At 39.9% G+C, this 288,358-nt stretch overlaps 1 protein-coding gene and 2 non-coding genes across 4 annotated transcripts; 1 reads left to right on the top strand and 2 right to left on the bottom strand.

The window, feature by feature from the left end:
• Window positions 1-75,356: 75,356 nt before the first annotated feature.
• Window positions 75,357-240,449, bottom strand: LOC126259936 (serine/threonine-protein kinase 10). 2 transcript variants are annotated; one of them, XM_049957044.1, is made up of 24 exons: window positions 240,282-240,449; window positions 236,877-237,298; window positions 204,302-204,466; window positions 194,437-194,635; window positions 194,141-194,271; window positions 187,884-188,102; window positions 185,257-185,361; window positions 141,152-141,236; window positions 140,634-140,821; window positions 134,001-134,520; window positions 127,340-127,855; window positions 125,810-125,994; window positions 125,485-125,630; window positions 121,874-122,012; window positions 119,898-120,073; window positions 119,710-119,806; window positions 116,286-116,441; window positions 115,477-115,620; window positions 113,500-113,619; window positions 106,237-106,350; window positions 100,460-100,675; window positions 97,168-97,303; window positions 88,693-88,796; window positions 75,357-77,073 (listed from the first exon to the last, which is right to left on the bottom strand). In XM_049957044.1, exons 2-24 carry the CDS (start codon window positions 237,036-237,038, stop codon window positions 76,933-76,935), a joined length of 4,164 nt encoding a protein of 1,387 aa, XP_049813001.1. In that variant the 5' UTR covers window positions 237,039-237,298; window positions 240,282-240,449; the 3' UTR covers window positions 75,357-76,932. The 2 variants fall into 2 exon arrangements, with proteins under 2 accessions (XP_049813001.1, XP_049812992.1); XM_049957035.1 differs by lacking the exon at window positions 75,357-77,073 and adding an exon at window positions 84,034-84,453.
• A 39,963-nt stretch (window positions 240,450-280,412) lies between these two features.
• On the bottom strand, window positions 280,413-280,487 carry Trnas-cga (transfer RNA serine (anticodon CGA)). The gene has a single exon. It is a non-coding gene; the product is annotated as a tRNA-Ser (tRNA).
• A 596-nt stretch (window positions 280,488-281,083) lies between these two features.
• Window positions 281,084-281,158, top strand: Trnas-cga (transfer RNA serine (anticodon CGA)). Its single transcript has one exon. It is a non-coding gene; the product is annotated as a tRNA-Ser (tRNA).
• Window positions 281,159-288,358: the final 7,200 nt, after the last annotated feature.

Genomic DNA, 288,358 nt, shown 5'->3' with positions numbered 1-288,358 from the left:
CACCTTTTTATTCCGATCACACAAGGAATACTGTCATCAAACAGTCATCACAAGTAATTACACTGTTAAAAATCTTTCTATCCTGAGACACAAGCCGTCCACTATCAATCATCCACTGGCCTGGATACAGTGCTGGCTCACTTCACCGTAGCAGCAGCTGCCGGACCATGGCATGGGCCAGTGACCAAGCCTGCTGTCATTGCAGAGCCGGTAGCCTTGTGCACTGTGAAGCTACACATCCATTATTGGCTGCAGCTCACCACAGAGTGATCCGGCGACTGGAAGCGACCAGTGCATCCATCACAAAGAACGGATCAGTGGAACAATTTGAAATTTCCAGGTTGTATTAGAACCCGCTTGTAAAAGTGCACGAAATCCATGACTGGCAGACCAGCACCAACTTGTTCTGCATGCTCAGGCCAGCATTCATCAGTAGATGGGGTATAATACCGCACTCCTATTGGCTGCCAGGTTGAAATGGTGGGTGGAGGGCAGTGTGCGATTTGCAGGGGGGGATGGGGGGGATTTCCCCCCCTCTGCATCAGTCCATCCCCTCCTCTGGTTTTAGTTTATGCATCCCAACCTGGGATGTTTATTTCCCACGCACTGGAGTAAAACTTTACATATAATTTAAATTTGTGGAGCCGAACACTGAAAGTTTTTAATAAGTCTTACTATTAATATGTTTCAGTTTTCTGTCATCAGAGTAAGTACAGCTTTTCAAAAAAGGGCCTCTACTTTTTGAATTCCCCTCGTATACCTGTATGTAGATGATTTTGTAAATAACTTTTATCTATAATGTACTTTTTAAAGATATAACAAGGGATGGCTTTTCTGATAGTGCGTACGCGTGAATAGTGAGTTTCGGCATTAACATCTATTTATAAATAGGTGTTTAACCATGCGTAACGCCACGGTCCAAGCTAGTAACATATATAATTCTACTAACCCCATAAGACATCCCCCCCACTGGTAAAAGCACAAATCGCACCCTGGTGGAGGGGTAGAGATTATATAAAGGCTCGTCATGGTACAGTCGCTCTCATTCTGCCAGTCAGTTCGTCAGTCTGGTTGCTCCTTAGATGTGTGCATCAGTTTCTCTAAATTGAAGTGATCAGCGGTAAGTTGTTGTAGCTGTGTTGGGAAAGAACCAGAGCTCCAAGCCCCAATAGAAAGCACTGAAGCGCAAACAGTTATAGGTACAGAAAGCTGGAAATAAGTTCAGCAGAAATTTATTCTAACGATCTAACAGTGTTCAGAAAGGGTAGATTAAATACAATTGGTGGTGGAGTATTTATTGCTGTCAGAAGTAGTTTGCCTTGTAGTGAAATTGAAGTAGATAGTTCCTGTGAAAAAGTGTGGGTAGAGATTATACTTGACAATCGAAGTAAACAATTAATTGAGTCGTTTTACCGACCCCCGACTCAGAAGATATAGTTGCTGAATAGTTCAAAGAAAACTTGAGTCGCATTTCAAATAGGTACCCCACTCATATAATTATAGTCGGTGGTGACTTTAATCGACCCTCGATATGCTGGAAAAATTATACGTTTAAAGCCGGAGGCAGGCATAAAATGTCATCCGAAATTGTACTGAATGCTTTCTCAGAAAATTATTTTGAACAGTTAGTTCATGAGCCCACTCGAAGCGTAAATGGCTGCGAAAGCATACTTGACCTCTTAGCAACAAATAATCCTGGACAAACAGTGAGTATCGTGACGAATACAGGGATTAGCGACCACAAGGCGGTAGCTGCTAGGCTGAATACCGTAACTCCTACAGCCATTAAAAAGAAACGCAAATCATATCTATCTTTAAAAAGCTGATAAAAAAGATCTTAACGCCTTTTTAAGAGACAGTCGGCACTCCTCATCTGATCATGTAAGCGTAGAAAAGTTGTGGAATGATTTCAAAGAGATAGTATCGACAGCAATTGAGAGAGATATACCACATAAATTAATAAGTGATGGCACTGATCCCCCGTGGTACACAAAACGGGTCAGATCGCTGTTGCAGAAGCAGCGAAAAAAGCATGCCAAATTTAAAAGAACGCAAAATCCCCAACACTGACGAAGTTTTGCAAAAGTTCGAAATATAGTGCGTACTTCAATGCGAGATGCTTTTAATAATTTCCACAACGAAATTCTGTCTCGAAATCTGGCAGAAAACCCAAAGAGGTTCTGGTCATACATAAACCACACCAGTGGCAAGACGCAATCAATACCTTCACTGCGCGATAACAACGGTGAAGTCGCTGATGACAGTGCCACTACAGCAGATTTAAACACTGTTTTCCGAAACTCTTTCACCAAAGAAGACGAAGTAAATATTCCTGAATCCTAATCAAGAACAACTGCCAAGTTGAGAAACATAGAAATAGGTATCCTCGGTGTCGCAAAGCAGCGTAAGTCACTAAATAAAAGCAAGGCTTCCGTTCCAGATTGTATACTAGTCAGGTTCCTCTCAGATTATGCTGATACAATAGCTCCATATTTAGCAATTATATACAACCGCTCGCTCGCAGAAAGATCCGCACCTAAAGACTGGAAAATTGCTCAAGTCACACCAATACCCAAAAAGGGAAGTAGGAGTAATCCGTTGAATTACAGGCCCATATCACTAACGTCGATTTGCTGTAGGGATTTGGAACATATACTGTATTCGAACATTATGAGGTAGCCCGAAGAAAACGATTTATTGACACGTAGTCAGCACGGATTCAGAAAGTATCGTTCTTGCGAAACACAACTAGCTCTTTATACTCATGAAGTAATGAGAGCTATCGGCAGGGAATGTGAAATTGATTCCATTTTTTTAGATTTCCAGAAGGCTTTCGACACCGTTCCTCACAAGCGTCTTCTAACCAAACTGCGTTCCTATGGAATATCGCCTCAGTTGTGCTACTGGATTCGTGATTTCCTGTCAGAAAGGTCACAGTTCGTAGTAATAGACGGAAAGTCATCGAGTAAAACAGAAATAATATCCGGCGTTCCCCAAGGAAGTGTTATAGGCCCTCTATTGTTCCTGGTCTTAGATTGTTTGCAGATGATGCTGTCATTTACCGTCTTGTAAAGTCACCAGATGACCAAAACGAATTGCAAAATGATTTAGATAAGATATCTGTTTGGCGAGAAAAGTGGCAATTGGCCCTGAATAAAGGAAAGTGTGAAGTTATTCACATGAGTACTAAAAGAAATCCGCTAAATTTCGATTACGCGGTAAGTCACATAAATCTGAAGGCTGTAATTTCAACTAAATGCTTAGGGATTACAATTACAAATACCCTAAATTGGAACGATCACATAGACAATGTTGTGGGTAGAGCCAACCAAAGACTGCGATTCATTGGCACAACATTAGAAGGTGCAACAGGTCAACTGAAGACACTTCTTACAGCACGCTTGTCCGCCATATTCGGGAGTATTGCTGTGCGGTGTGGGATCCGCATCAGATGGGACTGACGGATGACATCGAAAAAGAACAAAGAAGGGCAGCTCGTTCTGTATTACCGCGAAGTATGGGAGATAATGCCCCAGATATGATACGTGAATTGGAGTGGCAATCCTTCAAAATAAAGGCGTTTTTCGTTGCGACGGGATCTTCTCATGAAATTTCAGTCACCAGTTTTCTCCGTCCGATTGCAAAAACATTCTGTTGGCACCCACCTACATAGGGAGAAATGATCATTACGATAAAATAAGAGAAATCAGGGCTCGCACAGAAAATTTTAAGTACTCGTTTTACCCGTGCGCCGTTCGAGAGTGGAACGGTAAAGAGACAGCTTGAATGTGGTTCATAGAACCATCTGCCAGGCACTTTATTGTGAATAGCAGAGTAATCACGTAGATGAAGATGTAGAACAAGCGGCAGTGGTAATACCAATGGCGGCAAACGCCCAAGGCAGTGGGAATTACCAGGTAGCACATATTTAATTTCATAGCATACGGGCGGATTTCGCAGCGCATATTTTCGTAAAAAGTTTCGCACTAGCAAGTTAGATTTCGAAGTATATTTTCGTAAAAAAGGTTTTGTACTGTCCGAACATTATGTGTTTAGATTAAAAAGGGTTTCATAGCATATGTGTTCAGATTTAGGTGTTAATTTTTTTCTTGTTATTTCAGTTTATATCCACCAAATTGTGGAAGAGTTGGAGACAGAGATCCAACAGTGGCAGCAGCAGCAGAAATATCGTTGTAAGGAGTATGTATGTGTTTTTCTTCGTGCACGTAATATGTTGCTATTATTTAGCGGTGTCAGTGAGTCTTTGCTGTTGTACATGGTTTTGTGGATCAAAATCGATAAATGTTACCTTTTCACTAAGAATTTCTTATGTATCCATTACCTTTTTTTCATCATAGTATTCTGAATGCGTAATTTCTTTCCAAAAAAAAAAAAAGTTTCAACGATAGCGCACTTTGTTGTTGTTGTTGTTGTAGATGAATTCGAGGATCAAAATCGATGAACGCTACTTCTTTTTCTTTCGTATTTCTCCATTAATTTTTTTCATCGTAGTACTGTGTAATGTAATTTCTTTCTAAAAATGTAATTGTATACATAACATGTTGTTGTTGTTATTGTAGATGATTTCAAGTGTTGATAAAACGTTAGTTCTTTTTTATCCTCACTACGAATTTCGTTTTGTTTCAGTACATATCCAATGGATAATTGACGATTTGGTTGCTGAAAGCCAGCAATAGCATTGTACGTGGTATTTTTTTTTTGGTCATCAGTCTACTGACTGGTTTGATGCGGCCCGCCACGAATTCCTTTCCTGTGCTAACCTCTTCATCTCAGAGTAGCACTTGCAACCTACGTCCTCAATTATTTGCTTGACGTATTCCAATATCTGTCTTCCTCTACAGTTTTTGCCCTCTACAGCTCCCTCTAGTACCATGGAAGTCATTCCCTCATGTCTTAGCAGATGTCCTATCATCCTGTCCCTTCTCCTTATTAGTGTTTTCCACATATTCCTTTCCTCTCCGATTCTGCGTAGAACGTCCTCATTCCTTACCTTATCAGTCCACCTAATTTTCAACATTCGTCTATAGCACCACATCTCAAATGCTTCGATTCTCTTCTGTTCCGGTTTTCCCACAGTCCATGTTTCACTACCATACAATGCTGTACTCCAGACGTACATCCTCATAAATTTCTTCCTCAAATTAAGGCCGGTATTTGTTATTGGTAGACTTCTCTTGGCCAGAAATGCCTTTTTTGCCATAGCGAGTCTGCTTTTGATGTCCTCCTTGCTCCGTCCGTCATTGGTTATTTTACTGCCTAGGTAGCAGAATTCCTTAACTTCATTGACTTCGTGACCATCAATCCTGATGTTAAGTTTCTCGCTGTTCTCATTTCTACTACTCATTACCTTCGTCTTTCTCCGATTTACTCTCAAACCATACTGTGTACTCATTAGACTGTTCATTCCGTTCAGCAGATCATTTAATTCTTCTTCACTTTCACTCAGGATAGCAATGTCATCAGCGAATCGTATCATTGATATCCTTTCACCTTGTATTTTAATTCCACTCCTGAACCTTTCTTTTATTTCCATCATTGCTTCCTCGATGTACAGATTGAAGAGTAGGGGCGAAAGGCTACAGCCTTGTCTTACACCCTTCTTAATACGAGCACTTCGTTCTTGATCGTCCACTCTTATTATTCCCTCTTGGTTGTTGTACATATTGTATATGACCCGTCTCTCCCTATAGCTTACCCCTACTTTTTTCAGACTCTCGAACAGCTTGCACCATTTTATATCGTCGAACGCTTTTTCGAGGTCGACAAATCCTATGAAAGTGTCTTGATTTTTCTTTAGCCTTGCTTCCATTATTAGCCGTAACGTCAGAATTGCCTCTCTCGTCCCTTTACTTTTCCTAAAACCAAACTGATCGGCACCTAGCATATTCTCAATTTTCTTTTCCATTCTTCTGTATATTATTCTTGTAAGCAGCTTCGATGCATGAGCTGTTAAGCTGATTGTGCGATAATTCTCGCACTTGTCAGCTCTTGCCGTCTTCGGAATTGTGTGGATGATGCTTTTCCGAAAGTCAGATGGTATGTCGCCAGACTCATATATTCTACACACCAACGTGAATAGTCGTTTTGTTGCCACTTCCCCCAATGATTTTAGAAATTCTGATGGAATGTTATCTATCCCTTCTGCCTTATTTGATCGTAAGTCCTCCAAAGCTCTTTTAAATTCCGATTCTAATACTGGATCCCCTATCTCTTCTAAATCGACTCCTGTTTCTTCTTCTATCACATCAGACAAATCTTCACCCTCATAGAGGCTTTCAATGTATTCTTTCCACCTATCTGCTCTCTCCTCTGCATTTAACAGTGGAATTCCCGTTGCACTCTTAATGTTACCACCGTTGCTTTTAATGTCACCAAAGGTTGTTTTGACTTTCCTGTATGCTGAGTCTGTCCTTCCGACAATCATACCTTTTTCGATGTCTTCACATTTTTCCTGCAGCCATTTCGTCTTAACTTCCCTGCACTTCCTATTTATTTCATTCCTCAGCGACTTGTATTTCTGTATTCCTGATTTTCCCGGAACATGTTTGTACTTCCTCCTTTCATCAATCAACTGAAGTATTTCTTCTGTTACCCATGGTTTCTTTGCAGCTACCTTCTTTGTACCTATGTTTTCCTTCCCAACTTCTGTGATGGCCCTTTTTAGAGATGTCCATTCCTCTTCAACTGTACTGCCTACTGCGCTATTCCTTATTGCTGTATCTATAGCGTTAGAGAACTTCAAACGTATCTCGTCATTCCTTAGTACTTCCGTATCCCACTTCTTTGCGTATTGATTCTTCCTGACTAATGTCTTGAACTTCAGCCTACTCTTCATCACTACTATATTGTGATCTGAGTCTGTATCTGCTCCTGGGTACGCCTTACAATCCAGTATCTGATTTCGGAATCTCTGTCTGACCATGATGTAATCTAATTGAAATCTTCCCGTATCTCCCTGCCTTTTCCAAGTATACCTCCTCTTTTTGTGATTCTTGAACGGGGTATTCGCTATTACTAGCTGAAAATTGTTACAGAACTCAATTAGTCTTTCTCCTCTTTCATTCCTCGTCCCAAGCCCATATTCTCCTGTAACCTTTTCTTCTACTCCTTCCCCTACAACTGCATTCCAGTCGCCCATGACTATTAGATTTTCGTTCCCTTTTACATACTGCATTACCCTTTCAATATCCTCATACACTTTCTCTATCTGTTCATCTTCAGCTTGCGACGTCGGCATGTATACCTTGTCGGTGTTGGTCTGCTGTCGATTCTGATTAGAACAACCCGATCACTGAACTGTTCACAGTAACACAACCTCTGCCCTACCTTCCTATTCATAACGAATCATCCACCTGTTATACCATTTTCTGCTGCTGTTGATATTACCCGATACTCATCTGACCAGAAATCCTTGTCCTCCTTCCACTTCACTTCACTGACCCCTACTATATCTAGATTGAGCCTTTGCATTTCCCTTTTCAGATTTTCTAGTTTCCCTACCACGTTCAAGCTTCTGACATTCCACGCCCCGAGTCGTAGAACGTTATCCTTTCGTTGATTATTCAATCTTTTTCTCATGGTAACCTCCCCCTTGGCAGTCCCCTCCCGGAGATCCAAATGGGGGACTATTCCGGAATCTTTTGCCAATGGAGAGATCATCATGACACTTCTTCAATTACAGGCCACATGTCCTGTGGATACACGTGTCTTTAATGCAGTGGTTTCCATTGCCTTCTGCATCCTCATGTCGTTGATCATCGCTGATTCTTCCGCCTTTAGGGGCAATTTCCCACCTCTAGGACAAGAGAGTGCCCTGAACCTCTATCCGCTCCTCCGCCCTCTTTGACAAGGCCGTTGGCAGAATGAGGCTGACTTCTTATGCCGGAAGTCTTCGGCCGCCAATGCTGATTATTTATCAAAATTTAGGCAGTGGCGGGCATCGAACCCGGGACCGAAGACATTTTGATTATGAATCAAAGACGCTACCCCTAGACCACAGGTCACATTTAAGTTGTATATATATATATATATATATGTATATAGTCATTTTTCTTCTCTGTAGTATTGCATATCCGTAATATGTTGCTGTTCGGCCAAACTTTCATCGTATAGGTGAAATATGTCACGTATTCTTTGTTGTAGAAGATTTCCTGGTAGAAGAAGGCGAAGAAGGAGGGGTATGTGTCAGGGATAAGCTGGAACCACCACAGATTTCATGTAAGTGTATATTTTTTTACTCATAGTTTTTTTTGCATTGTATGTTTTTATTATTAGAACATTAAGTTGCAGGTGATATCAGTAAGATGAATCGAGAGATCCTTCCCAATTCAGGAGAGGACGAAATACCACCGTGAGTGGAGAAGATGGTGCAAGACCTTCGTCGGCGTGAGGAGACGAAGGAGATTCCAAGAAGCCAGAGCGAAGTAGGTATAACATACTGACTCTGCTTACAAACTACCAGTATTATTTCTTTCCTTACAGAAGCTGGCGACGCCTGGAATGCTGTACTTAATTTAATTTTTTTCATTATTCTTTCTCTCTTGTACAGTCTCACGTCTGTGGGATGATTCACGCAATACGCCGTGGATCAGGTACAGGGAGTAGTGAAGCCTGTAACATTAAGGTGGGATCGTGTATGACATACCTCGCCAGAAAGGGCGCCGCTATTCGCCGCAGCTCCCGGACCCGCCGTCCCCCAGCCGCTCGCCACCGTATCAGCACCGCTCTGCGGCCATTGATCACCCTGCCTCAGGCAAGCAGGTCAGGGCTGCAGCAGATGACGCTATACTGGAACATCTCCTCGTCTTTCTCCTCCACCACCGTTTCACCCTCACAGATCTTGCAAGGTACTTGCACCACTGTGCATACCCCTCAACCCCTCACCGCAAACACCTTCCACAAAGGGGTGAACGGAGTCATCGTTTAGTAGTAGTATTATCAGTAAAAGCAATGATCCTGTGACTAGTGGCAGTTCCCTCTCCCATCCTTTTAGTGAAGAACATCAGGTCAGTGACACTATACCACAGTAAGAATACTTGATAATTGCAGGCGCCTTTCGGGAGCGAATTTCGTTCACAAGGATCGAGAATCTGACAGGAGGATACCACTATCCAGTTGGGTTTCTAAGAGAGTGCCTTCCTGTTGAGGGGAAGGAGCTCCTCAAAGTCGTTAATGATCTATGGTATCCTGCTATTAGTTGCAGTGCCGTACTGTGCATCTAACTGTCACTCCCCCTCTCCCAAAATTGCCTCTTGTATTGAAGAGATAAGTCTTCATTATCTTTGGAAGGCGGGGGGAAGAATGGCGAGTAAACGCAGAGGACATCAATCACTGAGTGGTTTCGTGAATCCCCCTTGGGTGCTATACTGGCCCAGTTTTCTGAGATGTGAGTGAGTGGGTCAGTTAAAGAATTCAGACAAATACTACACTTGGACATCTATACACATACCTATGATCCAGTAAATGGAGGGTCTAGCTAAATGGAGCTTCATACAGATATAGTATAAGAGGGCACACATTCATGTCAAAAATGAAACCGAAAGACTTGTTTTGCATAGTCAATCTTGGCTTGTGAAATAAATTAAGGTACATCCAGAGTGCACATCTCACTGCAGTAGATATCTTGAAATTCTTAAGTGTTATAACTTTGATGCTATCGAGTTCCCCATCAAACTCCAGGACATACCTAAGTTTGAGGTGCAGACTACCAGAATATCGGTTCATATATATGGCCTGGAGAAGAAAAGCAACCCAGATGAGCAGTACAAGATTATAGTCGTCAGTCCCCTCCATTTCTCGAAATTTATTGCTCAGCATAAGATGCATGTAAATATGAAACTTCCTGGCAGATTAAAACTGTGTGCCCGACCGAGACTCGAACTCGGGACCTTTGCCTTTCGCGGGCAAGTGCTCTACCATCTGAGCTACCCAAGCACGACTCACGCCCAGTCCTCACAGCTTTACTTCTGCCAGTATCTCGTCTCCTACCTTCCAAACTTTACAGAAGCTCTCCTGCGAAACTTGCAGAACTAGCACTCCTGAAAGAAAGGATACTGCGGAGACATGGCTTAGCCACAGCCTGGGGGATGTTCCCAGAATGAGATTTTCACTCTGCAGCGGAGTGTGCGCTGATATGAAACTTCCTGGCAGATTAAAACTGTGTGCCCGACCGAGACTCGAACTCGGGACCTTTGCCTTTCGCGGGCAAGTGCTCTACCATCTGAGCTACCCAAGCACGACTCACGCCCGGTCCTCACAGCTTTACTTCTGCCAGTATCTCGTCTCCTACCTTCCAAACTTTACAGAAGCTCTCCTGCGAAACTTGCAGAACTAGCACTCCTGAAAGAAAGGATACTGCGGAGACATGGCTTAGCCACAGCCTGGGGGATGTTCCCAGAATGAGATTTTCACTCTGCAGCGGAGTGTGCGCTGATATGAAACTTCCTGGCAGATTAAAACTGTGTGCCCGACCGAGACTCGAACTCGGGACCTTTGCCTTTCGCGGGCAAGTGCTCTACCATCTGAGCTACCCAAGCACGACTCACGCCCGGTCCTCACAGCTTTACTTCTGCCAGTATCTCGTCTCCTACCTTCCAAACTTTACAGAAGCTCTCCTGCGAAACTTGCAGAACTAGCACTCCTGAAAGAAAGGATACTGCGGAGACATGGCTTAGCCACAGCCTGGGGGATGTTCCCAGAATGAGATTTTCACTCTGCAGCGGAGTGTGCGCTGATATGAAACTTCCTGGCAGATTAAAACTGTGTGCCCGACCGAGACTCGAACTCGGGACCTTTGCCTTTCGCGGGCAAGTGCTCTACCATCTGAGCTACCCAAGCACGACTCACGCCCGGTCCTCACAGCTTTACTTCTGCCAGTATCTCGTCTCCTGCCTTCCAAGCTTTACAGAAGCTCTCCTGTGAAAGTTGCAGAACTAGCACTCCTGAAAGAAAAGACAATGCGGAGACATGGCTTAGCCACAGCCTGGGGGAGTTCGAGTCTCGGTCGGGCACTCAGTTTTAATCTGCCAGGATGTTTCATATCAGCGCACACTCCGCTGCAGAGTGAAAATCTCATTCTGGATGCATGTAAATATGTTCTTATTCTCCGATGAGAAAGATAAGGAGAAATGCTATTATCATTACTTACGGATCAAAGACATGTCCCACCTTCTCGCCTCCCAGGTGAATAAACATCAACATAAACAGCAGATTTGCTTAAGGTGCTTCAATTATTTTTCCTCGGTCAAGTTATTAGCAGCACATTTAGTAGACTGTGTTTCCAAGGACCTGGGACGTGTTATTATGTCTAATGAGGAAGAGAAATTGATGACGTTTAAAAATGCTCGCCATCAAGATTAGTGCCCATTTGCAGTGTACGCCGGCTTCAAATGCCTCCTGGCGCATGTGACCTGCTGTGGCGCTGATCCTACTGCCTCACATACTACCTTTCCAGAAAAACGAGTACCATATGCGGCAGCAAACCAAATTGTTTGTCCTATGATTCAAGTCTTAACTGCTACAAGTCTTATGTCGGGGATAATACTGCGGTTTGGCTGCTCACTGAGCTCACAAAACTTTCATGGGAGGTTGATAAGCTTTACATCGACAGCGTTCCCATGATCTTATTGAAGGAGAATGAATGCTTGTACAGTAAGGAGGTTGACTGTCATATTAGTGGGCTGCTGTTGGATAGAAAAGTGGAAACTCCTCTTAGGAACCACTGTCATCTTACGGGGAAGTCCCGCGGTGCAGTCACAATATGTGCAACTTGAAGCACCAGTTACCAAGGCACATACTCGTTTTCTTCCGTAATTTAAGCTAGTATTACACTCAATTTTTTCTTGAGCACTCGGCTGATTTCGACGTAGAGAGAGATCACGTCTGTGTCCTACTTGAGAGAATTGAGAAATACGTTTCATTCTCTAAATGACTGACGCCGAGAATTATGCTCCATTTCCTTGACACACTACGTTTTACACAGGCACCACTCCCGATACTTGTTGAAACTCTACCTTGGGAGGATATATGTATCACTGAGCTGCGTTTCCCGATGAGGAAATGTTTCAGCTTGTAACTAGGAAGGCAATTTTCTCATATGAGTATATGGTTCTATGGCAAAATTCAACGAAACCAGGCTACCCGACATAACTGCATTTTCTAACAACCTTACAGGCGATGCCATATTGGATTCAAAGTATGAGCATGCCTTGAATGTCTGGCAGGAATCCAACATCTCTACTTCAGGGGATTATGCATGGCTTTACATGGATACAGATGTGCGCTTGCTTGCGGACGTTTTCGAGAAATTCCGAAGTCTATGCATGACCACATATTCTCTGGGTCCCACCTTTTATTACACAGCGTCTGTGTTTTATTGGGACGCAGTGCTCAAAAAAGCGAAGTGCAGCGTTGGAATATTGACTGATGCTGACATGCTTCTTTTCTTTGATCGAGGTATCAGTTGGATAATTCACTGATGTGAGCAAAGGCACAACAAGGCAAATAATGCATGGATGGGTGACAGGTTCAAAGTATCCCTTGATTCGAGTCACGTCATTTACTTGGATGTAATTAACTTATACGGGTACAACATGCACAATCACTGCTGATTGGTGAGTTTCAATAGGTGCCCAAAAAAAAATATGCAAGGGATTAGGTGGAAAAACCATGGGGGGTATGGATGCTGATTCTGATGTAAGATATGTAGTGGAGGCAGAACTCACATTCTCTTTCAATTTGCACAATGAGCACGCCGATTTGCTAGTGTGTCCAGAGCAACTAGTTCCGTGAGAAGGCTCCACCCCAAAACTGATCAAAACACTATGGAATAAGTGGAGATACATTATTCATTATCATAATCTCCAGCAGTGTCTCAGCTTGGGGATGGAGCTGGTTAGAATCACCCAGGCTATCTCCTTCAAACACTCCCCCTGGCTGAAGGAGCATATTGGTGTGAATACGAGACAGAGAGCTTCTGTGGCGTGTGACTTCGAGAAAGATTTTTATAAATTAATGCATAATTCAATTTTCGGCAAAGCAATGGAGAATTTGAGAGTACGACATGAAATTTTGATTAGAACCGAATGGAATGGGCGTTATGGGGTAAGAAAATCCATTGACAGACCAAATTTTAAGCGGTTCGATTCAATGAGAGCTTTGTTGCTATGGAGATGGCAAAGACTGCACTAGAGTTTATGAAGCCTGTTTAAGTGGGGATGTGCGTACTAGACCTATCCAAACTCCACATGTACTGCTTTCATTGTGAGTTTGCGAAAACTCATTTTGCAGATTCTAAATTACTTTATATGGATAGAGATGGAAAATGGAAATGAGCGTTTGTCGTCATTGGCTGGGAGGCCCCTTGCAGGGCAGGTCCGGCTGCCTTGGTGCAGGTCTTATTACATTCGACGCCACATTGGGCGACCTGCGCGCCAGATGGGGATGAAATGATGATGAAGACAGCACAACACCCAGTCTCTGAGTGGAGAAAATCCCTGACCCAGCTGGGATCGAACCCGGGCGCATAGAAATGCAATCCATCGCGCTGACCATTCAGGTATTGGGATGGACTATGGTTACAGATAGTTTGACGTATTGGATGAAGCACTGCGATCCATATGAAGTAACGAGGTACCACAGTAATGAATTCGACACATCCTCATACATAGCTGGTAACCCTGATGATATTATTCCACAGAACGAGAAGGTTATAGGCCTTATGAAAGACGAGTGAATGGATTGCCAATTGTGGAGTTCGTAGGTCTGCCATCAAAACTGTATGCTTATCGCACGTTGGAAGATGCCACACACAGGTGGGCTAATGGTGTGCATTGTACGATATTGAGCACCCCCTCTATCAAAGATTATTTGTGGTGCCTGTACAGCGGTGTTCGCGGTGCTGCACTGCACCTGCCGCATATGGTGCGCTGAGTGAGAGGGAGAGAATGAGTGTGTGAGAGAGAGTGAGTGACTCTGCAGAGTAGTAGTGTAATCCTTTTATCATAGTGTAAGTAATTGTGTGCGCGTGTGTGTGTGTGTGATTGTGATGTAAATATTTATGTATTTACTTGTACTATGTACATGTGTATACATGTGTGGAAAAGAAAAGCATAAAACAAGAAAAAGATATATATTTATGTGCAAATAAAAAAGTAAAAAAAGTTAAAAAGTAAACAAAAGCATAAAGAAAAAATATTCGTATATTTATTTATTCATACATAGCGTGTGTGTACTGTATACACACATGTGAATACATTTACACTCCATGTGCATCATGTAAATAGAATAGTTTTTTTAAGTTTCACATGTCACTAGCTTTCCAAGACTGATTAGTTTCTAATTGTACATAGTCCATCAGACTTACTGTCCAACCTAAGCTATTGGGGCTGTGGAATTTAGTTGTAGTAGTAAAAAGAGTATTTCCACATTAGTTTTTTAGCGTAGATTTATCAAAAAATTGTAGAAAACATTCTCATCCAGTGCTACTGTAAAAAACTGTAAAAAAATATTCTCAACCAGTGTTACTATTGTAGCCCCAGGGGCTTCAGTTAGAAGTACGCGGGTGGCGACCGCGGGGACCCGAGCTGAGTCTGACATTGCTTCCACTTACTTGTCAGACTCCTTCTTTCTCCTTCCCTGTCGGCCTCCCTTGGCCAACTCTTGCTTTTTCGACCCCAACGGTATTAGGTTTCGAGGCCCGAGGGCGTCTTTCCAATTTTCTTATTCCTTCCTATAACCCAACTCCTAAGGGGACCCCACCCCTTAAGAAAAGCCAGCAGTCCTGTGAGCTGTGAGGGTAACACCGCAGGTTGGACGGGAGGCCAGCACCCTCTCTCCGTAAAAAATTAAACATGCTTTCAAGACTACAAGTAAGCCTCGGAACATTACTGACAAAAATAGACGACGTCAATGGCAAAGAAACGGTATACGATTTGGAACGTGGAATGTAAGGAGTCTATACAAGACAGGAGCTGCAATCAGTGTGGTCAAGGAAATTCAGATGTACGAACTAGACCTAGTTGCACTGCAAGAAATCCGGTGGGACGATTCTGGGAGCATTGATGTTGAAAACTGTACAATTCTGTATGGAGCCTGTGAACGAGGTCATCTGTTAGGCACTGGTTTCTGCGTCAGTAAGACGTTGGCCACTAATGTTTCAGAATTAGTTTCAGTCAACCCAAGAATATCTGTTCTAACACTGGAAGTAAAGCATATTAAGGCGACTTTTGTGAACTGTCATGCTCCCACGAAAGAGAGCGAATGTGAAGTGAAAGACGAGTTCTATGCACAGCTAGTGGCAGTGATGGACGCTATACCAAATGGTCACCTGAGGATCCTCCTTGGTGATATGAATGCCAAGGTTGGGAAAGAACAAATATTCCAAGACACAACAGGTAGGCACAGTCTACACAACCTAAGCAATGACAATGGAGTTAGGTTCATCAGCTTCGCTACATCATTAGGGTTGTTCATCTCCAGCACAAACTTCCAGCGGAAAAACATACATAAAGGAACCTGGGTATCACCAGATGGGAGAACTGTAAATCAAATAGATCATGTTGCCGTTGATCTCAGAGCCAAGAGATGGGTGTTAGACGTTAAGACAGCACGGGGTGCCGAAGGTGGGAGTGATCATTTCCTGGTCAGAGACCATTTAAACATACAGTGTAAAGGAAGAACGGGGCCTAAGTTAAAAAGAGTGGAAAGGTACCATGTGGAGAAACTAAAAGATGAGGCAACGAAGACCAGATACCAGTTGCAACTTAGTAACCGCTTTGAAGCACTCAGTGAAGTGGACGCGAATCAGGACCTCGAACTTATGTGGGGAAACATCCAGAGCTCAGTTAGGGATACAGCAAAGGAAACACTCATGGGAAACCCAGTGGGCAAGAAGATCTGGTTTGGAAAGGAATGTGCAGATGCCCTGGAAAGGAGAAAGGAAGCCAGGAACAAATGGCTGAAGGGGACAAATCTGGCACAGGCCAAAGCACAATTTGAGGAGGTCCGAAAGACTACACAAGCAATTCTGAGAAGAGCAAAGAGGAAATACATAAGGAATATCATCACTGAAGCAGAAACAGAGTTCAGAGGACAAAAGACGAGGGAAATGTTTCTGAGGGTGAAGTACCTCTGCAAAGGTCACCAGGCCAAGCGGAAATTTGTCAAAGATTCCCGTGATAAGATCCTGACGAACGATAGGGACATAGCTGAGAGATGGAAAGAGTACTTTCGACAGCTGCTAAATTGTGATGAACCCAAACTGCAGTTTGATTTCCAGTACCCAATTACAGCCGATGCAGACTATCCCCCACCTACCCTGGATGAGATAAAAACCAGAATCAGACACCTTAAACAGAATAAGAGTCCAGGTCAAGATGGAATAAAGGGCTGAAATGATCCTGGCAGGAGGAGAGAAACTTGCAGAAAAAATACACCGACTGATACAGGCAATATGGACCAAAGAAGAACTACCAGGAGAATGGAAAACAGCTCTGATTTGTCCAATACATAAGGAGGGCGACAAACTGAAATGTGACAACTATCGAGGAATCGCCCTGCTTAACGTCTGCTATAAGATCCTGTCCAATTGCCTCATACATAGAATTCAGCCAGTGGCAGAATCGGTGATTGGGGAGTACCAGAGAGGTTTCCGGCCAGGACGGTCAACAGTAGATCACATCTTCAGTCTCCGGCAGCTCACTGAGAAACTGGGTGAATATGGTAAAGATTTGCATATTTTATTCGTTGATTTTAAGAAGGCCTATGATTGGATACATCGTAAGAGCCTGCTCAACTGTTTAAGGGAGTTTGGCATAGCAGAGAAACTCATCAATCTGATAAAGATCTGTCTGAACGAGACACATGCAAAGGTGAAGATGGGAAATCGCGTAACTGAAGAGTTTGAAATTGTGACAGGACTCAGGCAAGGAGATGGGTTGTCCCCTATCCTGTTCAACTTTGCCCTCGAGAAGATCATACGCGAGTCCTTCCAAGAGAACGAAGGGATTGAAATCGAAGGAAAGAGACTGGCATACTTAGCCTATGCAGGCGACATCTGTTTACTCTCTAGGTCGGAAGAGGAGTTGGAGCAAATGACCAAAGCACTAAAGGAGGCTGCCAGCAAATTTGGGCTAAACATAAACGAAGCTAAGACAGAGTACCTCGTTATGACGCGTGGTCATTGTCAGACTGCTGATCATCTACAATCACTGCAGGTTGGGGACCATTCCTACAAGAGAGTGCAAGAATTCAAATACCTAGGGGCACTTTTCACTGAGAACTCGTCATGTGAAGCAGAGATCAATGCCAGAATACAAGCAGGAAACCGATCTTACCACAGCCTAGCACAACTGCTTCGGTCCAAATCTCTCTCCAGACAGTTCAAGATTCAACTGTACAAAACCCTGATCCAGCCTGTTGTTCTATATGGCTGTGAGACATGGAGTATCCGGAAACAGGACTTCCATAAGCTCCTTGTCTTTGAGAGAAAAGTGCTTCGGAAGATTTTCGGTCCGGCTCTGGATGCAGATACAGGGGCATGGAGGATCAGATACAACCAAGAGCTTGAGGAACTATACCAGCAGCCCAACATAGCAGGAGCTGTCAAAGCCAAATGAATGCAGTGGGCTGGCCATGTGGCCCGGATGGAGGATCACAGATGGCCTCGGAAGCTCCTGGATTTCACACCTACAGGAAAGAGACCGCCAGGGAGACCGCCAAGAAGCGTTGAATGGATGGACTCCATGAAGATTTAAAACAAATGTCAATAGATGTGGACGAATGGCGGATAGCAGCAATGGACAGAATACAGTGGAGGAGGAAACTTGTAGATGCGTGCGGTCCACTGGGCCTGATCACGTACTAGTAGTAGTAGTAGTGTTACTATTGTAGCATGTAAGCTAAAAGTATCTCTGTATTGAAATATCACAGTCAAATTGAGTCTCTGGAAACGAACTGTACCTCAAGAACCGAACTATATCTTACGAACTGAACTGAATCTCCAAAATCAGGTTGTATCGATGTGAACTGAATAAATGAAAAAACTTCGTTACCATACGTCTTTGTTGTTGTTTTTTTACAAAAAAAAGCCTATCCCAATTGCATTGTGTATATAAAAAGGACGTGCATGACACAAACGACATTAGTTTCTCTGAAGATTAGTGCTATTAAGGAGGTGAAGTTTAAGAAGGAAGATAACAAAATATATACAATGGTTGCATGGGACTACGTCTATCCCAGTGAATTCCATGGTAGAAATATGTTAACCACTTTCCATTCTTCCATGTTTTAGCGCACTTCATATCCTTGAAGGACTTTGGTGATGCAATGTTTGCTGAGAATGTCTCTGTTATTCCAGCATCTTCTGTGTACGCTACGAATGCAGCATCATTAAATATGAACTGTCTACGCTCATCTTCATAGAAACCGTGAGGTCTGCAATGATGTTCACACTCTGAGACACTATTGTGGAATGCTCTGGGTATGACGCAGTACCTGTTCATTTATACAGCTCATTGCTCAGCACCAGTGTGCAGGCAGTAGTTAATCAGACGGCATGTAGAACTAGAGCATATGCTGCAGTGTGTTCCAGGAAATTTGGCGTAGATTCAAATTCAATTCGTACATCTATAGGTCCAGATTTAATTATACTGTTCTGTTTTGAGCAGTCTATTACGATGATTGTCGCAATGAAGCACAAAACCCCGCATACATGTTGCATGCTAGACTGTATACGTTTTTATTCCACTGCGGGTGTAAATTATAATACAGATAGAATTAAGAGTTCAGGTAGATTCTGGCATGGTTAACTTGCAATTATCGAATTTGGTGGGATCATTTGTTATATTTTCTCTGCTATTGGTCTGAAATGCAAGTATGATGAACCTGGGCGTCTCCAGCTGAGAAGAGGTTTTAATAGATCACGTTTGTCTGCTTGCTGTCAGTAGCACTGGGTACTCTAAAACCTCATATTAACAGAAAGGTAGAGCGTAGAAATACACTGGCATTCATAACTTTTAAAAGCTTCAAGCGCTGCCCATCCGATACTGTGCTGCGTGGCATTTCCCATATTACTTTATTGATGGTGATCTCGTTCTCATTTTGATCTCCTTGCATGTATTAGATGTTATCTGTTGCAGTTTGTACCAGAATAAGTTCCTGTTTCCCACTCAGAACAATTCGCCACATGTCCTCAAAGTATCCCATAAGCAATATTTAAGATATATATGCAGTTAAACTCTTGCACTTTTCCACTGTTGTACCCTCTGGCTCGTCAATGAACCATCCAGCATTTTCTAAATCATTCAAATCTTTGGGAGAAACAGAGACATAAGTTTTAACGGGGGATGTAACGGAAAATGTAAACAGTTATTTAAAAAAATCATTACAGTCATATTTATAAATGTACAAATCTAAAATTTTGAATGTGTAAAGCAGAAGAGCTGTGTTTTAATGGAAAAATATAATAAAATATGCAGAATTAATATTTTTACGGAAATTCGAATTTTTAATTTTTATATTGTCTTTTTTTATAAAAAGCCACAACTCAAATTCTAATCATGCAATTAATCAGAAAATTTTATTGTAGTGTCCTGAGAAGGTTATAAGACCACTGAAGTACAGTTATGAATTTATGTAACAAACTGTATCAATAACAGAGTTTTTAATTTTGCACTTCCAAAATTAGCTTTTTTTCTACATACAATCATCTAAAATCAGAATGTAATTACAGGATCTCGTATTTTTTAGTTCCAGGGAGACAGCAACATGATGCGAACAGTTCCTGAAAATTTCAAAGCATTATCGCATATAGCTTTTGAGAAAAGGCTTCTAATAACGAAAAAAATGTAAAACAGAGAAAATGAGGTTCAAAGATTTTCTTCTCAACACGTAATAAGCTTACTTCAATTTTAAAATCCTCCATATTGATACACCTCACCCTCCAGGTTTCTCTTCTCTCCTCTTCAAATCTGCCTGACCTGTATTTGCAGGCCTTTCTTGGCCCTCCTCTCGTCGATGGAGTAAAATGCTTTTTTTGTAAACACACCAGGATTTATACCAAATCTCTTCCGCACATCAATTCTGCCATTATTTCCATTATTGTAAAATAAAATTGCATCATAGACACCTTTTTTGATTACTTCAAATCCACAGTATGTCTTTTTTGAGCATCTAATTCAAATTAAATTATTGAAGATTTCATTTGCATTTTGTGTCTTTCTGTGGAGGCACTTCCTCAGTAAATCAGGATCTGCAAGAAACCTGAATGTAGGCTTCACTGCATTCAAATGGTTCAAATGGCTCTGAGCACTATGGGACTTAACAGCTATGGTCATCAGTCCCCTAGAACATAGAACTACTTAAACCTAACTAACCTAAGGACATCACATATATCCATGCCCGAGGCAGGATTCGAACCTGCGACCGAAGCAGTCCCGCGGTTCCGGACTGCGCGCCTAGAACCGCTAGACCACCGCGGCCGGCTACTTCACTGCATTCATAACAGGTTCTGGTAATGAGTGTTTATGTGAATACGTCTCATTTCTGTTGTTGAACTTACACCAATCGTCTTTCGGACACAGATTGTGCATTGCTGATTGGTCAGTGGATGTTTTTCTTGTGGTCTTCAGTCCAGATACTGGGTTGATGCTACTGTCCATGCTACCCTATCCTGCACAAACTTCTTCGTCTCGAAGTACCTACTGCAACCTACATCCTTCTGAATCTGCTTAGTGTATTTATGACTTGGTCTCCCTCTACGATTTTTGCCCTTTTTGCTGCCCTCCAATTGGTGATTCCTTGATGTCTCAGAAAATGTCCTACCAACCGATCCCTTCATCTAGTGAAGTTATGCCACAAATTCCTCTTCTCCCCAGTTATATTCAGTACCCCCTCATTAGTTACATGATATATCCATCCAATCTTCAGCGCTCTTCTGTAGCGCTACATTTCGAAAGCCTCTATTCTCTTCTTGTTTAAATTATTTATCGTCCGTGTTTCACTTCCATACATGGCTACACCCCATACAAATACTTTCAGAAAAGACTTCCTGACACTTAAATCTATACTCGATGTTAACAAATTTCTCTTCTTCAAAAACGCTTTCCTTGCCGTTGCCAGTTTACATTTTATATCCTCTCTACTTTGACCATCATCAGTTATTTTGCTCTCCAAATAGCAAAACTCCTTTACTACTTTAAGTGACTCATTTCCTAATCTAATTCCCTCAGCATCACCTGATTTAATTCGACTACATTCCATTATCCTTGTTTTGCTTTTGTTGATGTTCATCTTATATCCTCCTTTCAAGACACCGTTCATTCTGTTTAACTGCTCTTCCAGTACTTCGCTGTCTCTGACAGAATTACAGCCATCAGCACTCCTCAGAATTTTTACTTCTTATCTCTGGACTTCAATTCCTACTCCAAATTTTTCTTTCGTTTCCTTTACTGCTTGCTCAATATGCAGAATGAATAATATCAGTGCTGGGCTACAACACTGTCTCACTCCCTTGTCAAACACTGCTTCCCTTTCATGCCCCTCGATTCTCTTAACTGCCATGTTGTTTCTATACAAGTTCTAAATAGCCTTTAGATCTCTGTATTTTACCCCTGCCACCTTCAGAATGTCAAAGAGAGTATTCCAGTGAACACAGTCACAAGCTTTCTCAAGATCTACAAATGCTGTAAACGTAGGTTTGCCTTTCTGTAACCTACCTTCTGTGAGAACTCACAAGCTCAGTATTGCCTCATGTGTTCTTACATTCCTTTGGAATCCAAAATGATCCTCCCCAGGCCGGCTTCTACCAGTTTTTCCATTGTTCTGTAAATAATTCGTGTTAGTATTTTGCAGCCATGATTTATTAGACTGATAGTTCGGTATTTTCCATACCTGTCAGCAACTGCTTCCTTTCTAGTTGGAATTATTATAGTCTTCTTGAAGTCTGAGGATATTTCGTCTGTCTCATACATCTTGCTCACTAGATGGAAGAGTTTTATCATGGCTTGCTCTCCTACAGTTATCAGTAATTCTGACAGAATGTTGTCTGCTACTGGGGCCTTGTTTCGACTTCAGTCTTTGCTGTCTCTGACAGAATTACACTGTCGTTGGCAAACCTCAAAGTTTTAATTTCTTCTCCATGGATTTTAATTCCTACTCTAAATTTTTCTTTTGTTTCTTTACTGCTTGCTCAGTATACAGATTGAATAACATAAAGGTTGGGGTACAACCCTGTCTCACTCCCTTCCCAACCACTGCTTCCCTTTCATGCCCCTTGTCTCTTATAACTGCCATCTAGTTTCCGTACAAATTGTAAACAGCCTTTCGTTCCCTGTATTTGGCCCCTGCCACCTTCAGATTTGAAAGAGAGTATTCCAGTCAACATTGTCAAAAGCTTTCTGTAAGTCTACAAATACTAGAAATGTAGGTTCGCCTTTCCTTAATCTACCTTCTTAGATAAGTCACAGGGTTAGTATTACCTCACGTGTTCCAACATTTCTACGGAATCCAAACTGGTCTTCCCCCGGTCGGTTTCTACCAGTTTTTCCATTCTTCTGTAAAGAATTTGTGTTAGTATTTTGGAGCTGTGACTTATTAAACCGATAGTTCGGTAATCTTCACACCGAGGACGTTGTTATCAGGAGAAACACAACTGGCGGTCTATGGATGGGAGCATGGAATGTCAGATCCCTTAATCGGGCATGTAGGTTAGAAAATTTAAAAAGGGTAATGGATAGGTTAAAGTTAGATATAGTGGGCATTAGTGAAGTTCGGTGGCAGGAGGAACAAGACTTTTGGTTAGGTGAATACAGGGTTATAAATACAAAATCAAATAGGAGTAATGCAGGAGAAAGTTTAATAATGAATAAAAAATAGGAGCACAGGTAAGCTACTACGAACAGCATAGTGAACACGTTTTTGTAGCAAAGATAGTGGATAGTTTGTGGGAAAAAATTGCCCATGCAGCACACCTCATTGCCTCAAAATTATGTGTTTTTTCCTGATAGCTCTCCCATAAAATAACTGAAGAGAATCAATTTCTTTCAGAGTAAGGCTGCCTTTTCCTCCAAGTGCTTTTCTATCCTCAAGTACTTCACCTGTCTTCTCTTTCAGCAAGCAACGAAGCTTATCACCAAGCCTCTTTTGGATGTGACCAACACATACCATCTTTTCTATTGTTGTATTGTACGGATTTTTATCTGTTTCTGCTCTGAACGAAGAGAAGTCCCCATCACCAATGTATTTAGTATATCTAACATCACACTGGTCCTCAGATCTGAAGAACATCCTCACAACTGCAGCAGCCTCCATGCCCCCACTTGAGTCACTACAATTTTTGGAGTATGCTACTGCATGCTTTTCTTGCCACAGTTTCTCACTGGCTTCATTGTTGGACATTTTCCTTGTTGCAACTAGTGGCAGTATTTAGACATAATTTCTACATCTAGAACTTTACCTGATTTAGTAGCAATAACAGATGCAACTCCATACAGAAATGTAAGACCCCTTTTCATCTAGGACCCATCTACAGACACACACAGGTCAGTAACATTTGTAGGAGTTCCCTGTCATGAATATCTACCCCAGGATCTATTTCTTTTTGGTTTATTTCCACCAATGCCTCGACTGCTTTCTTCATAGAAACTTTGGCAGTATCGCACACAGCATCAAACATTTCTTTATTTATTTTTTCAAACCTTGCACAAAGTGGAGGCATGTTCAGAAAACCACACAATACATTACCTCCTTCTATGCCTTGTCCAATGCAACTCAGAGCATATGCAACCTAAAATTGCTTTCATAGGTACCAGTGTCGGTTTTTTTTTTTTGGCGAAGGAAAATGAAAATTCATAGCCTCACGAATTACAAATTAATTTAAAATCAGTAACTATTCCCACTCTTATTTCTTCAACAACAATCATGCATTCCATAGTTTTACAACTAACACTTGAACATGAAAACTTTGTATCCTGGTAGAGAAGCTCTGAATCAACAAGTTTGAATCCAGTCGAATCCATATCAACATCATTCACGCACCTGTACAATCCTCCTGACCCAAGTTGCTGAAGCTGAGAACTTATTTTCTTCATTTCGAGTTGCTTCCTCTTTTTTGTTGGTAAGCAGATTTCCATGAAACCTCCATTCCCTAAACATAGTTTTTCCATCACCCATTATGCATAAATCTTGACTTCTTGCGAATTCAGCCTTCCACCTAATAATATGTGTTAGTATTGTCAAAATGTAAATAAACCACATGCAAGAATGTTTTCAGGCAAAGGTATAGATGTCAGCCAGAGATATAGATGTGAGCCAAAGGTATCGAAAGAAAATAGCCTTCAAACTCATAGAGTAAATATCACTGGAGTGAACATTCACATGCGCATAACAGATTTTGTGTTGCCAACATAATTGCCGGCCTGGTCACGTGTTCTCGGGACGTCATGTGTTTGTCCGTATAGCGCCTTATATATTTAGAATGTCACTACATCCCTAGTACAGACGGATTCTTGTCGTACGTGTATTGGATTATTTATACATGTTGCGCAGACATTTTAACAGTATCCATTTGATACCGGGAATAAACCAGCTACGTAACTTTTTAAGGGCAGTGATATTACATCCTGCTTCTTTGCGATAGGCGTCACAGTTCAGATGCACTCGATTTTTGGTAGTTTCCGGTATGATACGGCACTGGATAGTACTACAGAGCCTGACGTACATTTTTGCAGCGATAATCTTGCAAAACGACTTGACATTACTCAAGTACTTTTGCAAGCGTCCGAAACACACCGAATCTGCCACACATTAGCGATTATATCCTTTCTAATTCGTCCTGTTTTTGCTTTTTTTGCGTATTTGTTTTCTCGTTTTTGCGACCTAAAGCACAATTTTTCTTACTGGTGACACTTTGAAGTATTTATTTAACCCATTTTACGTACTTGCTTTCAGTATATTAAATAAGTAGTAGACTGAGTAATCTATATTCATAATCGACAAGTCGCTGATAAATGCATGGAGGATAGTATTTGCTGAAACAACTAACCATTACCTTTCCTGTTCCACTATCAAATTTACGAGAGGAAGCGATTGTTTGTAAGGTTTTGTACGAGCCGTAATATCAATTACATAGTCATAAAATCGTAGAAAAATAGGTCTACTGAATCAAGCCTTAATTGTAATGCGTCTCGAAATTTTTAAACATATACAGTGTGTCTTACTAATATGATAACTATAATTAGAGCTACATGGTATGTACCCATGAAAAGTTACTATCCCTCCTATCACATATTATTCTTTGCATCCGTAGCAACAACAGTAATTCACCATCGCTATTACACTATCAACAAACGGTAAAACACAACATAAACTCTTGATATTATAAACTTCAAACGCTGCAGAAAGTACACACGCACAGCGAAGTCCCGAAAACACGTGACAATCCTGGTTTAATGTTGACAACATGCGCAGAACGCAATGCTCACTCCAGAGATATTTACTCTATGTTCAAACTGACAAACATTCCACTGAAGCAAGCGGTTTCCAAAATGCCGGAAAAGATGGGAGTGGCCGCCAGTGCAAAGTTAACCAGTTTAACAATTTAAAGGCATTTCTGAAGCTGCTATCACGATAAAATTCACACGCAACATAGATTAAACTGTGTAGATGAAGAAAATAATATTTTTGAGAAAACTATTTTTTGGACCAAAATCAATTACATTCCCCCTTAAGAGTTCATTTTATGCCTACATTGCGTTTATGGTCAATCTCAATCCCGTTAAGTTCATATCGTATCTCATGAAACAGGAACGGTAAAGCATTATGTGTAAGGTTCGATGCCACTGTAGCAGAACCATCGTTTTCCTATATGATCCATCAAGGTATATAAAATTATTGCATGGGAGGGTTGAAGCGTCCTGGTGTTGGATGACAATCCTAATTTCATCGATCTTGTTAAATGTGGTTGATGCATAAGGTTTATGCGAGAAGCATTCCTAGCATATAATAATCCCGTCATATTCCACCGGGCTAGTTATATGGAACGACGTCATTGCTGGCTTTAGACCCACTGATTTACGAAACTCTTAGTTTGCATGTGTTATCACTTTGCTGTTCTGTTGTGAAGTGCCGCACTGCATGCTGTGTAGTTTGGTTTTATAGCTTATGCCTATCATGTTTTCGTTGACAATACATGGCTGCTGATTTCCCCTGACTGGTTGAACCTCGCCTCCATCGCTTCTTGGTCTCTGCACGTTCAAGGTGACTGCTGGTTCCTCTTTAGATGTAGCCATACAATGATTTCCTCGCTGCGAATATCGACAAGTTGATCATCCCGGTTCATAATATGCAGTTCCAAATAGTCCAAAGCCTGAACTGTTACTGGCAGGTAAATGGCGTTGGTACGGGTTTCAACGTTCTTATATCCTGCTAGCAATGATGGGAAGAATCCGTAAATTGTTGGTCAATTTGTTGTTAAGAGTTTGTCACGCTGTTACACTCGACACAGATTGTACTGACACATCGGATCTGTAGAATTTATTAGGGATCCTTCTTCAAAACATATCCTTTTGTGAAACCCAGTAGCTGTCCTATTGAACCTCTCAGATTAAAGTCAATCGTTGCACTAGTTGTCTTTATTTCAGATTTAAGTATGTTGTCGTTTTCCAGACCATTTTAAAACGTCGTTTAAATCGTCAATATTGTATGCACCAGGTTCTCTTTCCTCAGTTCCTTTTCCACCATTAATTTCCAGATGAATTTTATTGTTAGCCTCTGTAATATTCTGAATGCTGTTGTAAGTCCCAGTCCAATCAGCTCAATATTCCCGTTACTTAAACCAATCGGTGGGAAGCAATTCGCGCTTATCACTGACGATCGTTCTTTTAAAGTCATAGCATTCGACACAGCATCTGAATCTCGTCTGATGGGTGATGCTTAATGCAACTCCTTATATGCACCTTCATATACTTTAGGAGGAACATGATGCACAGATGCCCGCATAAGTGAGCATTAAAGTCTTGACAGCGATGAAAATTGTAGAACGCTCGTCTTCTGTTGGTGAATTATCATTGTAACTCTTCTGGCGGTTGCAGGTCTCAAAATGAGTCAAGATAGTAGCCGTTATTTGTATTTTTCTTAACATGTCACTCAGTAGGTTCCTGGTTCCCCAGTTACATCTTAATTCACCATTACACATTCTCCAGATTTCCACGTAGTTTTCAGTAATGTATCCTGCATAAACACACCACAGAACCTTTGAATGCTGAATTTTTTCCTGAAAAACTTGAGCTGATCCGTATTTGTAAGCGGTCTGTCCAATAGAATAGCTAGCGGGATTTTTTTTGTTTATGAAGAGACATCGTCCTTTCTTTTATGATTTCAGGTATAGTCCTTTTCCGATGGCTGCTGCTTCCATCATGTGTTTGTCTTCTTGCTACCATTAGCTGATCCTGGGAGTTCTGTGCCTTCTTCACTGTTCTGCCAATAGCTGAAGCACCACCAGCCAGTGAACCCACCGCTGAGATACCTGCAAGGCCAAGAATGAGGAAGGGGATAAGTCTACCTGATGGCTTGGCCATCAGCAGAACCCTGTATGTCTTAAGTAGTCCTTTATGCCTCACGGCACTTTTAGCTGTATACATCGCTGTCAGAATACAGTTTCTTAAACACCTCTTCTTCTTCGTCATTGTCTTCTTCTTTTTCCTCTTCTTCAGCACACGACATGCAGCATTCATAACTCGCTTGAAATTCGTCATCCCTAATCCCAACTTAATTTTACTTGTAGGTTCCCGCAACAGTAGATGAGGTATACGTGACCATACCCTAAATCCGATGTCAAAGTCATTTCACTCTCGAACAGCACGTGAGAAAAATTAATAATCCCTGTATTAAACTTGTAAAACTTTACACATATTATTGTTCTGCATGTAACATTGTTAAGCGATGTAGACTGTGAAGTATTAAATCCACTTTTAGTCCCATCTGCATCCACAGATCACTGTACATGGCGGAGGGTGTTTGGTACAGATTTTAGCTATTTTTCTGGCCTATGAGTATACTGAGCAGCGGAATAATGATTGTATGCATGCGCTCGAATCTCTCTTATCTTATTCCTATGGCTTCTATGTGATATGTATAATTGAGTTGGTAGAATTATCACGCAATCTACCTCGCACTTTCGCCTAAAATTACACAACAGAATTTCACAAGAACTACATTTTCGTTCTTCCTTGGACGCCAATTTATAGTGGACGTGCACCAACTAAAGGGAGACAAATTCGTCCACGTGCATTGTCTATGTGGGATGAGATATAATCTACCCTATTCGAAATCCTATATCAGTTAGATACTATAATAAGCACACTATAGTTGTTACTAACTATTGACGAGAGGATATACCGTTAATGGAATACGGAAATATGTTACACTTCCAATCTTATTTGATACTCAGCTGATAGTGAGAGATTGGTGACATGTAAAATACTGCTTTAACATCATTTTGATTGTAATGGGAAGCAACGCTCTCTGTTGACATTGGGCGCTGTATGCAAGTCAGTAGCAGTACGAGGGGGGCCAAAAGTTTCTAGACTAAAAAAATAAAGAATGACAGAAATTTGATAATGCCAATTTGTTTTTCAATGTAATACCTGCGTTCACTAATACACTTGCGGCCACGCTCAGATAACTTCTGCAAACCATTCAAATAAAAGGTCTTCGATTTCGGTCCAACCAAGCGTTCACTGCATCATTATTATCAAATTGTCGTCCTTTGAAATCTTTTTTTAGCTTTGGGAAAAGAAAAAAGTCTTTTGGAGCCAGATCTGGAGAATATCGCGGTTGACTAACAATTCGAACCGGCAGTGACGCAGAGTTTCCAGTGTTGCGAGGGCTTTGTGCACCGGTGCGTTGTCCTGATGCGATGAACTACGCGCGCCAGTTTTCCGCCCCTTTTTTTCCCTTCATCTCTTCTCTCAAACGGCGCAGGAGGGTGCAATAGTATGAAGCACTGATAGTTACGCTCTTTTGCAAGCAATCCACCATAATTACCCCTTCTGCATCCCAGAAGACCGATGCCGTCGCCTTACCGGCTGATTTTTGCACCAGGAAGTTTTTTGTGGTAGGAGATGAAGAATGTTTCCTTTGTTGTGACTGTTGTTTTGTCTCAGCATCAAAGTGATGAACACGCCTTTCGACCATTGTCACATACCTTGCAAGAAAGCCGTCTTCATCCGTTTCAAATTGGCGAACGATTTCTTCACAACACTGCACACGCTCCCGTCTCTGATCTGCATTCAAGTCTTTCAGGACTCACCTTGATGAAGCTTTCCCCATTCCCAAAATATCTACAACAATATCATGAGCATACCCATGGGAGATTCTAAATGTGGTTTCAATGTGCTGCAACATTGTTCGACGATCCTGCAAAATCGTATCGTGAATTGCAGTCACTGTTTCATCAGTGGCAACGGTGACAGGCCTTCCACTCCTTGACGCATCTTCCACACTTGTTCTTACACGTTTGAAGTCGGACACCCAGTTTTTCACTGTTACATAAGACGGAGCACTGACTTTAAGTATATTCCGCATGTCCTCCGCAATTTCCTTGGGCTTCATTCCCTTCAAATGAAGATATTCAATTACAGCACGGTTCCTGATTCTCTCAATATTCGCCATTTTGCTTCTTACACTACGGTATACAACACATCCTAGCGGCAAAACTAACGAAGCTAGAGCCGCGAAATCTGACTTGCATACCCACAAAGAGTCACCATAAAAGTATGTGTTGTTGTTTGTGCGTGACATTACAGTAACTATCTCGGGCTAGAAACTATTCGAGCACCCCTCGTATTTGTCTGGGTCGACTCCAGCTACAAAATGTGACTAAAGAAGAAGATGATATTAAGCTACGATTTGTAACTACAGTGTTTGATTCTACACAAACGAACATTAAGAAAGTGAAAGAACTGGTAAGTGATGGTTAAAAGAAAACCCTGCCGGTACCTAAATTGATAAGTTTGTGCACGACCGTTCTACTAGAATGAGGGAAAAATACCAGCCAAACCGTAATTGTACGTGAATTTCTCAAACATTTGAAGCCATAAGTAGGGTAACAAGGAGAGTACTGTTCCAAAGAGTGTCACCAATGACGTCGTCGATGAATCATGGGATTTTCTCACCCCCCTCCCCTCCTTCTCCCCCCTCCGACACACGCCAGTTGCCCTATGTATAAAATGGCGAGAAATTCAAATTTTGGCAAGAAATTCAAAAATGGTGGGAAATTAAAAAGTATCCCAAATGCCCTAGTGTGTTTCCTGTAGAAGCATGGTTGTTGTCCTAATTATAAATTGGCTGGAAATCCAAGATGGTGCATTGTCAGTGTGCCTGGCCTGGAGTACTGTCTGTGGCTCTCTGATGTCCCAGTCCTGCTCAGACTTGTTGGACTATTTAAAACAGTATAGAATTCTGGCACACTGGCCCAGACTTGAGATAATGGGACAGGTTCTACGACGTAAGAATCTAAGTTCTGCAGTACTGGAACTGTGACATCTGAGACAAAGGATGTTTGTACAGATCCAGGCCTGACTGCTGGGCTACTTTACATGTTTTTCCCCCTTAAGCTACTATCCATTCAGCGGTGTATGCTCCTTACATACACTAACTTCGGATCTTTCCACTTGTGTCTTTATTTAAACAAACACCGAGAAAGGGAGAGAGCTCTCCACCCCCACACTGCCACTGCACCACCCCTTTCTGTCCTCGCACTGCCCCCGCTCTAATCTCGTGTCGCCCACACCACAGCCACCGCCACTGCCACCACACCTCCTGCACCACACTGACACCAAGTTGGGTCGGCTTGCCCCCCCCCCCCCTCCTCCAAGACTACTTGTGCTTAAACAACTTCCACACCCCCTCTGACATTATGGTTTACGGAATTCACCCATCCACACCAGTTATCATAAGTTCAAAATGTTGAGAAAATCCAGTTATGCCAAGTTTAAAATGATGGGAAGTCTGCTGACTGTCAAAACTATAGAGCACTCATTCTGACTTTAAAACGGATTATCCCACTGATGCAGCCTGTATGGTCGTTATTATCATGTTAATAGGAGAGGTAATAACTCGTGTCTTTATTAAAAGTAACACCACACTAGGTATGGTATCTTCTGCCATGTTCATTGCCTGCAGACGGTGTGTTACCATCCGCAAACTCGCAGGGACCGCGGCAGCCACACACTGCCTTTGAGAGCAGCTTGAGTCAGGCACACTGCTAGTGCTGTTGCCGCTGCCACCACTGCCAGAGACTGTACCGTGTTTCATGACATACCATGGCTATCGTAAAACTGTTGGCAAACCCTGGCGTCCCAATGCACCTCTGTGAATTCAGCCATTTTGACCTACAAGTACAGAGCAGCAGGTGCTGCGTCACTCAGTGAGGAATGCAAGAGAGTATCTCTCACCTTCCGTCCAATACAGTGTGCATCCCACCACGTTTGGTGTGCACTGCAAGTCGTGTGTGTGTGTGTATATGTATGTGTATGTGTGTGTGTGTGTGTGTGTGTGTGTGTGTGTGTTTGTGTGTGGATCTTATGGACGCTCAGCATCGTGGTCATCAGCGCCCATACACTCATCGAAACAAACGATAAACTTCAAAATTTTTGCATACTCATGCACTCGAAGCAACCACACAATCACTCCATCTCACATGTATTAAAACAAATTAGAAAGAGGGAAAGTAGCTATACAAAAAATTAAAATACAGAGAAAACAAAACACAGAAGAGCTAAAAGAAAGGCACAGGGAAATACTACTAGGTGATCACTTACAAAATACTTGGGTGAGCCAATCACCATGTTAACACATTAAAAACATCTTCTTAAAATATTGTTAAAAATGTTGGACAATTCATAAAACTTTAAAACTCGAACCACATTCGTTTGAACGTTACCTAATGGACTGCAGATCCGTCGGCAAATCTGTCACGACCCGCTGGTCGGAAAATAAAACGTAGTCCAATAAAATGTGGCGCACCGTGATCTGCACGCCACAGGCACCACACAATGGAGGGCCCTCTCGCTGGAGTAAAAATCCATGCGTCATAGGACTATGGCCTATGCGAAGACTACTAAGGAGAGCCTCGTTCTGTCCACATGGCTGGAGGGGAGTACGCCAAGGCCGAGTTGTGGGCTTTAAGACACAGAGCCTGTACGAGTAGTCAGTCACCTCCAGCCACTCGTCTTCCCATCGACACATGACTTTGTACCTCAGCAGTGAGGTGATTGAGTGCAGTGGGATGGCACACTGAAATACCTGAGGATCATGACACGTCTACTTGCGTTGCTAGATCTGCCCTTTCATTCACTGCAATAAAATGGTTCAAATGGCTCTGAGCACTATGCGACTTAACTTCTGAGGTCATCAGTCGCCTAGAACTTAGAACTAATTAAACGTAACTAACCTAAGGACATCACACACATCCATGCCCGAGGCAGGATTCGAACCTGCGACCGTAGCGGTCGCTCGGTTTCATACTATAGCGCCCAGAACCGCACGGCCACTCCGGCCGGCCTCACTGCAATACCCAATTTCCCTGGTACCCAGCAGAAACACACCTTCTTCCCCAGTCGTCGTAGTTGCAGGAGGGCATTCTGGATATTCTGGGTTACTTTATCTGTTGGGTATAAACGTTGGAGAGCGTGAAGGGTACTAAGGTAATCGGAACAGACGAGATATTATATACTGGAAGAGCGTTATATCTGTTCCAGTGCATATAATTCGCATATAATTCTGCACCAAAGACTGTAAATTCTGGAGGCATTCGGATCATGGTGACATGATCTGGGATAACAACAGAGCAACCAACAGAGTCCCCCTGCTTACACCCATCTGTAAAGACAGCTACATAGTTGTGGTGCTCATATGAAATGTCAGTAAATAGCGAATTAAAAACATAAGTAGGAGTGCAATCTCTCCTGTAATGTACTAAATCTAAAATGACGCTGGGCCTCTGTAGCAACCAGGGCGCAAACGGTGAAGACCCTGGATTTGGGATTGTACTTGCTCCACACCAAGTGATTTCAACACATGCTGCCCACAGATCCCGAATGGCTCTGTGGCTCACAGACAGTTGGATAAAAGGCATTCCAGAGGCAAATGAGCAAGAGTATGGTATGCTGCTGATGCCGGAGCTGCAAGGAACTTCCATGCCTGCTCCACCATGAAGACCTGTCGTCAGATGGTGAGTAGCGGTTCCCCAGCCTTAGCATAGAGACTGAGTGCGAGACTGGACCTATAAGCACCCGTGGCCAGCTAGATCTCCTCATTGTGGACAGCGTCAGTGATCTTCAAATAGGAACGCCTCGCTGCTCCATATGTTGTGCACCCATAGTCTCCAAAACTGAGGCCCACGAACCTTACTGAGTCTGTTAAATGTAGGATGGTGTCCCTCATATGCAAGTCAAGCAAATTAAAAAGATGACAAGAATGTTTAAAATGAGCACAAACACACTTATCTGCAGAAAACTGAAAAACCATTTTGCAGCCCACTCCTCAACCTGTGCAATATAAGCTGCAACTGACAGCTCGCTGTTGCAGCACTGGATGAGGAACAGGAAACAGCAAAATAAGGAGCACTGTACAGGCTCCATACCATAGACGTGACACTGTTTATGGTGTTTCTGGCTATGGCAAACAGGGTAACACCTAAAATGCTGCCCTGAGGGACACCGTACAACTGCTCAAATCGATCTGACAGCGTGTCACTAACTCGTGTCCTAAAAAACCGATGACACAGGAAATACCATATAAAGATTGGGAGGTGGCCATGAAAGCCCCATTGATGTAGTTGTGTGAGAATACAGTGTCGCCAAGCAGTGTCATTCGTCTTACTGATATTGAAGAATTTGCCAATATAGTGATGTTTACGTAGGAAAGCTTGCTGACTAGCCACCTCCAGCAGGGTCAGGTTGTCGATGGTGGACCAAAATCTCCATAATCCACACTGAGAGCAGCTAGGATGTTGTTTGGTCTCTAACAACCAGACCAGACGACAGTTAACCATTCGCTCCAGGGTCTTTCCTATACAGCTATTAAGGCGATACTCTGATAACTACTGGGACATGTTCGGTCCTTTCCTGGTTTGAGGAGAGTTATCAAAATCGCCTCTCTCCAAGAGTTGGGGAAGTTATCTGTCTGCCATACGAGATTATAGCATTCGAGGAGGATGTCCTTTGATGCGATTGACAAATGTCAAAGCATGCAGTACTGGATTTGGTTGTGACCAGATGCAGTATCATGAGTCTCAGACAGTTGACTACAGCTCCCACATGGAGAAAGGGTAGTTGTACGTCTCAGAATTCGTGATTCTGAAGTCCAGTTTCCCCTCTCTTCAGCCGCATGGTAGCGACAAAACTCTCGATCCTGGCTGGCACTGACAGTAATTTTAGCAAAATGCTCAGCCAGCGTCTTAGTAATGTCTCTGGGTGTTGTTTGAGGCACCCCTGTTTCAGTACTGCTGCTATTGGTCAACGACTGTGTCTACTGTAAATCCTCCAGATGGCTTCTCATACTTTGTAGAAGAAGTAGAATGGTTCACTGAGTCCAGCAACGCTTACCATGACCTTGCCTTCCTCTCCCTAATGACGCATTGAGCCTTGGCCCTCGTAACTCAAAAGTCCCTGAGGTTGTCTGCTGTCAGCTGGCATTTAAAATGTCGAAGAGCTGCATGCCTGTTCTGGATTGCTGAATTTCACTCATTCCTCCACTAGGGTACATGTCGCCTTGTTAGTTGACCGGACGACTTGGGGATGTATAAGTCAGTGGCATGATGGATCACTGACATGATGGGGCCCACACATCATTGGACGCTGTTGTGGTCTTCGAACACAGCTAGCTGGCTGAACAGCATCCAGTTAGCCCTGCTGACCATCCGTTTTGGTGGCTTCTCTTCAGTTTGTGAACCTTCCAGTAAATGCATGTAAAGTGGGAAGTGGCCACTGGAATGAAAGTCACCAATGATTTCACACTGAACGGAGTCTGCAAGGACTGGAGAGCAGAGAGAGAGATTAATGACCGAGAATGACCCAGTTGCAGCACAGAAATTAGTGGGATTACCAGTGTTTGGATGCACAGCTCTTGGGATGCCATGAGACCCTCCAAGACCTGACAATGAGCGCAAGTGAAGGTCGAAGCCCACAAGACATGGCGAGTGTTGAAGTCTCCCAAGAGGAGAAATGGATGGAGTAGTTGTTCCAGAAGATCTGTGAGAGCCTCAAAGTCTACTGCATCAGAAGGTGGTAAATACAGCTGGCAAACTGTGATCCTCCGACATGTGTGGATTTCAACTGCAATGCTTGCAGGTCAGTAGCCAGGGAGAGAGCAGAGGAGTGGTTTGCATGATTTACAAACACAGCAACACCTCCCTTGGCCCTTTCCCAAGTCAGGTCACCCTTGTGATAGATGGTATAGTCTCATAGAACAAGCGCACCAAACACTTTAAAATGCATTTCCTGCAAACAGATACACTCTGGGCGTTCCAGTGCTAGGAGCTTCAGTTCCTCCACATGAGTCCTGAGCCCATTAACGTTCCACTGAAGGATGGGAGCCATTTTTCAGGAGGGTTACAGTTTCACCCTGTATTTCCACCTGGGAGGGGACCTACCGTATGAGGTGGCTGAGCTTGGGGGCAAGATGATTGCCCCAGTCCAACATCAAGTTCCATTTGCTCTGATGAAGAATCAAGAGACACCTAAGAGAGGACAAGTTTGACGTCATCAGACAGTTGATGTCCTGTCTCTGTTACAGACTGCCACTTTGACTTGCATTTTTTTGCCCTGAATAGGCTTTGGGGCAACAACCATGTTTGTGGTCGTAGCAGCAGCACTGGATGGTGGACCAGGCTAATCCTCCTGAGGGGCACAGAGCTCCACAACAGCGGCACCACAACCTTGTCTGCAGTTCTGCAGCCTTGGGTGGAGGTACGAGCTTCAAAATAACTGAGAGAGAACAAGTGCACTGGCAGAAGCAGGTGCTAGTGCTGACGCTGGCAGCCTCCATTTGTGTAGCAGCATTGGTTTATGGACTGACCGTTTAATAACAGACACAAAGGAGGCAGCGAACATCAGGGGCTGTATGGCCTCATAGATCTTTTTGACCTCTCCAGATCATATATGTTTAGTTGTGTTTATTTCCTGTATCTACCTTTCTTCAAGGAAGACACTGCAGTCCCCGTTCCAAACAGGGTGATCCCCAGAGCAGTTGACATACTTTACAGGAGACGAAGTGCCGACGCCTTCATGGGTGGCCTTCCCACATTTGCCACAAGTGGCTTTTTCCTTACATCCGACAGTAGTGTGCCCAAACTCTTGGCACTTAAAACATCGCATAGGTTCGGGAAACAAGGCTATACACTAAGGCGAAGGAAACCAGCTTTAACATGTTTTGGAAGTTTCGTGCCGCTGAACGTCACTTTAAACGAGTCTGACTTCAATAGATCGCAATCTACTCTTTTCATAATGTTCTGCACATCAACTATGCCTTCCTGGAACCATTCAGCTTTCAGTTCTTCTCAGGGAATGTCAACCAGATCTCTGCATGTCACAACAGCTTTGCTGTAGTTCAAGGTGTGCAGTTTAGTTTCAGTTGCATACTCCCCGAGGCATTGTGCTTTTGAAGATTCTTCACTTGTTGGTAACTGGATGTTTCGACCAACAGGGTACCATTTCACAAGCGCTTGACAGATTTTAATGATCCAGCAATATTCTCCATTCCTTTTTGTATATAAAATGGTGAATTTTTTTCCAAAACTGCCCTCTTTTATTTATTAGAAACACATTCTGAAAAATAGCAAGTGTTCTGTTACAAACGACGGTGTCAGGAGTATTGGTTACCCGAACTTTCTTATTTGATTGGGTGGTGTTACCTACCAGTGGCCCACCCATTCCTCTGGGAGGTGGAAGTGAAAACTTAGAATGATCCATCTCGAGCTCACGAGCAGCTTGGGAACTAAAAGTCCAGTTAGACTGAGCCCTGTGTGCCTAGGTAGCAATCTCATCAGCGTGCAGCACACTTGAGATTGAGGGTTTTTTATAGAGATTTTTACCATCCTCCCTGATCCGGGCAATCAAGACAAGATCCCCATTCACTGTGACACACAACGTTCCACTGTCGCGCCATACAGTGGCCGCTGAAGCATGCCCAGAGCTTATAGTGACAGGACCCCGGGGTCACCAAGCCCATACTCAGCAAACGAATTCTGAGCCCCTGAGAGGGCATTATAAGTCGACATAGCTTTCAGACATACTCCTAAGACGATTTTTCAGGTAAACCAACCCTAATTTTAGAATGTTATGTTGGCAATGGTAGCCTACGTGATCCTGCATACTGCTGGCTCGGAGTTCACCATGCTAAGCGTAACGTCACATGGTTCCATGAGCAATAAACCACAAGCGTGCTATCATTGATGGCCACGACTATCCCCTTGCTCCTGCATGTTGCGGGTCTGAACTGCCCAGCACTATGAGATACAGGCCACTATGAGATACAGGCCACTATGAGATACAGGCCACTATGAGATACAGGCCGTGTGCTCTGCCACAGTCATCATACTCTATAGTAAAAGGAATTCCATTTCCAGCACCTGGCATACATTCACCTGGCAAGTATCTCTTGCGCAGAGCTCCAAACACAATGCTTGAAAACTTTAGGAGGATGAAACTACTACTTTGTGCATCAAATACAATATCGGTTCAATCTGACATAAACCATTTATAGGTTTCCAGTGGGGTATATCATTCCTGAACCACTTGTACACTGAAGTGACAAAACTCATGGGATAGCGACATGCACATATACAGATGGCGGTAGTATAGTGTACACAAGGTATAAAAGGGCAGTGCATTGGCGGAGCTGTCATTTGCACTCCGATTACTCTTGTGAAAAGGTTTCTGAATGGATTATGGTTGCACAACAGGAATTAATAGTCCATGAATGTGGAATGTTAATTGGAGCTAGAGATGTGTAATATTCCTTTTCGGAAATCGTTATGGAATTTACTATACTGAGATCCACTGTGTCGTGAGTGTACCGATAATAGCAAATTTCAGGCATTACCTCTCATCACAGACAATGCAGTGGCCGGTGGCCTTCACTTAACTACCGAGGGCAGTGGCATCTGCATAAAGTTGTCAGTGGTAACACACAATCAGCACTGTGTAAAATAACCGCAGAAATCAATGCGGGACGCACAACGAACGTATCCACTAGGGCAGTGCAGTGAAATTTGGCGTTAATGGGTTATGGTGGCATACGACCAATGTGAGTGCGTTTGCTAACAGCAGGACATAACCTATAACGACTCTCCTGGACTGGTGGCCATATCGGTTGGACCCTACACGACTGGAAAACCGTGGCTGGTTAGCTAAGTCCCGATTTCAGTTGATAAGCCCTGATGGTAGCGTTCGAGTGTGGCACAGACCGCATGAAGCCATGGACCCGAGTGGTCAACAAGGCATGTACAAGCTGGTGGCGGCTCCATAATGGCGAGGGCTCTGTTTATATGGAACTGAACCGATCATTGACTGAAAATGCTTATATTAGGCTATTTGGAGACCGTTTACAGCCATTTGTAGGCTTCACGTTCCCAAACAATGATGGAATTTTCATGGATGCCAGTGCGCTATGTCACTGGGCCAAAACTGTTCGCGATTGGTTTGAAGAATACTCTGGACAATTCGAGGAATGATCCGGCCAACCTGATCGCCCGACATGAATTCCATCGAACATTTATAGGACATAATCCAGACGTCAGTTCCTGCACTGGCAACACTTTCACAATTATGGACAGTTATAGAAGCATTTTGAGTCCATACCATGACGATCTGCACTAAACAGGACAAAAGGGGTTCCGACACGATATTAAGAGATATCCCATGACTTTGTCACCTCAATGCAAAATGTTTGTGAAGACGAAACACCCACAGCCCAATGTGACCGAAGTTAAAATGATGGTAAACGTGAAACTTATAACCCACAAATATGTTCTACCGAGCGAGGTGGCGCAGTGGTTAGCACACTGGACTCGCATTCGGGAGGACGACGGTTCAATCCCGCTTCCGGCCATCCTGATTTAGGTTTTCCGTGATTTTCCCTAAATCGCTCCAGGCAAATGCCGGGATAGTTCCTTTGAAAGGGCACGGCCGACATCCTTCCCTAATCCGATGAGACCTATGACCTCGCTGTCTGGTCTCCTTCCCCAAACAACCCAACCCAACCCAAATACACTCCTGGAAATGGAAAAAAGAACACATTGACACCGGTGTGTCAGACCCACCATACTTGCTCCGGACACTGCGAGAGGGCTGTACAAGCAATGATCACACGCACGGCACAGCGGACACACCAGGAACCGCGGTGTTGGCCGTCGAATGGCGCTAGCTGCGCAGCATTTGTGCACCGCCGCCGTCAGTGTCAGCCAGTTTGCCGTGGCATACGGAGCTCCATCGCAGTCTTTAACACTGGTAGCATGCCGCGACAGCGTGGACGTGAACCGTATGTGCAGTTGACGGACTTTGAGCGAGGGCGTATAGTGGGCATGCGGGAGGCCGGGTGGACGTACCGCCGAATTGCTCAACACGTGGGGCGTAGGGTCTCCACAGTACATCGATGTTGTCGCCAGTGGTCGGCGGAAGGTGCACGTGCCCGTCGACCTGGGACCGGACCGCAGCGACGCACGGATGCACGCCAAGACCGTAGGATCCTATGCAGTGCCGTAGGGGACAGCACCGCCACTTCCCAGCAAATTAGGGACACTGTTGCTCCTGGGGTATCGGCGAGGACCATTCGCAACCGTCTCCATGAAGCTGGGCTACGGCCCCGCACACCGTTAGGCCGTCTTCCACTCACGCCCCAACATCGTGCAGCCCGCCTCCAGTGGTGTCGCGACAGGCGTGAATGGAGGGACGAATGGAGACGTGTCGTCTTCAGCGATGAGAGTCGCTTCTGCCTTGGTGCCAATGATGGTCGTATGCGTGTTTGGCGCCGTGCAGGTGAGCGCCACAATCAGGACTGCATACGACCGAGGCACACAGGGCCAACACCCGGCATCATGGTGTGGGGAGCGATCTCCTACACTGGCCGTACACCACTGGTGATCGTCGAGGGGACACTGAATAGTGCACGGTACATCCAAACCGTCATCGAACCCATCGTTCTACCATTCCTAGACCGGCAAGGGAACTTGCTGTTCCAACAGGACAATGCACGTCCGCATGTATCCCGTGCCACCCAACGTGCTCTAGAAGGTGTAAGTCAACTACCCTGGCCAGCAAGATCTCCGGATCTGTCCCCCATTGAGCATGTTTGGGACTGGATGAAGCGTCGTCTCACGCGGTCTGCACGTCCAGCACGAACGCTGGTCCAACTGAGGCGCCAGGTGGAAATGGCATGGCAAGCCGTTCCACAGGACTACATCCAGCATCTCTACGATCGTCTCCATGGGAGAATAGCAGCCTGCACTGCTGCGAAAGGTGGATATACACTGTACTAGTGCCGACATTGTGCATGCTCTGTTGCCTGTGTCTATGTGCCTGTGGTTCTGTCAGTGAGATCATGTGATGTATCTGACCCCAGGAATGTGTCAATAAAGTTTCCCCTTCCTGGGACAATGAATTCACGGTGTTCTTATTTCAATTTCCAGGAGTGTATGTTCTGCTTGGCACCCGAAAGTCAAGGGATGCACTGTCGTCCTCTTGTGTGGTGGATAATTATGCTGTGTTTCAAAGCCAAAAAGCAGATTGAAGTACTTGCTTGTAAAATCACCATACATTTGTGTGGAACGGATGGTGGCTACTTCATTGCCAATAACAAAGCCAGCTACCACAGATCTGTCATGAGCTCCTCATTCTTATATGCAATCATGTTTCAAACACATTTGAGAATGAAACGTTCTTATACTTATTTACTAGTCGAACTATAACCATAAAACCGTAGCAGGTACATACGACCGGAATGTGTGATATTTTTTACGAGAGTAATGGCGTGTACCCTTCTTATCCACGATATTTCAACACGAAAAAACTGTTACCAGTATAAGAGGCCAGACCACAGCACATCACGTCGACATGGGCTAGAGAGTGCAGGCGCATAACGCTTCCAAGCATCTTTGTAACAGGAGATGCTGTCATCACTGTCGAGCTACTAATCAAACGAGTCTGTCGAAATCAGCACTAAGCGGCACATCACCAAAGTGTCACGTACCACCGCTCCCGTTGCGAAATCCAGCATATATCAAGCCAATTTGCACTATTTTGTGATTAAATTGGTGAGAATTGCGCCAAAAGAAGTGAATTTTGCTTCATGACGCTTTGCCTGGACCATACACAAATTTTATGATCCTACCAGAATGACTGATTTCGCTCGGTATCTGTGTGATGCACTCTAAAATTGACCGTACTAGCGACTTCCTCTACACAGCATCTCCTTACCGATGTGTATGTATGCGTGTTTGTTGTAGGATAGAATAGGACTGGAGCGTTTATTTATCTGAACAAACACTGCGTCTTGAGGTCGCTACTCCGTGCACGCTGACCGTTGCAGAGTCCAACATCATAGCCGAAACTTTCGCCATATGTGTATTACAGTACGAATGTTTATTTATAAATATTTAAACAGCTGTAGGTGCAGTGACGGACGCTGCTGGCTACGACCCCGACCCCTCAGCTGGTGCACGAGAGACATGCAAACATCAGATACATCTCCTCCATACAGCGAACGAAATGCGCTCCATAATTACAATCCAATGCCGTGACTGTTATTCCGCGAAACCTGTCGGCGAACTCCAACACAGAAATAATCGTGTGCAGGACAGCAGTGTTTGACATTCGATCTTGACACAATATGCTACACTAACGTCTAGGACAAGAACAGAACTCTAGGTCACCACAGTATCTTTCTCACACACAATACCTGTCATGCAAATGGCTCGAGAAACATATGCACAGAGCTGTCACAACCTTTCCAAAACTATTTTGCTTTGTACATAGACAGCAGATTTCTTGTGGTACTTTCATCTGAGTGTAAACGTTGAACCAATTTCGATGGAAGTGGAGGACTGGGTATTAACTGCCGAGGCTGAATTGAATGAAATTCTTTACTTCTTTAAACAGTTCCAAATAATAAAGAGATCACGTTCTCCAGGATGACCGGTGACCAACACTCGCTGGATGATGGGAAGATGGAAGGCGCCCTATAGATCCTGCTGGCGGAATTCTGAACCTCGGTCGAATCTTGGGAGGCATCCCGCAGGACCGGCCGAAACTCCACTACGCCGCAGCAAGACTCCTGCAACTACTCCCTCAATTGCTACTTTTGTGCTGCAAGTGATTTAGCACAGAAAAAATACTGGTGCCAACAGCAACGACGACAATAATAACAAAACTTAAAGTTCCTTTAACATAAAGATAAGGTCTTAAAGTTTAATAAACAGATAAACATTATTCGACCTGCCCTTCTTTAAATAGGACGAGTATGCCCCTCAAGGCTTCTGCTGTGCTGTGCCAACGCCAGGAACCCAACAACTTAACACTATTGCGTGTTTATGTACCACAGACGCCAAGGGCAGCAGGCATCTTAAATACCAGGGCTTCATTTTATCAATTTAAATGGTAGGAGAAGCAGAACTAAAGTTTTAGCAACAAGACTTTGAAAACTTACTATACTTCAGAAAAGGCTTAAGGCTGGCCAAGCTCATAACCACTCTGCTCAAATACGAATAAGTTACAACAACAAAGAGGCTCCCCAATACGCCTTGATAATGACAAAATCAGCTACAGATGCCGATAAACTTAACTATAACTGGCCGTGGCCACACAAGCAAGGCAAACACCGAACAGGCTTTAGCACAACTGACCATAGGGTGCTGTGCAGACCAAGTCAAGTAAGGCAGCGCGACCGTACCCAGCTCAGTACTTACGATCAAGCACCCTTAAATAAAATAACTAACTACTGTGGTGCGCCACTTCACTGTTCTACATACGCGAAGCTCCCTACCAATTGAAGACAAAGTCTGTAAATGAGTCCGCGACCAATCATGTTTATGACCTTCATTTGTAAAGATCCGTCTTGATCACACAAGGACGGACATTTAAAAATGAAGCGCCCAACTTCACACAATCGTGCTCTGCAATAATGACTGCTACAAAAGGCGAAACAACAACACTATAAAAACTTTTAAAATCAAATCAACGAAACCAACACAAATTGTAAACATGACGACTTACCTTAATGGCCTAAAGCATTAATTGTGTAAATCTTTTTATTGAATCTCAGCATCTCCACTATATGGTGAGTAGCAAGTTTCCTTCTCTGCTATTGTGACAACTTACCTCAAAACACGCTGCACTATCAGGAGCAGTCTGACCATGGCAACACTCTCCAGGAACAAGTCAATGTTCCACACGCCAAGTTTCGACGTTTTGGAAACCTTGCCAAGACGGCAGCTCACCAGTTCTTTCCTTTTTGATTAATCCGGTAACAACAAGAAGACATTGAAAATTTACGCTTACCACACTCTTGAGAGGTGACCATTATTCAGTAACTGTCGTTTCCGTCACTTTACGACGGCAGGTACGCATTATAATACACATTTGCAAATAATAGACTCAAAAAACCAACGTTGCTGTCATAGCCAGTACTTAACAGTAATCCACAATGGCAGCGTGCTACATCAGTGTTTCCTTCTCATAACTTTAACAAAACGATTTCGAGTCGTCTGTCACCGCTTTGAGGCACCTTTAACCACCTAACTGACAAAGATGAAGCTACATACAACAGAGAGCGATCGACCACTGAACAACCCCCACTCTTGACTACAAATTAAGCGAGACTGTACCCGACTGTGGCCAATGCAATAACCAGAAACAGTGAGCAACAACTTTAGGACTCCGCAGGGCTTATCACCAGACTACAGCGGAGCCATCGAAACCCACAACCCTGGCCACCAAAAACTTTGCCTCGTTACCGTAGCGCCCTATTCAATGCTGCGCTCGTGAACACGGGCGGTCAGGAACGGAGAGCCGGTCCAAGCGCCTACCATACCTCGCCGCTACCGCTTCCGCAACAAAGTTCGCGCACATAGGATGCCAAACACTCTGTGGAGTAGAGAGGAACTACACAAGGTGGCGCAATGGTGCGAATTCCAAACTGCCGGGGCGGAGACCAACTGCCACAACCTGTTGATGATGACTTAACGCCATCCAACAGTCATTAGGACCATATCTTAAAGTAAAAGCAATAGAGCAGTATTGCTTTGGTCTGCAGGACACACAAAACCCCTCCTATATACACCGAAGCGCCAAAGAAAATTATATAGGCATACGTATTCAATTACAGAGACATGTAAACAGACAGAATACGGCTCTGCGGTCGGCAACGCCTATATACGACAGTAAGTGTCTGGCGCAGTTACTGCTCTTACAATGGCAGGTTATCAAGATTTAAGTGAGTCTGAACGTGGAGTTATAGTCGGCGCAAGAGCGGTGGGACACAGCATCTCCGAGGTAAAGATGAAGTGGTGATTTTCCCGTACGACCATTTCACGAGTGTACCGTAACAGGAATCGTGTAAAACATCAAATCTCCGAAATCGCCACGGCCGGATAAAGATCCTGCAAGAATGGGGCCAACGACGACTGATCAGAATCGTTCAACGTGACAGAAGTGCAACCTTTCCGCCAATCGCTGCAGATTTCAAAGCTGGGCCATCAACAAGTGTCAGCGTGCAAACTATTCAACGAAACATAATCGATATGGGCTTTCGGAGCCGAAGGCCCACTCATGTACCCTTGATGACTGCACGACACAAAGCTTTACGCCTCGCCTGAGCCCGTCGACACAGACATTGGACTGTTGATGACTGGAAACATGTTGCCTGGTCGGAAGAGTCTCGTTCCAAATTGTATCGAGTAAATGGGCGTGTACCGGTATGGAGACTACCTCTTGAATCCATGGACCCTACATGTCAGCAAGGGACTGTTCAAGCTGGTGGACGCTCTCTAATAGTGTGTGGCGTGAGCAGTTGTAGTGATATGGGACCCCTGATACGTCTAGATATGATTCTCACGGGTGACACGTACGTAAGCATTCTGTCTGATCACCTGCATCCATTCGTGTTCACTGAGCATTCCGACAGACTTGGCAATTCCAACAGGACAATGGGACACCCCACACGTCCAGAATTGCTACAGAGTGGCTCCAGGAACACTCTTCTGAGTTAAAACACTTCTGCTGGCCACCAAACTCCCCAGACATGAACATTATTGAGCATATGTGGGATGCCTTGCAACGTGCTGTTCAGAAGAGATCTCCACCACCTCATACTCTTACATATTTATGGACAGCCCTGTAGTATTCATGGTGTCAATTCCCTCCAGCACTACTTCGGACAATAGTCGAGTCCATGCATTGTCATGTTGCGGCGCTTCTTCGTGCTCGCGGGGACCCTACACTATATTAGGCATGTGTACCAGTTTCTTTGGCTCTTCAGTGTAATACACATGTTGTGTGCAGAAAACAGTTTAACTCCCACACATGTCGCATACAATACCCGGACTGTATAGTGTGCGGTGAGAGAAGAAAGACGCAATACCCGAACGCGGGGCAGACCAGTGTGGCGCGGGGTACCGCACTATACAAGTGTACAACGTGGAATGCGCTCGCGTTACCGGACGCTTCGCGGAACGGGGTGGCACACGCGAGTCGAGCAGCCTCCCTCTCACACACACATACATTCATCTGGAAGTGAAAGTTGTATGAAAGTGCCCAGCTGCACATTTGCTCATTTCTTGTTTGTTTCTGCTTCAATAGTCATAAAACCTGCCTTATTACTCTGTGACATCGATGTATTAGTCTATTACCCAAAATATGTTCACATTTTGGTGCGATTCCTGATATTCTAGTTGTGTATGACCCAACACCAGACGTAGATATAGTTCATGTGAGGTCAACAGTGCGTACTGTATTAGAGCGGGCGCACACGGGAGACTTAACTGCCGCGCAGTCATTTCGTCTTTGTTGCTTTCCTGTTGCTTCGGTTTTTAAGAGCTTGCACACGATGAGCAACTGTCTGAGAGACTAAATAAAGGGAAATTCACTTTAATATTTCAAAAGCTAGAATGTTACCCAGAGAAATTCTTCAGCCATTTCCCCATGAGTGTAACGTCATTTGACGAGTTAGTCACAATTGTGGGACCTGCCGTCACCTACTAAAATACAAATATGCGACTGGCATTTCCAACAGAAGAGAGGCTCGGTGTTACATTAAGGTAAGTTGCATGAAATTACACATTTTTCATTTAGTTTGATATTATTCATTTTTCGAGAAAACCAGTTAATAACAGTAATCGTTACATTTTGTGTAAAATATGTCCAAAGCAAAGCAGTAAATAAGTGCAGGTAAAAGCTGAAACACCGTTGCGTGTAGTGACTTCTTACACAGTTTCTGATCCATCTGACGGCACAGAAAAATTAGTCAGGTATGAGTTTACTCTGTTGCAATCATGAGGAGAAGCTGTTTCCAGCGGTAGGTTGACTATCAGACATTGATGATGCAGTAAACACTCGCGCAGGGTTGGAGAAGCTAGAATACCGAACGCCACCACTGAAACTATCATTAGGTAGACACGTGTTCTGGAAACGTCTTATTACCTGAAGAATCTCAATTTGTGCATCGATAATTCGGTGTGTGGATATTGCTTTCAGCATAGGTACAAGAGACAATGCAAAATGTGTTGTAGGGTAATCCATTGATCAAGCCGTTTCTTTCTTCTCTCGAAGTATGTCGAGTAAAGTTTCTTCATAACTCCTCTCCTTCTTATTTGGATTGTAAGAGGTATGCGGAGAACGAACAATGCGTTTCCCCAGATTCCTCATTGCTTACTACTGGTTCAGCATTTCCACTTGTTTCACATACTTCTACGGTTGATAGAAGAAATAAAAGTTGATCGTAAAATTTGTACTTTCGGCGCTTTCCGGCTGGTTGTCCTGACTTGACCGCTTTTTGCTCACGTAATTCTCTTGCAAAGCAAGTCCTTAGATTTTTCCATCTTCGTTGCACCATCGTTCCTAGGAAACAATCAATTGAAACGTTTGACATTGTTGTAGATTTTAATTTATTTTCCTGAAATAAAAATAAAAACTATTATAATTAAATCACTTTAAATCATTTATGGAACTTCGTAAATTATTATAGCTTCTTTTCAGGTATCTAACAACTGGATCAATTTCAACGATATTTCATACAACTACTTTATTGCTGCTAGCACAATCCGCAAAATAGTGAAAGCAACATGCAATGAAATATGGAATGTTTTGCAGCCTATGGTTATGCCAGAAAAATGTGTAGAAGAGTGGTTGCACATTGCTGAAATGTTCAATAAAAATACCCATTTCCCCAACATAATAGGTGTTATAGATGGAAAACATATTCGAATAATACAACCTCAAAGATCTGGGTCAGAATTTTTTAATTAAAAAAAAGTTGTTTTCTGTGGTGTTGATGGCATGGGTCCATGCAATTCGTCTTCATAGATGTTGGCGCAAATGTAACAGCAGGTGATTCCTCAGTTTTTAATAATTCGAATACGGGCAAAAAGCTGCAGCGCAACCCTCTGAACATACCGAACGACCGGACGGCCTAACGATCCAGAAGGCAAACCAATGTCTTTTTTTTTTTTTTGGTTGCTGATGAAACTTTTGGTTTATCGCAGCACATTTTGTGCTCGTATGCTAAAAAAACGATAACCCCATTAAAGAAAATTTTCAACTACTCGTCGCATGGTTGAATGCTCATTTGGCATATTGGTGAACAAATGGCATATTTTCCATAGACTTCTTGATGTTACCATCGATTTCTGCGACAGAATAATCAAAGCATGTTGTGTGCTCCACAATTTTGTGCGCAGAAGAGATGGAATCAACTTTACAGATATGGCTTATGAATGTCCACTGCAGATTATAGACATTGAACATCAGACTAGAACTACGAGTATATCTGCTGTCAATAAACGCAATTATATTTCAATCTGTTTTATGTCCCCTGTAGGATCTGCCGCCTGGACGCTGATTTCACTACGACTCAACAACGTTGAAAAACTAACTTGTTCTATCCACAAAAACTTATTAAGAAGTGTAATATAATAACAAGGTTAAAAATATGTGAATAAAAGCAACTTTGTAAAATAAAAACGTACTTGCTTTTTTTTTGTTCTGTAGAGTTGTCCCCAGATCGTACTCCACACGTTACTATTGGGACAACAGGGATTCTGCCCCACAGGGTGCCCCAAAAGTTCCGTCATGATGACGTCATCCAAGATGGCGGCGATGACGTCACCCCCACCCCAGGGGGGCACTACCTCACAGGGGCCCCCCAAAAGTGACATCTTCCAAGATGGCGAATTTTGGCGGGAAGTTTGAATTTTGGTGGGAAGATAGGTCAATTGGGCTACCTCCAATAATCTAACCCTCTCCCCCAGAAAATGGCGGGAAGTTCAAAATCCATCAGGATAATGCAGCCTCTACTAACGTAAGAAAAATAGCGGAAATGAAAGGGCAGTTGGGCTACCTCCACTAACCCATGTCATCCGACTGCCACCTCTTCCTAGGGATTGGCGCGAAGTTTGAATTTTGGCAGTAAAGTAAGGTCACTTGCACTATCTCTAATAACTTAAGAAAATGGCGGGAAAGAAAGGGCACTTGGGCTACCTCCACTAACCTAATTCACCCGACCACCACCTTGTCCTAGGAAATGGCAGGGAGAGGACCCAGCCTGTGCTGGACATAAGTCTTTATTTTGCATGCACCAGTCTTCATTTAAACAATTTGATGCAGTACACCCATCCAGTGTGTTCACCACGAGGTCTGGACTCCAACTGACCTAGTACACAGTACTCCCATCAGAGGGTGTTCTCATCCGTGACGTAATCCAAGATGGCGGTCATGATGTCAGCTGATGATGTAAGTACCATTAACCAAGATGGTGGGAAACAGTGCATTCCCCATGAGGTCCGGAGTCCAACTGACCTAGCACACAGTACTGCCACCAGAGGGCACTGTCAACCATTCTGTGATGTAATTCAAGATGGCGGTGTCGGGTGGGGAAAAATGATGGGAAACAGTGTGTTCTCCACCAGATCTGGGCCTAGTACACAGTACCGCCACCAGAAGGCACTGCCGTCCCTTGCATGACATAATCCAAGATGGCGGTCTGGTGGTCGAGAGGAAGGGCCTCATGACAGGAAATTCGAGGCTATATATTGTTCATTTCTAAAAAATCAGTTCGTGGGGGCTGGATTTCTCTTGCTCGTCATTCTCTGCTGTTTGGAAACATGTAGGTCTTGTAAGAAGTAATTACATGGAGGAAACATGTTGCATAACCTAGTGTTCAGCTCTGTTCTCTGGATCTCTTAACCTAAAGTTTGACCCTTTGTCGGCACTTAACCTATTGTTCTATTAAGTGGTTTTCCATGTCACCCCCATTTCCTTAAACTATTCTACCGCCTTTGATACCAAATTAAGTAATTAGTTATGTCCTCTCACCATTTTCTGGTACACTTTTCGAATTTCACATGCTTTTGAACTTCACTTCTGGCGCATTCTTTCTCACCCACAACCTTAAACTATTGTACTGCATTTTACATAAAATTATGCAAATTAACCTAGTGTTATGCACTTAACCTGCTGTTCTGCTCCATGTCACCCACTCACGCACACCCTCCCCTTAACTACTGTACCGCTAACACCATGTTGATATAAAAAATTTATGCAAATTAATTAAATCAGTATTTCTCACATGTATGGGTATCTTTTTAATTTGCAGCATCCTCTTGGGCGGTGAAATCGATAGAATACAGTTTAAACTAAAGATCACTAATAAAAAACACATCCCGCCACTCGACAGCCAACGCCACTGCCGCCCCCACCGCAGCCGCCGCCGCTGCCCCCAGCCCCAACGCCATCCCGATCGTGGCCGACACAGCATCGCTCTGGCATCCATGGGCCAACCTCCTTCAGGCTAGCGGGTTAGGGCTGCAGCAACCAGGCTGCTTACAGCGGCGTGATTGCGTAGCGTCTCCTCCTCTGCCGTCACGTCCTCACCGATCACGTGAGGTACAGCTCACACCGTTCTCCACCTCGCCACAGGATTCCAAGGCGCGCTCACATCGACCCCATACATGAAACGCCTCTGGGTAGCATGTGTATTTACCAATGCTGACGCTATACCTATGGATACTGACGTCACAGATCGCGCTATAGAAATCTGTTCCAGAATACCACAGGCTGTTTTCTCCCTAGCGATCCTAACAGAACATATGAGCTGTGTCCAGCTGTGCTTACCTTCCCCAATGTGACTCACACATCGCCGCGAAACGTCTGCATGACCACTCACCATCTAAAAGGTTCTCAGTGTTATTCTGATGCCACATGGCTTAGTAAAATAAGAGCCAAGTCGACCTCTCGGAAATTTTATAGTGTCCCAGAAATAGTTGATGGTCGCTTTTGTAGGAGCTTTCATGATGTCTCAGCTTGTCCGCATTCCTCCTGATGATCCTAACGTGGCACTCTGTCCATCACATCTTACACTTCCTGCTTTCAACATACACAAACGTTATTACTGCTAAGTAGAGACTCCTATATCCCAGCACAAAGGATGTCTTGTGAAATGAATGGAGCAGTATGATTAGCTCTTATCGCTTTTACCCTCTGAATTACTGATGCCGCCGGTGTGGAAGCTCTGTCCACTTTTTTTTTTCTTTCTGCAAACCAGACTTTAAGCGGTTATTTTAGACAGATCGCCATATTTCACCGGCAATGAAACCTTACTAACTACTCTACATATCGCCAAAAACGGAAAGACTCTAACTCAATTACACTGCACTCCCACTGAGAACAGGAACTTGAATATTAGAACATGAAACCAATCTCCAACCCATCAATATATCACTGTGTACTGTATCGATCTAGTAAACATGCAATTCGTATCCAGAGCCATAAAAAGTCAGCCCTTTTACATCATTCATACATATACCACGAAAACAGATAGCACAGTACATATACTCATCGCAGTAGATACTTTCCGTAAGGTCAGGCAGGCATCCTCCCCGAACATGTGACCAGAGTGCCCTCAGTGGATCGAAGTCACTCTCAGAACTGTTCTACAAATTTGGCCTCGTTTCCCCCCTCAGCACAAACATGTTACTGTTTCTGGTCCGGGCCTGCTTGCTTGCTGGCTCGCTTTTCTACACCCTTCTCCAGACTCTGGGATTACAAGAACATATCTAATTTCACATTGCTTGCTAGAATATCATACCATTTTCGCGCTACTTCTCGATAGCAAAGCGATATTGACTGGAAATTATTTCAAGATTTTAAACATTCTTCACGTAAATAATGACAGTCAAAGCAGTTGCAGGATAAAGATTTATTACAATTCTTGACCAAGGTTTCGGTATATAGTACTTCTGATGAAGGTATATTTATACACTCCTGGAAATGGAAAAAAGAACACATTGACACCGGTGTGTCAGACCCACCATACTTGCTCCGGACACTGCGAGAGGGCTGTACAAGCAATGATCACACGCACGGCACAGCGGACACACCAGGAACCGCGGTGTTGGCCGTCGAATGGCGCTAGCTGCGCAGCATTTGTGCACCGCCGCCGTCAGTGTCAGCCAGTTTGCCGTGGCATACGGAGCTCCATCGCAGTCTTTAACACTGGTACCATGCCGCGACAGCGTGGACGTGAACCGTATGTGCAGTTGACGGACTTTTAGCGAGGGCGTATAGTGGGCATGCGGGAGGCCGGGTGGACGTACCGCCGAATTGCTCAACACGTGGGGCGTGAGGTCTCCACAGTACATCGATGTTGTCGCCAGTGGTCAGCGGAAGGTGCACGTGCCCGTCGACCTGGGACCGGAACGCAGTGACGCACGGATGCACGCCAAGACCGTAGGATCCTACGCAGTGCCGTAGAGGACCGCACCGCCACTTCCCAGCAAATTAGGGACACTGTTGCTACTGGGGTATCGGCGAGGACCATTCGCAACCGTCTCCATGAAGCTGGGCTACGGTCCCGCACACCGTTAGGCCGTCTTCCGCTCACGCCCCAACATCGTGCAGCCCGCCTCCAGTGGTGTCGCGACAGGCGTGAATGGAGGGACGAATGGAGACGTGTCGTCTTCAGCGATGAGAGTCGCTTCTGCCTTGGTGCCAATGATGGTCGTATGCGTGTTTGGCGCCGTGCAGGTGAGCGCCACAATCAGGACTGCATACGACCGAGGCACACAGGGCCAACACCCGGCATCATGGTGTGGGGAGCGATCTCCTACACTGGCCGTACACCACTGGTGATCGTCGAGGGGACACTGAATAGTGCACGGTACATCCAAACCGTCATCGAACCCATCGTTCTACCATTCCTAGACCGGCAAGGGAACTTGCTGTTCCAACAGGACAATGCACGTCCGCATGTATCCCGTGCCACCCAACGTGCTCTAGAAGGTGTAAGTCAACTACCCTGGCCAGCAAGATCTCCGGATCTGTCCCCCATTGAGCATGTTTGGGACTGGATGAAGCGTCGTCTCACGCGGTCTGCACGTCCAGCACGAACGCTGGTCCAACTGAGGCGCCAGGTGGAAATGGCATGGCAAGCCGTTCCACAGGACTACATCCAGCATCTCTACGATCGTCTCCATGGGAGAATAGCAGCCTGCACTGCTGCGAAAGGTGGATATACACTGTACTAGTGCCGACATTGTGCATGCTCTGTTGCCTGTGTCTATGTGCCTGTGGTTCTGTCAGTGAGATCATGTGATGTATCTGACCCCAGGAATGTGTCAATAAAGTTTCCCCTTCCTGGGACAATGAATTCACGGTGTTCTTATTTCAATTTCCAGGAGTGTATATACCGAAACCTTTGTCAAGAATTTTAATAAATCTTTATCCTGCAACTGTTTTGACTGCCATTATTTACCGTGGAAATTATTTCTCTAGAAACCCAAAACTTTAGCTAGGTGGGGCATGCTGTAAACCACTGACTAACTACAAACTTGTCACATCTGCGAAAACATTTACTCGGAAACTCGAAAAAAATAGAGAAAACTGATATTTCCACTCGTGAATGCTGCTGTCGGTGATGTAGCAGATTCCAAATCATCCCTATAATTTACAAGGTGAGCTAAGGTGTTTCTCATGTCTAGAGAATCGGCAAACGTGTCTTCCACATGCTATATGCACACACCACAATCGATCTTCTCTCAACTAAATAAAAGCGCGAAATGTGCAGAAGCAGTCAACCGAACAATTTACATGGGGGGGAATAATGGTCCAGCGCAAACTCACCTCCATATTCAATCTTCTCAAATTTCCACGTGATCACGAAAGCTATCCAACACATACTAAGTATTAGTTCGCTATTCGGTCATCTAGAGGATAACACGGTTAATTCATCTACATTCCTACACTCCAACAGGCCTCTCCATTCTGACAGCTCCTACCATCAATGGGAAAAGTGAATCACCACCTCAAAGGTCACTGGCGCTGCAGGCCGAGCACACACAAGTAGAATCATCATCCTAAGAAATCGGTCGCATATATATATTTTATCTCTGTACTTACAACTAAATGTTAAGATCATGGTCTCAGTTGAACGACATTCAACAATGAGCGAAGTATCGGAAATACACCCTGTTGATGGCTGTGGCTCTGGAAATAGTAATATCAGTACCATTCTTATGACTTGACGTACTCTTCCCTTTTCTATCACAGTACTCGATGACAAATCCATACCTTCCTTTCGAATGGACATATGTCAGAACATAAACACATACTTTATAAGCCTGATGCTCAAGGCGAACTTATCACGCATCCCCTATTACTTCTAAGTATAACACTTTGTCAATCACTGATTGCCTGTGATACGAAATAATACTGACCGAAAATCAACTATGGGTGGACATGCCTCATAAGTTATTCTTGAGAGTGATACCACTGTGTCTTAGAAAGATAGGCATAATCGTCTCACATGTTAAAAAACCCGATCCCAACAACTACTGTATGTCACTGTCACAAGCTATACCGGCTTTATAAATCCACATATGGCATTACCTAAGAATGACGTGGTTTTTCCAGACAAATACCATGACACTGAATATAGTCGGTGATCGCCAGAGTGTATATTATCACACCAGCAGTGCGGTTACCCGTTGCCGACGGTGCATGCTCGTAATAAAATTATCCAATTTTGAAAGTGATTCAGCTAAGGAGCATGGTATGAAACAGGTATTTGCAACCCTCTCACGCCGGCGCCACTACATATTTCTCCAGTATTTGCAACTCATTCTGTCTCGATGCCATATCATATTTCTGGCAATCTCATATCTCGAAACGAGCCACTTTACTCGAACCTATCTCCTACAGTAAAATTCCAACATGGTTTTAGGTAGCCCCTAGGTATCTTGCAACTTCCCCACAGACTCTGTACTACCGTCCCTACATCTTTGTGCATGTGATTGTTCCAATGTCAGAACTGAGTAGAAGTTGGAGAAAGCTGCATCTACCACCTTCGGCAACCCATGTGGAAACAGGTGACGCTGAGTTACTGTTACAGAGCTGTGTCTGGACCATTCGACAGAAACGAAGCCTGCTCCTGCAACATGAGGTAGTATAAAAGACGGTACAGGAACTGGGGGAAGGACGTGGATTTTGCTACTGCATTGTGGTGCTTCTCCAAACTACAAGCAGGTACTACAGACACGCGTCCCTCAGGGTCCATACACGTCTATCACCCCAACATTCTATCATCGTTATTCTGTTCCATCCACCAGAGAAAAATTACGAACTATTAAAGCTCCACTAACATCATACACTAGAGAACTCGATAAGATTTTTACCGCATCTCTCTCCTTCCATATAACAAAAACAAACACCACATGCATGCCAGCACCGAGCACATGTGATGATCCTTTTAAATATACAGGTATTGATCCACTGCACAGACCAGTTTAAAGTTTCATCACCTGTACTGTAGGAGGATGACCGTAGCCCACAGACTATACAGTAACTCGCAAGAAACGCTCCCTGTGACCCTGTGTCGTTGTTTGAAACATTGTTTTTTCTGCTGTAACACACTTTGTACACTGTCATATATTTTGTTTGTCCGCCACGGCTTCGAGGTCTGTGTGAGGTTCTGAACTGACATTAACATGCACTGATCCATTGCCTCTCGCAGAAAACTAGATGTCGCACATTGTAAATCATGTTGTAATGCACCGACCATAACATGCCGCACACAATGGATGATTTTAAATAAAAGACAGTTACAACATAAGGAAACTGAAAGAGTTTTACGGCTTTGGCGTGGGTTTCCAAACTACATTTAAACTCATCTGTCACATTGACCGAATAGGTGATGGCTCTGCATTCAGTTTCGACTGATTACCCATATTGCAGTCATGTACATGATCACTGTTTCGGTGCTGTCCATCATCAGAAGATGTTGTGCCTCCACCAAAATTCTTTCTCCAACTCAAACAAGCGATGTCAATCAATCATTATGTGCTAACCAATATCGTACCAGTGGGCGGATGGGATGGAAAAGACATCCCCAATGTACTGAAATAATAAGAATTACAGTTGATTGTGTGAACAATTTTACCAATTTTACAGTAATTTCAACACAGACCAATGATGTGACAGCATGTTTCTCAATTTCAGTATCATAGCTAAACCACCCCCTCCCCCGCTTGGCAAGTACCATTGCAAATGTGGATAGATGACTGTACAGTATGCCCATGCATTGTTAATTCTCGAACACATCCATCATCAAAGTATATCAGACATCGCTCTACCTATTTCTAACACTTTGAGCATAGTGCTTAATCTACTATCTATCTCTATGCTGATGGGAGTCACAGAGCATTCTCTCAGTCTTAGGGTAAAATTAGAGACTGAAAGACCCCCTCACACTGTCATAGACCAATCCACCCTGCAGCACCGTTACCGATTTAATCTGCAAACGACCAGAAGTAGGACGCTACATTCCACGTCTCGTGAATGGATGGAGCTTGCCGAGTCATCGCCCATCCAAGTGCGCAAGATTTCTTGAAATGCATCCATGTCAAGGAGGTTAGCACTCCTTATCGATGTACAGTAATAGATTTGAAAGTGTTGTGACGTAATAGCAGATGGTTAAGAAGAACAAGAAACGTGATTTTAATGCTTGATATAGCTCCAGACGGATGGAGTTCGAAGCATTTTTACGTAAATCAACCAAGCTACCAATTTTAAAGTATTATTCCAGAGTCTAGGGTCAGTACCTGGAAGGTATTGGTAAGAGAGAACATAAACACACTAAGGCTACAACGTCCCACACTTAAAACAGGCTATAATGTTAGATCGCTTGCGTTTCCGACCTTTTAGTCGTATGGAATGTGGCGCTGTTAATATTCCAATGTAAGAAATATATTTCAAGTGCAAGACATACACCCTTCTTCCTGGGTTCTTTACGATAAACTATGTTATCGAACTGTAAAACGAAAAAACTACTGCTTTAAAACGTCAGCACAATATAGTTTTCTGGAGATGTATAGCATCCACGTTCACATCCGATCACGGTTCAGAAATTATACTATGTCTGCCTCAGACCTATATAAAATGATAGTTAGTAACGAGGAATACCTCTTACAAGGAAACAGATAAACACATACCAGCAGCGTCAGACATGTGAAAATTACAAGTCATTCTGCCACTAACTCTGTAAACAGCACATCTGTCAGGTAAATGTATACATTGAGATTGCAGTGCCTCACAAGCACCTATCGCTAACTTAGTTATGAAGCTGAAGTCTTGATTTTACACCCAAGATGCGAAGGGGGATGGAGTACACCGCATAAATCATAGTTTCGTTTAGAGGAATGTGTCACGATTCATCACACATGAGATGGAAGTCCTCTGATGACCGACAGGTTTATCATTAACGATCGCAAGTAGACAGTGCATTAAACCATATACAAAACACGTGGCTGTATATGCGTAGAACGCAGGCTTTGTCATGTGACTGATGCATCCTAAAAGAACAGTGGGAAAATTGATCTGCAGTAACTTCTCCCTCACTAGAATGCATAATCAGTTGTACCTCGTTGCAGCTCCACCTCAATCGATCACCCCGTCCATTCTCTATTATCCTTTAATGCAGATGCTTGTAAGTCTAGAGGCGAATGGTTCTCTGCCTTCCTGAAAAGCCTCAAATACAGTAGTCACCACACAGAATACAGACATTTACATTGGCGTCATTTCCAGGAAAATACAAATAGCCCAATTTGTAAAGACGGCGACTGGAGGCCGGTGACGCAGACAGAACTCTGCAACAATTTCTGCTGATTTAACAATGCGACAACCGATAAATTCCTATCACAGTATATCACTCAACAAACGACTATGTAGTATGGACTGTGCCACTGCTGCAGTTTGCCACCATAATTTACCACTGACTCACCTGCTGATCATAGTGTTACAACTTTAAAAGGAAAGTTATGTTTGATAATTTTGTTCTGCTGCTATTCGAATGAGCTATGCAAATGGATAAATTTGGGTTTCGTCTTGCTCTGATTTACAAAACTACGCAGAATAATATGGACATTCTGGGTAATGAAGTGGATGGCACTCGATTTCGAATACATTTCGTAAGTCTTCTGGCTACTTTGATCCAATCCTTCGTGGGAGCAGGCATGGTGGTCTGCTTTACTGGTACCAACCAACAACTAACGAAAAAGCTGCTGGAAAGATTCGAAGGGACCACCAGTGACATAGATTTGGATTCGTTTCGTCATTTAGGGACCAAACAAAAAGGGAACATTACGAAAGCAATGAAAAAGCTATTTAGTATGCATTACATGGAAGCTGGAAAACATATACGAAGGCGCAGAATTTTTTCTGTGTTAATGAACATAGTTTTCAGTTTCTTCTTTTCTGAATCATCAAATGAATTGATTACTGTGTGGCACTGAAGTATTAGTTAACTGCGTGTCTTCTTGCTTCCATTCCCACCAACAAACTTCTGCATATTCTCCCAAGTAGTCATGACGTTCTGTTTGTATGTGTCTGCACAGTCGATCGAGGTGCCAAGTCTTTGAGACTAAAATACACGGTAGGGGGCATTGTTATTGTTATTATTATGAAGCTTTTTAATAGTTAAACAATTTTTTCTATGGTAGTGTACGGTCCCTGAAGAACGTCAACCTCTTTCACCATCTTGGAGCGCACAGTTTTTTTTTCTGGGGAAGAAGCCCACATAGACCTGTAGTACGGAAAAACTTCCTACAAGTCATTTTAAACTCTTTTAATTGTATTAACAGGTTTTCTATTCTGGAAAGTTATGTTACAACTCGTTTATTTTTTTCAGTTTTTGTCTTTGTCCACTCTCAGTTCGCTTAGTGCCTTTGCTCTTTTTCTGTCTTGTTGGTGGCTTTCTTTCTGATGAAAGATCGTATCACACCAAAAGTCCTCCATTCCTGGTTATGATCAATGGAACTGTTAGAATTATCTTTACGTTTTCAGAGCGAATTCCTGAAACTTCGTGATCAGTTCGTTTACCATAGAAATGTGCTAACTGGGATTGTGTGCGTTTAACTCTATAAGTAAAATATCCTACAATCATGTCTAAGAGTGCAACATTTTCCTCCATATCTGGAACATTTTCCTCTTCGCATTCGGTTCAATTCTCAAAAAATTCTCCCACCTCTGAAACTTCCTTGTTGTCGCATTCACTTTCCTGTAGATAATGTGTCCTGCTTCTCAGAAGTTGACGGTTATTCAGTCGTATCTCCAGTTTCCACCTATTTTTTAGCACTGAAAGTAACAAATTATTTATTCTCTCATGTGCTATGCGATAGAATGTCGCTCGCGTTCACAGCAGTGTTTGTTTTCATGCTAAACGTTTTGTCTAGCAGTAATTTCTTCATTAGTTGGTAGTATATTTACCTGTAAAATATCTTATATTTCTTTATGGTGGCTTCCCTCATTATTAGGCTCATTACCATGCCATAAATCGGAGTCGGAGGTTGGCAGGGAACAGCAAGAGTCCTCAGCTTGAATTTCGAGGATTATTCAACGGTTCACTTTTCAAATCCCTTTCATAATACGAATCAGTAAGCCATATTGCGCAGACACGAACATTTTCAACAGAATACGAATCTGCACATTTACAAGCACTTATCTGTTTTAGTTTCGTCTGAGTTTTTAAGATATGAAACTTAACTTACTTACATGGCTGCTGTGGTTAGCACACTGGTGATTGTGCTGCAAACCATTATTTTTCACTTAAAACTTACTCTAAAATCCCTCAGTACACTGATAATTATAGCGAAACTCTGCACTCAATTGCCAGTTACTAATGAAAATTTACACTGCCGTAAACAACGAGCAGCGGCGAGGCCGGCTACTGCGCACGCACCTCGTGGTCCTTACCGTGCATTCTAGTATCCATTGTTTGAAATCTTACTGTTCTGTGACGTGTCAGGGAAGGTTGATTTCCAGTTACCTTTTCCATTGCAAACTATCGAAGAGGGTGTTTTATTCCTTTGTATTTTGGGAAAATTGTAATCATGATGGAAAACGATATACTTCATGATTTCACAAGCCGCATGCTGCATGGGTGGAAACTAATATCACTAGCTTTTCTATCTCTGCGTTGAAACGGTATAACAACTGCAATAACATCCCCCTTCCACACCAGAAAGCTTCAAAAATCAGGAATTATACATTAAATCTAACTGAATGCCTTAAATACAGATAGCTTGAATGGCTATATTGGAAAGTATCAGGAGATAACGCTGCATAGAAACCAAACACGCTCGCGCCTCACTTCGAAAATGCCGTATAACAGGGCTGGCCACGGCGTATCAAACTATGTTGGCCAAGGGTTGGCCAAGGCTCAGCCTGAGCAGATGTGTTCATTCCTTCTGTGAAGTACTCGGTACAGCGTGATATTTCAACTAGCATTAATATACTGTATCGAACACTCTGCACGTAGAATACAAGCGCCAAAACCCATGTGGAAGGAGGCGTAGACAAGCACAAACAACACAACACACCACATGGGAGAACTCAAACACGACCACAGATTCCGAAACCGAGGAAGGAACACTAAGTGAACATGACTCAGAAGGGATCAACATGTGAGGGACCAAACCAACAATGCATGACACTGCATGCCAGAACAGTAACAAACAACACAACAATCAAAACAAATAAACACCCGCAGCACATATTGAGACTGTACTAGTAATAAGGTAATGTCGCTTGGGAGGAGAAGGCTCGAAGAACTTTTATTTTGAAGCTCCTCCTCCCCACTGACATACTGCATAGTGCACACAAGCAGTAACGTATTGCTTGTCTTATTGTGTGCAGACATAAGTATATTCTCTTCTCTATTCAAAGCTACAATCAATGAATTTTATATATCAGTAATGTATTAAGTCATTTAAGGAATAATGCATTCAAGTAGAAATGAACTATATTCTATTTCTACTAACAAATTACAAACATAAGTGTATTTCTCGTGTTGTTGTTGTTGTGGTCTTCAGTCCTGAGACTGGTTTGATGCAGCTCTCCATGCTACTCTATCCTGTGCAAGCTTCTTCATCTCCCAGTACCTACTGCAACCTACATCCTTCTGAATCTGCTTAGTGTATTCATCTCTTGGACTCCCTCTACGATTTTTACCCTCCACGCTGCCCTCCAATGCTAAATTTGTGATCCCTTGATGCCTCAAAACATGTCCTACGAACCGATCCCTTCTTCTAGTCAAGTTGTGCCACAAACTTCTCTTCTCCCCAATCCTATTCGATACCTCCTCATTAGTTACGTGATCTACCCACCTTATCTTCAGCATTCTTCTGTAGCACCACATTTCGAAAGCTTCTATTCTCTTCTTGTCCAAACTGGTTATCGTCCATGTTTCACTTCCATACATGGCTACACTCCATACAAATACTTTCAGAAACGACTTCCTGACACTTAAATCTATACTCGATGTTAACAAATTTCTCTTCTTCAGAAACGATTTCTACAGTTAAAATACATGGATTCCTTGTATGAAGTGCTCAATCAGTATTTAATCTGTATAATCTGTGTAAACATACATTAGCACAAACCATTTCAGATGAGAATAGCTCGAGGTTGTACCGAGACCTTCTCATCTGAAATAGGTAGAAACAGGCCATTATCAACCAACATGCTACTTAGACTATATTACACATCCAAATACAGCATATCACTTCCCTCTACATACTGTAAATTATTTTCACCACACTCATTGTATTACATGTTTTAAAAATTTTTCTTTGACATTTCTATTATACAAATTATAATCTCATCAACTAGGTTGTAACAAATTATATGGAATCATTTTAACAATTGTTAAGCATTCAATTCTCTGTAATCTTAGAAAAATCATATATATAGTTCTTTGTATTATTAAAAAAAAAAGCATTAACAATTGTATACCAATAAGATTGAAACAGTGAGAAGTATTTTCTGTTAGATTCAGAAGCATCCGACTCACCTTACATTTCAAGACTCTGTACTGTTAACGAAATAAATAAATTGTGGTGCGCCATTTTTCGACCAGCACGACTCTCTTCGATTCGGCAGAACTGTGATTTCAGCGCTGGGTGCCACTCGCTATTTGTTCGTGGAATGACGGACATTCACAGGTCCAGGGGCAGTTTGCACAAAACGAGGCAGTCTATCGCCATAAACCTTTACAAATGAACGCGAAGGACAGAAGAGAGGGAAACTCTCAGTATCACTACGCAGTTGCGTAATCGAAGTGTACTGCAAATCTGCTATGAAACGATAATACAGTACCGTGCAGAATAAAATAAAACAAATATTTGTCAACCATACAGCAAACAGTTACAATGATCGACGGACACGTTTCATTGCTCTGTACATCAAGAAGCACTTTCTGCTAAATTTGCGAGCATTAGCAAGCGAAGAAATTGAGCTGAATCTCTGAGTTGCACGCATTATTCCACTGTCTGTTGCAACAGTTTCCGATGGAAGCGGACGAAGATTCTGGACCAGGCGTCCAGTATTTTACGGTATCGTCCCTTATTCAGCTCAAGTGTCCCGTTGTCCCGACAGAATAACGTACTGGACGCATATTGTCCCGTTTTTAATTTATCGTCCCGTGTATTTTGAAATAGCGGGCTTTGAAGTAACGTGTGGCATAACCAAATGAAGAGTAAAAGTGGTCATACCCAAAGAATAACGAAAATACATTCTTCGATTAAATCAAATTGAACGAGATCTACGAGGGTAAGTCAATTATTATCCGCAAAGTAGTTATAACATTTTATTGTAATCAAAAAGGAAACTAACAAGAACATAATTTTTCGACATAGTCTCCTTGCGTTTCAACACACTTGGTCCATCGTTGTACAAGCTTCCTGATGCCCTCATAAAAGAAGGTTCTCGATTGAGCTGCGAGCCAGGAATGTACCGCTTCTTTCACTGCTTCGTCCGAGGCAAATCGACGGCCCCTTCATGCCTGTTTGAGTGGACCAAACAAGTGATATTCAGAAGGGGCAAGATCGGTACTATATGGAGGATGGTCCAGCACTTCAAATTTGAGTTTCTGGAGCGTTTCACCAGTGTGGGCAGCAGTATGCGGACGGGCATTGTCGTGCAACACACCTTTTGACAGCAATCCTCGGCGTTTGCTTCGAATTGCAGGCTTTAGCCTGGCAGTAAGCATCTCACTGTAACGTACACTGTTTATTGTTGTGCCCCTTTCCCCATAATGTTCCAGTACTGGACCTTGTGCGTCCCAAAAATCCGTAAGCATCAGTTTTCCTGCGGATCGTTGGGTCTTGAACTTTTTTTGCACGGCGAATTTGGATGTTTCCATTCCATACTCTGCCGTTTACTCTCCGGCTCGTAATGATGGATCCATGTTTCGTCACCAGTAATGATCCTGTCTAAGAAGCTTTCCCCTTCGTTTCCATAGCGATCCAAATGTTTTTTTGCAGATGTCCAAGTGTGCTTGTTTATGCAACTTTGTGAGTTGTTTTGGGACCCATCTTGCACAAACTTTATGAAACCCGTCTGTTGTGGATGATTTCGTAGGCAGAACCGTCACTAATTTGTAGGCGATGTGCCACTTCGTCAATAATTAATCATCTGTCTAAGAGAATCATTTCACATGAACGCTCAATGGTTTCTTCATTTGTAGCGGTAAACGGTCATCCGGCCCCTTCATCGTGTGTAACACTTGTGCGACCATTTCTGAATTTTTCAATCCATTTTTAAACACTGCGTTGTGGTAAAACACTATTCCCGTACTGTACCTTAAGTCTTCGATAAATTTCGGCCCCTGATACGCCTTCGGACCACAAAAAACGGATCACTGAACGTTGCTCTTCTTTGGTGCAAATAGACTGCGAAGCAGCCATGGCACCGATAACTAAACTAACCTAGCAGCTTCAAAATTGCAAAGATATACCAACAAATAAATAAAGCATACGTCATCAACCTAAAACGACAGTACTACCAAAATAAACAAAAATATAACTAAATTGTGGATAATAATTGACTAATCCTCGTATCATCATCAAAAATCCTTACATGTCAAGATAGCCGCTGCAAGAATCTGCAGCTCGTTACTGACCTTGTGCTAGCTCAACTTTGCACTAAAGGTAACGTAGTGTGTTCTGGATCATGTATGATTTATGATGGAAATAAGAGATTTATTGTCATAGCCGTTAACAAGATTCATTTTCAGGATACTTCATGTGTTGATTTTCATAAAACTCCGTTTGAAAATGTCAATCTGGATGCCTACCACTATTTTGTTTATTTAACACTCGCTAACGTTGAATTTATCAAGGAAAAAGAGAGCAGGAACGAAAATTAGAACATCCAGAATGGAATGCACACGTGGCATTTTTAGTGGACTTGACGTCTTACGTCTTCAGCATGCCAAAAATAATTCAGTGGTGCTGAACGTTTGTGATATGTGTTGTTGAGAAATATGAAACCAAGACGTATGCAGTACGACTGCATTGCCACTTAAACACGGCGCGTTCGCTTTTAACCCCTCATTCTCTCTGACAACACGGCGTGGTGGTGGGGGAAATGTGCATTCTCACTGAGCGCTATGGAACGTGGGTTAAGGTTTGGCAATGTTACAAATATTTTGCAAACCCTGTAACAGTGTGCTTACTTTCCATCTGGACCTAAACTGTTCCGCTAAATTCGCTTGGCATTCTCTTTCTACTCTGAGTTATGCTATACAGTCCTTTCGTAAGATGAGACACAAGTACCGAAAATTTAATTTTTGGACACATGGAATGCCATAGAATTGTTCTTATCTTTAACGTTGTGTTAAGAGGCTCCCAGCAGTGGATCGTTAGCTCAGTGGTTCCTCATATGTATTGTGATGCAAGTTCTCAGTTCTTATCGCAGTGCAGACAGTTGCACTCTTGGGTCTTATTTTCCGTTTTATTTAATAGAGCTGCAAATTGTTAGAAGCAATTCTTTGACAAAATCTGAAGGAAACCTTTACACATTGAGTCTTCTCACAAGCTCGACTCAGTAAACTGTGTTCTTGGTCACAGGCGTCTGCTTTGTGAACACCAAACTTCTTCACTTCACAAACGTCTGTGAAGAACTTCGACTCGACCGTCAACGACATGAATTTGTTTCGTTCATCACATGGGACCCACACGTCAGGGGAATAGTTATGAAGCGAATATAGTTCCTCTGTGCTAAATCTGTGTAACAGCAGTTAAGCACCCCTGCAGACGTTTGCTAACAACGTTACTAATAACTTCCTTCACCCCTGGGCAGCTTCAAAAATTGACAGTTTTGCTGATTTAAAACTAATTCAATACTTAAATATCACTTTCCATCAGAGTTAAGTTCTCCATGACTCCATACACGGACCTCAAAATATGCAGTGTGTCTGCGTTGCTATAGAACATGCACCACAAGGTACTCACAAAGTTTATCGCGTACTTTTACCGCAAGAAATCAAACGGAACGGTGCGACCACTACGGCCGCAGGTTCGAATCTTGCCTCGGGCATGGATGTGTTCAAATGGCTCTGAGCACTATGCGACTTAACATCTGAGGTCATCAGTCCCCTAGGCTTAGAACTACTGAAACCTAACTAACCTAAGGACATCACACACATCCATGCCTGAGGCAGGATTCGAACCTGCGACCGTAGCGGTCGCGCGGTTTCAGACTCAAGCGCCTAGAACCGCTCGGCCACAGGGTTGGCCATGGATGTGTGTGAAAGTAGTTCTATCTAAGTTCTAGGGGACTGATGACCTCATATGTTAAGTCCCATAGTGCTCAGAGCCATTTGAATGTCTTTTTGCTATCCATCATAGTTACTGCGTTGCATCAAGTTAAGTAAAACATTCCACGAAACTTTAAGCAGTTCACAGAGGTAAAAACGCATTACATAACCTTTGCTCATGGCTATTTGAGCTCATACACTGCAACAGTAGCGGATTCAGGGGGAATGGGTCTAAGAGGCTCAAGACCCCCCACCCCCAAACAATAAGCATCTGGGTCCACCGATGACAAATCTCAAAATAAACTATGTTATCCTACTGTCTTAGTACTATACTACCTACAGTAAAATTTCCATCACTTGTTACGTAATCCATTTTAAGGAGGTGTAGTATATTTTCAAATTTTACGTTTCTCTAAGAATGGTCTTATGTGACTAGTTTTTAAATCGCGAGACACCCATTCGGAACGCTGCTACATACACACACACCACTGCCACCAGCCCGCCCGATACGAGTGTGCGATTTGCGAGTGCGCGCGCCGCGCTGCTGTACACATAGGGCATTGTCGTATGGTTTGTCGAATAAGACACGATAGAATGCCTGTTTAAGTGGCTTTTAATTGCAATCAAGGAGTGCTTTTGTTTGTATGTGTCAGATTTGAACCAGTATTACCTGGAAACAATGTCGGTGACTTATCATTGTCGACTCAACGTTCAGCAGGTACACCTTTCTGATTATTTTGTATGTACGTAGAGAAATTCGTACAAACACGATTAGTCGAGATTGTGACTTTTTATTGGGTTGAGTTCGTTGATATTTCGGTCGATGTGGTGTGGGTGGCTGTGGACTTGACTTTGGATCAGTATTGCGATGTTCATGATTTTTTCCACTAAATTTGGTGGTTTTGAGTAACCTGTCTATGGTGCAGATATTGCAGTTATTGGCTGGTGTGAATTATGGTGGATTTTAAAAAGATTTGGGTGGTTCATGGTAAAATTATTTTTTAAAATCTCTTGATCCATTCTACATACAACAAACAGCACTATCTAATTTGTTAACGTCTAGTAGCTCTTAAATTTATTTCACCTAAACATTTATAATACCACACGGTATTTTGTCTTCGTTTCCGTGTTGTTTTGTGACCCTATTGTTCTGCACCCGTTTTGTTATGTGCTCTAGTAATAATAGATCTGCAATTGCAAGCACAGTGCATATCTGTAGTGCCGGTGGTAATGTCGTGTTTCTTAAATCTCTTGCTGTTGTTTTAGTGCTAAACATATGTAAAGCTGAGGGACATTATATTCAGAAATTTCATGCAGAATCGCTACGTGATTGTAAATTTGCAGACTGGCTAGAAGGAATTCAAGGCAATGACACAGAGCGTATTGTACATTTTGCCGTAATATTTTGTTAGCAGGTTCTGTCGCAATAAGCCACAGTGACGTAAAATAAAAAAAATAAAAAAAGACTCAAGACAGCGGCAGCACCATTGTCAACAAACAAAAGTACCTTTCAAAACCGTGAAAGAGTATTGAGAAGTGAATCAAGCTGAGGGTTCCCTTGCATTACTTGTTTCCACCCATTGCCCGATCATGGCATGTCATCACTTAACTGATTTGTGCAAGAGTAAATTCACAGACAGTAATATTGCCAGAAAACTTAAAATACATATGTAGAACAAAATGTAGTGCACCTATAAAACATGTAATAAGGCGATATATTGTGGAAAATCTGCGGCAATATTTCAGTGGCAGCATGTATGTCATTATAATTAATGAATCTACAGACATTAACGCGACCAAATTTTTAGTGCTGTGCACAGAGTCAATGCTTCTAACCTGTTGCGCATATCATGGATATGATGATGTTGCAAGGTAATGTAGAGTGTCTAGATGGCTCGTTATGTGAGATAAGTACAAACTTGTGATGATCCCTTGAAGTTGTAATTTTTTTTGTATTATTGTGTGTTAATGAAGAGTAAATTAAGCGCAATGATAGTCAGAGACAGAAGGTGTGCCAGGGCTGGAAGCAGTACAGATATTGTTAGAAAAGATAGCACAGCTGACAGTGGATATTGTGCAGCTACATGGACAGTTGACAGCTAGGGATGAACAACTGGCAATCCTTTAGGTACCTCAGAATGAGGTGGAACTACAAGCCACAGGATTGATTGCCCCCTTTTGTGGATAATCATATGAGGATATGCAGTCATTCTTAAAGAACCTTCAGATGTCAGTGAAGATGGGTGGTTGGACTGATAGTCAATTATTACACGATGCAAAATTATGACTAGTAGGAGAAGGGAAAATGTACTTGAGATGTATGGAAGCATTAAAGAATGCAACAAGCTTTGAACAGTTGGAGAAGGGGCTGATATTAAGATACAACAGAGTAGTGCGAGGTATTTAAGGGAGCAGTTAAGCATTGTTGTGAAGAGGCATTTAGCAATGGAATGCAAAGACATTGACATATCAGTGGGGGTATGAGGCAGAAGTGAGATATTTTCTGCAAACATAAGTGTTGCGGGAGTGGACAGAAAGGGCACTTGCAGAGGCAGTGTCATCAGCCACAGGGAAACAGATGGAATGGAAGATATCAGCAGCAGAATTTTGGTAATCAACATAGGGGTGGATGAGGAGGTGGTAAGCAGCTATTTAACAGAAGGGGGAACACAACGTCCACTTAAAAGCATTCCGGCTAAAATTATATGCAACAAATATGCACACAGAGGTGGACTGTGCGGTAATACAGGGTGTCCCACTCAAATCTCCCTGATTTCAAGGAACCAGGAGAGAAAAACCATAGTAGATACGACAGTGAAAAATGCACCACATTGTAGAGCATCTCAAAGAATTTATATTCCCGCATCAGAAGTGCCAAGTATCATCGCCAGTGTGCAGCATGGTCGCATAAAGTGAAAATGGTGACTCCACAGCACTGTGCGCATGCAGTAGTGTGGTTTGCAGAAACAAAATCACCGATTACTGTGTAAAGAAATTATCGCCGTGCGTATGAATGTGATCCACCTGATGTCAAAACAATTAAGGATTGGTATAGGAAATTTCTGGCAACAGCAAGTGTTCTGAAACATGCTGGCAGTGCACGTTATGGAGTTTCAGAAGAGACAGTGGAGGACATCAGACAAATGTTTCTCAGAAACCCACGTATGTCAATTCGTCAAGCATCTACGCAACTTGATGTACCTCGATCAACCATTCTCAGATGAGATTGTTTTCACGTCAGGTGTATCATGTTCATACACACGACAATAATTTCTTTGCACAGTAATTGGCAATTTTGTTTCTGCAAATCACAATATTGCTTGTGCAAGCTGCTGTCGAGTCACCATTTTCACTTCATGCGACCATGCTGCACTCTGGTAACGATACTTGGCAATTCTGACACGTGAATATAAATTCATTGAGATGCTCTACAATGTGGTTCATTTTTCATTGTTGTATCTACTGTGGCTTTTCTCACCTGGGTCCTTAGCACATGGTTCAGTCACCAGTAAAGACTTAGCAATGGAACCTGCCGTGCTATAGGTTACATAAGGTCGGGAATAATGAGGTTATGTCATTGGGGTTGATAGATGTAGCTTTGCATAGAGGGGCTGTTCCATTTAAGTGGTGTGTAGAGGTAGTACCGTATGTAAGCAAGGGCTACGGCATGACCCTGTGGTTAAACATTTTGATCAACATTGTGCAGATGTAAAGTCCCATAGTGCTTAGAGCCATTTGAACAGTGTGCTAAAACTGACCTTTGGCAATGTACAACAGAACTTAGTGGAGTGACATTCCAGCTAGGGGAAGAACTCTTGCAAGAAGTGTCTAGCACATTGAACAAACCAGTTGAACTCCATACAATTGCAATAGGGCCTGATTTGCATGACTGTGTGCCAGTTGGCATAGGGAAGTTGGTTTTAGTGAATGTGGAGCCAGAGCTGCCAGTAGGTAAGTTATGTGTTGCAGAACCTCTGGAAGAGAACAATACGCTGGAACCAGCAAGGGTTTTCTTTTCTTTTTAAGAGAGGTATTGTATGGGTAGAAGAGAGAAATGTTAGGAGAGGTGTACAGAAAAATACAGATGATTTCGGTACTGAGGAAGGGAAGTTAAGGAAGGGGATCCTGACAGTGAGTGTGGACATGCCGGATGAGGATGAGTTGTGCACGGGGAGTGTGAACCACAAGCAGCCATCATCATTAAGACTGCATTACATAGGAAAGTGGAGCATAAAATGGAAGGGAGGAGGGGGGGGGGAGAGAGAGAGAGAGAGAGAGAGAGAGAGAGAGAGAGAGAGAGAGAGAGAGAGAGAGAGGATGAATTGTTGTTCAAATTTAAGGATTTATTTGTTCTATGGGGTCTCTTGCCAGCAATGCCTGTGACTCACAGTGAATACCAACAGGGAATAAAATACCAGTGTGTAGGAAATCATATCATATTCCTAGGTGTTTGCAACCAATTATGGTAGATTTAATAAGACAAGCAGTTTGCTGACAGGATAATAGAATAGTAGTAGTCCAAGGGGTGCAGGAATTGTGGTTGCACCAAAAAAGCCTACGGATCATTCTAGACAATACAGGTTCTGCTGTGATTATTGTCACCTGAACAGCAAGACTATTGATAATTTGGGATGATGTTGGTACTTTTCAGTCATGGATTTGAGGAATAGTTACCATCAATTTGAGGTTGTTCCCTATGATCGGCCAAAGACAGCATTTTTGAAACCGTGGGAACTCTGTCAGTTCAAGAGAATGTTGTCTGGACTGAAAAACGAACCTGCAAAGTTTCAGAGGTTATTAAAGGGTGTGTTGAGAGACTGAAACTGTGTCAGGGTCCAGTTTAGATAGATTATATCTTCTTATTTTATAAGGACATTGAGCACCATTGACGTCTGAATGAAGTGATTAAGAGATTGAGAGCTGCATGTCTGATGTTGAGCACACAGAAGTGCCAATTTGTATTAGAAGAGGTAGAATTCATAGGCCATGCAATTAGTAAGATGGAGTAAGGACACACCTGAGGCTAGTACAAGCTGTACAGGAATCCCCAGTACGTAAGACAATTAAGGAACTGCAATCTTTTTATGAGGATCTAAAATTACTAGAGAAAATTCGTGGAACAGTTTACTGACATAGCATGACTACTCACATAGCTGCTAAGGAAATGTGTCAAATTTATATGAACAAAGGATTGTTAGGGTGCACCTGAAGAATTAAAGAGATTTCTGACATCCAACCTGGTTCTAGTATTTCCAGAGTTCCAGAAGGAGTGTGTCCTTTCATGTGACACAGCTAATCATGCTTTGGGATGTTTTAAGCCAGGAGATTAACAGTGAAGAGCATCCTATAGCCTACACATCAAGACAGATGCATGTGACATAGAACAACTATTCAACAACAGTGAAAGAGATGTTGAGTCTCACCTTTGGTGTCACATATTTTATATGTTACGTTTACAGAAAAAAATTTTAGTTAGTGACCAACGTTGCTGCTTAACTGATTATTGAGACTGAAGGACCCGTCTCGCAGGCTGACGTGATGGGCCCTGAAATTTAGTGAATTTGACTATGAAGTAGTACATAAGCCAGTGAAGAAGCATGGGAATGCACACACATTAAGCAGGAAGGTAGCAGTGGTGAAAATTCTGAGTCATGGTCTTGTGGAGTGGCAGCCAGTGCAGAGTGCTGACAGTGACTTTAAAACAGAACAGGATGCAGCAAGCAGATATAGTTATTTTTGCAGACAATACTAGTATTGTAGTCAGTTTACACATACATACAGAAATACAAGAAATGTTAACCAATGTTCTTGAAAGTATCGTTGAACGGTTTTCTGTGAATGGTCTCACCTTCAGTTTTAAAAAGACACAACACATTCAGTTCTACACATCTAGGGGTACTACACCAATGGTAAGTATAACACATGGTGAGCAAATAATAAATAGAGTGAAACTTGAAATTCTTAGGTGTCCACACAGATAAGAATTTAAACTGGAAAATGCTTGTTTTGGGACTTCTAAAACAACTTAGTTTAGCCACATTTGCACTAAGAATCACTGCAAATTTTGGTGAAGACAAATCAGTAAGTGGGAGTATTTTGCGTAGACATCTATTTACAGAATATACTGACCACTGCCCCCCCCCCCCCCCCATGAACCATGGACCTTGCCGTTGGTGGGGAGGCTTGTGTGCCTCAGCGATACAGATAGCCACACCGTAGGTGCAACCACAACGGAGGGGTATCTGTTGAGAGGCCAGACAAACGTGTGGTTCCTGAAGAGCAGCAGCAGCCTTTTCAGTAGTTGCAGGATGATTGACTGATCTGGCCTTGTAACACTAACCAAAATGGGCTTGCGGTGGTGGTACTGCGAACGGCTGAAAGCAAAGGGAAACTACAGTCGTAATTTTTCCCGAGGGAATGCAGCTTTACTGTATGGTTAAATGATGATGGCGTCCTCTTGGGTAAAATATTCCAGAGGTAAAAGTCCCCCATTTGGATCTCCGGGCGGGGACTACTCAGGAGGACGTTGCTATCAGGAGAAAGAAAACTGGTGTTCTACGGGTCGGAGCGTGGAATGTCAGATCCCTTAATCGGGCAGGTAGGTTAGAAAATTTAAAAAGGGGAATGGATAGGTTAAAGTTAGATATAGTGGGAATTAGTGAAGTTTGGTGGCAGGATGAACAAGACTTCTGGTCACGTGAATACAGGGTTATAAATACAAAATCAATGAATAAAAAAGTAGGAATGTGGGTAAGCTACTACAAACAGCATAGTGAATGCATTATTGTGGCCAAGATAGATACGAAGCCCATGCCTATCACAGTAGTACAAGTTTATATGCCAACAAGCTCCGTAACTGATGAAGTTTCAAAATGTGTTTTTTCCAATTTAAATTCTCATCAATATGGACACCTAAGAATTTTGAAGTTTCCACTCTCTATATTATTTCATCACTATGTGTTACACTTATCACTGGTGCAGAACTGAATATGATGTGTCTTTATGAAATTCATGGCGAGACCATTTGCAGAAAACCAGTCAACGATACTTTTGAGAACTCTCTTCACCATTTCTGTATGTATACTGGGAGTGATTACAATACAGATGGCATATGCAAAAAGAACTAATTCTGCTTGTACATTAGGTGGTAGATCATTTACATATATGAAAAACAGTAGTGGACCTAAGTTTGAGCCTTAGGGGACCCCATACATGATTTCTCCCCTGTCAGAATTATGTCCCTGGATTCTGTTGATTGAATGACTACCAAGTACAGCTTTCTGCATTCTTTTGGTTAGATATGACATGATCCATTGCTTGGCTATACCATCAATCCCATAAAACTTCAATTTATCTAGGAGTATACTGTGATTCACACAATCAAATGCCTTGGATAGGTCACAGAAAATGCCTACCAGCACTATTTGTTATTTAGTGCTCATAATATCTGGTGTATGAACATGTAAATGGCACTCTCGGTAGAGCAACCCTTCTGAAACCCAAACTGTGATTTGCTGAGGATATTATTGTTGCCAAGGTGAGATACTATTATAGAACACATCACCTTCTTAAAAATTTTGGAAACTGGTGTCAGCAGTGAAATAGGTCAGTAGTTACAGACGTCTCTCTTATCACCTTTCTTAGAGAGGGGTTTAACAATGGCATATTTTAGTCTCTCTGGAAAAATGCCTTGAGTTAGTGATGCATTACATATTTCGGACAATACCAGACTTATTATATGGGAACAAATCTTTAATACTCTATTGGAAACACCATCATCACAACCAGAAAACTTATTCTTGTGAGAATGTATGACCCTCTTAATTTCAGATGTAGAAGTAGCCAGTACATTCACATGATGTAATTTTATGAGAGTTACTTCTTCAACATATTGCTGTGATCTTTCTGTAAAACTGTTGGTCCCTATGCTTTTTACTATGTGTAAGAAACTTTTATTAAACACATTGCTACTTGTGACTTGTCATTTATAACCCATCCATTCAATTCAATACTAACGTTATCCTCTTCTGTGGATGGTTGTCCCTTCTCTTGCTTCACTGTATTCCATACTACCTTAACTCTGTTGTCAGACGTGCTCAAATTTCACAGAAGGCAGCAACAAAGTAAAATATGACACCAATCTACCTGTAATTTTGAGATTGGGGAGGCTTTTCTGTGACACAGCCAGACAGAAACTATGCAGATGACTGACACAATTCAAGACAAACTATATATCAGTGGCTATAAACACAGTAGTGAGTGAATGTTATGACTGCAATTAATGTGCTCTCAAATCAGTACCAATGAATAAAGTCAAAATCATCTTAAACAGTAACACAAACACACAGATATCCAATCAAAGGACTTGTTCAAAAAGTGAGGGAACAGTTTTATTCAAGAATTGGTGTATAGGAGCTTCAGTAATAAGGTATGAACTGCTGATCCACCTGCAGAGCTGAGGCTTTGTTTCCTGTAGAGAGCCATGGCAATCCCCATGTGACATGTTTGACATTATACCAGGAGTTGTGGCAGTTTAAAGTGAAATTATGTGCCATACAAATAACGCCACCACCACTCTTCTCGTTGGCCTCCATACTGCTGGAATAGGGGGATATTAGATCCTTATTCCCTTGAACTGGATGACATTTCTTCTTTTGGTGGATATAGGGGCAGTGGTTTGATCTGTAGAAGCCCCCTCCCCCATTGTCCACTGTTTGTGGTTACAGCCTGGTAGGCTTATTGGGGCAGGCAGAGGTCACATATCCATGCCTCACTGGGGGAGGAGGAGAGATCAGATGCAAAGAAATGTTAGCAGGTGGTAGTTAGTTTGCACCTGGGCCAAGTGGGAGGTATAACTGACAAAAATGCTAGTCTTGGATGGTTACTTGGGCTCTGACGAGGTACTGTCGAGTATATAATATTGTTTAGTGGTCACAGCAGGAGGTGCTCTTTACGGCAGTCTCTCTGATACCTGATGGCCCCCTACTTTCAACCCCAATGTATGATTGTATACGCAAGCACAGACTAAAGCCTGATTCACAAACTACAGTGGTCTGCGCAGGTTGAGACATGGACAGGCTTTGCATTGTCATCGGTTCCAAGCGACAGTAGAGATACATCCATACGCTTGCTTTTCGCTTTAAGAAAGAGTGTATTCTGCAGATTATGTTTTCCACTTCTATTAAATTTGTCACTTACCACTATCACCAGGAATGATAACTCACTACAATAAGAATAAAAATTCACTAAGTATAACTCACATTTAATCGCAGCCGAGTACTCACCTTCCAAACGCTCCTTGGCTGTTTGAGAATGTGTGATGTAGGTGCGCAGAACAAGCCTAAATTAAACTGCCATTGTTATGACTGAAACTATAGTGTACCTGTACATTAGTATGAGAGAGGTTGTGAGAACTGTGGGCTTTCCAGGTGTAGTAGATAAAGATGGGTGGAGTAAATGTGCATCTTGGTTGGGCAATGGGTGTGTGCAGGAGCTGCTCCGTAAGAAGTGAGAAAGCATGTCATGGCTTCCTCATCACAATTTTGTTAATTTGAGCCCTGAAATTTTAGGCCAGACCTTCCACTTTATAGTTTGATACAGGATAAAAGGAGCAGTGGTCGGACCCTCTGACAAAGGAATGGAATTCACCCAATGTAAAATGTGGACCATTGTTCGATATGTCTGGCACTGCTGTTCTGATTGTAGCCCCTAATGCTCTGCAACAAGGAAAACTAGCAGCTTGTGATCCTTGACCATAGACACCTTATTCCTCCTGAATACAAATCAGTGCATTAAACCCTGTGCCTAGTTACAGTCACAAAAATGTTGAGTAATATCTTGCAATTTATCTACAAATAAAGTAGGGAAAAGAAATTTTTAATTTATCCCCAAGAAAGGAAGTAATTTATTTTCAGCAAAATAGTTCCTGAATGTGTCAAGATTTCATCAGGGAAAATTTTTCAATAGGTTTAAGAGAATAAAAAACATTCCTGTAGAATATTTTATTTATGTACTGTGTTACACAATGTGTTCTCTGCATGTAACACAATAACAAATAATTTGTTATTGGCATAATTTGTACACCTAGCTTATTGCGCAGAGGTGAGAGTAAAATATTCCTTTTCAACACAAAATATGCCATTAAAGCTTTTTAATGCCAAAAAATTATAACTAAAACTGGATGTATCTCATTTGCAATACAACATGTTGAATAAACTTTCTTCATAAACAAAATTCTGAAGTTACTTGTTATCAACAGAATAGTGATGTTACTTGGGAGAAAAGATGGGAAGGGAGACTACATTATGATATATCCAAGTTCCTGCTTTCTTGTAAATAATGAATGGAAAAAAAGTATGATTACTTACAATGCCAAACCGTTTCATACATTCCACTTTAGCTTTCAGTCAACAGAATCAAATTGCACACTAACAATACTGACCTTGTACTTACATATTAGTTTTTAACGTACAGTGCAAAAATAGTTCATCTCAATAATAATAAGATACAGAACTATTAAGCATTCCAATTTAACTATTCCAGTTCTGAGCAATGTCTTAAGGAATACTTCTCCAGCTGTATTAACACATTTCCTTTCAGTTCAAACCAACTCCACTTCCTTAAAAATTAATTTAAAACTATAAAATATTTCCATGTCTTTTCTTTTATTTACAAATAATGCATATGCATGCAATAATCTATATTTACAATTTCACTTTGCAACAGTCTCTTCGATATTCATATACACACACTAGACAAGTGAGATACAAGTTATAACAATGAAGTAAATATAGATCTTTGTAACAAAAAACATATACAACAGTTTCAATCAGGAATACATTACACATGTATTAGCACACAATATAAATACCTGTACAACAGCATTTCAGTATATCTTCTTTTAATAATAAAAAAGCTGTTCACTTTATAAACTACACAACTGGCTTTTTGAGGACTGTCAATGAAGTGTATAAAAGTACTTCATGATTTAAGTGCAATCACATCTGCGCTGAGAAAAACCAGCTCTTTGCTATTCACATATTAATGCCTACACTAATTAAGAACTCTTCAGTTGCAATGCACTTTCAGTGTCCACAATGAGGTTAACAATTTGATTTCAAAGCTAACAGAATGAAATTAAACACGTCTTTTCATCTGTTAGGCTGTGTAATCAATACAATTTCTACATAGATTTCTTGTAAATGATTTCACATATACCAGTGTTCACGCAAACAAGTGTGGAAACACACACACACACACACACACACACACACACACACACACACACACTATGTACAAAGTAAGTGGTTTGAATTGGCTTCACATTTTTGTACACAAGACACCATACAGCAAAACTCTTTCATTTTACTGTCTCCCTGTGGTAAGTTTGTGCTAGAAATAAGACTTCTGAGGAAAGGTGAACACCTTTTTCTGTATCAACATGAAGATTAGCATGGACTATTGCTTACCCATTTAGAAAGTTATTAGTTCCACTAATTTCCAAAGTATACATACACGGACATGGAAACTTGTCTTCACTTTCACTGTAATTCAATTTACATATCAGCCTTCTGAAACAGATGAAAGACTGCTTCGTGTTGAACCAATATTTGAAAGATCTGGAAGATCATTTGGCAGAGAAATGACAGGTCCATACAGCTGGCACTGTTCTTCAAGCTGCTGTGCAAATTGTTCCTCCAGTCGCTGAAAGCAATCAACACACACTGTGAACATGGCTAATATTTTCAGCAGAAATAGGATTGAGGGTATCTGTCCCATTTATAAAGCCTGTATAGTCTCAAATAAAGCATAACTTGTATCTCAATAAATATTGAGTGAATTGGAAACCCCTAAAATGGTGTACACATTATCAATAGTTTCATATACACACTGATGGAAAAAATGGCAGCACCAAACAACTAATGTAGAGTAATGAAATTTTGGGAATATATTTGTCTAGGTAACATATTTAAGTGATTAACATCACAAAACCAAGGTTAATGTAAGCACGATATAAGCCATTGCAAATATGAAATGCTGATACATTAATAGCCTGTGTAACTTCCAGAATGTTGATGCAAGCACCCAAACGTGCATGTTTTGTGTTGCACAGGTGCCAGATGCCATTTTGTGGGGGTGGAGTTCCATGCCTTTTGCACTTTGTCTGACAGGACACTTATGGTTAACGCTGCTTGTGGATGACACTGGAGTTGTCATCTGCTGATGTTCCATATATGCTCAATTGGAGACAGATCTGGTGACTCAGCAGGCAAAGACAACATGTCGACTCACTGTAGAGCATGTTGGGTTAAAACAGTGGTATGTGGGCGAATGTTAACCTGACGGAAAACACCCCATGGAATGCTGTTCATGAATGGCAGCACAACAGGCTGCATCACCAGACTGGCGTACAGTTTTGCAGTCAGGGTACATGGGATAACAAGAGTACTCCTGCTGCTATACAAAATTGCACCCCAGACCATAACCACAGCTGTAGGTCCAGTATGCCTAGCATGCAGACAAGTAGTTGTAGGCTCTCAAATGGCTTCCTCCTTGCCAACACATGCTCACCATTGGCACTGAGACATAATCAGCTTTCATCAGAACACACAACAGACCTCCACCCTGCCCTCCAATGAGCACTGAAGTCGCAAACGGCAGTGATTTGGCATCAGTGAAATGCACATTACAAGCAGTCTGTCTCAGAGCTGTCTTTGAAGTAACAGATTTGTAACAGCTTGTTATGTCACATTGGAGCCAACTGCTGCTTGAATTGCTGCTGGAGATGCATTATGATGTGATAGAGCCATACACCAATTGCAATGGTCTTCCCTCTCGATAGTGCCATGTGACCTTCCACAGTCCAGTCGTCTTGCGACCATACATTCTCGTGACCACCACTGCCAACGATCATGTACAGTGGCTCCATTTCCACCAAGTTTTTTCTGCAATATCACAGAAGGAACATTCAGCTTCTCATCGCTCTATTACATGACCACATTCAAACTCAGAGCCGTGTTGATAATGGCATCTTTGTCACTTTAAAGGCGCTCTTGACTAACACTAATTCACTACATTCAATCTCATAGGTAACTAATACTCATGATCATTACAGAGTGTATTTAAAGCAAACCTGATTTACATCCTTATAGTGGCACTACTAGTGTCACTCTTGTGTGACCAGCATGAAATCTGAATAGACATCATCTTTAGTTGTAAAAACATGCCAACCAACTTTCATTTTGTCGCACAACTCCTTTTTGGTATTGTGATATTTTTCTCGTCAGTATATCTCTATTTAATATTATTCTGCAAAACTCTCACTTAAATAAATTATCAGAATCATTTCAGATGTTAAACAATATTACTTAGCTAAAATTTGAACTTTGGTGTTATTCTCTGCATCTCCTACATTAGGCTAGGGTGTATACATGGAGAAGGAAATAAAATTCCCGGATTTCCTGGTTGAAAATACACTTTCTCCCAGGTGAAAATACTGTTTTTCCATGATAAGTGACAGTATACTTTTCCTCGGCATTGTAAAACTTTCCGAGCACTTTAGAAAACTAAACTCGGGGGGGGGGGGGGGGGGGGGACAAGTCTTCGAAAGATCTTTAATATGCAGCAGCATGTACGAGGTGCGGCTAGAAAAAAACCGGACTGATGCTGGAAAAAACATTTATTTACAATTTCATGTTATCTCCTTCAATGTACTCTCCTCCTCGGTCTCTACACCGCTCCATACGAATTTTCCACTGTTCATAGCAATGCTGCAGATCATTTTCGTTAAGTCCATACATTACTTCAGTCGCTTTTTCTTTTACTGCTTCAACAGTCTCAAATCTAGTTCCTTTCAAAGCTGACTTGACTTTAGGGAAAAGAAAAAAGTCACAGGGGGCCAAATCAGGTGAGTAGGGTGGATGATCTAAGATGGGAATGTTGTGTTTTGCCAAAAACGTCTTCACTGACAACGCACTGTGAGCTGGGGCATTGTCTTGGTGAAGGATCCATGACTTTTTTCTCCACAAATCGTTCCGTTTTCTCCGTACTCGCTCACGTAGGGTAGCCAGGACGCTAATGTAGTAATGCTGATTCACTGTTTGTCCCTCTGGTACCCAATCAATGTGCACAATCCCTTTGATGTCAAAAAAAAAACAATCATCATCGCCTTGAATTTCGATTTTGACATTCGTGCTTTTTTTTGTCGTGGAGAACCAGGAGTTTTCCAATGCATCGATTGGCGTTTAGTTTCGGGATCGTAAGTAAAAAACCACGATTCATCGCAAGTAATAACATTTTGTAAGAAGGTGGGATCACTTTCAATGTTTTCCAGGATGTCAGAACAAATCATTCTTCGGCGTTCCTTCTGTTCAATTGTGAGACACTTTGGAACCATTTTTGAACACACTTTGTTCATGTTGAAACTTTCATGAAGAATCTGCCTAACACTTTCCTTGTCAACTCCTGTTAACTCAGACACTGCTCTGATTGTTAAACGACAATCTTGTCGAACAAGTTTACCGATTTTTTCAATGTTTGCATCAGTTTTTGCTGACAATGGTCTGCCAGTGCGAGTGTCATCACTGGTGTCTTCGTGGCCATCTTTAAATCGTTTAAACCACTCAAACACTTGTGTTCGCGATAAACAATCATCGCCGTACACTTGTTGTAACATTACAAACGTTTCACTTGCAGATTTTCCTAGTTTGAAACAAAATTTGATGTTAACACGCTGTTCTTTCTGTACACTCAACATTTTCCGATGCACAGACAAAACGTCAACTACTTAAAACAGACGCCACGGGCAGACTGAGTGCAGGAGGCAGATGAAACTCGAGCAGTAGGCGGAGCGAGAGTCACGTGACAGGCCACGCGACTTTCAGCCTTATTGCATTCGTTTTATTGTTTCACCAGTACTAGTCTGGTTTTTTTCTAGCCACACCTCGTATGCTGCTTATTTTCGTGAGATTGTGACGCAATTTGTAAGCCAGTCATAGCTCATGTCACGTGATCTCGCCAGCTGATGACAGCATAGTACACATGATGCAGTCAGCCAATAGCAAGATCATTCTTAAGAAGTGCGAACACACAAATACAAAAAGTTAATGGTTTAAATTAATATACATAGTGTTGCTACAAGAAAAACAAAGCTTTCACATGTAATGTTGATCTTTTTTGCGTGTGTTACACTTTAATATACATCACACAAATGTGCCAGTAAAATTTTTAATAACAACGTAAATGTCTGATCTCCTGGGCTCGAAATTCTTCTAGATGCTCGTCCTCAAAGAGTTGATTTTTAAATGAATCAAATGCTCTGTGATTTAATAAATTCATCGTACATTCTTGCACACAGTTCATCTTGCGTAAAAGGAAATTTACTTTGAAAGTATCGCTTTTCAAACCATCATTAGCAATGTTTTCCCGTGACCTGTTAGAAATAGGTTCGTTTCAGCAGTTGCCCGAGAGCACCAGGTGACAGGCATCACTGCGCTTACGCAGCTACGATGACACAGAAAGCCCGCATGTTTGTACGTGTAGAACATTAAGAGATCTTGCATTATGTCATAAAAGAAACAAGACATCAGAGGATACTTCAAGAGCATCGGAATTTCGTGAACCATACTAAAATGCATAATTCGGCTTGAAGTGCACATTCGTATAACCAGAATCGGATGCACATTTTATTGAGTACCAGTACGGTATTATCTCATGTTTTGTTCTTTATTATATTATGGCATAATGCCACATGAGCTAGAAGATGGAAAACGTACACTTGAACTGCACAGTTGAAACAAACCAACAGTGTGAAATTAAACACTTCGTTTCAAATAAATTGACTGCCTCAGAGCAAAAGATTAATAAAAGCCTAATCTCTTTAGCAAACCGACGAAAATAACTTCATTGTTCTGCAAGGCGATTAATGCTTGACTGTCAGAAAGTTGGAATTAAATCCTGAAACTAATAACATATTTTAGCCTTCCATAATTATGCGAACGTATTTTAATTCATTTGATAGCTCCCGACCATAGAAATCCATTTTGTTTTCATTTAATGTGAGAGCAATAAATGAAGAGGAAACAGCAAAATCACTAAACGTAAACACGGGTCACGTGGAGACTACCCACCTCAACTCAGACTGTTCTGTGCATCAGCCCCGGATCTACGATATTTCCGAACGGCGGCAATACTAGATAGTGGCGCCCAGCCACACCTCTGTAGCCAGAAGCAGGAGAAGGTAGTAGTCATACAGTACCTAACTACACATGCGCATGAGCGCGTATTTCCTTTTTTTTTTTTTTTTTTTTTTTCTGTCATTCATGTTTTATTGCTGCAGCATTATTCTGCATTTGCGGGATACAGTAATATCCTTTGTTAGAGTATTGGTTCTTACCAGTCAAAATCACAAATATTTAACTGAAAACTAAAACAATGAAAAATTCCCAGAATTCAAAAAAATTCCTGGGTTTTTCCCAGTTTTCTCCTGGATGACAAAAATTCCCAGGTTTTTCCCGGAACTCCCGGTTGTCCCAGGTCATATATACCCTGTAGGTGAACTGTGGACTATAATTAATAGTATTGCACAAATGAGAAAGTGTTATCTTTCACCCTTGAACATCAGACATTCTGATAAGGTCCTGACATGACTTTTGTTGATCATTGTGTTATTCTGAAAGGTCATAACTCTGATAGTAACATTCTGCCAACCATACTAGCCAGTTATGCTCTACTGACTTGCAGCGTCAGCCGGTCAAAACTTGTCACCTACTGTTATTAACTTCAACACTACTCATTTCCTGTGTTAGGAGTGGTCATACTAAACACCACACATTATTATCCACATTGAAAAAAAAAAAAAAAAAAAAAAAAAATGAGATGCTGGCAATACTAAGGAATTTGTCAGTCATTACATTACGTGAGTAACTGTTTTTCAGCCATCCACAGTGACAAGTTTCATCAAAACTGACCAATGCAGTGGGAGAGGACAAACAGTCTGATAATGTCTTGTGTAATGCTGGAAGGGTCAAATGTGGAGCTCTTTGATGCTTCACTAAAAGCAGTATGCAGAAGGAACCACTGAAGATGTGTGAATTGAAATTGGCCATACTTTGAAGGCTAACACCATAAGGCTACACATCAGTTCATGAAGACACATTTCAAGGTTGAAAAAAAGTTGTACACTGATAGTCTGTGACAAATAAATCCTTAGTGACAAGAGGAACATCATTTCTTTTCTTAACAGACCTCATATTGGCAAAGCTTTAATACCTGTTAGTTTCTTTCCAGTATTCTTCCACGTACCTGGTAAGAACAATTTTCTCCATTTAATCTCTTTTTCAGGAGAGTGGACAGCAGGTAGATAAGGGAAAATGAATAGGGATGTGTAATGAGAATAAATGGAAGATGAGGTTAATTCAACCAACACCAACAGATTAAAGAAAATACACCCTTCAGCCTTTTATGTGAATGTTTACACACCATTAATTGATTAAAATGCTCAAAATAATGACAAGAAAGGCTCAAAGACTACACATGGTTAGGCAGTGAATCTTCCTATGACCACATTAGTTGCAATACAACAATTTTACACAGGTGTTAAGGAATAACAAATATAATTATTCTGATTAGTTAATTACCAAGTGAATCAGTGTGATCAGCAACATGTCTGATTCTTTTTCTCCATTGCAAAGAGATGCTGAATACCCCAAAGCTGTGTTGGATAACACACAGAAATCAGAGCGAGCACAAGGTTTCCTAATTAATAGCCATCTCTTACCTTCTAATCATCAAGGTGTGTTCTGATCAGTGTTACACAAATTTTACAAAATGTTTTGTAAATGCCTACTAAAAAAAATCATAGTGATTTCATTATACCACTGGAGAGCTCATGAAAAACTTAAGAAGTGAACAGTATTGGATAATTGAATCATCAGAAATCTTTAACATTCGTTTCCCCAAAATAAACTTTGTTCATAGTTCAAATTGGAAACAAATAATTCAATGCAGACTAACACAAACTATGACCAAATAAGCTAGATGATACTAACTTGCTCCAGAATATTTACAGTATCAAACAGATTAAAATCTTTGGCAGCAATGCAATAATGTTTGGCAAGTCTGAATGAGGTAAGTGATGAAATTTAAAAATGTACCAACAGAGCTTACACTTCAGCACCAGCTATGGTGCTAGACAGCTGTAAAAATCCAGAAGTAACATTGATAAAACTTCTTACATGTCTTTATTTTATCACTCAATAAAGCAAAATAAATGTGAGACAAATTATTGAAAGATAAACAGGTTAATAGGAAGAAAGTAACTGGCACAAAAATGTCTTAGCCATAACAAGGACTTAAAATGTTCTAAAAATATATTTTTCATCACAAATATGGCACCTAAATATTACATGTTCTATGGAAGCTGACTATGCCAACAGCAAAAATATTGCAGAAAGCATATTTCAACAGGTCTTCCTGTCTACAGTAGCAGACTAATTACATGCTCTTGACTATGACATATATACAGAGGAAGTGAAAACTGATGAACAATTATTTGACATCACTATGTCAAAATGAACACTCACAAACTATGAAACTAAAAAAAAAAAAAATTATAAATACAAATTGCAGAATACAATGGGGTGAAAATTGAATTTTAAGCACAATAAAGCACATAGCAACCCCCCCCCCCCCCAACACACACAAACAACATGCACATACAAGGCAATTTAAAAAGCAAAGGATAGAAGACACAAACAAGAAGGGAATTATACCTACATATGAGAAGCATTAACACACATTACATGATAAAAAGTGTAATTTGGGTATAATTTGAGATATGTTACTGAACTATATTTTGTGAAGCTGTGGGGTGCTAGCACTTAAAGATCGTAGAGATGCTGATGATGATCTACTAAGCATTGGGAACAAACGTGGAAGCAAAAAGGGGGATGATGGTGCAGACACAGGATCTTTTTGGTCAAAGGTTGGTACGGAAATAGGTGATAAGAGGGTGGTTGTGTTGCTGGTTGCACCGTACTTCAGCTCATGCTCGGCCATCGCATTAGCAAATTCTTGCTCCAGTTTCTATAACATGCAAGTACAAACACAAAACTTCAGTTGGTAATCTCACCACTGAGAAGAAAGAAAGTTCATGCAAGTTTATGTCTGGACAGGATGTTGTAAACTATATAACATATCTACATTTACTACTTACTAACACTCTACAATCATTTTACGTAAGTTATTTTGTATTTAGACAGAGCAACTGATACATTAAAAAATTAGTACTAGTACAATAGTTGTCTAGCAAGAGATCCCTCTAGTACAGGTCAACAAGGCAGTCAATATATATAAGACAGAATACAGAGCTTAATAATATTTATGAATTTTAGTGTATGTGAATAAGGAAAACTTAGAATAAATATACATGTAAACATGCTTTCAGCAACTGATCACCAGGGCATGCTTTGGTCAATTATTAACAATTTATACAAGAAACCATTAAAGGAAGGGCAATATCTATCTCCAGATTTAGGACTCAGTTGCCATTCGGATATGTTATTTCAGTCTGACAACAGGAATAATACACTTGCTGATAAGACGTAAGAAGACTCCCTTTAATAAGGAAAACAATTCTTTGATATTTGCATTGAGACTGTTTTTGGTACATTTTTCTCTTTTTTGTTGCTTGTTTACTGACTATATTTTATCTCATTACGAATTAACCTATATTCTGAAGTCAAACTGAAGAAACATTGCGACAGGTTGTCTAGCAGTTCACTGAACCATTTACAAGTTAACATATTGAGTAATATGAAATTGTCACTATAGATAAAAGTTTAAAAATTTTTCTTCTCTTTCTAAGTTCTGTCTGTCTATAAAATATTGTCTTCTTAGGGTGGAAACATACACTATGTCAATAAGCTCCTGTAGATCTTACAAATACGGAAAGATGAGTGAAAATGTGAATAAATGACTGAAGGAAATTAAAAAAGCCAAATCTACAGTTATGTAACAATATTTTTTGTTCAGAATATAACATTCTGTTAAGTGTACTGTTATATTGTACAAGCAAATAACACAGAATACAAAGAGCATCATTTACATAATGATCCTGTGTGAATAATGTGTGTTGTTACAAAACTCATAAAATTAAACATTTATCTCCAACATTTTCACCTCCTCTGTCAATAGACTGTTGTATGTGTGTCTTCCACAGTTCGAAGCAATGTTATGGTTCAGTGTCTGCCAACCACAGTGACAAAGCTGCCGCTTTCCAGTGCATTAGATGGCATTTAGTTTCCAGGTTGTAGTGAAATTCCTATGTTTCATTAACTACACGAGCATCTTGCAGCAACTGCAAGTTTTTAGTTATAATTTGATGATATCAGTGGATTATTTTTTCTTTAGCTGACAATGCAAGGTAGTGATCACTCAGGTTTTCTCATTGTCACTGATTAATGGGGTGCTTTGGGTGTTCAGCAACGTTCTTATTTCCATTTTATGGACAATACGTCAACACTCAATTCAGTAATCATCTTCAGGTGAGTTGTTCTGTTACGTGAACTCGCTGCTTGGACTCACACCAAGCGTTAGTGTATATGAGTGTATGATCATATGAGACACATGAAACACTCTCCAACTTCAACAAAAATGCAGTACTTTCAATACCAAACAATGAAGGAATTAACAAACGTCAGCGTCACCAAACCATCAGTTACATAAAGTATGGTTACAAATATTAACACCAATATAGTAACAATGCCTAATCTCAATTTTGGCACCCAGGGGTACCTATGATGTACTGCACTCAGAAATAGGAGGTTAGGGTTTTATACTGCACACAAATCATTAGTGGTTGGGACAAGCTCAGTTAAACAAAATGAAAAATGAAACACGCAAATTTTTTGGACATGCGTTGAATAGAATATGTGTATCTAGTGCCACATATTAGTCACTCGTGTGTGATATTCGGTGTAGGTTATTTTGCAAAATTTGGTGTTGTTTATTTTGTCAAATTCAATGTTTTTTTTTCAAAGTTTGTAGTTTTCTGCCAAATTCCATACTTTTTTTTGGTAATTTCGTTGCTATTTTTGTTGTCATACTGAAGTTTGTTATACGGGAAATTAGTTGACAGTTTAAGATTATACACAAACATTAGCCTTGAGAAGATTAGAAGTCAAAAGACATTTTTAACACTCAGTAACTAAAACTGCTGTCTTCAGATTTATAAAATTTTTATATGGCAAAATTAAAAATTTCACAATCTTATAAAAACTGCCGATTTCATGTTATTTCACCAAAACTGCTAATTTTCATAGTTGTTTTAATGAAATTTTATTTGTCCTATGTGTGACGAAGTACATCTTTGATGCAATTTTGTTTCTCAGTGTTATGCACCATTTTTTCTTCCCCAATGTTAGAGTGTTTCTAAGAGCACCTACAATTTTGGAACATATTAAAAAAAAACACTATGGATTGAAACCCAGTGTTCATATTCTCTATAAAACCTGTTTTTATTGCAAGTTTGATAGAGGTACACATTACAGTGTAAAACAGCATAGTTCCCAAATGGGTAAAATAACACTTTCAGAAAATGTGTTGGGAAGAAGTGGTTCATTGTTCATGTTAGTACCCAATCTAAAAGCATTATAGCATGATTCTAAGTATTAAAATACACTCTGCAGATAACATTTAGTACTGTAAAGGAGAAATCAGTGTCTGCATTAGCTGATGGATCAGATTGTACATATTATTGATGTAGTAAAATAGGAGAGCTGGCATTTTGTTTGTATCACGTCAAACAATGGCCAAATATAATTTGGTTTCCAACACGTACAGCAGTTGAGTTATAGAACAAGCGGGTAATTGCTCGTCAGTTTATGTTATTAATAGGCAACAAGTCGTGGGCTGTACTTAAATGTAACTTCTAGGTTATGAATGTATTTTACTAACAATACTCCATCTCCAATCACAACACTTACATTTTCTAATTACTATGCAATGCAGTTCAGAGCTGTAACTTCATTTATAAGGACTGTACAGACATTATGGTTGTTGCATCTGCTTCAGTTTTGCACCTAACAGTAACAAAATAGCTGTGTGATTGCTAGGAGATGGCATGGTGTGTCAAAACATTTTCATCTTTTATGTTGATGCTTTACTGTGACTGAAATTTAAGATGTGCAAGGCAACAGAAAAGAACCTTACATATTGTTCACTACTGTAGCTCCCAATTAAAATTTGTTAAGAGTAGTGAAAATGATACCACCCACAAAACTAAATTACAAATACTCCTACTCCCCTCTCCCTTTTTAAACACGTGTCTTCTGTGAAAAGTATTCACTGTATACATGTCATAAACATGACTTGGTGGCTCAGTAGTAAAGTGCCAGACTAGGGATCCGAAGGTCTCGGGGTCGATCCCTGGTTAGTCACTTTCTCTGTCACTTACAATTTCCTTCACCTCTGATGGTGCTAGTTAATAATAAAATTACGCAAGTTGTACCTCGATTCAGAGATCAAGTCCATGTTAAACTATACATCCCCTATAACTGCCTAGCTAAGTCAATTTAGAAGTCACTGCCAATATAACCATGCTTAGTAAAGCACTGAAGTGTTCAAACCAGCTATCTTGTTGATGACAGCTTTACTTGTCAGAAATATGAAACAAGGTTTTTTATTTTGTTCCAACTTATTTATACTTATTTCTGAGCAATTTTTGATAATTATGTCACTTCAGTGGTTTGTGCTGCCTGTGGAACATATCTACCACAAACAAGAAAATTAATGGCAACTGCTTTCTAACTTCACAGGTTTTCTGCTGGATCAGCCAACCGCAGTGCTAACACAATGGTAAATTAAAATACAAATTGGAAAATGTAGCCTGACAACCAATCAGCAGGAGGAGAGCAAGTAAACAACACACAGAATTATGGATATTATGATCATGAATGTTATACACATATTCCTGTCTGAAACAGAAAGACTTTAGGATGTACACTTGGTGGCTTGTGCACAGAAACTTAACATATGCATCACTCTGCATTGTTAAGAGAACTGTATTGCCTCTGTGTGTAATGTGTGTATGCCTGTTGTGTGGATCAGGTGGAAAGCATCAAAAGGAATTCAGTGGCACCTCGTCCTCCTCCACTTTTCCATTATCACAACAATGGAGTCCCTTCTTGCAAGCCAAGAAGAGCATATTAAAATAAATCATACCTGTGCAATGATCAGTATCTGCAAAAACCAGCAGAAATAGCTATCTATAAACAAAGATAAGAATAATATACAAGAGATGCCACAGGACAAAATTTTAATTACCCTCTTTCGTGGTTGCAGTTGACCTTTCCATTCTTTCAGTTCACGACTATGACCTTCTTCCTGTTCTTTCAATTTCATTGTCTCATGCTCCATCAACATTTTACCTGTTCACAGAAAAATATTAAAATCTAGATTAATATGACATAAAGACAGTCACTCATTTATTTGAATATTGGTTTCAACCACTGATTTCATAAATAACTGACTGAAATAGTAATTAACAGCAATACGTGGTACTAATGTTAGAAAGAGGTGGCAGCTTACGCCAAGTTTACATAATTATGTTCTTACAAATAACACATACATACACACAAAATAACGTGAGATTGTATGTGTGTGTGTGTGTGTGTGTGTGTGTGTGTGTGTGTGTGTGTGTACAAAGCAGAAGCACTGACTGATTTCTGACATGGACTTCACCATAGCCATGTACAATGAATAATTTCAGCATTTGCTTGGTTGAGAAAGCATTGGTGTAATCTTCTTAAAGGTGAAGATCCCAGTTGGGTATAGTGGTTCAATTATGTCACAAGGCAATTAACTTAGCAATCAGTACAATGTGACTGGTTACTTTTGCACTGGTGCCATTGTTACCAAACATGAATTACAAATTAATAATTGCATTTATGTATTAAGTGTATTTTATGTTGAGTTAACAAGTGCACTAGAACACTACACCCAAAACAGCTTAATGAGCCAAATTCATAGCCACAGGCCCTTGGCTATAATTTCAGGAGTTCAATTTTGTGTTGTGAACATACACATTCAAGCTATTACTCTCCTTGTTTTTGCCATATATGCAAATGACTATCTCTTGAGTTCAGGCTGCCTAGGCACTGAAGCTGTGGTGTGTCATTCTACCCTCCAGTTCAGCTTCCAGAAGAACCACAGGAGATATAGTCAAAATGCCATATTGTGAATGTGAGTCCAGCAATGACATGCTTTCCTGTAGCCCTGTGACAAGTATTCTAATCGCTATAGCCCATGTGGACCCTCCAGGCATACACATGGCTCACATCTGTGCAGAGGAGGCCTTGCAGTCTACCATTAATATCCTCATAACAACTCGAATAGGCATGTGGCTGTGTCAAGATATCTTGGTCTATAGCTATGAGAAATATCCTCTATCACTGCCAGTGCTACTATCCAAGTAGTGCAATAATTCTCTGGAGGAATGATCCAGTTTCTCAAAAGGCCCAAAATATGACTTCTCCTCTCCTACCCCAAAGTGTCCAGTCGGCTGAAAGAAGTTAATGTACACTGTCTGAACAAGATGCCTGTTCGCCCCTTTACTGCCGCAAGGGCAGATCTCTTTGTAGTATGTGTTGACATTTAAAGCTCACTTATAGATAGCATACTTCATTTCACTATCACTATATCATTGTGACAGCAGTGTCCTAACACTTTTAAAACCATGCTCGTTCTGGTGTTCCCAACAGCACCTGTCTCCCATTTAGGCGAATGTCTACTGGACACCTGAATGCAGTCTAAACATCCATCCTCTGTTCAGGCAATGTTACACAACACCAGTCAGCATCTGCAGTTACTTGGTTGTGTACAAGGAGAGTTTGATTATTCTCTGAGAAAGCTGAGTGAAATTTGTCAATGTTAGTTGCTGTCACAACTGCTGCCAATATTCCAGCAAAAACTGGGTGTAGCCTTTCAGTTTTCAGATGCCAATGGGAGTTCAATTATCCACATCTATACTTCGTAAGCCATCTTACAGTGTGTGATGGAAGGTCCTTTGTGAACCAGTGTCCTTTCACACTTTTCCTGTTCAAGTTGCTGGTAAGCTTCCGTGAGGAGTTGGATCTCTCTAATTTTATGTTGATCATCTTTCTGTGACATGTATGTAAGTGGAAGCAACAGATTGGCTGACTCTTCTGGGAACGTACACTCTTAGAACTTTTAACAGTAGACCTTACGACAACCCATTACACCTCTCTTGCAGTGTCTTCCACTGGGGTTGGCTGGGTATCTCTCTGTTATTTTTGAGCTTACTACATGAACCTATAATGAAACATGCTGCTCTCCATTGGATCTTTCTCCATTTCCTCTATAAGCCCTATCTGATAAGTATCCCCTACTGTTTTGAGCAATATTGAAACAGTGATCAAAGAAGTATTTTGTAACCCACTTCCTTTGTTGATGTACATTTCCTAAGGATTCTTCCCGTGAATCTCAGTATGACATCTGTCTTACGATTAATTTTATGCAGTCATTCCACTTCAAATAATTCTGTAAGTGTAATACTATATATTTTATGGAGGTAACTGGTTCCAGTGATAGTTCTGCAATTGTGTAATGATGTAATAAAGGATCTTTCTGTCTATGTTACATCTGTTATGTTGAGGGTCAGGTGCCACTCCCTGCACCAAGTGTCGATTCTCTGCAGGTCTTTCTGCATTTTATTACAATTTTCTGGTAATGCTACTTCTCTGCATACAACAGCATCATCCACAAAAAGTCTCGTAAAACTTCCAGCATTATCTACTACATCAATTATATACTTGTATATTGTGAAAAGTAATTGTCGTGTAACACTTCCCTGGGACACACCTGAAGCCACCTTTACACCTGAAGATCTCTCTCCGTTCATAATGATATACTATGTTCTGTTTGCTATAAACTCTTCAATCAAATTCACAGATGGTCTGATGTTCCCTACATTTGTACTTTGTTCATTAGGGATCAGTGGGTAACTATCACACGACTTCCGAAAATCAAGGAACACAGCATCTACCTAGGCATCTGTATCTACTACTTTCTGGGTCTCGTGGATGAACAGAGCAAGCAGGGTTTCACACAGTCATTGTTTTTGGAATCCAGTTGGTTTACGCAGAGGAGGTTTTTGGTCTCCAAAAATGTCATAATATGCAAGCATAAAACAATTCCAAAATTCTGGAATAAGCTGATGTCAGAAATATAGGCATGTAGTTTTGTGCTTCTGTCTGATGACCCTTCTTGAAAACAGAAATGACTGTGCTGTTTTCCAATCATTAGGAAAGTGTCGCTCCTCTCGAGACCAATGGCACACTGCTGCTAGAAGAGAGGTAAGTCCTTTCACATGTTCTATGTAGAATCGAATTGGTATCCTGTCAGGCACAGTCGGCTTTCTTCTGTTGAATGATTTCAGTTGTTTTTGTATCCTTTGGTCATTTATTTTTATATCTGTCATTCTGTCACTCTTGTGAACATTTAAAGGAGGAACTACAGTGCACACTTCCTCTGTGTAATAGTTTTGGCGAAAGATGCTTAGTATTTTGGCCTTCACTGTTTTTTCTCGGTTTCAGTGCCATTATCATCATTGAGTGTCTGGACAGATGGTTTTGAAACTTCTTAGGATTTTCTGTCAAGTTAGTATTTTATTCATTTCTTTGATGTCTGCATGATCTGACTCACCAAAAGTGAAATGATTCATAAGCTGGTAATGCTACTGCAACAAAGAAAATTTGAAAATGAACTCTGTATGGCATAAATAGTTTGTAGTTAAGTTACACGAAAGTTACTGATTTTACAACATTATTTTGCATATGTGCAGCCTCATATTGCTAAAAGTCAGTTATTATTAAGCAACACTGCCATTTTTGTAGAGTACTTGTGAATAAATTGCTGGTTCATGATTGATTTTGAGCCATATTATCCACTGACCTATGCATTTCCAGTGCTTCCAGGATTACCATACCAAAACGAATTACATTTGAATTATATAAGATACTCTCAGTTACATGTACAGTGAAACCCCATGTTTTATGTTTTCATGCGGTCCAGACTTAGAAAACGCAAAATTGAGGAAAATGCAGAATCGGGGAAAATGTTAGAACTCCCCAAAATACTAGCAAAAACAGATGTAATTGCATATATGCTTAAAAATCGCAATCCTCTACAATACTTTGCATAATATCTCTCTAAGTGTATGAAGTTAAACGTACAATACAATGTTTATACAATAACTCGTGGTAATGAATTTCATCAGTTCTTAAAAAATCACAATGTGTAACAGCAAGTAAAAACTCATGAAAAAACTGAAACTGGCATCTGAGTACAAGGTAATCTAGCTATTTTGCTACATGCTATAACCACAAATTGTATGTTCAAAACAAGCATTTTTAAGAGATTATTCTTTGTGCTCACCCAGAAAATAGCAAAAATTGATGAACATGTTGAATTAAACGGCTTGATGACAGAAACATAGACATGAAAAAATGAGTTTATTTCCCCAGTTGGTGTTACAAGCTTATTAGAAGTTACCTCACTGAATTTCTGTACACTGTGTAAAATATAAATCTGAAAGAAAGCTCAGGTGCTATTTTCACTTCATGACCTCTCTCACTGCTGCCAATCTTTATGACCTACAGTGTGTAGTGTGTGAGTGGTGCAGGGAGTAGTGTGTGTACTTGTTGCAACTGTATTGTGTCAGATTTGAACACAAAGATCCTTAAAATGTGCTATCACAAAATCCTTGTTCTATTTCCATGTGACATCTCTGATATAGCACATCATCTGCATGAAAAGTATATTTTCGGCACTTCACAAAATGCTTTCACCCCCACTTGCACTCCTATCATTGAAGGGCCACTCCCTGTCTCCACACATCCAGTGTGTCGGTGTAGTGTGGTGTGGTGGCTGCCCGGCTATTGGGTGACTTAACAAGTTGCCAGCCAATAAGAGTTCACTAACCGGAAATAGGAGACATTTCCTCAGTTATGACCAAGCATATTCTTTGAGACTTGTGTTTGAATTTAAAAGTTGACAACTGATATCGGAAATACAAGCACAAAGATGAGACTGTGTTACAAGTTGCACAAGAAAAGCTAGTGGCTGGGCCCCTCTGTCAAGAATTTGCTCATTCCGGAACACTTCACGTTAACTGTCTCGTTTTCACATTACTGCTACAATGTAGCAGTAGCTGTATCATAATTGTGCAGTGGAGCTAAACGCTGCAAGCTGTGTTGGCAACACTGATCGTGGATTACGTCAGCATTTCCTCTCTCACGCCTCCCCTATCCACAACAGCCTAAAATATTCCCCCTCCCCTATCCACAACAGCCTAAAATATTCCCTTAACTCCCCCACCACCCGTGATGCGAACCATCTGTCTTTTTTGCCACTTATAACTCATTCAGTCACATCAAATTTCAAATAGGAAGGAAACAGGACGATGTCCAAGTACGAACTTCCAATCATGGCAAACCTTACTAGGAAGAAATGTAAAACCGGGGAATTTTTAGCATTGATCTTATGGGTTTTTCACAAGGGTTACGAATTTATGGTGTAGAATGCAAGAAACATAAAATTGGAGAATGTAAAATCGAAGTTCGATTATACTTATTTTCAACCATTCCTGTACTATTTTTTGTGAATGCAGCCAGAAAAATAATTGTGAGACACACACACACACACACACACACACACACACACACACACACACACACACACACAGAGAGAGAGAGAGAGCATGTAAATCTTTTTTCACAATTTTCATGTGTTTCTTGTTCTAATTATATTGTCAATATAAATTGAGTATTAAAAAATAAACTTATATTCCTATAATGTAAAGTGGAATCTCATTAGTGCCTCCCTCATTACTGCATTTTCCTGCAAAGTGCATCCAGTTTTGGAAGTCCCGGTCCTAATTGCGCTAAGCATATGTTAAAATGACTCATTTATACATTCTTGCCCACTGTTTAGCACGTTTAAATTTGGAGGATAGGTGATGTTTGGCTCATGACTTTTGCCACCAAGAGTTCTGGTAGTAGGACGATTACGGCCATGGGGTGAGGAAATATGCAAGTAAACAGTGCTGATCAGTGCCAAAACTTTCCGACTTCTACCATCAAGTACAGATTGGAAGCAGGGAAGAAATTGAGCCAAACAATAAATCGAATATTTATCAGAGTGTAACTCAGTCTCTGATGTTGTGTGTGTTTAGCATTTAACCGACTCTCTGTCCATGTTTATTTATTAATTTTGATGTCAAATGGGTTTACTGATACATCTTGGAGAAAAAGACAGTGAGACAGTTAACACATGAAGAAAAGTGGCCAAAAATTCACACATGAAGCCTGTTTAATATTACACGAGAATTGAACATTCCTCCATCAGCATTAAATGCAACAGTGAGCAAATGAAAAATAATTAAAGCAGCATGTTTGGAAGGAGGAAATGGCAAAAGAAACTGAGCGTGCGACAGTTTCCACAACTGGAAAACATACTACTGAAGCATATAAAACCAGCTCACGCTTTGAAGATTTCAATTGATGGTACTGTGATTTGTGCTAAAGCAACATATATAGCACGAAAGATGGGACTCTCAGATTTCAAAAGCAGCCAATGGTTGGAGCAAAAGGTTCAAGAAACATCATCATTTACTGTATAAATATGTTCAAAGTGAGGCCGGAAGTGTAAACATTAATACCATTCAGTCATGGAAAAATACTCTTTCATCAATCATAGAAAGATGCAGGCCCAATGATTTTTTTTTTTTTTTTTAATGGAGATGAAAGCAGCTTATTTTTTCCACCTTACGGCTGAAAAACTCTTGAGTTTAGAGGAGAAATCTCAAAGCAGAAAATTTAGCAAAGAGAGGCTAACTGCCTTATTATGTTGTAATGAAAGTGAAACAGAAAAGGTAGTGCCACTAACAACTGGAAAGGCGAAACATTCACAAAATGTGCGGACATATCCTTGTAAAAATATGCCTAATATGAAGACTTGGGTAACAACAACTATGTTCAAACAATTCTTGTGCATCTGGGATTCAAGGCTAGGTTGTTAGAAACAGGAAAATCATCCTGTTTACCAGTCAGTAAGCAGCAGCCCCCCCTCCCAGATAAGTCATATCTATGTAATATAAATGTAATTTTTGTTCCTTGCAAACTGTACAATCCACCTTCAGCTACTTGACCAAGGCATTATAAAAATGTGTGAAGATTCTTGCAGAGAATTTGCTTCCCTCAAGTTAATTCAAAGAAGGTTGGCTTTCATTAAATACTTACAGAGAGCATCACACCAGAAAACAAAGGAACTGCAACTAATAGCTACAGAAGGCATCACACAAGAAAACAAAGGAATTGCAACTGGGCAATGGCAGCAAATAATGGTGCAAGAAGAAAACACCTTAGTTCCAAAACATATACTGAATGTGACAAAGGCATTGCTGTCTGTCAGCCCACAACTATTGCTGAAGCCTTCTGGGAACAGATGGCAGAGAAACAAGAAGAAAGTGAAGACGAGGATGACTCTGAACCTTTTTCCAGTTCCTACAATATCAAAAGCTATTGAAGCACTGGGCACAGTTAAGCATTATGTTTTGAGTTTTGAAGTCTATGAAGAAATGATAAACATACTAACTAAAATGACAATACAATATTACAATTAAGCCAAATGAAACAGCCAACTATTTCTATGCTTCTCCAATCTCTCTGGAGACATGACTACCTACTATATCTTATTGTATTATTGTGTAGTTCAGCTAAGGTGTATGATATACACTGTGTTCAACAAGTATTTGCTTCTTGCATACTAACACACAATTCTGAGAGTTTCTGGGTGTGATATTCCAAATGCGTTCTTGAAGTGCGCACTTCGAATTATAATTTATAGCGACAGCATGTGGGAAAGTATGGTGTACAGAGATAACATATTACCCAAAACTGCCAAATATGGTACCCTTAATTCTGTATTTTCAATGATGAAAAAAATCAAATTGTTACCAAAGTATGTATATTTTGGTAATACATTTTCCTGCTTTCAATCTTTGTCCCTTCAAAAATGTGCTAATGAGATGCCACTGTACTTACTTTTCCCTTTTAAATAGTGCAAGAATCTATTTCTGCCACATGCATGTGTTTTGCAATGTTATTTAAAACTAACTCAAATTATGCTTGTTCACAACCAAGTACCATGTGTGAAGAGGCAAGCGTTGAATGTGCTGGACATTTATTAGCCTGTTTACTCCTTTCAGCCAAACAAATCCTGTACGCTGATCAAAATTAGTCTTGTCCTTCAAAGTATTGCACTGTAAACACACTTCACAATATAGAATCTCATTAATATAAAAGCTTTTCTGCTTTAAATGCCTTTTCTGCCCAATTCTGCTCTTCTTCCAAACTGTTACCAAAAATATAGTTTCTGAATATATTAGTCATCCAAACAATGGTCCATACTTCATATTAACTGTTATAATACTTTTCAGGTCTGTATATCCAATGCACAGTTTTACATTTTACAAAGAACATAATGAAAAAAATTCTTACAATGGTACGATATGTCTCTAGCATCAACGTTATGTTGGGTTTACACAAATATCAAAATCGTGCACATAGGTGACGTTACTTGGAATTATGTTATTGTTTTTGCTGTGTGAAAATACTACTAAAGTTTCATTATGTTCTTGTTACTTCATAAAATAAATAGTTTTCTAGAGGCATCAACTATTATTTTTACATCAAACAATCATGCAAAACAGATACTAACGTTTTTCATTTTGCAGTTGTTCCAGCTCACGAATTGTTGCTTCAGATGTAGCACGTAGCTCTTCCAACTGTCGCTGATGTTTAATCTCAGCTCTCTGCTGTTCAGCACGATATCTTTTTTTTTCATCTTCTTGGAACTGCAGGAAGATTAGTATAATTGTAAGAGAAATACTTTGTATCGAAGTTAACTTAAATTGGGAGGGGGGGGGGGGGGAAGAGAGAGAGAGAGAGAGAGAGAGAGAGAGAGAGAGAGAGAGAATATCAATTGCAACTGGAGCTGTCATACTCATCATTAGTAGATTATGCTTTTGGATTAACTCTATTCTTATTGTGGAGGCACTGATTAAATCAAACATTTACTTATGTTTTATAGGAATGCTGGAAATTTAATAGGGTGATATATAAATATAAACTTGATCCTGCCCACAAATAGATTTTCGTCAAACACTGTTCTGGCCTGTCAAAATAATGGTTTTTACCCACACAATTTGGAACTGTGAACAAGGGCAGATTAGATTACAGTTTGCATATTCACATTCACATTTAACATATTGAAAACAATTTTTAAAACATAACATACAAGGTTATTCTAAATGATGGACCCATTTTCAGAAATGCTTATGTATTCAAGCACAAATCCAAAATGAACAAGCTCAATACCAATGAAAAGAAGAAGTTTCAAAGTTTTTGGCGGGTGGTGGTGGGCAGGCTGTGATGGTTTCAGAAGCAGCTGGTGGAGTTCGTGCGGCAATAGGACTGTCATTCCATTTCACAGTCAGCTGTGAGTGAGATGGCGACTGTGGAACATAAGGTTTTCTGCATTCTTGAGTTCGCAAAAAGTGAGTTGCAAATTGCAGTGCAGCGGGCATTTCGTACCAAATGCAGTACTCAAATACCAACTCGCAAAAGCATTAGCTGTTGGTTTAAGCAATTTAAACAGACTGCGGAGTGTGTGCAAAGGAAAAAGCACAGGCCAACTGCGTGTGTCAAAGCATCATGACTGACGGATTCACGAAAGTTTTGTGGGCAGTCCCAGTCAATCTACCAACAGAGCCAATCGAGAACTTTGAACACCCCAACCAACTATATGAAAAGTTCTGAGACGGCGTTTGCTGTACAAGGCCTACCGATTACAACTTGTGCAGGCTCTCACCCCCAATGACAAAGAGAAACGTTAAAATTATAAACAATGTATCAACCAGTCATGGAAACATAATTTATTTATCTTGTTGCAAATCGATTTCGACTGATATGTCATCATGTACTGTCCTTGGCAGATTTATATCATGATAGAAATCTGCCAAGGACAGTACTCCTACTTATGCCATGTGTCGGTTAGAAAAATGCACTGATGACGACATTCCAGTCGAAATCGATTTGCAACAAGATAAATAAATTATGTTCCCGCGACTGGTTGTTACATTCTTTATAATTTTATATTCCATGGTCGCTGCACAGAAAGGGATGCATTTTTATAGCGTGCAATTTTCAGTGATGAAGTGACATTCCACCTTAGTGGAAAAGTCTACAGACACACTGTTTGCATATGGGGTTTGGAAAATCCACATTCACCATTGCAACATGAAAGAGACTCATCGAAGATCAATCTGTGCTGTATACTGTACAAAGGTTTATACCAGTTTTCTTCGCAGAAAGAACTGTAACGGGAATCATGTACCCGGACATGATGGAACAATGGCTGATCCCTCAAGTTATGGAAGATTCCCAGGAGTTCATTTTCCAACAGGATGGAGCTCCGCCTCACTGGCACCTTGATGTAAGAGGCTTTTTCAATGACTCCCTTCCTGAGCACTGGATCAGTCACAGGGGACTTGAGGACCTGGCTCTGCACTTTTGGCCCCCTTTATCACCTGATCTCACACCCTGCGACTATTTCTTATGGGGTTATGTGAAGGAAGCTGTTTACTCCCATCTCTACCAATCTCTCTGAATGATCTGCGCAACCAGATCACTGCTGCCATGCACTCAGTAACAGCAGATATGCTTTTGCATGTGCAGGACAAGTTTGGCTACCGCATCGATGTTTGCTGTGCAGCCAATGGTGGCCACATTTAACATTTATCACATTTCTAATTATTAAATTAACTAATTAACCAGTTAATTACAAATCATTAAATTTATTAAATTCATATCACACAGTATGAAAAAAACTTTGAAACTTCCTCTTTTCACTGGTACAAAGCTTGTTCATTTTGGATTTGTACTTGAACAAATACGAAGTTTTGAAAATGGGTCCATAATTTAGAATAACCCTGTATAATGAACAAAAATGATTATTGTATTAGTTTTAAATCACTTTGGTAGAAATAATTGTATCTTATTTTGCATATTATTTTCCTGTAGGCAAAAAGATCCCCTGTGTTGACAAACTTAAGAGGAAACAAGACCACTGGTCTATCAATGTGAAGCAAACACTTTTAAACAGTATACATGAACAACGGAATTAGTCTGCATACTGCTGGATATTGATGTTTGGACAAACCTTAAATATAATACCCAACCTTCAGAAACATATGATGACAGCTGACATACATCTCACATTAAAAAATCACTTACAGCCTCAAGCTTTATGGGAAACAGATCATTCCAATAACTGTAACCCAAAACATATGGAGATAATGGGTTAAACGTTTTCTTGAGAACGGCTAAACAGTCAAAATGTTTTAGAACACAAAATAAAAATAAAATGGAAATTAATAATGATGCATGAAACTCATTTCTTTCAAGAAGACAAATCTGTTCAAACTTTCATTATTCTTATAATGCACAATTAACTCTTTCTGTGGAGTCTCTTTCTGTAGTGGGGCTGTCAAATTATCTTTGAGTGCTGGAGGAACAGCAATCAATTACTCACTGTTCTCAGTACTCACCTTTCCATTCCCCATGGCATTCATAAATTAATTTCTCACCCATATAGTCCACCTTAATGTAACTGTTCTGGGAGAAATCTTACTGTAATTATAGTTACTGATTTTTTACATTAAAATAAATTACATTTCTCTACATTCTTGCATAGCTTCATTACCTTCAGTGGTAAATATGAATACTTTATCTAATACTGGGCAACTGATACTTTAACCGACATAAAAAATGCAACATGAGAAAATAATCAACCAAACAAACATATTTAGAAACATAACACAAGTCAAATTCTTAACTAATAAGCATACCAATGTCACAATATCTGTATAAAACATGTAACCCTCACAACCAGATTTAACAGCATTGATTTATATAAACTTTTGAAGTAAATACTGAAAGCTTGCACTTACCTTCTTAAGCTTCTCTCTCTCATCTTCAGGGCTGGGCTGAATAGTCATACTAATGCGCATTGATTCACGGAACATCATTTCCCTGGCTTTCATCTCTGCTCGAATGCGTTTTGGTAATGCACGTTTCTCAATGGCTTGACGTTTTAATAGTTCCTCTTCTTTCCTCTGATTCATACGCTTTATTTGTTCCAATTCTTTTTCATGTCGAATCAGCATCTTTTTTAAAAAAAATTGTCACATTGTAAATTGTAACCACACTAAAAAGACCAAATCCAAAACAGAATGCTAGTATTTACATAAACATTGGATACTGGATATTCCACAAGATACAAAGCCTTACAAACATATTTCAAGAAACTTTCAGAAATGATAAACACTAAGTGACAGGTAATTGCTTGCTACCGGGTTTGAACTGTTGATCCACAACTCATCAGCCAACAAAGCTAATCACTATGCAGATATCTTGTTTTTTAAAAAACTGCAATTAGTTTTGATCTTATGATAACTATTAGGTGGTAAATGACATCACCATCTGCAAACACTCTGAAACTTGGTTCCACCCATGTGAACCCAGTTTTTGTTTGAGATTTTAGATTATAAATGGATTGCCTGAGATCATGTTATCTGCTCTCTAACAAACTACGCAACAGATTTTATCAAGTAGCCAGTGCAACACGTCAAACATATATTTCACATTTCATTATTTTACTGCACCATACTTGCATGTCACTGCAGATATCAGAAACCATCCAAGACAAAACAATCACTAATATAAATGTCTCCAGTTGTTAATAACCAGCGTGTAGCCTTTCCTTAGGTTATGTTAGTCATTGGCAATTAGTGTTTTACTTTTGTAAAAAGAAGCCAGCAAAAAAAGCATCAACAAACATACATTACTGGCCATTAAAATTGCTACACCAAGAACAAATGCAGATGATAAACGGGTATTCATTGGACAAATATATTATACTAGAACTGACATGTGATTACATTTTCACGCAATTTGGGTGCATAGATCCTGAGAAATCAGTACCCAGAACAACCACCTCTGGCCATAATAATGGCCTTGATATGCCTGGGCGTTGAGTGAAACAGAGTTTGGATGGCGTGTATAGGTACAGTTGCCCATGCAGCTTCAACACGATACCACAGTTCATCAAGAGTAGTGACTGGCGTATTGTGACGAGCCAGTTGCTCGGCCACCATTGACAAGACGTTTTCAATTGGTGAGAGATCTGGAGAACGTGCTGGCCAGGGCAGCAGTAGAACATTTTCTGTATCCAGAAAGGCCCGTATAGGACCTGCAACATGCAGTTGTGCATTATCCTGCTGAAATGTAGGGTTTCGCAGGGATTGAATGAAGGGTACAGCCATGGGTTGTAACTCATCTGAAATGTAACGTCCACTGTTCAAAGTGCCATCAATGCGAACAAGAGGTGACCGAGACGTGTAACCAATGGCATCCCATACCATCATGCCGGGTGATACGCCAGTATGGCGATGACCAATATACGCTTCCAATGTGCGTTCACTGCGATGTCGCCAAACACGGATGCGACCATCATGATTATGTAAATAGAACCTGGATTCATCTGAAAAAATGACGTTTTGCCATTCGTGCACCCAGGTTCGTCGTTGAGTACACCATCGCAGGCGCTCCTGTCTGTGATGCAGCGTCAAGGGTAACCGCAGCCATGGTCTCCGAGCTAATAGTCCATGCTGCTGCAAATGTCGTCGAACTGTTCGTGTGGATGGTTGTTGTCTTACAAACGTCTCCATCTGTTGACTCAGGGATCGAGACATGGCTGCATAATGTGTTACAGCCATGCGAATAAGATGACTGTCATCTCGACTGCTAGTGATACGAGACCATTGTGATCCATCACAGCATTCCGTATTATCCTCCTGAACACACCGATTCCATATTCTGCCAACAGTCATTGGATCTCAACCAACGTGAGCAGCAATGTTGTGATACAATAAACTGCAATTGCGACAGGCTACAATCTGACCTTTATCAAAGTTGGAAATGTGATGGTGCATTTCTCCTCCTTACATGAGGGCATCACAACAACGATTCACCAGGCAACACTGGTCAACTGCCGTTTGTGTACGAGAAATCGGTTGGAAACCTTCCTCATGTCAGCACGTTGTAGGTATCGCCACCAGCGCCAACCTTGTGTGAATGCTCTGAAAAGCTAATCATTTGCATATTACAGCATTTTCTTCCTGTCGGTTAAATTTCGCATCTGTAGTGCGTCATCTTTGTTGTGTAGCAATTTTAATGGCCAGTAGTGTATGTGCAAAGTTTGGTGATAATACTAAGGATAAGTGGAGCTGCAACTGAATTCCATTTGTACTACCTCCAAGCTTTTCACACTTATGTACAAAATTCAGACATCTAACTACTACTTTCCCTATGCGATTTTGCTTACTTCATCAGAAACAGTGTGCTTGTATGAAGAAAAATCCTCTCTGAATACTAAAATTGCACTGTGGCCCTAACTATATATTGTTATTTCCTGTGAGTCAAAAAACAATAATACAGCTTTCATAGGCTGTGCTCATTATCTCTCATTCTCTTTCATTACTTCTAGTGTAGATGTTTGTTCACAGATACAAGTGAAGAAGGGTAGTGAACACTGAAACGCTCTGCAAATACTCGTTCTCTTGTGTTTGCTTCCAGTTGCTCTAGTGTAAACTAGGCTTAAGAGAACTGCTCCAATTGTCTCCTAAATTGTTGATGTACATTAAGTTCCGCAGAGGGTCTATAAACTTCCAAGGAGAACCCCAGTTGTCACTGCAGTTTCACCAGATGACTTCCCTTCAATTACTGTGTCTTTTCTGGCAGGAAATCATGTATCCAGTCACACAACTGAAATGATAATTCATATGGATGCAATTTGATTAGGAGCTGCTTGTGGGGAATGGTATCAAAAGCCTTTTGGAAATCTAGAAATATGGAATCAACTTGAAAATCCCTGTCAGCAGTACTCATTTATTTGTGCGAATAAAGAGCCAGTTGTGGTTCACAAGAATATTTTCTGAACCCACACTGGTATGTGTGAACATTGTTTCTTCAAGGTATTTCATAAAGATGGAACACAGAATATTTTCCAAAAACCTTCTACAAATTCATGTCAATGATACGGGTATATAATGCAGAAGACTACTACTATTTTCTTTTTTTGTAATAATGTGACACAATATTTGGTGTTCCTACAATTTGGTTCATATTATGAGAACACACAAATTAAATACCAAAAACAGTTTCTCCATGTCGAAAATTCAGTAACTCCGTCAAGAAATACATTTTCATAAACTTTTCGTTTGTTATTATGAATAAAAATACCATGAAAACATAGTGCAGCCCTTCCAGGAGACACTGATGCTAGTTCCATCTTTATACATCCAACAGTTTCCAAGTCTGAGTGAGTAAAAATTAAATGTGTTATCATGTCTGTGTTCTGTGCAGGACATGGCAAGTCTGTTTTGCACCACCAGGTGGCTCCTGCCAAAGTGTCAATCCTAAAGCAGTTTTGAAGAGATTATAGTAATGGGAAGCATGGAGAGATTAACATGGGAGAGAAACGAATTGAGGAGAACATCAAACACTTGCGATACTATTTACAAGTATTACTAAAAGAGCAGGTACTGTTGATGATCCGCAGCTGTACGAGTTGAGATACTAATAATGGATACAAAAAGTATTGATTCTGTATTAATTTCTACTAATTTGCTAACTGAAAGAAAACTTTTAGAAGATAATCAAGCTACTACAACCCATGCAAATGGATTTTCTGGGCATTATGAAACAGCATAAAGTTGAGAGGGAGAAATGTATAAACATTTTGTGTTTGGAACACGTTATTTTGATGTGGATGTGGTGACTTGAGAAATTGTTCCCTTCTATCAAATTTATAACATGAAATTTAGGGTGACGGAAGCCCTTCTTGTCACTAATACAAGACAAAAGCATGAAGTGAACATTTGTACAGAGAGTGCACAATTTGGTCCTTAGCTAGACTGGCAGATATGTAGTGTTCAAATGGTTCAAATGGCTCTGAGCACTATGGGACTTAACTGCTGAGGTCATCAGTCCCCTAGAACTTAGAACTACTTAAACCTAACTAACCTCATCACACACATCCATGCCTGAGGCAGGATTCGAACCTGCGACCGTAGCAGTCGCGCGGTTCCAGACTGTAGCGCCTAGAACCGCTTGACCACCCCGGCCGGCAGATATGTAGTGTATCAAAAAGAATCATCCGATTTGGCGTCTATTTTTCTGAAACTAATAAACAAATGCAATTAATTTTGTTTTTTGATGAATGGGGAAACTCAAAAAGGTTTTTTCATACCTTTCCACAGGTGTTTAAAATGACCCCCCTTGAGATGTACAGCATATGTCAATGCGGTATTCAAATTGTTCCCACAGTCCAGTGAGCTTGTCTTGAGTAGCACAGTCCAGTGAGCTTGTCTTGAGTAACAGCTTTCACCGAAGCTGTTATGCTATGTCTCAGTTCATTCATTGTTGCTGGTAATGGAGTCACATAAACGCAGTCTTCTATAAACTTCCACAAGAAATAATCTCATACAATCAGGTCCAGAGGCCTTAGAGGCCAGTAATGTAAGGCTGAATCATTTGGTCCGCTTTGCAACTGATCCATTGTTCAGTAATCCTTTGATGTAAAAATTCCCGCACTTCCAGATGCCACTGTGGCAGTGCCCTATCTTGTTGGTAAATGAAGTAGTTGGAATCAAGTCTCCAACTGTGGGAAAAGAAAACTCTGAAGTGTATCGAGATATGTGCTTCCTGTAACAGTATTCTCAGCAAAGAAATAGGGACTATACACCTTTCCCCATGAAACTGCACAAAAAACATTAAATTTTGGAGAGTCCCTCTCATGTTGTACAACTTCATGTGGTTGCTCCGTACCCCATATTCTCACATTATGACAGTTCACCTTTCCACTTAAATGGGATGTTGCCTCTTCAATAAATACTGAGCGTGGAAGAAAACTGTCAACCTCCATCTTGCCAAAACTGAAATTACAGAACTCCACATGTTGTTTGTCACATTCATGGAGAGCTTGCAGTAGCTGAATTTTGTATGGTTTCACGTGTTGTTGAGCTGCAAGGCAAATGGATTTCTGCAGACTCTCTGTGAAACTGTCGTGGATACATTTGATGCCTGTGTCAGATACTCAAGGAGGGACCAGTGATTTGCCTTTACACAAACAACCTGTTTCCCGGAATTGTTCATGCCATCATCTAATGCTCTGTGCTGTATGAGGATCCACATCATACCTCGTATGAAAGTCCAGCTGAACAGTTGTTACTGACCAGTACTGCATAAAACATAGAACACAAAACACTTTCTGTTGTCCCAACACCATTTTTACTAGAACTGAAGAGGGCGCACAGCGGGGACCCTGTAAAACTTGAGAGTTTGCTCCTTAAAACAGTATGTTGTTCATGCACGTATCTCACATAACATATTATTAGGGAACAATTTCTGAAGTCACCATATCCACATCAAAATAACATGTTCCAAACACAAAATGTTTATACATTTCTCCCTCTCAACTTTATGCTGTTTCATAATGCCCAGAAAATCCATTTACATGGGTTGTAGTAGCTTGATTATCTTCTAAAAGTTTTCTTTCAGTTAGCAAATTAGTAGAAACTAATACAGAACTAATACTTTTATTAAATCAGATGATTCTTTTTGATACACCATATTTTTTAAACTCTTGATATATGTGTGGTCATACCTGATGCCTCTGTAAGAAGAAAACATCCTTAAGTTGTCGTTTGGCAAGCTGCTGTTTCTCAAGTATTTGTCTCTCTTCCATGTCCCAAAGTGCTGATTCACGAGCACGCATTAACTGGAAAGAATTTTCACACACTTACAGCATGAGATACACAAGCTATTTTAAATATACTGAGAATTAATACATAACCTAGGATTATAAAACTTGATGGCTGCATACCGAAGAAAGAAGATAGGGAGCAAATTTAATAATAGTCACCATTTTCACCCCATTTTTCTTTCTTTACCTCTGTCATGTTATCAGAACCTGGAAACAGTTTTATTGGGAATTTCATATTTTCAATGTTAATAGGATGCAAGTGAACAATTGTGTGTTAACTTGACTGTTGTGATTTGCAGAGTAACATTTCTCTCTCCCTAGCCATACAGCAACCTTTAGTTCAGTTCTAACATTCCAAATACCTTTAGCTAGTCACATGCATTTGAATGCTGTCATTTTGTTAATTACAATGTGAAGACTGTCAGAGTGTGATAAATATTTATGCAGCCAAACACATTTTAACAACTAGGACACAAAATTACAGTTTACTTTCCTCAGATGTCCATCTTGTATTGCATTAACTAAGAGGGATTGACCCACTCTTTCTTCTCTCATAGCCTTCATGCTTGCAAGCATACTAGTAATTAAGTTGCAAAACATGTTTGGAGAAGACACCATTCTTCATTGTTCAAACGAGGGCAGGCATCAGCATGAGTCTGCTAGATATAACACCTCTCATACTTCCTGTATTTTTTTCATATACAGGGTGGGCCATTTTAATACATAATGGGGAGTAATTCAGGATAGAGATGAACATAGCAAAATGTTTTAGGTAAAAGTTGTAGGTGGCAAAGAAAGTCATGCATTGCTATAGATGGCAGTGACCTTGAACATGACTCTCATGATAATTTGGATGTTAAAGTGATTTTTTAAAATGGAAATCCTAATACTTGATTTATGATTTGGAAAGCATGGCAAATTTTACGTGCAAAATGATACATTATACATGGCAAGCCCCAACAGAGGTTAAATAAGCAAATATGTTTTCAGTACTACTAGGGATTAACTCAGATTACAGGAGGCATACAGAAAATACAATGTTAGATACAAATTGGAAGGGGCAACACGAATCACTTTTGACTGCCAATTACCATAATCTTAAAGTTAATTACAGAAGGTCATTCGAAGGCTGAGTCTTGTTTCACGAGAACCTCTATTTGCGACTCGGTTTTTAAAGGAGCGAAGATAGATTTGAATTTTAAGTTTCAGTTAACGTACTTATTAGTAAAAATAATTACATTGCAATGTGTAAACATTATTTTGTCATTTGCAAGAAAAACAACGTAATAAAAATGTAGATCATTGATTTACAATTCACACAACGAGTCCCCACACCTCTCATTCCTCGCAATGTCCCTTGCAATTTGTATCTAACATTGCATTTTATGGTATTCTTCCTCTATTCTGAGTTAACCCCTACTAGAACTAAAAACATATTTGCTTATTTGACCTTCTTTGAACCTTGCCATGACTTTAAATAATGTATCATTTTACACATAAAATTTGCTACTTTTTTTTCAAATTTTAAATCAAATATTGGGATTCCTATTTTTAAAAAATCATATTGATCTCCAAATCACCATGAGAGTCATGTTCAAGGTCATGACCGTTGGTAGCAATGGGTGACCCACTTTGCCTTATTTAACTCTTAGATAAAACATTTAGCTGTATCTCACCTCTTTCCCGAATTATTCCACATTGCGGATTAAAATGGTCCACCTAATTTGGCTTGAAATTTGGATTTTGACTAAACCAGATAATAACTTTCACATTTTTTACTGTGGAATCAATATTTTAAAAATTATGCATATTAGTGGGTGCTCACTCACGAACTGTTCTTCAATGACTGGCAAACACACACACACACACACACACACACACACACACACACGCACGCCTGTTCCTCACAAACCAAATATGATTGATGTCACAAGTTCTTGATAGTGAAATTAATAATTAATGAAAATCTGGCCCTCTGCTTTTTGACAAGGGAGAGAGCAGGATTCCTTAAATTCATATCACACAGTATGAAAACAAAGACCGCCATCACTATTTATAAGGATACTTGCTAATTTAATTTCAACAGTGTCCTTAATAACACTATCACAATAACTACTAGTGCATGCCTGAATCTCCGTATTGTTACATTCCATAGGATGACCGGTGTCGAGACAATGTTGTGCAATGGTGGATTTGCCTGGCTGTTGTAAATACGTGTTCTGGTTATGCTCAGTACACCAGTCTTCCACAGTCCTGATAGTCCGACATGCCACAAGTGCAAGGAATACAATAGATGCCAGCCTTAAGCAAACCAAGATCATCCATTACAGAACCTAAAAGGACCCTATCGTGATTGAGAAACACACTTCACACCATATTTTAGCAGAATATGACTAACCCTGTTCAAAATGATCCCTGCACATGGCAAAAAGGCCAGAGAATTTGGTGCCACTTCGGTATTAGCGTCACTCACCTGGTGCACAGTTGGTTTTTAGTGCAATATGCACCTGATCTGTCTTTCACTATAACCATTCTGACAAAAGATGACTTCAAGATGGGCTGGCTCAGCTGATGACCTCCAGGGTCCGAGATGACGCGTGCCCTGTGAATAAAGGTACAAAGTACCTTTTCACTTTGAGTCAGATGATGACAACTATCAGCCTGCATGTACAAGTCACTGGGAGTAGGCTTCCTATAAACGGCATGTCCTTATGTACCATCTGCCTCACCTTCCTCCTGACCATCACACCAAGGAAGGGAATACGGACATCCTTTTCCACCTCCATTGTGAAACAAATATTCAGGTGGATTGAGTTTAGGTGTTCTAAAGAGTCTTTCAAATTCTTGCAAAAATAAACAAAAACCACCATGCAGGTTTCAACGCAGCCAACTCCAAGGTGCTTCCTCAAAATCTCCCATAAACAAGTTGGCAATCATAGGTGACAACAGGCTTCCCATCACAACTCCATCTGTCTGCTCAGAGTGCTGGTCGTTGTTTATTCAATGACCAGTACTATGAGCAGACAAATGGAACTGCGACGGGATGCTCACTGTCAACTACTATTATCTATTTATGGACAATTTCGAGGAATGTGCCTCGGAGTCTGTGGCTTTGAAGCCTGTGTTTCTTGTTTGGCCTCAAAGCAGTGAGAATTTGAAAGACTTTTAGAACACTTGAATTCAATCCACCCCAATATATATATATAATAATAGAGGGAAACATTCACACAAACAAACACACACAAAAAATTCAAGCTTTCGCAACAAACTGTTGCCTCATCAGGAAAGAGGGGAAGGAGAGGGAAAGACGAAAGGATGTGGGTTTTAAGGGAGAGGGTAAGACTCCACCAAAAAACCGTAGGCAAATATCCTGCACATAAATTTACCAATAAAAATGGTACAAGGCTCGTCGAACTATGTAAGCAGAATAACCTGAAGATAATGTCAACATCTCTAAGAAAATGTCCAAGAAAACAAAAGACATGGAGATCTCCTATACAACAAATTGGCGAGTTTCAAATAGATCATGTGGCGATTTCATACCCAGTACAAAAAGAAATTTACGACGTCCAAGTACGCAGAGGAGCAAACATTGATTCAGACCATTACCTAACTAGAATTAAAATCAAGTTTACAGCACGAAGAAGTCATCAGAAGAAAACAGAAATACAGAAATATGACACCAAGAAGATTAAAGAATCTAAAGTAAAAGAAGAATGGGAGAAGGAAAAGGCAAACACATGGGAAGAATTTCATTCTAAAATCACGCGAATAGCTAAGGAAACTATTCCCTTGAAAAAGATATTCAAACACCCTTGGTGGGATTCAGACTGTGAAAATGCATTGGAAAGGAGAAAAAAGGCATTTCAAGAATATAACAGTAAAAAATCACAAGAAAGTCTACATTTATTTAACGAGGTTAGAAAACAGGTTTCAAAATCTATTAGGCAAGCAAAAAGGAAGTACACAAAGGCACAACTGGATGCCATAGAAGAAAATTTCCAAAACTATAATACAAGAGACTTCTACAGAACTTTCGCAGATAAAATACGAGGATATATCCCTCAAAATTTATGTTTCAGAAAACCAGATGGTAAATTAGCCCTAACAAACCAGGAAAACTGTCAAGTATTGGCTCAATATTTTTCTAACCTACTAAATTGCCCAGAACCTAGTTTAAGGTTTCCCAAAGAAATCTGTGCCAACGCTCAACCGGATTCATTACCACCAACACAGGAAGAAATCAAATGTCACATTAAAAACTTAAAAAATAATAGAACATCTGGCGAAGATGGCATTGTTGCAGAGCTATTAAAAAACCTAGGACCAAAGACGTTGCAAGAGCTCACAAAAATAATAACAAAAATATGGGAAACAGAAAAATTACCAGAGGAGTGGAAATGTGCCCTTATTCACCCGTTACATAAAAAAGGAGACAGAACAAATGTCAATAACTACAGGGGAATCTCACTTTTACAAGTCACCTACAAAATTCTCTCAACATGCCTGCTGAAAAGAACACAAGAGCAGCTGGAATGCCAAATTGGTGATTATCAAGCAGGCTTCCGCCCTGGTCGCTCATGCATAGAACAAATATTTAATTTAAAGACAATATTAAAACACAAAGCAATTAGAAATGCCCCCATAATTTGTACATTTGTAGATTTTAAGAAAGCCTATGACTCAATTGACCGGCAATCTTTGTTTAACATTTTAGAGGAACTTGGACTTGACTCCAAAACACTAAGGCTTATCAAAGAATCACTGACAGACACTGTATCTAAAGTTAAATTCAGGGGAGAAATCTCTGAACCTTTTCTCATAAAAACTGGAGTACGTCAAGGTGACGGGCTATCTCCACTTTTGTTTAATATAGTCCTGGATAAAGTCATTAAGGAATGGGAAAAAGAATTAAAAAATCAATCCTACTGGAAACCAATCCATCTTGGTAGAACCAAAGACAACGTGGAGATATCTTGTTTAGCATTCGCAGACGACTTGGCCATACTTGCAGATGATGAAGAAATCGCCACCAAACAAATAGAGATCCTTAAGGAATGCGCGGATAAAGTAGGTTTACAAATTTCGTTTCAAAAGACAGAATTTTTCTGTACGAAATTCCATATACACAGTTTGAACACAAAATATGGAAAAATAAATAGAGTAAAACATTTTAAATACCTAGGTGAAATTTTGGAGCCAACCGGAGGAGAGAAAGTTGCACAGAAGATCAGACAACAGAAAATAAAGAGAGCATATGGTATGACACATGAAATATACAATAAAAAATGCATCTCCTCGAACACAAAAATCAGACACTACTGCGCAGTAATTAAGCCAGCAGCACTATATGCTAGTGAAACGCTCACACTCCACACAAAATGTGATTTAGAAAAAAATACTAAAAGAAGAACGAAAAATTATGAGAAAGATTTTAGGTCCAAAATTAACAGAAGAAGGATACCGGATACAATCAAGAAGAACCACAGAAACTATATCAAACCTGGCAGCAGACATAGACTTCCCCCCACACGACTCACCAACAGAATTCTCACTTACATAGAAAAAGTCAAATCAACAACACCATGGATTAGCCAAGTAAAATTAGATTTACAAAAAGCAAATATTGAACTTAAAGATGTCAAAGATAGAAAAACTTTTAGAAATAAGGTGGAAAAGTGGAATGTATTGTCGGAGAAGGAAGCACTAAAGAGACCAGGAACAAAATGGACAGAAGAAAGAAAAAGAAAACATGGAGAACGAATGAAAGAAGTATGGAAGAAACGACGTCAGAAAGCTTTGCGTGATCCTTCTGGGTCCATTCGCGATTAAAAAAAAAATTATATATATGACAATGGAAGTGAAAAAGGATGGCTGTATTACCTTCCTTGATGTGTTGGTCAGGAGGAAGGTGGATTGCACATTGGAGTATGCTGTTTGTATGAACCTTGTACCTGAAACCTTGTACCTGAAACCTACTCCCAGTGACTTATACCGGCAGGCTGTTAGTTGTCACCATGTGGCTCAACATGAAGATGTACTTCATACCTTGGTTCACATGGTCCATGTCTTCTCTGACCCTGGGAGTTTGTCAGCTGAGTTATCTTGAAGTCACCTTTTGTCAGAATTGTTATAGTGAAAGAGATATCAGATGTGCGTTGTGCTATCGACCAAATGTGCACAGGTTGAGTGCAGACAATATGACACTAGTTGAGAGCAGAAAATATCAAGGTGGCACCGAAGTCTATGGACTTTTGGCCTTACGCAGGGGAGCATTTTGGACAGGATTGGTTGTATTTTGCGGAAATATGATGTGAAGTGTGTTTTTCAATCACTGTCTAAGGTTAGAGTTCTTTTAGGTTCTGCAAAGGATAATCTTGGCTTGTGTAAGGCAAGTACCTATCGTATTCTTTGCTCTTCTGGTACATTATACATTTATCAGACTATCGGGACTGTGGAGGACTGGTGTACTGGGCGTAAGTGGTACACACATTTGCAACAGCCAAGCAAATTCGCCATTGCAGAACATTGTCTTGGCACTGGTCATCCTACGGAATATAACAAGACGAAGATTATGGCAAGCACTTCCAGTTATTGGGATTTTATTACCAAGGAACCTGTTTAAATTAAAACTTATACACAGAGATAGTAGTTTCTGTTTAAATTCTGCATGGAATCTTGTTCTATTCCTTGTCAAAAAAACAGAGGGCCAGAGTTTATGCAACATCACCTGCTGATTATTAATTTCACTGTGATGTCGGTTATCTTTAGTTGTGATGGTGCTAGTGTTTATAGTGGCATGTGTGTGTGTGTGTGTGTGTGTGTGTGTGTGTGTGTGAGAGAGAGAGAGAGAGAGAGAGAGAGAGAGAGAGAGAGATCTATAAACTCCCTTGCACAGCACCTACTTGCATCCAATGGCCCTTGAAAATGGCAGGGCGTCCTCCTGTCGAAATATTGACAGTTATCGATAATGTCACCTGACTGCATTCCAGTATAATATTTGAATACTGCATATGCCACGAGAAACTTGGATACCACATAACTACACTTAACTATTTAGTCAATATAGATGGGGATAGAAAAGATTGTGAACGCTGTACCACATTGTTTGCACGATGTAAGTATTTACTTTTAGGCACAGCATTCAACTAAAACTATAATCACCTGTTGCTTCTGCTGCAGGAACTGTCTTTCCATTAATGCTATCTTTTCCCTATGGGTTTCGCTCAGTCTTCTCAATGACGACTCATGATTTTCATTCAGTTTTTCAAGGAACAATTTCTCCTGTGGCACAGAAATTGCTTGCATAAACAAACCTGATATAAAATCTAGATACAAATATACATAATTGTAATGAAATAGATTAGATTAATACTAGTTCCATGGATCATGAATACGATATTTCGTAATGATGTGGAACGTGTCAAATTTTCCAATACATGACATAATTAAGTTAATTTGACAACATAATTAAGTTAATATAACAACTTTTTAATTTTTTTGTTTTTATATTTAAATTTTTTAAAATAATTCTTTAGTTTGTTTTTTCCTTCTTTTTTTCTTAATTTATATCTAAAAATTCTTTTAATTTCTTCTTAAATACTTGTTGGTTATCTGTCAGACTTTTGATACTATTTGGTAAGTGACCAAAGACTTTAGTGGCAGTATAATTCACCCCTTTCTGTGCCAAAGTTAGATTTAATCTTGAATAGTGAAGATCATCCTTTCACCTAGTATTGTAGTTATGCACACTGCTATTACTTTTGAATTGAGTTTGGCTGTTTATAACAAATTTCATAAGAGAGTATATATACTGAGAAGCTACTGTGAATATCCCTATATCCTTAAATAAATGTCTGCAGGATGATCTTGGGTGGACTCCAGCTATTGTTCTGATTACACGCTTTTGTGCAATAAATACTTTATTCCTCAATGATGAATTACCCCAAAATATGATGCCATATGCAAGCAATGAATGAAAATAGGCGTAGTAAGTTAATTTACTAAGATGTTTATCACCAAAATTTGCAATGACCCTTATTGCATAAGTAGCTGAACTCAAACGTTTCAGCAGATCATCAATGTGTTTCTTCCAATTTAATCTCTCATCAATGGACACACCTAAAAATTTTGAATATTCTACCTTAGCTATATGCTTCTGATTAAGGTCTATATTTATTAATGGCGTCATACCATTTACTGTACAGAACTGTATGTACTGTGTCTTATCAAAATTCAGTGAGAGTTCGTTTACAAGGAACCACTTAGTAATTTTCTGAAAGACATTATTGACAATTTTATCAGTTAATTCTTGTTTGTCAGGTGTGATTACTATACTTATATCATCGGCAAAGAGAACTAACTTTGCCTCTTCATGAATATAGAATGGCAAATCATTAATATATATTAAGAACAACAAAGGACCCAAGACTGACCCTTGTGGAACCCCACTCTTGATAGTTCCCCAGTTTGAGGAATGTGCTGATCTTTGCATATTATGAGAACTGCTTATTTCAACTTTCTGCACTCTTCCAGTTAGGTACGAATTAAACCATTTGTGCACTGTCCCACTCATGCCACAATACTTGAGCTTGTCTAGCAGAATTTCATGATTTACACAATCAAAAGCCTTTGAGAGATCACAAAAAATCCTAATGGGTGGTGTTCGGTTATTCAGATCATTCAAAATTTGATTGGTGAAAGCATATATGGCATTTTCTGTTGAAAAACCTTTCTGGAAACCAAACTGACATTTTGTTAGTACTTCATTTTTACAGATATATGAAGCTACTTTTGAATGCATTACTTTCTCAAAAATTTTGGATAAGACTATGAATGAAAGACTATATTAATCATTTCGAGGACAAAACAATAAGTGTATAAAAAGTGGGCATTACAATAAAGTTTTTGAAATTTCATTGCTCTTTGTAGCAGAGAACTTGATATATAGAGGTAAATTACCCACACTACATATGTGTATTATTATCAGATGAAACGTCTGGTGAAAAATCAGTAACTAGACATTAAAATACTTTAAATTATTCAAAAGTATAGTGGTGACAGATAAATATGTTATGAGGGAATGTGAGAAAGGATTAACAGTAGAAAAAGGTAGTATACTAAATGCAATGTATTGATAACCTTTTCTTCCTGTTCTGCTTCAAGGCGTTCTTTTTTAACACGGAATGCATTCTTACGTTGTTCCTTAGGCATCAAGTCTACTTCTTGTTTCAACAGTCTCAGCTCTTGTTTCAGTCCCTCTCTAAACTGTTTCAGATCCCTCTCCTGAAAGCAAAATTTTTAAATAATCATGTTCCTCCATTTCACATACTGAATAAAAAAAAGAATAACATGGAAAGAGACAAAAAGGTAGTATGTAAAGTAACTCATGAAAAGTTCCAGGTTTTTCTTCTAAAAATAAACAAAAGCTTGCAAATTAAGTTTTGTATGATCATGATATGTACAGAAGAATGCTGAAGATAAGGTGGGTAGATCACGTAACTAATGAGGAGGTATTGAATAGGATTGGGGAGAAGAGAAGTTTGTGGCACAACTTGACTAGAAGAAGGGATCGGTTGGTAGGACATGTTTTGAGGCATCAAGGGATCACAAATTTAGCATTGGAGGGCAGCGTGGAGGGTAAAAATCGTAGAGGGAGACCAAGAGATCAGTACACTAAGCAGATTCAGAAGGATGTAGGTTGCAGTAGGTACTGGGAGATGAAGAAGCTTGCACAGGATAGAGTAGCATGGAGAGCTGCATCAAACCAGTCTCAGGACTGAAGACCACAACAACAACAACAACATGATCATTCTAAAGACAGATGGAAGAAGATAAAACACTTTGGCAATAATACACATACTTCTATTAGGCCCTCTTGTTAGTATCTTACAACAACTTTCCCTCAAAGTGGTAGAAGAATATGAGTAATTAATATTACAGATATTAACCTGCTCAGCACGAATCTTCTTTGAAGCAATTCGAAGATCTGCTTCCTGCTGTGCTTCTGCTCTTTCTACTTGCTGTTTCTGTGCTCTCACCAATGCTTCATAGTCAGCTTCATAGTTCCGAACAAGTGTCAGCCGTTCTTGTTCAAAGCGTTTATCCTGTAACGGAATGTATAAGTCACAGAGTGATTCTACAGCCATTGCCGTCAAATCTGTCACCTCTTTGTATCAACAGTATGTACAGCTACATTTATTTCAGAGGTTTCCCATCTTCACAACTTTTATATGTGAAGCATTTTTCAGGTCTTGTGTTCAAAAGGTGCCAGTTACTTGTTAAACAAATATGAATATACAGTTCTCATCTCTGCCATTGGAACACACTGTGTAAATCTTGCAATATTTTATTAAAGCAACTGCCCGACATGCTGCTAGTGTCTGGGAACTGACATCAATGACCTTAAGATACTTGGCAGCTGCCTCAATGAAATATCATGGTGCACACACAATCTCACCTGACATCAAACCTGACATACATATATCGTAAATAACTCCCAGAAAAGCCAGAAGTATCACATAAAGTAAACCCTACTGAGCATAGATTGTGGCAGTTTTGTTTTGGATGTAGAACACTGCCGTCAAATAAAAAGGGAGGATGGATTCTTCTGATGGAGGAGTATCAGAAGACATGAGAGCGTTATGAGGAATCAACAGAGTTTTAAGTGTGGGCTCTTTCCCTTCTTCAGCCACATGAGCCTGTATTACACTGTCAAAGATATTTGACAAGTCTCTTATGAAAGCTACCACACTCCAACTTTCATAAAAGATGTCATACAACCAATGCAGCACACTGTCAGAGACTTTATATGACATCTTTCATTAAACATCTTTGACAAAGCTATTTCACACTGTAATATGGGCCTTGAGCTGCTCACTGAAATCATAATTTCTATAGCTGCTTGTCACAGGGATGTCTTAATGTTTAAAGTATGTTTCATGTAAAATGTAAGTACATAGTCTTCCCAGTACTCAATCGTTTCAGTTTCTCCATTACTCCTTAATCTCTGATGGTCATCTTACAGCTGGAATATGCTGGTAGCTCATCGTTACCCATATAGTGAGATGATTACATGAATGAGCCAGTGCTGATTTTTGTTTCTTTGGTTGATTATCTGGAGCAGATGGCAGACAGCTCAACTGCTACATTTATGTCGTAGAGATGTTCTAATCTCTCAGGTTGTCTTTCGGATCAATGATGCAGAAGGTATCATGAAAGTTGTAAGTAATGGGATTTGGAAATAAATCTTCATATCAATTCAAACATCAGATAACTGTCAACAAAAATGGGGCACAAAGGACATGAACACAATATACAGGGTGTTACAAAAAGGTACGGCCAAACTTTCAGGAAACATTCCTCACACACAAATAAAGAAAAGATGTTATATGGACATGTGTCCGGAAATGCTTAATTTCCATGTTAGAGCTCATTTTAGTTTCGTCAGTATGTACTGTACTTCCTCGATTCACCGCCAGTTGGCCCATGTGATGAGAATCCGCACGCAACTGTGCAATCACGTCATCAACACAGATTTTCTGTGAACGTTTGGGCAGCCATTGTTGGTGATGTCTTGATTGGACCCCATGTTCTTCCACCTACGCTCAATGGAGCACGTTATCATGATTTCATACGGGATACTCTACCTGTGCTGCTAGAACATGTGCCTTTACAAGTACGACACAACATGTGGTTCATGCACGATGGAGCTCCTGCACATTTCAGTCGAAGTGTTCGTACGCTTCTCAACAACAGATTTGGTGACCGACGGATTGGTAGAGGTGGACCAATTCCATGGCCTCCACCTCCACGCTCTCCTTACCTCAACCCTCTTGACTTTCATTTATGGGGGCATTTGAAAGCTCTTGTCTACGCAACCCTGGTACCAAATGTAGAGACTCTTCGTGCTCATATTGTGGACGGCTGTGATACAATACGCCATTCTCCAGGGCTGCATCAGCGCATCAGGGATTCCATGCGATGGAGGGTGGATGCATGTATCCTTGCTAACGGAGGACATTTTGAACATTTCCTGTAAGAAATGTGTTTGAAGTCATGCTGGTACGTTCTGGTGCTGTGTGTTTCCATTCCATGCTTAATGTGATTTGAAGAGAAATAATAAAATGAGCTCTAACATGGAAAGTAGCGTTTCCGGACACATGTCCACATAACATATTTTCTTTCTTTGTGTGTGAGGAATGTTTCCTGAAAGTTTGGCCGTACCTTTTTGTAACACCCTGTAGAAACATCAGTTTCCAGAATTAAGTTTCTGTGCTTCCAAAAGATTTAATCTCACTGTCTGCTTCATTGCACCACTGCACTATTAGAGTCGGTACTCTCTGACTGCAGCACTGTGTTATTCACTGCCCCAGGTTTTACTTTTCTGTTGGATCTAAAAATCAAACCAGCTACTTACCTAACAGTTATAATAAAAAACATGTGGCAGTTATAATCAAACATTTAATGGCTGTCAGTGGTAAAGCGCATGTCTGGAAACTGAAAGGTAATGGGATCGAATCCTGGTTGAACCACAGAATATTTCAGTCTGCCTTTAAACACATCTTCACCTTTCAATTATGTGAAGATTCACCAAGAAAAAATGTGGTTCAGATTCCACATTAAACTTTCGGTGTCCTTTCCCAAATATGATTACCGGGGCCATGCAGGTTGCAGAAGTGATGTCCATTTGAATTGCTTGCACCAGGCTACTGAGCCACACAAAATAATAATAATAATAATAATAATAATAATAATAATAATAATAATTTAATATCTTTCATTTCTCAATGATTTTATATGCAATTCTGGTAACTGAAGCACGATACAAAATTCTGGACGTTTCCATATTTACTGTAACTTTCAAATTATTCTGCATGTGGGAAGGCACACCAAGTCTTGAGTTTTCTGACTTCAGCATACTGACAACAAATGCATCGCATAATGGGTATATTGTACTACAGAAAACCTAACATAAATACGAATGTCCAGTTATGACAACAATCACAGAGTTCAAATTTCCTTGGAGACCAGACTGAGAAGAAACCAATTGTTGTGAGGATGACAGGAGAAAATGATCATCAACAATTATCTTAATAACAACAGGCAGATGCCTCTCACAAATTAACATTCTATATTCTCTTCCTTGCAGAAGTTGAGTCCCTTTCAACTTGACTGCAAGCAGTGGGCCCCTCCTTTCAAACCTATTCCTTTTTTGACCATAATAGTTTCAAAAGCTAGTTATTGTACTGGTACTAGTAGGAATTTCGTCTCTTGAAGGTAAGTACTGGTCAGCCATTCCTTATGATTTTAAAGATTTCTGAACTGAATTTTCCTTCTGATACATCAAATAGTAAGACAAAGTCAAATACCAACCTGCTGTTCCCTAGCAAATTGTGCCTTGAAGGATAGGTCTTGAAACTGTTTCTGCTCCTGTTTTTGCAACATCTTCAGTTCACGCAATTCTTGCTTCCTTTAGATAAACAAAACAATAATATTAATACACAAACATTACACAGATTCATGTTAGTGTACTACTATCATGCCACTAGTAGAAAACAAACCTGAAAATGTGATCATCATAAACCCTTCCATTTTCTTCATCACCATATATAACTTTACTAGTAGTTGTTGTCACAACAACTCCATCAATCTCAAATTTGCGTGTTCTTTTTCTAGTTTTCTTTCGCAAATTCATTATTTGGATATCTTCTTTTGTTCGATTTGCCCGGTTCATTTCCTGGAATTATATGTACAACGTAATTGAATGCTCTGTATCAAAACACTTGAGCAAGCAGTACTAATGTTTTTTTTACAGGCAAAATCAAAATTTAAAGTCTAGCGTCTCTGAGATACTGTAGTAGTGCTCACCTGTTAACTACAAAAATGGTGAAGGGAGTTAAAAACAACCAGGACAACACATCTTCAGTGCTTTAAAAAACTAAATGTATCCATTTAAAGATAAAAGCAAAGGTAAAGTTAATAAAGGTTGAAATGTATCAGTATAGGAAAGGGATGAAAGAGGAGGGGGAGGGGAGAGAGGGGGAGGGGGAGAAAGGGAGAGGGAGAGCTTCAGCAGTTCCTCCTCCTCACAATTATGCAATTTTTTCCCACACGAACAAAAGATTTGTAATATCGTACGTCACTGATAAATGCAATGTTACTAGAGGAAGTCGAAAGAATGATGATAAATTTCACTTCAGCACTCTATATTAGAAATTACAGTATCATCCTTTCCATACTACATAATGATGGCAAACAATGTGAGATAAGTTACGCTGTCAAGATATAGATGGAACACTAAATTGAAATGAACTTGGGTGGAGAAAAAGTTTGTAAAGGAATCATCACAGCTTAACTGAAGTTTCAACATACACATTTGTCATTTTAGGCAGCATGAAGTCATAAATGCACAGAAAAGACTTATTTCTGATCTCGATATTGCCACTCAGATTAAGAATTTCAGATTAGGAAAGTTCTCACAACACAATGCATGAAAGTTTACTTTTGTCTTATTACAATTCACCTATTTCTTGGCGCTAACTAGGGTTTTTGTAAATACGTTCATCACTCTTGTTTTAATTCCAGCAATTAAAATAGCAAGAAATGGATTTTTTTTATCCTGACCACAGAAGAAGAAAGCCATGCACAGCACAGCTTCTCAGTGTGTAGAACCTGTGTTACTTCTTTAACGGTGACAGCAGGTGTAATAGTGATTTAAAAAGTTTGTCTGGAGTAATATGAAAGTTACTGCCTGTTACCAAATTCCACACATTTATTTTCAAGCAACCTTTCACTGGATGCATTAACAGAGGTAACAAAGTCAGTGTAGTTAATCTGTTGTCACTTATTCTATGTGATGACCAAAGATTATCAACCAGCTTTTGAACATTGCTACAGAAACCACCTAAAAGAGATTGATCTGCATTGTCACAGTCACTGGACTTTCTGAAAATATAGCAAAACCACCATTAAAGGCTAGAAAATTAGAATTAATCATTTGTTCTTTTTACAACACTAGTGAATTTTTATATTCAGGTAATTTTTAATTCACGATATGTCCACTTTTCACCAAAATATAGTTAAGTACAATTTAAGATTATTGGAGAGTGTCTTATCTAACGCTGGTACTAAATTTTAAAGGTGCTGCCACGCCATATTACTAATATGTTTCAGTGTTTTCTCCCTCAGAAAGATAAAACTTCATTATACCTAAAAGCATGAACTGGCCAACACTAATACACACAGTTCCTCTGGCTTCTCTGCTGCCTTTCTAACCTGAGAGTATCTACCAAGAGTTACTCAACTCCCAGTGCAGCCCTCACAATCTTTTTATCACATTAAAGGTATGGGCTATTTATGGTTGACATTTAGGTAATCAGACACTGAACTATCATTTAGTTACACAAGGATGAGAGAAGCTGTCTACTGTGGCTTTCTTTTATGAATCAACTTATGTAATTTACTGGCAGCACACAAATCTAATATTGGGTAGACTGAAAAGATCCCTGATAGAATTTAGATTCTTAAAAATACTAACCCTCATATAATCTGGCTTCCGCCTCAGTACTACTTCCTCCAAGTCATCCAAGTTTGTGGAATCACGGTTTGGCTGGTTTTCCTTGTTACTACCATGGCTGTCCTGGCTTGCAGTAGTTGTTACACTGTCAGCATCCGACCTGGAACAAAAATCTTACTGAAAATGATGGCTTGTCCACCTCCCTCTTCCTTATTTTTAAAAGAAAGAATATATTATATTATGTACACAGCAGACAAAAAATAAATAAATAAATAAATAATTAAGCGTCCAGAAGACATGGTCGCATGTCAATGTAACTTCAGTGGACGTGTAAATGATTTAGTCACAATTTTTTGTGACAAAAATAATGCCCACCATGGTGCATTGGTGTTGTTAGTGTTTAGTGTTGTTACCAGGTCTGGTAAGTTACATAAGGGGGTGTGAACAGCTTCAGATGTTGAGTGACCATTGTGGAGGACACAGAGGCTGAACACTTGTGTGAGACACCATTAACAGCACCTGACAGAATTTGGAACAGGCCCCATTGTGGTCTTCATTTGGCTGGCTGGTCGAATTCTACAACATACAGATTTGTGGGGCATTCGGAAGTGACAGAGATCTAATGTTCGACTGCACAGGAACGTGAAGGCAGGTATACTCACCATCAATGTTCTGGTCGGCCACATCTAACCATCACAAGGGAGGATCATCATATTGCACACCATGCAAGGGAGGATCATCATATTGCACACCATGCACATCATAACCCCTTCACATCTTCATCTGCACCTGCCATCGAGAACAAGTAATGGACTCTCTGAACACTGTGCATCGTCCTACACCATTGGTTGGACACCAGCAGCCAGACTAGAGAATTACCATCCCATGCATAGGCTGCCATAACCATCCCAATACAAACAGCTGTGTTTGGAATTGTGTCATGATCAGGAAGCACGAACTGCTGGTGAATGGCATCATGCTGTGTACAGCGATGAATTGCGGTTCTGCTCTGCTCTGGATGACCACTGTCAGTGATTACTGCAGAGACCTGGGGAGAGGTCCCATTCTTATAACGTTTTGGAGAAGGCCAGCAGTGTTACTCCTTTGCGCAGGGAGCCATTGGATGCGATTTCAGGTTACAGCTGATAGTGATCGAGGGGTCTCTGGTGGCACAATAGCATGTCACTATCATCCAGTGTCTTCATGTGTTACCTCTCATGCAACAGTATCATGATGCCGTTTTTCAACAGGACAGGGTTTTTTCCACACAAGGCACATGTCTCTGTGAACTGTTTGCATAATGTTGAAGTACTCTTGTGACCAGCAATATTCCGAGCACTGTCCCTGATAGATCACGGGTATGACCAGCTTGGACATAAATTCCATCACAGTGAAAGTATCTGAGATACCACAGACCAGTTACAACAGTTGTGGGCCAGCGTGCCTAAGGAGAGGATACAGTGGTTTTGTGCCACCCTTCCAACTGAATTAGTGCATGCAACCAGACCAGAGGGAGTGCAACGTGCTTCAGACTTTTTGTCAGGCTGTGTGTGTGTGTGTGTGTGTGTGTGTGTGTGTGTGTGTGTGTCTCATCAATATGCATGTAAACAAGACTGATAATATTACAGAGTTTTCACACTATGTCCTGCTTCACAGTTGACTACAGAATTCAAGCACACCGACAAAGACATGCAAGGCTACACTGTCACAGCCAGCTATATGGTAGTGACACAACAGCACATACTGTGCTAAGGGTCATAATAGGCAGGGCATGTAAACAATGAGGTGAGAAGTGAGGGGAGGGGGAAGGGGAGGAGGAGGAGAAGGGGGGTTGGAGGCAATGGTGGCTGATGACTGGGAGGGAGACGCAGCAACTGCTCAGTATAGGAACATGGCACTAGGGGGGCTCACTCTGGTGCAGCAAGAGTTTTGCGTGGTGCCCAGTGGTGTAGATGAGTGGATTGTGAGAGGAGGAAGTAGAGCAGAAGACAAGGGATACTGTAAATAGGAGGGCATGAGAGCAGCCCAAAGTAATTTGGAGAGAATGGATACAGGAGTTGGGTGTGGGACAGGAGACAGTGGAGATTGAAGCTAGGACGACTGTGAGTTTGAAGGCTGAGTTGTAGGGACAATCCCCATATCCAAAGTTCAGAGAAGATAGTATTGGTGGGGGGATCTAGGTGAGTCAGGCTGCGATGCAGGCATTAACGTCGAACTTGTTGTGTTCAGTGCATGTTCTGCCAGTTTGTGCTCAACACTGCTCTTAGCCACCACAGTCGCAGTAGTCATTCATAAAGGTGGACAAATTGTTGGTGGTTGTACCCACACAGAAGGCTGAGCCAAAGTTACAGCAGAGTTTGGTTTATGATATGGCTGGTTTCACAGGTGGTCCTGCCTTGGATAGCAAAGAATATGCTTGTGATGGGACTGGGGTATGATGTGCTGGATGTGTGCACAGGACAATCTTGCATTTCACCTTCCACATTCATTTGCTATCCTACTCCCAAACCCTTGCCACATGACTAACACACTATGGAAGAAAGCATTCTGTGGAGAAATCGCTTAGCCCTAGTCAAAGGGACTGTTTCCACTTCACGTTCTCCTGCAGAGTGAAAGATTAATTCCAGAAACAGTGCCTGTGCTTTGAGGAGCCCAAAAATTTAGGCAAGACATCTGTGAAGTTTTGGAAGTAGAAGAGAGACTCCAGCAAAAGTGAAGTTGTGAGGGGAGGTTGTGGTTCATGCTAGTTCAGCTCATTCACTAATAACACTGCCCATGAAAGGCAGTGTTCTGTGGTTGAGTCCTGGTACAGCAGATATTTCAGTTCTTCAGGAAGTTTAAACACAATGCACAATCCACTGCAGAGTTAAAAATTCATTTTGCAAATTGTCATATTTGGTGACTCTTTATTTCTGCTATCCACTAGCTCTCTGTCACTGAAGATCTGTTTCTTGCATTGTTTCTTAGTAGTGGTGTTCATGTTTCACACCATTTGTACGACAATATGTGATATTTTTCCATCGCTACAGTTTCCCTTCCAGTTAAATGTGTTGTCTCCAGAACATATACTATCTTTACCATGTTTGAAACGGTGTTCCCCAAGAGTTAACTGTTCATAAATGAAAGTCTTTGGGTGATTTTTGCAGCTTGTTCACACACCTTTTATTATTATTGTTATATGCGCTGTACTACTAAAAGCAGCTCTTTACATTTTAGGAGTTGGTAATGTGTCACGTGCTTCCTTGGCAGTCTTTAACATTCACACTCTCTCTTCATTTATCTTTTACTATTGACTTTGCAACATAATTTTTGAGGGTGATCCTCATACAGTCTGTCATATGATTTAAAAAGAATGAAGGACATTTTTCTATGATTGCTCATTGCTGGATGCAGAAGCATTACAATTCCTGTAGTACAGTGCTCTTTTGAATCCCACATTTGTGTAGCTCGGATGCTCATTCATCACTTTGCTGTAGGAACTCCTATTCTGAAGATCTGTGTTTATTAAATCATTGTGAGATAAATTATCTGTTATAACAGAGTAATAATGCCACTTACTATACAATGCAGGCAATTGTTATAAACCTCACATTTTCAAATTTATTGACAAATTCATTGTTGTGTAAACTTACCTGTCAATAAGCTTTCCTGTGCTGGAAAGTGGCGTTACTGGCTCACTGCTTTGGGTTGAGCTAGTATCAGAATGTGATCTAGAAACTGAATGAAAGCTGTCGTCAACATCATTAAGTGAAGCAGGGACTTTCTTTTCCTTTATTACCTAAGGAAAAGAACATTTCGTTACAGTTTTAACTGCAAACCTAAGGACAAACACTCTACAAAAATAGTGAAAAGACAATAATGTGCCAGCGAGTAACAAAGTAGGCAACTTAAACCATATTCTTAATATTCCTAATTTCACAATACAGTTCAGTTAGAAAACAAGAAAGAAAATTATACCTTTTGTATGTTGGTTGAATTATTAACAACAATGAGGACTTCTTCACTGGTGCTTCTTTCTTTCAGAACTTCTCCATTAACTTTTGCACTCCTTGAGGCACTGTCTCCAATTTTGTCAACATCTGTTGACTCTACAGTAGTACCTTTGACTAGAATTGATGTGTGGCCTATATCTTTATCTTGACCTGTGAGAATTGCAAAGCCATCAACATAGCTTGTGAAATTTGAGGTACGCTTTCAAAGTATATTCTGTTCAATGCTAGTATCATGAAGTGTCTCAATTCAGGCCATATCCATAATTCAGCTTCATAAATGGTATAGATTATTCATCAGCCCTTTACAAAATTCTATACAACACCTGACAAAAAAAAAAAAAACAGCACCTCTATCTAAAAGATTACAGTATGAAAAATGCTCAAGTCAAGTAGCTCACCGTACAACTGAGATGTAGCATCGTGTATTGCACTGTGTAATTTACTTAATTTTTCCTTGTTTTTTAATATAATAATGTCTTACATCATATCAATGTTTAAGCATTTGTTCATATGTTAATTACAACACTATCCAATAAGCATGACTAAAAACTGTTTTGCCTCTCGTAACTACCACCATTCCCACTACACTCGCTATCAGAAGTATCACCACACTGTCAGTACCACTTATAACAAAGCCAGTCCACAGTTCATATATTTATTGCCGCAGTGTTTCCTATTTTAAAAGAAGGATGGAAAACAGAAATTTGCTGCCTACTGTTCTGAGCATCACCCTGACATTTGATCAGATATGTAAACATATGATGTACAGAACAAGACTATTAATTCATTGGCTGATATGAGATATCCTACTCAGTCCCACGGTCAAAAGCCATTGTTAATATCTTCCACAGCACATGAAAAGAAATTGGGAAAATTCATAACATATTGCAAAGATTTTCTTAAACTGTCTTGAGAGTTTGCCTTCAGGGCTTAACTTCCAAAGAATTCCAGCCTTATCTGAAGTATCGATGTGGCCTGAAGAAGACCAATCTTATTTTAACATTTGTCATCAGACAGCAGTAGAAGAACTTATAAGCACCATTAAAGCACCTTATATGGTTCTTCTCCATTGCAGGGGTGATATAGTATAACTATTTGGGACTATTCTTACTTGTCATTGTTGTTTGGAGGCAGATTTATTAGTATATAGTTGTTTGTTTCAACATTAACGGTATACTGGATTTTTTGAGCACTTCTAGACTTTAATACATTACTCCAACAGTAAATTAACACAAAATAACAAATCATATATAAAAGTTAGATACAAGAAATGCAGAGGTTTTATTAAGAGTCAATGCAAAAATTATTCTAATGTCACAATATTAATCAAAGTTGAGAGGAAACAAACTTTTTAAAGTGGTGTGATTTTCATGAACAAGAACAACCTCAAAAGTTACAGACAGTTCAAACTAAGATCAGAATGATCATTAAAAAAACATGCTGTCTCTTACACATAAAACTGTAAATGATGAAATGACTGCCTTTCTGTACTCACCTGAAATGTTTCTATTCTCCATTTGCAATGTAGAATCATGAACTTGTTCATCATCCCCCACTGTTACTACTGAAACATGGCTTGTATCACCTAAATTATCTCCTTCATCTACACCACCGACATGACTTGTTGGGCTCACTATTAGCACTTCACTTTCATCAAGACGTACTGGTTTCTCTGTGACAATACTAATGGGCAAATTCTCTGAGCCTGTCTCTAAAGAATCTAACGAATGGTAAAGATCTTCATCTGTTGAGGATTCATTTATGAGAGTCTTGTTTGTTTCATTAGACACTATTACAACCTCCCCATCATCTGTTGTCCTGCCTGCATATGGTATGTAAGGGCCTTCCAAAGGAGGTAACAACACGGGAGGATGGGTGGTAACAACAGTGACTTGTGTAACATTTCCTGAGGCTGTACTCATATCTTCACGCATGTCTGTTGTTATAGTCACTGTTGATTTGTTTAGCTTAACTTCTGGTTGGCTGGATGGCTCAACAACAGTGCTGGGCCCTGAAAAAAAAAAAAAAAAAGGGTACCTAAATATACAAGGTAACTAGTAAAATAATGTTGTGCTATTCAAAAGAAGATAGACGAAGTAAAATATCCAAACAAAAATTATCGACTACAAATTATCAAATCAGCTGATGGTACTACAGTATATTCATTTCTCACAACAGACTGTTCTTATGTCAGGATATGACCAAACACTGTCACATTTAATGTAATTAACAATCACAATAGGACTGGAGAGCTCGTAGCAACAGATTAAGTAGTGAGATTACAGAATGATGTAAAATGACAGGTTGCTATTTTATCACATTTTCAGAGAAATTCTGCAAGGAGGATGATGGCAGAGTGGTCTGCCTCTAGGCTACTGATAGCTTGGAACAAGTCTGAGTAAAGTGAATTTTCTTAACTGTACCCCTTTCCCTAAACCTCTCCAGTCCTTTCCCTTCGCCCCTCTTCCTTCCCCTTCAACTCTTCTGCCGAAGGAGCCACTAGTTCTGGAAGCTTGTAAACATAAAATCCTTGTGTGTGTGTGTGTGTGTGTGTGTGTGTGTGTGTGTGTGTGTGTGTGTGTTCCCCTGCTGCTGCTTGGTGAGTAGATTTTTTATCTATCCATTTACATTATGTTAATACTACTAGCAACACAAAATCCTTGTACCTAACTGCTTACAAATTACCTGCCAATGGCAAGCCCAGTACCTAAACTATCATTATAAAAAACTCTGAAAATTTTGTGGTGCACTGATCTACTTCTTACTATTACTTTTAACCTTACAGTAAGAACCATATGTAAGTGTTAGACAATCATTATAATGTTGGAACTGACAACAAATTGTGGGGACCATCACTTTTCTGTGCTCAGCACTGTAACATACAATGCTTGCACCAGCTTGAAAATGACGCTCATCAGTTATCACATATGTTGGTATGGAACTAATCCTGTAGCTATCTGCTCTTAATCTGTTGCTGCTGCAATCCAGAGGTGGTTTTAAATGAGGCAGTAATATGGAAAAAGTACACTACTGGCCATTACAATTGCTACATCAAGAACATGATGTGCTACAGACGCGAAATTTAACCGATAAGAAGAAGATGCTGTGATGTGCAAATGATTAGTTTTTCAGAGCATTCACACAAGGTTGGCGGCGACACTTACAACGTGCTGACATGAGGAAAGTTTCCAACCAATTTCTCATACACAAACAGCAGTTGACCGGCGTTGCCTGTAGAAACGTTGATGTGATGCCTTGTGTAAGGAGGAGAAATGTGTACCATCACGTTTCCCACTTTGATAAAGGTCGGATTGTAGCCTATCGCGATTGCGGTTTATCGTATCACGACATTGCTGCTCGCGTTGGCCGAGATCCAATGACTGTTAGCAGAATATGGAATCGGTGGGTTCAGGAGGATAATATGGAATGCCATGCTGGATCTCAACTGCCACGTATCACTCGCAGTCGAGATGACAGGCATCTTATCCGCATGGCTGTAACGGATCGTGCAGCCACGTCTCGATCCCTGAGTCAACAGATGGGGACGTTTGCAAGACAACAAGGATCTGCACGAACAGTTCGACGACGTTTGCAGCAGCATGGACCATCAGCTCGGAGACCGTGGCTGCGGTTACCCTTGACGCTGCATCACAGACAGGAGCGCCTGCGATGGTGTGGGTGCACGAATGGCAAAACGTCATTTTTTCGGATGAATCCAGTTACTGTTTGCAGCATTATGATGGTCGCATCCGTGTTCGGCAACATCGCGGTGAACGCACATTGGAAGCGTGTATTCATCATCGCCATACTGGGGTATCACGCGGCGTGATGGTATGGGGTGCCATTGGTTACACGTCTCTGTCACCTCTTGTTCACATTGACGGCACTTTGAACAGTGGACGTTACATTTAAAATGTGTTACGACCCATGGCTCTACCCTTCATTCGATCCCTGCAAAACCCTACATTTCAGCAGGATAATGCACGACTGCATGTTGCAGGTCCTGTACGGGCCTTTCTGGATACAGAAAATGTTCGACTGCTGCCCTCGCCAGTACATTCTCCAAACCTCTCGCCAATTGAAAACATCTGGTCAATGGTGGCCGAGCAACTGGCTCGTCACAATACGCCAGTCACTACTCTTGATGAACTGCGGTGTGTTGAAGCTGCATGGGCAGCTGTACCTATACACGCCATCCAAGCTCTGTTTGACTCAATGCCCAGGCGTATCAAAGCCGTTATTACGGCCAGAGGTGGTTGTTCTGGGTACTTATTTCTCATGATCTATGCACCCAAACTGCGTGAAAATGTAATCACATGTCAGTTCTAGTATAATATATTTGTCCAATGAATATCTGTTTATCATCTGCATTTCTCCTTGGTGTAGGAATTTTAATGGCCAGTAGTGTACAATTCCATAAATAGCAGGAAAGACAAAACTTCTTGTTATAGTCCTACAAAACTTTCCCTGAGAACTATATACAATAAATGTTTTAATAACCCAGTGTGTATGGAAATATAATCAACATTTAGTGATAAATGGACTTTACTTCCTTACGAATGTCAGTGGAGACTGAAAAATGCCAACTGGCACGCTTTTGAAGAATATTTTATATCTTGTGAAAATCCACTTCACAACTTACCTGACACATCCACGAACAGAATAGGAAGAAACTTCAATATGTTTTGCTTATGATTTGCTAATGGTAAATTTATTGCAAAGGGAAAATGAACAGAGGCATCCATAGTTTGATAGTCAATAACAACAGAACAAAGTGACATACCATTACAATTCTTGCTTGGGGGAAGGTTATTTTGCGTATTCAAAATGACCCCCCCTCATTAGAAGTCAAACAACGTCGATGCCGTTGAACTGTTGACCGACCTATAGCTGGCTACTGTTGCCGGAGGGATAGCCGCACAGGACACCTCAATGGTTTTTCAGTTTGTTCAGGGTAGCTAGCTTTGGTTGATAAACTTCACTTTTCAAGGACCCCCATAGATAGAAGCCAGGAGGTGTAAAGCCTGGAGACTGTGGTGGGTAATCAACAGCTCCTCTTTGACCTATTCATCATCCAGGTAGATTTACATCCAAGTAGGCTCCAACAACTCTGTGGAAGAGAGGTGGAGTACCATCTTGTTGTAGGTAAAATCTTTCATTTACAAACACTTCTCGGATGGCAAGCAAAATCGATATTTGCGGCATATGAAGATACGCCCATTATGGTACCTTCAAAGACGAAAGGGACACGCCATTGTGCACCATCATGTTTTTGCATTTCTAGTACCACTTCAATGTGGCTTTGTGCTGCTCATACAACAATCCTACTTCATTCATTGCTGCACTGTCATCTATTGGAAAATGCGCGCCATGATCTGTTGAGAAAGCGATGGACCACGCTACTGCGCAAAATTACAACAATATGTGTCATTTTGTTCCAAAGATATTAACTATCAACAAGCGCCTACGTTTTTCTGGCCCCTTCTGTATGTACGTGCAGGATTTTTTTAAACACTATTAAGTTATTGTCAAAACTCAGTCTGCTAACAAAACTTAAATAATTATGACTTATATGCATTTCAAGTCAAGCCATGCCAACAAAGAATTTACCATAAAGAGCATGTACTTGTTTTGGGCTCCTAATTGAGTCCTTAAGGACGTCTCTCATCAAATGCATGATTTGAATATGAGTAAACAGAGTTTACATTAAGGAGAACGCAAATAAAACTCCAATATACTATTACAATATACTCACATAATTTTCTACACTATTACAATATACTCACATAACTCTCTCTTATCTCTAGTTAAAGCTTCAATGAAATTAATTTAAACAATCCAAAATATACTGGACAGGGCTAATTACTGAAGTGCTACAATGTGTGTCCAATGCTCAAGTGAAAAATTGCTTTATACTCCATATTTAAATGTTCTATACAAATATGAAGGCCATACTGAATATAAATTGTACACTGTGAAACATAGTTAATCACAAACCCAACTTTAAGCAATGCTCCAAATTTTTACCAGTAAAAAAACACCACCACAAACTCCTGAGAGTTTCAAACACATAAATCAGGCCTGTAACCACTGGCAAGACAGCTAGTTCTTTCTTGTGGTGAAGCACATACATAAAAATCCTCTAATGAATTTTTTTGCACTCTTCAAATCTCATACTCAATCCTGAAGCACCATGTGACTACTCTACACCAGACTTTAGCTCAGCTTACAAACCTATTACACAGTACAAAGTGCAAAGATTTGTTTCCATATCTACTTGTAACTGTTTCATGAACCACCATTTGCAAAAATTGCAATGTCAAGAAAAGACACAAATGAGGAAGCATGAAAAGATTCTTTACATCCTTCAGTTATCAATCATGCTCTATCAAATACAAACGGGCAGCTAAGGTGTTGAGCACGTGCAACTCAAGATATAGAGCAGGTTGCCCACTCCTATAGCTCTAGTAGTACCTTACCTAAGGATGTTCACATACAGGATACGGAGAAGAGGATTTATGCAACCTTTCACAAGCTGACACACTGAATCTTCAGCAATTAATAATATTCAAGTAACCACAAATCTCATTCTAGGCTAGTTTTAGTGATATTACTTGTGCAAAAATTGTCCTATTAACAAAAGCATACATGATGTATAATTAATATTTTGAAAAGATGATTTGTCTTATCCAGCAGATGGTAGGCTAAAGGTGAATGGCAGCAAATAAATGAAATATACGAAAGCTGTCTGTAAATTAAGGTCTCCAGTGCTTTTTCACATAGTAAACATCATTTTATTGCAAAACCAATTACAGATTCAGAAAGCTTGGACTTTTAGCTATTTTTCAACATACTCCCCATCATGATAAATGCATTTTTTGAGATGCTCCGTAAGCTTTTTCACACCCATGTTGTGCCACTCTCCTGCTGACTCATGCAGCTCTTTGTTGGTCGAGTATTTCATCCCCCCCCCCCTCCCCCAAAGTGTTGTTTCAAGTTGGGAAAAAAACAGTAGTCACTGGGAGCCAATCTGGGCTGTACGTAGGATTGTCAATGATTTCCCACATGAATTTGGAAATTAGATCTGTTGTCGTGCTGGTGACGTGAGGGTGGCCATTGTCATGGTGCAAACAAATTGCCTTTGTCAACTAACCCCTCCTTTTGTTCTATATAGCCCAATGTAGCTTTGTTAGTGTCTTGCTGTCCCTTGCTGCACTGACTGTAGTACTTCCCTATCCCAGAATACCAAAGCCATCACCTTCCCCGCTGATGGCATTTGATTGAACTTCTTGACATTTCGAGAACTGGAATGCTGTCATTTTTTGATTGTTCCTTAGTCTCTGGTGTAAAGTATTCGACCCAAGTTGTGTCCCTGGTTACAACTGAATCCAGAGATTCCTCACCCTCTTCCTGATAATGGCACAGAAACTTTCAAGCACTTTTGATGCGCTTCTTTTTGTGTTTTATCAGTGAGCATCTGTGGCACCCGCCTGGTGAACACCTTGCAATACTTCAAAAGTCCATCAAAATCTTGTCCACAGTAGTCTCAGAGATGTCATCAATCAGTTCAGCAATCTCTTGCACAGTCACACACTGATCTGCAAGCAAAACTACTTTGACTTGTGTCACTGCCTTGTCAGAAACTGATGGACGCCTGTGACCGGCCTTGTCGCACATTTGTTCGGCTATCTGCGAACTGCCTACACCATTTATGCACATTTTTATATCCATAGACTTTTCTTAATACACATTGGTCAACTGGCGATGATGGATTTCAATAGGGACAGACCCCTTAACCCACAGAAATCTAATCACAAAATGCAATTAACATTTGGCGAGAGTGTCGATTGACCCTTCCATCGTTAATGGCTACAATGCCAAGAATGACTTCACAGAGAGATGGGGACTGGCAAGAATAGTGGTGTGGGAAGCAAGGGAAATGGCGCTATTGTCAGATTTACGCTAACTCACTCTGTCCCGGTGGCAGCTTGTTGGAGACCTTACTTTATCGACAACCCTTGTAAGTAAGTAGTTTGTATCAAAAGCTCTCATGGGAAAAGAAAGTGAGAGTTTGCATTCTGTGGCATGGCTGTTTTAATTTGCAACAAACCAGCATCTTTTACTGGCTGACTGAATTATTACAAATTCTGACTCACCTGAAAGTATAACAATATCTCCTAAAGAACTTCGTGAGGATCTACGTTTTTCTTTTTCCAAGTTGTCATCCTGCACAGCCCTCACTTGGGCTATGTTTTCTTCAACTTTGTCTTTGACACTGACATCACTAGAATGATCTATAGTTTCTTCCCTAGTGGAATCCCTGTTAACAGTAGGACGGACTGGGGTTGGGGCCAAATCACTTTTGTCATTTGGCACTGGAATATCTGACTGAGGCAGTAACTCCTTCTGTAGCTGTTCTGGGACTTCTGGCTCAGATGGGGAGAGAACTTCAGAAGAAACTTTAGCACTAGGTGTTACTGGCAGAACGTCGTCGGCATCCTCTGATTCATCCTGTGTCACACCACTGATGAGAGACATTGGAGGCATTGGTGGAGGAGGTGGAGGCTCATTTTTTGTTTTGGCTTGCTGAGCTGTTGTAACAGGTGGCCTTGGGGCAGGACCTTTATCATGCGATGCCCTCCGTTCGCTGCCTTCACTACTTTGTCTCTTGGGCACCTAAAACACACCATTTACACATCACTGGTAGATTATATGGCTAAACTAGGTTAACACAAATAAAGTTTATGATATAAATACAGATATGAAAAGTCCTTGGTGCAACATAAATGATAGGAGTAAAGGCAACAACTCACTATTCAGCTGACACACTGATAGGAATAGAAGCAAAAGTGACAACACTGCTAACTTTTAGAAGAAGTCTTCATAACAATAGAAAACACACTCATGCATACAAGCACACACACACATAGAGAAAGAGAGAAAGAGAGAGAGAGAGAGAGAGAGAGAGAGAGAGAGCGCAGTGCAACAACCCCCAGATGCGATGTTGCTGACTCTACGAGAACAGCTCGGCATAGTGCCATCATGCCTCTTTAGATTAGATTAGATTAGATTAGATTAGTTTTCGTTCCATAGATCCATGCTGAGGAGATCCTCGTGGATGTGGAACATGTCAATTTTTTTTTTTTTTAAGCTGAAATAACAATACTAATAGTATGAATATATACAATACATCATTTGTTTCTATTAAAAAATTCGTCAATGGAGTAGAAGGAGTTGGCCACTAGTAAGTCTTTCAAGCTCCTTTTAAACTGATCTTTATTTGTAACTAAATTTTTTATGTTTACTGGCAAATTATTGAAGATGAGTGTTCCTGAGTAGTGGACCCCTTTTTGAACTAAAGTAAGTGCTTTTAAGTCCTTGTGCAGATCATTTTTGTTCCTGGTATTGTATGTATGAACTGAGCTGTTTGTTGGAAAAAGAGATATATTATTTAGAACAAATTTCATTAATGAGTAAATATACTGAGAGGCAGTAGTTAGTATACCCAGTTCTTTTAAGAGGTTTCTACAGGACGTCCGTGAATTTACTCCACAAATAATACGTATTACCGCTTTTGGACTCTGAAAACTTTTGTTTGACTTGAAGAGTTACCCCAAAATATTATACCATATGACATTATGGAATGAAAGTAGGCAAAGTATGCAAGCTTTTTCATTTTTATGTCACCTATGTCTGCTAACACTCGAATTGCAAATACAGATTTGTTAAGGCGTTTCTGCAGTTCTGTGGTGTGCTCTTCCCAACTGAATTTATTATCAAGTTGTAATCCCAGGAATTTAAGACTGTCAACCTCTTCTATCTGCTCTTCTTCGTATTTTATGCATATGCTGGGTGGAAACCTCTTACAGGTTCTGAATTGCATATAGTGAGTCTTTTCGAAGTTTAATGTCAGTGAGTTGGCTTTAAACCATTTATTAATATCCATGAAAATATCATTAGCAGATCTTTCTAGAACTACACTTGACATACTATTTATTGCAATACTTGTGTCATCTGCAAACAAAACGAACTCTGCTTCTGGCAGTGTAACTGATGAGAGATCATTAATGTACACAAGAAAAAGCAATGGCCCTAAGATGGATCCCTGTGGGACACCACATGTAATTTCTTCCCATTCTGATGATGACTGATGACTTAATTAACTAGTCCCTTGCACTGACACCCTTTGTTTCCTGTTAGTGACGTATGACTTGAACCATTTTGCAGCACTGCCCGTGACACCATAGAATTCTAATTTACTTAAAAGGATGTTGTGGTTCACACAATCAAATGCCTTTGACAAATCACAGAAAATACCTGCTGCTTGTAATTTGTTATTTAATGAATTAAGTACATTTTCACTGTAGGAGTAAATAGCCTTCTCGATATCAGAACCCTTCAGAAATCCAAACTGTGTTCTTGATAATATGTTATTTGTGGTCAGATGGTTGAGCAGCTGCCTGTACATTACTTTTTCTAAAATTTTTGAGAATGCTGGCAAAAGTGAAATCGGTCTGTAGTTTGATGGTATCTCTTTATCCCCTTTCTTGAGTAGAGGCTTAACATCTGCATATTTTAGCCAGTCAGGAAATGTCCCAGTTATAATTGACTGGTTACACAAGTAACTTAGAATTGTACTAAACTCACAAGAACATGCCGTAATTAACTTTTTTGATATTTCATCATACCCACTCGAATGCTTTGTTTTTAAAGATTTTACTATGGACGTTATTTCTTTTGGTGAAGTGAGTGATATATTCATGTACTTGAAGCTATTTGTGAAGACTAGTTTCAGATAATCAAGGGCATTATTTACTGATCCTGAAAGTCCCATTCTATCAGTAACGGATATAAAGTACTTGTTAAATAGATTTGCCACACTATGCCCATCAGTTACTAATGTGTCGTCTACCATTAGTGCTATTTGCTCCTGTCCCTTTCTGGTTCTACCAGTCTGCTCTTTCACTATATCCCATATTGTTTTTATTTTGTTCCCTGACATTGCTATCTTCTTCTCGTAGCGCATTTGTTTACATGTCTGAATTACTTTTTTTAATGTTTTACAGTACTCCTTGTATTTAGTTAAATCATCAGCATTGGAGCTATTCTTGGTCGACAGATACATTTTCCTTTTTGTCTTACAAGAAATCTTTATTCCTTGTGTAATCCATGGTTTTATTATAGACTTCTGTTTAATTTGAGTAACTTTTGGAGGAAAACAGTTTTCAAACATGGTACTGACATTGTTCATGAATGTGTTATATTTTTCATTGATGTCATGAGCACTATAAACATCTTTCCAGTTCATATCTTTGAGCAGTTTTCTAAAACACGCAATTTTTGGTTGATTGACTACTCTCCTGTACTCAGATTTAGCAGTCTTGATAATCTGCTTAGAATTTACATCTAAAACAAGGAGCTGCATGTCATGATCTGATAGTCCATTTATAACAGGTTTTATGATATGATTTTGTTCCTTTGATTTGTCTATAAAAATGTTATCAATGGCTGTACTTGAGGATTTAGTGATCCTAGTTGGAAAGTTTACAGTGTGAGTTAGATTGAAAGACAACATTACTAACTGCAGTGAATGTTTACTGGAAGATTGCATTAGAAAATCTGTATTAAAGTCACCAGCAATCAAAATTTATTTGTTTCTTCCTGTTAAATAACCCAAAAGAGCTTCTAGATGATCTAAGAATAGATTATAATTTCCTGCAGGTGCTCGGTAAATGGTTATTATTATATAGGATCTGTTATGGAACTCTACTTCTGTTGCACATGCTTCTAGATGCTGCTCTAAACAGAACTTATTGAGGTCAATGTTCTTGAATTTATGGCAGTTTTTGATAAATGTGGCAACTCCTCCTCCATCCATATCCACTCTGCAGAAGTAGGAAGCTAGCTTAAATCCTGAAATGTCTAACATATCAATATCAGTGGTCACTTGATGTTCAGAGAGGCAGATTATGTCAATTTGGTTAGATGAATTCATTTCATCGATACAAATGAGTAGTTCATCAACTTTATTTCTAAGTCCCGGAATGTTCTGGTGTAATAAAGATAACTGATACTGCATACTAATGGGATTGTAACTGCTTTGGCGAAGATGAACTGGCAGTTTCTGATTACTTTCTGTTAAACACTGTTTAAATGGAGGCTGTATGATAAAATCTGACTCCTGTTCATCTGTTTTCTCAAACAGAGTGTGTCTGCCAACCTCTCTTAAAACTCTTTTTCTTTCCCCCTTCCCTATCCTAAAAAAGGCATCCCTCTGACACCTGTGACCACTGGTATTTTACCACTTGTGCCAGTGCCCCCCCTTAAGTTTTCTGCAATCAACCCATACAGTTTTCCCTTCCCTTTCCTATTGAGGCGAAGGCCATGCCTAGTGTAGTCCCACCTATCGATAGCATCCACAGGAATCAAACCAATATGGGACCCTATATCCGTCCTAAGCAGCCACTCCAACTCCAAGTTCACCCTCCCGACGGAAGAGTTCAAATGAAGCCGATTATGGCGTATCAACACAGACACAAATTCCACACTTGTATGCTTCGTTGCTGATGCTATCTTCACCAGGTCACTCTCTATGGAATATTCAGAGTCTCTGCCAATGCTATTTCCCGGACCACCCACTATAACCACGGCATCCTCCTTTGTGAAATCCTTGCATAAAGCACCTACATCCTCTGTTGCCTGACCCAGATCTGCACTAGGCTTGAAAAAGTTTGTGACCTGGTACTCTGGACCTAGATTTTCCTGCAGTAGTTGGCCAACACCTAACAACAGAACTTTCTTTCTCTTTACAAATTTCCCTACTTTTTTAAGTCCTTGAAAGCTTGTTGTGCCCTTTCTACAGCTTCAGCTACATGAGGCTCATCCGATTCTGACTGAGGCAGCAGGTCAAATCTATTTTCAAGATTTATGACAAAGCTGTCTGATGCTCTCCTTTGCCTGTTCCCCCTATTACCTGTTGCCACTTCCCACCTCTGTTCACCCTTCTCCCTCTTTAACCTGTCCAGATTCTCCCTTGCCTTGTCTAGGTCAGCTTTAAGAGCTGCAATTTTCCCTTCCTGTTCCAGTATTTTCCTATCTCTACTACAGATCCTACAATACCACTGGTGAACCTCATTTAGGTCCCCATTTCCCACGCCACTACATTCGCCCCAATGAAAGAAACTACAGCACCCATCACACCATACCCCGGAACTAACGATCCTACGGCATGTCACACACTTCTCACTCATGGTAAAAACAGAAATCGTATAAGCTGATTTAAGTAGTGACTAAAATGTAAACAAAGGACCCTAGAAACTATTCAGGCAGATATAAATAAATTGAAAGAGTACTGAATAAAAAAACTGGTGATTACATATAATTCACGGTTTACTTACGATACGCGCGCGTGAAATAAGCCTAAAATCTGTGCTATAGGCGCAAGAAGGAAAATAAACTCTCTGCTATTGTATTCAGTAAACCCATACAAGATGTGTGTATCAAATAACTATTGATCAGTAAACCAATCCATGATACTGTACTAACCTTGAGACAGAACAAAGAAGTACCAAGTTTGCCAAGTTTGAGGGTGGGGAGGAAAGTAGGCATTATTGTTCCCTATATCAAGCACCATGAATGAATGGAACAAGTTTGTTTCCAAACAAGACACAAAATGTGCACTGTCAACATTTGCACTGTTGTGCAATATTTTTGGTGCAATACAGATACAAAGATAAATGGGTGTGACAAATCAAAGGAAATGCAATTACTCTATAATAGGCCACCAGCGACCATGGCAAGGACCTCGTATATCAATGTATTCCCCTTGAACAACCTTTGAAATTTTGTTGGTGGTGTTCAGATTCAACCTAAAAAGTAAGACTGCAATACTTTTGTTGTGACAGGGCTGCTGCCGCTAACTGAATGGCCTCTAATGGGATAGGATGCATCAATTCCAGGACTAGAACAATATTCATATTTTAACCTTAATGTCGATTATGGTCCTGCAGTCATTTGATGTTGTCAATGAGTAGCCAATAATAAAGAGCATCTCACCTCATACTGAATTTGTGTGTGTTAAGAGTAACTATAGGTTAGAGCTTTCCTGTGTTTGTATGAAACAGGAAGGTGGCATAGACTTTCACTACGTTTTACTGACAAAGCTATCGTCTTTCAATTTTAAACTGTCTTTGGAGAGAGATTATTCTCATGGGAAAACAAACACTTGATTCTGCTTGAAGGACACTGTAGTCAAATAGAAATGGGGTCAGAGTCTATTGCAGCACTCCAAAATCAAACATGGCCATGAAATATCAAAGTGGCTCCCTACTCCCCAGTGACTGGACCAACTGCTGCCATTTTCTTGATGTTAAGTTGATAACCACCAGTATGGGGGATGAGCTCCACTTTTGATATCTTTGGGTGTGGTAACATGTTCTTCATAAACCCCCTCCAACACAAAAAAAGCACAAACAAGATGGTGCCCACACAGCTCATTACACGGAATTAGAAAATAGTAGAATATCTTAGGTCACTGCTACTAGTTCAAATCATAATATTCAATAGACTGCTGCAAAGTAGCATTACAGTGAGTGCAAGAGCATGAATGCAACATACATGTTTCCTGATACACTGTTCATCAATGAGCAATCATCGTGGAAAGGTTTTCAGTGTGAGTGCCTGTAGGATGACAAATGTGCGTGTTTTTGACAACTAGGTAACAATCTGACCTGTTTCAATATCTTCCACAAACCAATTTGAATATATCTTGTATATCATGTGATGCTTACAGGCTTTTTATCAGGGATGTCTCTTTCCTCTTCCTTTTTAAACTTCTTTCGTTCATTTTCATCATTTTCCTTCTCAAATTCTCTCTTTGGCCCTTCTGTCTCTTTGTTCTCAGATATCACAGCTGTGTCTTTGTCTTCAGGAATTGTTACAGTCTCTCTGTCCTCAGGAGTCACAACGTCAGGCAGCACTGTAACAAGAACACACTTCATCAGATTTTTCCATTTCTCACAACCACCATCCCATTTTCACACTTACGTTAAGTTTCAATCAAATAACAGCTGGGCTCTAACAGTGCTGGCATATTCTCAAGACAAAAATGTGTGAACAGCAAGTAAAAACAGAGGAAGTAATTATGAATGTTTAGTTCATCAAAAGTTATTAGAATATCGGTCTTTACATTGTAACACCAATATTACACAGCATTAATCATTAACAATAAAGGGTTGTGCTATTGCTTCATTCTGATAAATTACCTACTTTTCTTGCTTAACTCATGGGTGTGTAATGCAGTACTTACTTTTTACATCAGTGTCACTCTTGTGGGAGGAAGAATCATCTTCGTTTGTTTCCAGGCCCATTGGCGGCAGGGAGATGGGCCGCTCCTGCAACAATAAATGAAGTTTGTAGTTGCACTATAAGTGAACTTACTTTCAATTGTAAATGGCTAGTAATATTTCTGTCAATATTTTTAAACAATGTCATACCAAATACCTATCAATTAAGAAATAATAAGCTTGTCTATCCATAATACCTAATCAAGACATCTTAAAATTAATACAACATTTACAAAATTAATACAGTTTACTACTTTTTTTTATTTGTAATCAGTGTCAACACACGGCATAGCAAGCCAATACTGGCCAAACTTGTTCTCGAACACTAGAATCCATTATTCTTGAAGTGAGGCCAGTGACAAGCATAATTAAGATGCACCTATAAAGAAGGAAACCAAAGCAGCAGACAATTTTTTCTTAATCAACTACAGCACTGAAAGATCATGAACTCGCAGCCTTATTTTAGTTGCATATGACCAACAATGTGTTTCACATGCCCACAGTATGTTGAGACCACAATTTCTAAATCTAGGGCTTAACACCGCAAGATTATCCGTGTACAGAACACATCACATATTACAATTGATCATGTTTGAAAAAATGTTTTAAGAGTGGAAAAAATTCACAGTTTGGTGGACCACACTTCAAACTGCACCACTTACCAAAAACTACTTACTTCTAGTGAGAATGGGCTTGGGGATTCAAATAATGCCTGTATTTCTGAATCAACTGCTACAGTGTAATGAATCAATGTGTGCATTTATGCCCTGTCCTGTTTGAGATTAAACCAGTAGGTAACATTGTGGTCCAAACAACTAACAGCAATTTAAAAGTATGATGAGAAGCATGGTGCAATAACTTGTAAAGAAGCATTACTAAAGGCTGAGGCACAAATCTCTAAGCACAGCAACACTTCCACAAGGGTGCCTACATACATATGACCCACATCCTTGTTCAGACATCCTACCTATTTACAAGGAAATGTTAAATTGTGTCACACAATGTATTCATGATTGTTAAAATTTTATGTACTACTTTCATAATAATTTCAGTATACAATGAAGTCTATTCATGCGTATTACATGATAAACATTTTCTATGTAACTTTTTACCTGTATGAAGTTTTAATAGGGAACATATTTGTACTTTCAGGTGCCATGACTTGAAAATGGATGTATTCTGTCACTGTAATGTATTTGAAACTGCGACAGAAAATAATTTATGAGGTCGGTCAATAAATTTTTACAAAATCCAAGAGATGGCAGTCATAGTAGCAAATGTTTTGCCGGCAGTAAGTGTCATCTGTTGCTAGAGGGCAGGTAAAGTTGCCACAGTATCCATCACATGGTTTCATTGCCCCAGTTGATTGAAGCAAGAAGCTCATGTTTATTTTGCAACATGGAAAAATGCAAGTTTCAAGTATGATTAAACACCTGTGCTTAAAAAAAGAAGAACATTATCTATTTAAAGAGAAAACATTGAAGAGAGACCAAAGCTGATTTGAATCAAGTTCAGGGCACATCTACATCTGTGTCTGCAACTTTTTACAATTGGTTTAATGAGATTAAATGTGGCTGTACATACACAAAAGATGAACAGTGTTCAGGATGACCAGTGAAAGTGAGCATCCCCAAGTAATTAAAAAAATCCGAGATATGGTCTTAAGTGATCGATGAATCAAAGTGAGCAAAATAGTTGAGGACAAAGTCATAGTGCAAGATACAGTTTTCAATTTTGCAAGAGAAACAGGGAGTACAAAAAAAATCTCAGCAATATGGGTGCTCTGTTTGCTACTAGTGGAGAATAAACTCAACTGTGTGGCCAATTCTAATGCTGTTTTGGCACTGCTAGGTTTCAGTGTCAGTACATAACTATGGATGAAACATGGCTACACTGCTACACTACTACACTGCACAGACTAAGAAACAATCAAATCAGTGGGTTTCAGAGGCAAACTGGCTCCAAACATCATGAAGATGGCGAAATTGACCAGTCCTTTGGGATGCATGCAGAATCACCTATGTGGTGTGTGTAAAAAGTTCACTGAATGCTACCAGACAACAAACAAAATGAAAGATACAAACAAATGTTCTTTATTGCCCTTTAAAATAGTCGTCACCTGCTACAACACACTTTTGAGAACGTTTGTACAGACAGTCATTGCTTTAACACACGGCCTAATTGTGTAACATTTATTTCACTGTTAAGTTGAGGCAATGTTGTTGTTCTAACCAACACAGGTTCCTCATCTGAAACTCAGCAGTGGACTGACTGTCTCGTGACCAAAAATTGGGCCCTTATATATCCTCCCAATAACAGGTACTGAACTTACACAATCATTAAATTAACATATATAGATACGCAAACAATACTTTTGATAAACCTGTTAATTACCTTGGAATTAATTAAGGGCTGACTTTGCTAACATGTTTTCAAATAGGGCCAAATAAATACTTAAAGAATGCTCGTGTTTCATTTACCAAATGTTTATAATTAGTACAGAATTTATATTTGTTTATAAATCAACAATAGAATTTAAGTTATGAAAAAATTCCTGATTTCACCCTATAATGAAAGATACTAACTAGTAATAGTCAAAATACATTAGAAAATCAATTACATACATGAAACTAAGCACAAAATTAGATCTGGTGTTATATTCTTTAAAAATCAGGGCCAACCTTCCTTTTATAAAAATACAGATTATACTCATGTATGTTAATGGTAATTAGTTCTAAAATGGAAAAACAAATTTAAGTAGGCAGATGGAAAATCAAGAGGAGAAGAAAAATATCTCAGCTTGCATTGTCACAAAGCTCTCCAAAACAATTTCTGGTTGCTGTAGTCTTTATGAGCAATAATTATCTCCTACTGCATGATTAAACTTCTTTTATAATTACAGGAACAAACTCTTTTGCACATGCCTCACTCTATGAAGAATTCCACAGATAATGACTGTACACCACTCTCAATTACGTCCCTTCATAACAGTTATGATTTACACAAATCTCATTGCTTCCACAGAAGGTGCACAGCAAACTGGCCCTAACACGGCACAAATATTTACAATGAACATCTTTTGGATTGTATCTTCATTTATTTAGAGAACAACTATGTCATGAGGAAATTTGATTCTGTGTTTAATGGCCTCTACTATATTGTGGCTTGTCATGTTTTCATTTTATTGTTAATAATGTACAATGTTGTTTTTAATTTGTTCTGTGTAAGCACAACATATCACTTTTTTGTTCTTAACTGATATGAAAAATCTGTCAATAGGATGGAAATGATTTTTTTTTTAATTAAATGGTCTGTATAACAGCGTAGATAACTTACTGCACAGGCAGTATCCACAGTACCCATGTATGTGGTGATCTGCGTATGTGGTGAAATGGTACAAGACGCACTTTTGATACAAAGAAACATTCTGTGAATTTTATCAAAAATGGCTCTGAGCACTATGGGACTCAACTGCTAAGGTCATTAGTCCCCTAGAACTTAGAACTACTTAAACCTAACTAACCTAAGGACATCACAAACATCCATGCCCGAGGCAGGATTCGAACCTGCGACCGTAGCGGTCTTGCGGTTCCAGACTGCAGCGCCTTTAACCGCACGGCCACTTCGGCCGGCCGTGAATTTTATCACAACAATTTGAAAGACAATATGTAAACTGTAATGGCACAATGTCAGATCATTAGGACATGAGACATGGACTGCAGTGCCCTATTTATTCTTTGTTTGGAATGTTGTTAACATACTGCTGAACTTCCACAGAGTATTAGTCGTGTATACAGGGCAGTTTTTTTATCTCACTGCACACAGTGCTCACACTATTTAGTTTCATGCAGTAAGATGTGGGTCATCCTGTGCCAAATTCTGAGTGATTACTGTGATAATCTTGTCTTCAAATTTTTTTTCTCTATTTCTTGGTAAGTCGACTTATGTTAGAAGCAAAAGGTATTTAAGATTTTTAGAAAATCCTTGTATAAAAAAATCTGTACTTTTAAATCCCCTCAGGACTGTAGCTTCATGTTTTTGCATGACAGGACATGGCAAGAATGTTGAAAGATATGGAGATACTGGAGTTTCTCTGGAGGATTTTCCATCTGACACTGACACAACAAATGATGTAAGAAGTGATTTTGCAATAAAATATGTTCTTGAAGAATTCCAACTCAACAATTTATACACCAAACAAAGAAGAAATAACACCATCAACAGAATACGACTTTTCTCCAGAAGATGATGAAATTATATTTGAAGTAACCAGAGACAACAAGAAATATCTCCCAACTCTTCTCAGAATGAAAGAAGGGATTTTCACTTTCAAAGGAAATTTCAACTCAAAATCTTTACGATCATGGCTACATTTTATTGCTAGTCATGGGACATGTGGAAAGTCTGATTTTTACTATATACAGTGTGGTTTACAAGTCATGTCCCATGGAACAAAGTCTGCATTGGAGTAAGAATGTACGCTTCCGCGGCCAGTGTCATAGTGACTAGAAAGAGGCTATTCATGGATGTCCATGTCGTCAACGATTGGTAGCTGTCCGCCAATCAGCGTTCGGCTTCTGGTCAGCAAGCTTTCCTCCTGGTGTGCACGGAAGTGGACTGACAGTTGCTCTACAAGTGTCCGCGTCCCGTGTAGCTTCTGCCCCGCAACCACTCGCGGCCGATTGGACTGGGATGGCCGGCAGCCAGGACGCCGGGAGTTTGTAGCCATCTTCTCTGTTGATGTTTTCAGGCTGCATAATAATTTCGATCGCCTCCCGTATTTTGTGTTTTCGCATCCACAATTCTTTAGCCAGTACTCGGACTTCTTGGAACCTGATAGGTTGTCCACAGTCACGGTGGTGTTCCACTATTGCCAATTTATTATGTTGTTGTAATCGTACATAGTGTTCGTGTTCTGCTACTCCTAAGCTGACAGGTCTCCCTGTTTCTCCTATGCAGGCAGCTACACACACACACACACACACACACACACACACACACACACACAAAAACTGCAGTTTGTAAACACCTGCAGTGTTAAGATTGTTGACTACATCCTTGGTGGAACATACCATTTCGTGGATCCTGTGAGTGCTTTGAAAAATCAGTTTGAAACCTCGTCGGCAGAGGACGTTGCCTAGCCGTTCACTGACGCCTTTTACGTCACGGGTCGCGGACATACCTGCTCAAACACTTGTAGAGCAACTGTCAGTCCACTTCCGCGCACACCAGGAAGAAAACTTTCCGACCAGAAGTTGAATGCTGATTGGTGGACAGCTACCAATTGTTGATGGCATGGGCATCCATGAATAGCCTCTTTCTTTCCATCTTCCCCTACGTCATGACTAGTCAATCATATTAGAGGGCCAATTAAAAGTTTTACAACAGTGATGTCAGACACTGATAGTGTGTAATAAATAGAAGCACCTATCCCCATGCAAAACCAGTCGTGACCTGAGGAAGGACACTTCAATTTGGTGGAAATATCGGTTTTAGTTTATTAATGTTGTTAGTTTTTTAGCAATGACGCGGCATAATATCCAGAAGAATTTTAATCACTCTGCATTGGAGTTCAATAGTCTTGGCCCATGGGACACAGACGTATTCAGGGATATGACAGTAAAAATTGTTGTTGTTGTTGTTGTTGTTGTTGAGACTGGTTTGATGCAGCTCTCCATGCTACTCTATCCTGTGCAAGCTTCTTCATCTCCCAGTACCTACTGCAGCCTACATCCTTCTGAATCTACTTAGTGTATTCATCTCTTGGTCTCCCTCTACGATTTTTATCCTCCACGCTGCCCTCCAATACAAAATTGGTGATCCCTCGAGGTCTCAGAACATGTCCTACCAACCGATCCCTTCTTCTAGTCAAGTTGTGCCACAAGCTCCTCTTCTCCCCAATTCTATTCAATACCTCCTCATTAGATATGTGATCTACCCATCTAATCTTCAGCATTCTTCTGTAGCACCACATTTCGAAAGCTTCTATTCTCTTCTTGTCTAAACTATTTATCGTCCATGTTTCACTTCCATACATGGCTACACTCCATAAAAATACTTTCAGAAATGACTTCCTGACACTTAAATCAATACTCGATGTTAACAAATTTCTCTTCTTCAGAAACGCTTTCCTTGCCATTGCCAGTCTACATTTTATATCCTCTCTACTTCGACTATCATCAGTTATTTTGCTCCCTAAATAGCAAAACTCCTTTACTACTTTAAGTGTCTCATTTCCTAATCTAATGCCCTCAGCATCACCCGACTTAATTCGACTACATTCCCTTATCTTCGTTTTGCTTTTGTTGATGTTCATCTTATACCCTCCTTTCAAGACACTGCCCATTCCGTTCAACTGCTCTTCCAAGTCCTTTGCTGTCTCTGACAGAATTACAATGTCATCGGCGACCCTTAAAGTTTTTATTTCTTCTCCATGGATTTTAATACCTACTCCGAACTGTTCCTTTGTTTCCTTTACTGCTTGCTCAATATACAGATTGAATAGAATCGGGGAGAGGCTACAACCCTGCCTCACTCCCTTCCCAACCCCTGCTTCCCTTTCATGCCCCTCGACTCTTATAACTGCCATCTGGTTTCTGTACAAATTGTAAATAGCTTTTCACTCCCTGTATTTTACCCCTGCCACCTTCAAAATTTGAAAGAGAGTATTCCAGTCAACATTGTCAAAAGCTTTCTCTAAGTCTACAAATGCTAGAAACGTAAGTTTGCCTTTCCTTAATCTTTCTTCTAAGATAAGTCGTAGGGTCAGTATTGACTCACGTGTTCCAACATTTCTACGGAATCCAAACAGATCTTCCCTGAGGTCGGCTTCTACCAGTTTTTCCATTTGCCTGTAAAGAATTCGTGTTAGTGTTTTGCAGCTGTGACTTATTAAACTGATAGTTTGGTAATTTTCACATCTGTCAACACCTGATTTCTTTGGGATTGGAATTATTATATTCTTCTTGACGCCTGAGGGAATTTCGCCTGTCTCATACATCTTGCTCACGAGATGGTAGAGTTTTGTCAGGACTGGCTCTCCCAAGGCTGTCAGTAGTTCTAATGGAATGTTGTCTACTCCAGGGGCCTTGTTTCGACTTAGGTCTTTCAGTGCTCTGTCAAACTCTTCACGCAGTATCACATCTCCCATTTCATCGTCATCTACCTCTTCTTCCATTTCCATAATATTGTCCTCAAGAACATCACCCCTGTATAGAACCTCTATATACTCCTTCCACCTTTCTGCTTTCCCTTCTTTGTTTAGAACTGGGTTTCCATCTGAGCTCTTGATATTCATGCAAGTGGTTCTCTTTTCTCCAAAGGTGTCTTTAATTTTCCTGTAGGGAGTAGTATCTGTCTTACCCCTCGTGAGATAAGCCTCTACATCCTTACATTTGTCCTCTAGCCATCCCTGCTTAGTCATTTTGCATTTCCTGTCGATCTCATTTTTGAGACGTTTGTATTCCTTTTTGCCTGCTTCACTTACTGCATTTCTGTATTTTCTCCTTTCATCAATTAAATTCAATATCTCTTCTGTTACCCAAGGATTTCTACTAGCCCTCGTCTGCTGCCTTCACTATTTCATTCCTCAAAGCTACCCATTCTTCTTCTACTGTATTTCTTTCCCCCGTTCCTGTCAATTGTCCCCTTATGCTCTCCCTGAAACTCTGTACAACCTCTGGTTCTTTCAATTTATCCACGTCCCATCTCCTTAAATTCCCACCTTTTTGCAGTTTCTTCAGTTTTAATCTACAGTTCATAACCAATAGATTGTGGTCAGAGTCCACATCTGCCCCTGGAAATGCCTTACAATTTAAAACCTGGTTCCTAAATCTCTGTCTTACCATTATATAATCTATCTGAAACCTTCTAGTATCTACAGGGTTCTTCCATGTATACAACCTTCTTTCATGATTCTTCAACTAAGTGTTCGCTATGCTCTGTGCAAAATTTTACCAGGCGGCTTCCTCTTTCATTTCTTAGCCATAATCCATATTCGCCTACTACATTTCCTTCTCTTTCTTTTATCTCATCTTTCTTTTATCTCATCATACATTTCATCAATTTCTTCATCATCTGCAGAGCTAGTTGGCATATAAACTTGTACTACTGTAGTAGGTGTGGGCTTCATGTCTATCTTGGCCACAATAATGCGTTCACTTAGCTGTTTGTAGTAGCTTACCCGCACTCCTATTTTTTATTCATTGTTAAACCTACTCCTGCATTACCCCTATTTGATTTTGTATTTATAACCCTGTATTCACCTGACCAGAAGTCTTGTTCCTCCTGCCACCGAACTTCACTAATTCCCACTATATCTAACTTCAATATATCCATTTCCCTTTTTAAATTTTCTAACCTACCTGCCCGAGTAAGGTATCTGACATTCCACGCTCCGACCCATAGAACGCCACTTTTCTTTCTCCTGATAACGACATCCTCTTGAGTAGTCCCCACCCGGAGATCCGAATGGGGGGACTATTTTAGCTCCGGATTATTATACCCAAGAGGACGCCATCATCATTTAATCATAGAGTAAAGCTGCATGCCCTGGGAAAAATTACGGCCGTAGTTTCCCCTTGCTTTCAGCCATTCGCAGTACCACAACAGCAAGGCCGTTTTGGTTAGTGTTACAGGGCCAGATCAGTCAATCATCCAGACTGTTGCCCCTGCAACTACTGAAAAGGCTGCTGCCCCTCTTCAGGAACCACACGTTTGTCTGGCCTCTCAACAGATACCCCTCCATTGTGGTTGCACCTACGGTACAGCTATCTGTATCGTTGAGGCACGCAAGCCTCCCCACCAATGGCAAGGGGTCTATGGTTTATGGGGGTGGCAGTAAAAATTAATTGAAGGAAAAAATTCTAGAAAACATGGGCTCTAAAATGCATAACTTCAAGAACTGTGAGCACTGTTTTATCTCTTCTACAGCAAACTCCTTGCTTTCTATATTTTGAGAGGTGGTAGAGTGGATCAAAACTAGAAAAGGAAGTCCAGTAAACACAAGAGTCTGAAGTGCACACTTTAAGAGCTATGAGCACATGTTCATTTTCACTTCCATGAAACACACCTCTTCCACTGCATAAGTACTCATAGCTCTTAACATATGTGCTTTACAGCCCATGTTTACTAGACTTTCTTATTATGATCCATATCTTTTCCTCTCTAAAAAAGGAAAGCAAGAGATTTGTTTCACAGTACTGAAGGTGAAGTAGTGCTCACAGCTCTAGCACATGTTTACAAGACTTTTTGCTTCAATAGATCATTCCTGTCACATCCCTGAATATAACTTTCTTCTATGGGCCAAGACTACTGAATCATCAATATAGACTTTGCCCTGTAGGGCATGTCTTTAGATTTACCCATCAGAATCAAGACTTCACTGAAAGTGTTCCCAATGTTATTTTGTGTGAATTAGGGCATTTTTTTTATTTATCTATACCACTTCTTGTGAAGTACCATTGTCAATGACTATAACATTATAACTTGACGGGACTCTCAAGCCCTTTTTGAAAAAATGAAATAAAGGCCCAAAAACCGTATTTCTCTGGTTTTCTTTCTACTAAATCAATTTATAACCTACTATGGCAGGCAACGTAACAAGAAATGAATTGTCGAAGTCAAAGAATAAAAACGGAGGCCTTAAAGGGTTAATAAGGCATGTATGTATTTTTTGTGTATGATTTTTGGGTAACATGCACCACTGTCTGGTAGCAGGGGACAGAAATGGAACAATGTTTGAAACAAAAAAGCTCAAAAATTACATTGAGCCTTGTACTAAAATACAGACGCCTTCTTTCCCTGCTAACAGACAATGCCACAGGTTACCCAGCAGTTGCATATAAAATACATATGTGCCTTATTAAATGACATAAATACACCCAATGACTGAGGTTTAACTTTTCAAATTGTACAGTGGGAACAAAAACAAATTGTAACTGGCTACAATAGCTCGGGTTTCAACTAACAAATAATTAATGAGCTATATCTACATTGACGGAAAAAAAATCACAACACCAAGGAGGAGTTGGGCAACTTAAATGAAATTTGGGATCTGACAGATGTATCTATTCAAATTTCAAGCCAGTTGCATAAGAGAGGCATTAGTAGTGCCACTATGAGGATGCAGGTCAGGTTTGCTACAAATACATGCTGTAGCAGTCATGATCATTAGTAGCTTTTGAGACTGGAATTGGTCAGTTATGTTAGACAAGAATTCCTTTATCAACACCTCACTGAGTTTGAACAAGGTCATGTAATAGGACTACAAGAAGCTAGATGTTTCTTCCGCGATACTGCAGAAAAGCCTGGCAGGAAAGTAGCCACAGTAACATGACTGTTGGTGGCGGTGGTCACTAGAATGTACAATCATAGGAAGACTAGGCTCTGGACGACCACTTGGCACTACCGAGAGAGAAAACCACCATGTTCGGCATATGGCTCTGGCGCATTGTACTAAATTTGCAGCAGCATTTTGAGCACCAGTTAGCACCACAATGACACAACAAACTGTTACAAATCAGTTACTTCAAGGATAGCTCAGGGCCAGATGCCCTGTAGCATGCACTCCACTTACTCCAAACCACTGCCATTTGCGATTTCAGTGGTGTCAAGCGAGAGCTCATTGGAGGGCAAGGTGGAGGTCTGTTGTGTTTTATGATAAAAGCTGGTTCTGTCTTGGTGCCAGTGATGGCTGTGTGTTGTTTAGGAGGCCAGATGCGGGCCTGAAACCAACCTGTCTGTGTACTAGACACACTGGACCTACACCTGGAGTTGTGGTCTGGGGTGCAAATTTTGTAGGACGGCAGGAGTACTCTTGTGGTAATCCCACTCACCGTGACTGCAAATTTGTACGTCAGTCTGGTGATTTGACGGGTTGTGCTGACATTCATGAGGAGATTTCCAGGGGATGTTTTCCAACAAGGTAATGCTCGCCCACATACTGCTGTTGTAAATCACCATGCTCTACAGAGTGTCTACTTGTTGTCTTAGCCTGTTCAGTCGCCAGATCTGTCTCCAACTGGTCACATATGGGACATTACTGGACAACAACTCCAGTGTCATACACAAACAGCATTCATTGCCCCTATACTGATCGACCAAGTGAAACAGGCACAGCACTCCATTACACAAACTGGCATCCAGCATCTGTATGCTTGCATTCAACATTCTGGCAGTTACACTGGTTATTAATGTACCAGCATTTCACATTTGCAATGTCTTATCTCACACTTACATTAACTTGTGATCTTGCAACGTTAAATCACTGAAATATGTTACCTAGACAAATGTATTCCTGAAATTTTATCACTCTACATTAATTATTTTACAGTGTTGCTTCTTCCTGTCACTGTACATAAAGCAATGAGTATGGAAGATATCACTGTATATATTAAGATGAGCTACATTTTGTATCTCTCTGCTCAGTAAGACACAAATTCAGCAAGAAAATGCAAAACAGTTTTGTTCACAAAACTGGATTTTGTTTTGTATCTCATTGAATACAAGCTCTCTAACTGTTAGTCATGTGACAAACTGCCTGCCTGATTATATACCACCATTAATTGACAACTTCGACTGCGTGCAAACAAGTTGGTTGGTTGGTTGGTTGGTTTTGGGGAAGGAGACCAGACAGCGTGGTCATCGGTCTCATCGGATTAGGGAAGGATGGGGAAGGAAGTCGGCCGTGCCCTTTCAGAGGAACCATCCCGGCATTTGCCTGGAGTGATTTAGGGAAATCACGGAAAACCTAAATCAGGTTGGCCGGACGCGGGATTGAACCGTCGTCCTCCCGAATGCGATGCAAACAAGTGAGTTCACTTATATTGTGTAGAGAAACCTTGTGTATTGGACTGTAAATAAAGGCATATTCCACACTAATTATCAGTGTCAATTTTCCTTTCTTTTATTACATACACAATGACAACTGATGCAAAATGAATGGTAAAATCTATTCAAAAAGTGAACTAAATTGTTGGCACTGAGAACGTTATACTACCAGTTGTCAAACGTGCAATTTTTTTACCACAATATGTTTCAGGACTTTGTTATCCCTTTCTCAAATGCTATAAAACAAGGAAAACCAATCAATAAATCCCAATACTACATGTACTGACGACCATATAAAAATATTTATTTCATCCTGTAATACAACCTTCCTTAAAGCTTGTATGCCATTAGCAAAAAGTAAAAATCCGGAAGCAAACATGCATTATCAAATAAAAAACTCTCCTTAGAACAACTCGTGCTGGTGTGTTATACTCTCAAGGCAAAGCTCTGACTAAAGGCAACCGCTTCACTGCTTTCACTTACTGAAGCTAGTACCTTCCTGCACGGCATATGTCACAGCCCCCCAAAGATCTATAAACACTGTATGTCAAGTCCTGGTAAATTCTAAAAACCAATATTACGTGTAATGTGGGCAGCCATATAGGATGTCTAACAGAAAACATAAAACCTAATGCCATTAACTTGAATAAATTGATGGCTAATTCTCAAGGACATCACTAAAGTGGGCTCAGAAATGGCCCTCAGACACTTCTGTCTTCTCATTTAATGCACTGATGCATTCATTTCTTAAAGTGCAAAAAACTCACCGCCTCTGCAAAATCTGACAACCACCACCCTTTATCCTCAAAGTGCAATACTCTCATGCTGTCTGTGATGTCACTCAATGAATGCTACTCACTCTTGAGATGCTTCATCACCACCAATGAGCCATTTTCTATATTATTATGTTCTTTAAATCTTAGTTCAAAGTTTCTTCCTGTTAGCCCTACATGCTACAAATACCACACATTTGACAACTGGTGGCATAACATTCTCAGTACTGATTCATGAGACAGTTGTAATACAGCTTCACGACAGATGACATAAACCACTCCAGGAGAACAAGAGACAGTTTACTTGAATCCACATCGACATTCAACAATTATGTTACTGGTTGATTCATATTTTATATATTACTACTCGAAAATTCTAATTAACACATGATTGACATCTCTTATTTGTAATCAGAAGACATTTCATGATTAACAAACTGCAATGTGTGTAAACACAGTATTAAGCCCTACTGAATGCACGAGTTATATTTAAACCAATTTCCAATTCAAATTTTTACTCCCTCTGTAAACAACACCATGTGTTACATTAGTTTAAACATACCCACAAAATTTACGTAAAATGAAACTGAGTCACCATGTACAACATGGAAGATTGATCAAAAAATTATTGTGGTAATCCAAGGCTTTGCACTAGCATACTCCACTGAAGTTATAAGGTTCACCAGTCACTTGAAATCCACTATTAATTGGGTGGTTCCTTAAATGCAGGAAGCATGTTCTCCATTAACATTACAAGTGAGGCAGAACATCGTCATCTATGTGACCTCTCTGAAAAGTTTAACTGTTCAAATAGAATAAACACTTTTTTTTTTTTGCTACTAGGTCTTCTTTTTATTAAATGGGTTCTACAAGATATTGTGAATTAAGTCCCTCTCTAGCTGGCCCAATCTATATACATTTATTGATAATACCAAAAATGTGTGAATTCCTACATAATAACTGTATAAATATCCTTCACACTCGGAGACAAAAAATGAAAATGAATGAATGAATAAATAAATAAATAAGTTAAACTCACATATTCAGATTTCTAAAGACTGAAATTCAAACATTATTTATGAGTTTTCCTCTTGAAATATTATATGAAAAATAATTGACATAGTGTAAGTAACAAAAGCAAACAATTATTCACACAGAAAAATAAAGAACAGTTTACGTCTTCCCCAGAAATTTTAGTCCACAAATTAAAAAACTAACAATAATTTCACATGAGCTACAATATGCATCAAAGCACAGGAGGAGCCTGGCAGTACTTAAGAGGGCAAGGATATAAATACTTGTACCTGTGACCTGGAGTGAATTAAAGGTGATGAATCTGTTGGAATGTGGTACATTTATATTGATAGTATCAAGATGGCTCTCAACAATAAGTGTAAATCTACTACATTAAAATCAGTCAGCTCCATGTGTTCACTGTATAAGATAGTTATGCACTGTATTTATCTTGCCATTAATAAATATTCGTAATATGGTAGCAGTTTGCATTTTTTAAGTAAAAAGAATTTTATTTATTTTTTATTTTTAAAGTAGAGGTTGGTTGTGAACTAAAAAGAAAATTGTTATTCGAAAAAGTGCTGTGTGAAACTGGACATGGCTGACATTAAGATACTGGTGTTTGATGGAGAAGACTATGGGAAATGGATATGGGGATTAGAAATGTAAATGAAAATGATGAAATGCTGCACAGTGGCTTCAAGAACAAAAATGAGCATGGACAAGGCAGGCACTTGGGATGAAAAGAATCTGACCACAACAAACTATAGAGCAATTTCGAACAAGAAACTGGATTTTATGAGTTTTAAGGAAACTGCATTTGAGATAGTGAAAATGTTCAAAGAATTATTATACTCCAAAGAATCAACAGCACTGAAAATTGTGGGCAGAAACAATTTGGATAAACCCAGGTTAAAAGACTACAGTGACACAGAAACATACTTCAGTATTTTTGAAACAACAAATCCTTGCCTGAATCTCAGAGATATACTGGGGACTCAACCAGGAGAGGATCAGAAGTCGAATACATTGAAAGTATAATTCAAATGATGGATTTAAAAGATAAGGATGAAAGTCGAGGTGAAAAAAATTTAGCGTACTTCACAGTGAAAAGAAAATCAAGGTGAGCTACCAGGAGCATTTATATTACGGATGTGGCAAACCAGGTCATTTTAAGAGGGACTGTGATCAGTCAGGAACAAGCAGAGATTCATAGATACACAACGAACATTTTTGAGGAGATGGTCAGGCAGTTGGAAACCCTAAAAACCTAGCAGCATAGCAATGGTATCAACTGGTCACATACTTGATGAGAGCAGTACGATTCAAGAAGCAGTCATCACCGAGGGTGCCGAGGATATTAACAGAACGAAAATGGTATTAGCAGTTTCGTACACAAGAGGTATAACTCATGATGGCACGTAATAATGTTGACTCAGGTAACAATGTACAGACTGATTGGCTATCGGACAATGATTGCACCGATCATGTTTTTAATAATGAAAACTATTTTTCTGAATGCTTAACTTTAAATGGACCTGTAAATGTAAAAATTGCAGATGGTAAAGTTTTGAAAGTTAAAAAAATATGAAATATGATTAATTATTTTCCAGTTTATGATGACATGACTCCAAATGAAACGAAAATGTGTTTTAAGACAAATATATGGAAAGAAATTCAATCATCTATGCTAAAAAAATCTATTTGTTGGCAAAAGCTCAATAGCTTTTGAAAATTACAACAACTTACTTGTGATTGGTTTGAAAGAAGATAAGCTGTACAAAATGCAAAGTTGTATTTTATGGAAGTGATTACTGTAAATAGTCTCAGTAGTAAAGATAGTATGTTAGTAAAGAAGAAAAGGCATCACATAGTTGGACTGTAAATTGTAATGATTAAATGTGTTACATAAACATCAGTTTGCAGTTGGATTTACAGCAAATTTGGAATCAGAATTTATGAAGTATAAAATTTGCATTCAAAATAAAATGCACAAACTGTCTTTTGAAAACAACAGAAGCAAAGCAAAAGAAACAGAGATTATTCATACTGATTTGCATCAGGCATGCACAACTCATGATTTGCATAGGGAAACATACTTTTCGCTTTTACTGATGGTTATCATGGTGTTAATTAGAGTCTATGCTATCAAATCTAAAAATGAAATTTATGATTGTTTTGAAGAATATGTTAATGAAATTGAAAATTTAACTGACAAAATTATAAAAAAAAATTGAGATGTGACAAGGGAATGGAATATTTAAATTCAGCTGTTTATCAACCAGTAAGGCAGATGGAATAATTTTAAATGTGTGTCCAACTTTTAGCTAATACTACTGAGAGCAGATCTCCTTATGAGATAGTGTTTGCAGAGAAGGCTTATGTTACACATTTCAAGTTGTATGGATCAAAAACTTTTGAACCGGTACCAGAACAACGGAGAAAGTACAAGAAATTGTGGATGATATTTATTCACCTGTTGCTATGATGCAATCATTGAAATTACTATTGCCATATTGCTGTCAAAAGGGCTAAATTGTAGATGAAATAGATAGATGTACAGACTGCATTTTTAAACTGTAAAGTTTTCTCAGAATATTTATGAGGCAACCTCTGGAATATGAGGATTAAACAGTCAGGGTTTGTAAGTTATTTAAGGCATTACATGGCTTGAGAGGAAGTCTTCGACCATTGTATGAGTGTTAAAAAAGAGTTTTAAAAAAGTATATGCTTTAAAAGAAATTAATATGATTATGTGATTTATATAATTAAGTTTGTTGATGAATTGATAATTTGTGATAAAAGTAAAGGGAAAATACAACCAAAATCAAGAATCTTCTGTCCAAGTCTGTCAGAAGGACTGAGATGAAGTAATGAATTATCTTCCGGAAAAATATTGACAATAATTATGCAAACAATGTAGCGTATCTCAGTAAGGAAAGCTATACTGAAACTCTACATATAAACTATCAGATTTAACAATCAAAGCATACAGTACACCAATGGAGGTCATGATATTTAGTGCACGAGCTTGATAGGGGCTCTGTTATTTATAAGCTCTGATATAAGTTTCAGTTTGAACTATTTGAATCGATTTCAAAATTATTACGATACTCACTATGCAATGAGTACTGAAGTATTAGAACTAAACAAATGTTTGAGGTTAACATGTGGAAGGACTGAAAATATTAATCCCTTAGATTGTTTTGCAGATGCAGATTGGGCAGGTGATTGTGTTTGGTAGGTTTGGAGATATACATAAAATAAGGGAAAGGCAACCACTCACCTATAGCAGATTGATGGGTTGAGCACAGAAACATGTAACAGAAAACTGCATTGTTCACTCCAGCTTTCGAGTGCTAGCTCCTTTTCTAGAAAAAGTACACACACACACACACACACACACACACACACACACACACACACACGGCCATGCAGAGAAGGATGTAAGGAGGGGTAGAAGGAATGAGGCAGGTCTTTGGACAGATAACTCCGCAGCCGCACAACAAGACAGAAAGAGTACAGAGAATACAGCAAAAATATGTGTAGGAAGAGGGAGATTGGGGAAAACGAAAGGGGGAAAGGAGAGAAAGGTGAAGATGAAGAAAGAGGAGAGAGCAAGTGTGCGAGTGAGTGGGGGTGGAGGAGTGGTGTGGACAGAAGAGAGACGGGAAAAGGTAAGGCGAGGCAGTGAGGAAAAGATCAGCAGAGGTTTCTCTCCAGCATATCCTACATTGACCTCATCCCACTGCCTCACCTTAGCTTTTTGCTTCTCTTTTCTGTCCACACCACTCCTTCTCCATCCACACTGTGCCCTGTCTTCTCCCAACACTCTTCCTTTCCAACCCCCTTCCCCTGTGCTGGCACTCCTCCCACCTCTTTAATCTTGACTTATCTATCCTCCCCTCCCCCCTCCCCCTTAGTTCTATTCTCATCTTCTTCTTCCTACACCTATTTTTGCTGTATCCTCTGTATTCTTTTTGTCTTGTTTTGCAGCCATGGAGTCATCTGTAAAAAAACTGCCTCTATCCTGCTACCCCTTGTTGCGTCTTTCCCTAACCCCTTCTCACCTTCATCAGCTTAGGCAACTGCTTTCAATAAACAGTGTTGGCATGACCACAGGTTGTGTGTGTGTGTGTGTGTGTGTGTCAGAGAGAGAGAGAGAGAGAGAGAGAGAGAGAGAGAGAGAGAGAATACTGTTTTCTGTTACATGTATCTGTGCTCCAAGCATCAATCTGCTACAGGTGAGTGGTTGCCTTTCCCTTACTTTATGTATTGCTTCATCCAGAAATTTCCATTTTGTTATTGCTTGGGAGAATGACATTTTGGAAATCTAAGGACTTTTGATGATTATGTGGCATTCACAGATGCTGTCACTGAGGTTAAGTTAATTCTGGATATTTTGATGCAAAGTCTGAATGTCTGTTAAAGTATATGAAGACAACTGAGGGGCAAGTCAATACTGCTATATATGGGAACTCTCCTAAAAATAAAAATAAAATAAAATACATTACCATTCTGTGAACGATGTTATATCAATGGAATTTGTAATGTAGATTCAGAAAACAATGCAGTACACATTTTTACCGAATCTTTGAGCAAGAATAAATTTGTAAAATTTCAAACAATACTGAATGTAATTCAACTGTGATACAAATGTAAGGAAGCATGTTGGAATGTGGAACATTTATACCCACAGTATTGAGTGTTGAGAGGTCTCTCAACAATGAGCGTACATGCTTATTGGTCAATCAGTTCCGTGCCGTGTGTTCATTGTGTAAAGACAGATAAACATTGTATTTATCTTGTCATTAATAAATATTCTTTACAGTGTCAATGGCTCTCTAGAACATTTTAATCACTCTTACACAACACTCTTATACATTAAAAAAAAAAAATGTAATACTGTCTCTCTAACTAAAAGTATCTTCTAGCCCAAGAGACCTAACTATCTAACAATGCAGCCAATAATCCAAAAGGGAAGCAGGAAACAGTAATTCACAGTTCAACAGTACAGTTTTTACACATGTCAACCAGTGCCAAAAGTTGCACTTGCAGTGCCTTTTGATTAATCTGAGATAAACTGAAAGGACAAAGTATATAAGTGCAGATCAGAATTTAAATCAACCAACTGACTAATCTGGTCGGAATGATGATCAAAAATTGCATCCAGTTTTAAGGAACAAAAAGTCCTCATGGGCAACCTCTGTGCATTTTTAACATTTTACAGCCACTGCTGGGATTTGAATATCATGCATTGACAAATATGAAAGTAATATCCTCCTCTCCTGAAAGGGCTTTTGAAAAATCCAGATAAAAAACTCTCGAATTGGTGTGACATTACCCAGGGATTTAACATAACATTCCAGCTAATATTAAACTAAAATAGAAATGTTACAATTCTCTCAACTTGCAATCCTTTGGCTTTAATGATTTCCTCTGCAACAGCTTCTAATTTATTAGAAAATATATGGAACACATGGGGTACAATGGAGGTCAGGAATGGTACTTCCTATATAATTGTCATACACAGCAATGCACCACATAAAAATGAAAAGCATTTGGTACAAGAGGCCTTACAAATAACAAGGAAGAACTTGGTTATTTTTATAACATCAACCACACATATGCTTTTCTTTATTGTTCTATAATACATTACTGGAAAGTTCTGGGTGGAACACAAATGGTGAGAGGGCTCACTATATAACTGAGGCACTAAGTGACTGACAGGCAAATAAACAAGACAGAAAATATTGTTAAGCTGCAGGGCATCGGCTGAAAGCTTAGCAATGTTTTCAGTCCTGTGAATGTATTTGCTGACTGCTCAGTGCCTCAACTATATGATGAGTTTATTGCTTCCACTATGTACTATTACTTAACATGAAGATGACGGAAAGTTCAGAAAAGCAAACATATTTTGTACTGTACATACAAAGTGGTATCTCCATGCATTGTGGCTTATGATCCGTGTAATAAATTTTTTACTATATCATAGAGGCACACAGACAGACAATTCTCAGCATGCGTTACAGAGAGTAATGCTACTAAGACCAAAAATTAAACAAATACCAACATAAAAAATAAGACTATATATGCCTTAATGTCATAGTCACAACCGGGCTAACAAAAACACGATATTGCAAATTCATTCACACTTTTTAGAAACCAAGGTAGTTCTCTAAAGGTCAAATCATAGTGTCAATAAAAGTTGAAAACCAGCATCAATGACAATTATGCAATTCCAATGAATAGAAGAATTAAGGAAGTACTATGTGATAATGATTCTAGTAAGATAATAATTCTCTTCCCTACAACACAGAGTACATATTAAACAAGAATTTTATTTTCATTATTCTCTCTCTCAATACTTTTATGTCCTGAATGCAACTCTTCCCTGTGAAAGTTCCAATAATTTTTTTACAATCAATTAGTTTGCCAACAGCCGAGTTTCCTTTTAACATAAGAAGTAAAATGTATCCAACAGTGCAGCAATTTCGTTACATATTGTGACACTAAGTTCATCAGTAACTTAACCTGTTCTGTTCTGCAATATATCCTACATTCCCAAAACACTCGTTAACCTTTTCTAGTCCCTTTCCTTCACTTACTTAACCCCTTCCTGCTCCCACTCCAGCACTTCATGGCCTTCTATTCTACCAACAAGCCCACTTATTTTCTTTCCCCTCCTCCTCTTTCCTACTTTTCCACTCCCCCCCTACATACCTGACTGCACCCAGCATGTCCTTGCATGCGCACACAAGCAGCACTAAAGCTTTCCCCACCACCTACAGATTGCTTTCACATCAAGCATGGATGCTATATGCAGTCTGGCCTCAGTGGCCCAAGACAGTCATCATGTGTGTTAGTTATGCTTGTGAGAATGTGGTGTGTGTGTGTGTGTGTGTGTGTGTGTGTGTGTGTGTGTGTGTACTTTATAAGAAGGTGTTTTGGGAAAAGCTCAAATGTATAGCTGTCTTTTTGTTGTGTGTGTCTGCAACTCAACGTCCCCATCATAAAAATGAGGAGCAATGTATCCATGATCCATGGTTCATGGGGGGCAGGGAGGGGGGGGGGGGTGAGATGTTTTCCATAATATTGTCATTATTCATCCCGGATTTTCCATTTTTTTAAGACTAACAGTTACTTACTAATACTTACTGGAATAACAGCCAAAAAGATGAACTGAACATCACGTCATGTATAATATGGTGAGAAAAATGGAAGATGTTCCATGACAGATGTTGTAGAAGCAGTATAAATAGGATTAAATGTTCATACTTACAGGAAAGCTACTTCATCAATTTTATGAACTGATACCTTACTCATATCAAAATTGTTTCAGGATCATTAATCCTTCAAGTGAAATTGCATGGGTCCCCCAGAATTCATGTACAAATTCTTGCTCTACCACATGACATGAATTTATTAATGTATATTTTCTGTACCATCACTATCAGTTTTCACAGATATTTTTATCATACAAGTGTTTACATTATTTATGTTAAGTATTGACATCAGAGTGCACTTCATGAACAATTGCTAAAATGTGAACAACATCTCTGTGCAAATCAAATTATAAGGTAGTGTTTATTAGTTGGCTGCTTGTTCCCAAATTGTCTTTACCTAGTGTGCTTAAGTTCCCTAAGCAATGTGCAGACCAAGTGAGAACGTCATTCATTAGTTATGTTACTAACACTGTTAACTTGTGGCAGCAACACAGGTTAAGCCAGAAAATTACCTATATCATAAAATGGTTAAAACACCAATCTGTTTGGAATTCCCATGTATGTAATCACAGAATGACATGGGTATGCAATAAATGGATGGAACAAGTACAGCAAAGTTATCAACTACATAAGGTTTTATATCACTAAAAGTCTTCCTATACAATGGAATCTACAGAAGACTACCCAAATGTGAGTTGAGATCCTACACAAAGTGGAAATAACATTAAATGTTTATTTTCTGAAAACTCTGGCTGTAAAGTTATATAAACAAATACAGAGTAATGTAATATGGAATGGTTGCAAAATTCATTATCTCAATGTCTACAAGTGAATGGTCCAAGTTAAATTAGCAATAGTGGCCTCTACATTTGTTACCACACTCTTCAAATTGTGTATCGGAAGGGTTCTATTAATTGTTATCGAAATAATAGAATATTGATAAATATGTGTTCATTGGTTTTTCAGCCATGCTCTGTTCTACCAGTATACCTGTCTTTTCTAACTTCTTAAATTTACCATCAAAATATCAGATTTTATTTCATACCAGAGCCACTAAATGGAAGATGACATCTGTGTCAGCAAATTCATGACACAATTTATATGTTTAAACACAGACTAAGCATACTGGCTTAGGAAAACATCGGGATTGTCTTGTAATCCTTATTTTTTCATAGATATATAATTGTTTTTTAATTCGAGCTACTGTTGCATAACATTTAACTATTTGGTTCAGGTGATCAAAACTATCAAATTCAATGAGTAGTATTTAGATGTTTAATTTGTTTTAAATCAGGGTGTTTTCAGTTGAGGAAAGTATGGTTTTTTGTTGAACATGTTTCGACAATGCTATAAATACACAGATTTAGTGCAGAAGGCATTTGCTGAAAAATTTTCAGAAACAGCTGTACTTCTCATCACAATGCAGTTTGTCGACTTAACTTAATGACAAGCAGTTGGATATTTTTTACTCTATGCAGCATATGCCAGCAAAATCACTGAGCAACAACTTGCAACAAGTAAAAAAATATTGGGCCTGCAGCCGTGCATAAATCGGTTAGGCAAACACTGAAATTGTTCCCACATAAAGTGACAACAGTGAAAGAATCGAAAGATGCAGATCATGAAAGCCGAATTTGTTACTTCAAGCAGTTTACATATTTTATTTAGAGGAATACCACTGATATTCTTGATGTCACCTTCTATACAGGCAAGGCCTCGTTCCACCTCTTCGATCATGTTAACACACAAAACAGAGAGTCCTAGTGCTGTGCTTTAAATGCCAATACCTGAGAAGAAAACTGGAGTGTAGGGAACAATATCCAGACAGTACATTATGGGACCCTTATTTTTCTGAATCATCCACGAACAGTGAACATTATTGTTTAGTGATCCACCATTCCACTGACCAGCTAAAGAAAGACAAAATCAACGACTCATTGTTTCAATAAGATGGCAGTACTGCACACATCGCTAAGAACACTATGCATCTTCTGGGAGAGTTTTTTGAGGAACACGTAATATCAAAAACCGTTTGAGCCCCTTGCGCACCGGACATCACCCCATCACTTTTTTCTTTGGGGAGCATCAGAACCTGTAGTGTATTGCAACTACCCTCCCTCACTTTGTGACTTAAAAGCTAAAATAACTGCATACATTAGAAACATATCACAATCAAATCTGCAGGAAGTGTTTGCCAATAAAATTTAGCATGTTTGGATTCGTATGGCCACCCATGGACATAATTTCCAATATATAACTGCACAGCAACTTTCTTAACATCCTGTATGTTTCATCCTCAGGTCACATAAATGTTATCATTACTGGTTTCAGCTGCTTCTCAAGTCATCATCATATGATCTGGATATGTACATAGTAATCCCTGGAAGTCAAACTCATCATGTTGGGAAAGGCACTCGCGTGAGCACGAGATTTAGAAATCAGCACTGGTAATGATGCCATTTGTGTGTCCTCTGGCTGAAATATATAATAAAAACTATATGGTTTTCATGTCAGTGAGCAGTTTAACTTAAGGTGGTTCAAAAGAATGTTTAGAAGAAAACAACTGTAAAGTACTGTCGACATCATCTACAAAAGCGGTACAAAATTTGGTTCAGGGGGTGGGGGGTTGGGGAGAAGTTTATATGAAATATTATACAAGCCTCTTCAAGTGGCATATCACATTAAGGTCAAACCATTATACCGCATTATGATCAAATAATAGAGATTTCATATGCACAGTTCTCATTATTCAAACAAGGACAAAGTGAAAACCTCACGTAAAAAAATAATATAAGTTATTTATTTACCACCTTATTTCATGATGAAACTAGGTTTCACAGGTGTTCAGGCAGAAATAGTGTGTCCATTTTTTAATTGTTTTACGTTACTGAACTGCTTTCCTCCTCTGCACTACTCAGACCAAGACACACAAAATAAACTGAAGTAAGAAAAAAATGTCTGTGTTTCCATTCAGTTACCTTCTTTCCATCAACATGTAGCCATGCATGAATGAGCAATTACACACATGCATACTTGCTATTACACATGCATATATATTATAGACACATATATAAAAATACAAGACTATGAAATGAGAACACGCTGAGTGTGTCTGTTCTGTAAGGTTAAATGGAGACTGCCAAATTGTGAGAACCGTCAATCATCTTTGCTAAACCTAGCTCTCTTCATTAACAACAATGTAACATCGGGCAGAGATAATGATGAGACATTTTTTCCTCGTCAGTGATAATATTTCATTCCCTAATATCCCCTAATTACATACATACAAATCATAACAAAGGATGCATGTTTATTTTTAAATCATTTAATCATTTAGATACTGAAATACACAAACAATTATTTAAAAATAGACTCAAATACGAAGAAAAGAGGATGAATGTTTTTGTGGGAGTGCCTGAATAACCCATGGCAATGTGTATATGTAAATTCATCAAAAACTACTGATATTTTAACGGATAACCCTGTCATTTTTAAGATTCTGCAGAGCATCTACAGGTTAGACTGCAGTTATGCCTTGAAACTGATGGCGGGGGTTGCATATCGAAACATCAGTAGTTTCTTATGAAGTAATCCAGCTGCTTTCCCATGAGTTATTCAGACTTTGGTAAGCTAGGAAAAGCTTACATGTACTCTATTGTTAACAACAAATGGGGTCACAAAATAATAATAAAATGATCACAGAGAACACTAGCAATAAATATGGATGATTTTACATAAATACAATAAGGCATGCACTTCGTTAAAAATGAATGAGGGAACTGTGAATAGCAGAAATAAAAATGAAATGTCTGTACACAGAGCATTATCTAAAGCTACTGATGTCTTACAAAAAGAACAACTGTACAATGTAAACATTTATTAAAAATTTATAAGCTGAACTTTTAATATATTTCTGTCAGCAACTACTTTAGTCTTTCACATTGTTCTGGAGCAGTTTCTTAAACTAAGAGAACAGACATCAACTACAGCTGCAAATTTTGAGACGAAATAGCCAAAATGTTTCATCTTCGAGGAGGAATATTAAGTTCTTTGAAAACAAAATTTGGGCAGTCTCTCTGAATAGGGCAATGAATTTTATTCAATAATGATTGAAACAAGAATGAAGCAATGCAAAGAAGAATGGGGATAGCCTTTATTTCAACAGATATAACATTGCATATGGTTTTTTTTTGTGAGCACATGTGTAGCATTATCTATTGGGATACTCCTTTCCACTAAATTAAAGTCATAAGTTGTAATTAAGTGCTATGTGTTATATGCACCTTCTAAAACATTACTACAAAAATGTTTTCTTATACTGAGAGACATATTGTCACCCCTCATCAAGCATCACATAGGCATCTAATAGCTAACTGAGGTAAATGTTTCCAGCACATATTTATGCTTCTAGAAATTGATTAAACAAGAATAGAAGGGGCCTAGTATCAAATGCATTTTTCATTTAATGTACTGGGTGATAAGGAAAGAATATTACAAATTTTCATTAAAAAAACCCTGAGAAGTTATGATTACTGAAATTCGAATTTTTGAAGTCCATAATGAAGCAAGATCTCACATAAAATTGATTTTCAGTTATATCACATCTCTGCCATGGCACAGTACGTTAATGAGATTACACGCATTAAAAAACATAGCATCAAAATGTAGTTACATGCTGAAGGAAGAGAAAAATAAATGGGAGGAATGAGACAGATGTGAGAGGGACAGAAGAGAAGGTAAGGAAAATAGGACAGTGATATGCGAAAAAATATAACGCATAAAGAGAATCTCAAGTTTAGACTCAAGCCACTCCCAGTTTAAGTCAGGATGAGCAACATTAGTGCTACAGTTTCCTGTTTGTGCAATTAGACTTCCTCTATCCTTTATTAATTCTTTACCATTATTTTTTGAAAATGTCTACAAAAGTTACTGTGGTGTATCTATTTTAACTAATTCTTTCTTTATGCAGTTGTGTGTGTCCAGCTGCCTTATCCCATATGCACAACACAACATCTTTGATTTTTAGCACTTATCAAAAATAACCTGCCAAACACTGTTCACAGCAACTGCCATTCTATCATAGTCGGTACACTGAGCATAAAACTGTATGATTTAATAATATATATGATTTTAACCTCATCACATGCTGCCATACTACTGGTGTTAGCTGTACAGTTTTAATTATACATATCATATCTTCACTCACGAGGTACCATGCAAAAGGTATGATTTATATAAGTCATGTGACAATATTTTTGATCACTGTTTGATGACTTAACAGTCAACAAAAGTACTTAGGTATTTGAAAATGTCTACAGCTGAAATTATATCTTAGTATAGAAAATGAACCAAAACTGAAAGTTGCAATTGAGAAGGTATCATTAAAAAAATTCTTAGCAACTGTGGAGATAGATTCAAAGAAAGTAAGGAGCTGCACATCTCTGGTGGTGCAGTCCATGACACGACTGATTCCAATGAACAATACGTTACACAGCTGTGACTGTTATATCACAGTGATGTAGTTTTTTTCCTCTTTCAATCTACTATCTAATTTATAACATTACTTGGGCATGCCTAATGCCAGTGTAGTTCACGGAACGAAAAAGTACATAACTACAGCATTACTGAGCTAAGAAATGTTTACTCAAAATGTCATCCAGTGAAGAATAGCGCAGGTCAGAAGAATTTCATTGTCAATTAGTCTTCAGACATTTAAGGAAAATGATCTGAGTTTTTCACTGCACATGGAAAATCTGATAGACAACTAATTGTATCCCAAGTGGGAATATTGTGTCGAATTTCTATATATGGTTCAGTAGTAATTGTGGTTACAAATTAGTTATCAAAAAGCAATAGTCTATTGAGTGCAGTATCTTTCATATTTTATAGGTCACTGACATGTAGCAACAGTCTAGCAGGTGAGCCTTTACAGAACAAAAACTTTACCCTGAATAAAATCTATGGATACAGATAAAAACAATGCGGAATATTAATTATAAAAACAATTATGGCCATCTCTGTGTCAACAAACTATGGTCTTCAAGATAGCTACCAACCTGACTGACTGGCACTTCATCTTCCTGGTGTGTGAAGTATTCCCAAGCCCATTGCTTTAGAGTATGCCTGTTCCCTAATTTTATCCTTATTATTATAGCCTTGGTTTTTTGTTCTTTGACATTTAAATCATGACACAAATTTTTCATTACTTTAACTGTTACATATCTACATCATGCTCTTTTTACAAAATTTAACATTTATTGTTGAATTAAGAACGTTCTAGGGCAACAGGTAATAGTAACACTAAAGATAAAAATTGTGCAGTGTAGGCAGTCACGTGCACTAAAAAACTTAAATCAGCATAACGACATAATACAGTAAGTTTTAAAAACTGAAACTGAAATTTCTTCCTTAGCTATGGAAGGGACAATACAAGTAACCCTACAAAAATTTGTGACCGATGCAAATGCAATTGTGATATAAACAATCTTATACATTCTTAGGCATAAAAGGGCATAACTAAATGCCATGCTGAGCATCAGCAGCTACACACTGAACAAAGAAATACCTTCCAGAGAAGAAACTTACCAATTCGCTGGTACTGTTCCCTGTGCTTTTTCTGTTTCCTACCCCGCTAGACATAATGCAAGCATGAAATTAATTTACAACAGTTACACCATTTTTTCTCCACATGTTTTCACAAATATAATGGTAGGAAGGTTAGTAAAGAGGGCACAAGAATGAAGAATTAGTGTGGATTTAAAATGGAAAAGAAAAGGGAAAAGATAATCCAATTTTTCTTGAAGTCCACGAATGGTAACAATCGGAAATCTCAATACAAACTTTAATTTTTGTACTATCTATTGTGTATTAAACAGAACAGAAGAATCTACTAACAGTGTGCTATGCAGGACTTTAGTAAATCAATGAGACAGAACACTAAAAATATAACTTCTGTTCTGAATATGAAAATACACTTGTAAAACATTTCGCAGTCACAATAAATTGGATCCCTTCCATCAATTTCTGATATTTTCTTGGACAGTAAAGAAAATTTAAATCTCTAAAATGAAAGATATATCGAAGGCTATTTATGAATAAAAAATAAATAATTAAATAAATAAATAAAAAAGGAAGCAAGAAAGAGCTAAATGAAAGCTCTGCAACATTTAGTCAATTGATTTGGTGATACAGATTTTGAATTTAGCCTGAGAAATCTGCTTTCATTATGTGTCTTTTTTATGCAGATATAAGAGAAAGGGTGAAAAGGAAGTAACAATGGGAATAGTAATGGGTTTTACCACAATACCTGGTTCACATAAACTATAGTAACTGGCAGTGCAAAAATCACAATGAGCTATGTACAAGGCTGCAGCATGTATCAAGAATGCAAGAAAACTGACTAATACCTAAAAGCATATTCTAATTTTATTCTGACAGAGTGTTATGTTTACAAAAGTTTTCAATGAAAAAAGAGCTTTTTTTGTACTTCCTGACTAAACAGGAAAGAAAAAAATAAAAAATATCCAACATTCATTCACACATTAAAATTTTTGTGGTTAATATGGAGATACCATTTTGATAGCAATCTGTTAATACAGTCTTATCTTTCTGAAAAAGGGCAAATATGTATTATGTTATTGTAAGAAAAAGCAAACATCACTGTAATTAACCTTCACATATTCTGAGTGTGTGGTGCAAATACCCTCTGATTAGTTCCTATATGAATTAGAACTGTTTTATTCTATAAAATTCTACTGGTAGTCTGAACATATACGAATACAAATTTTTCTCCAGCTACATGTAATGTACAAGACTTCCACGAAACCTCTCTTCTAGTGGCAAACACTAAATAAACTATTAGTTTAATCTGTATCAATTTCTGTACATTGGTGTATGATTTGAACATTACTTCTACCAAATGTAGAATGAATCAATCAAAGATAGCACTTTTGAAAGAAACTCTATGCAACAGCAATCAATAAACTCAGGAAAAGCACATTTTGTGGTTATTACACACATTCTTCAAAATAATCTCTCAATGGTTTTCATGAGGCTATTTCAAATCCTTTACATTACAGATTACTTAATTCATTTTGACATACGCTAATCTAAAACAAACGTGTAAGACACCCCTACAGATGAACCAAAGACCTAAGAATATCTGACATATAAGGGTATGTCTTATGCTGTCTTCGAAATGTTTCCTGTGAGACTGCTTCACATTCAAAAACTGAGTGTTCAGTAGTATCATCCAAAAACCACATGCCTCTACAGTGTAAAACAATGATAAAATGATATGCATGATTACAGAGAATATTGCAGTTCATTCCAGTCAGTGTTTGTTAGTGTGATGTCAGTTATTTTGATATATGGGCTGCATGAGTGAGCAGTACTGTCATTAAGAAACCATGTTCTAATTGATCACGTAAGAGATGGTTTTCACAGTGTGTTTAAAGATTTGATGCAGTAGAGCGCAAAAATCAAATGAAGCAAGCACTGTCATCATGAAATGGAAATGGAGGGGAGGGGGGGGGGTGCAATTACAGTTTTACATTTCATCATTTGTGACATGACATTAAATTTGACTGGTCACATATGGAGAAATGTCGTGTGGCTAGGGCCTTCCATCGGGTAGACCGTTCGCCGGGTGCAAGTCTTTCGATTTGACACCATTTTGGCAACTTGGGCATCGATGAGGATGAAATGATGATGATTAAGACAACATAACACCCAGTCTCTGAGCAGAGAAAAATCTCTGGGCCAGCCGGGAATTGAACCTGGGCCCTTAGAATTGACATTCTATCATGCTGACCACTCAGCTACCAGAGGCGGACATGGAGAAATGATAAAGCTGTTGGAGAAATTATTGTGTCACTTATTTGAAGTAGTGGAGCAAATCAGTGAAAAACTTAAAACAAGATGACCAGATGGGGATTTGAACTGCACTCCTCCAAGACTGTAGCCCATATACTGCACCAACTAACTATTTAAAAATGGAGATAATTTGCAAGAATTTAAAAAGGAAATAGGATAAAAAGAGAAAGTACAAAGTTGGTATAATGAGGTGAGAAACTGGAAGGTTATTTATTACATGTAACAACAGTGCTGAGTTCTCTCTTCTCTAACATTTGCGTCCACAAGATTTATCATTTTGCAGTATCAGTCACCCCTACGTGCAATTCTGTTTTATACTCGTGTATTCAAGGGGAGGGTAAGGGAGGAAGAAGAGAGAGAATTGGTGCGCAACTCTGTTTTATACTCGTGAATTCAAGGGGAGGGTAAGGGAGGAGGAACAGAGAGAATTGGTATTCTGGAAGCTCAAGAGTCACTGTTGTCTACTGTGTTGCTGTTGGATGAATCAGAATTCCATCAGTTTCACCAGAGTATTGCTGCTTTTTCAAGTTATTGGGCATTTTTATTACTTTTTATCTTTGACCTCACTTATACTAATTAGCACAGACGAGCAATGACCAATACTAACTTTCACTAACACTGAACAAGCATGCATACCACAGCATAATACATAAACCAAGTACACATTAAAATCTGAACATTTAATTTAAAATTTTTTATAAATGTGATATTATGGCTAAAGATTTCTGAGGAAAACAATGTGGGGAAAAAATCTAAAAATAATTGGTTTGAAGCAATACACATTGAACATTTACTAAGGTAACTGTGTTACGTAAATAATATGTAACTCCTTCAACTATTCATTATATGTACCCCCCCCCCCTCCCCGGTGTGTGTATGTGTGTGTGTGTGTGTGTGTGTGTGTGTGTGTGTGTGTGTGTGTCTCACAGACAGAATCGAACCAAAAATCTAGTCTTTTTGAAGAGACTGGAAAATTATATACATAGCTTTAGGAGTAATCATAACAACAAACTAATGACCAACTGCTTCTATTATTTTATAGAGGACTATTTCCCAGTGGTTTATAACAACTATACACTGAAATGGAATACTGGCTTCCCTAGTTACACTACAGTGTTCTCATTGCCCCCATTCATGCCACACAATATGTTACTGGAAGTAAATGAACAGAAGTCAACGTAGGACAACAAGCGACTCCAATGACTGATAATGAAGTTTAACAACAGGAGTGGGCAGCAGTAACAACAAACTTGCTTCTTGAAAAGCAACACAGGCTCTCTCTCTCGTACTGGTGAGGTCTGTTGGTGTCCTTTAACACTTGCTCCTCAACTTCGGTGCAGGCCACACCACCTTGAGTACAGCTGAAAGTTTTGAAAACAGCTAATGGAGACTATTTGGACCAGTACCTTATTTTACAAATGTCTGATTTAGTAAAATAACAAGATGAATTACTTCAGCAGTAAAAAAATCGTGTTACTGCTCCATATTACATGACCAAGAAAAATAGTTGTAAGTTCAGAAGAACATTTGATTCAGACAAAAGCATCAACACTTTAATTAGACTGGAGACAATATATGCCTATACACACAACATAACGAAGTTATGTGCAGTAAAAATTGGTCTCTTGAGTTTCTTAGTAGGTAAGTTGAATTGTTTAGTATTTGGACACACATTGGCATTTTTTTTTTAATGTATGTTTCAATGTTTTCTGGCATACAAGTTATTTCCGGTAACAAAAATCTGTTCTTTTATTATGTAATAGTCTCCAATAAAGTGAATGGTGCAACAATGTCAATGGACTTGTATTAGATGAACAATAGGAATGATGATCATTACATCTCATTTAAATGTTATCACACATATTATCAAGAACCCATCCATTGATTTTTAAAAATCAATAAAGTTATGCTGTTTGGACATCATCATTATGTACTGGATGAGTCTGCCCCCTCCCCCCGGTGAACCATGGACCTCGCTGTAGGTGGGGAGGCTTGCATGCCACAACGATACAGATGGCTGTACCATAGGTGCAACCACAGAGGGGTATCTACTGAGAGGCCAGACATACATGTGGTTTCTGGAGAGGGGCAGTAGCCTTTTCAGTAGTTCCAGGGGCAACAGCCTGGATGATTGACTGATCAGGCCCTGTAACAATAACCAAAACAGCCTTGCTGTGTTGGTACTGGAATGGCTGAAGGCAAGGGGAAACTCCAGCCGTAATTTTTCCAGAGGGTATGCAGCTTTACTGTATGGTTAAATGATGATGGCATCTTGGATAAAACATTCTGGAGGTAAAATAGTCCCACATTCGGATCTCTGGGTGAGGACTACTCAGGAGGACGTCGTTAACAGGAGAAAGAAAACTGGCGTTCTGCAGATCGAAGTGTGAAATGTCAGATCCCCTAATCTGGCAGGTAGGTTAGAAAATTTAACAAGGGAAATGGATAGATTAAAGTTAGATATAGTGGGAATTAGTGAAGTTTGGTGGCAGGAGGAACAAGACTTCTGGTCAGGTGAATACAGGGTTACAAATACAAAATCAAAGAGAGATAATGCAAGAGTACATTTAATAATGCATAAAAAGATAGGAATGCAGATAAGCTACTATTAGCAGCATAATAAATGCATTATTGAAGCCAAGATAGACATGAACGCCCACATTCACTACAGTAGTACAAATTTATATGCAAACTAGCTCTGCAGATGAGGAGATTGCGGAAATGTATGATGAGACAAAGTATTCAGATAGTTAAGAGAGACGTAAATTTAATAGTCGTGGGGGACTGGAATTCGATAGTAGGAAAAGGAAGAGAAAGACAAGTAGTAGCTGAATATGGACTGTGGGTAAAGAATGAAAGAGGAAGCCGCCTGATAGAATTCTGCACAGAGCATAACTTAATCATAGCTAACACTATGTTTAAGAATCATGAAAGAAGGTTGTATACATGGAAGAGGCCTGGAAGATTTCAGATAGATTATATAATGGCAAGACATAGATTTAGGAACAAGGTTTTAAATTGTAAGACATTTCCAGGGGCTGATGTGGACTCTGACCACAACCTATTGGTTATGAACTATACATTACAACTGAAGAAACTGCAAAAAGGCAGGAATTTAAGGAGATGTGACCTGGATAAACTGAAAGAACTAGATATTATAAAGTGTTTCAGAGAGACCATTAGGGAACGATTGACAAAAACAGGGGAAAGAAATACAGTAGAAAAAGAATGGGCAGCTTTGATAGATGAAATAGTGAAGGCAGCAGAGGATCAACTAGGTAAAATGATGAGGGCTAATAGAAATCCTTGGATAACAGAAGAGATATTGAATTTGACTGATGAAAGGAGAAAACATAAAAATGTAGTAAATGAAGCAGGCAAAAAGGAATATAAACGTCTCAAAAATGAAATCAACAGGAAATGCAAAATGGTTAAGCAGGAATGGCTAGAGGACAAATGTAAGGATTGTAAAAGTATATATCATTAGGGGTAAGATAGATACTACCTACAGGAAAATTAAAGAGACCTTTGGAGAAAAGAGAACAGCTTGTATGAATATCAACAGCTCAGATGGAAAACCAGTTCTGAGCAAAGAAGGGAAGGCAGAAAGGTGGAAGAAGTTCATAGAGGGTCTATACGAGGGCGATGTACTTGAGGGCAATATTATGGAGATGAAAGAAGACCTAGATGAAGATGAAATGGGAGATATGATAGTGCATGAAGAGTCTGACAGAGCACTGAAAGACTTAAGTTGAAATACGGTCCTGGGAGTAGACAACATTCCATTAGAACTACTGACAGCCTTGGGAGAGCCAGTCCTGACAAAACTCTACCATCTGGTGAGCAAGATGTATGAGACAGGCGAAATACCCTTACACTTCAAGAAAAATATAATAATTCCAATCCCAAAGAAAGCAGGTGTTGACAGGTGGGAAAATTACTGAACAATCAGTTTACTAAGCCACGGCTGTAAAACATTAACACTAATTCTTTACAGACGAATGGAAAAACTGGTAGAAGCCAACTTCAGGGAAGATCGGTTTGGATTCCGTAGAAATACTGGAACACATGACGAAATACTAACCTTACGACTTATCTTAGAAGTTAGATTAAGGAAAGGCAAACCTATGTTTCTAGCATTTGTAAGAAGTTAGATTAAGGAAAGGCAAACCTATGTTTCTAGCATTTGTAGACTTAGAGAAAGCTTTTGTCAATGCTGACTGGAATACTCTCTTTCAAATTCTGAAGGTGGCAGGGGTAAAATACAGGCAGTCAAAGACTATTTACAATTTGTACAGAAATCAGATGGAAGTTATAAGAGTTAAGGGACATGAAAGGGAAACAGTGGTTGGGAAGGGAGTGAGACAGGGTTGTAACCTATAGAAATATTGAGCAAGCAGTAAAGGAAACAAAAGAAAAATTTGGAGTAAGAATTTAAATCCATGGAAATAAAACCTTTTGAGGTTTTCCAATGACATTGTAATTCTGACAGAGACAGAAAACGACCTGGAAGAGCAGTTGAACAGAAAGGACAGTGTCTTGAAAGGAGGATATAAGATGAACATTAACATAAGCAAAATGAGGATAATGGAAAGTAGTCGAATTACTATTATATGACGCTGAGGGAATTAGGTTAGGAAATGATATACTTAAAGCAGTAGATGAGTTTTGCTATTTTGGGAGTAAAATAACAGATGATAGTTGAAGTAGAGAGGGTATAAAATGTAGACTGGCTGTGGCAAGGAAAGCTTTTCTGAAGAAGAGAAGTTTGTTAACATCAGTTATAGATTTAAGTGTCAGGAAGTCATTTCTGAAAGTATTTGTATGGAGTGTAGCCATGTATGGAAGTGAAACTTGGACGATAAATAGTTTAGACAAGAAGAGAATAGAAGCTTTCAAAATGTGGTGCTACAGAAGAATGCTGAAGATTAGATGGGTAGATCACTTAACTAATGAGGAGGCACTGAACAGAATTGGGGAGAAGAGGAATTTGTGGCAAAACTTGACTAGAAGAGAGGATTGGTTGGTAGGACACGTTTTGAGGCATCAAGGGATCACCAATTTAGTACTGGAGGGCAGCGTGGAGGGTAAAACTTGTAGAGGGAGACCAAGAGATGAATACACTTAACAGATTCAGAAGGATGTATGTTGCAGTAGGTACTGGGAGATGAAAAACCTTGCACAGGATAGAGTAACATGGAGGGCTGCATCAAATCAGCCTCTGGACTGAAGACCACAACAACAACAAATGTACCAATTTCTAACTGAGCACAATGAGCCTACGTCCAAATAAGAAAATGCCCAATTTTACTTTTTCTCCCTCCATCTTCAGTAAAAACTGTTATCTGTTCCTTTCTGCTTTGCTTTGATACATGTAACTGGACATTCAGTTTTTTAAAATAATGATTCTTGAGCTCGTAAAACAGTAAATGCGAGCACACCATGGGGTTCTGTCACTAAACAACAAAAATTTGTTTGGAATCATCTTGAAAACTAGATTGTCTTCATCCTCTGGTAGAAACACCTATTTCATTTATTTGTCCCCTAATGGGGCATTTTCTGTAATTATTTGCTACAGTTATCTGGCATGTAAGCTCTCTGGATGTAATTAATTTGGCTGATTTTATTACTATTTAGTAATTCCTCAGAAACTTCAACTAGGAACAGGAAAAACTCATTTATTTTATGGCCAAATTTGGTGTCACTTTTTGCAAGATCCGGTCTTACTTTTTATGCCAGATTGTGTTATTTTTGTCAAATTCAGTGTTATATTGTCAATTTGCTCTTATTTTTTGGTCAGATTCAATGTTTCTTTTGCCAAATTCGGTGGAATTTTTTGAGAGATTCAACACTTCTTTTGCCAAATTAGAAGATTTTTGCCAAACTTTTTCTTTCCTCTCCCCCCCCCCCCATGTCACTTTTTTTGTGGCAATTTTGATGCTATTTTTGGTGTCACATCATAACTCCTTACAAATGACATTAACTCTCATGGATTATACACGAACCAAAGCTGCGGGAGGGGGAAGGTAAAATGTAATTTCAACCATCAGCAAATATTAGTTTCGAATATTGGTAAACTGTTCTCACAAATTTCACAGTATTTCGTAAAAACTACTGATTTCCCATTTGTTTAAAAACCAACAATCTTGCATTATCATTTTTATGAAAATTTCCTGTCTCTAACTATAAAAAGTGCAATATATCACTGTCTCCTGGCTACATTTATAACAATGCTTTAAAAACTTTTGCTGTATGGTGTTCGCTTCCCACAATAAGTACTTTACCTGTATACTGCTACAATATGATAAATTCTTTCTAGTTTGAAACAAGTAGCTCAAAGTTCATATGCCACAAATATTGTATTGTCAACAAAACAGAGAGGAATTAAAGGGTTAAAAAGAGTCACCCACAGGGAGATGTTAGAAGAAAACATAAATGGATAGATGAAAATGTGCAATGACAGTGTTATATATGGAGAGGGAAAAGAAAAAGACAACCAGAATTTAATTCCACAAAGATAATGTAGTATGTGCCAATGCATTAACAAAAAATACATTTTAGCATAATACGAGTACATGGAAGTGTACTACATATGTCAGGATTCTGAGTTTAAAATGTAATCTCAATTTTCTATTCACTTCCTCACTGACTGATTTTGGATAGGGTTCCGCACCATTTTTCTGTTTCGTAGTGTTGGTAACACTTGCCTTTGTGCGGCGTTGCAGTTAGGAAGATTTCTGCAGCTCCTCCCTGTCTTTTCCCTGAATACACCTGTTCGTGATACAGAGAGATAACTATTTTCCTTGTTGAGAGGTAAGTGAAGTTACTTATGTTTGATGCACTCTTATAAACTGACTATACTTCATTCCTCATAAGAATAAACCTGATGTAAACAAACACAACATGATGACTGGTCAGCAGCCATAACTCTTATACACTGGTGTTGTTCCGCTCTTAGAAGTAGGTCAAACTTATGTATTAGATGTCTTATTACAATGTCATTGTAAATGAAACTTTGAGACGTTGTGTATTAACAGCCATCAATGTTTTTCTTAATCATACTTTAGCTACGTAATTTTTATTTAAAAAGCCATGTACAGTCAGTCACAGTCTCCGTAAATGCTACTTGTGCTTCGATTGTCTTGCTGTTAATACATACTGTGAAAATGGATGACACTGCTTTCTACTTCTTAGTGAAATATGCGCACAGATCACCATTAATGGCAAGAAACAAGTTGTTCTTACTGTTTTTCACAAGCTTACACAGAAAAGTCAGCTCTGATGTTTTATTGAGAAACACATGTAATAACTAGGAGATCAAATTCAAAATCATATGCGGGGCACAATCAGTAGGTCATAGGATGATAATTATGTATCCTTTGTAGCAGCAGTTTGAATCTCTTTGTGGTCTATAATTTTTTCGGTTTGAATACTTAGACCATTTAAACATGAAATTCATCAAATATATGTTAATTAACTCATACTTAACAATCATTTCCCAGAAAAATGCACGTCTTCTAGTTTGTAATTACACATCGCACGCAAAATTTTGGTTTTCACTGCAAATATAAATGATTAAACATTGATATTTTATAAAGTTAAGGAAACATTACACAATCAATTTGTTTTGGAGGAACATGAAAAATCAAATACTCTTTATATGAATATGTCCACTGGTTTGTAGGACAGATATGGCCTGACATGAGCTAGAATGATAAGCCTCGTAGAAACATGAAAACAATAATTTTCACAGCGTCGCGCACAGTGTACAAACACTGCATTTTTACAGTTGTCACCGTACCACTGCTATCTGAACCCACTAGAACTGATCTAGACCCAAGTTAAGGAATTTTTCGTGAGAAGTAACAAGACATTCAAGCTGCCAAACATACTGGAACTAATTCACAAAGCTTTGTGACACGTCACTGCCGAATGATGGCGAAATACAGAACAGCACGTCATAAAAGAGGTGGAGGAAATGTGGACTTTTTGGTGGCTTGGAATTCTGTTGCTAATCACTTTGTTATCACTGTAGCAGTACTGAAACATGTTCCTCGGAGTCCAATATGGAAGGAGTTCAGAGATTACCAGATGACTGACTGCAATACCTTCAGCGGCTTCAATATTTAACTACATGGGAAAGCAGCAATGCGCTTTTACGCCATTCATAGCTTATGCAGAGAAATTACAATGGTAAAAGTCAGAAATTTTCATCACTCTTGTTTTTAATTGGAATACTATGTTAGCTAGGACTGAGGACATGTTATGTTTCCGTCAGGTCGCCTAAAAAGCATATTGCTTTTGCCATATATAACTTACTTCTGTTTAAAAATTAAATGATATTCCAAGCTACACTGTTCTCTGCTCATCCCTTATGTCTTTATTGCACGTCTTTGTTGCAACTGTTCCCATCACTGCATGTTAGTTTGATCATTTGCCTGGCCAGTGCTGTCCAAGTTAAATGTTCCAGTAAAGCTGTTGTCCCGTATCATCACCGAGTCGATGAACGCATAATGCACAGTGTAAAACATATCCTCATTATCGTACTTGAGATGGATTGGCTTCTGCTCCATGCGAAATGAAATCCAATGATGTTCCAGAAAATGCAGGAGAATACACAGTGTACTGTTTACATGAGGTTTATTCTTATGATGAACGGAATATAGTTTCCGTGTACTTGTAAATTCTATATTAGTGAGGTTACAGACATTTTTTCCACTCCCACGTGTTCTGAGGAATCTATACAGAAAGACTGTGTGACATGCGCTGCCATTTCTTGGTACAGTTCAGTACTATTTACTTGTGATTTCACTTTCACCAACTGTACATTTTTGACCAGAAAAAAGTACAATTTTTATACACTAGTGCAATTTCGATCAATGCAGTTCTTTAGTTTAGTTCATCAAGACTGGTTACTGTACACATATTATACTCAATTACTACAAATAAGTTCTGTACATTTAAACATATTTTCTCTCTTGAATTTTTAAAGCCTTATTTTTTCTCTTAGATGCCCCAAAAAGACCAGAAAAGAAAACCTACAATAAATGGAGTCCAACTGCATTATATGAGGCAATAAAGAGTGTAATGGATGGAGATCTGAGCCTTTGAGCTGCATCAGAATTATACGACACTCCTTTCAGCACTCTGCATGGTAACGTACAAATAAAAAACAAAATGTAGGCCAGATTAGCTGCGATTATAGAAAGCAGAACTGGTCACCCAGCGATACTCAATTCCGAAATGGAGGATGGTATGGTCCAGATAGCTGTATTTCTAGAACAGTGAGGATTTAATCTGTTGCTATTCCAGTTAAGAAGAGCTGCATTTCGGTTGGCTGAGAAAAATAATTTGGAACATCCATGGAACTTAGAAAGCAAGTTTGCTGGGATCAATTGGTTTAGAGTATTTATTAAGAGACATGCTAACCTTAGCCTGTGAAAACCCAAGCGCCTTTCTTGAGCCATATCTGAAGGCTTAAATAAAGTGAAAATATGGACATATGTGCAGAATTTAGAAGAAATCTGCAAGGAATATAAACCATAGTGTATTTATAGTATAGACGAGTCCAGTTTTCCTCTTAACAACAGCCCCCCCCCCCCAAATAGCTAGTTGTAAAGGTACACCTTCACTGTTAACCAAGGCTCGTGCTCTTTCAGCACCTACCGATCAAGCTACTAGTAGCATTCTAGGCAAAGAATGCATATCTTTGAAGGATGTAACTGAAGAGCATGGCAAATCCATAACACCACCATCCTGTACCATTTCTCGGTATGATGCTGTCAATGACATTCTGCCAATTCTAGAGAAAAAAATATTGTCTTGGAAAAGGAAAACACAGACATCAGTTTGACTCCCTTCCGATGAAAACCGCTGCAACAAGAGAAATCTTTGCTGCCACTAATGTAATGTTTGACACCACAAAGTTTGCGTTGGTGCCAAAGGAAAAACTGCTTTTTATGTGGAAGACGTCAATGATCAGAATTGTACCTAGTGTGGTACGTTTTCAAACAGTTTTACTCAATTCTGTAACCTCTTCTTGTGTTTAAACCAACACTTGTAATGGTGTAATATTTGTGTTACACATTCAACAAACATCAAAGAAAGTACCGTCATTTAAATTATTTCTTTCCTCAATATGTTTGCAGTTACAATAGCATTTGCCTGAAATGATCAAAATTGTGCCACCATACCCTACACAGCACAAAATTAATCAGTTCAATTTTAGGAAGACATTCTTTAAGAAAATTCATACTTAACAAAGTTTACCACCAGATTCTTCATCACTGTAAACTGTGCCAATGCACATTCACTCAGTTTCTCCTTTTGCTGCACACAGGCAATTCTGTTATTAACATATGTAACAGTTTTGTACTATCTGCACAGAAATATTATTAAAGATTACATCTCAGAAGCAGACTGAACTGTAGTGTAGCCTGAGGTCTAGGTTAGATAAAGAGGTCACAGTTGGTTGAGAGTTGGTGAAGCCAATAAATGTGAATACTAAATATAGGTTGTGGTGAGAATCTAATCTGTAATGTAGCTAAAGGTCTATGTTAGCTTGGAAGCTCACAGTTTCATTATCCATTATTTCAGTTTACTAGTGTCCAAAGCCCTGCAGTATGTTAGAAATGGCAGATTTTTGTCTTGGGTGGTTTACATTTATTTATTTATTTATTTGTTTATTTATAACCAAAATTTCAATATAAAATTTCTGAAAAAGCTCTATGTATCAATAACAGACTGCGGCAAAAGCGGAAGTGTAGTGCTCCACAATGCAAGCAATTCATAAGTGTTTCTGGGTAGTAACAAAATTCCATAGATTTCACAAATTACTTTATATGAGGAGGTCCTGGCAACCAAAATTCCGTGTTTCAAATAAATTCACTAATAACTATTTAAATTTAAGAAGTGCAAAAATGCTATAAATGTATTAGTAACTGAAATGTCAACATGAGACAAAAGCAGGAAATGAAAGCTTTAAGTTACTTCATTTATTTGTGTGTATGTTTTTACCCTTGTAAATGAAATTCTTTTTATCCAAAAATTTAGTCTTACCGCATGCTAGGACTAGGTATGTTAAGGTGGTTGTTATGTTAAATACTTATGATTTCTCTCATGATCGGTACAAAAGCATATCGTTACATTATTGGCTACACAAATCAGTTGCCTTGCTTTTATAACTTCCCATGATCACTCACGACAGGCACTACCAAAATACATGTCAAGGTTACAGCATGAAGAGCCTCTCAGATTTTTACTGAGAAATTTTCTACTGAAGTTTTATATAGAAAAATTACCCAACACCACCTTCTGATATGTTTATTATATTATGATGAATAACAACTTTGCCCGATTAGTCAATGATGGATGTGATCCTGTTATGCTGTCAGTTCCAACACCAGATGTGATGCTGATTGACTTTCTTCCAGCTTGGTGGACTGAACAACTGCTGAGAATATGTTACACAGTGATACAATGCTGCACACTTTTGTTACAATCACATGTCTTAATGATGTTTCAAAGAAAGTAGTACACAAGTCAATGTTAACTCTGTCACAGTTTTCTTTGATAAGTGATGAATTTTTTCCCTTTCCTTGTTACCTGTTTGTAATGGAGTAAGATGGAACTGTTCCACTTGTTCTTGTTGCACTCTGGCTATCAATATATAAGAGGCATTCAAAAAGAAACGAGCTGGAGGCATAATTTCAGAAACCAGTACCTGTACGTTAGAAGTATTGACCCTGGCTGTTGAGACACTGTGTAATCACTGGGAGAGAGGTCCGGACTGTATGGAGGGTGGCCGAGAACCTCCCATTTGAATTTCTGCAGGAGTGCCGCGACTGTGTTGGCTGTTGAAGGCTTTGCATTGCCATGGAGCAGAATGACCCCACGTGTGTGATTGCCTGGATGTTTTGATTTTATTGGTTGGCGAAGTGTGGTCAAGGTTTGCGAGTAACGCTGGGCATTCACTGTTGTCCCTGTGATTACGATATTTTTGGTCCCCTTAAAAAGGCTCTGAGGGTCAAATTACTCACCTCGGACGACGAGTCCAGCTGTACGTACGGAACTGGTTAACAGCGCAGACCCAGGAATTTTATATTCACTGCCTTGTGTCACAGTGGGACAAGTGTCTCAACAGCCAGGGTCAACACTTCTAACATACAGGCACTGGTTTCTGTAATTATGCCTCTGGCTCGTTTCTTTTTGAACGCCCCTTACAATATTTTTTTCTTTATTTGATCTAGTTTTATGAGTGGACACATATATGACAGTTATACAAATTAGTTACTTTCTTATCCAAGCAGGAATTCTGTGTAGTTTACCAATTACTAATGACAATCTAGTTAGTTTACATGGAAATAATTTAGTAGATAGATATCAATAATTGAAGATTCATAAGGAACATGTGGAATTGAATTTTTTTGTGAAGAAATAGTTGTATGTTTATAAATTGATTTAACCTCACATGAAAATCATTCTCCTTTTCTCTGCAAAGAGCTTACTTTCTCCAAACATGTTCTACTTCAAAAATTATTTGTAATCAAAGTTCTAGTGTTCCAGAACATTTTAGTCTTAAGAAATGATAATTTCCAAAAAGAGTATCATAGTTTTGCAGCTCCGATTTTTCTTATTCCACAAATTGTGTACATTCACTATGAAAGGTTTGTTTGCCAATTATTCAGTTCTGAAAGTCTAATTTTTTAGCAACTTTTGGTGGACTTTGTGAAACTTAGCACACATAGAAATTATGTTCACAAGATAGTTCCTATAATTTTTCCTCTTTTGTTTGAACAAACAGTTTACAGTTAAATGAATGTGTTGTTTGGTGTACTATGATTTTAAGTCCTCTTACTTTGCTCCCTTCTGTGGTACTACTAAAAATATAACAACAAATTCTGATTTTAAGTCTTACGGATGTCAGTAAGGAGTTGTACAGGAGAATGATCTACGCAGTCTACAGTAGTCATTCATATCATCATCATCATCATCATCATCATCATGTAGTCAGTTTAATGTTAACAAGTACAGAGTCTGAAACTTCCTAGCAGATTAAAACTGTTTCAGACTGGGACTCTAACTTGGGATCTTTGCCTCTTGCAGGCAAGTGTTACACTGACTGAGCTATCCAGCACAGCTTACGACCCATCCTCACAGCTTTACTTCCACACCAGTAACCTTTATCCTACCTTCCAATCTTACAGAAGTTCTCCTGCCTACATTTCGAGACTTGTACTCCTGGAAGAAAGGATATTCCAAAGGTCTCTGGTTTGAGTCCCAGTCCAGCACTCAGTTTTAATCTGTCAGGGGGACTCAACTCAGTGCATGCTCTGATGCAAGGTGAAAATTCATTCCGTGTAGTGTCCATAGCCAACTTGATACCATCTTTAGGTCACTACCAGACAAACTGTACAATTATGTTGTGAATCACTCTGCAATTAGCTAGCAAACAGTAAACATCATTTATTGAGTATTTTGTACTAAGATACGCTATGTGCCATGACTAAGTAGCTAATATCAATTTCAATGATGTTAGTTCATCAGAATTCGACAATGGAAGTGTGCTGTAAGTATGTCGCCACACTGCCAAATCAATTCCAGTGGAGTTTAGGTCCTGGCCTGTGATGTGTGAACTATATAAATCTAAAAAGACAAGAAGATCATCTTAATATTTATGGTGTCAATAAAGTAAAAAGATTTCAAGCTGACTTCTACATTGCTTTGATCATCCTTTAACAAACTGGTCAATAAAACAAATAATTGCAGGAAGAGTGATGCCAAAAAAGCACCTACCAAGGGCAGAAAATCCAGGTCAGTAACCTAGCTGATTCCAGAGCACTGTTTGGCTATTCACTGTGTAAAATTATGTTTATCTGAAGTATTTTCTCCCTCCTTATGAGAGAACCTTCAAAATTTATTAGAGAATTGTAGTTCACTTCTTCTGGAACAAAGTTTACTTTTCCCCTCAGTTACTGCTCACACATTTATATATTAAATAGAGGACCACTTCTGTATCTTCAGGTTTAATTATTGCTGCTTTTATGTTTACTGTGATATGATGCTTATTAATATATGAGTCAGGTGCTAAATTCTATGTGCCGAGGACACAAAACAGAAGAACATTCTCAAACTAAAGAAAAGAATCCTCTTATCTCTTTCCTATTGCAGGAGACCATTGCAGACGAGAGAAGGATTAAAAGAAGCGGCTGAGTGAAGGATTAAATGTAGCTGTCCAGCATGGTAGAAACACCAACTGCTACAGCACAAAAGCACAGTGTGTCATGTATACAATTTTTTCTACCTAGGTGAGACCAGGGAAATATTTTGTGGAATAATTTAGTCTACACTTACCTCTGGTTCTTCATCCATAACTTCTTCTTCGACAACTTCTGCTTTATACTCCAGCAACAGATCACGTATAGGCTTTGAGTCCAGAGTGCAGTTGATGAAGGGAAGCTAATGAAAGAAACATCGTCAATTCATAGAGCTGAAATCAAGGTATGTTTACACCGCATAATTAGAGAAAACGGTTGGGTCTGAATGACAGCATGGGATGTAATTTTAAATATATGAATTATTATTCCTTATTTATATAAATGACTTGGCATCTCACAATGTTCACATAGAAACAATTATTTTTGCTTATGATGCAAGCATCACAATTAAGTCCTTCAGCGTTGCACAATCACGAGGGCAGTGAAGCAATCAGTAAAATAAATGATGGCTTCTCTATCAATGGATCACCACTTTTATAAAACCATATTTCATACAGTGTTGTACAAGGCAGAGCATGATTTTGATGTAAAAAGGGCAATATGTAAAAAGTATGTTAAAAATTTCTGTGCTGTGCATGTAAATCCCGTATAATACATCAAAAGTTCAGCTCTTTTGCTCTGCATGTTAGTGTTAATTCTGGTAATCAGAAAGTTAGTTTTATTGGCATATTTAATTAGTAACATCACACGGAATATGATTCTGGGGCAACTCTACACTTACACATTCCATATTCATTGAATAGAAATGTTGGGTAAGGATAGTGTGCATCATATATCATGAAGTATTTTGTAGACATATTTACAGCAGTTCGATGTACTATCATCATCTTCAAAATACATTTAATCCCTTGCTATGTTTGTTGTCTACACATATTCAGAACGTGAAAACAACAGTGGGGTTCATAAACATAATGGTTGGAACAAAGTAAGGAAACAAATATACAAGGAAAGAATTAGACATGAGATATACGAGGGTAAGTCAATTTTTATCCGCAAAGCAGTTATAAAATTGTATTGTAATCAAAGAGGAAACTTACAAGAACATCATTTTTCGACATAATATACTTGCGTTTCAACACACTTGGTCCATTGTTGTACAAGCTTCCTGATGCCCTCATAAAGGAAGGTTCTCAGATGAGCTGTGAGCCAGGAATGCACCGCTTTTTTCATTGCTTCGTACGAGGCAATTCGACGGCCCCTTAATGTCTGAGTGGACCAAACACGTGATAATCAGAAGAGGCAAGATCAGGACTATATGGAGGGCGACCCAGTACTTCAAATTTGAGTTTCTGGAGCGTTTCAGCAGTGTGGGCAACAGTATGCATACGTGCATTGTCGTGCAACAACACAACACCTTTTGACAGGAATCCTCGGTGTTTGCTTCGAATTGCAGACTATAGCCCGGCAGTAGCATCTCACTGTAACGTACACTGTTTATTGTTGTGCTTCTTTCCCCATAATGTTCCAGTACTGGACCTTGTGCGTCGCAAAAAACCGTAAGCTTCAGTTTTCCTGTGGACCGTAGGGTCTTGGACTTTTTCTTGCACGGCAAATTTGGATGTTTCCATTCCATACTCTGCTGTTTACTCTCCAGCTCGTAATGATGGACCCATGTTTTGTCACCAGTAATGATTCTGTCTAAGAAGTTGTCAACTTCATTACCAAAGTGATCCAAATGTTTTTCGCAGATGTCCAAGCGCGTTTGTTTATACAACTGTGTGAGTGTTTTGAGACGCATCTTGCACAAACTTTATGAAACCCAAGTCTGTTGCGGATGATTTATTAGGCAGAACCATGACTAATTTGCAGATAATGTTCCACTTCGTCAATAGTTAATCGTCAGTCTAAAAGAATCATTTCATGTGAAAGCTCAATGGTTTCTTCATTTGTGGCGGTAAACGGTCATCCAGCTCCTTCATGTGCATAACACGTATGTGATCATTTCGGAATTTTTCAATCCATTCGTAGACACTCTTTGTGACAAAACACTGTTCCCATACTGTACTGAAAGTCTTTGATGAATTTCGGCCCCTGATACGCCTTCTGATCACAAGAAACGGATCACTGAACATTGCTGCTCTTTGGTGCAAATAGACAGCAGAGCAGCCATGATTAACAGCATGGCAGCAATAATGAAACTAACCTAGCAGCTTGAAAATTGCAAATATATGACAACAAATAAAAAAGCATGCATCATCAAGGTAAAATGACAGTACTACCAAACTACACAAAAATATAACTAAATTGTGGATAATAATTGACTTACCCCTGTATTACAGATATAACTACACAGAGCACAAAGACGTAAAGGAATAAGTTCTGCGAATGTCAGAAAATGTTCCCAAAGCAAGCCTTATATGAACAACCTTCATGGAGAAGATCAGCAGGGCAGACTGGAGACAAAATAGTGAAACTGGAAAAGGCCAGTCTTGGCCTAAACCTTGAGAAGAAGAAAATTAATGCACACACGCACACAGCCTAAACCTTGAGCAGAAGAAAATAATGGGCCCAAGTGCGCGCACTTCATGGGTGGGTGGGTGTTGGGGCGGGGGCGTGAGCACATATGGCCACTACACGAATTTCACTTGCATGTAATGTGATACCAGTATCTCGTGATGCAGTGGTCGGAAAAGAGGAGGAGGAGCTGGAATAGAAGGAAGAAGAAAAGATTAAATAAAAAGTAATAAAAAGGATGAGTTGTACCTTTATAAGGTCACCAGCTGTTGGTCTCTGAGTAGGATCCTTAATAAGACACCTTGCAATAAATTCATTAAAGTCCTTTGACCACTTGGAAGGTTGGTCTAACTTTGGAGGGTCGGACTTTTGAATTTTCAGTAACACTCTCATTGGTGACATCTCATGATTTGGTGGTTCCATTTGTGCAAATTCAATTAATGTTATTCCAAGTGACCAAATATCCACCTGCAAAAGAATGAAGCAAGAATATAAAATGAAATACACTGTGGGAATATCATCTGACTGTCCTGACTAATATCATCTGACTGCCAAGACTACATTACAATACCATAAAATTATGAGACATTTCCTCCCACCACCACACAGAATCCAGAACCGAAACAGACACAAAACACAGTCATAAACATTTCCTACAAAAGTCTTGGTCCCACAGAAGTATCAGTCCTTTCCAAAGGCATCACCTTTTGACCCACTCCCAAATTCAATCATGCAGGGCTTCTTAAAGACCTTCTCTCCTTCTCCTGGTCCCTATAACGAAAACACTTTTTTGCCACCAACCCTACCAATCAGACTCAACCACAGACCAATGTAGAATCCTGCCTGACTCAGTTCACTCCTACATCCAACTGTGATCCACCCCCATCGCCCCCTAATCACCCCCTGTTAAATTTGCAAAATTTCTTAACCTTGAACCTTGCCGCATCATCATTTCCCAAATCCCTCACCATGGAAACTAACCTTACATCTGCAGAAAGAATTGCAATCCACCACCTAAAAATTGACCCTGACCTTATAATCCTACCTGCTGACTGTTGTTTTGAACTGCAAGGATTATCTGACAGAAGGACTGCCTCGACATCTCCCCCATTTGCTTCACCTGGACCTACTAAACCCAACAAGTCACATTCCTCAATGTTGATCTACATCTCAAAGATGGCTACATCGGTACCTCTGTCCATATCAAACCTACCAACTACCAGCAACACCTCCACTTCAACAGCTACATACCAAGAAGTTCCTTCCATACAGCCTAGCAACCCGTGGCCGTCACATCTGCAGTGACGAGCAGTCACTCTCAAAACATACCGAGGGTCTCAATGAGGCCTTCACAGACTGTAATTGCCCTTCCAAACTAATATAAAACAGATTTCCTGTGCCTTATCTTTCCAGTCACTCACCACCTTCCAAAGCCACACTGTCCGGCCAAAGAGGGGAATTCCCCTCGTGACTCAGAACCACCATGAACTGGAGCAACTGAATTACATTCTCCACCAGGATTTCAGCTACCTCTTGTCATGCCCTGAAATGAGAAATGTCCCACCCACTGTCCTACCCACTCCTCCTACAGTGGTATTCCGCCTACACAATGTCCTCGTCCATCCCTACACAACCCCTGCTCCCAACCCTTTACCTCATGGCTCATATTCCTGTAATAGATCTAGACGCAAGACCTGTCCCATACATCCTCCCACCACCACCTACTCCAGTTCAGTCACAAACATCATCTATCCCATCAAAGGCCGAGCTATCTGTGAAACCAGTTATGGGATTTACAAGTTAAGCTACAGCCACTGTGCTGCATTCTATGTGGGTATGACAACCAACAAGCTGTTTGTCTGTATGAATGGCCACTGACAAACTGTGGCAAGGAAACAGCTGGACACCCAGTTGCCGAGCACGCCGCCCAACATGATGTTCTTCATTTCAATGACTGCTTCACAGCCTGTGCCATCTGGATCCTTCCCACCAACATTAGCTTTTCCGAATTGCACAGTGGGAACTCTCCCTGCAATATATACTACATTCGCATCACCCTCCAGGTCTCAACCTTTATTAGTCATTGTCCTTGCCGATCTAGCCCCTTCCGTGGTCCCATTTCAGCACTAAACAGCCCTTTATTTCGCCAAAGCACCCAGTCTTTTTACTTCCCCCCTTTTCTGCTACCCCCTCCCCCTTCCATGCTTTCCGTCTAACCTCCCAACTGCACATAGCTGCCCACTATCTCTCCACCTCATCTCTGCTTGCTCTCGCAAGCAGCACTTTACCAGCCCCCACTCCTTCCTTGCTGTCCCTCCCCCTCACCACCCCAGCCTCCTCCTGCCCCACCACCTGGTTGCCTCTCTGGGTGCGGTCTGGCTTCAGCTGCCGTGTGTGTATGTGTGTGTGTGTGTGTGTGTGTGTGTGTGCGGTCTATTTTCTACACAATAGTCCTATTGTGTGCCTATCTGCAACTCAGCATCTCCGCTATGTGGTGAGAAGCAACTATTCTTTTCATAACATTATTACATTCCATCCTGGATTTTTCATTTGTTTGTTCTTTCCTTAGAAATACGTCTGAGGTTGGGATAAAGTGAGTGGGAAAACATATCCAATTATTGTTTTAAGTGTTTCCCCACTTCAATATTTGAAGTGGCTACTTTTACTTGAGGGATTTCACACGTTTTCTTTTATATGCTATAAAATTTTGTAATGGTAAACACACTTCAATTATCCATCCAAGATCGAAACTTTGATTCCTCAACAGTGTTAATGCATCCTTGTGGATGTCTGGTAAAGCAAATGAGTTAATATATAATACTATATTTTTTAGAAAGTACATAGCACACACATTCTAAATTAGTGGAATGAATTTCACAAAACTGTTGTGTTCTGAAATACTAAACAAGGGGCCTTACAGACTGGCCCTTTTAGATGTGCTTCCTACTAGTATGATTTGAATGCGTGTCCAGAATGTGAAAACTTTCAAGGCCTGTTAACTACAAAATATTTTGAGCATACCAATAGAGTCACTGGGAGCCAAGAGTTCTCAATAGTAGCAATGCTTTTTTTTTTTTTACATTTACATGAATAATTCATTAATTACAAAACGAAAATGTTAATAATGAGTATGGAATCATAATTTTTAATAAAAATAAAATCTGTCTACCTTTAAATATTCATCTCTGTTCAATATCTGGAAATAAAAAGGTGTTTTATTTTCTATTCATTTCTTTTTTATGTATTGCATTTTAATGAATTGTAAATATTTGTATTTTCCTGCAATTAAGATTTATGATTCAATATTGCTATGTAAGCAACAGAACAGACCAGTAAAATGGGTGGCTGAAGTGTGGCCTAGTAGGTGCCTTGGCAAGTCAAAGCAAATACTTCCAAAAGTCGACAACAAGAAGAGTTTGTTGTCATGAGAAATTCAGGCAGCTGCTACTACAACCTGGGGTAGGGGTGCCTGCTTTTCATCAATAGGCGACATACACTTCATCATTAGGAGGTGCGATTATTGTGGCCCTACTTGCGCCTGCGACATTATGTGGGCGCAACTGGGCAATTAGTTCAAGCCATATCATTCAATACGCCTCTATTTAGGATGTCACCTGAATGATGCCAGTTAGTTGCAACCAACACACTATCCTGAATGCCTTTGCCAATGAGCCACCAGCAGTCCTCCACGAGCTACACTCTGCAACAGTGGTCTCAGTGGACTCCAACCCCAAATCGATGCAGGATCCTTTATGGCTACAATTAACTTGACCACTTATAGGGAGCTAGGCTCACTGACACTACAATCTTTTGTAAATCAACCGAAGAGTTACAGTAATGATAACATTGATGTGCTGGGACAGTTTTGCTCTACGTTAAAAAATCAGGAATATTCCCTAATGGATTGCAAATTAGTTGTAGCCATCAAGGGGGCTACTAACATTTTAGGTTTAGAGCTTTTTAATTCACTCGGTTTACAGGTTCATGGTTCTACCAAGCAAATTCAACCACTTCTTCCCAGTGCACATCACAAGGACCTCTTGGGAAAGCATGACCAATATTTTCCAGAAAATCTACTTGTGTACCAGTCATGGGGTACATATCACACTGAAGTCATCAACAGTGCCCAAATTTTGTGAAGTACAAAACATGCCTTTCTGCCTTATGGGAAAAACTATAAGCGGAATTTCAATAGTTGCACAGTGAGGGAGTCCTGACTTTGGTCACAAATAATTATGACACAACCAAATTACTAATTATGGCAGCTTATGCATCAGTTACAGCCTTGAGTTGGTCCTCTCCTGCAAAGTAAATGGTGGAGAGCGCCCTAATGCTTTCACATAAAAAACATTGATGCCTGCACAGTGCAAACATAGCCACATCAAAAAGAAGGCATTGGTCATTTTATTCACTTGGAAAAAGTAACTCAATTATGTGCAAGGACTCAAATTTTTTTGTTCTTACAGATCACAAACCACTGCTGCCCTCGTTCAATGCAACCATAGGCATATGTACCAAACAGCTAGACGACTCTAGCACTGGGCCATGTGCTATCAGAATACACTCAACAATTTTTAGTATTGATCCATGACCCAAAATCCAAATACGGCCACACTTCTGCGACTTGCAGTGGAGCAAGAGCCAGACTTCGACAACATTCTAGAGATTTGCTTCTGTATGGACTGTGAATCAAAACAAACATTCCAAGATTCCCTATCAATGCCAAAACGATCACCAAACCGATGCCAGAAAATGTCACCGTCCACGACATCATGCTGTATGGGCAACATGGTTGGCCAGCAGATAAACACTCTTGTAAAACCCAGAAGTGCTTGCCTACTGGCATTGTCGCCCATTGCTTAATGGGTTTCTTGTCCTCTTGTAAAAGCAAGAGTCATCTCCTGAAAGTCTAGCAGTACCATATTTTAATCTTGCTATGCCAAGGCCATTGGGGTACAGTAATCACCAATCAGATGGCCCGAGAGGGCATGTTCTGGAGTAGTATCGAAAAAGATACTGAACATATAATCACAACCTGCCAAAATGCCAGCACAATTATACAGCTCCAGCACACAAATACTTCCAATAGCCTCGAGCAGTGAAACCATGGTCCAGGCTCTGTCTTTACTTTTCAGGTCCGTTCCTGGCATCTCATTGGATCATACTAGTCAATTCAGCGAGCAAATTCCCTTACGTTTCTCCCATGCATTCAGCAATGATGACCATAACCATTCAAACATAAGCAATGATCTTTGCTATTAAAGTCCTCCCAGAAACTGTTGTGGCTGACAATGGCCCGCAGTTTACGTCCCTGGCATTCCACCAATTTTGTAACTCAAACAACATTTAATTTGTGCAAATGGCCCCTTTTCGTCTAGCATCCAACGGTAGAGCAGAATGCTTTGTTATGACTTTCAAATCTCAAATGGTGAACTTACTTATTACCCACAGTGTTGTTGATGCTCCCACACTCTTTTTGGCATAATATTTTTCTACTCACAGAATCGGACGAGCACAGAAAAGAGTGTACATGGGTGCCCTCAGCACTTTCATATTTCTATTCTGAAAACTGTGGCCCATGACCCCTCTCAGAGGCCATGCCATTATTCCTGTAAGATTCACAATGAAGTGGGGACAATGTTTTCTTTTTGGGGCACAAGCACCTCTGGGCACCAGTGTGCATCATCAACATTCTTAGCAGCACTATGGTCGAAATCCAGCTGCAGGATCAATCCTGGACCCACAAATGCATCAATCCACCATACAGCTATCTAAACAGTTTGACAATTTTCTGACTGACCCAAGTAGTCCAACTGTGTTATTGTGACTTTATAAATTGCAGCCCTTGTGGCTTAATTTGAAGTGTCTTTTATGTTATTATCAACAAAGTGTTTGTTTTTTCTTTACCTGGGATCTTTTGCTTGCATAGTGAGTTCTTATCTGGTCACTTCACAAATCCATCAACTAACATTTCCATTTCATAGCAAATACAGAAATCAAATGACTGTAAAAATAAAATAAAGTTGCTACTAACAAGAAATTGAACTAGCAACTTTGCAATTACAAATATTTGCTGAACAGAGGCCAGGACTCTATAAAGTTTTTTTTTTTGCAGTGTATTACTTTACGGCATTGATGTCAAGCCATGGACCTTCACTCTGAAGAAAGCCAAAGAGGGCAGTTCGTAAGACCCCCTGGTGTGTGTGTGTGTGTGTGTGTGTGTGTGTGTGTGTGTGTGTGAGGGAGGGAGGGAGGGAGGGAAGGAAGGAAGGAAGGAAGGAAGGAAAGGGGGGGGGGAAGAGGGAGAGAGAGAGAGAGAGAGAGAGAGAGAGAGAGAGAGAGAGAGAGAGAGAGAGAGAGATGGTAGAAATGGTGGAAATCAAGAGTATAATCACCATTCACAGTTCAGAAAATAGGGGCCCAGAGCAAAATTCCAGTAATGAGATGTTACTTTTAAATACGATGAACACTGATGTGACTGATAAGACTACAGACACTGAACTCACCTTAAAATCATAGGGGTTGTCTCTAAACGTTTCACACAGTACTACTTCAGGGGCCATCCAATATGGAGTTCCAATAAAAGTATCGTGCTTCTGTAATGTATATTTATTTTTTGCAGATACTCCGAAATCCGCTGCAAAAACAATTACTGGGTTACATATAATACTGTAGCAACAACAACAATTAAATATAATGTGAATCAATGAATCTGGTTCTTAATAAAAGCTTTGACTGGATAGTATACTTTTGATGACATTATCAGTTATGTTACAGAAGGTCATATACAATGAGCACATACCTAGTTTCACACCACCAGCCATTGTTAGCAGAACATTTCCAGCTTTGAGATCACGATGAATAACCTTTGATTCATGCAGAAAGTCTAGGCCTTTGCACATTTGCTGGCACACATAAGCAATTTGTGGTTCTGTAAGTGGTTTCTCTAATTCCACCATAATTGAATCTAGTGCTCCACCATCACAATATTCAATAAGCATCTGTGATAAAGAAAAGATCCAACAGAATTTAGTTCTTGAGGCTGATTACAAAACAAAGTATAGTTGAATTAATCTTTTCACACACACACACACACACACACACACACAGACGAAGGAGGGAGGGAGGGAGGGAGGGAGTAGATGACATACAGCAAAATTAGCCCCTAACCAGTAAAATTAATAAAAAGTTTGGACTTCTGTAAGACAGAAGTTTACAAATTGGAATCGTGGCTCAAATTCATATGAAAAATAGAAGAAACCATCATAATGGGACATATCAGTATGATAGAATTACATGGTGATTACGGCTCATTAAAAAAACTGAAGGACAACTCTCAAGAATGGATGTCTGACAATAATTCAATGAGCTACAGAACCAAATGAAATTACTATTCCCATTATGGAATATAAGATGAGCTACCAGAACATTCCACACCTACAATAGCTAAGATGATAATGGGATGAGATGAGATACATCATCACATGAAGACAGCTTTCCACTCATTCGTATTTTATGCTTAGAAGGATATACATTTGGAGGCAAAAGAATATACAGGAATATACTTGCAATATTTAACAAATGACAACACAGGTGACAATAATTTTTGCACCAGAGGAAATGAAAACTGGATCAAGCATCCATAATTGCAGTCCTCTAATATTCTGTGTGCCCATCATTAACAGTCAATGTTGCTTTACATAGTGTGGTATGAATTTGGTAGTTACTGGCAGACTTCACAGTCATTTTGTCACTCTTCAATGAGGGAAATATTCAGATGCGACATGTGATGGTCTACCTTTCAAACTTCTTTCAACCAAATGTGGGATATGTCAAATATGACTCAAGTCAAACAACACACTAGTCACAGCATTTGAATGATAATTTCATCTTGTGGGATGCTACACACCAGACACACTACGTGGACAGCATAGTACTCAATGAAAAAAACGGAAGTGTAAATAGCTCCAGCACACTGCCCAACAAAAGGCAAGACAGTATCTCTATACTATCAGGTCACTGAAGAATCATTATGGATTATGTGAAAATGAATATATCTGCCAGTGCTGAGACTGGTGCACAGCATTTATTAGCCGCCACAACAATAGGGGGTTTGGTAAACAAATATGAGTGGCTCTACATTCCATGCTACAGTCACATTTAATTGCACCGGTTGTTAGGTTTGACAAATAACAACACATCAAATAAAAAAACACAGCTTTATACAGTATTTCATCTTCCACAGTATACCTACACCTAAAGTTTACCTAAATTACAATTTTGTATTATTTGTGGTATACAAGGTCTGCTCAAAAAAATTCTGGAACTTTCTCCACAAAATTTTTCTACAGTTATCTTTCACTTATTGTGCTTGGTCTTCTTCGAAATACTCTCTTCCACAATTTATAGACTGCTCCCAATGCCATTTTCACTTCTGGAAACAGTCTTTATATGTCTCTTGCTGGATCGCGCGAAACATAGTCTGCAAATTTTCTTTTATGTTGTCTATCGTTGCAAATCTTTGTCCTTTCAATGTTTCAACATCATAGCCACAGACCCACACCTAACTATCAGTTATGATTTCCTTAAGGAACATCTTGTTATCATTTGTGCGATCCAAAAGCTCTTCACAGATTGCGAGGCGAAGGACTGTCTGATTTTGACTGGGGGCGAACTTTGCAGCAACACGATGCGTTCCACGATGTTGTGTTAGGATTTCATGACATGATCCAATGGAAATGTTACATTCTTCAGCAGTCCCTCAGACAGTCAGTCTTCATGTAGTACGCACAATTTTGTTGACGTTCCTGACATGAGCATTGTTGGTAGACATCGAAGGGCGTCCTCAATGAGAGTTGTCTTAAACTTCCGCTCGGTCATTTTTATACCATATGAACAATTCGTAATACTGAGTACGGCTTAATTACCCATCACCGTAGGCTTCCTGCATCACTTAGTGTGTCATGTATAGGTTTTCTTGAGTTTCATACAAAATTTAATGCAGATGCATTGTTTCTCTAACTGTGCCATCTCGAAATTCGCAAACTGTGCAACACAATGTTCTACTCAATACAGCACTGAACAATAACTAACATACATACAACAATGAAACTTCCGACAGTTACACATTAACACACATGTGTGCAGGGATGCCAACAGCATTTCACTCCAACTCACTGTTGGTGCAAAATTACGATTGTTCTGGAATTTTTTGAACGGGCCTCATACACAACATGGACCCTTAGATACAGAGGTCATCTTCATGAAGAAGACTGTAAGTAGTTTACATTGAATTCTGCTTCCTAATAGTATTTGTAAGGCTTTTTGCAGATGACTTGCATCCTATCAAAATAAAGAAAGTATGTCACCTGTGTCGGACAAAAAATTGAGTGGAATCAGTTCTGAAATTTATTCATTAAGAGATGCAAATGCAGATATTTGAACTATATTTTAATGACACCTCAATCTACCTTTTGTCTTTTTTCCCCCATTATGAATTACATTTTAATGTCTGTAATTAGAGGACAACTACAAAAGTTCTGCACCCTGAATGCCAATGATTGCTTCTCTTCCACAGCTTGTCAGCAGAATCTGAAGTGAAGAAGTTATTGTTGGTCTTGCTGTGTTTTAATTATTATAAAAATGTTACATTTTGTTGCTGATGTTGTTTTATTGTTGGTCATTGGATGAGAAGATCTGGTTAATGCTCTTTCTTTTTGTATATTACAGCCTTTCTGAAAAAATAATTCCAAGCATTTACATAACAACTTATGTTGGAGAGAACAATCAATTATTGATAAAATTATTTAATTGGATAGAGTGGCTTCTTCTTCAGGCAGAAGGGTTGAAGGGGAAGGAAGAATGGTGAAGGAGAAGGACTAGAGAGGTCTAGGAAAAGGGGTAGATTGTGGGAAAGTCATCCAGAATGGTAAATCTTTCCTGACCCACAATTCTAGGCGACTTTCCCAAAATCTACCCCTTTTCCTAGACCTCTCTAGTCCTTTTCCTTCACCCTTCTTCCTTCCCTTTCAACCCTTCTGCCTGAAGAAGAAGCCACTGGTTCCAAAAGCTTGCCAATCACAACAGTCTTTTATGTCAGTGTTCTGATGCCACTTGGTGAGTAGATTTTTTACCTATATAATAAAATAATTTTATGTTGAAGAGATAATTATTCTGGCAATAGTTGATCACGAAATGTTAAAGTTACAGCAGTGGCAGTACTTTTACATTATCTCGTTAGAAACATACACAAAGAAAACTTATTATGAATAAGTGATCACTGATTCTCTATGAAAACAACAGTTATCTGTTTGATAATAGCAAACTTCATTTTTAATATTTTTTATTTCAATGAGACATATGTTCATATATTAATGAACATTATGGTGTGCAGAGTAAACTGCTACGTTCTTGTGTCTAACATTTCCCTTCTCCACAATTATTTATTTAAAAATGTGAACACTTACAGTTTCTTTACCCCAATCTTTTTTCAAAAACTGATCTCTCACCACTGCCCCCTCCCCCTCATTAGATAGTAACCTAGGCTCAGTAAGAAGTTTTTTGAAGGGCTTTGTTTTATGACACAGCTGCTAAGGAAATGCCTCAAATATCCTAGTCACAGTGTGGTAGGAGTCCAAACACTGACCGACACCTGATGCAGACAAGTAGGGGCTTAGTTGAAATACTATGTATAGAAAATAAACTTGGATGAAAATTCACAAATTTGTAAGCTGTGGGTCTAAGAGAAACTGATGCCATTCCTGAAGTGCTACCTAGCAATGGTGCACTTGGTCTGTCTGGAAAACTCTCTCGTATATCCGAGTATGACTGCTGCAACAGAACTTTTTATTATTATTATTATTATTATTATTATTATTATAAACTCCATAAGAAACTTCGTTTTTAAGAGTGTGACTCATTTTCATAATCTTCCTTGTAGAAGTTGGAGTGGACTCGAAATTCATTGTATGCTTTTGATACTGAGAGTAGCATATATGAAAATGCTTTTTATACTGAGGTTACTACACCGTTTAAATTATTAATGGAAAATCTCATATAAGATGTGAAACAAATACTAACAAAGAGATAGAGGGGCTGGCCAGTACTTACCTCAGCTCAGTACAGCCGATAGATACACATAAAACAGAACTGAAATTTTAAGATCCTAGCTTTCGGAACAAATGTTCCTTCATCGGGGAGGAGAGAGGGAAAAGAAAGGGAAGAAGGGAAAGGAGATTCAGTTACTCACAACCCAGGTTATGAAGCAACAGGGAAAGGAAAATAGGGAGGGTAGCAAGGATGGAGGCATGGTTGTCAGAGGGAAGCCAAAGATATTCCTCTTTGGCTTCCCTCTGACAACCATGCCTCCATCCTTGCTACCCTCCCTATTTTCCTTTCCCTGTTGCTTCATAACCTGGGTTGTGAGTAACTGAATCTCCTTTCCCTTCTTCCCTTTCTTTTCCCTCTCTCCTCCCCGATGAAGGAACATTTGTTCCGAAAGCTAGGATCTTAAAATTTCAGTTCTGTTTTATGTGTATCTATCGGCTGTACTGAGCTGAGGTAAGTACTGGCCAGCCCCTCTATCTCTTTGTTAGTATTTACTACACCGTTTCTGCTACATGTACAAAGAAATTGTTAAAAAAGCTTGCCACATGTCTGCTGTCATAGATCATTTGGTCATCCAATTCCTTGAGAGCCCTCCAGGATATGCAATAGCTGGGACAATATAGCCATGCATATGTGTGAGTGTTTTTATACTAGTTAGCTCAGAAAAGGGGCACTGTCAGAAAGCTCAATAATTAAACTTCCTGACAAATTAAAAATGTGAGCCAGACTGACTAACTCGGGACCTTTGCTTTTCATGGGCGACTGCTCGACCGACTGAGCTACCCAAGCATAATTCTCGAGCCGGCCTCACAGCTTTACTTCCACCAATACCTCATATCTCCTGCTTTCCACACTTCACAGACGTTCTGCAAAACTTGCAGGAAAGCAAGTCAAAGGTCCCAAGTTCAGTCTTGGTCTGGCACTCAGTTTTAATCAGCCAGGAAGTTTCATATCAGTGTACACACTGCTGTAGAGTGAAAAAGTCATTCTGGAGGCTCATAATGTTTTCAATCTTATTTATGTGTCTGTCAATAACTCAGTGTCTCAACTATTAGCAGTGAGTGGTTATCTTTAGCTTTTATAATACACAAAAAAATGCAGATAGTCCTACCATATTACCCCCCCCCCCCCCCCCCCGGTCATATTATCAATGAAAAGCATAGTGTGTGATGTCTCCAAGTAACATTTTTTCCAAATATGCCTCAACTGTGCATGAGAGTATGTTTTTCTTGAGTTGTTCACTAGTATGAGCTTACCTAAGCATATTGTAGGTTCTTGTACTTAGTACTTACTTCCATTCCTGATGTTACATTATCTGATGACGATTAATTGCAACGCATTACAAATAACGTTTTTAGCAATCAAGAGATTTCCATGGAATTAATACATGCCAGGTCTATGAAGTTTAATAGTTATGACTGTACTGTTAAGCAGTATGACAGGTTACACACTACTGTTATCAATGTTTTCTAAACAAAATCTGAAAATTTCACAGTGAGGATCTATAATTATGATTGTACTGTTAAATATTTAAAACTTCAAATGCCCATCTTTCTACATGCTTTTCTGTGCAAAAACTACTTGTGTCTGCAGTACTGAATTTGTGATTTGTTTCTCATAGAAGAAACTTCTTCCTCCTCCTCCATGTTGCTTGTGGAATAGAAAGCTGCTAATTTGTAACCTCCAAATTTCTATTTCTGCATTTAAATGGTGCTAAGTCATGCACAGTACATGGACTAATTTTCCATTTCCTGATTCACTTAACATAACAATTTGATTATTAATTCTGTTTTTCATTCCTGTAATATTATTTCTGTACATGACATCAAATGTACTATCCAATTCAGAAGGCTAGAGGAATAGAACTTCCAGAACAAAGTTGTGGAAATCAAACTATAAAGGGAAGCAAAGATAAATTTGTTAAGTAGACAAAATTCTCATATGATAAAACAAACTGCATATAAATTAGGGAAATGTATTCATCCAATACATATTTACCAATGTTGGTGGCTTTGAGGGGGGGGGGGGGTGGTTGGTTGGTTGCTTTGGGGGGGAGGGAACCCAGCAGCGAGGTCATCGATCCCATCAGATTATGGAAGGGTGGGGAAGGAAGTTGGCCGTGCCCTTTCAAGGGAACTGGGGAGTGAGAGGGGGGGGGGAGTGAGAGGGGGGAGTATGAGAGGGGGGAGTATGAGAGGGGGGAGTATGAGGGGGGGAGTATGAGAGGGGGGAGTATGAGAGGGGGGGAGTATGAGAGGGGGGGAGTATGAGAGGGGGGGAGTATGAGAGGGGGGAGTATGAGAGGGGGGGAGTATGAGAGGGGGGGAGTGGACTAAACAGTGAGGTCATCAGTCCCTCATTCAAGAGTTACTTCACTTGGAGTTAGTGATGTCGGCCAAAAATTTGATGGAATAATGGCAGTTTGAAAGAGGTAAAAATCAAGGAACTGAAAACAATATTGACATCAAAGTTGAGGAAAAAAAGAAAGAACTGTAAGTACATGGGCTGGGTCGGAATGAAGGTCAGAGTGGATGAGGGCCCTCCAAGGCTCACCTATGTCAAGAGAAACTTCACATACATCTGATCCCCCACTCCCAACAACCCCATGAAGGGCTAAGAAAGTAACAGAATAAATACTGTAATACTGTCAAGCCAGGAAATTCATAACAGCAAAAGTTAGAAGGCTAAAAATGTAATGAATAGCAGTTGGACTAATAATAGTAAAAATAATGCAAGAGAAACAATCAGGTCAGTAGGTGTATGGGCACAGCTGAGTGTTCATTGGGACTCAGCATGCAACAGGGGACATGCCTCTCACCACTGTCCTATACCTGATTCATTATAGGTAAAGTGTTAAAGATGGGAATTAAGCATACACTCTCAGAAGCATAAAAATCTGTTCAACTACTCTCTCATCATCAGGTAGTACCAAGGATGTATTCATCAGAGCGCTACTCCTTAAAAAAGTAAAATGTGGTAAAGAAACTGGAAGACAAAGCTTGGTGTGGAAAGACAGAAGACAGGGGCTTTTCACTAGGACGTGAGCTACTGTCTGTAAGGCTCAACAACCACAACAAGGGTTCAGCTGGTATGACCAATTTGGAGAAAACGTAGGATGGTGGATTCTTTTGGGCAGGAAAGGAAGGAGGAGTCTCAAGCTGCCATAGGCTCCTGGATAGTGTGGAGTTTGTTACAGAGGGAGAAGCCCACATAATGCTCATCTCCAAGTGAGAACAGGTCTTATTGTACTCACAAAACTGCATTACACGCACTCACAAAACTGCACCTGGGATTGTCAAGGCAAATGATAGCAAGGAAGCTTTAATACATTAGCAAGTAGGCAACAAATGCAATAATAACCAGAGTAACAGTAAATTACTATTTTTCTTCTGAGGAGTAGATGCAGGAGAGTAATTTTTTATGTATGTATCTAACTAGCAGGAAATAGTATGCTACTGGACATTGGTTTTATTCAAACGGATATCTACCCAGCACCTTTACATGTGTAAGGAACTTGTACAGGGAACTACGAAAAACTCTGTGTATGGTAGAAGCAAACATATCCCACTAGTCTTAATAATCTGCTTTAAGTCAAAATTTCTAGAAGTTTTAAGAATGGATCCTCTATTGCTTACTGGTTTGGCGGGCAGGTACAGGCAGGGTGGGGAGTGAGTCATTGCCTTTTCCTTGAACACCCTCTGACAGAAACTGCATTTCCTTTATTCAATTCTTTGTGGCAGCTGGTTGAGTGAGGGTCTGTTAGGGCTTGCTGCTGGATTCAGTCTGCGTGAAAATGAACGTAAAAATGGAGCAACGAGTTTGTGTGAAATTTTGTTTTAAAACCGGGAAATCGGCTTCTGAGACTTATGAACTATTAAAAACAGCTTTTGGAGATAATTGTATGAGTCAGTCAAATGTGTTTGTCTGGTTCAATAGATTTAAAAACGGTCACGAATCATCTGAAGATGAACCACATTCCGACCGTCCTTCCACCTCAAAAATGAACAAAAATTCGCGACTTAAGTGCGCTCTGATCGTAGACTTAAAATTAGGGAGATAGCTGATGAAATTAATTTAAGTTTCTATGCAGTTCAGTCAATTTTAACAGAAGATCTGAAAATGCATCGACTGTCTGCAAAATTCATTCCAAAAGTGTTGTCAAGTGACCAGAGACAATACCGACTTGAAGTGTGACAAGAACTGATTAATCAGACTAAAAATGACCCAAATTTGTTAAATAGGGTAATTACAGGTGATGAATCGTGGGTATATGGATATGATACTGAATCGAAAGTGCAGTTTTCGCAGTGGAAGACTCCAGATTCACCAGGACCAAAAAAAAGGCACGGCAAAGTCAATCGAAGGTGAAGAAAATGTTGATGACTTTTTTCGATTCTACCGGTATTCTGCATAATTAATTTACCCCTGGAGGACAGACAATTAACCAGGAATACTACAAATGTTTCCTTGAGCGTTTGCAGGAAAAGGTGTGGAAGAAAAGGCCTGCATTGTGGAAAGACAGGAGTTGAGTGCTACACCATGACAATGCTCCAGCTGATTGTGCCTTCTCCATAATTGAATTTTTGACCAAATTCAAATTCCTGTGCTTCCACAACTGCCATATCCCCTTGATTTGGCCCCTCTGGACTTCTACCTGTTTCCTAAACTGAAATTTTCACTGAAAGGGAAACAATTTGACTCGATTGAAGGCATCCATGCAAATACAGAGAGCGTCCTTAACACACTTCAGTAAAAAAATTTCCAGGAATGTTTCCCAACTGGAAACACCATTGGAGTCGGTGCGTTCAGTCAGAAGGGGACTATTTTGAAGGAGATGCATCACAGTAGCATGTAAGTACCACCACTGTACAATTACAGCCCATTCTTAAAACTTTCCAATAGCACCTCGTATATTTCAATTGAGCTTTCTGGAGGTACACTATGGCAGAAACAACTTTCTGTACCATTCTCCAATGTTGTTTGAATGAATGAAATCCTCACACATAAAGCCTAACAGCAAAGAGAAAGAGTGTACAAAAAGCAACGACTGAGTTGTAAGTGGGTTGCTCAGATAAAACAAGATTTTAAGGATAATTCTGATTTTCTTTACACTGCAGGTATAAGAAAAGCACCAAAGCAACTTCTGGCAGTTTCTGATAATATTCTAAGTGTACAATCTAAAAGTAATCAATATATGGCTGCCCAATTAGATTTCACACTGGAATTGAAAATTGGTACTGTACCTTGTGTGTGTGTGTGTGTGTGTGTGTGTGTGTGTGTGTGTGTGTGTGTGTGAGAGAGAGAGAGAGAGAGAGAGAGAGAGCATAAAAAATGTTTTGCATCAATGGCAAGAATCATATGATATTACTCATTTAGTTTCATAAGTAACAGGTAATTTCAGTTAAATAAATACATAAAAGCATACCTAACCAAAACATATTTTTTGTCTCTTATCACAAACTGTTTCCTAATATGAAGAACACTATTCTAAAATACATACATACCATAATTACTTACAGGTTGGCACTGAAAAAGAAGAACTTGAAAAGTGAAAAACTCACCCACAGCTTTCCTTCATAGAAAAATGCTTCATGCAGATCAACAATATTAGGGTGTTTGCACTCTGATAGAATGTCTATTTCAATCATAAAATCAGACAGATCATCTTCTCCTTCAAGAGCACACATTTTGGCAGCAGCAAAGATATTTTTTTCTTGTGAGTGAGCCTGGAAACAAAATATTCAAACAATTCATTCATAACTTTACAGTCTGTGCAGGTGTGTGTGTGTGTGTGTGTGTGTGTGTGTGTGTGTGTGCGCGCGCGCGCACGCGCGCGCGCGCTTGCTTATGTCTGTCTATTGTTGGCGAAGGCCGTAACGGACAAAAACTATAATTGTGAGAGTCGTTTTTGTTGTTCCTATCTGCGACTCCTCATCTCCGCTATATGGTGAGTAACAACTTTCCTTCTCAATATTGTCACCTGAAGCAATTTAGAAAAAAAACACAGACAACTTATATAAGGATGATTAGATGGACCAATAACTACAAATATTTTATCTACACTTTATAAGAAAATAACAATTTAAAATCTTTTAAACATTACCTTCACAAACCTCTGTATTTTTGTAACATGAATGGGAGGAAGCTTTGATGAAATCTCAACCAATTCAAATTTTGGTAATTTTTTTTATAATGTACACAAAAGACCTAGACTGTCACTCCAAAAAAAACATGCTGATTCCAACATTCTTCTTCCTTTGAACAAAGTCACTGGCACTTTCCAAGTTCAGGGAAGGGAATAATAGTTCATATTACAAGCAAAGAAAACTATGTTGAATGATTTTGCACTACTTTAAGATTACAGATACTACTTTTCAGAGACAATGAGAAGTTAGAAATGTACGGTTTACAAGATTAACAAAAATTTCTGCCACTCTTGTGTATTTACACAATATGCTCAAAAAAGAAATTTTGGATGATATTACCTTCTACGAGCAGTGCCAATCTCTTGACATAAGAAATACATGACAAAATCCAGAAGAAATGTGCAATGTGTAAGTGTTTTCTCTATGGTAATGTTTAACCTTTGGTGATAACAGTCAGTCTTCATAAGATAATGCCTCACAAACTGAAAGCCAGTGAGCAAATTCAGGGTTACCAGAAGTTTCTCCAAGTGAAATTCCCCAATTTCCAGACAAGTTTTGCCATTTTTCCCTGATAAATTTTGAGGTCTCACAAATATTTAAGGACTTGTGTATTTCTCAAGTGTGAGCAAAAAACTTTAGTATTAACATCAACATATTTTGTAATGAACTGTGTTTAGATGGAGAAAGCAAGCCAAATGGTGCATGTGTTTCATTAAGACCACTCTGTTACCTTATTTCAATATGACGAAACAAATTTGGTGACAAAAATAAGCATTTGCTTGGAGTCGCAAGACAGGTCTACAATACCTTCAATGTTTTCAGAAATAACCTCAGAAAAAAGTAGGCCTCTTGAAAGAAGTGTATAAGGCAGGGAAGAGTTGTGTAAACCAACACTATGGGTGACCGCCAATAAAATGTTGGTTCTACTAAGTTCTTTATCGTTGGTTATTACACTATTATTCTACAGGTATTGTGTGATTTTTCTTTCGAGAAATATATGGGTGCATAGGGTACAAACTGCCAGTGACTGCCACAATTTTCTTCTTCTTACTGTTCATACTTTCAAAATGCCAAAATGTACTACAATAAGTAAAATCTCTATAAAGTACAGCACTGTACAATGTAAGTGTGGTGAGACAGTTGCAATACTTGAAATCCATTGCCCACGGTCTCTGGCTGTCTAAGAGCACTGCAGTCCTGGATCTACGGATAAACCACGAAAATCCGCCACATTACACCACACACAGGCAGACCCAGTCTGTGGACAGATCAGTGAGACTAGATCAGACTGGCAGGGCTTGCACATTAGTGGGAAATGATGGGCTTCAGATTGGCAGGCCTGACCCTTTAGAGACACCTGCAGAAATGACCTGCGGTTTTTGCCCATTGCAGAAATCCACATGTGTACATTCACGAGTCACAAACAGCATGTTGATGAAATGAGGCTGCGGTGATCAATCCATGCAACAGATAACTTGTGCAAATACTCTGAGAATCAGTCATAATGAGGATAGGTAGTAACTCACTGTAAAGATGATCGCTGAACTGCTGGTAGACACGTAGAAAAGACATTCCCACTCTCTCAACTAAATTTTCGGCCATAGCCTTTGTCATAAAATGGGAGCATGTACACATTCACACAATCACTGAGACACTACTCATGCACACATAACTGCTGTCTCCAGCCACTGCATCTACAGTATCTGAGAATCAGATCCAAACACACCACTCTTCATGCCTTCCTGCCTCTTGTTGGCAACTGATAGGTTAGCTGCAAGAAGTGGTGGCAGCACTGACTGCAAGCTGAGGGGAGTAGCAGGAATGGGAGAAGCAGTAGGAATGAGGGAACAGGGAAGCAACACACATACTAAGCTGTGCCAAGCCAGCAACGATGCGTGACATCTCAGTAAACAAACCACTTCATCTACGAGACAAAACCTAGATTTTTTCAGCATTTTTTCCCAAATTTCCTGATTTCCCTGACGTGTTTGAAATTCCCTGCTTTAAAGAACTTGGGGCAATCCTGAAATTAATAAATGGCACAGGAATATTCACAATATCATGTTTTTCGTCTGGAAATATGAAATTTTTCTATGAAGCAATGACAGCTAAATTTATTAACATTTTAATTAACAAATGGGGAGGGTCTAGGAATGTGCATAATCACATTACAAGGATTTTAACTGCCTTCTTAGCAAAGAATTTAAGTTAGTTTATTTTGACATTTCGGAGTAATAACACTGCCTCCAAACTTTCAAGAGAAACGAGCTCAATGCCATGCAATTTGGGGAGGGAGGGAGGGATGGGGGAGGGAGATCACAGGGTGGGGGGAAGATGGTTGGTTAAAAAGAAAGTACAAATAATATGAATATTTTCAGGACAAAGCATGTTTCTTCAGTTGTTGGGGAGTAGAGTGGAGAGCAGCGCAAAGAAGCAGCAGGTGTACAGAAAATGCCAGAGACTTTGAAAATATTGCAAAACTATTGGATAAAAAAGTTGAGGGAAAAGTTCTGTTGCTAGATGATACTTATGGATATTGTGCGACTGGAAGAAACAGGAAAGGTATAAAATCAGTACCAGATCACTATACAGGTGTGCACATAAAGAGGTGTGGGGTGATACATAGTGGCAAGCCAATAGCGACATTCTGTCATGCCCCTCTGTGGCGAGCGCTTACGGTGCAGGGTGCCTGAAGAGCATTCAGTGTTAATTTTTGTGTTATTTTAAGTATTCTGAGATTATTTAACCACTATAGTGTACGTAATGGGTCACACTCTTTTTATTTTATTTTTATTTATCTTTAATCATCCAAGGATCATCTCTCAATGATACAGAATTTGTCCAGGTAATACAATACTAATCAACAGGTTAAAATATATGATGTCCTGGGGGAATGAATGATAGTCAGGGATAATATAGGAACGATCGTTGGAAGCAAAATACTTTGTATGGAGTTATACTCTATTCCAAATGGTTTCCAAAGTACAACAAGTTTATCGTACATTGCTATTTATTTTCTGTATTATTCAATGCAATGTTAGGTTTACACATGTACAACAGTCAATAGACATTACAAAAGTCTCAACTGAAGAATACATATTTTTAACACTTTCACCTCTAAGCATTATCTTACAAATCACATTACAGCTGCTGCACAGTTAACAATAAATGTTCGAATAACTACCATCAACTTCAGTGCATTTGTGCACTGCTGGGAAAACATGTTAGGTTGGCTTGTCCGAGTGTCTCTGCTCATTTCCTAAGGAGGGCAGCAGTGCCCATGATGGGACTTCGCAGTTTTTCTCACATAGTCACCTTGCACTTGTATGCCACAGACTTCATCCGACCCAATAAACAAATATCTAATGGTGTAAGGTCTTATGATCTTGGTGGCTTGTTAATTGCACTATCACAACCAATCTAGTGGTTACAGTAAGTGTGGTTCACATGCTCCCTCACATGTCAGGTAAAATGCAGGAAATATTGGCTTGGCGCATAAGTTGTCACATTTTTGTTTTGTATGTTGGTATTCTGGTTGCTATGGGTTTCTGTGTCGACTATAATTTTTTATTGTAGTTCACTGTTGCTACTTGACTTCACATAATGTCATTTGGAGACAGTGAGTGGAGCTGTGGATGCTAGAAAAATGGAATGCTGAGAAATTGGAACATTTCCCACATATTCTTCTGTTACAAGTTCAACAGAGGTGTGACTGTATTGGAGGCAGCCTGAAACATTTGTGCCACATATGGGGATAATGCCACTGCACTGAGCACACCAAGAAAATGGTTTTCCACCAAGAAAATGGTTTTCTCATTTTTTGGAGAATCGTTACTATTCATGTTCATGAAGATCTTCAGGGTTTGATGATGAAGATCATTTAAACGCATTAATTCACAATGATTGTATCAGTGTACTCAAGAATGGGCAAATGTGATGAACTGTGATCTTCCACCACTGTGCAACATTTTCCAGCAATGGGGAAAATTAAAAAATCTGGTGTATGGGTACTGCATGCTCTAAGCCAAAAATCACAAAAAATATACATGTAGCAACAAGTTCATCTCTGCTTGCTTGTTATCAACTGGCTCGTGAACAAGATTAACCATTCCTACTATGTATCATTACTGGTGACAAGAAATGGTGTCTTTATGCTAATGCAAGGAAAGCAAGCAAAGGTTGAGCCTAAACAAAGCACCAACTTCCCGTAAAAAGACATAAGCAGATCCACAAAAGATAATGCTATGCATCTGGTGGAACTGATGGTGTGGTGTATTATGAATTGCTTCCCCCAGGGTGAGACCATCACTTCTGATGTTTACTGTGAACAACTGAGACCCCTTGCAGACACAATTCAAGAACAACAACCAGGAAGACTGCGTGAAGTGATCCTACTTCACACTAAAATCTGCCAGCATTCTGCTAGATTGACAAAAACACTACCAGAGTTGCGTCTGGAAAGTTATTCTGCATCCACCTTATTCACCTGGCCTTGCGCTCTTAGATTTTCACCTTCTTCACTTTATATCGAACAACCCGCAAAGAACATTCTTTCTTGGTGAAAATGCACTCCGAACATGGCTTGACAAGTTCATCACCTCAAAACCATGTGATTTCTACAGTCTCGGAATGGGAAAGTTACCCCAGCGTTGGCAGACTGTTGCAAATAGTGAATGAGAATATATTATTGATGACTGAAGTCTCTGTTATGTGTATATGCTGTGTTTATTAAACTTATGGAAAAAGTCTATGAACTTACACACCAACCCAATATGTTGCAATCCACATGGGCAAAGGAATATCCTCAGGGTGTCCAATTGGTTTCTGTAGACTACTACTCAGTAGATGTGGACCCTTCACACATCTATTGATAACTCTTTGTCCGTCTCCTCCTCCTCCTGCCCTCTCTGTCTGTCTCCTCCTCTCTCTCTCTCCCTGTCCATTTCCTCCACCTCTTTGCCTATCTCCTCCTCCCCTCTCTGCTTAGTCATTCCGTCCACACCTATAATGATGAGATGCATTCTGATACTACTCACACTACCTCAGTCATGCAGGGAAGCCTAAATGTCATGTGTTACCAACATTTTTCATCTCCATTCATTTCAGAGCCACGTTTAAAATTTCAAGTATCTACCTCATTGGAAAGCTAGTTTAAAATCAATTGCAAAATCTGTAGCAAACAGACACAGACAAAAAGTGACCTAATAGAAACATGGCAAAAATGTGTAAATGTCAATAAGAAGTAAAAGAACGTCTGTGGTGCATATAAATTCCCAAAATTTGAATGTATAAAATAAGGTAATGAAGCCTTGTGTACTTAAGTAAAAATTATCTTACTTGGTATCGTATGCCCTTGCTGCCTTCATGTAGCATCTATGGAACCGGTTAAGGGGAAGGTGGGGTGGAGGGGACAGTTTTAAGTCAAAACCAAACTATAGTGCAACACAGCATTTTTCTCCACATACATTTAAAAATCCCTATACAATACTTTAAAAAAATTCTAGAACCAACCAAAAATTTAATTAAAATCTTTTGGGATCTGTTTGACATAAATTAATACCGGAAATAAAATATTAATCATTTTAGTAATGAATATGAGTGGTTGACAATAAAATAAAAATTATCTAGCCATGCAAGACTGTAAAATTACACAGCATTAATGTTAAATTGATCATCCAATATCATGCACTGCATCTTGCAAGGAGCATGTTATTCAGATTAATGTAGAAGTATGGAAACTGTCTTCTGTGTCACTGTTCAAACATCTAAAAAGTCCTGCAGACACAAGACAGAAAATTCACATATTTTAAGGGTTTAAAAGTTAAAATAACCATTAATATATCAAACAATTAACTATCTGCAAAGCTGGATTTTGTGGCTGGAAAACCAAGAAAACAGAAACATACCTTCACTGACATTAGTTTTAATACTTAAATTTCATTGTTCCTCCGCTTCAGTTCAGTAGCTCTTCATAAGGTTTTACTCATTCAACCCAAATAATGTTCAATATTCTTCAGTAGAACCAAATTTCAAAAGCTTCTATTCTTCAATTGTCTAACCTGTGTCACCCTTTTTTACTTCTGTCCAAGACTCCACTCCAGACGAGTATCTTCAGAAAAGACTTCATAACACTAACTTCTTTAGCATTTTTCTTACTAAGTCAAGAGCGGCCCATAATACTTCTATTGGTGACTAGTTTAGAACATTTTTGGTACATTCTCGAACCATTACCTGCACATGTAATGTTTGACTGTACATAATAAATTTGTTTTTACATCAGATCATCAACGTTTTTGACTGTAATACAATTGTCTTGGTAGAGTCAACATGAAATACTTTACTTGCAACTGAAAGTCTGTGTTGTATATCCTCTCTAATTTGGCCATCATCAGTCATTTTGTTCTCCAAAGAGCAAAACTCATCTACTACTTTTAGTGCCTCATTTCCTAACCTAATCCCCTAAGCATCACATGATTTGATTTGGCTATATTTCAATTATGTATGTTTTACTATTGTTAATGGTCATCTTGTAATCCCTTTTCAAGACGATATCCATTCTGTTCAATGGTCTTCAAAGTCTATTGCAATATCTGACAATTACAATGTTATCAGCAAGTCTCAAAGTGTTTATGTATTTTCCTTGAATTTTAATTTTGTTTCCAAATTTCTCCTTGGTTTCCTTTACAGCTTGCTCAGTGTACAGATTGAATAACATCAGGAATAGGTTACAATTGTGTAACACCCCCTTCTCAATTACTGGTTCCCTTTCATGCCACTCGACTCTTATAACAGCAGTTTTGTATCTGTACAAGCTGTGAATAACACTGCAAAAAGCTTCCTATAACTCTACAAATGCCATAAACGTATGTTTGCTCTTCTCTTTAACCTATCCTCTAGGATAAATCTTAGGGTCAGTATTAGCTCAGGTATTGTTACACTTCTTCAAAACCGAAACTGATCTTGCTAAAGTCAGCCATTACAAATAATGTTACGGAAACATCATGGAATACAGTAAATAAGGAATAGGGGGAAGAGAGGATATGCAAGCTACAGTGATATAGTAATAAGAGAAAATGGAAAATTGGTGAGCTAGCTGAAGACAGTATGTGAGAGGTGTGCAAGACTTACATAGTTTACACCCCCCCCCCCCCCAACCCTCTCCCTCGCACTTCATATATACAGGGTGGAGAAAAACTGTCACAAAATTTTAACCCTGGACAGCTGACGCTAGTACGAACCAAAATTACTAATGTTGTGTTGGTCGACAATGCACCATTTTTAAACTATGGAAAATTAGCGCCACGTGCTCTGACTGGCCATGGGATTGCCCTGTTGCCATTCGTTGGTTGACGGGCAGTGCTACGGTTGTCAGCTCACACATACAAACATCCCTTGCCCCGTCACTGCCCTAACATGATACGTACACGTGTTAAATAGGTCTTGCTGTTTGTCTCCACCACACGTCAGAGGTATTCACACTTAAGCTTCACTTCGGAGCACACAAACGTCAACTGTGATTTAGTCACACAGTAAGCATGGCGGCACAGTATTAGTTGAAGAACGAGATATGGTTTTTGTTTAAGGACTAGCTGTAAAGTAGTAGATGAGTTCCGCTCTTTGGAGAACAAAATGACTGATGATGGCCAAATTAGAGAGGATATACAACACTAAGTTCAACAGTTGTTTAAGGAACGGTACCTAGCACCTTCCATCAGACTGGCCTTAGCAACACTCTAAACGTTTATTACTGGGCAACGGGAAACCTTCAAGTAATGTATGTCCACGGACACCAGCAACAATTTTCGCTCAACACTTGGGCAGGCATTGTGGGTGACCATCTGATTGGGCCGGTCCATCTACCTCCTCGACTTAATGGGGCAAATTACCTTCACTTTTTGCAAGAAACTCAACCCTGCCTGCTGGAAGATGTTCCCCTGGGCATAGCAGTCATGCTGTGTGCAGATATTTAAATGAACTCTTCGATGGCCGGGTAATTGCCAGACGTGCTCGTAGGACACGGCCCCCACGATCACCAGACCTGATGCCACCAGACTTTTTCCTGTGGGGATACTTTAAGGTTCTAGTTCACCTACCCAGGCGCGAACCACCTAGAAATGAAGAGGAATTAATGGATCACATTCAACACGCCGCCAATCACATCAGGGCAATGTCAGGGATCTTTCAAAGAGTTTGGCAAAACACCATTAGACATTACCAAGCTTGTGAAACATCAGAGGGTCGCCAGTCCAAGCACCTGCTTTAAGTAAACAATGTCTTAGCTACAAAAGAGGCCCTTTTCAGGACCAACACAATTTGTAAAAGACTTTCTGTATGCGAACTAACAGTTGCTGACAGGTTTGTTCCCAGTACGTCTTATCTTGAAACTACAATGGATGTGTCGGGATCCCGGATTCACCCCCAGGCCCCCCAAAGTGGAAGGCTGGTGTGCTACCACCGCATGTGGGTACATCGCAATCTCTGACAGGCAAAGCATTCGCGGTCATGCTTTGTTCAGAGCATGTGGCAACAGGACAATCCTGCAGCCAATCTGAACACACAGTGCCAAGTTTCAGTGGTTTAAAAATTGTGTGTTGCCGACCTACAAAACATTAGTAATTTTGGTTCCTAATGGCATCAGCTATCCAGAGTTAAAATTTTGTGACACAATTTTTCTCCATCCTGTTTAAGTACATCATACCTCAAGGACAAAAAGTCGCAATACATACATCTATAACATATTTTAGGATGCAACTTTGGTTATTACAGTGACATGTATGACAAATATTGTGTGATTATACACTGAAGAGCAATCTGTTACCACAATCTTTAATTCACATTGGTTGGCTAGATGAACACGTAGCCTTCCAACAAAATTTAGACCTTCAGCTATATTATAGATTAGTCTATCACCACAACCAAGACTTCAGATGGAGAATGTAGCACAGTCAATGAAGGGGAGGGGGAGGGGTGGGAGCTGGGAAGCTGGAATAGAGGGAAAAATTGTGTAGTCACAAATCTTTGTGCAGTGGTAGGAGAGAGTGTCATGAACAACATACTAAAAATCTCCACTGGTCGGTTGTAAGTGTGGGGGAGCGAGGGGGGCGTCATTTATTTATATTTTTCTTGAATAACTCAGAAACTGCAGCTTCTAATGAAAATGTTTCCAAGTACAAAATTAAATTACATTAAATTTCCTAAAGAAAAGGTTCCTATTCATTTCATATTAAATGTGTGTACCACGCCCAACTGCAGTAGAGCCATATTAAGGGATTAACTATTCTCTGTGGTCTTAGCATGGTGGAAGGGGTTGGTTGGTTGGTCATGGGGAGGGGGGAAAAGACCAAACAATGAGGTCATCAGTCCCCCACTCCAAGGGTAGTGCATCCAGAAGTAGACACATCCACTGAGAACGTTTTCTGGTCTAGTTGGGAGATTCACAACGGTAAATGTGAGAATGCTAAAAATGTATTGGATATCTTTTATAGCGTAAACAATAAAAGCAAGAAGAAGGAAATATGGAAGCAGCAGCTGGGCATCCCCAGGGCTCTGCATGTGAAAGGAAACTTCTCATTCACAGCTGTCCCACCTCTGATTCATTACATATAAGAGCACACACTGTTCAACAAAGTGCAACACCCAGAACAGAAAACTGGGTGTGGCAGAAAGGTGGCAAACCAAATCTAGAAGCAATTAAAACAGAGTAAAAGAGGGATGAAAGAGTAGCCTGGTCATGGAAGTAGGGCTGGGCATCCCCCAGACCTAGCATACAGTGAGATGTGCCCCTGCTCTGGAGGTAGATTAAAACTTCATAACTGAGAATAACACTCACTTTCATGGAAAAAACTGAGAGCTGGTTCAACCATCTGTGAGTCCATACTTTGAATGGAGGCCAAAAAGAGGGTGCGTTCCACCATGATATAAGCTATGGCCTGCAAGGTTCAACAACCACAATGTGGGTGTGACTCACTATACAAAAGAAGACCATGGGTTAACCTGGTATGACCAATGCGGAGATGACACAGGACTGTGGATTCCTTCCGGAAAAAGTGGAAGGAAGAGTGCCATGATGCAGTGGTCTCCTTCGTTGTGCAGAGTTTATTAAATCGGGCAGTAGCCCACCGGATACTGTTCCATTTCCGTGCGAGCAGATGTCTCTTGTGCACCTACAAATCCGCACCTGGAGTCAGCAAAGCGAATGGGGAGATAGTAAGTGCTCCTCTACCCAAACAGTTGGCCAGTTCATTCCCCAGTATACCTGCATGACTTCTGATCCACAGAATGCCAACTGAGCACACAGTGCGACAAATGTCAGTGAGAAGGCCATGAACAAAGGAGCCCAAAGGGTGGCAAGAATCTGGAGGCTGCTCATTGAATCGGTACATGTCAAAATATGTCACCAGAGGCCCATGTAATAACATGGAGATCTCTGCCAATGGCTGTCAGACCTGCCATAAACACACCATATGTTCCGGCAATAAACGGTTTTGCACACCAGCAGGAAATGCAAAATCATATCCCATCCCATATACAGTTTTAGAGCAGTCAGCGTAGAAGATAGTAGCACTCTGGAATTCTTGAAGAACTAGACATAACAAATGCTGAAAGGTCATGGGGGTAGCTGAGGCTTCAGGACTTTGGAAGAGAGTGGTTTTAATACGTGACCTGGGCACCATCCAAGGTTGAGTCCACAAGACAATATGGGGAGAAAAATCCAGGGAGGGGAGATGGAGATCTCAGAAGAGGGAAGTGAGGCACATTCCAACTGGTAGTCCCACCCAAAGAAGGGTATCAGGACGACAACACCCCTGCTGTGTAACAGAGAATGGGATATGATGGATGATCAGGAATTGTCAAATGGTGATTGCATAGGAGATCCAGACTTATTACCATCGAATCTGAAGGGGGAAGTTCCCACTTTGGCAAGCAGATTGCCTATGGGACTAGTCCAAAAGGTAGGAGGGGTTACAAGAGATGGATAGAAGCGCAAAGGAAGTAGGTCAACCCTATTGTTGTCAATCAAATCCCTTCCTTCACAGATTTGCAAACTAAAGAGTGAGCGGGTGATTCCTCACTCTATCTACCACACTACATCACAAGAAGCATATTGACCCTCTGCAGAGCACCTTATGAAACACTGACGATCCAGTGTGCAGCCATGCAAAGGGGGTGCTTATTTCCACAAAGTGCATTAATAATGTGTAGAATATAGCTATGAGTTACTAACGATACAGTGCAAGAAATGCATATGTACAGAATATATGTAAATCTCTACTCTATTCTACACTGCTAGAGGGGAAATAGATTCTTAGTCATCCTGTACGGCAGCTACAGCATTCCTCCCAGAAAGGAAACTTCCCTGGCTATGAGCACTGCTCACTTTTAATTTTGCAGACTGCTCCCTCTTGATTTTGCAGACAAACTATAGCTCCCAGCATTTTCTGCCCAGTTCTCTTATGTGAGTAGACAAAATAACTTCACCGAGTTCACGTTTATACAATAGAGATATTTTCAGTTCACTAAATAAGTTGTTAAGAGAGTTGTTTTGCAAAAACGCTTATCAGCTGGATATGTCAGCTGTCTACTATACTGAAGAGCCTTTCCCAAGTGTAACATGCTGTAAATATGTGTTCGCCAAAGTAGCTTTCATTGTCTCCACTATCACTGGATGGAACACTTTTCACAACATGACAAGTCTCAAATGCATCACCCCAACCTAGCCTCTCCCAACATCTGAAGATGCCCAGAGACAAATTGTCTCCCTCTGCAACAGAAGTAGGTCACCTAGGTGTTTTGGAACTTCAGATATTTCAAAATAAGTCAAGCAATGCATTACAGTACATTGCTGTTCTAGACTTGAACACATTAGACCCGTTCCATCAGATATATTCGCAACAGGCTTGGGTGGCATACTGTGAATCGTGGTAAGTGGTTCCACTCAGTGCAGCCCGCTCTAAAAGTGTTCCTGAATGGAAGAGATTTATGCAGTCTATCAATAACACAATTAATGGTGAGAGAAGTTCAGTAACTCTTTAGTCATTCATTAATGCAGCAGCAAGTGACTACAATATGGTTACGCAGCTTTACAATACACTGTCAACGACAGACAACAGCAAAGTGCCACATTTACCAATCCAATCACTTTCTCACGATCACACCTACAAATTACAGATTCCTCAGTCATTGTTTATAGGAATGGATTTTACATAAAAATTCACTTAACAACTGCAAGTACTCATTTAATAAACTGAAAATAACTATTATATAAAGACAACCTCAGTGAAGTTATTTTGTCTATTCACATAAGAGAACTGAACATGATATGCTGGGGAGGTATCGTCTATCTGCAAAATGAAATGCAAGCAACACTCGAGCTGAAGGAAGTTGCCTTTCCAGGAAGAATGTTACAGCTGCCGTACATGATGATTACAGATCAATTTCCCCTCAAGCAGTGTAGAAAAACGCACAGAGATTTATGTAGATTATGTGCAGATACTTTTATTCCATGTAGTGTTAATTCCCTTTGTGGAAAATAAACACTCCCTGTGCACTGCATTTCCAGTGATCCATAAGGTGCACTGAAGACTACCAGTATACCTTTGTGAAGCATCCTGTATTTGCTTCTTGTGGCGTAGTGAAGCAGACAGAATGAGGAATCGCCTGCTCACTCTTCAGTTTGCAGACCTTTGAAGGAAAGGATTTGCATGAGAAGAATTGGGAAACTAACCTTCCTTCACGCTTATACCCCACCACCTGTTAACCCGAAGAGCACAGTTTACCACTTAGTACAGCTCCGTTGCCGTTATATGTGGTACATCATATAATGTATGTTCTTAACCCATTTCATTTAACAGTAAACATTAATTTTGTATCATTAAAATATTATTTTTAATAATATGCTATTTTGTCATCCCACACACCAAGGAAACTATTAGCCCCAGAGAAAATATTAGCAGGGCCTTTTCCGTAGGAAATTTAATGTATTTTATTTTTGTACTGGGTAACATTTTCACTTGAAGCAGCGGTTTTTGAGTTATTCAAGAAAACATTGATAAAGTGACCTATAAATGACCACCACACTTCACCAATGGGGGATTTTTAGTATGATGTTCATGACACTCCCTCCTAGCACTGTAAAAAGTTTTGAACTACATGATTTTTCCCCCTAACTATCCTTCACTGACTGGACTAAGGGACATCATCATACTCAGTCAAGATGTTCAATTCCTCCTATCCTAAAACAAATCTACTGTGGATTAATCTGCTCATCTGCAATGTGGGACTCTCTTTGGCGTGGGGCACTGCAATAAACATGGGTAACATATTTAGATTTCAGAAGAGTGAAGTTAAAAAAAACTGCTAATATAAGTAAACACTGACCTTGTAGAGCTAACACTTGGTTCACGAATCATGAAAGAAGGTTGTATACATGGAAGAACCCTGGAGACACTAAAAGGTATCAGATAGATTATATAATGGTAAGACAGAGATTTAGGAAACAGGTTTTAAATTGTAAGACATTTCCTGGGGCAAATGTGGACTCTGACTACAATCTATTGGTTATGAACTGTAGATTAAAACTGAAGAAACTGCAAAAAGGTGGGAATTTAAGGAGATGGGACCTGGATGAATTGAAAGAACCAGAGGTTGTACAGAGTTTCAGGGAGAGCATAAGGGAACAATTGACAGGAATGGGAGAAAGAAATACAGCAGAAGAAGAATGGGTAGCTTTGAGGGATGAAACCGTGAAGGCAGCAGAGGATCAAATAGGTAAAAAGACGAGGGCTAGTAGAAACCCTTGGGTACCAGAAGAAATATTGAATTTAATTGATGAAAGGAGAAAATATAAAAATGCAGTAAATGAAGCAGGCAAAGAGGAATATAAACGTCTCAAAAATGATATCGAAACGAAGTGCAAAATGGCTAAGCAGGGATGGCTAGAGGACAAATGTAAGGATGTAGAGGTTTATCTCACTAGGGGTAAGACAGATACTGCCTACAGGAAAATTAAAGAGACCTTTGGAGAAAGGAGAACCACTTGCATGAATATCAAGAGCTTTGATGGAAACCCAGTTCTAAGCAAAGAAGGGAAAGCAGAAAGGTGGAAGGAGTATATAGAGGGTCTATACAAGGGCGATGTACTTGAGGACAATATTATGGAAATGGAAGAGAATGTAGATGAAGATGAAATGGGAGATATGATACTGCGTGAAGAGTTTGACAGAGCACTGAAAGACCTGAGTCGAAAGAAGGCCCCGGGAGTAGACAACATTCCATTAGAACTACTGACGGCCTTGGGAGAGCCAGTCCTGACAAAACTCTACCATCTGGTGAGCACGATGTATGAGACAGGCGAAATACCATCAGACTTCAAGAAGAATATAATAATTCCAATCCCAAAGAAAGCAGGTGTTGACAGATGTGAAAATTACCGAACTATCAGTTTAATAAGTCACAGCTGCAAAATACTAATGTGAATTCTTTACAGACGAATGGAAAAACTGATAGAAGCCGACCTCTGGGAAGATCAGTTAGGATTCTGTAGAAATGTTGGAACACGTGAGGCAATACTGACCCTATGACTTGTCTTGGGAGAAGAAAGATTAAGGAAAGGCAAACCTACGTTTCTAGCATTTGTAGACTCAGAGAAAGCTTTTGACAGTGTTGATTGGAATACTCTCTTTCAAATTCTGAAGGTGGCAGCAGTAAAATACAGGGAGCAAAAGGCTATTTACAATTTGTACAGAAACCAGATGGCAGTTATTAGATTCAAGGGGGTATGAAAGGGAAGCAGTCATTGGGACGGGAGTGAGACAGGGTTGTAGCCTATCCCCGATGTTATTCAATCTGCATATTGAGCAAGCAATAAAGGAAACAAAAGAAAAGTTCGGAGTAGGTATTAAAATCCATGGTGAAGAAATAAAAACTTTGAGGTTCGCCAATGACATTGTAATTCTGTCAGAGACAGCAAAGGACTTGGAAGAGCAGTTGAACGGAATGGACAGTGTCTTGAAAGGAGGATATAAGATGAACATCAACAAAAGTAAAACGAGGATAATGGAATGTAGTCGAATTAAGTCAAGTGATGCTGAGGGAATTAGATTAGGAAATGACACACTTGAGTAGTAAAGGAGTTTTGCTATTTAGGGAGCAAAATAACTGATGATAGTCGAAGTAGAGGGGATATAAAATGTAGACTGGCAATGGCAAGGAAAGCGTTTGTGAAGAAGAGAAATTTGTTAACATCGAGTATAGATTTAAATGTCAGGAAGTCGTTTCTGAAAGTATTTGTACGGAGTGTAGCCATGTATGGAAGTGAAACATGGACGATAAATAGTTTGGACAAGAAGAGAATAGAAGCCTTTGAAATGTGGTACTACAGAAGAATGCTGAAGATTAGATGGGTAGATCACATAACTAATGAGGAAGTATTGAATAGAATTGGGGAGATGAGGAGCTTGTGGCACAACTTGACTACAAGAAGGGATCGGTTGGTAGGACATGTTCTGAGACCTCGAGGGATCACCAATTTAGTATTGGAGGGCATCGTGGAGGATGAAAATCGTAGAGGGAGACCAAGAGATGAATACAGTAAGCAGATTCAGAAGGATGTAGGCTGCAGTAGGTACTGGGAGATGAAGAAGCTTGCACAGGATAGAGTAGCATGGAGAGCTGCATCAAACCAGTCTCAGGACTGAAGACCACAACAACAACAACATAATTTACTAACTGTGTGCTCCATGTATTTTCTACAAAGAACTATTTGTAAAGGAAGTAAAAATAAAAATAATGAACGGAGGAATTGTGAATAACATCTGACGCAGGGATTGGCATTTCACTCTCACATAAATAGGTGTAAAGAGCTGTTATTGTATGATTACGTGATTGCTGAATGATCAATTGAAGCAGGCATACAATTTAAATATATGGGAGTAAGCGTATGGATCAATTTCAAGTGGAACAGCCACATGTAACTAACTGTAGGAAAGACTAAGATTCGTTGTAACTATCCTCAGGAAGTGCACAGTCACACTCATGGAGTAGGCAGCTTACGCAATCATTGTTTGACCGATACTTGATATACAGTTCATTCATTCACTTACATGACTGTTCTGTAAAACCCGTAAAGAAGGGGAGCCTTTAGGGATGTGGACCAAGTCTTGACTACACATTACCAGGCAGAAGCAACCACTGCTGTATACTTCAGGGAGGTATACTATCAAAAATTAATACAAGTACTAATCTAATGAAACTGACAAATATGGTAATTACTTCCAGATTATTTTCTATATGTAGGTTGGCACAAAAATAACTATTTTTGGAAAAACACACTGATTCTACTCCAACACTACTCAGATGCTGTTATTATCTAATACTTCAAACAAAGCATTTATGTAATTTTACACTAATCTCTATGAGCTGTATATAATCTGACAAAGTGAGGCTTTATCTAATACACATATTAGAGTTTGGCAGGATTTATACTTTTGGGAACAAATAGCCTGAGAAATTGTAAGAGGAGCAGATAATGAAGTATTCTTTTAAATATCATTCTTTTACTTTGTTTTAATTTAGTTGGAGAAATAAGTCCTATTTAAATAATGGAAACTCCATGCAGGAATATCAACAATGTAGGAAAAAGACAAATTGCTACTTGCTGTAAAGAAGATAAGCAAGCATACCTCATGCACACACGACCACCAACTCCAGCAGCAGCCTGCAGCAGCCCAAGCTGCTGGAGATGGCAGTCGTGTGCATGAGGCGTGCTTGCTTGTGTGTATGAATGGTGTGTGCTTCTCTTTTGCTGATGAAGGTTGTGGCCGAAAGCTATATGTGAGTGTCTTAATTGTGTCTGTCTGCAACTTATCTTCTTCACAGTGAGTAGTGATCTATTTTTTCCTATGTTGTTAAGTCCTTATTAGTCACAGGCATTAAATAAAGCTCTACTTTACATCTCTCCCTTCCTTTCAGAAGTTATTTTGATACCACATGTTAATCAACAATTTTTTAGAAGTAAGGGAAAAAACCTGTAAATGTCATTGACCAGTTTTGAGAGAAAAGGCGAATATTGATTTTAGAAAATTTTTGGGAAAGAATTAAATTGAAACTTCCTGGCAGATTAAAACTGTGTGCCCGACCGAGACTAGAACTCGGGACCTTTGCCTTTCGCGGGCAAGTGCTCTACCATCTGAGCTACCGAAGCACGACTCACGCCCGGTGCTCACAGCTTTACTTCTGCCAGTATCTCGTCTCCTACCTTCCAAACTTTACAGAAGCTCTCCTGCGAACCATGCAGGACTTGCGCTCCTGAAAGAAAGGATACTGCGGAGACACGGCTTCGCCACAGCCTGGAGGATGTTTCCAGAATGAGATTTTCACTCTGCCGCGGAGTGTGCGCTGATATGAAACTTCCTGGCAGATTAAAACTTTGTGCCCTGTAAAGTTTGGAAGGTAGGAGACAAGATACTAGCAGAAGTAAAGCTGTGAGTACCGGGCGTGAGTCATGCTTCGGTAGCTCATATGGTAGAGCACTTGCCCGCGAAAGGCAAAGGTCCCGAGTTCGAGTCTCGGTCGGGCACACAGTTTTAATCTGCCAGGAAGTTTCATATCAGCGCACACTCCGCTGCAGAGTGAAAATCTCATTCTGGAAAGAATTAAATTTCTTGTCTTCTATACATTCTTGTTAAACTTCTTCCCATTTTCCACTCCGTAACTTCTCTCTGAACGGAGTGTAACCAAGTCAGCATTTACAATACTGTGAAATTTTCCTTTTCCTTTCTTAATTAAACAGGACAAAGTGCATGGAATACTATGTTCCACTTTTATTCTCTTAAGTCAACAAAACATGCTCATGGAAACCCAAAACGATGTTTAAGTACACTATGTGATCAAAAGTATCTGGACGCCCCCAAAAACATATGTTTTTCATATCAGGTGCATTGTGCTGCTACCTACTGCCAGGTACTCCATATCAGCGACCTCAGTAGTCGTTAGACATCGAGAGAGAGCAGAATGGGGCACTCTGCGGAACTCACATACTTCAAACATGGTCAGGTGATTGGGTGTCACTTGTATCATACATCTGTACATGAGATTTCCACACTCCTAAACATCGCTAGGTCCACCGTTTCTTATGTGGTAGTGAAGTGGAAACGTGAACGGACACGTACAGCACAAAAGCGTACAGGCCGACCTCATCTGTTGACTGACAGAGACTGCCGACAGTTGAAGAGGGTCGTAATGTGTAATAGGCAGACATCTACCCAGACCATCACACAGGAATTCCAAACTGCATCAGAATCCACACCAAGTATTATGACAGTTAGGCGGGAGGTGAGAAAACTTGGATTTCACGGTCGAGTAGCTGCTCATAAGCCACACATCACGCCAGTAAATGCCAAACGACGCTTCGCTTGGTGTAAGGAGTGTAAACATTGGCCGACTGGATACTGGAAAAACATTGTGTGGAGTCACGAATCACGGTACACAATGTGGCGATCCAATGGCAGGGTGTGGGTATGGCAAATGCCTGGTTAACATCATCTGCCAGCGTGTGTAGCACCAACAGTAAAATTCGGAGGCGGTGGTGTTATGCTGTGATCGTGTTTTTCATGGAGGGAGCCTGCATCCCTTGTTGTTTTGCTTGGCACTTTCACAGCACAGGCCTACATTGATGTTTTAAGCACCTTCTTGCTTCCCACTGTTGAAGAGCAATTCAGGGATGGCAACTGCATCTTTCACCACGATCAAGCACCTCTTCACAAAGCACGGCCTGTGGCAGAGTGGTTACGCTACAATAACATCCCTGTAATGGACTGGCCTGCACAGAGTCCTAACCTGAATCCTATAGAACACCTTTGGGATGTTTTGGAAAGCCGACTTCGTGCCACGCCTCACCGACCGACATCGATACCTCTCCTCAGTGCAGCACTCCGAGAAGAATTGGCTGACATTCCCCAAGAAACCTTCCAGCACCTGACGTAACGTTGCCTGCAAGAGTGGAAGCTGTCATCAAGGCTAAGGCTGGGCCAACACCTTACTGAATTCCAGAATTACCAATGGAGGGTGCCACAAACTTTTAAGTCATTTTCAGCCAGGTGTCCGGATACTTTTGATCACATAGTGTAGTTTCAAGTACGGGACGTTCCAATGTATGCACTTTGGCTTAACATATGTGCAGATTGGGTTTGAAAGCCATCAGCTCAGGACACCGACAAGCTATGACAATATGTGTGTCTCCAACTGCTACGAAGGCCTGCTAATGCTTTGGCATCACAGCTTGATGGCACAGAGAACAAGCTGTGGGCACAAATATCGACACCAAAACAAATGAAGAAGACTTGAGAACTGCCATTCGGTCTCTGATATCAAAGCGCTATATATACATGTTACAATCTATTGTGAGTAACACGTTATGAGCAATTTGCGTAACCCACAATTGAAAAAATAATTTTACAAAGGAGATGTTGCTGTTGTAATACAGAAGAATTATCGCAAACCTGATTACATCATTTCAGTAGCTTAAATAGAACTGGGCTCTCTTTCAGTACCCACCCCAACTGCAAAGAAGAAGTCACACGGCACAGTTTAGTGGCATTACATCACAGGCTCATTCATGCAATTGACTTTAAGAACAGTGACTGCAAATTATTTGTAAGGTAAAGTTGGCACACACAAGCAATCAGGTCACAGACTGTACATGGTGTGCAATGCAACACCTCTACTTGCACTCTAATGGGAACCTTTATAGCTGCCATTTGACCATCATGGTCAGGTAAACTGTTTATTATGAGGTGGAGACATTTTTCATTAAAGGCAGATGGATGCAGAAATAAATTATCAATTACTATTGCAACTGTCATTCTGTACCTGCTGGGACTGTTACTGTGGGGGTCAGTCCAAAGCAGGACATATTTAACTCTAGGTGTCCTTGATCAGAATTATCCAAGATGAAATTGATATTAAAATCTACACATACAATCACTTCCTAGTTATTTCTACTCTTATTAATACCCCCTCTAACTGTTTAACGAAGTTCATAACATTTCTTGTTGGGGGCCTATAAACTCAGAAAGCTGCTATTTGTGACCCTTACTGATAGGACTGATAGAGGAAGTAGAGAAGATCAAAGAACGGCAGCATGCTGAATCACAGTTTAGCAAGTGCAAACATGTCCTGGGGATGCTCATCCAACTAGAAAACAGGTGATGTTTATTACAGCATTGAAGTTTACTGTTAAAATTCCAAGAGTGTACATTCCAACAAACATCAACCAATATACTGCATCACCCTACATAAACCTCATGAAACAACAATGAGGAAAAAAATAAAGATAACTGAGCTCAGTCTAGGCTTACCAACAAAATTTCTTTCCAGGCACCATTCGCAACTAGAAAAATGGGCGAAGTTGCAATGGACACAAAGTATACCTCCTCATACACCATCTGATGGTTTGTGGAGTATAAATATACATAGTGTTAACTTTTAAATGGTAGAGTTCTGAGGAGGGGAGCAGGGAGCGGAGGAAGAAAACCTGCCCCCCCCCCCATAGACCAATGAAGGGTGAGGAACCACTGGGATGAACAAGGCACATCTTCCTCCTGCAGTGTAGGCTCCACAAACTGCACATCCGCGAAAGCACAGGTCACATATGAAAGCAAAAACTGAAATGTAAACTGAAATAATGCAATGAATTTATGTAGTTAATGAAGATCCTAACTGCAGCAACTGCTCATCACTCATTTTGGAAACATACTGCACAATAAAGATCTCAGAACAGGGTCATTCCACGTCAAGGGGACCAGGGGTCCCCACTCGACCATCTCCAAATCTAATGAAATTTGGTGTGGAGGTTGTACAGGGTCTTTGGTGGCCAAGTTTCAGTTCAGTATCTTCAGTAGTTGAATTCTAAGGGGATTTTAAAGAGAGGCTACTCACCTCTGCATCATGTATGATGGTGCAAATGTGCCAACTTTGCTAGGCTTTTTTAGAAGTTCTAGCAAACATTTGGTCATTTGCTTCAATATACACACACAATTTTTTATGCCAAATCAGATCGTGAAAAAATTTGCGATTTAGCCTTACCTAAATATAGATACAAGCCTCTAAAGTGGCTAAAAAATTCGTTGTGCTATTCTGAGAGCCATGGTTTGACCGACCACTGCTGCTTTTCATATGAGCCAATCACACCAAAACTTCAGAGGGTTATTCATATGTGTGATGTCTATATATTGACCAGATTTAATTAACATTGGATGCCCAGATTGAAAGATATGCATCTGCCAAGTTGACCAAAATTTTCAAATTGCAAATTTTAGGGTATTTTTGGGGAGCAATATCTCAACTGTGTCTTCTTCAATCCTCTTTCTTGCTACAGCTGGAAAAGGCATGCTTTACGCTTTCAAAGAAATGTTGTTTAATTTCTGGATCTTTCAATTTGATGAGTAAGAATACATTTCAAAAGTTATCTTAGCACTTCGAGAAGATTGAAAAATCAAATATTTTACTCATTAAGTTCCATAATTAATTATTTTTATTCGAGTGTATAAGTCAGTTTCAAACATTAATTTTACACATGACATAATAATAACAAGTGTAGTACAAAACACAGCAAATTTGCAGAACAAAAATACTAAAGAGCCAGTTCCATTTTTGGTTCAAATGGCTCTGAGCACTATGGGACTCAACTGCCGTGGTCATAAGTCCCCTCCATTTTTGGTTAAGTGCTTCTACACTTTTGTCAATGACAGATTGTGGATAACTGTATTGTCTTCCTGGGGATGATGTTGATGGGGCTTCTAACGTCATGAAGATATGTTGATCAGGAATCCAGAAAGTATCTTTAGCAGTCAGTCAGTGGAAGGAATGAGCATGACAGTGTGGGCGCATAAAGCTGATGAGGATGTCTTGTTGTTCAGGTAAAACTTCACATGTTTCCAATCCACCAAAAACTGCCATACACACAAGTGACATACTGTCCTGGTTCTAAACTTGGAATTGAGACTGCTTCGAAGGTGTTAACTGTGAATGCTGTAGCACCATTGGAAATTCTGCTTACTTTGAACTGATTACAATTAATTGATTTTCTCTTGTTCCAGGTACTGTATGTCTCATGGCAAACCTTTTTTCTTGATCTGTGTGGATTTTTTCAATTTCTTCTTTTGGTTAATAAAAAAGCTTTATGCCTGGCATACTACCACCACAGAATTTGAATCATATGGAGTCAATATTTGGTTATTTAAGGCCCTCTGCAGACTAGCACAGGCTGCAAGTATTTTTGCTGTTCCCTCAATGCCATCACAAGGCAATTTACCCTGGCTTCTTCCAAAAAAATTCCATTTGGCAGTGATGGCAAAATCCTTTTCGTGATTGCATAAATCAATGAAATTCTTATATTGAGCAGCTGAATTATCACTAAAGTAGTAAATGTTCTTAATGTTTTCAGTCCTTGTCTTTAGATATGCTATCAACTTTATTTGTAAGGCATGGGCAGCAATGGTATTGTAATAGAACAATCGCTGACCATACGAATGCTAATACTCTGACATTCTTTGCCATCGAAATAAGACATCAGACAGATGAATTGTAGCCTGACTATTCTCCCAATGGAATCCTTGCACAGTATTCTGAACAACAAATGAATAATTCTCAGTAAAATCTACCAATATATATAGCTAATTCATTTTCTGCAAGATTTCTTTTTAGTTGCTTAAGATATAAACATTGGTGTTCTGACACAAAGTGATGGCTTCTTAAACCGGTAATTTTCAAAATCAATGCCTCCATGAAATCTTCAACAGTTCTCTGGCAAGTCTCCAATGTATATCTACCAGCATGGACCCATTGCTTGTATTCCATTGTTTCTTCAGGGCCATAGTCTTTAAAAAGAGTTTTCAAGAAAAGCCTCCAGTCGCACTTTTCCTGGACATTTCACACAATATTGGAGCATACAATTTTTTGATTCCAAACTGCATACAGTTTTTTTCATCAAATCCTTGTAGTCATCTTGAATGGATGTTGCTGAAGCCAACTTTGACATTTTGATGAATTGCACATACACATACTGAATGTGATCCAGAAGCACCAGCTGTACTACACCATTTTGGCCTGAGCTCACAAAATTTTGAGAAGCAGGAATTTCTCCTTTTGAATCTTTCCCCATTTATTCTTACTGCAACACAATCCATTTTGCCTGGGCATAAACAGGAAAACTCATAATCTCCAAAGAAAGGGAGGACATTTTGTTTATTTCATCAATGAGCTTTTTCCCCTTTTTGGTTTGCAGGTGTTACCAAAATTCCATCTTCTATCTTTAGTTCCCTAGCCTTCTTCAACATTTTAGTTGAAACAGCAAATTATTTTGCCATTTTTTCAATAGTGTAGCTATTTGGGGCCTGGGTCAAAATTTGAACTTTACTGCTATTTCTTGAAGTCTGAAGTTTAATTTTAAGTTGTGCAATTAAGATGCCCATACCTTTACATTTATGGCACTCTTCCATTTGTATCTGAGCAATAACTACTTGGCTCACACCAGCAGCTGTGGCAATTACCTTAGTAATGCTGCATTGGGCTTTTAGACATTTGCACTTGATGTACCCTACTGAATCCCTTTCACTAATCTGTTGAAGCTTTAGTAGTGATTCTCCAAGTGATAATAATGAAGTGTTAGCAGTAAAACAAGCATCAACAACACCCATGTCTTCCCAGTGGATGGTGATTCTTGCTTATCCTGGCAGGACAGTTATTTTTGGGTATTTCATGTCTAGGACCAGGTTTAAAAACTTCGTTAGTCAGTAAGTTCAACCTATCAAACATTGCAGTGTTTATTGGTGTTCAAGCCTTCTTGGTTAGACTATATGTTTTTCTGTACCAAATGGGTTGCAGAAATTCTGCAGGAATTGAAATTTTGTCATCAACGAGGCATTCTGGTATGAATAAATTTGGGTGTCTTCGGTAAAACCAAGCCTACACCTACAATGAAGAAGCTCCTTGTCAATTGGTGACATTTCCTTAACTGATTGTAGTTCCCTCTTGCCATGATAGAATGGTGATGACTTCAGATAATTTTCAGTGTTGTTTTTATATAAAATATACAAATTAGGCTATCAAAACATGTTGTTTTACTGCTTACCTTCAGCTACAATAATAATTACTGATTACTGTAACACTTAGTACTCAACACTAAGATTGTACAGTGCAACATCAAAGATTACACCACACAAAAGACAAAGTGTGAAAACTGCCAATAATGAAAGCAGCAACTGAAAGTGGTGATTCAGCAATTTATATCACTGCTGTGATGATACAGCCTTAAAAAAACTATTGCTGCTTTAAAATACCAATGGAAACCGAGTGACAATGCATTGTAGGGTTACAACCTTCTAAAGCAACATTGCATTCCATTATGATCTTCTAGATTTTATAATCTTCAGGGCACTTTCTGAGGTTTTATTAGATTTATAGTCTACACTGAAAAATAATGTAAAAACACTTATTAGTATAGTTACTTTCCCTAAACCACAGGATAATCTTATACTATTAAAAGACACTGCAATTACACATTTTTTGTGTTACAACTTCAAATTGTATTAATTTTTGTATTTATCAGTAATCCATGTTCCCTACTTTTGATAGGTATTTTTACTCATCAATATGCAAAATCCAGAAATTAAACAATATAGCTCTGAAAGCTTAAAGGTTGCTCTATCCAGCTGTGGCAAGAAAAAAAAAAAGGATTGAATAAGACACAGTTGAGATATTGCTCCCCAAAAATACTGTAAAATTTGCAAGTAGAAAATTTTGGCCGACTTTGTAGATCTTTTCATCTGGGCATCCAGTACTAATTAAATTTTATTGATATATAGACATCGTAGGTAGGAATAGCCATCTGAAGTTTTGGCATGATTGGCTCATACAAAAAAGTAGCAGTGGTCGGTCAAACCGTGGCTCTCAGAATAGTATGAAGAATTTTTTAGTCACTTTAGAGGCTTGTATCTATATTTAGGTATGGCTAAATCCCTAATTTTTGCCATGGTGTGATTCAGCATAAAAAATTGTCTATGTATATTGAAACAAATGACCAAATGTTTGCTAGAACTTTTAAAAAAGTCTAGCAAAGTTGGCACATTTGCACCTTCGTACATGCGGTGGAGGTGAGAAGCCGCTCTTTAAAATCCCTTAAGAATTCAACCACTGAAAATAATGGTCTGAAATATGGTATATAACCATCAAAGACCACGTAGAAACTTCACACCAAATTTCATTAGATTTGGAGATGGTCGAGTGGGGACACTTTTTAATATTGGTCCCTCTGCTGTGGAATGACCCAACAGTGAAGTGGAAAACAATAACAAAGCAGATGACAATGGCTACTTCATACGATGTGGTCAGCTACCTTACACTGGCTGCAGCCAAAAAAACAAATGAGTGCTGGTTGAATGCTTTCGACATCTACTAACTTCTACTGACTAAGGAATAGGGAGTGATCTGGCAACTATAAGTTAACACCCTGGGAGTAGATATAGAATAAAAAAAGAAAAAAACTATCTGATCACATTTGGCAGACATTTCTTTAACAGGTTTTCAATTTTTCTAGAGCATCTCTGTGGAAATCTTTTTAAAAACTAATTAGCAATTATTAAATGAAAGACGTTTATACTCACTTAAAGATTTCTGAACTCTTATTATCTAATCTGCTTTGTGTGTGTGTGTGTGTGTGTGTGTGTGTGTGTGTGTGTGTGTGTGTGTGTTTCATTCCAGTGTATTAGTGGCAGTGCATATTTACTTAAAAATGTCTCAACAATAATATCTAACAAGCTAAATTAAATCTGGCGATGCCAAGGGCTTTGCTACTAGGAAATTAGACACTAGAAGTAACAGAGGAGTTTTGTTACTTGGTCTGCAACATAATTGTTGGTGGCAAAATCAAACTGCGATATGAAACAAAGATGTGCAAATAATGACAGCAGAGTGTCTGAAAAAGAGGAATATAAATTACATGTTAGAAAGATTTTTTCTGGAAATACTGCCCTTAGTGTTGCTTTGTGGAAGTGAACAACAAGTAGTACAGACAAATAAATTAGTAGCTTCTGAAATGTGATACTACAGAAGAATGGACAATTAGACAGGTGGGGCACATAATTAAAATTTTCTAATTTGGCTTAGGCAGTAAACCAAAAAGCATTAGGGAACTTTACCTAGACATAAATGGGTATAGGAAGGGGTTCAAAGCTAGGACAAATGCACTTCGAGGGTATGCCGGGGGAATACTGACAGATCCCAGTGCTATATTAAGTAACTGGAGGGCGTATTTTGAGCATCTATTAAATGTACACCAGGAAGCAGGAAATGAGCAGGCGTACGAAATACATACAGTAGAACCCCAGATACCTGAGCCATTGTTAAAGGAAGTAAGAGATGCAATCAACAAATTGAAAAACCACAAAGCACCAAGATCAGATTGCATAACTGCAGAATTAGTTAAAAATGGGGGACAGAAATTGGTGGAACTAGTTCACAAAGTGATAACTAAATTATGGAACTCAGAGATGATACCTGAAGAGTGGCAGGAGTCGATTCCGATCCCAATTTTTAAGTAGGGTGACAAAATGGATTGTAGTAATTATAGAGGGATATCGCTATTACCAGTAGGTTCCAAAATTTTCTCAAATATTCTGCTAAGCAGGCTTACACCATATGCAGATGAAGTTGTGGGGGATTACCAAGCTGGCTTTCGGAGGAACAGATCAACGGAAATACGGAAGCGTCCGATCCCGCCCGTCTGCTTTGACCCATGACGTCACACATATGGCGGAAACAAAAACAAACATACACACTTTGCACAAGAAGCCTAATGACACTAACGTGACAAGCGCGAGAAATGGGGTGTTTTGGCTGGGAGGCAAACTAAATGTAAACAAATTTAGACGCCTTGTGTAGTCACAACGTGTAAGTGAAGACAGCCATGCATGAATACCCACCCACCTCCCCAGGGGTCGTAACCCCTGCAACCCATAGAAGATAAAGATGCTTCAGTAGCTGATTAGTGTTTTTTGTCTTTAAAAAAAAAAAAAAAAATCTCACGGGATAGAACGAACAGATCAGAAAGATAAATATAATAAACTAAAACAGAAATTGGAGGAAACAGAGAATTAAAATAAGTAATAAGTGTTTTTAAATTAAAAAAAAAAAATCTCACAAGATAGAACGAACAGATCAGAAAAGTAAATAAAATAAGATAAAACAGAACTGGAGACAGCCACACTCAAACCAAATTCCGCGCCGTCATGACGTCACACACAAAACCCTTACGTCACAGGTCAAAGCCCCTCGCGTGGGATCGGACGGTTCTGTTCAAATATTCACCCTGCGTCAAATTTTGGAAAAGAAATGGGAATATGATAAACCAGTTCATAATCTTATCATAGATTTTACAAAAGCATATGATTCAGTATTGCAATCAAAATTGTACAGAATTCTTTTGGAGCTTTGAATACCAAAGAAGTATGTTAGACTTATAGAGGCGAGTTTGAAAAACACAAAAGATAGAGTACACGTGGGGAAAATGGAGTCAGAAGAATTTGTAATAAAGAACAGACTTAAGCAGGGAGATGCCCTGTCTCTGCTACTTTTTAATTTAGTCCCAGAATATATTGTACAAATGGCAGCAGATAATTCAGAAGGTATGGAGTTAAATGGAAATATTAAGATATTAGGGTATGCAGATGATCTAAACATCATTAGCGATAGGAAAGAATATGTAACAGCAAATGCAAATGAGTTATTCAAGGCTAGTGAAGATGTAGGTCTAAGGATAAGTGAAGACAAAACTAAATACCTGGCTACTACCAGAATGCCAACAGCAGTAGACCAGGAAATGTTAAGAGTTGGAGACATGCTGTTTGAAAAAGTGAACACATTTAAGTATCTAGGCGTGGACATTACTTCGAGAAATGAGATTGAATCCGAACTGAAGAAGAGATTACGGGCAGGAAACACATGCTACTTCTTACTGAATAGATTACTTCCATCACAGACATTGTCTAGGAATTTAAAGATTAGAATATACAAAACTATTATTCTACCAGTTATGCTGTATGGGTGTGAGACTTGGTCTCTCACTGTGCAAAATGAAAAGCTGTTTCAAGTATTTGAAAACAAAATTTTGAGGAAAATTTTCGGAGCAAAAAGGGATGACATTAGCAGAGTGTGGCAAAAACTGCGTAACGAAGAGGTTCACAAACTCTATTCAAGCTCTGACATAATCAGTATTATTAAATCACGTAGGCTGCGATGGGCGGGTCACGTAGCTCGAATGGATGAGGGCAGGGCAGCGCACAGAGTACTGGTAGGGCACTTAGAGGGAAAACGTCTTGTGGGGAGACCGAGGCGTAGATGGGAGGACAATGTGAAGGCTGATTTGAAGAGCCTAGGTATTGCAGGTGAATGGAAGGTAATAGCCCAAGACATGGACAGATGGTGAAAATATGTTGCTGCGGTAATGGACTCTCGAGTCCGGTATGACCAGTGAGTGAGTGAGTGAGTGTGAGTGGGCTTAGGAACTAAGCAGTACACAATTTGGCAATGAATAATGATGGACAGATGAAACTTTTAGAGGGAGACCAACACTTGAATACAGTAAGCAAGTTAAAGTGAATGTAGGTTGCAGTAGTTATGCTGAGATGAAGACGTTCACAAAAGATAGACTAGGAAGGAGAGCTGTGTCATCAAAACTAGAAGCTTTTGATAGTGTTTGAAGTTTGTTCATTGCTTATAGTTATTTGTTGGAAAAGCAAAACCAGAAGTATTTGTTATGTTGAGACATCAGGGTTTAATAATATTTGAAAGGGTGGTATCAAACAATAATGGGTGGTCAGAATACATGCACCACAGTCTTATCTGCAGAGTAAAACATCAGTGTGGTGGAACTTTATATTAATCCTAAGAGCAATTAATTTAAATTCCAACCAACAAGGTGAGTCTGTTTAATAGACCTAAGGGTGTCACATGTTGCTGACAGCTCTGCTTTCAAATATTTTGCATATCCTGAAGCTTAATCACTTTGGGACTGTACATACTGTAATTGGCACATAGATATTGGACTCCAAGTATTGGCATAAAGCATTATCTGTCAGTTATTCTTTCATCAGCTACTAAGAACCATCTCTTAAAACACCCTTTGCTTTCTTATGACACTTCACTGTGTGCAGCACCAACATAGATCCACAAAATATGTAACACAAATTCTCTTACTCTTAAATTTCGATCTATGTTAATGCTAGTGGCTTACTTATTTTTCCAAAGATCATCTTACAATGGTATAGGGTTTGTTGTGGCAATCAATGGACCAAAATATAACATGCAGCACAAATAAGGGCTTTAAGATGGTAGGACATGTAGCCTATGTGAACAGGACAGATGGTCGGCTGTAGCGTCCAGGAAAACCAAGGACAACCCAAATCAGGATGGCTACACAGAGCAGTTCCATCCTTCTGAATATGTCAGTGTCCTAACAGCTGCACTGCCTCCTTTGGTAGTTCTTTAATGAATAATTTTTCTTAATTTACATTTGTTTAAATATTCATTATAATGCCACCCTGCACCCCACTGAAGCATTAAAAGAGTAAATCAAAAGAATATCACTGATATCATGAAGTAATAACTAATTAATATTCATTAGTAACTACTGCTCAATTCTGGCCATTAAAACTGCAACACCAGGAAGAATAGCATATAACAAAATTTTATTTATTGTGCATGTACACTAGGACTATAATAGGAAGAATGTAAGAGGTGGTGTTCTATTCTCTTGTTAACACTTGGGCAGATATTTTTAATGGACAAAAGATGTGGAGAATATGCTGTGGCAACAAACATCCTTCCACACTAAGGTGGGTCAGGGCAGTACGGACAAAAGCAGTTTTGGTGAAAGAGAACACCAAGAAGATCTTAAAGGCAGGGCACAGCCATCAGCCTTAAGGCATCGAAAATGCAACCCCTGCTGTCTAAATTATCAGCCATGCGAACCACAGGTTTGTTGTGTATCCAATGGTACCTGTACCATCACACCAGGAGCTCAGCCCTTATGACAATAAATGCATTCTGACAATGTTCATTATCATCAGAGCTTACACACACACACACACACACACACACACACACACACACACAGTGAGGCTATATGCCGAACTGGGACTCGTTCGAAAAGAAGATGTGGTTGAGCCTAGTGTCATACCTGAGTGCTGGTTGGTTGGTTGTTGTGGGGAAGGAGACCAGACAGCGAGGTCATCGGTCTCATCGGATTAGGGAAGGATGGGGAAGGAAGTCGGCCGTGCCCTTTGAAAGGAACCATCCCGGCATTTACCTGGAGCGATTTAGGGAAATCACGGAAAACCTAAATCAGGATGGCCGGACGTGGGATTGAACCGTCGTCCTCCCGAATGCGAGTCCATATCTGAGTGCCCCACTGTCACTGTGCCTCTCTGCAGCAGTGCCAATGGAATACATTACAGTGCTTGAAGTGCTGACAATTGTGCTCCAAACATTATTGCACTGTTCGTGTGGATCTTCAACTTGATGCAAACATGCATATTTCCTAAATCAGGGGGAAAATGACATGACGGTATGATTCTGCATGGCCAAACAAATGATCTGACCATTCTCTCAGGTGCTAGTACTGGGGGCATTGAGATCCTGTCCGGTGTTGAGTATGACGTCTCGTAAACTCAGCAATTCCATATTCACATAACTCGTTGAATCCCAATCAATAGGAGTGGAAATACTGCTGAAAGATACATCATAATCTCAATCGGCCACAATCATGCCACTGTCTAATAGAGACATGTGCTACAGTCGAGTCGGCAAAAGTTGATCCCTAACAGTCGCAGTGGGCTGGGTGCGGCAGCTTCGTGGACCAACCTGCACCAGTATGTGACACAATTCTGAAAATGTCTCTACAGCAACACCTCAGTCTGTAGGCAGCCATTAGTATTTCGCATTTAAAAGCTGGCGGTAGCATTGCGAGCCGTCAGGAATCTTCTTATGCCGTCTCTACCATGGCAGATGTTTCTCTTTCACACATGAGCCATAACACAATCTTCCCACAAACAAACATCATTCAAATGTTGTTTCTTATTAAGAGACCTGTTGTATAATGTTTCCTTATCTACAGAATGTAGATGATGTTACACCTATCTATTGTGTACGGTTGTAATGAAATTCTAGTCATTTGCAAATCCAAGCACGTAGAACACCTCATGGAAATTTTTAGTTTCTTACACATGGTCTTCATGTCTTGCAATTTTAATGGGTAGCTGCGTACTACACAAAACAACTGTACTTCTAATCAGGTGCTCTAACTCATTCCATTTCCATCAAGCTTTCTTTTACAATGAGTGAGAGTAAATGTGCACAATACAGAAATTAGTGCAGAACCCATATTGAACTGTGAATGTTGATGATACTAGCCCTAAAAGCCTACATCATAAATGTACATTAACTTGTTACCACCTAGGAAGGTGATCTAACATCGGGGTTATTCGAAAATACATCAAAAAATTAAATTTCACGACACACGCCCATGTATGGCTACTGGCCTGGCTGCATGCAGAGTGCAGCCATTCTTTGCCTTGGCAGGAGGACGGGGAGGGTGGTAGGTCCATCACCCCAGCTAACTCCTGAAAAAAAACTCTGATATTCATCTGACAGCAGGCTGTGGCCGCTCTACAGAAACTGGAACAAGAACAAATCCCCACCACTATCTAGAACTGAACCTGGGATCTCCAGAGCTGAAGTCTAGTGCTCTGCTCACTAGACTACCATGGCCACCTCAGGTGTACACAGCATTTCCAAAGGGGAAATACAGTTGGTTAAAGGAATTTTTATGGTGACACACTAACAAAGTAGATACAAATAAAGTGTAGCAATAATTTAGAAGTAACGGTAATAAATTAATTACATCTAACAAACTTATTACATGGTTAATGTGAGTACTGACCTTATATACTTTGCCAAAAGCACCATCTCCCAACTCTCCGACCATTTCCCAAAAGTCTTCTGGATTGCAATCCATTCTTATGTTATTAAATACTTTCTTCTTCTTTGCCTCATTTCCACCTCCCAGGTGGAGAACTTTTTTCAAGTTACTTAGAAACGACATTATGATAGGGTCTTAGAAGTCACACTATTTTCAGCAGCACCAAATTACACTAGTCCAAGACACACCACGATCAAACGCCACAGATGCATGCACATAAAAGAAAAAAGATTTAGTAACTATCCACAGACTACAAAAAAATGGAATTTTCTCCATTTGCTTCACTCTACATGAGTTTTTATTGTTTTATAGGAATAAATCAGTTTTGTGTTTGATCACATCACTACCATTCTTGCATTCACGTACACGGTGGTTTCATCCTCCTGCAAACAGAAAGGAGAGAGAATGTGAGCGGGCACTTGACAGACTTCAGCAACATTTTCATGGCTTCCCTAGAGGATATAACTCCATTCACGACAAACCCATACAAACTATATAAAAAATGTGTTTACTTGTTGTATAACATACAAAAGCTCTGTTCACTCTAATATGATGTTATCCGGAAACGGCAAATAACGATCTGTTGACAATTGACGGAGAATACTCATGTTATTGAACTTACTAGAACACTTCCAGTTTTGCTGGTGCTTCCAATTCTTACAACTACACAATTTAAATCATGAAATGGAAACACAGATGGAAACTAATTTATTATAAAATATTTAAATGCTTATAAAAATACCAAGCTGAACTGATAAATGATAATGTGATAGCTGAGAGATTACAGCTTTTATTTTCATTAAAAAATCTATAATGATGATTGAATGGCTTACAAAATGATTATCAATATACATAAATTGTTTTAACACTGCAGTTTAACGTTAATTATTAAGTGCCAGGGACGAGATTACTCCAAAATTCTCACATAGTATACACTGTAAAATTATATTACACATGCAGTAGGGTTGAATCACATATATTTATCTCGTAGACTTGTTTCTTAAAAGTGGGTTGTTTATTTGGAAAGCCATTTGCTGGTTCCAGGAAATTCAGGATATTAAAATACCAACTTTCCAAAAACTTTTATTATTAACCAATATTGTAGTGCAACATAAATTTTCAAATTTGTCAGTCAGTCAGTCAATATTTAAGGTCTGCATAAAATAATCCATAAACCAGTGTTTAAAACAAACAAACAAACAAACAAACAAACAAACAAACAAACACACACACACACACACACACACACACACACACACACACACACACACACAAAGGGACTGCATGCCACATTTTAATTTGGATGGTAAACACTGCTAAGACTTTTATATCAATTTACAGCATTTTAAGGAATTTTGAAGCGGAAAAAAACTTTTCCCATCATGACCCTAATTTTTTATGTGTTTTTTTTGTTTTTTTTTTTTTTTTTTTTTTTGTTTTAAGAACCTCATGCTGCTGCCGTTTTCACTGTCGCCCATGAATAACTACTCTGATGTTTTATGATACTATTGTGCTGAATGGATTTACAGATAACTGTATATGTCCCTTCTCCTGCCAGCAATGCTTTGGATGAAAACCCATACAAAACCACTACTGTAACCTCGATCCCTATTTACATATTTCTGGGCTAGGCCTACTTGTATAAATGAAAATTTAGGTGTCTTTAGCAGTGAACTACTGATCTCTACACCCAATTTACCCAGGTTCCAGATCTCTAACTGCATTTGAGACTAAATGGAAGATAGAATGTTGTGTGTTCCCTAGTTCCTCAAATCTTACGACATTGTTTTATAAACAGTAATAAACAATATGCGACTAGGTCCAATACTTCTTTACAAATTCTATAGGTAGCTGCTAAATACTGCTGGTGGGTTTATTGGGCACTGGCATCAACGAAGGTCAGGAGCCTACAGTAATGGATCACAGACACAATGTCACAAAACTCAATTTCCAGAAAGGATGTTTGCCAGGTTCAACTGAAGTTTGGAGTAGGCTACCACTTGCTGGCTTTGGCCCTGATGAAGATAAGTTGTGGTATATGATGTCATGTTTCCACAGAAGGTGACAACCTGGTTGAAAGTCAGCAAAAACAACAAGTTTGAATTTAACAGTTATGGTAGCCTGATGTTTATATTCATATTGTATAAATCTCATATGAGCTTTTTGTTTCATATTATGTGCACATATTGTACTATGAAAAATGAAAGGGGGCACCACTATGTAGCTCTAAGTATGTCCTTCATGTATTTATTTATTTATTCATAAGTTGACCATGTTCCTACTTAAGTGAGAAGTGCGAGACTTTTCATTGCCTACAAGGCACTTCTCACTTAAGTAGGAAAAATAACATTATTTGTTGATTCATCCTGTGGTTTACTGTCATCTTCCCGAGTTTCTTTTAATTTTTTTTCTCTTCTATAATTGGTTACACAATTATTATTAGATCTTCAATATGCTATCGTTATCAGAACACTGCCAAATTCTTTTAAATCTGCACCAGTAATGCATTAGGACGGCCTATTAAGAAAAACTCTTATACAATTAATTCAATAATCTATTTCAGCATTACAATGCGCATTATCATATACAACTTAAGAATAATATATATGTAACTTGCATAATATTACTTGAAAGATTTTTTGAATGATGAAACTTCATTGCCGACATTGCAAAATTAAAATCTTATAGTACCTTTGTACATATTTCATGCACTGTACTAACTGCATTCAGTTTTCAAATGAGCTTTTCTTTTTCGACACACTGACTAGCCTAGTGCATAAGTAGGGACTGCAAACCACTTGCTAAACGAATATAAACATTGGCCTGGTCCTTAATATGAAATGCCCTTGAAAAATCATGAGTATCCACAGCCCTAATACTGCGTGGGCGTGTGCAGTACTTTCTGTACTTGATACGTGACTGCACTATTTATCGCGTTCATAACAAAAATAAATTTAGAAGCCCATGATAAAAAAAAACATGCAAACATCTTCTGTACTGCAGCATAAACGTAATGGTGAGCATGTCTTGTTTGGCATAGCGCACTGTCAATCTAATTTTCATCCCACTTTACTGCTAAAGGGGTGCCAGGCCCAATGAACTAAAGAAGATTTTTATATTCCTTAAGGCATGGAATCTCTCTTTACTTTAAACGCTGATGGTGGAATCTGCATTGAATAGATAATGAAGCAAGCACTAAAAGGCCTCCAACATAGCCTAATTTAACAAAATACTTTTAGACTACTGCAAAACCTGTAAAGCAGGTAGATTATGTTTTTTTACGTGGGAGCATAAACTGACACACTGCTTTCAAATGTTTATTCATACGTCGCTCCTTTACCTTAATTATGTTTTCATGTTACTCACTTTCATGTAAAGTTGTGTTGTGAAGCGTCACATAGAAAAACATATTGACAGGCATATGTACACAGATTTTATCAGCCATATCAACTGAATAAACCTACGATAGCACCATATCTCGGCAAATATATTTAATCTCTCACGAAAAGTCAAAGAGGAAATAGCACAGCCATCTTCACCACGCCTGGAAATGACGTCACCAAAGAAAGCGGCGGTACTACCAAATGGCGAAACTACGAGAGATGATCATGGATTTAAACTGTGATGGTAGATTATGGATGTACGGTGACTGATTTTAAGGAGATACACCGCATCTCATCCTTCGTTTAATTATAGTTGCCTTAATTTTTTATGCGTGAATCAAAAGAATTTTAGTATTTTGGGATTATTTTCTTTGTGTTATCAGTGAGCTAGTTGCGCGATAGTGTTTTGCGAATAGAACTAGCTCACACTGTCAATTCTAAGTGTACTTATGTATGAAACCCCTGATACCGAAAAAATAATCAGAAATTGGAGATGTGCAATACGACAGATTTTTTCGTATTTGTTTTAGCAATAGAGTGTGAGAAACTGTCCTAATCTGTGTTGTCACGAAAAAATATTTTATTACAGGCAAACTGACATTCTTGCGCTTCAGTAAAGCTCTAATCGGAGTTTAGATCACTTGCTGTCGTTTCCTTTAATTTATTTGCGCGGATATATGTTGTGAGATAATGTATTGGCGGAAATAGTTGAAAACATGGACCATTTTTTCGCGGTGGGGCGTTAAAAGTGTTGTCTCAGTACTGCTATCGTATGTATGTATACTGGAATCGTGACTAGAAGTTTACGTCGCATAGTGTCGAAGGATTTTAGGTTTTTGAAACGATGACACACATTGAAATGAACGTAACTTTTCTATTCAATTTGAAAACAAGCGTAGTTGGATCAGTATATTGTTTGATGATTTTAAGCGGCGTCTAACTTAACAAAAAAACTAGGAAACCAAGAAGATGGCTTGGTAGACTTATCATTCAAATCTGTTAAGTCGTATACACACGTTACAAACAAGTCTTAAGAATGGCACGCAGATTTTAATTTGACACATATTGTGTAAGACTTCATATGTATTATGTAGTATAGTTTTTGTGAGTTCTCAGGAACATAAATTAAAGGCCTGATGCATCTATCCATCACTCATATTGGCAAAAGACGTGATTTTTTTTTTTAAGTCATGAAATTGCATTACCTGACTTGAGTGCCTTTCACGCAACCAACAAATTGCTTGAAGACTGAGAACAGGATCTAAATAGCTACATCTCGAAAAAATTCAGTGTTACACAACTGATATCTTCAACACTTCATTGATACGTACACCCAAGAGACAGTTCAATGTGTACCTATAGGTATCACTTAAGAAGTAGTAATAATCAAACTTACTGAAACTACATCATCATTAAATGAATTGCCATATATTATAAAATATAAAAGAAAATCACAGTAGTATCACTACATTACCGTATGCAGTTACTTGGGTAGCTATCCCGTGCTGTGTTAAAGGGTACGAAACTGAATCAAAGTGCACTGCTGTAACTTGGAGCTGATAATAAACACGTCTCTACATGACAATAACCAGAAGAAGTATTTGATATGATGCTACAAAGACAAGGGTTGCAGTTAATTCAGTTATATCAGCTGACACCATGGTTTTCCAAATGTTTGGGCCAACAGCTGCTTTTACCTGAATAGAATGACCTGTAGCTCCTTTCACACATGACATCCCGCTGGGAACATGAGTTAAATAAACTTACGTTTTGAAGAAAATTAATAGTGATAGTAATTTCTCCTGCAAGTGAGGCATAACACATTTTAATGAACCTTTTATGTTATTACTTATTATTCTTGCAGTGAAATCAATGGGAGGGATGAACTTGCTTCTTCATCATCATCGTCATCATTATCGTTTCAAATCTTGGCACAAGACTGGACATTGTGACTTTAGTCTCTTTCTCCACATTCATTTAAGATCTATATTTCATGTTGATGACTGCCAATGCTGAAAAACCTATCTCGTATAAGTTGGTGGTTTTAAAATGTATCAAAACTTCTAAAGCTTTGCTACCTACCTGAGGAGCTCCTACTTCATTAAGTTCCGAAACTCAAGCATTAATGATGAAATGAACTTTGATTTCAGTGTAGAGTCCAAAGAAATATCAATGAATTACTGTTGTTCTTCAGTGGTAAGTGTGGATGTAAGTTAGGTACTGAAAGGATCTATGATCCATTTGTGTTGAACATCATCTCCTGGAAAACACATCAGAAAGTAATCATTGAGTTCATTTAAACAGTCTAAAAACACACATTTTAATTCTTCACTGAACTAAGTCATTGTCTTCTACACAGAAGAGCCAAAGAAATTGGTATACCTGCCTAATAAAGTATAGGGCCTCTGCGAGCATGCAGAAGTGCCACAGCATGACATGGCAAGGACTCTACTAATATCTGAAATAGTGCTGGAGAGAACTGACACCATGAAACCTGCAGGGCTGTCAGTAAATCCCTAAAGGTATGAGTTGGTGGTAATCTCTTACAAACAGCACGATGCAAAGCATCCCACATATGCTCCATAAAGTTCCTGGGGAGTTTGGTGGCCGGCATAATTGTTTAAACTCAGAAGTGTGTTCCTGGAGTAATTCTGGACGTGTGGTGTGTCACATTGTCCTGCTGGAATTTCCCAAGTCTGTCAGAATTCACAACGAGTATGAATAGATGCAGGTGATCAAATAGGATGCTTACGCACATGTCACCTGTCAGAGTCATATTTAGACATATCAGGAGTCACATATTGTTCCAACTTCGTCCAGCCCACAGCACTACAGAGACCACCAGCTTGAACAGTCACTTGCTGACACGCAGGGTCCATGTATTCATGAAGTTGTCTCCATACCCATACATGCCTATCTGCTTGATACAGTTTGAAATTAGACTCATCTGACCAGGCAACATGTTCCAGTCATCAACAGTCCAATGTCGGTTTTGACGCGCCCAGGCGAGGCATAAAAGCTTTGTGTCGTGCTGTCATCAAGGGTACACGAATGGGCCTTCGGCTCCAAAAGCCGATATCGATGATCTTTTGTTGAATGGTTCACACACTGACACTTGTTGATAGCCCAGCATTGAAATCTACAGCAATTTGTGGAAGGGTTGCACTTCTGTCACGTTGAATGATTCTCTTCAGTTGTCATTTGTCTCATTCTTGCAGGATCTTTTTCCAGCCACAGCTATGTTGGAGATTTGATGTGTAACCAGATTCCTGGTATTTACGGTACACTCGTGAAATGGTCATAGAGGAAAATCCCCACTTCATCGCTGCCTTGGAGATACTATGTGCCATCTTGTGTGCAGACTATAACACCTGGTTCAAACTCACTTAAATCTTGATAACCTGCTACTGTAGCAGCAGTAACTGATCTAACAATTGTGCCATACACTTGGCTTATATAGGCCTTGCCGACCGCAGCGCCGTGTTCTGCCTGTTTGCATACATCTGTATTTGAATACGCACGCCTATACCAGTTTCTTTGGCGCTTCAGTGTAAAACCATGTGAAGAGAAAGAAAAGTGTAATGTAAGTCTTTATTATTGAACTTTTCCTTCCACAATGCTAGACTGCAACTTACATTGTTGCCATAACAATAACATGATGTCCCTATGAGAGAGAATGCAGTTTGAAAACCCTTGAGATAACTTAAAATTGTCCACAGTTGATTGCATACTGGGCTAGCATTCAGCAAGTGTGTGTGTTTCAAATCCTCGTGCAGTCATCTAGATTTAATGTTTCAATGGTTTCTTGAAATTTGTCAAAGCAAATGCCAGGATTGGTTCTTTGAAATGATCACAGAAAAATTCCTTCCCTGCTCTTGTTCAATTTGTATTCCACCACTAATGACACTTATCTTGTCAAGGTGCTATTTACCATCATTACTTTCATGATTTAAAACAGTCCAATTATAAGCCCCTAAAACAGGACAAGGATATCCACAACAAAATCAAATACAAAATAAAGTGTATGTCATACACTCTGTATGTTTTTCAAATTCTAGTGTCATTGTATGGCATACTTAAGAGCTTTTGTAACACAAGAACAGCTATACTTATTCAAAGATTACTGAACTACTTCATATAAGCACTTCAACACAGCTCTCAAACATAATAAAGTAAAAAATGACAATAGGTACAGGACATAAACAGCGCTGGAGTAAAAACTGTCAAGCAACTGTCAAAACATACTACATAAAATCACTAAAAGTCCAATACAAAAGAAACTACATGAATTATAATGACAACATATTACCAGACAAGAAACTCACTCTAAAATGCATTATGAACATCATTCCCTCTAGATGTAAGTACAATATAGTGAATATTGTGTAGAAAATGCATAGACATAAGAATATTATTACATCTCATCAGGAACACAAGAATGGCAATTCCTCTTAAACGAGTTCATTGTGAGTCAAAGTAATCATCACAAATTAAATAAAACAATTTACATTTAACCTTGTACCAGTTGAAAGACAAAGTCATCTTTTATACAGTTTTGTCACACCACTCATCACTGTAAGGAAGTCCTTGAAAGTTCCCAATAGGCACACGCAGGACATGTTGATACATGAGCAAATGTGTGTCATTCAACACTCAGTAGTTTTCCGTGATTTCCCTAAATCGTTTCAGGCAAATGCTGGGATGGTTCCTTTGAAAGGGCATGGCCGATTTCCTTCCCAATCCTTCCCTAACCCGAGCTTGCGCTCCGTCTCTAATGACCTCGTTGTCGACGGGACGTTAAACACTAACCACCACCACCTCAACACTCAGTCACAAGATTATGATGAAGATTTGCCCCACTTGAGAGTACTTGCACATCTTCCACTGCCTGTTCGGATGCGATTCGGAGTAGTTCAAATTCCCAAAAACCCAGGGGGCTTCTCCTACATGCAGGGCAGTTTCAGGCATTACGGAGAATATTTTTGCTGTTAACAATGTTTCCAGTTATCAGTGACACTGAATTCATTTTCAGTAAGAATCCTGAGCGTTTCATTTTCAATAAGAATCTTGACTGTGATAAGAGTGGGATGTCTTGACCTCAATCATTTTTGCTCCACAGTGAATGCATCATTCAGTATTGGAAGATTGGGGTTATCAGCAATCTTCTGGTATTCACATAGTAGCGTACTCTTCCATCTGATATCAGGAGGTGGAATGTGACTCAAGTAAACCTGTGTGTGGGAATAAATCATATTGACTTGTTGACACTGTGTGTGGCTGTTGAGTGTACCAATCCAAGTGCCAGCACTCGAAGAGTGCTTGGTGTTGTTCCCAACAAGTGCCCCGGGGAATATGAATGATGTAATTTCTGCTTTAGAGCTTAGCAGATGTTTGTGTCCATTACTCCTTAAAAGAAGTATCCTGTCTAACATGATCCCAATGTATTTTGGATGCATGTTACGGTGAAGTTTGTCTACCTCAAAATGAGCATCAAGGAGTCTGTGTGCCAATCTATCAGACTGTAGAACATGTGCAACTTCTGTTATGTTTGAGTTAGGTTGTAACCTCCATTTATACCAATAATGATTTTGGGTCTGTAGATCATTAGTTAGGATTTTTTCAATTGTTTTGAAGGTTTTGTGTTGTGTAGCTGTTGACCAGTCATCTGCGTAGCCACTAGACTCTGTTGCAATAAGTCATTATTCGATACTGTTTGACAGTTAGAGTCTTTTCCTGTAGTTACAGCAAATGTCTTTCCAGCTAACATGTTGTCAATTAGAATGAAATTTTCACTCTGCCGTGGAGCGTGCGCTGATACAAAACTTCCTGGCAGATTAAAATTGCGTGCCGGATCGAGACTCAAACTCAGGACCTTTACCTCTCATGGGCAAGTGCTCTACTGACTGAGCTACCCAAGCACCACTCATGATCTGACCTCACAGCTTTAATTTTCCGAGTAGCTCATCTCCTACCTTCCAAACTTCACAGAAGCTCTCCTGCGAACTTTGCAGAACTAGCACTCCTGGAAGAAAGGATATTGCAGAGACGTGGCTTAGCCACAGCCTGGGGGATATTTCCAGAATGAAATTTTCTCTCTGCAGCACAGTGTGTGCTGATACAAAACTTCCTGGAAGATTAAAACTGTGTGCCACACCGAGACTCGAACTCGGGACCTTTGTCTTTTGCGGGCAAGTGCTCTAGAGCATTTACCCATGAAAGGCAACTGATCCTGAGTTTGAGTCTTGTCTGGCATACAGTTTTAATTTGCCAGGAAGTTTCATGTTGTTAGTTTCGTTGCCTGTCTGCATTGAAGAAGTTGTAATAATTTATAAAGCAACTCCTGCCTCCAAACCGTATCATATGCTGCACATAGATCAACGAAAGTAACTGATGTTTTCTGCTTCATTTGGTATCCTGCCTCATTAAGTATTAATGATGAAAGCAGACAAAAGAAACTCTAGGGAGAAATATCAACAATGTCGGTAAAGGTAGATTGCTACTTACTGTAAAGAACACATTAAGTTGCAGACAGGTACAATTACAAGGACTTACATAAAGCTTTCAGCAAAGGAGAAGCACATTCCATTTGTACATGCAAGCAGGCACTCCTTATGCACACATGACTGCTAACCATGGCAGATTGGGCTGCCGGAGTTAGCAGTCGTGTGTGCATGAAGTGTGCTTGCTTGTGTGTATGAATGGTGTGTCTTTCTCTTTTGCTGAGGAAAGCTGTGGCCGAAAGCTCTATATAAGTGTCTTTTACTTGTGCTTGTCTGCAACCTGACATGTCTGCTTTACGGTAAGTAGCAATCTCTCTTTCCCTATATTGTTGTTATTAACGATAAGATTTGAACACTGCAGCTCTGTCCGAGTTTGAATCCAGCTTGCTCAAAAGGAAGGTTCTGAAAGATCACTCAACTTGTCTGACTGTATAGAATTCTTTCACGAAATTTGAAAATGGAGTGTCTGGGCAATAGTTCTTTGGCTAGTCTGATGAATCGCCAATTTTGAGTTAATTTCTATGATTTTTGATTGCTTCATCTTTTGTAGGATTGAACCAGACATCATAATGTCAGAGAAGAAAGCCACTACCCATTTTCTTTTGCATAGTTCACAGCATGCAGAAGAAATTCGAGACGGAGTCCATCCTTGCCAGTACATTTCTAGGGTTTAAAGTTTTCAACAGAAATTTCAGATATGTAGAAAGTTCTGGAGAACTGCAGTTTGTTCAGCAGCATTCTTTTTGAGCAATAGAAGTTTACATCTGATGTGTCTTGTATGAGCTTTATCCCTTGGTATTCTGGATGTAGACAGTACATGTGACACAGGCCTATTAGTTGATATACGAGTGCCGTCCTTACTTTTATTTTTTTCCACCCAACTTCCTAAATAATGACCATGCATCTCTTCTTGATGTTTGAAAATTGGATGGCTCAACAGTGTCTATCCACCTAATAAGTCTGACTGTATATCAGTGTTATAAAGTAGGTTATCCGCTATTTATAGGTCACCACTTTTTAAAAATTCGTCATACTGTTTCTCATTAGTTCCATTCCAGCTTGGAATATATTGCTTGTGATAGCCCCTATAGTCAAGTTGGTGTAAGAAGATACCTGACAATTGCAGAGGGCTGGATGTTGTTGCTTGTGCACTTACTTCAACCAATCACGTAACACAGTTTTGTAACTGTGTCTATGGCAATGTCTCAGTGTTGCTGGAGCTCTATAAATGGCTGTTGCTTTCACCTGGAGCTTTTTGCACACTGTAGTTGAAAGCTGGCAACAGCACTGTCAGCTGCCAGGGATCATCTTATAGTGATTCGATTACAGGGATTGCCTTATTTTCTGCAGTTACTATACCTCTAACAAGCATCTCATATTTATTTGCTACATTGTTAGCTCATATATTCTACTTAGCTTTTATGAAGTCCTATCTAAGTCGTGAAAAGGATATATGAGTGGGGTACTTGTCCCAATTTCAGTCAAAATTGGACAGCGTTGGCTGTTGGGAAGTCTTGTAATATAAACCTGGAACTTTCAAGATGCAGTTTATTCTCAGTAGTTGTTGTAAAGCATAGATCAGGATTATACCACTGTCTCCATGCCACTGATACAAAAGTTCCTTTATCCTTTGCACCAAACACCACATATAAGTTGTTGTCTTCTGTTCAATTTATAACAACTTCACCATTTTCATCATACTTCTATTGAGTATGGTGACGGTTAAAATCTCCAAGATATATGGCGGGACATTGTGTTAATGGAATGACATGCAGACACCAAGAGATAGCTAGAGGTTTGTATGTATTAATTGATTTTAGTTCTGTGACATTATTATGAAAAGGATAGATTGCTACTCACCATATAGAGGGGATGTCAAGTCGCAGACATGCACAATGAAAAGACTGCTATACTTTAAGCTTTCAGCCAGAAGGCCTTCTTATGAAGCAGAAAACCCACACACAAGCACAACTCACACACACACACACACACACACACACACACACACACACGACCACTATCTCTGGCAGATGTGACTAGATGGTGGACTGCAACTGCACTTGGTGGGAGAAGCAGTTTTGTGTGGGTGGTGGTGGAAGGAGGAAGCTGGGACAGAGAGAGTGAGGGATAGCAAAATAGGGGTGGGGGAAGGTGTAATGCTTCTTGGGGGAGCATGCAGGATGTGATGGGATCAGGGTAGGTTTCCTAGTTACAGTCAGATGGTTTGGTGGTGGTGGTGAGGGGGAGAGCAGCATGTTCAGTAACTGGGTGATTTAGTTGTCTCCTGACCACAGTTTTTCATTGCCCATTCGTGTGAACAGACAACTTGTTAGTCCCACACAGAAAGCAGGACAGTGGTTGAGTTTTAGTCTGTAGATCACACAACTGCTTTTTACAGGTAGCCCTGCCTTTGATGACACAGGAGATGCCTGTGACCAGACTGGAGTCAGTGGTGGTGGGAGGATGAATGTTGCAAGTCTTGCCTCTAGGTCTACTGAAGGGTTATGATTCATGAGACATGGAGATGGGAGCAGGGGTGGAGTAGGGATGGCCAAGAATATTACCTAGGTTCAATGGGTGGCATAATAGCACAGTGGGAGGGGTGGGAAGGTTAGTGGGAAGGACATTCTTCATTTCAGGGCACAACAAAAGGTAGTCAAAACACTGGCAGAGAATATGATTCAGTTACTCCATTCCTGGATGGTACTGAGTCACAAAGACGGTGCACCTTTGTGGCTGTATGGTAGATATGTAGGAGATGGTAGATGAGTGGAGAGAGAAGGCATGGGAGATCTGTACCTCTACAAGGTTGAGAGGGTAATTACATTCTGTGAAAGCCTCAGTGAGACCCTTGATATACAGGGTGAGTCACCTAATGTTACCGCTGGATATATTTCGAAAAACCACATCAAATACTGACGAACCGATTCCACAGACCGAACATGATGAGAGGGGCTAGTGTAATTGTTTAATACAAACCATACAAAAATGCACGGAAGTATGTTTTTTAACACAAACCTACGTTTTCTTAAATCGAACCACGTTAGTTTTGTTAGCACATCTGAACATATAAACGAATACGTAATCAGTGCCGTTTGTTGCATTGTAAAATGTTAATTACATCCGGAGATATTGTAACCTAAAGTTGGCGCTTGAAACCTCCGATGTTCAGTTGCGTGTTGTAACAAACACGGGCCACGGTCGGCGAGCAGCCTCTGCAGGGACATGTTTACGATGACGACCGTGTTTACGAGTGTGGCTGTAGTGCACTGTTGTGGTTTGGTCTAGCTGTCGCAGTGTCCGCATGTAGCGCTTGCTGCTATTGTTATTCTGCATTCGTCTCCGCATGCAGACCAACTGTAGTACACCGTGTTACCAGACGTCTGTGATAGTGTAGTGTTGTAGGAACTGTGACCATGGTGTATTCGAACTCTGAAAAGGCGGAGATGATACTCATCTATGGCGAGTGTCGACGAAATGCAGCTGAAGCCTGCAGGGTGTATGCAGAACGGTACCCGGACAGAGAGCATCCAACGTGCCGCACATTGCAAAACATCTACCGCCAACTGTGTGCAACAGGTATGGTCGTAGCATGCAAACGGGTCCGTAACAGGCCCGTCACAGGAGAAGCGGGTGCAGTTGGTGTGTTAGCTGCTGTTGCCATGAACCCACACATGATTACATGGGACACTGCGAGAGCCGGTGGACTGAGTCAAAGTAGTGTCATGCGCATACTGCACCGTCACCGCTTTCACCCATTTCATGTGTCGCTACATCAGCAATTACATGGTGATGACTTTAATCATTGATTGCAATTCTGTCAATGGGCATTAACAGAGAATGCGTTGCAGTTCTACCTGTTTACCGATGAAGCGGGTTTCACAAACCACGGGGCAGTGAATCTACGGAACATGCATTACTGGTCCGTGGAAATCCTTGCTGGCTCAGACAGGTAGAGCGACAGCGACCGTGGACTGTAAATGTATGGTGCGGAATCATTGGCGACCACCTCATTGGTCCTCACTTCATTGCAGGGGCCCAAACATCTGCAACATACATCGTGTTTCTACAGAATAATCTGCCAACGTTACTCGAAAATGTCCCACTGGAAACGCGTCGACGTATGTGGTATCGGCATGATGGTGCACCTGCACATTCCGCAATTAACACTAGGCTGACCCTTGACAGGATGTTCGACAGGCGTTTCATAGGACGTGGAAGACGCATAAATTGGCCAGCCCGTTCTCCTGATGTTACACCTCTGGACTTCTTTCTGTGGGGTACGTTAAAGGAGAATGTGTACCGTGATGTGCCTACAACCCCAGAGGATATGAGACAACGTATTGTGGCAGCCTGTGGCGACATTACACCAGATGTACTGCGGCGTGTACGACATTCATTATGCCAGAGATTGCAATTGTGTGCAGCAAATGATGGCCACCACATTGAACATCTATTGGTCTGACATGTCGGGACACACTCTATTCCACTCCGTAATTGAAAACGGAAACCACGTGTGTACGTGTATCTCACCCCTCATGGTAATGTACATGTGCGTCAGTGAAAAAGACCAATAAAAAGGTGTTAGCATGTGGAGGTAATGTGCTGTTCCAGTCTCTTCTGTACCTAAGGTCCATCACCATTCCCTTTGGATCCCTACGTAGTTCGGTGCTCTCCGATACACACGATCAAACAGCAAGGAGTGGTACTCAAGCGTCAACTTCAGGTTACAATATCTCCGGATGTAATTAACATTTTACAATGCAACAAATGGCATTGATTACGTATTTGTTTATATGTTCAGATGTGCTAACAAAACTAACGGGGTTCCATTGAAAAAAATGTAGGTTTGTGTTAAAAAACATACTTCCGTGCATTTTTTTATGGTTTGTATTAACCAATTACACTAGCCCCTCTCCTCACGTTCGGTCTGTGGAATCGATTTGTCAGTATTTGATGTGGTTTACGAAATATATCCAGCGGTAATGTTAGGTGACTCACCCTGTATTTTGGGAGGGACTGTTCATCATTATAAATGTGCCAACTATGAATGTCTTGGCTGGAAGGGACTTCTTGGTACGGAATTGATTGGACTGAGGTGGAGGTCAACATCAAGGAGGACCAGGTAAAGAGAATAGGGGAGAATGTGTTGAGATCCTGGAGGAATGTGGATTGTGTGCCCTCACCCTTGGTTCAGACCACAAAGGTGCCGTCAATGAATCTGTACCAGGTGAGGGGTTTGGGTTTCTGGGTGGTTAGGAAGGATTGCTCTAGATGGCCCATGAATAGGTTGGTGTAAGATGGGGCCATGTGGGTGCCCATTGCTGTACCACGGATTTGTATGTAGGTGATGCCTTCAAAGGAGGTTGTAGGTTTGGAGTCAGTCAGGCGTTGCGAAAGAATGGGCACTGGGGATATTAGTGTAGAGGAAGGTGGCACCAGTAGCGACAAGCAGGGTGCTGTGTAGTAAAGGAACAATAATTGTGGAGAGTCAGTGATGGAAATGGTTGGTGTCTTTTATATAGGAGGGTAGGCTATGGGTAACATACTGAAGGTGTTGATCCACAAAAACAGAGATTCTCTCAGGCTCACATCTCTTTCTGAGTATGCCCTTGCCCTGCCCTTGGAGCACTACTTCCCTTTCCATGCTGCAAGTCCATCGTTCTACTATTCTTTCTTCCTCTCTGCCTTTAAATTGGATGACCATCTTGCTTGGATCTGCTTTGTGATTTTGGACACTCATTTTCTTCCCTCCCAGCATTCTACAACTTTTTATTTTAATTATATGGTTCCCTTGTTGGGTTTGACTTGCTACTCCTTTTCCAAATTTTACACAAGTGTGGATTGTGCAGGGAAAGTCACCAGTGCATCATATATTCCACCTTTTGGGCCATTACCTCTTTGTATCCTTTCTTTCTTCTGAAAGTACTATTCAAAAGCCAGCACAGTGGCTATTCCATTGTAGGGAGGTTGTCAAGTACCTGCACGATGGTATCACCCTGACCATTCAGGAATCGCAATGTTGATGCTTGAGCTGGAAACCCCACACAAGCCAGGGAATATGCGCTCATCATGACGGGTGCAGGGCCTCTGGGTAACAGTTTACTGGCCAGATAACCATTGCTGTGGCTGGGTGGCATCTGTGGAGAGAGCCGCCATTCAGTGTGGGTGATACCATGGCGGAAGATTTGGACATGAAGTGAATTAAACTTTCTCCTGCTGGTGGCCGCAAGGCTACAGCAATCTCTTAAAATGGGAGAGATTATTATAATGCAGGTAGATACAATCCCATGACAATTCCTTCCCTGGCTACACTGTGGGAAGAGGGACAAACCAGATGTGTGGGTGTAAAAGACTTCACTCAATACTTGGTTTATCATCAGACTGATGGAGATACTTTTTGTTGCAGAAAATAATTATTTTTTGTCGAACATGTTGGAGACAAATTTGGGGAAGTGAAGTCTCTGGGAAAAATGCCAATTGGTTTGTTAGTAATTAAAACTTCCTCTGCTGCTCAATCTACAGTTCTCCAGGCATGCAATTGTCTAGATAACATCCCTGTGACCATTGCCACACACAAAACCTAGAACATGGTCCAAGGAATCATCTTCCACAGAGATTTTGCACTTGAAACATTCACATTCACTGGAATTGTAATGGGTACTTCTGTCACCTGCTGGAACTACAACACTTTATTTCCTCTTCTTCTGCAGTTTGCATTGCTCTCCATTGAACACACTTCACTGATGACCATCTTCCAATGCTCTGTGGTTATAATGCATTCATTCAGAACTAAGCTGGTTTGAAGAACGCATCTGGAGGGGTATGTGTGTTGGTTTGCACAGATGTTGTCAGTGAATGGTTTCCGCTTCATACCAGATTGGAAACAATAGTGGTGCAGGTACAAATGACCTCAGCAATCACCATTTGCTATTTCTACTTACATCCAGGCAGATCAGTTACATATTTTAAATTGACCACCTTACTCTAACAACTCCCCCCTCCCCCTTTTCTCGTACTAGAGGACATCAACACACATCACCCCCTGTGAGGGAGTAACACTTTGTCTTGTAGGGTGCTCCTAATTGATCAGTTTCTCACAGACCCTAAACTGTGCCTCCTCAATGATGGTACTCTTACCCAATTCAGTGCCACCTTTTCAGCTATCAATCTAATGGTCTCTCTCCCTAATCTTGTGGCTTTGCAACATTGGCTACTGCATGACAAATTTTGTGACAGTGACCACTTTCCAGTGATACTGTCATTTCCTTGTCACTGCCACACAGGCAGACTGCCACATTGGCTGCTTCACAGAGCCAACTGGCCTTTGTATGCCTCTGCTGTTACATTTGCCACCTTTCTGTCAGATTGTATTGATGAGGTTATGCAAGTTGTCTCAGACATGATCATCCACACTGCTGGAACTCTTATCCTCCTTTCTATAGGCCCCCCGCCCCACCCCCACATCCCATCATCGGCTGGTGCAGTAGCTATTCAGGATAATTGACGAGCCCTGCAATGATTCAAACAGCATCCTAGCAGAGGCTCACTATTTAATCAAACACAGTAAGAAGGAATGTTGGGAGTACTGTCTCCTCCATAGGAACATACCCGGTATACCTCTTCATCTCAGGTGTACATCAAGGTCCATCACCTTATGGGCCACCAACTATCACCTTGTTACCTACTTTGTGACAGCATAAACATGTTCTTCCTACCCATTCTACCATTTCTGCTGCAGAAGCAACAGGTTGAAGACATGTCCTTATGTATAACTCACCATCAATGTGACTGCTACAATGAACGCTTTACTGACTGGGAACTGCTTTAGGCTTATGTCTCATTCCAAAACACAGCCTCAGGCCCTGATTCAATTCACAATCAAATGATCCAAAACCTGAATGTTCCCCAAAGGCAGTACCTCCTCAGGGTCTTCAACTGTATTTGGCTCCAAGGTGCCTTCCCCTTGCAACAGTGAAATAGCATAGTTATTCCAATCCTTAAGCCGGGCAAGAACAGAAATACTATCGGTAGTTACCAGCTGATTGGTCTGACCAACATACTCTGTAAGCTGCTTGAAAGGATGGTTGCCCACAGATTATTCTGGGTTTTACAATCTCCATGTCTTTTGTCCCCATATCAGTGTGGTTTACAGGAGAGATGGTCCACAGCCAACCATCTGCTTCAGTTGGAAGCAGCAATCTGACAGGTAATGCCAACACCGTATGACATTCAATTTTGACCTGCATAAGGCATGCAACACCGTTTGGAGTCATCTCATTTTACTTAGTCCCCATGACTGGGTCTTTTGAGGCTGCATACTGATTTTTTTGTTAGTTTTTATCCCACTGGTTGTTATGAGTTAGACTGGCACTTCACTCAGCTGCCTATGGGCCCGAGAGAACTACATCCCACAGGGATATGTGTTGAGTGTCACTCTCTTCCTCATCACCATCAATGTGCTAGTGACCTCTGTTTGGCTACTGATCACCACTGTGTTGTATGCTGATGATTTTTGCATTTGGTACAGCTGCCCATTTTGTAGCCTCTGTTGAACGCCAGCTCCAAAGTGCTGTCCAGCGGGCCTCTGCATGGGCTCTTTCCCATGGTTTCCAATGTCTCCTAGAAAAAAGCAGGTAATGTATTTCTGTCATCATGCCATGGTCCATCCTGACCCAGAACTCTACTCAGCACCTGGAAGTTGTAGCACAGTCCCATTTCTTGGGCCTCCTTTCTGATAAAAAGCTGACCTGGCTGCCCAATTTTCGTCATCTGAAGACTAGCTGCATATGAAAGCTCAACACTCTCTGCTTCCTTGCCCACACATCTTGTGGTGTGGGTCACGCTACTCTCATCAGTAATTACAAGACTCTGGTTTTGTCGTGACTGGACTATGGTTGCCAGGTTTTTGGTTCGGTGGCACCCTCAGCCTTAAAATTGAGGGACCCAGTCCACTGTTGTGGCGTGCATCTGGCCCCTGGTGCCTTTCAGACTAAAGTGCGCGTCATTTATGATGGCAGCCAAGTTTAGATTCGTTCTGTGCATCTGACGTCACAAAACACAGTCAGCCAATGAACAGAGAATGACGTTACCAGAGCTCGACTGCAGTACAGAGCACGGACGAGTGTCTTCAGTTTTAGAAATGTTCAGTCATAAAGAAAGTAACTGATTGAAAGCAATGTCTTGATAGCAGAATTTCTTTTATAGGAAGTTTGGAAAAAGCATTCTTTATACTAATTGCTTCATATGCTATTAATTAATTAAACCAAACAAGCAGTAAGCCTCCTAATTGAGGCGATAGCAATAAAGAACAGCGGTAAGTGTTTATTTCCTATTGTACTTCGACGAAACGTGAGTAATTCATTGTCATACCAACAGTGTTTGTTGGTATTTTGCGTCCTAGTTTAAAATCCTCCAGGAAGTCCATTGAATGACGAGCTGCGTGAGCATAATGGTAAAAGTGTTTGGCTGCTAAGTGAGAGGTTCTGAGTTCAAACCTTGTTCGGTGCTTAATATTTTCTTTATTTAAAAACAATATCAAAGTGTCGTACTTCATGAATTTTATTCGTTTGAATGTAATTTTTTGAAATTTCTAGTGGCAACTGAAATCAACCATATGGAAAGTATACACAATGGACTTTTACCTCTGCAAACTCTTCAAAATTTCGTGCAGTGGTTTACTACATTTAATGCTGCACAATAACTGCGTTGAACATCGAAACAAAATTAAGTCATTTTTGGGGGGAAGGTATCAGTCAAGAAGATGTGTAAAAATCAAATTTTTGGGCCAAATAGTTTTTGTGAAATTGAATAATTAGTGTGTCAAAGCAGTTGGAACACCATGTGTCTGCACAGGCGAGCAGTGCAGTGATGACAAAATTGTCGCGCACAGTGTGGAATGCGGGGAGCATGTCTCTGTACCAGCGAAAGGGTTAATGCGGCCGTGGTGGCTTTACTTCATAAACTGTGCGCTCCCCTTAAATGTAAGTTTGCTTTGCACATGCAACTGGCAACGCAGCAATCTCCCGCGTCTGGGCGGGCATGCGTGAACCGCCAAGATAAAAGAATTGAATTATAGTATCGTAGAAAGTCTTCTTGCAAAGCGGGGATCTTCCCCCTCAGATACAACGGTAGAGCTCTTGGTCTCCTATGCAACATGATTTGCCAATTCCCTGATCATCCTATACATCCCATTCTCTTTGCATTCAGACTAGTACCGTAGAAAGTCTTCTTGCAAAATGGGGATCTTCCCCCTTCAGATTTGATGGTAGAGCTGTTGGTCTCCTGTGCAATGTCATTTGCCAGTTCCTTGATTGTCGTACATATCCCATTCTCTTTGCCTTCACGTGAGATTACCAGTTGGAAAGCATCTCACATCGCTCTGCCAAGGTCTCCATCCCCCCTCCCTGTACTGTGTTCCTTGTGTTTTCTCGTACACTTCCCGTAGGATGGTGCCCAGGCCATGGTTTAGGACCAATGTCTTCTAAAATCTCAGTCACCTGCATGACTTTTGGTGTCTGTTACATCCAGTACTTCAAGAGTTTCAGGGTGCTACCATCTTTTACACTGATGGCTCTAAAACTATGGATCAGATGGGATACGCTTTTAAATCTCCTGCCAGTACAGAATGTCATTCGCTGTTGGGAACATGTAGTGTTTCTAACAGAGCTGACAGCCATTTGAAGAGCCCTCTACTTTATTAAATGGGTGTCCCTTGACTATGTTTTAATATGTAGGACTCGATGAGTAATTTCCAGTCTATTGACTGATGCTATTCATAAGCTTCTCAATGACTTTTGTCATGCTGTGGATCCCAAATCATGTGGGTGTCCTGAGGAATGAACTGACTGGACGTTTGACTGGAGCAGCACTTACTCACTCCCTGTTCACTTTGCTGCTCTCACGGTTGGATTTGGATTGCACATGAGATCTCTGTTTGCTCAGAAATGGAACGACATCTGGTGGGCTACTGCCCCATCTAATAAACTCCACAATGTTTGGGAGACTACTGCAGCATTCCACTCTTCCTTCCACTTCTCCCGGAAGGAATCCACAGTCCTATATTATCTCCACATTGTTTGTACCAAGTTACCCCATAGTTTTATTTTATGTAACGAATCACCCCCTCACATTGTGGTTTGTGGAGCCTTACAGACAGCAGCTCATATTTTGGTGGAATGCTCCTCCTTTTAACCTCCATGCTATGTATGGGCTTCCACACTCTTTGCATCTAATCTTGGTGGATGATTCAAGGATGGTTGACCTGGTTCTCAGTTTCTTCTGTGAAAGTGGTTTTTATTCTCATTTACAAGGTTTTAATCTCCCTCTGTAGCAGGGGCATGTTATTTGGGCGTGGGGCATTTCCTGCTGTGTGCTAGGTCTGGTGATTCCCTGACCCTACCTCCTTGACCAGGCTACTATTTCATCCCACTTTTACTCTGTTTTTATTGTTTTTAGATTCTGTTTGCCTCTCTTCTGCCACACTTGATTTTCTGTTCTAGGTTATGCAGATGAATAGTGGATCTGTTGATTGTAATGGACCAGGAGTGAGACAGCTATGAGTGAGATGTTTCCTGTTGCATGCAGAGCCGCCTCATTGATGCTCACCTGTTGACTTCCGTATTTCCTTCATCTTGCTTTTATTAGCGATGGTACAAAAGTTGTCAATTACATTTTTAGCTTTCTCATTCTTAATGTTATGAATCACCAAACTAGACAGTGACAAAGCAAGCTGGGATATTTTTAATTCCCCTCTTGTTTTGCCATCTGCCTACTTAAATTCGTTTTTTCATTTTTGAACTAATTATCATTAACATACGCGAGTATAATCTATATTTTCATAAAAGAGAAAAGTTGGCCCTCAGTTTTAAAGAATATAACACCAGATCTAGTTTTGTGCTTAATTTTAGGTATGTAATTGATTTTCTAATTTATTTCGACTATTCCTAGTTAGTATCTTTTGTTATAGGGCAAAATCAGTAATTGTTTCGTAAATTGAATTCTATTGTTGACAAATAAACAAATACAAGTTCTATACTAATTATAAACATTTGGAAGATGAAATACTAGCATTTTTGAAGTATCTATTTGGCTCTATTTGAAAACATGTTAGCAAAGCCAGCCCTTAATTAATTCCAAAGTACAGTAGAGCATCGATTTTTCCAACGTCGGTCAACCGAACGACCGCTTAACTGAACTGTGTACTCGCTCACACCTGTTACTCTCCCACCCTACCGTCCATCATCCCCCTCACTCCCAAACCAAGCAATAGATTGCCACGAATGTGATGAAGAAGACATTCATTAATGGATGAATATCGATGATGCAGATCCAAGACACCAAATCATGCAGGACAGCAAGATTGTAAACATCGTCACTGATAAAGATGACGCTGACAGCATCTCATCAATCAGTGCTCCAGAAAGTTAAGATGAAAGTATACCAACAGCTTGTGGGGCATTCACTTGTTTAGATACTGCCTTGCGATGGTTTGAAGCCCAAGATGAGAGTGACCAGTTTCAGATATCTGTAATGAAAAAAGTACATGACTTAGCTGCTTGTAAGCGTGTAGGCTTGCTTAGACAGCCCAAAATAAAGGATTTTTTTAAACGTTAATTTTGTATACTGTGTGTATTGTTCATGCAAAATGCGTATGTAATATGTATATATTTTTGTTTAATAAACTGTGCCACATACTATATATTCCTACTGAAGTTGCCTTTGTATGTTATTTTGTAATACTAAAAGAGATGCCTGTTTTTATGAATAAATTTACTGTACAGTACTTCTTTTTGGCAAATAAACATGTGAAGTTCGATTATCCGAACAAACCAGTTTTCTGAACACCCATGTCCCCCAATTACTTCGGATAATCGACGCTCTACTGTAATTAACAGTTTTGTCCAAAGTATTGTTTGCATAACTATATTTGTTAATTTCATGATTTAAACAAATAATTCGGCTTAACCCTTGTAGTAGAAGAAACTGTTAAAAAGAATCAATCTTTAGATGTATTCAGTTAATTGAATGAGTTAAGTTTTAATTGTAATTTCTGTAAATTTAACTTTAAACAATGTGTAGTTTCAGTACCTATTATTGTAATGATATATAAGGGCCCAATTTTTGGTCAAGAGACAGTCCGTCCACGGCTGAGTTTCAGATGAGGAACCTGTGTTTGTTAGAATGACAACAATGCTTCAAATTAACTGTGGAATAAGTGTTGAACAATTAGGCTGTGTGTCTGCTCCATACGTACATGATTATTCTTCAAGAACTGTGAACTTCGTGGTTAGGTTTTTACTGCTCGTAGATGTTCAACAGTAAACTATTGTAGCAGTATGTGGAGGTTTGCCTGCTAACTATTAATGAGGCTTATCAAAAGTTATAACAGTAGTGCACTGGCCATATAACTGTGTTTTATTAGGGGGATTGTGAAAAGTGAAATTAAAGTCTTGTGAAACACAACTGTGCACCTGTCGGTTACATTATTTACCATAGTCAGTGTCCAAATTACAAACCCCAATTTTCAGCCAGTGTAGCAACGCAGTACATCAACACCGAGGACAACAAGCGAAGAAATAAAAAGCAGGTGGAACCACTACAAGGTCAGAAAATGTTCAGTGTACCATCCAGCCAACTGTAACTGGTCTCAATGGGGCATCCTGGGTGTTTCGTTTTATGGATTTTAGCAAGCATGTAGAAGGTAGGAGTGAGGGGAGCTGTATGGATGAGAAGAGAGAGACACTCAGAGGAGAGGTTCTGGGACGGGCCAAAGGATTTGAAGAGGGACTGTAGATCCTGTTGGCTTCCTGGAATGGGATCAATATGGCAGGGTTTGTAGATGGATGAATCTGACAGGTAGCAGAGTCCCTCTGCTAGGAAATCCAAGGAGCCTTTTTCAGCAGGTAGGATTTTGAGGTTATGATCAGTTTTTAGGAGGTGGATTGTGGTTCTTTCTGCAGTTGCAAAGTTGGTTTCCATGTTGAGGGATTTGCGGAATGATGGTGTGGCAAGGTTTGAGGTTAAGAAATTCTGGAATGTTAACAAGAGGTGATTTGAAGGTAAGGGGGGGGGGGGGGGGTGCATCATGGTTGGATGGAGGAGTGAACTGAGCCAAGCAGGTTTCAACATGGGTCTTTATTTGAGTCTGATTGGTAGGATTGGTGGCAAAAAAGTGTTTCCACTGTAGGGTCTAGGAGACAGAGAGAAGGTCTTTAACAAGTCCAGCATGATTGAATTTTGGAGTGCAGCAAATGGTAAGGCCTTTGGAAAGGATTGATATTTCTGTAGCACTAAGGCTCTTGGACGAAAGGTTCATGATTGTGTTTCACATCTGATTAGGTATGGATTCTGTATGGTGGGGGAGAGGGAGTTTCTGGGGTTGTGCTAAATGTAGTAGGTCTGATAGGCAGGATCTGTCAGGTTTGAAGGGATATATGAAAGCTTGGAGGATCTAGTAGAGGTGGTGAATAGTGGTAGTCCAAGGTGGTGGTAGGAGGTGAACAGGTTGGAGAATTTTTAGAGATGGCATTGCGCATACTGATCTAGTTTCTGGAGGTCATAGGTTTCAGTATGAGAGATGGGATGCAGGAATTTGGGATTCCAGAGCAGGATAATTTTATAGATGGAGAGGCTGTATTGCAAGTATATTTGGTCCTGATTTACATGGTTTTGCAGGACTGGGTTGGGGAGGGCTGTGGAGTGGTGGAATTTGAACAGATAGGTGTCATTTTGGAAGGAGAGGTTGCAGCCAGAGATAGGTAATTTGTTGACCAGGCCAGTTGGGGGTGGGGAAATTCTATGAGCTAGCCAACAACACAGAATCAGTATGTGGGACTGGGATTGTGCTACGGATAGGGAAATGTTTTTGTATTGTTGGAGACTGAAGGAGTAAGGATCCATAGTGGAGGATAAAAATACTTAAAATGAGTACAATACTTTCAAAATATGCAGGAAAATACTTGAAAAAATATGTGGGAAAAATTACAAAAAGGACAGAATGTATATAGTATAGGGAAAAAAGGTGAAACCTGAGGGAGTTGGGCTGGCAGTGGAAGGTGAAGGTTTGACCCCCTCCAGGGCTTTCTCTTCCCTTATTGCACCACAGGAGGAAATTGGATTCGAAGGAAACAGGGTGAAATACTACCCTCAGTATCTAATTTGTATCTGAACTGATAGTGAGTCCTTTTTGATCGCAAATTTTTTTTTTTTTTTTTTTTTTTTTTTTTGTTGTTATGTTGAAAAATTTAAGGAAGTAACATAAATCAGAAAATGTAGAGTAACGCTGTCCTGATTAAAACAATGAACCCTACTGAGTCATATGCATTGCTCTTCTGTGACAAGCTTAATGACATTCCCATCACCATTACTCTGCACAAGGTCCTTAACATGGTCCAGGGTGTAATTTTCCATCAAATTCTGACATTGCAGTCTAAGAACTACAAATAAACCTGGAACAGTGGGGTGTCCCCTTTATCCACCATAGCCAATGGAAGCAAAAAGATAACAGACTAGATATTGTTACTTTTGTTTTGGCTTTGAAAGGGGACTTCCAGTTGAAAAGGTGGGAGTAATAGTATACCACTGCAACGTGTAGTTGTTCTCTCTGCTCCCCCATTTGGAGTTTTAAATGTTTGCATTTTGTGAATGATTTCTTTATGCACAGAGGACCAAATTTGTGGTGAGTGCAGAGACTGCATGAAAATGCTCCTTGTGACCAAGCCAATATATGTCAACTGTATAGAGCAATGTTCCTCACAAATTTTGAATTGCCCATTTTAATGATGAAAACCTTTGATTGTCTCTCATATTTTGAAGCAAAAAAGAATATAAATGTCTACATCCAGTTCAAATGACTACAAACTTATGAACATGGTGACTAAACCCTTGCCGGCCGAAGTGGCCGTGCGGTTAAAGGTGCTGCAGTCTGGAACCGCAAGACCGCTACGGTCGCAGGTTCGAATTCTGCCTCGGGCATGGATGTTTGTGATGTCCTTAGGTTAGTTAGGTTTAACTAGTTCTAAGTTCTAGGGGACTAATGACCTCAGCAGTTGGGTCCCATAGTGCTCAGAGCCATTTGAACCATTTTTGACTAAACCCTCCATCTATAGCAAGATGCCCATGTCTCCCTTAATTCTGGGCCTTGTTGGCCATCTGAATGTACGAGGGTGAGTCAAATGAAAACCTTAACTATTTTTTTTAAGTATTATTTATTATGCAGAAGTGGTACAAAGCTGTTTCACTTTTCAACATAATCTCCCCCACATTCAATGCAAGTCCTCCAGCGCTTACAAAGTGCATAAATTCCTTTAGAAAAAAATTCTTTTGGTAGTCCACGCAACCACTCATGCACCGTGTGGCGTACCTCTTCATCAGAATGGAACTTCTTTCCTCCCATTGCAGCTTTGTGTGGTCCAAACATATGGAAATCACATGGGTCAAGGTCTGATGAGTATGGTGGATGAGGAAGACACTCAAAATGCAGGTCTGTGATTGTTGCAACTGTTGTACAGGCAGTGTGGGGCCTTGCATTGTCATGTTGCAAAAGGACACATGCTGAGAGCAATCCATCTCGCTTCGATTTGATTGCAGGCCGCAGATGATTTTTTAGGAGATGTGTGTATGATGCACTGGTGACAGTGGTCCCTCTAGGCATTTAATGCTCCAAAATGATGCCTTTTTTGTCCCAAAAGAGAGTCAGCATAACCTTTCCTGCTGATGGTTCTGTTCGAAACTTCTTTGGTTTTGGTATCGAGGAATGGCACCATTTCTTGCTTGCTCTCTTCATTTCTGGTTGGTGGAAGTGAACCCAGGTTTCATCCCCAGTAACAATTCATGCAAGGAAGCCATCACCTTCTCGTTCAAAGAGCTGAAGAAGTTCTTCACAAGCATCAACACGTCGTTCTCTCATTTCAGGAGACAGCTGTTGTGGCACTCATCTTGCAGACACTTTGTGAAACTGGAGCACATCATGCACAATGTGGTGTGCTGACCCATGTCTAATCTGTAAACATGCTGCAATGTCATTCAGTGTCACTCAGTGGTTTTCCTTCACTATGGCTTCAACTGCTGCTATGTTCTATGGAATGACAACTCATTGTGCCTGACCTGGACAAGGAGCATCTTCCACTGACGTCACACCATTTGCGAACTTCCTACTCCATTCGTAGAGTCGCTGCTGTGACAAACGTGCATCACCGTACTGAACCTTCATTCATTGATGAATTTCAATAGGTTTCACACATTCACTATGCAAAAACCTAATAACAGAATGCTGTTCTTCCCTGTTGCAAGTTGCAAGTTGGGCGGCCATCATTATACTGATACTGCAACGGTATGTGTGCATCTGCACTATGCTGCCACCTGCAGGCCATTCTGCACACTGTTTGTAGCTTGCTTACCAACTTACAGGATAATGGCATGAAATTTTGATTTGTTATTACAAACTTGAGGTTTTCATTTGACTCACCCTATCTTTTCTTGCAGATACACCCTTTGATACCCCCCAACCCGAGGTGATACTCCATAATTGAAATAAGGATAGAAATAAGACGATAAAGGTGGATCCAACAATTCTTGATCCACCCACAACTGGTGGTGAAAGTATGCATGTTCCCAGTCAGTAGGTGGTGCGACAGAGGTTGAGACATAACTCATCATCTCAATTCCTTCTCACCACCTCTGGGTACACCTACAGCAATCATCCAGTAAAACTGTGATGGTTATTTTCATCATCTAGTGGAACTCAGACACATGCTATTGTTTTATCCAGAGGTATGTACAGGTCTTCAGGAAATTTGGTCCAATAAAACGTATACCCCTACCCTAAATAACTACTATCCACATGTAAAAAATGGAATTAGATTTGTACAAGTATCAGACAGTATCTGTGCATTGGTTATTGCAAACAATTTTAGTGATCAGGTAACACTTGATACAAAATTAGAGGTTGCAGCTGTTCTCATGGGACAGCTAAGCATTTTACTTTCTGTAACGTCCATCTACATCCAGAGAGAAGAGAGATGGAGAGAGCAAGCTGAAATATCGAGATGTATTGTACCTGATCCATCCACTACTTTTAACTGTTCTGCTAAGGGGTAATTTCATTGCCCGGCCATAACTCATTGTAGAATGGTGTTAGAACATTTAACTGAGATGATCCAATTGAACAGAGGATCACAGATCTTCACCTATGTTTATTGAACAATGGAACCCACACTCATTTTAGTGTAGTGCAAGATATCTATTCGGCCACAGAACTCTTGATATGTATTTCCAGCTTCCTGCCCTCAATCTGATGAAGAGTACACAACAGTTTCTATGAGAGTGATCATTTCTCAATTGTCATGTCCCTTCCACACTGTTACCCAACCAAGTGCTTACCAGGGTGGGCCATCCACATAGCTGACTGGCCTGCTATCAACATTGCCCTGATATCTGATGCTATCCAATAAGGAAGTGCCATTGACATACCACAGTATACAACTACTAAAATACTAAAAATACCAGAATAAATAGTTTCCATTTACTTGGGAACTCCTCATTGGAAACCAGTCCTATGATGGACATGGGAAACTGCCATCAAAGATTGTAGACCGATACACCAATGACATAGGCATCATCCACCAGTGGAAAACCTCATCATCCACCAGTGGGTTTCTTTTCACCATCAAAAGGTTCTGTGCCTGGTAAAGCTACGCCATAAAACACTAGAAAATGCATGATGGGAAAAAATGTTGCTACCATAGGGACTCGAGCCTCTTCTTCACAGATTTGGACCAAGTTGTGTTTATCTAAACCCACCAGCTAGTAACCAACTTCCTGGTATCTTATTAGAAGGCATTGTTTGTACTGATGCTACTGTTACTGCACAACATTTTGCTGCAGATTTTGCTCAAGCATCTATCTCCAACTACCCCTCTGCCTTCCGTTTTCACAAAAGGAAGATGAAGGATAACAACCTGTCTTCCACATAATCTGGAACCATACACTGCCCCTTTCACTGAATGAGAAAACCTCAAGACTTTCGCCCTTCCTCATGACAGAATAGACAATTTATAGAATCTACTATCAAATGTTACAACATCCATCCATGGATTAATGACATCAAGTATGTGGAGCCTTTAATTGTATCTGGTGTGAAGGTGAGCTGTCAACCCTGTGGAGGGAAAGTACAACTGTCCCAGTCCTGGAACTGGTTTCAGACTTAGATGATATGTGTCAGTTCTAATGTGGAGCAACTGGTTAGAACTACAGAATGGATGCAATTTAGGGAAAGAAGGTGAAACCTGAGGGAGCTGAGATGACAGTGGAAGGTGAAGGTATGACCCCCTCCTGGGCTTTCTCTTCCCTAGTCATTGCTCTTGATGACACCCAAGAAGTTCTGACAATCTTCATTGCAACATATTGGCCCCCTCCCCACAGTCATGGGCCTGTCGAGCTGCAATACAAACGCAAGCATCATACTCCCCTCAGTTACCTGTGCCTGAGTCAGTGAGCATTCCATGGCACCTGTGTTATCAAATGGCTTGCATGTTGGGGACTTAATACACACATGTTTCTGTCTTTGGTCAATGGAGAGCATCAGACATATTAGGTAGCTGTTGATTAGAATTAGCTGATAAATTATTGTAATCACCTGTGACTGTGACAACAGCATGATTCCTCACTGTACTGCTGATACAGACCTCAAGTGAGCCACCAGCCAAAGCCTCTGCCTCGACTGTTGTGCAGCAACAACCTCCATCCTTGCAGCCACCATATGCCAATGCAACAGTTTAGAGACAGTGAGCCCATGTATGTTGACCCTGGCCGTGCCACGTGATTCCCTGTCGTGTTATCCACCATCATTGCAGCAACAGTTGGGGGTGACTCAGGGTAAGACAGACTTAAACATGTTGTAGTACCACCCATGTATAAAACTGGAGGTAAGCAAACCATCCACAGTTACAGATCCATCTCACTTCTTAAAGCTTTTTAAACATTTTTGTAGAAAGTGACACAATAGGATACTGACTAATTTTTCTGAAACATTTTGTATGGAGAAATCCACACCAAAACCTTTGATTGTGTGGACCACAAAATTCTACTGCAGTGTTGTGCCATTAATGAAACTCCCCTTTCATAGATGGAGCATTTCCTCCATAATAGAAGTCACAATTCCACATTGACAGACTGTAATAGAAATGAAAATAACTGTAGAATATGAGAACACAGCACATTATGTTTGATAAAGATCAGTACTGGGTCCACTCTTGCTGGTATCCAATGTAAATGACATTCCAGGGTCTTTAATGGGTGATTAAAGAGTCATATTTGATTATGATCAACGATGATATATAATCAACGGCCCAAGTTCTAACTTAACATAAATAACTTCTATGGTAGCTGAAAAGGTCTACAAACAGTTGACAGATAAAAGTTTGTCTTGATCTCACAAAATCTCATACGTATTTGCAAACAAGCAAAGGAGGCCTTCTTAAATTATAAACACAGATTATCATGTACTAAATGAACAATGCATTAAAAATTTCTTGGGGTCTAGCTGGCTAATGAATTGAACACGCAAACTTTGAAAGATGACTTCTAATTTGTCCCCAGAGCTTCCATAACATCACACCATATCCTACTAGCAGCTGTGGCCAGAAGACAATAACTTTTAGCAGCCTGGGACATGTGAAACAAATTAAATGGTATACTGCTCCACAGATTTAACTGACAACATTTATATATGCACTCAGATAAATTATCTGCCTACTGCATTGTAAACTCAGTCATGTATAAGGGTTGCAAGCCTTGCTTTTACCCACAAGACAGTGTTAAACCTCTCCCCCCCCCCCCCCCCCCTCCCCCCCATCAAATCAATAATTAAATGTCTTGTAGCAATCCAATACTTTAATAGAAATTCTAGAATGTGAGCACTGGGCTGGAATAAATATAAGGGGCAGCCAAATGAAAACAAGACAGATGGAAAAAAAGTAATTAAACTGTTTATTATTTCAAAAGTAATTGCCATAGCTGTTAATACATTTATCCTACTGGAAGGAATATGGTCAAAATCTTCATGAAAAATGTTTGCAGTTATCTATGAAACCATGATTGTACCCAGGCGTGCACCTCTTCATCTGAAACAATTGGAGTTCCAGAAATATGGAAATCACATTGGACAATATTGGAAGGAAGAAAGGTTGGGTTAAGGTACCACTGACATTGAGGTCATTAGAGACAGCACAAGCATGGATTGGGTCAAGTATGGGGAAGGAAATTAGCCATGCCCTTTTAAAGGAACCATCCCAGCATTTGCTGGAGTGTTTTAGGAAAACGATGGAAAACCTAAATCTGGATGGCCAGACATGGGTTTGAACCATTGTCCTTCTGAATGTGAATCCAGTGCGCTAACCACTCTGCCAACTCACTCAGTGGAAGGGATCGGGACTCTATGTAGAATGTGGAAGTTCTTCATTGTAGCCAAAACAACCTGGCAACATGTGGAAGGGCATTATCCTGCAACAGAATGATGCCATCCATCAGTTTTCCTGGGTGTTTGGACCTGGTGGTGTGCTTCAATTTTTGCAGTGTCCACATACTGCTGTGTGTGTTAACTGTGGTGCCATGTTCCAAAAGTCAATGAGTAGTGGGCCATAACAGTCAAAGAAAATGGTTGAAGGTTGTTTCAAGTAAACTGCAAAACTTTTTCTGGGAAACCCTTACACATCCTCCAATCAGTCCCAATCTCTTCCCAAGTGATTTCCATATTTTTCCAGCCTCCAAGAAAGATATTTGTGGGTGTTGATTTGCTTTGGATGAAGAGGTGCATGCTTGGATACAATAATTGTTCCATGGGCAACCACTAACATATATCCATGAAGGCACTGACTATCTTATTTCACAGTGGGATAAATATATTGACAATTAATTTTGAAATAATAAGCAGTGTACTTACCTTTTACCATGTGTTTTGTTGTCATTTGACAGTCCCTTATACACTGCCAACACTTCAGACACAACCTACAAGTGGTTCCTAGTAATTTTTATTGATCTGCACAATAGCAAAAACATGAATACAGTTCAAAGTCAAAAGGGGAAGAGTGACAGAAAAACACCACATTCAAATTTCCATGGAAATGGGTATAATTTATTGGCTTCTCTGAAAACTTTTTCATGTACAAAAATACCAATTGCCCAACTAGTCACTTGGCTTCACAATGTAGTTTGAGGAGTCTGGCTACTGAGCATGTGCTCAGTTGCTAAAAGGCAACATTCTCCTAACAAAACTGTAAAAATGGTGAGCACTTCACACGAATGCAGGGGAACATCCCTTGCCAGTTCTTTCTACTTTCCTCACAGGATGATCATAGATTCCAAATTTCTGAACACTGAAATCAATAATACTCTTGAATCAGCATCTTTGCTCCAGAAAAACACTGACTCAAACACCTCAGATAGCTCGACCGCTCAATTTTAAGTTTCTGTTCCTTCAGCCAACCCAAATCTGGGGCAGAATGTAGGCATTTTCTTTGGTCATTTCCTTCTCCAGCTAATAGAGCTGCAAAGTGCCGTTTCCTGTCAGGAACTTTCAGAATGCTTGCTACAAGTGATGGAAAACACCAGAAATAATGAGGAACATAATAGTCCTCAAAATCAGCCTAGTCATCTCAGACTGTCAGCCATTTAGAAGAATTAGGGGAACACTGGCCCATCATTTCAGGCTGTACATAAACCCACTTTCCCCTGAAGCTAGAAACTGGCTGAAGTGACTATGGTAACATACAGGTCTAGCATACATGGACAAATGGGCAACCATGAAATGATATGTTACAACTAATCAAGACAATCAGTTTTGCTTGTAGAAGTAGTTTTAATTGTGCAGGCCTAAAGCAGCAGTCCTGGCCCATTTTGAATTTTTTCACTCAATGGAATTATCTTCTGGAACAGTGCAGCTAAAGTAAATAAATTATTTATTCAGGAGAAGTGTGCAATAAGGATATCGTGTAAAGTGGATAACTGCATATCTTTCAGAGGGCTTTTTAAGGATGTTGAAATACTTATGATCAGATGGCTCTGAGCACTGTGGGACTTAACTTATGATCACTCATCAGTTTATTTACATCTTAATAGTTTTTGTTGCTGATAACAGAAATTTGTTTCAAAGTTATATGCTTTGATAAAGAAGTATTCAAGAAAGTAAATTTCCATCTAACACAAAGAAAGAAATTGAAACTTCTTACTAATTCCAAAGGAAATGAGAACCATGCTTCATTAGTCACTCCTACAAATTATCTGGTTAAGAAGGTTCAAGGACTGAAAATTCCTGACAGCTGCGTGGCAAGAAGCAGTGGCCAATGTAAAGCTTGACAATAGTTTGTGGTCTACCAATAAAAGATAAATAACAATTGTTTAATATAACAAGGGAAGTAGAAATTTACTGAGTTAAATTTAGCATGCAAAAGCACAAACAGCATTCAGAAATATACTGGCAGCGTATTGTTAAGACTCTGTACAGATTAAGTTTCTACAAGTTGCTTGACTTTCATAATGTATACCTTGACTTATTCCACACCCCTGAGTATTCTGCTTGTTAGTGTTACAGTATCGACAGCATCCCATCAACTGCACCTGGTGTGCTGCTCACAGTTACATGAGAGATGGTGCTTTTTAAATCTCCCACTAGGGCACAACCACTTATGCCACCCTTCCATCACTCGCTGTCTCCAATGAGAGGCACCACACTTACACACCACCAGTGGACATAAATCCACATGACCTCACTGCTTGAGACTCTGATTGGCCAGCACATCCTTTTAAGCAGCCATAATTCAGAACTCATCCCTAAGCTGTGTGCATCTATAGATTTATGAACATTAGTGTGGAAGACTGCAATGAGGAATATTACATTAAAATAACATGATGCTACTAAGTATTATTGATATTCAGAGGCTTATATATATATATGTGAATCAGCATTCAAGAATATTTTGTTTCTATCAAGATCATTACTCTGCTTGTATATATCTCAGCATCACAGGAGAACCTACAGCATTCAGAGTTATGTATAACTCAATTATTAAGTGTTCCTAGTGTAAATAAATGTATTAATGTGTAACATTTTTGTAGTTGTCTGCTTGTATTTACTGGCGACCCCTCTACTGATACAGCAAGTATTATCTGTAGAACATGATGAATGGATGAGTGCAGTGAACCAGTGCAAGTCACATCAGTCCTGCTACTTGTGAGCAGTCATGGACAATTGTCATCAAAGGCAAGGTATAGCACACTACCACACCAAGAGCTTCCCAAAACTGCCCATGTTGCCTCACAAAAATATGTCTGATATCTCTGTTAGTGTATTATATCCCACGATGCCTGAGCCCAGACAGGGATGATGTCATCTGTGGTATGTTCTGTGTCACTGGTCCAAGCAACATCCTGAGTATTACCAACCTGTACGGCCTGTAAAGGGTAGAAGTAATTGGTATTCTCAGTGGTTGGTGACAGGGAAATGGAACCATTCACACCCCTATTAGACAGTGATTATTATAAGAATGTCCGCCCCCAGTAGCTGCGTGGTCAGCACGACAGAATGTCAATCCTAAGGACCTGGGTTCGATTCCCGACTGGGTCGGAGATTTTCTCCGCTCAGGAACTGGGTGTTGTGTTGTCCTAATCATCATCATTTCATCCCCATTGACGCGCAAGTCACCGAAGTGGCATCAAATTGAAAGATTTGCACCTGGTGAATGGTCTACCCAATGGGAGGCCCTAGTCACCTTTATAGATTGTATTGGTGAAGAGAGGCAATTAAGCTGACGTGTACCTGTTCTATAGGCTCCCACTTTTAGATGACTTTAGTCTGCAGTTTATATGGCATGCTACACGCACAAAAACATGGGCATCTCAGCAGACCTCAATTAGTTCACTCTTTATGGACCCTTTAGTCATGGAGCATAATATAGTCTTACTGCATCAACCATGCTGTTTACCTAGATTTCTGTTCGTTTAGATGATATTGTTTTTCTCAGGCTTATGATGAATGTGGATTTTGTTTCTGGCAGTGTGTAGGCTCATGAAGTGTTTGGAAATTTTGCTTGCTCTAGATAACATAGCCCTAAATGGACTTTGGACTGATCATAACACAGTCACTCTGTTCCATCACTCACATAGCTGACTCATTAGATAAGTATACTGTGACGTACTAAAAGGCTTCTATGTATTGACAAATAATGCAGAAGTTTATAGATCTTTGAAGAGGTTTCTTTTTTGCATTAATGTAACCACTCACTTTCCAGAATAACTACATTTTTAATGTGTAAGACAACAGATGAGAAAAACAGAGGTGGAAGCAGCAGTATCATTTAGATAATTCAAGCTGGTGTCTGCTTTGTAAGGTTTAAGACTTGAATTGTCTGCCATGATACAGTTGTAATCTGCTTGAGTTTGTCTTGACTGTGGCCTTTATAGTTGAGCATGGGCTCTTCGTTAAGGTACTTCCATCATAAAGAAACATTACAGTTCTAGTCTGGAAGTGTTCTTGGGATGTTATTAATGTGGACCAAGAATCAAAGCAGACAAGTTTCAAAGCAACACTATTTTTATGTTCCATCCACTATAAGTTTGCGCTATAGGAACTCAAAGCCATCCATTATTATTTTTTTTACTGTTGTTGTTGTTGTTGTTATTTATTTGTTATTGGCCTTAGGCAGTTACACAACACAGCCAGATTCTTTAACAATTATTGTTTCATAAACATAAATTATAACAGTGGATGAATGTGTAGCATTTTAGTATGAATACTTTATTAACAACGTTTATACCATACATACAAGAATAGAACATATATAAAAATCATCGAAGAAAACTAAAATCAAAGAATAAACAGTATTCAGTGATACATGTTCCTGCTCAAAATAACATAGCATCGTTATCACTATTTCGCATTCCCTCCCACGCTCTAACAGTATTTTCTATTAAAACGGACATGGTAAGCACAGATTGTGTGACAAATGGCAGAGGGTTAGGTGATTCTGGCAAGTCTGTCATAGCTCCATGAGACGTTTTGTGCAGCATCCCGTGTGTCTTATCGAGTTTGCAGGTACCAGTATAAGAGGCACAGAAAGCAGCTTTAAGGCAATTGATGGCAATAGTTGAGGTACCATTAACATCAACTGTGAATGTCTTCTGATCTTGACTAAAAACTGTAAATGGTGACTGCAGAGGCTTGCACACAACATCATACTTTAAAAAAAAACTCTGGTTACAAGTATAAAACCTGGCACACATGTTAGCAAAAATGAAATGGCAACAAGTATGCACTCTCTTGATACAAATGGACATAATTGGTGAATGTGCAAACATAGCTTTTGAACAAAGTCTGATGCCACAGTAAGGTCATTAGGCATATCACTGAAGAATTCACTGTGTATTTGAACTAGTTGACCATAGACCAGTTCTACAGCTGTGGTGTTAATACCTTTCTTGATGGTAGCACAGAGGCCCAGGAGCACAATTATCAGAGTTTCTGTCTGATGTGGCAATTCATGGCATCTCAGAAACAATCTTAATTGGTGGTGCAAATGTCCAACTAAGTTGTTTGCTGCTGGGTGATACGCTGCAGTTCAAATATGCTTCATGCCTAACAAAACAGTGAATGATTTGAACAGGCTCAAGTTGCCTGCCTTTGACAGTGGTGACACACAGAGGCACACCAAAGCAAGCAATCCACCCATGAAAAACCATGTTTGCAATCGTCTGAGTGGTAACATCAATCACAGGAAAAACTCCAGACCAATGGGGAGCTCTTTGCGGTGAGGGGGAGTAGCCATGTATGTGAAAAACTGCATCCCATTTGAGTCAGTTGATGTTTCAAAGTACTGCACTGAAAAGGTGTTTGAATGTTGTGCAGGTGTGGTTAAATTTAATGGAGCTAAACTTCTAACTGTTGTTATTTATAGATCCCCAGACTTCGATTTCACAACATTTTTGCTAAAGCTAGAGGAGGTTCTTGGTTCACTTTATAGGAAATAGAAAAATTTAGTTATATGTGGTGACTTCAACATTAATTGCATAAGTGATTGTGCAAGGAAAAGGATGCTGGTAGACCTTAATTCATATAATCTTATGCAAACCATATTCTTTCCAACGAGAGTGCAAGGGAACAGCAGAACAACCTTAGACAACATTTTTGTTCATTCCTCATTACTAGAAGGGCATTCTGTTAGCAAAAAGGTGAATTGACTTTCAAATCATGATGCACAAATTTTAACTCTAAAAGATTTTTGTACTGCAACACATGTTAAATATAGTTATCAACTGTTTAGGAAAGCTGATCCAGTTGCTGTAGAGACCTTTGTAAGCCTTATCAAGGAACAAGAGTGGCAAGATGTTTATAGTGCTGATACAGTAGATGATAAATATAATGCTTTTCTCAAGACTTTTCTCATGCTCTTTGAAAGTTGCTTTCCATTAGAATGTTCAAAACAGGGTACTAGCACAAACAGGCAGCCTGGGTGGCTGACTAGAGGGATAAGAATATCTTGTAGAACAAAGTGGCAATTATATCAAAACGTTAGAAACAGGCAAAATCCAAACGCAGCATCCCATTACAAACAGTATTGTAAGGTGCTTAAAAATGTTATTAGGAAGGCAAAAAGTATGTGGTATGCAGATAGAATAGCTAAGTCTCAGGATAAAATTAAAATCATATGGTCAGTCATAAAGGAAGTGACTGGTCTGCAGAGACAGGTCGAAGATATAGAATCAGTGCGTAGTGGGAATGTCCGTGTTACTGATAAGTCGCATATATGTACAGTATTTAATAATCACTTTCTGAATATAGCAGGTGAACTAAATAGAAACCTAGTCCCAACAGGGAATCATATAGCGCTCTTAGAAAAAAATGTTCCGAGACTGTTACCTGAAATGCTCCTCCATGATACTGACAAGAGGTAGATTGAGTTAATAATCAAATCACTAAAGACCAAGAACTCTCATGGATATGACGGGGTATCTAGCAAAATACTCAAGTATTGTTCTATGTATGTTAGCCCAGTACTTAGCCATATCTATAACTTTTCCTTTAGGAGTGGTCGGTTTCCTGACCGATTAAAGTACTCACCCTTTATAAAAAAGGAGACAGGGATAATGTTGACAATTTTAGACCTATTTCTATGCCATCGGTGTTTGCTAAAGTTATCGAGAAGGTTGTATATACAAGGCTACTGGAGCATTTAAAATCACATAATTTGCTGTCAAATGTACAGTTTGGTTTTAGGAATGGTCTAACAACTGAAAATACTATATTCTCTTTTCTCTGTGAGGTTTTTGACGGATTAAATAAAAGGTTGTGAACGCTAGGTGTTTTCTTTGATTTAACGAAGGCTTTTGACTGTGTTGACCACAAAATACACTCCTGGAAATTGAAATAAGAACACCGTGAATTCATTGTCCCAGGAAGGGGAAACTTTATTGACACATTCCTGGGGTCAGATACATCACATGATCACACTGACAGAACCACAGGCACATAGACACAGGCAACAGAGCATGCACAATGTCGGCACTAGTACAGTGTATATCCACCTTTCGCAGCAATGCAGGCTGCTATTCTCCCATGGAGACGATCGTAGAGATGCTGGATGTAGTCCTGTGGAATGGCTTGCCATGCCATTTCCACCTGGCGCCTCAGTTGGACCAGCGTTCGTGCTGGACGTGCAGACCGCGTGAGACGACGCTTCATCCAGTCCCAAACATGCTCAATGGGGGACAGATCCGGAGATCTTGCTGGCCAGGGTAGTTGACTTACACCTTCTAGAGCACGTTGGGTGGCACGGGATACATGCGGACGTGCATTGTCCTGTTGGAACAGCAAGTTCCCTTGCCGGTCTAGAAATGGTAGAACGATGGGTTCGATGACAGTTTGGATGTACCGTGCACTATTCAGTGTCCCCTCGACGATCACCAGTGGTGTACGGCCAGTGTAGGAGATCGCTCCCCACACCATGATGCCGGGTGTTGGCCCTGTGTGCCTCGGTCGTATGCAGTCCTGATTGTGGCGCTCACCTGCACGGCGCCAAACACGCATACAACCATCATTGGCACCAAGGCAGAAGCGACTCTCATCGCTGAAGACGACACGTCTCCATTCGTCCCTCCATTCACGCCTGTCACGCCGACACCACTGGAGGCGGGCTGCACAATGTTGGGGCATGAGCGGAAGACGGCCTAACGGTGTGTGGGACCGTAGCCCAGCTTCATGGAGATGGTTGCGAATGGTCCTCGCCGATACCCCAGGAGCAACAGTGTCCCTAATTTGCTGGGAAGTGGCGGTGCGGTCCCCTACGGCACTGCGTAGGATCCTACGGTCTTGGCGTGCATCCGTGCGTCGCTGCGGTCCGGTCCCAGGTCGACGGGCACGTGCACCTTCCGCCGACCACTGGCGACAACATCGATGTACTGTGGAGACCTCACGCCCCACGTGTTGAGCAATTCGGCGGTACGTCCACCCGGCCTCCCGCATGCCCACTATACGCCCTCGCTCAAAGTCCGTCAACTGCACATACGGTTCACGTCCACGCTGTCGCGGCATGCTACCAGTGTTAAAGACTGCGATGGAGCTCCGTATGCCACGGCAAACTGGCTGACACTGACGGCGGCGGTGCACAAATGCTGCGCAGCTAGCGCCATTCGACGGCCAACACCGCGGGTCCTGGTGTGTCCGCTGTGCCGTGGTGTGATCATTGCTTGTACAGCCCTCTCGCAGTGTCCGGAGCAAGTATGGTGGGTCTGACACACCGGTGTCAATGTGTTCTTTTTTCCATTTCCAGGAGTGTATTACTGCAGAAGTTGGACCATTATGGAGTAAGGGGAGTAGCTTGCGATTGGTTCGCCTCTTACTTTAAGAACAGAAAGCAGAAGGTAATTCTCCGCAATATTGAGAATGGTAGTGATGCTCAGTCCCAATGGGGCACTGTTAAGTGGGGCGTTCCCCAAGGATCAGTGCTGGGGCCACTGCTGTTTCTTATTTATAGAAATGATATGCCTTCTAGTATTACAGGTGATTCAAAAATATTTCTGTTTGCTGATGACACCAGCTTGGTAGTGAAGGATCTTGCGTGTAATATTGAAACAGTATCAAATAATGTAGTTCATGAAATAAGTTCGTGGCTTGTGGAAAATAATTTGATGCTAAATCACAGTAAGACTCAGTTTTTACAGTTTCTAACTCACAATTCTACAAGAACCGATATTTTGATCAGACAGAATGGGCATATTACAAGCGAGACGGAACAGTTCAAGTTCCTAGGCGTTCGGATAGATAGTAAGCTGTTGTGGAAAGCCCATGTCCAGGATCTTGTTCACAAAATAATTGCTGCTTTATTTACCATTAAAACAGTATCTGAAATAAGTGACAGTTCAACATGAAAATTAGTCTACTTCGCGTATTTTCATTCGCTTATGTCGTATGGTATTATTTTTTGGGGTAATTCTTCTGATTCAAAAAGGGTATTTTTGGCTCAAAAATGGTCTGTTCGAGCTATATGTGGTGTAAGTTCGAGAAACTCTTGTCGACCCCTATTCAATAGTCTGGGAATTTTGACATTGCCCTCACAGTATAAATTTTCTTTAATGTCGTTTGTTGTTAGCAATATTAGCCTATTCCCAAGAGTTAGCAGCTTTCACTCAGTTAATACTAGGCAGAAATCAAATCTGCATGTGGAATGCACTTCCTTGACTCTTGTGCAGAAAGGAGTGCAGTATTCTGCTGCATACATTTTCAATAAGCTACCACAAGAACTCAAAAATCTTAGGAGTAGCCCAAACTCTTTTAAGTATAAACTGAAGAGTTTCCTCATGGCTCACTCCTTCTATTCTGTCGAGGAGCTCCTGGAAGAGCTGAAAAATTAAGCAAATTCCAGTGTTAAATTATTGATTTTCTTTATTTAAACTTACGACTTGTCGCCTGAATATGTTTTTTATGTTTCATTTTATTTGTTTCTACTATCATGTTATAATTTCATGTATTGACTCATTCCATGACCATGGAGACTTCTCCTTAATTTAAATAAACAAATAAATAAATAAATAAATAAATAAAGTGGTCGACGGCAGTTAAATAGTAGATGTGTCTTCATATGGTGGTAAAAGGGCAGCTATGTCTATATGAACATGTTCAAATTGAAGGTGAGATAGAATAAAAATGTCAGAGGTGCTGCACTGACTTAGCAGATATCTTATTAAGTTGATAGGCCATACAAAAGCTTGTTTAGTTATTTATTTATTAACCCATCCTAGACAATGCAAACTGTATGGATGCTGTCAGCATATAAATACATAAAATACAGACACAGAGATACATAAAAGTACACAATTATGCACATAAATAAAGTTACTAAATAGAAATCAGCATGGCTTCCAGCCAGGTAAAATTACAGAACAGCACTAATGTGCTACATTGAACAAATAATCAAAAATCTAGAAAAAGACTGTTGTGTAGTAGGAATAAATTGGTTTTAATCATACCTACATAACAGAACACAGATTGTACGACTGATGTCAGATCATTCCAACCACAAAAGAAATTTAGTATCAGGTGCAAAAAAGTGGAAATAGGAGTGGTGCAAGACAGTATTCTATGTCCCTTATTGTTCCTTGTCTACATAAATGACTTTCACACCTCAGATTTAGCAGCAAAGGCCACACTATTTGCAGATGACATTAGTGTGATAACAGGTGCACCAAAGCAAATGCTGCAAACAACTACTGATCAAGTAATAAAGAATGTCCACACTTGGTTCAATGCAAACCTGTTGACATTAAATGCAAATAAAACAAATTATATGCAGTTTGCAAAAATATGTCAAAATGTAAATCTTGATCTGTTGTTGAGTGACAAGGCCATAGACAGAGTGGCATCAACAAAATTGCTGGGGATTCATGTAGATGAAAATCTTAATTTTAACGACCATGTAATGAAACTTGTGCAGAAACTTAACCAAGCCTGTTTTGCTCTTAGAATTATTGCAAATGTGTGTACTGCAGAGAGTGCCAGGATGACATATTTTGGCTATTTCTCAGTCTCTTGCAACATACAGAATAATATTTTGGGGTTCCACCACTTGCTGTCTAAAACAAATCTTTCTGTTATAGAAGAGGGCTATCCGAATAATAACACACAGTCATCCACAAACACAATGCAAACCCTTATTCATCAAGCTTAAAGTTCTGACAATATCTTCCTTACATATATACACAAATGTGTGTTATATGTTAGGACCCACCTCGTAGATTTTCAGACAAATGCTGGCTTGCATAATTACAATACCTGAAATATTGCAGTACTCCATACTCAGCGAACAAAAAGAACACACACACAAAGGTATGTGAGCCATATTAGTACAAAACTATACAACATACTGCCAGCCAACATTAGAAAGTTAGAAGATGACAACATATTTAAAGTAGAATTTAAAGAATTTCTACTTGAACAATGTTTTTACTTGGTAAATGACTATTTAGACCAATAAATAATTCTGATAATGTTTATTTAAGGCAAAACTGAAAACTCTATCTTTCATCCCCTAAAGTTTCTGTTAATTTTGTATACCTTACGGACAGCTGTTGAGTGTGGTAAAATCTTTAGTGAATATAGGGGCTTCCTGGGAACGAAGTTTTTCTCATCGGCACTTATACGTAAAACATTCTCGGTATTCTTGCCGTGTCAGTTCTGGATAAAATCTCCAGCTTTCGATGATTACCTCCATCGTCATCGTCAGCTCCTGATAAGACCAAGTATTATTCCTTGTACATTTTCTTGTACAATTTTGTATGTATTATTCTTTGCACTATTTAATGTGAAATTTTGTCTGTTCCTTTTCCCTAAATTGTTTCCCATAAATTTACATGTACTTTTGGACAACATCCATACAATATTTATTGTCTATGGATGGATAAATAAATAAATAAAAAATAAAATACATACATTACCTGCTTTACTGAGTTACCCATTTGGACATTGTATTTCACTGTTCTATTGAACATATTGTAGAATGCCTCTTAATTGCTGTGATTAATTACTAGCATAATTGTAAACATCATTTTAGGTAGCCCTTTACAGTATAAAAAACTTTTCTAAGCATATTACTCAATTGCAGAATATCTTGGAAGTAATTTGAAAGGAATGCATACCGTAAACAATGAAATAATGCAACTATCATTAACTAAATGTGTAAAACTGTATAATTAATTCTTGAATGTAAACTGTATAATTATTATTGCTGATATTGTCTGATTAGTAAGAAACTTCCTGGCAGATTAAAACTGTGTGCCCGACCGAGACTCGAACTCGGGACCTTTGCCTTTCGCGGGCAAGTGCTCTACCAACTGAGCTACCGAAGCACGACTCACGCCCGGTACTCACAGCTTTACTTCTGCCAGTACCTCGTCTCCTACCTTCCAAACTTTACAGAAGCTCTCCTGCGAACCATGCAGAACTAGCACTCCTGAAAGAAAGGATATTGTGGAGACATGGCTTAGCCACAGCCTGGGGGATGTTTCCAGAATGAGACTTTCACTCTGCAGCGGAGTGTGTGCTGATATGAAACTTCCTGGCAGATTAAAACTGTGTGCCCGACCGAGACTCGAACTCGGGACCTTTGCCTTTCGCGGGCAAGTGCTCTACCAACTGAGCTATCGAAGCACGACTCACGCCCGGTACTCACAGCTTTACTTCTGCCAGTACCTTGTCTCCTACCTTCCAAACTTTACAGAAGCTCTCCTGCGAACCATGCAGAACTAGCACTCCTGAAAGAAAGGATATTGTGGAGACATGGCTTAGCCACAGCCTGGGGGATGTTTCCAGAATGAGACTTTCACTCTGCAGCGGAGTGTGCGCTGATATGAAACTTCCTGGCAGATTAAAACTGTGCGCCCGACCAAGACTCGAACTCGGGACCTTTGCCTTTCGCGGGCAAGTGCTCTACCAACTGAGCTACCGAAGCACGACTCACGCCCGGTACTCACAGCTTTACTTCTGCCAGTACCTCGTCTCCTACCTTCCAAACTTTACAGAAGCTCTCCTGCGAACCATGCAGAACTAGCACTCCTGAAAGAAAGGATATTGTGGAGACATGGCTTAGCCACAGCCTGGGGGATGTTTCCAGAATGAGACTTTCACTCTGCAGCGGAGTGTGCGCAGATATGAAACTTCCTGGCAGATTAAAACTGTGTGCCTGACCGAGACTTGAACTCGGGACCTTTGCCTTTCGCGGGCAAGTGAGTACCGGGCATGAGTCGTGCTTCGGTAGCTCAGTTGGTAGAGCACTTGCCCGCGAAAGGCAAAGGTCCCGAGTTCGAGTCTCGGTCGGGCGCACAGTTTTAATCTGCCAGGAAGTTTCATATCAGCGCACACTCCACTGCAGAGTGAAAGTCTCATTCTGGAAACATCCCCCAGGCTGTGGCTAAGCCATGTCTCCACAATATCCTTTCTTTCAGGAGTGCTAGTTCTGCATGGTTCGCAGGAGAGCTTCTGTAAAGTTTGGAAGGTAGGAGACGAGGTACTGGCAGAAGTAAAGCTGTGAGTACCGGGCGTGAGTCGTGCTTCGGTAGCTCAGTTGGTAGAGCACTTGCCCGCGAAAGGCAAAGGTCCTGAGTTCGAGTCTCGGTCGGGCACACAGTTTTAATCTGCCAGGAAGTTTCATATCAGCGCACACTCCGCTGCAGAGTGAAAGTCTCATTCTGGAAACATCCCCCAGGCTGTGGCTAAGCCATGTCTCCACAATATCCTTTCTTTCAGGAGTGCTAGTTCTGCATGGTTCGCAGGAGAGCTTCTGTAAAGTTTGGAAGGTAGGAGACGAGGTACTGGCAGAAGTAAAGCTGTGAGTACCGGGCGTGAGTCGTGCTTCGGTAGCTCAGTTGGTAGAGCACTTGCCCGCGAAAGGCAAAGGTCCCGAGTTCGAGTCTCGGTCGGTCACACAGTTTTAATCTGCCAGGAAGTTTCATATCAGCGCACACTCCGCTGCAGAGTGAAAGTCTCATTCTGGAAACATCCCCCAGGCTGTGGCTAAGCCATGTCTCCACAATATCCTTTCTTTCAGGAGTGCTAGTTCTGCATGGTTCGCAGGAGAGCTTCTGTAAAGTTTGGAAGGTAGGAGACGAGGTACTGGCAGAAGTAAAGCTGTGAGTACCAGGCGTGAGTCGTGCTTCGGTAGCTCAGTTGGTAGAGCACTTGCCCGCGAAAGGCAAAGGTCCTGAGTTCGAGTCTCGGTCGGGCACACAGTTTTAATCTGCCAGGAAGTTTCATATCAGCGCACACTCCGCTGCAGAGTGAAAGTCTCATTCTGATTAGTAAGAAGTTTATGTGTTTATATGTATTTATGTATATGTAAAATGATGATGTGAGTAAAATGTACAAATTACGAACTACTAAAAAGATGTGTGTATATGTTTGCATAATGTATAATGTAAAAATTAGTAACAACTTTACTTATATGAAATATGTAAGATGTATTTAACGACGCTGTTTGCTTGGTAAACATGCCGAACAGCTAATAAATAAACATATGAAACATATGATAATTTTTTCAGGGTATTTGTGATGGCATGTATTTCACTGTTGTCTTTGATCTCTTGTGGTAGTTTATTGTATAGTGAAATTCCATTATATAGCACACTGTTTTGGATTTTTGTTTTCTTTGTTCCATTGAGATGTGTGTGGGAGCTGGACCTGGCTCCATGTTCATGTAGAGACATGTTCATTGGGTATTGATCAGTGTCTTCTTTAATGTGGATCACTGTTTGCAATATGTACTCACATGGGGCAGTCAAGATTCCCATAATTTTAAACAACTCAGTGCAGTGGGTTCTCTTGCTACTCTTTGTCATAATGCACACAGTCCTTCTTTGTACCTTAAAGATTGTTCATCTGTTCTGCTCATTTGTCTCTCCCATAACATTATCCAATAACACCTCACAGAAAGAATGTAGGCAAAATATGTTGTTCTGGTGCATGAGCTACTATGCACTGAATTTATTATTCTAAGCACAAAATATGCTGAAGCTATTCATTTCCCAAGGGCAGTAACATGCTTAGTCCATTTTAGTCCTGTGTCAATATACATCCCTAGAAATTTTGTTTGTGATACACATTCTGTGAGTTCATCTTTCACTTTTAACAAGTTATTTTCAGGTTATCTGCATATGTGGAAACTAAAACTGTTGGTCTTTTTTACATTTAAAGTTAATTTGTTGTTGCCTACTCATCTGGATACATGCATGATTGTTTCTTCAGCTTTGTCCTTTAGTGCCTGTAACGTCTAGTAGAAAAACAACATATTATGTAGGAATTAGAAAATTAGATGTATCATATTGTGTCATTGTATAAAATTATGTATTTTTTTTATTATTTATATTTGAGAATATCTGCGTCGGCGAATAATGAAAACGCCACAGACAATAAATGTTGAACAAAGATTAAAAAAGTATCTAGTATATAATATGTGATAAACATTAATTTCTTTGTCTTCTTAATCTGAGAGTCGTGCGAGTAAGATCTCCTGTATTGTAGTAGCGAACGCTAATATAGCTTTCTTTTGTCGAGGCTAAGAGATGTACGCCATTACGTGTGAATTCATAAAGGTCTGTAATCATTGAGATATTTAAATGTTTTAATAGAGTTGTTTAAATGAAAACTTGCATTATTAATTGTTAAAGCTTGCTTGCCTATTATCCCATCCTGTTGAGACATTTTTCAGTTACATATAAATATTATCTGTGGTGCTGAGCTGCGCGACGAACGAAAGAGCCGCTGCCGCGGCGTATTCAAACTACTTCCAATATTATTTCTTTTAGCTTCCAGACTTGCAGTGAAGATCAGCAGATTTTATGATGTGTTGCAGGTTGACGCGGGCTGCTGATAGTATATAATTCACAGTACAAATAAGTTAATGTACCTCCAAAATTTAATAAGAATCTTGCTGTGCTCTGTTCTGGTCTGGCAAACTTTACAGTGAAAACGTATTATTTTAATAAGAGTCTCATGTTCTTGTGCTAGTCGTGGTATTGAATGGTGTTTTACCGAGAAACAAAATCCACTGCAAACTTGTGTTGTTGAACGATCATACGAACTGTAACATCAGTGTTCATGACAAAGTAATTTCAATTTTCAATAGCTATAAAGTAGGGAAGATATATTGAGTTTTAGCATGAGTTACAGTTACGAAAAAACGTTCCTTTAAGTGTAGGCCAGATACAGAACAATAAGATCTCAATATATATATATATATATATAATTTATTTTTTTTAAAGGTAATGACGATAAAGAATTTCAAAGCACAGCATTAATAAAAGTATTTCACGTAACTCTTTTCATACATGCGTTACTACGCGAGCAATAACAAAAACAAAACCAAAATAAATAAGTAAAGAGCAATAATAATAATTTATACAATTCACGAGAGTTACGTGAAACTGGCGCCCAAAAACGCGGGGCCAGAATTTGCAGTGGCCACAAATATAAAACTTTATGTATTTTTCTTTCAGTGTTGATTGTTATGTATGTATATATATATATGTATATTTAGTGATAAATGTATGTATGTATATCATGATTAATGCCATGTATTAATGAATGTGCAACCACTCTTTCATGAAAAACGTACTACTGCAAGCGAATCAGAGAAGACGATCCTGATAGTACTGAGAAACTGTAACGACTACGTAATCCGGGGGCAGCCGAACCCCGAGATCAGATAAAATAAAGGTAAGACTACAGTGTAGTTGTCCTGTCTGTAGAAGCTGAGCTCCAGTGAAGTGATCTCATATCGCTAGTGGTGTGCATATTGTGCGTAGTTTGATGTTAGTGTTTGTGACAGGACAAAGTTGAATGGTAGATAGTAATTTTTAGTGTGCAGTGTAGTGCAGATAAATTAACGTATTTTGTGTGCAAGTGGCAAAACTGTCAGATTTTGTGTTCAAGTAAGCAATTTAGGAATATGGTTAAGTTGCGTAGTCAACGTCCGAGCAATATGGATACTGAGGAACAACAATTAGTTAGTGCAGGAAATGTAGAACCGGGTACCTTAAGCAGTACAAGTACTCTCTTTGAGGATATAACATGCGAAAATGTGGGGGCAGGGGCACAGGAAGTGGTGCCACCGCCCACTAGTGCTCAAGGAGATGCAGATAAAGAAATTGCACCACCACCAGAAAAGCAGGAACCAGAGAGTGGTAATCTGCCTGGTGGGTATTCACTTCAGGCTATATTAGAGCGCGTGCTGGATTACCAGGCAAAATTTGCGCAACAGCAAGCCGAGCGAGATCGCCAGCAGGCTGAGAGGGATCGCCGATTAGAGGAAAAGTTACTTGAACAGCTAGCTGAGCGAGACCAGCAACTTGTGCAATCTTTAGAATTTATGAAAAAGGACATTGCCTGTATGAAACAGAATTATGAGTCGATACCTAAGGCCGTGCAGGAGTTGACTGTACAGGTCAACAACCTGCAAGTAGCAAACACTAACATGGTAGGGCACTTATGCAGTTTAGCAGGTACGGAAATAAAATTATGAGCAGCATATTCTCATCATCAACTCATTAAATGAAAATGGATGTTATATGGTGAATGATCACCAGTTCAATATTTTCGAATCATAGGCGGCCGCTGCCGCGGCCGCATTCCAAAAAAAAAAAAACTCCCAACCTAACCTCAAGTGGGCTACGCTACAGATGTGTAAATATACAGTGGGGGGAGTTTATTAAAAGTTTGTTAATTTTGCACTGGCGTTTGATTGTGGCTAATTAGTAAAAATACGTACCTACCGTTCCGTTAAAATGAACGTATACTGTAATCGACAAAATATTGAAAAATAAAAAAAATAAAAAAAATTTTAAAAAAATTTAAAACAATTTTTTTGATGTAAATAATTGACTGGGGCGAAAATAAATATCGTATTCGTAATCAGCGTATCACATTTGACTATAATCGATCAAATTTTGGAAAAAAATGAAAAATTTTTTCCGTACCTGCTAAACTGCATAAGTGCCCATGGTAGACGAGATAGGTGTCTTAGCCAACCGGCTAGAAAAGCTAGAGGTAGATTCCACACAGCTTGTAGAGCAGAAGTGGAACGAACAAGCAACTAAAATCGAAACCGAATTCAACTCATGGCTAGAAGTGAAGGAGAGTGAGATTGACAAAAATATTAATTCTAAAGTAGAAGCAGCCATAGCAAATAGAGATTCCGAATCGTTCAGTGCCGCAGTAAATAGTCAGGTACAGAACGACGTGCAAACCATCAAACAAATACTCAGTGAGGATATTCCGCAGTGGCAAGTGAATATTAACAAACGGATATCCGACCTGGAGAAAGGTTTAGCACAAGGCAGAAAACAAGTGGAACAGGAACCTATGTCGCCAACAGCCCATGGTTTTGGCAACACACAAACTTATACCCGATACAACAATGGGGAATCGGTAGTCGATAATGCGAAGAGCTGTAGCTTCGGTTCGGAGCACACAGCATATGTCCCAGGAGCAAACCCATGTAGTTCAAAAATATTAGTTGAAGAAAGTCTAATCAAAAATAGGCAGTTCCAAACGTTTACTACTGAACGGAAGTCAGTACACCCAGTAGTATTCATAAAGAGCTTTAAAAATATCTTGCCCAGTGTGTGGAATGAAACACAGAAAATTCAATACGTCATGTCATACATTCAAGGTGACGCAGCGTTGTGGGCTACAGAAGTAGCAGACAGCTGCATGACATATGAACAATTTGAAAGGGCATTTCTGTCGAAATATTGGTCGCCTTGTATACAAGAGCGGCTAAGAAAAGAAGTATATAATCCCGAACCGTACTCACCCCGTCTTGGGAATTTGAGACGGTATTTTGAAAAGTATATAAACAAAACGCGCTACTGGGACGAGCCTATATCACCAAGAGACATAATAAGACTACTAAAATCACATTTACCCCTTCATATCAAAGAAAAATTAATACACGTACCAGAAAGCGACATGGAAAACTTCCTGTCTGTGCTAGATTCAATAGACTTGATCCAGGAAGACGCAAAATCAGCGTGCGATCACTCGCGGAATAATGGATCAGGGTGTAAACATGACAGAAACAATAGTGCACAAAACCACAACCATGGAAATGGTGGGGGTGGTAACAAGCGGCAAGAACATTCACAAAATTGTAGTAATGGTAGAAACCAGAACGGGTATGGACAACCAACTTATAACAAAAAGCGTCGATTTGACGACCGGTACGAATCCGGAATGTCAGGGACCAACCGCTGGAAAAATGCGCGAGGTCAGTGGCAGAGCAATTATAGTGATAGTAATCGAAATTGGCAGCAGAATCAGCGAACAAGCCCAGAGCGACAGGGTAATGACCGGTATGACAACAATAGACCACCACCGCAAAACGCGCCTATTGCGCAGCCATGGCGGCCTACAAATCAGAATGTACATATAGTGGAGGTCGCGGGCAATAGCCGTCCAAGTACCTCACAAGTAAGCAATTCAACAAACTAGAATCGGCCTCGATACGCTCTCCATCGATGGCCGAGGGGTGGAGTGAAAGCAACACGAGTGATAATGTACCTGGAATATGTATGCTGCGATACAACGACGGTGTCAGTATGGATAAAGATCTACTGAACGAACCGCACGAATGTAAGAAAGATAATAACGAAAATGTGCAAGCCTTAATAGAAGCGAAAATCAATGATGTTGCAGTGAATATAATCATCGACACAGGTGCCTCAGTAAGTGTAATGAGTATGGAGTTGTTTAAAGCACTGGGGAATGGACGTAGCATTCCGACTTTCCCGGTTAATAATTGTAAGGTGTCTGGAGCCATTAGTGCACAGAGCCAATTAGTTAAGTACCAGGTGCAGGTGGAGATTTGTAAGGAGGGCGAAGCCATAGTGAGCTCGTTCCTCGTTGTCAAAGGATTAAAGGTGGCCTGCATTCTGGGAGTAGATTTTCTCCGTGAGAGGGACGCAGTGATCGACCTCTCCTTGGGGAAATTAAGCATAGTTAATAGAGGTAGGAGGATTGAGTTATCTATGATGAAATCGAAGGAGGTACTTGTGCCGTGTTGTAATCGAATTAATATCAAAGGTAGGAACCCTTGGGTACTACAACTCGATGATTTTTCACATGTAGCAGACCTCTATTACCCGAATTTAGAGGATCGAAATTTTGAAACAAGTGATCAGGCATTTCAAACCAAAGTACAGGAATCCGAAGGTTTAAACGATACACAAAAGCAACAGTTGACGCAGCTGCTATCGGAATATACTATGGTATTTACCGACCGACCAGGAATAGTCAAAGGGTACCACTATCACATAGAGGTGATGCCCCACAAAACATACTGTCGCGCAACTTACTCCATCCCTTGGTCGAGGAGGGAATTAGTAGCTAAAGAGATTCGGAAGATGTTAGAGTGGGGCCGGCCGAAGTGGCCGTGCGGTTAAAGGCGCTGCAGTCTGGAACCGCAAGCCCTCTACGGTCGCAGGTTCGAATCCTGCCTCGGGCATGGATGTTTGTGATGTCCTTAGGTTA

The sequence above is a fragment of the Schistocerca nitens genome, chromosome 1 (genome assembly GCF_023898315.1).
Source record: "Schistocerca nitens isolate TAMUIC-IGC-003100 chromosome 1, iqSchNite1.1, whole genome shotgun sequence".
NCBI lineage: Eukaryota > Metazoa > Arthropoda > Insecta > Orthoptera > Acrididae > Schistocerca > Schistocerca nitens.
This window is presented reverse-complemented; position numbering and strand designations above follow the sequence as displayed.

What these genes read in the sequence shown, in the direction of transcription:
- LOC126259936 (XM_049957035.1), bottom strand. Translation starts at nt 237,038, where the DNA reads ATGTCGTTTCTAAGTAACTTGAAAAAAGTTCTCCACCTGGGAGGTGGA. An exon ending in CAGCTGGTGACCTTATAAAG is followed by an intron (nt 185,362 to 187,883) that starts GTACAACTCATC and finishes TTCTTTCATTAG; the next exon opens with CTTCCCTTCATCAACTGCAC. An exon ending in ACATCCCTGATAAAAAGCCT is followed by an intron (nt 134,521 to 140,633) that starts GTAAGCATCACA and finishes GGTGTGTTTTAG; the next exon opens with GTGCCCAAGAGACAAAGTAG.